The 288,358-nt window shown below is 41.7% G+C and overlaps 2 protein-coding genes, 1 long non-coding RNA gene and 1 other non-coding gene across 4 annotated transcripts; 2 read left to right on the top strand and 2 right to left on the bottom strand.

Moving 5' to 3' along the window:
* Positions 1-13,615: 13,615 nt before the first annotated feature.
* On the bottom strand, positions 13,616-56,673 carry BTC (betacellulin). The gene is made up of 6 exons (XM_046655602.1): positions 56,337-56,673; positions 32,770-32,868; positions 24,149-24,266; positions 19,135-19,281; positions 17,212-17,322; positions 13,616-15,549 (listed from the first exon to the last, which is right to left on the bottom strand). Exons 1-5 carry the CDS (start codon positions 56,398-56,400, stop codon positions 17,214-17,216), a joined length of 537 nt encoding a protein of 178 aa, XP_046511558.1. The 5' UTR covers positions 56,401-56,673; the 3' UTR covers positions 13,616-15,549; positions 17,212-17,213.
* A 35,978-nt stretch (positions 56,674-92,651) lies between these two features.
* Positions 92,652-92,758, bottom strand: LOC124237690 (U6 spliceosomal RNA). The gene has a single exon (XR_006888078.1). It is a non-coding gene; the product is annotated as a U6 spliceosomal RNA (small nuclear RNA).
* A 67,715-nt stretch (positions 92,759-160,473) lies between these two features.
* On the top strand, positions 160,474-267,786 carry PARM1 (prostate androgen-regulated mucin-like protein 1). The gene is made up of 4 exons (XM_046655876.1): positions 160,474-160,718; positions 229,841-230,542; positions 252,790-252,868; positions 263,875-267,786. The coding sequence occupies exons 1-4, from the start codon at positions 160,676-160,678 to the stop codon at positions 263,957-263,959; spliced, it is 909 nt and encodes a 302-aa protein (XP_046511832.1). The 5' UTR covers positions 160,474-160,675; the 3' UTR covers positions 263,960-267,786.
* Positions 267,787-270,867: 3,081 nt separating this feature from the next.
* LOC124236907 (uncharacterized) lies at positions 270,868-275,990 on the top strand. The gene is made up of 3 exons (XR_006887871.1): positions 270,868-270,944; positions 271,712-271,798; positions 274,509-275,990. It is a non-coding gene; the product is annotated as an uncharacterized LOC124236907 (long non-coding RNA).
* The last annotated feature ends 12,368 nt before the right edge of the window (positions 275,991-288,358 follow it).

The raw sequence follows: 288,358 nt of genomic DNA, 5'->3' as shown, positions 1-288,358 counted from the left end.
CCCTTATGATCTCATTTACCCTTAATGACTTCCTAAAAGCTCTATCTTCAAATTCAGTCCCACTGGGGGTTCGGGCTTCAACATAAGAATTTTGTGGGACACAATTCAGTCCACAGTAGAGGAGGAATTTATCATTTTAACAGGCTCTCTGGGTTGTTCTTTTGCACGCTAACATTTGAGAAACACTGGCTAGGCTCCAGGGAGAATTAATTTGCCTTCAAACAGCAAAATTTGACATCACATGTCCTTTCCTATCTTTAGATCATAATAAATTTAAAAAATGGAAACAGAAAGAGAGAGAAGAGAGAGAAGCGAAGACAGGGACAGGGACAGAGAGAGAGCACGTGCCAAGTTAAAATGAGGTTTATAGAAGTGATTTATACATGATAATATAAATAAATAAGAATATGAATATAACAAATATATAGTTAAATAAATAAAATATATAAATCTATATATTTCTATATTATAATATATATGTATTATATAATATATTAGTTATATATATTTTTATATTATATATTATAATATTTAATATTTATTATATTATTATTATATATTATATATATTTATATACATATATATATGGCCCAATGAGCGGTGTGTAGGTCCACCCCCAGGATCCAAACCCCCGAACCCCGTACTGCCAAAGCAAACACAACCCCTATGCCACTGGCCTGGCCCCTAAAGTTTATTTTAAAAAGTGATTTAAATGAATCAGACTCTACATGTGAAGAAATTTTAAGACTAGTGTAATTAATTTTGCCTAATGCTTAGAGTTCTTTCAATGGGAATAAAGAAAGAAATCTACATCAGAAAGAAAAAAAGTTATGAACAACTATAATGCCTCCTCAACCTCAAAAACAGAAAAGGACAATAAATTGCAAAAATCAGATAAAAGCATTTCCTTCATATTGGACACCATATTGCAAGTGCACTTAAGATTAGCAAGGCATAACATTTATTTCCCTGATGTCTGTCTTCCAAAGAGTTCACAGTGTTTGAGGGTCACCTAAAAAATTATTCATGTGAAATTTTTATTAAGACAAGTCAATTTAATTGAATTATTTCCTAATTATTGAGCCTTTTAGTTAGAGCTTCCAAGTACGCAAATGACTTCGAAAGCAAACTTTGAAGTTGCAATGACAACACCCTAAGGGAATCACATAGTGTTTTCCTTTGCCCAGATACGGCATGCAGTAAACACCTAAGTAAATGTTGAATGAATGAATGAAATTGCTCCTTATTGCTTCATTCAGCACACTGTCTAAGTTTGTCTCTTGACTATTTCATGGGGGTGATCATCAGTCGGTTTGGTATCTTAGCTTTTTTCTAAACGATCGTCTCACAGCATAATCCTCACTGGAAGCCCTGATTATTGCACTTAGAAACCTCTGTACCTTCTGGACTTGTGTGGCTGTTTGTAATGTGTGTTAGTTAAATCCAGAAGGTGGAGAGAGAAGCTGCTGGAGCGCATAGATTTCCTGTATTGTCTTAATATGTGCTACTCCCTTCATGCTCTATTATTGGAAGATAAAAATGGACCTCCCTTCTTTCTACCTGCTGTCTGTGCAAATCCAACCCATATCAGTGAGATTTGTTGCAACAAATCACCTCAAAACTTAATCGTTTAAGACAACAACCATTTCATTTAGCTCATGATTCTCTGGGTTATCAGAGCTTGATGGGGACTTTCTTCGCCTCAAATTTTATCCTATAGGAAGTTCGTCCAGGCTTTCTCACATGGAAGATTTCTAGACCAAGAAAGAGCAAATCCCAATGCACAAGAATTTTTTGTCTCTGCTTGTATCATGTTTTCTAGTGCCTATCAGCCAAAGCAAATCACATAGGTAAGTCTACTTTTAAGGGTGGAGAAACAGATTCCACCTCTTAATAGGAGGAACTGCTAAATATTGTGGCCATTTTGTTCCAATCTACCATGGTCCGCCCTCTGGACACAACTATTTCTATTCCTCACAAAGCAACATACACCGATTTCCCCAAGACTGTTTCCAAAGTCTGATCCAATATGGTATCAGTCTCAAGATTTCATATCTTGCAATTTATATCTTGTTCAAATATGGATGGAATCCTGGAGTGTGGCATCTTGGGTGTACCGCCTCTTCATCTGGAGACCTCCAAACTTATGAGAAGACATCTGCTCTTCACACACCTAACATGCAATGAAGAAACCAGGACAAAATAACCGTAACAGAGACTCTTGTTCAAAAAGGGAAGAAACAGAACAAGACAGCATTCACTTTTCTAGGAATTCTGTAATCCAACTGAGTAAATATCGTTAGATTTCCCTCCTGTGGCTAAAAGGAAAGCTCTCAGATCAGAATGCAGTTCTGCTCCCAAGGAGTGGTTACCTTGTCCATTGTTTATTACATCTTTTGGTTCCACTCCCTATACTCTTGCATCCACCATCTGAGACGTCCTTCATTTTTTGTGTGAATTTGCACCTAAGTAGCCTTCTTGGACTGCTTCCTTCCTGCTTATAAAAATTGGGTACCCAGAGAATTTTTTAGTTTTGAACTATCTCAGTCCATTTTTGTCCAAATTTGCCTAGTATCGGGGAAGACTACTAGAAGAAACAACGTTTAAATTGAGACTTGAAGAATGGTGAGAATTTAGGCAGGTGAGGGAGAGGGTGAGCAGTGGAAGGAGAATAGTGTCAGCAAAAGGAATGTTTCCTGCCTGTGAATTAGAGGACCTCGGGCAAGTTCTTTGAGCCCAGATTCTGAACCCGTTTTCTTCTCTGCACAAAGGGACAGTAATAGTACCTATGCCACAGAGTTCTTATGACGGACAAAGAAGGTCTTATTTGTAAAGTGCTTAATACGGTATCTAGGACATTAGTAAGTACTTAATAAATATTTTCTAGTGATAGTAATAGCCTGGAGCCAGACTTCCCGCGTTTGGATCCTGGATTTGCCACTTGACTAGCTGTGTGATCCCGGGCAAGATGTTCATCTCGCGTCCTTCAGCTCCTCTTCAAGATAACTCTAAGGACCTGTGCACAGGGCTGTTGGGAGGATTCGATGAGTTCCTACATGAAGCGTTAGACAACTGTTGCCACATAATAAGTGCTCCGTGAATATTAGCTTCTATTGGGAAAAAAGAAATCTCACAGCAGTCCAATGAGGAATCTAGAAATTATTCTATGGCTTTTAAGGAAATTGAGACTCAAAAAGCATGAGTACCTGTCCAAGTTCACTTAGCTAACGAATTCCATAAACTGAAACTCAAACACACAATTTCTGATTCCAGCCTCGCTCCGTGGGGTCTCCCTGAGCTCCAGTAAAAACTGCCTTCTGGGAACCTCAGGGAACAATCCTTGGCTAATTGGCATAATAATATTACCACTGGTAATAATGTCCCTTGGTCATTTCCAAATCAGTGAGGATGAATTTCCTGAGAATTTTCTGAGTTGTGGAGAAATAGATGGGAATTTTTGTCACTCTGAATTACTTGTGTCAGAATATTTTAACTATAGCACCAAGCAAATCATGCTTACTAACAGGAAAGAAGTCTCAGATTTGAACACGAGCAATAGATGTGCAGAGAAAACTGCACTGGTCCTTGAAGCACTCTTCATCTTGTAAAGACAAAATGAGAGCTTTTCAACTTACAAAATAAATTGTCGAGAGACCCTTATGTAATAAGAGTCTCCAGTGTCAAACACCAATGAGAAAATGTCACCAGCGAGCTGAGATGCACATCCAATTCTGTCAGGCTCCCAATCCCTTACCCACCCACCACGCCGCTCGCAGCAACGCATGCTGCCACCAGGGGTCATTTGCAATTGCTCTTTTATGAGCTCCTGGATGAGAGAAAAAGAAACAGAAGAGGGGCTGGTGAAAAACTACTAAAATGCACAAAAACTTAAGGTTAGGGATGGCTTTAGGAGTCCCCTGGTATATCTCTGTAAAGAAACTGTGGTTCACATTTTCCTAGACCAAAGAATTTCAGATCTGAAAAAACAGTCACTAAGACCAAACAAATCCTTAATATTCAGCCTTATCTTTTTATTCTCTTTTGGTTTGGTTTCCATGGCAATCTGTATTTATTGGGCAATTCTGTGTGTATTTGCTGAAGACAAGTGATTGCTTATGCTCAGCCTAGGGGGGAAAAAGCAGTCTGGAGAGAGGTCATTTAGAAACAGGAATCTTGTTTTATTTTGTGGGAACTCTTAGGCTAAAGTCATTAAAAATAACTGAGGTAATTTCTTAAACTTTGTGGTAGACATTATCTGACAGATGAATTAAATTAAAATCAATTATAAGAAAAAGAAGAGGAGGAGAGAGAGAAAGAGAGAAGATGAGAGGGAGGGTGGGAGGGAAAGAGGAAGGGAATAAACACGTGTGGTGTGTGGATTTTCCCTGATGACCCCAGCTAAATTCTAGCCACTCTCATTGCTTGCCTTCATCCCCGAGGGCATTTTGTCTACATCCACTTCTGTCTCCACCTCTCTCATCCCTCTGCACTCTGACTTCTGCTTCTGTCACTGCAGTGAAGCAGAAGAAAGGTTGGCAGACTTGAAGGGAAGCCGTGTGCCAATGCCACCACCACAACCTGGATGTCAGTTCCACAGATCTAGAAACTCTACCTTCCTACCTCACACGCCTCCAATTCTCTGCTTCTCTGCTTGAGGTCTTTCTCCTTTTGCCTCACTGAGTACGTAACCCTGCCCTAGTCTTCCCTGGCCGTGATAGTCAGCTACTGCCAACCAGGAAGCTTAGTTTCCCTGCATGCATCAGTTTCTTTGTGGTCTGGATGCTGAGTTGAAAGTAGACACCCTACCCATGGCCTGCCCCAGCAGAGTGAGCTAACACCATGGAGGCTATGATGGACCGTTGAGTCAGAGGCCAGATGAGGTGATTGAAGCCAATAAGATATGAGGAGAAGTCAAGTCAGCAAGGACAGGATGGTCACTGCTCCCCGGGATCATGCCTGGGCCAACAGATAGGACCATGAGGTCACTCGCCTCAGAATTCAGCATCCAAGGCCAGCAGAATACAGTAGTCAGGCCAGGCGATATGCCCCCAGATAATAGTGGATGCCAGCCAGAACAATCCAAGGACCCACGTGAGACGGAAGCCCCTTTTGTCATCCCCTGCAGACCACTTTAGTGAGAGAAATAGGAAGAGATGGAGACTCTGTGAGAACCTGAGCTTTGTATTCCAAGGAATTCAGGAGATTTCTGGAAGGGACTTTTTACATTACTCATTTGGGCTAAGTCCAAACCAGATTGAATGTTTAATTAGTTTATTTCCCCACTTACCAGCATATGAGCATTCAGGAGAGAAAAGCTAATTAGTAATGGACTAAATTAATTTATTAGATTTTTTTCTGCACAACCAATTTGGAGTGTGAGTCGCATTTTTTTACTGAAATACACCCACACAAGTTTGCATTTTTCAAGGAGTTCACAGCAGCTCTGAATGTTAAAGCTCCTAGCCTATATTCACACCTTCAGAAATACCATTCACTTTTGTCGTTCCACCTCTTTGCAAAATCTGTATTTTTAACCCTTGAGTACAATTTATAGATTGCAAGTATCAGCAAGATATCTTAACTTAGATGCTCGATAGGCAACCTGAAACTCAATGAAGGTGCAGTGGAAGCTTGTCTGTCCCTAAAGTCAGCTCCCAGCTCACCTTGCTCTTGCTGTCATGAACACGGCATTTCTAGTCTCCCTTCTGACAGAATCAAAGGCACCTCTGTCTCCTCCTTTTCTCATTTATTCCCAACTGTATCTAATGTCAAATCCTGCTAGATTTTTTCTTTTGAAGTGGATCCAGGTTTTACCCCTTATCTCTCCATTTCTACTTTTCCCTTATTATTGCACATCAAGATACTGCAAATCAAGATACAGGTTTCTCCTCAGGACCTCAGCATCTGTGCCTCTTAGTCCATCTCCAGTACTCTTGGACGATTCTTCTCAAAGCTGTTGTTTCATTATTTCTTTCCCCTGCTCAACACTCATCTTTTTCTTGACCTGGACTTTTTTCGATCTCCAAGTCTACATTCCCAATTGCTTGCTAGATCCTCTACAAAAATCTTCCCAGAGGGGCCGGCCCCGTGGCTGAGTGGTTAAGTTCACGCGCTCTGCTTTGGCAGCCCAGGGTTTTGCCGGTTCATATCCTGGGCGCAGACACGGCACCACTCATCAGGCCATGCTGAGGTGGCGTCCCACATAGCACAACCAAACGCACTCACAACTAGAATATACAACTATGTACTGGGGGACTTTGGGGAGAAAGAAGAAGAAGAAAAAAAAGAAGATTGGCAACAGATGTTAGCTCAGGTGCCAATCTTTAAAATAAAAATGTTCCCAGAGTCCTCAAATCTCATTTTTTTAAGCCAAAATCATTATCTCTACTATCTCACCCTAGCTTCCACCGCCAGCATGCTCCTCCTCCTCCAATCCATATCTCAGTTCATCACACCAAGAACTGCCTGGTCATGAGTCTGGAGCTATCAGTCTTCTCCAATGCTTCCTTCTCTCACATCCTCAAATTCAACAGATCACAAAATCATGTTGATTCTTGCACCAAAATGCCCAGAGTACATCATAGCCTTATATTTATACCTCCCAATTCCAGCTCCTGTCATTTCTCCTGCCTTTGATCGCTCAGCTTTCCAATTTACCATTCTCAATGCCTGCAGAATTATATTCCTAAAGGATGTGTCTTATCATGTCACTTGCCTGCTCAAAAAGCTTTGTCTTTCCTGTCCAGTAAAGTCCAAGAATTTGTAGCATGACATATCAGATGCCATGGCCTTGTCCTGTCCCTACCTGACAGCCTCATCTTCAAGCATATTCCCCAAACACCCCATGCTGGGCTCTTCCATACTGGGGTTGTTAGATTTAGCAAATAAAAATACAGAATGTCCAGTTAAACAGCAATGTTTAGAACATATTTATACGAAAATGTTATTTTTTGTTCATCTGAAATTCAAATTTGACTGGGTGTCTTTCTCTTATCTCTCAACATTCTTCCATACAGCCTTCTCCAAATGTGTCCCATATTTACAAACCCACATAATCTTACTTGTAATGGTTGCTGTCTCCAAGTGAAATTCTTCTCCCTACTTTCTTATTGATCTCTCATCCAGCCTATAGATCTCTTACCAATAGAAAAGATCCAGCTCCTCTTCCTTCCCAGGACTTAGACCTTATCTAAAGTTCTGTAGTGGGATGAACTCACCTCCTCCCCTTTCCTAAGGTGCTCTTTATTAAAGAGAGAAAGCTTTGTGATGTAATTCAGGGGGTGGGAGTGGGAGGCAGAAATGCTTGCCAAGCATAATAATGCCGAGATATTAGTTTCCAAGAAATAGTGTAAAAAATTCTCTAATAATGGGGACACAGATTACTTTGGGATGGGTATGTGGAGAATGGTTTGCTTGATTGCATACTTAATAAAGAATCATGGAAGCCCTCTATATTTCTCCACCTTACCTAGAAAGGGGGAAGGAAAGAAGCTAGCAGACCTCAAGATAAAGCCCATCCCTTCTTGTGAAAAGACACAGGTATTCGATGACTAAAGCTGCTAAACTCGTGAGACACCAGAAGAACCTGAGGAGACTGAGACCGGATTAGGAAAGAGGAACTAGATTGCATGGAACAGGGAGGAGAGAGGGTATCTGAAGGGAGAATACTGTGAGGGGGAAGTAGAGAGATAGGCCCTGGGAGTCCCTCTGAAGGCCTGGGATGACCCTGATTGGGTCCAAATTCTTCCCTACCTGTTCTTATCTTGAACACTGAAATGGGGATGCTACAGAGGTGTCCAGTACAGATTCACTTTAAGGAAAAGTAAGTGAGGCAGCATCTGGAACAGGAAGAGAATGAATATCCCTTACCTCCTGGTCATAGGCTGACCAGCCATTGCTTCAAAGTGGGCTACTGAGGTAACTCAGAGCCTCTCCACACAGATGATGACCCAGCAGGAAAGGGTTAGTTTGATCTCAGCTTGAACCTCCCTAGAGGAACGCCTTCTTATCTCTACTTCCCTATCACATCCCACTCATTCTTCCAGGCCTAGATGGCTGCCACCGCTTCTGAGCAGTCTTCCCTAATCCCTTCAATACCTAGCCCATACTAGCAAGGGATTATTTGCACATGTAAAACTCTCATTTTCTCTGTTAGAGAACAAAATTCTTGGGGCCACAGACCAAGGCTAGTTCATCCTGTTATCCTGAGCCCTTGGCCCTATGCTATGCATATAGTAAATGCTGAATATTCATTGGATGAATGAACGCACTTACGTGGCTTTTTATTATAACTATTTGTGTATATGTCTTTTCTCCTACTAGAAAAACTACTCTGTCTCTTGTTCTCCTCTCCACTCTCCCTGCACTTAGAACACGTGTGTGCATGTTCACTGTCAGCTTTCAGTGACATGTAACCAAGTGAATTAGAATCTGAAGGTGATTTACAAAAATGAAAAGTTTGATTTTAAACAAGTGACTGATGTCGCATGAGGTGATGTTATTACCATGAAAAAAGATGTTAAAGTGTAATTTTCAATGTATTGGAAAGGTTTACAACATTAACATCTCCCCTATGATTTTTTAAAAATACTACTTCTTAATTATCATGAAGGTAAACATCTGCCTAATCCAGCTTGAACGGTGACAAATTCTAGATTGGTGGGGTTTAAATTAATGAAGTTTCATTGAATTCAAGAGACTCGAGCAATGTGGAGTTAATTTTGGTTATTGGAAAAATATTTTTTAAATTACACCAATTTGTGTAAAGCTTTACTATTTGTAAAAGCTTCAGGAACAGCTAAATACTTTACAGGCTGTTTACCTCTTCGTATCCTTTGTGGTTCGAAAAATTACTTGGTCTCATCAAATTAAATACTCTCTAATAAGAGCACAATATGCATTCCTTACATTAGTGAGCATGCCATCTTGTTCAATCTATATGTTTTATTCATATACTCAATGTCCTTCTCTCCTATTTTCAGATATTTTAACTTAAGAAAAAATAGCTAAGCCTGTTAAACCTGGCTGAAAGTTTGCATTTTAAAAACAAACAAAAAACTAATCAGCTGGTTGCTACAGAATCCTCTTATTTTATTCCTGTTCACTATTTCACTTTTCAAAATGTCTCAAAGTTTTGTCAACCACATAGTCTTGGTAATCGGTTATTTAACCAACTGGCAGTCCAGAACAACACATTTCTGTTTCTTTTCATTTGGCAGGTAGATAATTTCAGTGCACGTTTATATCAAAGTCTGAGATACCAAAATTAAGAGGCAGTTGACAATGATTTACTAGTAATAAGATTTGCAAGGGTACTTAAGCTTCCTGAGCCTTAGGTTTATTATCAGGGAAATGGGTATAATAATTCTTACCGTGCAGGCACATTGTGAATAGCAAACACGAGAGGTTATTCCCGTCCCTGGCCCAAGCTATTTCTGACACCTCCAGTGATGTTGTGTGTACAAGCAGTAAAGTCCAACTCTACTTCCAAAAATAGCTAAATTATCTCAGCATAATTTAAAAATTATTAGGCCTCTAATTATTTTCAATAGCATTCTAATAATTCTTCCTTAATTTTTCTCCTTGAGTACTTTCGAGGGGGGAGTAGGGAAGGGAGAGAGGAGGAACATAGGGAGAGAAATGAGGCAATTTCATAGGACCAGTCACTGAGCTGGAATTCTTCACCTAAACATGGCTTGTCCCGACAAGAGCAGAAAGACATTCCTTCCCATAGGGATCATAAAAACTTAAAAATACAGAGTACTTTCACTGTCAATGCAGTGACTCAGCTTCCAAAAAGAATTTCTTGTTTTCCTTAAGAGTGATTAAAGAACATCATCATCATCATCATCATCACTGTTATTGATCTTACTAATAATAACTAACATTAATTGAACCCTTACTTAGAGAGTGCTTAAAATATCCCAAGTGCTGGGCTAAGCATTTTGCAGGCATTATCTCATCTAGTCCTCTCAACGCACCCTATTTATTATTTATTTTCCCCTTGGTGGTGAGAGCAAGAGTAGGTTGAAGTAACTTGTCCAGGGCCTCCCAGTCAGTGACAGACCTGGGGTTGTAGCCTAGATCTGTCTGTATAAAGATCCTACGCTTGTAGCCTTGGCATTGCAATAGTTCACAAGCCAGTGTCCCCCTATCCCTTCACCTTTTATAGAATGATGGGGAACACTGGTTTGCTCAAGAGTTCAGATATTTTTTTGTTTTGTTTTGTTTTGTTTTGGAGGAAGATTAGCCCTCAGCTAACTACTGCCAGTCCTCCTCTTTTTGCTGAGGAAGCCTGGCTCTGAGCTAACATCCGTGCCCATCTTCCTCTAGTTTATACGTGGGACGCCTACCACAGCATGGCTGCCAAGCAGTGCCATGTCCGCACCCGGGATCCGAACCAGCGAACCCCAGGCCGCCGAGAAGTGGAACGTGCGAACTTAACCGCTGCGCCACCGGGCCGGCCCCAAGAGTTGAGATATTATGAAGCGCAGTGGAGTGAGGAGGCACAGTGGGACAGTACCCAAGAGTAGAGTACCTTTACTTTAGGAGTAAAACAAACGAAACCTACCAACCAAACACAAAACATTGTGTAAATTATTATTTTTAGAATTTCTAGTTCCGGTTCATTGAGTAAACAAATGTTCCTAGGGTGTTAAAAAAGAATACGCCAGAAACAGGTTTATTAAAATTAGTATTTTAATTAGTATTTAATTATTAAAATTAATATTTAGAAGTGTTCAAAAATGCTTCTAGAGAGTAAGTCAGATAAAGGTTCTCTCTGACTTTTTACTAAAACCCAACATACAGAAAATAGTTATCTAGCTTGGATCACAGAGTTTCAAAATCTTTTATTATTCTGCTTACATCTTATAAGAATAATTACACTTGCCACAGCAAGTGACATTAAGGAGTTCTGTGTTGGTGAAGAATTTTGTTTGTTTGACTTATTTTAAAAAAACTGAAGGAGAATAAAAAAGAAAACCCCTCTTGAAGTACCTCTGTCACACATTTATTTTTATTTTTGTAGCTTAAACTTGAGTAAGAAGAACAAAATGTGGAGGAAAAAGTCTTTAAAAACATTTTTGGTTAAACATTTCTTTTAGAATACAAGTACTGACTGTAATTGTTGACTAAACATACCTAGAGATCCACATTTTGAAATTTGCAATAGCAGAAACATTCCTAATAATTTCTCTCCTGAAAATAATCGCTGATATAGTTTTTGGAGGTTTATAGCTTATTTAGTTTCCTAATATAGAATTTCAGACTACTTCAAACACCAATAGCTGACAGGTCCCAGGGAAGAATGGTTTACAGAAGTGCCAACTAGATGTTATTATAAGATACGCATTCCCAGGATCCAGTAACATTAGCAAACAGGCAAGAATAGACTATTTGCACTTTATGTTCCAGTATTAACGCTCAGCTGCCAAAGATGATCATGTGGAAACAGGTTACTTTGCAGAAAAATATTCTGAAGTATAGAGAATTCTTTGAAGAAGAGCAGATGCCCAAATGCAGCACCCACATTCATCAACCATAGCAAAAAAAAAAAAAAAAAAATGTATAAACCAAGATTTTTATACCAAAGGAACATAGTTAAACTTTTTTTGCTCTTGACAGTCATTATTAAAATATGTACATTATTTGGCAATCAAGAGAAATCTACTCATTCTACCATATACTGAGTCATTCTGTAAATGCTGTCTTCAGTTTCATGCTCCAAAACAGCGGGATAGGTTAAAAGTCAGTGACAATGTCCTCTGGATAACATAACTTCTTGGCTGAGCCTTGTTTTAAATTCCATGCTATGAAAGTGTGTATCCACTATAATACAAGCTCCATGAGGTCACAGATATTTTTAACTGTTTTCTTCACTAATGAGGGCCCAGCACCTAAGGTACTTGGCACTAGGTTGGTACTTAATTAAATACTTTTGAATGAATGAATGATAGAATGCACCAATATATTTAGGCTTTCATAAAATCTCTGCAGGATATACTAAAATGAAGGTCTCATTAAGTCAATAGCTTGGTCTTAAAGCCAAGGGAACTGAAATACGTCCTGGATTTCATTCACAAAATTTTGCGCAAACCAGGACCTTATCCAAATAGAAAGCTATTTGACCCAGAACATTTTCCCCCACTCTCTATGTAACTTGCCTACACCATGAGCAAAGATATAGAGTACGAAATGCGAAAGGCCCAAATAATCCACTTCAGGAAAGAAATCAAAAACTCTCCCCTTATCTCAGCCCATCATTTAATAATATAACATCATTGGAAGCAGGAACCTCTCACCTCCCAGCTCGTATGCCCATATACTCTACTCTGTCATGCCTGAGCATTCTGGAACAAAGCATGAAGCCTTGCTTCCTTCTCTTCTCTTATTCTCTTGTAGCAACACCCACCCGTCCCTCCACTGCTAGAGCTTTCCAAGAAATTCCGTAGAATTTGACAAGAATCCTAGAAATATCCGGACTTACTGAAATTCGGGGCAGAGACCTTTATTTCTCAGAGTCAGTCATCAGCTCAGATGTAATTGCCTTCAGGAGTCTTCCCTTATTCCTTCCAAAGTGGCTGTCACCCTCCTCCTTGATCCCATGATAACCTGAGCCTCTCTCAGAGCACCAAATGGTACTGAAATGATCAGTAAGTAGCTATTTCTTCCTCTAAACTGTAAACTTCCTACAGGACCTTGTCTATTCCTCCTTAGCATTTGTCCTAGTGGGTGGCATAGCACCCAGAGTACAGAAGGTTCCCAATCGACGCTTGCTGAACTCCCTGCTCCCTCTCCATGTTCCCCTCCAACCACCGTCCTGAATGGCCATATGGTGACAATTGAATATTGTTACTAGAAATGATCCTCTAATACAATTAAAGGCACGATTTGAACACCATAATGTGATATTCTGTTTCATAAATTTGATATCTGTTTCATAGATGACATAGAATGTCATTTCTGCTTTAAGAAACTGTTGTCCACAATCTCATGATGCACTGGAGTCGATCAGGGTATTGGTTCCAAGTTACAGAAACCCAAATAGAACTAGTTTAAGCCAAATGAGGAATTTATTATAAAGATACTAACATGCATTATGGCGCCCACAGACAGGAATGGCGTAAGGCTAAACTTTGAGAACACATGTAACGGGGACTCAGACTGTCAGGGACCTTGAGTGTCATCTCTGTTCTGCTCTGACTAGCTTCTTTTGCTTTTCTGGTCCACTTGGAGCAAAACATGACTGCCAATAGCTTCAAAATGGACATTTTTATACCCCAAAATCCCGAAGAAGACTAACTTCGGTTCAAGTTCCCAATGCCCCTAGAATGACTCCAATTAAGTGCGCACCTTAAACCAACCAAATGTAGCTGAAGGTGGGGTTCAAAATATGGCCAGGCTGTTGGGCAGACAATCTCAATTGTGTCCACCACAATTCCACATTCTTTAGTTTCCAAGAAAACATGTGGTCAGTAGAGACTATTTCCAACATATTAGAGGTAGTCTCTATAAAATATAAGGTTTTTTACAGCAATAATGTTCAAATTTATTTCTATTAATAATTCATTTAACAGAAAATTCCGAAGTAAATATATGTATGCTTTGTTTTAAAAATAAATTTATTTGTTACATGATAATATTGACAGTGTACATAAACAAGGTCATTTAGTATAAGCAAAACAATTATAAAACACATTTTGAAAAGATATGAAAATCTTTGAGGTTCTTTCTTGACATTAGACCTACCAAATTTCAAGAGACATCATTAACATTTTAGGATCAAAACAAACTTTCCAAGCCTGAATCGTCTTGAGAGATTCCATTGGTCAATCAACCTCGGTTCAGGAAAGAAGAAACACCAAGAGCATTGTTTTTTGTTTTTAAATGCTCTAACAAGCATGTTTCAAATGCTCTTAGTGTCAAAGAAAATTGAGAAAGAGAAGAAATGAATGAGCCCAGAAGGGGGCTTTTGAAAATAAAGCATACATAACATGGATCAGTTGGATATAATCCTATTTCAACAAGGGCCATTAAGTTAGGAGAAAAAATAGATTTAGAAAATTAGCAGTTGTTTGACTTTGCTCTTATTGATACTTGAGCTATTTCTGTGTTATACAGAAGCACAGCCTCAGCCTCACTCAAAACACGACGAGTGATAGAGGTGAGAAACGACTTCACCTCATGTCGGAATTCTCTGCCTTCACTTTGTGTATGCAGCCTACGCTGCAAAGTAAAACTTGGAAAGATTCTGGAAAAGAAGATGCTTGGCTGACAGTCACAACAGCCAAAATGCAGCAATTTGGGGACACCTTCCATCACTTTTTGTGAATGACCCACCCAGTCAATGTAGAAAGTTCTGTATTCTATGGAATATTGGCTAAATGTAGATTTTGCTTTTTCAAGTTTAAAAGAGTCTTTATCAAATGTACCGTGGAGTTGAAGAAGCATTTGGCAAGAGAGTCCTAAGTAATAGATGATTATGGTCATGATTTCATTGCACCAAAATTCACCTGAGAGCAACCCCAGGAAGTGTTTTTTCAGAAGAACAAAAATGAGGATATGGTCACAACCAGTCTCGCTTGGGCTCTGCGGTGCTGTCACTGACCATTACCCTGGGATAACCAGCTTCTTCCAGTGCGATTCTTTATACTTTAGTGAGCATAAACACTTACCTGGGGTTTAAAGACTGTCAGGTATTTATCTTCCATCCCTATTCACTACCCTAGCTATGGGGCAAATCTATTTGCTTTACTAATGTAGAATTTATTCATGTCACTGAGAATTTAGAAAGGAGCAAAGGAACGTAATAAAACACAATGCTATGGAAAGCGTGGTGATAACAGTAACATATATCCAGGATCCTGCATTCTGAGTCTCTGCAGGAAAATGACCCCAGACCTCAGAGTCATGGCAAAACGCAGTTCAGTATAAGGTCCTGGGTTCTACTAGTGAGTCAGGCTGCACTGACTTGGATGAACAAAAATGATGGTTAGGAGCACAAACTTTGAACCTGGGTAAATCTTGGTTCCAATTCCAGATCCACCAGTTCCTAACCCTGTAATTCTGGGTTAGTTTACTTACCTTCTTTGGGCCTGTTTCCACATATGGGAAATGAGGATCATAGTAGATATCTCCTAGGCTCTTCAAAGGATTAATGGAGATAATATATTTCAAACTCTTAGCACATAGTAAATGTTGGATAAGTGGTGGCTTTTTTACTAATTCAGTTCCTAAGGTCTAAACTCCTTCCTGCTTTTTTTTTTTTTGTTTGACTAGTAATCCTGGTGACTAGTAAAACTTAATTGGAAGTTTATTAAAATTTCCCTTCTTAACTGGGTGCTTTTTCCCAATTACTAAGCAATAATAAAATTACTTATTATTATTATTATAAAAACAATAGTAAACACAAACTAACATTACAAACAAAAAGTAAATACACTATTTAAAATTCATTTTTCTAGCTGTTTTCCTGAGACACATTCTGTCCATTTTCAAACGAGCAAGGCATTTTGCAGCTGGCCACCAGTCTGGAGGTACTTTCATAGCCTGTAGGAATAAGGAAAAAAACAGCAAGCCATTTAAAAGAAATGTACTATGCAATTAAAAAAAATCTAGAGCCAGCATTTTTGTTTTCAGTTCATTACTGTCCCCCTGGTAATAAGTTAGGAGAACATTATAATTTCTCAATAAGCATTTACTATTCCCTCTTATGCTGGTGGGAGTTTCTGGGAAAGGAGAGTCTTTGTACTGCTGAGAGCTATGGAAAAGTCACCGCTCTCTCTTGCTGGATGTGAACAGGGAAGCATGTGGCCCCAACTGCTACTGGCCTCTGCTAAGAGGAACGAGCCAAGCACCAAGCCAGCTCTTCCCACAGTGAACAGAAAGAAAGAACGTGGGAGCCGCGGGTTCACCCAAGTGTGAAGACCACCTTCCCTCTGGACTGCCAGTTCATGCGAGCCAATCATTTCCTTTGTTTTAAACCATTCTGATTGGGTTTGAAGCCATTACAGCTCAAACTACCCCAGCTAGCTGTGCTAGTTATGCTCCACGCTCCCTGGGACAGAGCGGTTCTCCGCCCTGCGCTGCGCTCCAGGGGGCTGACCTCCAGCTTGCATCACAAGGGCTCCCTTGCTCTCCCATTCTGATTGGGTTTGGCTAGTGGGAGGCATCTGCTGAAAATCTGAAGGCAGAAGGAAAGAGGGTGTGAGGTTTTTTTTCTCTGTTTCCTGCCTCCTTCCTTGTTTAGGCTCCTGCAGTGCCTATTTCTCTCCGCAGCTACGGCTCCTGACCGGTGGAACCTGCAGGGGCCAACCTCGGTGCCAAGGTAACACTCCCAGGTCCTTCCAGACACGGGACGGGGAAAGCCTCCTGCCATTGCTAGAAGCCAGGAGCCTCAACCTTCCTGTGGGTTCCCTCAACCCTGCTCTCCCAGTCCGTTCATCAAAATCTCTTTATTAGAGAAGCCGGCCTGGTGGCGCTGCGATTAAGTTTGCACCTTCAGCTTCAGCGGCCTGGGGTTCACCGGCGGGATCCCCGGTGTGGACATGGCACCGCTTGGGAAGCCATGCTCTGGCAGGCATCCCACATATAAACTAGAGGAAGATGGGCACGAGGTTAGCTCAGGGCCAGTCTTCCTCAGCAAAAAAAGGAGGATTGGCAGCAGATGTTAGCTTAGCGCTAATCTTCCTCAAAAAAAAAAAAAAAAACACCTCTTTGTTAGATCATCCAAGAGGATTTGTGACTCCTGCTGGGATCCTAACGGATACAACATTTAAAGTGCTCAGAACAGTGGTTGGCATATGGTATGCTGAATAAATAAAGTTATTACGAAAACATTGCTATTGTTATTTTCTTTCAACATGAGATGTCTAAACTAAAATACCTCTTCTTTTGCCCAAAAATGAGAAGGAAAAAATATAAAATAAGTACCACAACGATGCAGAATTAGAAAGCAGATTGATCTTGGTACATTAGAAAAAGTATATAAAAGGCTTCTCCCTCCTGCCTGTCTCTGTGATAACACGCAAAAGAAAGACAGGAGAAAGTCTTGTATTGGGCTTCAGATTTTATGAAAAAATGTTAATTTATTTTTAGATGTTTTTAACATAATCGAATTCCAATCAAGGATTTCCTGGACGGAGTCCAGCCCCTTTTCACAGGTCAATGTCACCTGACTAGTTTCCCATCTACCAAGTTTATCGCACTCACCATTAAGCAATACTAGTCTCTTGAATATCTTCATTGATTGGAGTTATGTCTTTACCCAGAGTTTCCATTTCTTCCTCTTTCTTCCTTCTTTTACGACGTTTCCGAAGAGGACTTGGAAAATAAAGTGTTGGAAATGAGCATAGGCCTATTAGTTCATCTCAGTGAACATTTTAGTCAAAACAAAACTAATTTAGTGAACACAAAATTAATCATCAAGAGAGCCTGTGTGATCTTATTTCTAGAATGTTAAAAACGCATAGGTTTCCTTTTTTTGGTAAATATTTTAGGTTCTCTCTTAACCCATCTCTTTTTCCAGGCTCACGTGATAGCCACAATGGGCAGCAGTGTGGATGGAGTAGAGTTAACAAAACACAAAGAAGATGGTACCTGATTGGTGATGAGCTTGGTTGGCACAAGAAAATTTTTCAGGCCAAGTCATTTTACAAAATAGACTGATAAGAATTATTTAATGTGCAAATAAATAGTACAAATTGGAAACAGACATAAGAAAACCAAGAAAGTGAAAGCAGCCTCTGGATTTGTTAATAAAGCTTCTAGACACATTCATTAAGAAATGTACTCGATATTCTGGATGGCAGTCCAGTTTTCTTAAAGTATAATTCAAAATTAATGTAACAAAATAGGCCATTTCTCAGTTCCACCCCAAATCTGGCATATCAAAATTCCTTTTTGCCATAAAGTAGGTAAAATTTTAAAAATATGTTTCAATTTTATAGCTAGAAGGAATCCTACAGATTATCTGGTTTAATTCTCTCATTTTACAGAAAACAAAATTAAAGTTTAAAGATGCTAGGAAATTTGTCCAAGATCTCAAAGATATTTAACGGTAGGACTGAGACAAAAATCAAAGACTCTAGTCTCCCGGGAACTATGCTAATGTTTTTCTACCGAGAATGTTGTAAAGAAAAGGGTCATGAGGCACCCTCTTCTGGTGTGTTCCATGGCCCAAAAGTAATGTAACAGTTCAGGAAGCTAGGCTAGCTTCTCAAAACAAGAAGATAGCGCGTAAAAAAAAAACACCTTTTTAGCATACTACAGGAGTCCTGATAAAAATTTGATGGGTTTCCAAAAGAAACTACTTTAAGAATTGTACCAAGCCACTCTGTCTCAGAGAAAAAGAAAGGTGTTTCTTGATTCCCAAAGTTGTGGTACAAAATGAAAAGACAAGAAGAACAGCGTACTCATCTTTTGTAAATAAAATTCGTTATTTTAATGTGGCCAGGAAAAAAAATGTTTGTTTCTATCTTTCAAAGTTATTGTGTTTAAGAAAACGAGAGTCTTCTTTAGCTTACTAACAAACCCACATAAAATATGACTGACTTTAGGACTAAATAATTGGCTTTTTTAATGAAGCTATAATCGACATAAAACAATGTATTAGTTTAAGGTGTATAGCATGGTTTGATATTTGTATATGTTGCAAAATGATCACCACAATAAGTTTAAATAACATCCATCACCTCACATAGTTACAGAATTTTTCTTTCTCAGGATGAGAACTTTTAAGATGTGCTCTCCAGGCAACTTTCAAGTATACAATACAGTGTCATTAACTCTAGTCACCATGCTCACATCCCCAGGACTTCTTGTCTTAGAACTGGAAGTTTGTACCCTTTGACCACCTTCATCCATTTTGCTCCTCCCTCTTTTTTTTAAATTAAGAGATTTATACAAATTTTATTTTAAATTATATTAATTATGCTCAGCAAAATGACAGAAATCATATATCATGTGGTTTATTATAAATACTTCAATATAAATGATGGCAAACCTCAAAAAGTGATTTATTTAAATTAAAGCAAAAAGGAAAGAGAAAAGGTAGGAAGGAAAGAAGAAAGGAAAGAAAAGAGAGCAAGATGCAATCTCTCAGACTGACTTAAAATTAAACGTACAAATACTTACTGACAGCATGTGCAGATGCTGACCACCAAAATGATAAAAATGACCATAATTGCTATCAAACAAATCACTAAAATCTGCCCTCTATCTCCTCTCAGGTAAAACAAGTCAACGCGCTCACATCGTGCCCCGGCGTAGCCTTCGTCACAGCTGGAAAAGCAAAACAAGAGGAGGGCCACAGGGTGAAAACGCAAGACTTGCAGGAATCTCTACTATTTCTTTTCTTAAGAAACTACCATCGTTTTCATTTCTTCGAATTAATAAAGGACACAGTTCCTTTAAAAAAATTTTTTTAAACTGTACAACCACTGTGTTCATGAGTAATTTCACTTTCTTTGCTGAAAACCTGTCATCTGATCATTATGAACAATATGTCTAGTACAAATAAACAGAGATGAGGACAATTTATTAAAATTCATTCTGAAATTTTCGATTCTAAGGTAAAGGGAGAGCATGATAAAATTTCCTCCAGAGCACTCCCAAGGACTTAAATACCTCCAGGACAAGGAATCCAAAAATCCTCAGGACTTCCCATTTCATTGGAGGGCAATACGAACAGCTTCAGTGTGCCCAAGCTCTCTTATTATGAATCATTAAGAAACTGTGCTGTTTTATACGATCAAACATGCAATACGTAGAGAGGTCCACAAATGTTTTTCAACAAGATTCCCCCAGCCCACCCCCCGGCCTCTCTCTTGGTAACTTCTGTCCATCAGCGGTCAGTGCTAGTTTGACTGCGAGGAGGGCTCACAGATTAGGGAATGCTCGGCTGTTCACCACCTCCCCAACTACATCCCCCCAAATGCAATGGGTCTTAGCTTCTCCAGTTCCTTTATCTGATCCTCGAAGGCCACATTTGCAGACCTGTACACCATTCCTTCCCCTCTCCTCTAAACGGCCCCCCTTCTCCACGCCCTTCATAAAACAGAATGACCAAAATCAACAAGCTCTCCCAAGTGGGACTGTCACTTCCCTCGTCCTCTCAACTCTCTATCAATACAGTCTTAGGATTCACCTCAACTCACCAGATGCCCCACGTCTGAGGTGACAGGTACAGATCCGTTTGACCAAGCCAAGACTTGTTTGAGTAACGCTCAACGAGCTAAAGGCTCAGTGATTTGGGGACTGTCCATAGTATTCTCTGAATTGTGTCAGATACTTAAAAAATACAAAAGGTGTTTGTCTGAGGACATTTTAAAACCAAAATTATATGTTGTAACAGCAGGACCTTTGCATTAACAAATATTTTTCCTCTTTTCTCCTCAGACTCACTCAAAACACAGAGAGATACTGGTCATATACACAATCATTTAAATCTCAAAAAGATGAAATTCTGCTTCTTGAAAAGATTTCTGTGCAACCTTGTTTATTTTTTTGCTTTATGTTTTTAAGAAAAGATCTATTGCCAGGCTATTCTACAGTTTATATTTTATTTATGTTCATTATATATATATTAAAATACATTATATATATTTTATTTGTATTCATTTTAAGAGCCAAAGCAGTTACTTCCCACAAAGCCTGTATTTCTCAAGTAAGGAGATCCCTTAGTACCAATATTGTAGCTGGACAATGTTTCAAAAAACAAAAAAAACTAGCTCAGTCACAACCATCAATTGAAAGGTGAGATTCAATGCAAGCAAAGGAGAAAAGACACCTAACGCCATCTATTACAAAGGACCCAGGATGTTGAGGGAAAATTGCTTCCTGCAAGAGGGCCAGATATTTTTCTTGCAAGGTCAAAATAACAGGAAGAGAGCTTAGAAATATTAGGAAATTTCAAAAATCTCTTGCACATAGCCCTGGAACTGGGGGAAAAACATCACTTTTAATTGTATGTGTGGGAGGGAGATTTAAACAGTTTTTTAAGAGCATAATTAAAATCTTACAAATATAGTCTCTTCCAATTAGCTTAAATGTTTCTCTAACAAATTTACTAAATATGACATTTTTAAACAATAACTTTGTCCATAAAATACACAACAATGACTTGCTGTTCTTTTAGAACGTTTTTTTCTAATTGTAAGCTTTGGGTTCAGTGGCTTAACCATGTTTTAATTGAATTTCCCAGTAAGCAGTACTTCTTGTAAGTTATAACCCAACGAAGCCATGCGGAAAGGTCAAAACTTTACATAGGCAGTTATAGTGGCTCTCATGTTATTTCACTTCTTATCCAACTAATAATGTATCGGCTGGTGGCCATTTCAATGGAGCAGAGGAGGCAACGAGTGCAAGATCCTAGTATGTGTTTATTAAATGATTAGTAAATGAATACATGAGTTTTTATTAGTAAATATTTTACAAAATAAAATAAAAAATAATTTTTAAAGGGGCCAGCCGGTGGCGTAGTAGTTAAGTTCGTGCTTTCTGCTTTGGCAGCCGGGGGTTTTCAGGTTCAGATCTGAGATGCGGACCTGGCATGGCTCCTCAAGCCACACTGTGGCAGCATCCCACATAAAACAGAGAAAGATTGGCACGGATGTTAGTTCAGCCACAATCTTCCTCAAGCAAAAAGAGGAAAATTGGCACAGATGTTGTTAGCTGAGGGCCAATCTTCCTCACATACACACACAAAAAAGAGTAAAAAAAGAATAACAATAATTTTTAAAGATGGTCATAACCCTTGAGAACACCACAAAATCAGGATTTGGAATCGCTGTTCTGAAATAATCACTAGACACTGCTCTAAGAGATTCATAAGCAATGTCTCAGTTGATCCTTATAACAACCTTTGAGGTTCGTGCTATTATTAACACCATTTTACAGATGGAGAAACTGAGGTATAGAGAAGCTAAGAGAGCATGGCTGGTATTCAAAAGCAGGAAGTTTGGTTCCCAAGTTCATGGCCCAACCACATTGTAATACTGCTTAAATGAACTGTGCTGCATGAACAAATAAAAATTATCTATCTGGAAACAAATCATCCTCATTCCAAGAAAATACTGAGAAAACTAATAGGGAATTTGAAACACACTGTTTTTTAATGTAAAAAGAGTAGTCCACGAACTCATGTGATCCCAAGCAAAAGGAGATATTTCTGGCTTCCGAAAACAGCATAGTCATCAATGGCCAGACAGTTTTGCCTGAATCCGTGCTACAGCAAGTCATCTGAAAGGACCAGGCTAGGCTGAATATCTCCCACGCACCCCAATGGTACGAGTTACAGAATATTTACTCCATGCTGGGTGCCATGCACAGGTTAGGGTTAGGTATTTTTGCTTACTGTATTATTTTGTTTAATGTTTCACACTTAAGACGAAGATATTATTACTCCCTTTTATAGATGAAAAAAACTGAGGCTCAGGAAAGGTAATTGACCCATTGTTAACACAGTTTATAATCGATAGAAACAGGGCCGGCCTGGTGGCACAGCAGTTAAGTTCTCACATTTCGCTTTGGCAGCCTGGGGTTTGCTGGTTCAGATCCTGGGTGTGGACCTACACACTGCTTGTCAAGCCATGCTGTGGCAGGCATCCCACATATAAAGTAGAGGAAGACGGGCACAGATGTTAGCTCAGGGCTAATCTTCCTCAAAATAAATAAATAAATAAAAATAATTGATAGAAACAAAATCTTAACTTAGGACTATTTGACTATCTTTTGTTCTGACACCTATGCTCTTCCACTCCCATTGACTCTGTATCATTCCACCACTAAGAAGGTGTTCAGATTAAGGCCTTGTTTTTTGGGTTTGGGTTTGGGTGTTTTGGCAAGGAAAATTGGCCCTGAGCTAACATCTGTTGCCAATCCTCCTCTATTTTTTGCCCCCCAAAGCCCCAGCACATAGCTGTATATCCTAGTTGTAAGTGCTTCTAGTTCTTCTGTGTGGGATCCCACCACAGCATGGCTTGATGAGCAGTGTGTGGGTCTGCACCCAGGATCTGGACCAGTGGGTTAAACTGTGGTTTTCATTTCAGAAGGCAGCAGGGTTAAAGACAAATAAATATATAGACACAGGGGCCAGTTAGAAAAATGTGCTGGGTTAAAGGTCATTAATATTTTTAAAACTCAATATATGCTCCCCAGCCAGTGAGCAACTAAATGAAATTAAAAAACAAAACAAAACAAAAAAAACCAGCTCTCTTTCCCAACACACGCAGGCACATTTTCAAAAATTACTTCCTTACAGTAGCAATTCTTATTCTACTCTAAGCATTATCTATGTATGTTTACCTTTTTAAATTAAATTTAATTATAATTAAATTTTGAAGAAGTCCATGACTCTTAAACATTGCACCAAATTAGGGTTTGGAATCACGGTTCTGAGATACTTATGAAAAACAAAAAATGTATACTGGGGGAAATGACAAAGAAGAACATAAAATTTCTATGAACTTTAGGTCAAATCTATACTTTAAAAAATCACCTCATTCCTCTATGAGGAAACGTCTCATACAGCACAGCAGAAGGACATCTCTTTAGAATAAAATGAATATTTAAAATATGCAAAAAAGTTGTTTGTCCTTGAGTAAAATTAAACTTGGACTCAATTTGCTAAGTGTTGGAAAGAGTGTTTTTCTCCCAATTCTCTGCTGTACTAAACAGGCTTTGCGAATCGCTATTTATAAATAGGACTGATTTCATTGCACTTAATTGACACTTGCAAAAGTAGCTTTTAATTTGGCAGAAATTCCTTCATATTTACATTAGCTCTGAGCCACCTAACACATGCCCGAAGAATTTGTTTCCATTCGCACTACCTGGGAGTTTAGTTGAGCTGAAAAGCATTCTTAACACTGGACAGAAACAGTTTTGCTTGCACCAGGCAGCACAAGACCCAGCCCCACCTGGAGCGGATCTGGACTCTCGCACATTCATGTTTCAGGAGGAAAGTGTGCGTCAGTTTCTCCAGAAGTAGCCCCTGAATGGGCCCCTAAAGAAGCGGCCCGGGGGTGGGACCAAGCGGCACCGTGTCCCTACAGATGGCTTGGTTAGCTCAGACTTTCCAGTCCTGTCAAGACCCAGGCTGGCACCATTCTGCACCCCTTCGCTCGCTGGCTCAGGGCGCTCCACTTACACGCAGGAGGGCGTCTGCTCGGCCACCACGAAGCGACATCTCCCTTTGATGCAGTAATGTTTATATTGCTTGGGGCACCGAGAGAAGTGGCCCCTTCGCTTTGATTGCGTAGTAGTAGCTGAAAAATGAGAAAAAGTTCAATAAATCAACTCACTTTAAATACACATTTCTAAGTAGAATCGTATTCCTATCTTTGCCGCCAGTTTTCCTGTAGAAGATACTCCAGGCTCTCACACATCCTTCTCTCTGCACTGGGACATGAATCAGACTTTGGTGGCCCCAAAATAGCCCTCGAGATTATTGGGTAATGGGGATTGTGGTGGGAATGTTTTATATTTTAGTTAAGATTTGCATCCACACTGGTGTCGTTTAAAGGGTAAAGCACAATTGTGATAAGAGAGAAGACTATTTCTTCCGCGAAGGTTATCAGAGCCGTGGGGCTGACAGCACTGAAAAGAGAGAAGGGCGTTTTTCCTTTCCTTTTTTTTAACTTAAACACTTACGTAGCACTTACTGAGTGCCAGATGATGGTCTATATACTTTATGTATATATATATTAACTAATTTGATGCTCATAACAGCCTTGTGAGGTAAGCACCATTCTAACTCCTATTTATGGATGAGCAAAGCACAGCACATACAAAGTCCCCTTCCCAGATCACACAGCTAGAAACAGCAGAACTGGGACTCAAACCCAGGCGGTCGGGCCCCAGAGTTCATGCTCTCAACTGCTCCACTCTGGCTCTCTGTCAAGCCAGCTGTTCAGCAGGGAGTTGTCATCCGCTCTCTGCCTGAGGCACCCAGAAGTCACGCCTGCCTGAATGGGAGATTCTCCCTCTCATTTGAACCCTGGAGAGTTTCTCTTGCCCTGAAAAAGGAGGAAAATCCTGGAGGCTTCATATCCGGATTTTAATCCTGCACTGACTTCCCTTTCTTGTCCTTAGAGAGTCTTGACTGCCTAATTTTTCAACTGGAGACAGCAAGATGTAGCAATTTCTCCATCGCTTACATATAGAAAGTTTCAACCAATAAGGATTGTCAAGTAAAACAGTACAGAAATACTAACTAGCTGTTCCGTATATTGATTCACAGCAGACATGGGCCCACAACCAGAGAAAACAGCTAACTAGTCAGCTCCAGCCCCAGGTTGGACTTTCCATATTTATGGTATGACGAACAGCTTACAGGACTCAGACACCTGTGGAGCCAGGAAGACCATGGTGTGCACTTCAGAAGGGCATTTCACACTAGGTTTCTATGGCACCTGGTACCGCAAAGACATTAACAATCCTTTTATTAATGCCAATAACTATTAAACTTCCTGATTAATATAATGAAACGAGTACATATAATTGTCCAGGGGCCACCAGAGAGGAATCACAAAGAGCTCTGGACCATCTATACACAGCAAATTCCTGGGACGCCAGGTCACAGAGTTTCAGGGGTGGCAGAACGCTGCTGAGGAACTGGCTGACCTGGTTTTGGTTGGTGGCTTGATTACCAGTCATGCTGACTGCTTGTATGCGCCAGATATTTGCTCCCATGCGTGCCAATCAATGGGACTCTCATTGAAATTTCTCCCAGAAATAACTGCAGAGTGTCTCAAAGGCAAAGATCTGTGTATTTTGGCAAATAAATGGATCAGTCAACTTCCACTCATCGAGTACTTTCAGTTTCCAGAGTCCTGTAATAGGCATTGGGGGGGAAAAAAAAAGAGGATATCCTATCTATCTATCTAAATTGGTATGATAGAACAAACTAAAAAACAATAATAAGCAACCAAGCAGTAAAACAGCCATAGTAATCATACAAACAGTTGTGGTGCACTGGAAGCAGTGGGAAAAACACTGGATCAGGAGGAAGAAAATTAGTCTTTCATTTTCAGCTCGGCCTTTCATTAGCCACATGGGCCCAGGCAAGCTAATTAAGCTGTCTGAGGCTCAGTTTTCTCATCTATAAACGGTTATATAAAACACTGATGAGGTAGATGTTATCATCTCCCTTAAAGAGCTGTTGAGAGGCTCAAAGAAAAAAATACATGTGGAAATGCCTAGCAGAGTGCCCAGGACAATACAATCCTCAGTAAAAAATGAGTTGCTTCTAGAATCTTGAGAATCTTGGCAATTCTAAGAGAAATCTTATTTCATTATGAAGCCTGCTTACCTAATTAAAGAAAAATTTCAGGAAAACGTAGATTTTTAGGAGGAATTGAACAAGCAATTGAGTTACAGAGAGTATCAAGAGCAAAAGTTCAGGATCAGGAATCCACAGGCCTGATGCAGGGGCAGGAGTCAGATTTAATGGGAATGGAAGAGGCATGAAGGGGAGCAGCCAAGGACGGCTGTGAATGGAAATTGGAGACCTCAAATGTCAGAAGGCCGAAGTGTTAGCGCTTGAAATATAAGGAAAGAGAAAGCTGAAGAAGGATTTTACAGATTGAATTAAATGGTATATGTAAAAAATACTTTAAATTGTGAAGCATTTTATCAATGTATTAGATAGGAGAGTGCAGACTGGATTGCAGTAGGAAGATGTCAGGGGCAAGAGAACACCAGGCCATAGCTGAGCCATGCAGACATACATGATGCGGGCCTGGGCCAGGGGGATGGAGGGCAAGGCGATGAATTTAAGAGGCGGCAAGACTTAGTGACAGATTCGCTGTGCTCCAGAGGGGCCTTCCTACTTTGCAAAGCATGCTTGACTTATATATAAGCCATCTGGCTCTGTATCGGAACTTTACTAATTCCTCTAGTTATTATGCCCCTTTAAATGTAGCTGGCCTTTTAATAAACACCATGCAGAGATGATACCAAAAAGCCTTAAGCAGCAGCTGCTGGATGCAGTGATTTGATCAGCCTCGGTTCATCTAAGCGGCACAAATCCATGCCAGGGAAATTGTTGCCAGACCCTGTTTTGATCACTCACAGAGCTCTCTCCTTTGCCAAATAAGCATGCTCTTAAATATTCCCAGCATTATGTGGATTTAAAAACCCTTCCATGCCACCAAGCGGAAAATGTCCAGTGATTTCTCTACGGAACTTTAAAACCTGGAAGAAAAATAAATGACACATACCACCCCCTAAAAGCCAGGTGGGACCCTCTCTTCTTCTCTAATGGAAACGAAAGGCTTGTCAGCATTCCCCCTTTCGAAATGCACCTTAAATTCCAGTTGCTTTCATCTAATATTCCTCAAGGTCACATTATCTGAAATTGAACAACTGTGAAATCTAACATTTTCTGCTTATCATGAGACCTGATGACACAGGACAGGGGATGGCAAAATCTACCCTTCTATTCCAGGGACGTTTATCAAGAAGAAGGAAAAGTTAATCCTATGACAAAAGAATGATTAGTCCCCCATATTGTGTTTCTCTGTTGAGAAGTGAAGGACATGGTCTTGAAAATGTAACAGCCGTGAAGATTCGCCTGATACTGGGTGTGGAGGACCTTAATTGATCTTTTTTCTCCACCTTACTCTTTTCCAAACCACATTCCCCAAACCAAAACATTCCTCTGGGAGTGAGTCTGTCCCACAAAATTGCACTGGAAAACTACACCCTCTAGTGGGCCAGATTTCAACCCAATCTCCTAAGTGGATGTGCACCACAGGTAATATATCTCAACCTCTTCATGAGGCACTATAGCCCAAAGATTCTAAAGCCAATTAAATAAGAAACCACAAGCGTTACTGCAGGTCACTGTGTGCTAAAATCTGATTCTAAGAGTTAGCAAAAGGGATCAGAAGTAAGAACACTTTTCTTTGATTGTATGGACAGATAGATAAGAAGTAGTCATCTTCCTTGGGTCAGATGGATAGTTAGATGACATGTGATGGATTCTCTTGGGGCAAACTAAAGTGGAGGAACACAGCAGACATCCAAATGACTGAGTTTAAATATGGAATTTTCCTCGATTTGATTATATAGAGTGGTTCCTTAATCTTTCTCTACATGACTTTTATTCAAGCCAAAACAGGCTTTGTGATGCCTTTGTGATTAAAACTCTTCAGAATGGATACATTAGGTTTCTTTATAAAACCTTCACTTACTTATTCCAGTAGAGCTCATTGCAAATCTATTTAATGATTTTGTAAATGATGTTAATATCGGCAACACTTCTGAAATCAACTCTAAGGGAAATAGACAATTATGATTACAATGTGTTTTTGTAATTCTCCTTACCATGTTCATAACCTCACAGTATCTCTAACCCCTTAGTTAGATACAAAGTTAAATCTCTGTGTAACGGATTTAAATGTGGGTGCCAAATTTTGAGGTAGAAGTCCCACAAGTGTTAACAAGGAAAGACAGGGAGGAAAACAAATCCCTATAAATTCACCATCCTACACAAGTATCTGACCTAAAAAAGGGAACAACTAGTGTACAGAAGAGTTTATGTGGGCACAGCAGAGTTTGGAGACAAGTTTCTTCCTGATCTATTAGGCAGAACAAGGCTTCAATATTCTCATCCTTGGCTTCCAGGCACTTTCCCAATAGGGGTTTCCTCATTTTACAAACTTTTTAAGCCAAGAAGAGAAGAAGAAAGTTTTATACATATGTACATTTTTTTTTTGCTGAGGAAGATTCACCCTGAGCTAACATATGTTACCAATCTTCCTCTTTTTGTATGTGAGCCACTGTCACAGCATGGCCACTGACAGATGAGCGGTGTAGGTACACACCTGGGAACTGAACCTGGGCTGCCAAAGTGGAGCTCACTGAACTTAACCACTAGGCCACCGGGGCTGGCCCAAAAGTTTTACATTTTTTAAGCTAATTTTCCTTCTTATCTTGTCAACTATCTCCCTGAGACAGGGAATGCAAATTCACATTGTCCTTGAAAAAGTACAAAATTTGAATATTCATTGTAATTGAGGATTCCCATTTGTCTCACATTCAATGCCATTTCCTATAGCTATGTGAAAGGGTCTGTAGCTCCAGGAAAAGAAAAATAAATTTCACAGATGCAATTGTGAACTCTCCTCTGCTCCTAGGATGTGCTGATACAGGAGGCCAGCCAGGTCCGATCAGCACGTCTTCTATCCAGGAGGGCTGTGCCAACCATTTCTGAGCTTACAGGAGTGGGCCTGCACTTAGAGCTGCCGTTTTTCATTCTATCCCTTTAAAGGAAGAAAAAAAAATCCAGTGCTGAGGTGTGAGAGTATCTGTACCTATTTAAAATTATTCATGGCTGTGGGGCAAAGAAAAATGGACAGACAGAAAGAAAACCTGTACTTCCTTTCGTTTTTCAAGAGTGTGTGCTATGGAATTCTTATGCATATGATGCCTCCTTTACTCATTCTCCTTTGCTGGTTCATCCTCATCTCCTTCATCCTCTTAAGTTTGCAGTGCATTGGGACTCAATGCTTTCTCATCCTTTCTCCTCTCTCCACTCCCTCCTTGGGTGTTTCTTGGCTTTAAACACCTTTATGGTAACAACTTCCAAATTTATGCTTCCATCCCAGATCTCTTCCTTCAATGCCACTGTCCCACTAACATCTCCACTTTGAGGTCTAACTGGAATTTCAATTTAACACTTCCAAAATGGAACACCAATTTTCCCTCTCAAATCGGTCTTTCCTCATCATAGATAAATGGTATCTACATTTCTTTCTGTTATTCAAGCCAAAAATCTTGGAGTCATCTTGACTTCTTTCTCTTGTACTCTACATCCAATTCATCAGAAAATCCTATTGGTTGCATTCAAAATATATGCAGAGGGGCCAGTGCCATGGCTTAGTGGTTAAGTTTAGTGCACTCCACTTTGGTAGCACAGGTTCACAGGTTCAGATCTCAGGCATGGACCTATACTACTCGTCAGCCATGCTGTGGGGGTGACCCACATATAAAATAGAGGAGGACTGACACAGATGTTAGCTCAGGGCTAATCTTCCTCAGCAAAAAAGACAAAACACATGCAGAGTAATCCCTTCAACTCTACTACCTTAGTCTAAGCCCAACATCATCTCTAGGCTGGAGGTAGTCTCCATGGCAACAACATCTAACTAGTCTCCCTGCTTCTGCCCTGACTATCTAGTCTGCACACAGACACCAGAGTGATTAAAACTCACTCAGAGTAAAAGTTGAAAGGCCTTGTAATCCTCGGCAAGACTCCACATGACATCACCCATTCCCTCTCTGACCTCATCTTTGACCATTCTGTTCATGGCCACAACCTTGGCCCATGGAACAGGGCCTGCTGCATAGTAGGTGCTCATAAACATTGGTGGAATGAATAAATGCCTCACTTAAGATAGAAAATAACAAACTAAAAGTGGAATGCTTAGAGATTGGGGCTATTTGAAAATAAAATCATAAAATCATTTAGAAATAGGAAAGACCCCTAAAGATCATTTGATTAACTTCTCCATTTTACAGGTTACAATCTGAGTCTTTGAAAGCTTAAGTGACTTGCTCAAGGTCAGCCAGGCAGTTAACAGAGACAGTCTGCTCCTGCTCCACAGTAATACCTCTTTCAAGAACCTATTGTCCTTATTTGGCTTTCAAGCAATTATTTTTCAGAATTTCCCTCATTTATTCAGCATTCTGATCTTCCTACACGATTCTAGCAGTTTAACATTAAGTACACACGTTCTAGAGCCAGTCTCTCCAAATTCATGACAGGCTACTCTGCTTACTGTGTGACCTTAAACAAACTAAAAATCTTCTGCACAGGAAAGAAACAATTAACAGCCTGAAAAGTCAACCTACAGCCTCTATGAAAAATAATATGGATTTTCCTTAAAAAGTTAAAAATAGCACTACCATATGATCCAGCCATCCCACTTCTGGGTATTTATCCAAAAGAATTGAAATCAGGATCTCAAGGAGATAGTTGCACTCCCATGTTTATTGTGGCATCACTTTCAATAGCCAAGATGTGGAAACAACCTAAGTGTCCATCAACAGATGAATGGATAAAGAAAATGTCATATGTACAGTTAACGAAATATTACTCAGCCTTAAAAAAGAAGGAAATCCTGCAATATGCAACAATGTTGGGATGAACATGGAGGACATTATGCTAAGTGAAATAAGCCATTCACAGAAGGACCAATACTACATGATTCCACTTATATGAGGTAGCTAAATAGCAGAGAATAGGATGGTGGTTGCCAGGGGCTGGGGGGAGGGGGAATAAAGAGTTGTTGTTGAGTGGCTATAAAGTTCCACTTACCTAAGTTATGAAAGGTGAATAATTTCTAGAGATCTGCTGTACAATATTGTGCTTATAGTTAACAGTACTGTATAGCACACTTAAAAATTTGTTAAAAGGGTAGATCTCATGTTAAGTGTTCTTACTACAATAAAAAAATTAGAAAACATATTTACGATGATGAGGTAGATTTTTTAACACCGTCAATCATCAAATTATGGAGTAATCTCCAAAAGGAAATGTGAAAATGCTGTCTGTCATTTAAGGCATTTGAAACAAGACTGAAGAAAAGCACACAAACATATAAAGTTGGCCTTGTCCTTCTCCCTACTTGAGTGACAGGACCCACACAAGCATGACCTAAGACACCAGTGGATTCCACAGCCTATGGGTGCTCTCCAGACCACCCATTAGTGCGAGGAAAGAAAGAGGACGATTGGGCTGGAACGGATGACTCACAGCAGGACAACTTGCTCAGCATGTTCCTGGCTCAGTTACAGCTTCCCGGGTGCTAGGAAAAGAGCATTTAACACCAAGTCATCACGCTCCCAGCTTGGAGAAGTTTCCAGGGAGTACTGGAAGGTCTTCTCCACCCCACTCTACTTTTGGAATTGGCCTGTGTTTTGTTTTGTTTTGAAATCAGAAATAACCCGTGTAGAAGACTACACCATACAATCTATAAAGGACAGACAGAACCTTAGACCAGGGGTCAGCAAACTATGGCCCAAGGGCCAAATCTGTCCCACAGACTATTTCTCTAAATAAAGTTTTATCGGAACACATCCAAAGCCATTCATTTGCATAGTGTCTATGGCTGCTTTCACAGCACAATGGCCGAGTTGAACAGTTGCAACAAAGACTACATGGCCCACAAAGCCTAAAATACTTATTATCGGATCCCTTACTACGGCTCACTCCTGCCTTAGACTAATAACTTTCAGAATACTAAGTCAAGCATCTCCCAGGTAAAACACATAAAATTCATTTCCTTCTTCCCTTCTTTTAAGTTACAGAATAGAAAAAATAATTTTAATTTGAATAGAATACGTCAACTTCCTATAAGTCTAGTCCAAAATATCCCATGCTAGACTCTGGAGCACACATCTGCGACACACAAAATAGTATAACGATTAAGAATGGAAGCACTAGAATCAGAAATACCTGAGTGTGAATCCCAGATTTGCCATATTCCAGCTGTGTGACCTTTAGCAAGTTACATATTCTTTATAGGCTTCACTTTGAAATAAAGTAAAGAATACTGTCCAACTCATAGGGTTCTTGTGAAGAGTGGATGAATTACTATATATAAAGCACTTAGCACACCGCCTGGTACGTTAATATGTGCTCAAAGAACTGCCTAGTTTTATGATTACTATATTAACAGAAAATTAAAACTAGAAAGATCAACTTTTCGTGACTGAATATAAAGCTTATAAAATACAAACGCATCGCTTGTTAACCATTACCTGCGCAGTTTTCTCTGGGATCTCCACAGAGAAGGTCATCATTTTCAGGACTTCTGGTTGAATTCCCATCTGCCACAACACAGTGGAGGATCACTAGACCTTCAAGTTCAAAACAAAACCAAAATAAATATGAAAACTTGAAAATTTGCTCCGCGCAAAATACTCTATCGGAGTCATGTCCCATTCGTGAAAATAACAAGCCTGTGGCGTCCATTTCCAGGTCATTCTCCCGCAGCGAGTGAGAGGTACACAGGCCAGCATGTCTCACTTTTCAAGCTCAGAGCTCAAGACAGACTTTTCAAGCCAACATCACTTACACCTAACTATGCACCTTAAGTGAGGAGATTTGGTCATAGCTGGTAATGGAGCTTTATCATGCAAGCAGAAAAATAGAGGGAGTTCTCAGCCACCGGATGAACACACTGATGGATTTCCAGGGAGAATGGATGATGAGCTGATGAATAAATGAAAAGAAATTGGATATTTTGGAGTATATAAGGAAGCCATTTGGTTTAAAACTAATTTGGCCTGACCTTGTTTTTCCAAAAGGTCCTGATATGGCCTGTTGAGCATGCATTGTACGTCTGCTTTAAACATTTACAATGTCCCAAGGACGAGCATGATGCCCTTAAAGATAGGGATACATCTTCCTCCCATATCAGTATTTCCTTAAGGACAAAAGTCTCTTCCTAGAAACTAAGGATTAATCATTGACCTGCTGTGCTCACTTTGTGACCACTCACCTGCTGACCACCCATCTGCTACACTCATCTTGTGACCACTGACCTGCTGTGCTAGCTAAGAATCTTGTGACAGTAGTGAAAGAGATATTCCTGTCATACGTGATATATGCTCTTTGTTCCAAGACAGTATATAACCACTCTGTACACACCACTTATTGGGTGTGCTTCCTTTCTTGGGGGAAGGAAGCTCCCAGGCTATAGTCCTCAGATCTGGCTTATAATAAACTCACTCCAAACTTTGATTTATAGATTGATTATAGATTATTTGCATCAACAGAACCCATGTGGCAATGTACTTTCTCCATTTCACAGAGACCCAATGTTTCTCAGGTATTAACTATTGAGTGTGCTTCCTTCTGAGGAGGTGAGAACAAGATATTCAATTCGTGAGAATTATTTAAAAATTTCAGGTTCCTCCAGCTAAGTATCTGTCTCTGAGAAGGACAGGCCTCAGGTAAATGCATGGGGAAGAGAGGAACACTGTGTTGTGATTAAAACAGTTTAAAATACAGTGTGTAGCCCTTGCATGGGTCCTGATTCAGGACCAACAAACCAACTGTAAAAAATCATTTAGGAGATAATCAGGGAAATCTGACACTGACCGGACATTAGATAATATTAAGGAAATGCTATAGGTAGTTTAAAGTGTGATATTGTAGTTTAGGGTAACAAACAGAGTCCCATTTCTCTTAGAAATATATATTTAAATACTTATTAATGAAATTAATGTTTCTGAGACTTGCTTTAAAATAATCCAAAATGCAAGAAGGGTACAAAGTAGTGAGGGAAAGGTATAGATGAAACAAGATTGGCCTCATGTTAACAACTGTTGAAGCTGGGTGGTGGGTATACCAACAATTACTATGCTGTTCTCTCTACTTTTATATATGTTTGAAAGTGTCTATAATAAATTGGAGAGGAGATGGGAGGGGAGGGGAGGGCAGAGGAGGAGAGATAATGTGGCTTAGGAGTTAGCTAGTCCTGAATTCACGACCAGGGCTGGTCCTGATTCATGACCTATTTTGCCATGTTACAGCCACATGCCTTAGGCAAGTTTCATAACCTCTCAGTGTCTTCAGTGGCAAAGTGGAGATAATTATTCTCTCTTCTTCAGAGCATTGTTGTGAGGATTCAACCAGGTAAGCATGCAAAGCACTTAACACAGGGCTGGCATGTAAACAATGCTCAATCAAATTACTCAGTAATTTGTGTTTGTCCACATGTGTATGTGATAAAAGTGTGAAAAATATCCATATAGATGAACAGTCAAAAACGTGGGTAAGTAGATAGAGAGTTGTTCACACTGTTAGAGACTTTTTCTGTAATTTTCCTTATTTGTACTTTCTAATTTTTCTACTAGCATATTTTGTTTGTTGCAACAAGACAAAAAGGAGTGACAGATTTTTTTTTAAATGCAATTTAACCACCAAATTTCTAGATTTTTCATATCTTTTATCCAACACCTGGCCTCCTCATTTCACACTTAGAACAAACCAGAAACAAGCAATCATTTAGGGCTTGTCAAGCACAGAAACTGTGTATTACTCATCCTTGTAATTCTGGTATCCAACACACAACACAATGGATAGTCAACAAATGCTGAAAGAACGAATAAATCAATCGATAAACAAACAAACAAAACAAGCTTCAAATTAAAAAATTCCAATATCCATTTCTACTGGAAAATTTCAATCAATTTCTTCATTATTATAAAACAAATTTAACTCATTTTTAAAACCCTACACATGGGCTTTCTTCATGAGCAGAATCAGGAGGACTTACTTCTGGAGTTAACCTGTTCTAATGACGGGAATTTTACAAAATCTTTAAATCTCATGGAGATTCAACACCTGCAAACTGGGGATGACAATATCCCCTTCTCGAGGTTATTGTAAAATTTAAACTACATAACATAAGAAAAGGCCTAGGGCTTGGCACGTAGCATGAAAATTTCAGCCTACTTGCCTTCCTTCTTACTATCACACATAATTTAACCCATCATGCTCCACTTGTGCCTAACAGAGGGAGTCTTGATTCCATTGAAACCCTGCCTGGGCCCTCTGAACCTTCTGGCAGCCTGGGGCCATTGCTCAGGCTCTCTTCTGCTAAGCCTCACTCCACATGCTCGCATCCCCTGGCAAAAGGATGCCACTGGGGAGAGCCCCTGGAGAGGACCCCTGGGGAAGAGGCATTCTTGGGTAAACCAAACAGCAAGCACAGAGGCTGGAGTAGTGTGCACTGTTCTTTCTACTCCCACCCAACTATCTTCAGGTCATAAGCTGGTGGCCATGAACTAAATCCAGCCTGAAGGACCATTTTCTTGATCTGCATAGTTTTAAAAAACTGGGTCAAGATAGTTCATATGAAATCTAGATTTTTCTGCTTCCACTGAAAAAGCAGAAGGTCTGGCAACATAGGTCTGAAACACCTTCATGGCAACAGCTGGCTGGAGCTAAGCAGCAGATGACACCGTTAAATGCCACAGACCCCATCAGGGTGCTGCACTCATTTATTTTAACTGCCTAGACCCTGACAGACATTTGAGTTTGTGATCTGTAATGAAGTCACTCAGAAATCAGAGAAATGCTCACTAAACCATCTACTCAATACTGAAGGCTGCTTCAGAGAGAAAGGACACTCTTGTTCCATCCACAATTCAACAAATTTTTATTAAGCACTATATATTTAGCACTAGTGCAAGACACCAAAGGTTCAAAGATAACAGATACTATCATTAAGCTCAAGGAGCTCATGTCCTGGTAAGGAAGATAGATGCACAAATCTTTAAGGTATATTGTAATAAGCACAACAACTGAACACAGGAGTATCACAGGATGGAGAATCAGCTCTGCCTAGCAGCAAAGACTCAGAGAGAGGGTGAAGATTATGAGCTTTTAATGAGGAATAAATGATTTTTTAAAGCATCAATTAATAACCGCTGGAAAATAAAAATTGTGCAAGCAAGACAACATAATCACAGTATATCATTTGTTTCAGCAGTGGATAATATTTTTATGGTAATAATAACGTAAACATTAATAATTTAACAAAAATTTGTCATAAAATCAGGACCAGCAGTTAGCCCACACACACCTTATGGGGAAACCAATTGTGATTACTCAGTATCTGTGCCGTGTCAGATCTTAAACGGTTTGAGCATCCCTCCTATAGTAACTATACTGGAATCAGAAGAGAAGGAAAACTCAATAGGTAAAGTCCAAACTTGACAAGGCAGGAAAGAGCATTACCAGCAAATTATTTAGCAAGACAGAGGTAAATACAGAAGAAAGAGTCAAATGTCGCTTCTACAGAGGTGGAAAGGCAGGAAGACATGGTGCAAAGATCTGCCGTTTGTTGTTTTGAGCCTTTTGGTACTATTTGATTTTTTAAAATCTATGTATGTTGACTAGCTGATTAGAAGAGAAGAGAAACTCAATAGGTCAAGTCCATCTTTAAAGATGTTGAACTGAGAAAGGAAGGGGTAAGATTAGTCAATATGTACAAAAAAAGAGATTTGTTTTGTTTTTTGTTTTGTTTTTAATGTGAAAGATAATTGACAGGAAGAAGCCAAAGGTACAGGAGAGAGGCAAATGATGGATTACCAACAGGGACAGAAGAAGTTGGAAAGTTTAGCCCAAAATGCAGGGGCCTCTTAAGCAATTGCAATGTACAGCCCTTTGCAGTCAAAGTTAGCAATTCTGGCAAATATAATTTTATTTTGAGTGAATGAAAACCCTTTGGAAACTAAGAGCTTAAAGGTATTTTATATTCTATACATCTCATTTCACTATTTTATATCATATACATCTCACCTCATTGTTTAAGGAAATCCAAGTTCTGGTCTAAAATAAACGGAAAACATCTAACGGGTTTCTCAGCTTTCACACTGTCGACATTTGGGCTGGATAATTCTGTGTTGTGGGAGGCTGTGCATTGTAGGATGACTGACAGAATCCCTGGCTTTTACCCACGAAATGCCAGTGACATCCCACCTCCCTTCCTCCCCCTATTCCTCAGTTGTCACAATCAAAGATGTCTCCAGACATTGCCAAATGTTTCCTTAGGGGAGAAATTACCCTGGTTGAGAACCATCGCAATTCTCTCCAACCTGCTTTAACATTTTTTATCCAAAATATTGCTTTCATTTTTAGCATATTCCTTTAATCTAAATCAATTGCACAGCCTCAAAGGCTCGAATTTTGACTTCTTAAAATATTTCTTAGGGAAAGTATCATTATCTTATGGAAAGATCACCAGACTCAGTCATTAACTCTCCATGTGACCTTGAGCTAATTAACAAACTATCCTGAACTTTCTCCTCAAGAAAAATTAGGATCATAGGTTCGCTGCCTATCTCATAATCTAGTCAAGTGAAATTACATAGTAAAAGAATTTGTAAAGGAACGTACATTATTAAAATAATCACTATCTTTATCAGAGAAAGTATGGATGGACTGTATTTTAGAGAAAACGAAAGAAAATATGGTACTTAGATATGGAAAACATAAAATTTTCATTCAAAGGTGTCACAAACTATATTAAATTTCAAAATTAGTAAGAACCATAGAGGTATTAAAATCTCCTACCAACCAACTCTCAACGCCCCTAAAATCATCCACTGGGAGAGTGTGCGAACCCCAAGTTTAAAATCTCAGTTTAAAGTTTAAATCTCTAAGGCGTCCCATTCAGTGAGACCATTCATCCATTCTTTCCATCACAGTTATTCATTCATTAAAAAAAACCACTAAGCACCTATTTCTAAAGTTCTATGAATGCTTCCTTATGTTGAACTGGTTTTTGCCTTCCTGTAATTCTACCCTGCTCATTAGGATCTCCTAGAATAAGTCGAATCCCTCTTTTCCATGACAGATTCTCATATATTTGAAGCCAACTATCGTGTCTTCCTGAAAGGATTTCTCTTCTTCAGCCTGAGCATGCTGGTTCCTTCAACCGTATTTGACCTAACCTCGTCAAGACCCCGCATAAGATTTGTCATCTTCCTCTAAACGCAAGGTGACAATAAAATGCCATTTCACATGGTCTGGCAAAGACAGACTAGAGTAAGGCTCTCAACTCCCACATTGCGGGCACCACATTTCCGGTAGCGCAGTGCCATAGCACATCAGCCCTTTCTGGCTGTCCCATTACATGGTGAGGTTTTACTCTGCTTAAACTAAAATGACGCTAGTAAATCTCTTATACTGCAGTGCATTGACGAGTTTGTTCTGTGTTGTTGGTCTTCTGTTTTCTTTCATTTTTATTTTTCACATAAAAAAATGATTTTCTACTTGTCCCTCTTAAATGTTACTGTGCTTTCACCTATCATTCAAATATTTCACAATCTTTTTGTTTTCTTATTTTCTTCATTCAACCTATTATCCATACCTCCCTGCTTCATCTGGTCTGCAGAATTTCTCAGATGCGTTAAAGCAATAAAAGCAAAATAAAACAGAATAATATTAGATTAGCTGCATTTGCTAAGTGACTGGAAATTGAGTCCCTATTTCTGGGGCCAGTTTTTAAATACCAACTCCTCTCATAAAATTAAAGACAAAAAAGGAAAAGAAACCCAATTCTACTTCAGTGAGTCAAAGCTCCATATACTTGCAGGCATTTTGAGAGTCTCAAATGAAAATTGCAGGACGTATTAGAAGTGTTATTCCTGTCAGCCAGCACAGGGAGTGAAGCCACTGGGAACAATGCAAGTATTCAAAGAGACACAGCCTGGCAAGGAGCGTGACCGCTGTCCGCTGTCTCAAAGTGACTGTTAATGCTGAGGTAAGTCTTACACCAGCTGGGTCAACTATTTAAAAAGATCAAATGTGACCAACCTAAACAGTCATGGATGCTGTATTTGCCTCATCTCTAAGATGAATTTTCCACTTTTAGAGCCAAGTGCATTTTGTATTTGAAAAAGAAATATATTATTGCAAAATGTCCACTCCTCTACAGTCTGATGATTTTGGACATTTTCTTAGGTATCTTAACTTCCACTTGGGTCTACTAAATTCAATGATTTCCTATGATATCACATCAACCTCATTTTCAGATTTGAATCACACTCCAAGTCTCATTAGCAAATCCAATTGTAAATCAAAGGGGAATTTATCAACTGATGAACATAAGCAGAAACTAGAAGAATATTTCACACTCAAATCCTGAAATTGCATTTACATTAGAGGAAAGCAATATAGATTAATGGGAAAAGGATAGGTTTGGAGTCAAATGGAACTGGATTTGAATCCTAGGTGTACCTTTTAATCACAGGTTTTGTGATTATGCTTAATTTACTCAAGCATTGAACTTCAGGGTCCTTGTCTGTAAACTGAGACCCATAATATGTAACTTGTGTGGTAAAGATTTAGCTATGTGCTTAAAGAAAGGGAAAAAATAGATTATGAATTATTAACCTTGGTAATGCCTGGCACAGGATAGGCACGCAATAAAATAGCAGCTATAAGAGGCCTAAAGTAAAAAGGAATTTTAATTAATCCAGGGGAGGGTAAAAGAAATAAAAGGGCACATGTGTATGGTGACGATCATAGTTACTCTTTGGGTGGTGAACATGATGTAATCCACACAGAAACTGAAATATAATGATGTACACCTGAAACTTATTTAACATTCTAAACCAATGTTACCTCAATAAAAAACAATTTTTTAAATTAGATTCTCAATCTCATAAATGGCTATTGACAAATTGCTACATTTATGGTATAATTTGACTTTTGTATAAAATATGTTTACGAAATAAACTACAAAGGATAAATACCCATACATCCACATGCTACATTTCACAGTGTGCTTATATGTATGTATTTTGTGAGGCAAAACTGTATGTTGGTCTTTCTACATGCTGTTTCTTTCTAGTGGTTTTTTTTTACTGGTGAGGAAGATTGTCGCTGAGCTAACATCTGTGCCAATCTTCCTCTATTTTGTATGTGGGTCACTGCCACAGCGTGGCTTGATGAGTGGTGTGTAGGTCTGTACCTAGTATCCAAACCTGAGAACCCCGGGCTGCCGAAGCAGAGCACAGGCACTTTACACCACCAGGCTAGCCCCTCCAGTGTTTTTCAAAGAAATTTGAAATGAATGCGCCTCAACTGACTAACAGAAATATGACATCTTCCACATGGATGGTTCTTCACATTCTCAGTAAAATTCTACCAGTCACTCAGTGTCCTGTTTATGTCAGACGGGATTACCGATTCAGTGGGTTGGTTAAGCAATACAAATACAGCAGGTAAAGTCAGATCTTAGCTGGTACTACCAAATGGATTATAAATCATATCCCTCATTAAAGAAAAATAAAGTGTTTAAGGTTTAAACCAACATTCAAAGTGAAAACTCTAAGCACCTGGGGAATTTTCCCATTGCATCTACCTTGCCAGGAAGAAAAACAGAATCTTGAGTATGCATACTATACACAGAGCATTTTCCAAGCCCAAAAGGAGATCACGTCTAACAAGGAGTTGAAAAAAAATATTAGAGGGTGGAAATGGTGTTTAACATGATTGTGGGTTGTGGTTGACTGAGACAAAAACTGTGAAATAGGTGAAGTTTGACATTGGTGTTCTCCTCCATCTTTTCTTGTTAACTTCTTTTCTATCTTTTGTTGTTTTTGTCTTTTGCCCTCCTATAGACTAGTATCCTCATCCTGCTTTAACATTGCCCTAAACAGAGCATCACTCTTTAATGTATTTCCCTTTTTAAATGTATTTGCTTTCAAAGCATACCTGCAAAAAGAAAAATTGCTTAACTCAAAAGAAATATTCTACAATCAAGTGCTTCAACCTGGATCTTCTCAAAAGCAGAGCCTGAGATACAGATTAAGGGGTTAGCCCTTTATTTGGGAGGTACAAGCCCTGGGCCATGAGAATGAGAAAAAAGGAAAGGGAGCACAGAAAGAGACAGGGTAATGTAATGTGTGTACCCATCATGCTGGTGCAGCTCCAAGATGAGTCACATTGGGACACAGAAATGTGCTCAGATACATATTCACTCATACATGGGCTACGGAAAGGGTTCAAAAAGGAACTTTGCCTTGAAGTAGTCCATGGAAGAAAGAATGAAGGAGGAACTTGCCTGCCCCAATCACTTTCATCACCCATTTGTAATTGGAAAAAATCCCCCCTCCAGGGTGCTAACTTCCCCCATCTCTGGATTCTTGGTGAGTGAGAGGCCAGAAGGCATGCCCTGGAAACATGCTGTTCTAGCCAAGTCCAAAAAGAGGGGCAATTTGCTGTAGGTGGGGAGCCAAGCAAGAGACAAAGGAAGTAGCTGAAGGGCTCTAAAGGGGTGCACAATGCTTACGTCCCAATACAGTGAGGATTTGGAGCATCAGGACATTTCATGGAGAGCCATGTTCCAGGAAGGAGGAGTTTTTCCAAGATCTCTCAAGCCACACCACCTAGAGAATTGCCTATTCTATAAAACTGAAAGACAGGCTTCTGGATTTTCAGGGCCTGGAGGGGAAGCAGAGATAAGGGTAGAGAAAAAATAAGAGGATTTCACAAATAGTTTATGTTCATTCAAAATTAGGAAAGTAAAATATGAACTCCTTCCTCCTTCAATGTAAAATTCTATTCCAAAAGGTAGAAACAATATCTTCCTGTTTAAGAAAGGCTAAGAATAATGGATAACACTTCTTTTAAATCATAAAAGTAATCCACAATCTTATATTTTTAAAGCCCAGTGAGAGAAGTAATTTAACAACCTGCCATACACAAACTAACTCATATATCTGAAAACTGTCAACACCATAGTAATGGTGTTGCCAGTATATCAACCTCTTTTTTTCCCCACCATGATCATTATTAAATCTGTAACAACAATGACTAAATTGAATGGGAGCCCCATAATAACCTAGACCTAGTTTCTTAGAAATCATCAGTTGTCAAAGCTTGACTTTTTGGTTCCCATTACTTTATGATAAGGCCAGACCAGACAGTCAGACATTGTAATACTTTAAATGAAAAGCTCTGGGCTCACTGAATTTCCATAGTAGTTTAAAGAGAAAAGGCAAAAGGAACCAGGGAAAAAGAAAAATTTGTTATCAGGGAGGATTATCCAAGTGCAAAGTAAGAGGAATAGTGGAGCTGGCCTCTGGATCCAGCGATAACACAGCCTCTGACCCACGAGGAAATAGTCAACAAAGTTTAATAATGGTAAAGAAAAGGATCCAGGATTTCAGAGTGATGCTTACCCAACCTGAAAAAGCACCAAAATTTAGGCCCTTAAAATGAGTTAGGGTAAGCCAACCTGATTTAACATTAATCCATTATTATATTTTTTGATAAAACCATTTGCAGAGACCAGAAATATAAACAAATAAATAGGCAGCATAGTTTAAGTGCCAGGTATATAGAAAATAAATTCTATTGGTATTCCTAAGAAAGGCAATATGTTAAGCTGGAGAAATTGTAGGGAAAATTTTCACAAAAAGTGTTGGGAACTAAACTGGATCAAAGGCAATGACACAGAAATGAGCTTAGTATGTTTGGGAGACAATGACTAAAGCTGTCCAGCTGGAGTGAAGAATTATACAAAGAAGTATTAAGAAACAAGGGACTTCTTGATGTGTGTGGTGTGACTGTGAAATAACTCAATTGATTTTCATGAGTGACCTATGAAAATAAGACACATTAAGAAAGAGTCATACCACATAATTCCAGTTGAAGCTTTGCAATGTCTGTTCGCCACATCCTGAAAGACAGATTCCCAATAAAGAATCTGACCAGTCTAGAAAACCACTCAATAAGTATTTAATAGTGATAAGTGCTGCTGGGCAGAAATCAGTAAGAAAGAATGGGGTGCATTTCCTTTGTTATGCTTCTGGAAAGGCAAATGGAAATACAGCTTATCATTCTTGTGTGTGGTTTCATCTTGTATCTAAATCACTCTTCCAATCATTCTTCTTACCCCCATTACAGGATAGTTGTCATTTACCTAAAAATGATGAAAGAATTTTCTCACAGAAGTTTTCTATCATAGGATGGCAATGTTAGAAATGTGTCTCCTGAAATAATAATATTTGAAATTTTTGTCAATATAATTTATCAGTTAGAGTTATGCTGGGGGTTTTTTCCCTTCACAGTAGGGTCCCAGTTGATAACTATTACCCTAATAGATAGTAAAATATAAAGAATGCAGTCTTTAAGGCAAAAACTGAGCCTGGGGCATAGGATTAGTACTATATCCCAAGGTGAGGTTCATGAGAAGGCATAGCCTCTGAATCCAGTTTTGAGGGGAAAAATTCAAGTAGTTTTCTTTTTCAAAATCCTTTGCCATTGGTTTCCCAGGTCTACAAGTGGCCTGCCTTTACTTTTCTTCCAAGAGAAATCCACTGACAATTTCTTAGTTTGAAACTCTATCTACCAACCTCCAAAGCATTCCCAAAGTGCAGTAACATATCCTGTGCTCTTAGAGACATGAGAACCCTTGCTGGTCACTTGATCCACTTCCTGCCTCACCTGGGAATTACCTCTACACAACTCCCTGTAAGAGCCAGCCAGACAACAAACACATCCAGGTATGGGAAGCTCACCAAATCCCAAGCCAGCTCTACTTGGAAGAAGACTCTTCCTAAATTAAGATGAGAGCTGTCTTCCTGGAATTTTAGCTCATTAATCCAAGTTAATGCCCTCTCAACTAAACAGAAGAGATCTTTGAGATAACGTTTCAACTGCAGTATTTGAAGTTGGACCTCAATAAACCAAAACTTTCTCTATGCTACCCACTATTCCAACTTCTATCCTCTCAGTCATGTGTGTGTGTATGTGTGTGTGTGTGTCCTTGGCTTCTTCAGTTACCACTAACCTCCTGTCTCTGGTCTTTCAAAAGCACCAGTGATTTCCTCATAGCTCACTCACCGGTGGCCTGTTCTCGAGCCTCTGCCTCCTCCGTCTCCGCCATATTTGATATGGTTGCCCTTCCCAAATCTCCCATGCAGAATCCACTCCCGATCTTGGCTTCCTAACTTATCCTTCCCTTTTCACTCAACTCTGCCAGCTCTTTTTCTGACTCCCACACCCCTAACACTCTACTCTCAGTTCTCTTTTTTCAATTTTTTTTTCTTGTGGTAAAATATACGCAACATAAAATTTACTATGTTAACCATTTTTAAATGTACAGTTCAGTGGTAATAAGTACATTCATATTGCACAACTATAACCACCATCCATCTCCAGAACTCTTTTCATCGTGCAAAACTGAAATTCTATACCCACTAACCAGTAACTCCCCATTCCCGCCTCTCCCAGCCTCTAGAAACCACCATTCTACTTTCTATCTCTATAATCTCACCCCGGGCTCCTTTTTTATAAAGCCATTCACTCTCACAAAATACCCATGCACTCAGTATTTGAACAAATATTTACTGAGAAGTTATTGTGTGCTAAGCACTGTGCTAGATCCTGACATTATAATCAGCTAAGTGATTCATTTATATTTTCAGCCCTATCTCCTAGCCAAGTGATTGTCCAAACTGGCTAGTCATTAGACTCTCCTGTAGAATCTTTTGTTGTAATAAACTTTTGTAATAATTTTAGATTTACAGAAAAGTTGCAAAGTACGGAGTATTCTCGTACACCCCTTACCCACTTCCTTTCCCTCTAATGCTATTATCATTGCCATGGGTACATTTATCAAAACTAAGAATCAACATTGATACATTACTATTGACTAAACTTAAGACTTTATTCTGATTTCACCAATTTTCTATTAACATCCTTTTTCTGTGTCAAGATTTTTAGTCTCATTTCACCTGTAACAGGTTCTCCGTCTTTTCCTTGTTTTTTATGACTCCATTGACAAATTTAAAGAGTACTGGTAGGCATTTTATAGAATGTCCTTCAATTTGGGATTTGCCTTATGTTTTTATAATGATTGGACCAGGGTTACAGGTTTTGAACACTATATTATGTACTATATTATACATACTATATTATAACATTATATTATAATATAACACTGTATTATAACATTATGGGTTAATGAACTCCCTGGAGGAGAAGAGTTCCTCTATCACATCATATGAGGGGTACATGATATCATGGGTGATATTAACGCTAGCCACTTGGTTAAGGTAGTGTTTGCCAGGTTTTTGCTCTGTAAAGTTACTATTTTTTTCCTTTTCATACTCTATTCTTTGGAAGCAAGTCACCAAGTCCAGCTTATATTCAAAGGGAGCAAGGAATTAAGCTCCACCTTTAGCAGGGGGAGAGTATCTAAATACATTATTTGCAATTATGCTGTAAGAAAAATTTGTCTCTTCTCCTGGAAAATCTTTAAAAATTTAGCTTCCTGGGGACATAGCAACCAGACTTTAGTGGGTCTGGGAAGAGGTCTGATGACCTGTTCTTTTTGCATTCCTTGGGAGAACAATCAGATTTGGGTTCCACAGCTCTAATTCGAAGTCAACTTCCATATTTCAAATGCTTCATATTCAGGTGCTCATGGGACATTTGAATATCTCCAAAACAGTTCACATCCCCCCCAAAAAAGCAGTTTTCATTCACGTTTGGTACCATAAACTCTTTCTCTCTCAGGTTAGCAGTCTTGGAGATGGCTTTCATTCTTCTCTCCCCTTCCTGACCCTCACATGACGTCATTATAGCCTATAAATTATTGCTTAGAAACATTTATTGAATTTATTCCTTTCTCTCCATTGCTTGGTCCAGACTTTCTGGGCTAGTTAACAACTTCCTCTACTTTCACCTTATTACATTAGTCTCTCTTCTTCTGATCCATTCTGCACACTAAAACCAATATTTAAGCTACTGCATTCCTGTATTACTCCCCTACTGAAAAATACCACAATAGCTACCTGTATCCATTATTACTACACTCCTAAGAAAGAAGCCCTTTGACATGAGTCAGGGACAAAATGACGTTCTTAACGTTAGAGAATAAAGCTGCAATAGAAAAAGGTGGAGTTTTCAGGGAGAAGAATAAAGTTCATTCCTTTTTGGTTTTCTCTCTCAAAGTGTTGTGTGGTCGTGAGTCAATTCTCTTCAGTTGGTCCTCTTGGATTAGTCTCTTTCTCCAGGTGCTATTGCTACTCAAGATGGGCCAGGGGCTACCTCTGGATTCTGAGCCACCCCCTAGCCTAGCAGCACATGGTTAGGGACCAGGAAGATAGAACCATGAAGTAAACAACTCCGTTCAGCCTCTAATCTGGAATTAAGCAAGGGTGAGGCCAACTCTTCACCCAGCTATAGGGCGTATGGTAAAATGGAGTCTGGATACCTCCAAGTATTCAAACAAGTTCCTCAGGTAGGAGACCACCTAATATTTTAAAGTAAAGTCTTAACATGTAATTAAAAGCATGAATTTATATTAATTACAAAATCTCCTGGCTCCAATTCCTACAAAATCCTGCAAAGATGGCACTGTGTCAAGAATTCAGGATCCTGACTAATGTCCTCATTCTGGAAACCAGGTCCTTATTCAGCCAATATTTTCCTCATACTACATAAAATTAATTCTTTCTTCAAGGCATTTGGGTATCCTCACTCTCTGCTGCACAAAAAATTGTAATCATTAATTCGTTCACCTTCTAATTTTTCTCCCACATTTTCCTCCACCACCGTCATAGCAAAACTAACTCAAGTTCCTATTTCCTTGGTGAATTTTCCCTAGTCACTCCAACTCATAATAAATTCTCCTTCTCTGCTCTCATATTTAGTCTGTACTATGTAATGCAAACTTTGTTAAATATTGAACTATTATACAATGTTCATTTGTGATGAACATTTTTACCCAATATAGTACAAACTCTTTTTGGAAAGACAATGACTTATACTTAGACAATTCTCCTTAATGTTAGATACACTTCGCAATACTATTAGAAATTTTGAGATATGTCTTCCTCACTAAGGGTTCTAGAAATAAAGACAGTGCTTTCCAACAACACACCCAACACCACGCCATGGGCAAGAGAGTTGTGCTTTTGGATAAGTTCATGTTTTGCCGATAGTGGTAGTCAATACCTAAATTTCATGAACAAATCTCATTCTATCAGGTCAGCCTACTCAGCAAAACCAGGCACAGCTGCCATCTCAGTGAGACACTGTCTGAAACAAGTCATTGTTAGAAAATCCAAGACATTAAAGATGGAATATGAAGAGTTATTAGAAAACATGAAGCATTGTTGGTTTTTTATTATAGAAGCTAAGAAAGTGCACGCACGCCCGCACACGTGTGTGTGTGAGTGTATACATGTGCGTACTTGTGCCGAAACTGTAAAGTTTACATCAAGATCTTTGTGATGCACAATGAGAAGCTCTTGGTCTAGCGAGACTTCCTGGGCTATCTGCACTCTGATTCATTCATTTAACAAATATTTATTCAGCACCTACCATGCACAGGTACTGTTTTGGGCATTGAGAACATAGCTGTGAATAAAACAGACAAAAATCTCTGCTACTGTGGAACTCACACTTTAAGGTTCTAGTGTGCAGAGCACTGTTGAAAGCATAGCTGTGTTGGGGCAGATTCCTGCTTTTTTTCCTTCACCTGCTCCTAGTGGTGAATATTACAGCAATTTCCTTTGATCAAAGTACAAACACTTACAGTCTAATTGGCTTAATGAACACAATGATTCTATTTCTCCTTTTTAGGTAATACTTATGAAATAATTTAAAAGTTACCTTCACATCTACAAAGTTGAGAATTTTAATAATATATTGGACATTTATTTGCCAATTATTCTGCAAAATCTTTTCCTCTTTATTTTATCTCATTTTATCCTCAAAATGATCCTGTGTCCCTAGATGATAGGTACTACTACTATGACTATCATTCTGTAGAAGAGAGAATGAGGTACAGAGAGGTTAAGTAACTTTTTCAATGTTATAATGCAACTATTATGGAACAGCTTAATATTTATGTGTGGCCGTCTGCTATTAAAACTCGTAAAAGATTATTTTGTCAAAAGAAAACTTTTCTGAAATAATTTCTGTTTATCTTTCCATTTTTTTTGAATATTTAGAAACAAATTTTGACACTGTGTCAACATTCATTCTTCCAAAATGACAGTTTTATTTCTTGTTAATTAAGGTAATTATTTGTATAATTCAAATAAACGAGATAACCCCAATTTGATGACATCACCTAAAATATTAAAATTATCTTTTAATATTTCATGTTTTATCTGCTAGTGCAGGCTGACTTTTGAGTCTGATTCACCTTAAGATGCTGGGTTTTGGTATCAATGCCAGGCATGTGCTGCAAAGCTTTTCATCGCATAAAACTAAGATCAGAATTAGCAGATGAAGAAGAATACACAGAGACATTTTTAGAAAGTAGATATGCATTTTGCTTTTGCAGGATTATTTTTAACATTTGTCCCTTTCTAACAAAGCCAATCAAAATAGAATTGTTTTGGGAATTTTTATCTATTGCCTATTTCATAACCAGTGGGAGCAGGAATTTGAGAAATAAAAGCAAGAGAAAGTTTTTCCATTGATTGGTAGACCCTGATTATAGTCAGGAAGTACCCAGAATCAAAATATCCATGATTTTTAAAAGATACTGATCACAATTAGTGATTTTTCTGTACTTTCATGTTATCTATTATAATAGCTCATGTTTATCCAGAACTCACTATGTTTCAGGCACATTTTATGTGCTTTATGCAGTAACTCATTTAATCCAGATAATAGCCTTGGTTCTATTACTAGTGGATTTTATAGATGAGGAAACTGAGGCCAACAGGGTCTAAGAGACTTGCCCAAGATTAAGGAGTTGGTGATCACAGTACCAGGAAGGTCATGCCTAGAGGGTCTGGCTTAAGGTCTACACTCTTGACCACAACTCACACTTCCTTGGGATATGCTCTTTTTACCTGTTCTCAGTAATAGGCTTGTAGGCCCAATCAAGGGGAATATAAAGCAAGGTCAGCCCCCTCCACTGCCCTGAGTGTCCCCTAAGTGTCATAGTGCTGCAAGCAGTCCAGGGAAGTACAGGAGTCACCCCACAGGTTCAGGTTTAAGGACACAGTCAGAGAAGGATGGCCAAAGTGACGCTGGGCATAGACCAAAGTACAACAATTGGTTGACCAACACCAACTGTCCACTATCAGCTGGAACTGCATGGGCCTGGGATGTGAGCAAGCAGGGTTTCCTGGCTAGGAGAAAGAGCCAGGAGTCCAAGAATCTGAGGTGTAGCCAGAGCATGATATATGAGTAGGCAGCAGAGAAAGCAAAGAGGTTAGGAGAAAGCTAGAATGAACTTAAATGCTTCTTAAATAAGTTGTAAGAACTAGGTCCCAGTGCTGATTTTTCCTCTTAAATGCAATGAAGTGTCATTGCACTGCACCTTAGTGTCCTGTCTCCCCCATATAACTCATTGAACAACAAATATTTACCTGCTATGATCCAGACACTGTCACCTCACCCTCATAGTTCATGCTCATAAAGCCAGAACCTCAGACGAGTGACTTAACGCCTTTGTGTTCCATCTTGTCCTCCATAAATGACAATAATAATGATGTCTAGCTTATGTGTTAAGTAGATAGTGTTATGTGGATGAAGTGAGTTATTATGCTCTTAGCACAGTGCCTGGCATGCATGCTACATAAGCACCCTGCTATTATTTTTGGTGTGAAAATTTAATGAGATAATGGTATGAAAATGCTTTTTCAATTGTAAAGTTCCCCAAAATGTAAAGAATTATTACTCTAGAATTCCATACCTAAGGTCAAGCAGACATCTGAGTACACAGTAACCTAGGAGGTTGGACCGGTTGAGAATCAGAAACTTAGAATGTCATTTCAATGGGAAGGTGGTCATGAATAAGACAAGTGTGGATCTCATAAAAGTGCCTCCTTCAGCTCGGATGACTGTTTTCCAGCCTTGCTACTGGGCTTTCTGCACCAGGAGGCAGGGGAAGCTGACCTCTCCCATGTTGGAAAGGCCTGGACCACATGGCTTATCCCAAAGCATGAAGGACAGAGGTCTGTGTATCATGTGCTTAAATCTCACCATCAAGAAATCCACACAATGCACGGCTATGACGTATTTATATACAATGTTAGATTAGTTAGGAATTCCTCAAGTTAACCAGCCAAGCTAACGAGCCAGACTACAGTCAGCCTCCACAGCAAATCTATCTCACCGTGTGAGGGTCCACCAAAGGTTTTTATTCTATTTAATACTAAACAGAAACCCATAAATATAACAACTTTGTTACTTCCAGCTAATGAAACACATGTATGTTAGAAAAAGTTCTATCAAACAAGAAAGCAAATCAACTCACACCTCACAGACTTCAAAGGGCATCCTTTCATGAACCATTGGAGCATGTCCTGAGTCCAATGCCCTTCCCTCCCCTGTTTACACACTCATTTTAACTGTTTAAAGGCTATATTTTGACTAATTAGGTCTGCCCTTGAACAAAGTATGTGAGAGACATGCAGCAGTTCTGAATCCCCAAAGCAGGACACAGAAACAGAAGAAGACTTGCTACTTGCAAAACAAAGGTCCTTTTGTGACCCTCTAGCACTGCTGACAGCAAGTCCCATGTTAAAAAAGATGAAAAGATATGTCCTGCTGCAACTTCTCCGAATTGTGACTGTGTTTTGCCAACAAAAAATAGAACTGTTTTCTTTACTGAATCTGCTGTCTTTTTAATGACTGGGCATTGTCACCAACAGCCACTTGCATTCATTCATTCAATTAACTAATATGTTTGAGCTCCCACTATGTGCTAGGCACTCTTTATGCGTCCCCTCAAAAGTCAGGGAGACTAAATGAACGAATACTTCCATGATTTTGCAAAGAGGAAAATGTTACATGAGTAACTCATCCTGTTACACAACTAGCTAGGGTACTTTGAAAGAAGGCTGCACATAAACATTGTTAGACTTTTTGTCACTGTTTTGGAATCAATGCCTCAGGTCTACAGGTGAAGTAAATAACATACTACATATCCTCCCAAAAATGTAAGGAATGAATAAAAGTACTTCACGGCCATTTGACTTGGCCTTGCTGATGATCAAAGGAGGTTATTGCCTAATCAATGTGAATTGAGATTGACTCCCCCATCTCTCTCCAATCATCTAAAGAAATTTCTCTAAATTCCAGCAATTAGAAATTCTTCTGAGCTACCAAGATTCCTTTGTTAAGATACAGATATGCCTGGGAAAGCCAGCAGTCATTAGCAGTACAAAGCATATCCCTTTTAATCAAATTACTTTCCTCTTTAATTTTACTTTGGAGCAGTCCTGACCAGCTTATCCACGGATTCTTTGTGGATCCAGGGGTTTGTCGTAGCAGTTTGGGAAGTGTATCAGGATCACGGCTTAAGCCTGAACGGCATGCAGCCTGGATTCTGGCTTGTCTGGAAACTCCTAGGAAGAACTAATCCCAATGGAGAAGCTGACGAGCATGGTTCATGGATCAGAGGGGTGACTCAGGGTCCAGCTTGGTGCCTGTCCCTCTGACTGTGCCCTGACCCAGCCTCCTAGTGACATTCACATCACATAAAAGGGTGAGAAAGAACAAGATGAGGTTTTCCCCTTGGGCTCTCTGTAGACTTTAGGAGCACAGGCGTACTGGGGTGAGCAGTCTCAGCAGGGACGGGCCACTGCCGGAAGCTTGGGTCCCCGGAACAGACTTAAGTACTCTGAGCCTCTGCACCTCCATCTTTAGCACAGACCTTGACAGGCCAAGCTGCAGCAGGGGCACCTTCACAGGCACAGCAAGGTATGCCTGCACTACTAGGGGCTTCCAGAATGATTTGGGAATTTCCACACAACAACTGAGAATGGAACAATAGCAAAAACTGATTTGTAACAGTTGTTAATGGGCAAGCGCTGCCTGCAAAACGTGGAATTTTTGAAGAGGGGAAAAAAAAAACCTCCAAATGCTCTTCTAAGCCAAAAGTACAACTCAAGAGGCAAATCCTCAAATCTTTCCACATTTGGGGCTTCAGTTACTTCCTATGTACAATGGGAATTTTACTTACTGCCACCTACCTGCTTCGTAACTTGAAAGCTAGATATGACATCATGAATACATTCACATTCTCAAGCAGGACTTAAAATCAGTTTACCAGTGTTAATGTTTTAGATTATAAGAAGGAGGGGAACACATTTTTTTACCTTAAAACTCACTCGTTTTTTAAAAAAGAAATGTTTTTTCCTTTTTCAACCAGTTATGATTTTAGCTTTAGTTTTATATAGCAACTCAATGAGAGAGAGAAATTAAAAAACAAAATTAAAGGGAACAATCCAATTTCTTTTAGATAAAAAAAAGACACTTTCAACAAAGTTATTGTCCCTTTATCATATTTATCAAAGAAACAAGCATCCACGATTCTCTCTGTTATGATAAAGTTTGCATGAACAAAGATCCCATTACAAAGTAATTGGAAGTCAAATACTAATGTAAAGAGATTTTCTCTTAAATCTCCCAGTAGAAATCTTGGTTAAAGATCAGTAGAATGTCAGGTTGGTAAGCACCTTAGTTTCATCTAAAGCAACCCCTTCATTTTACAAATGAGAAAAACAATGCCCAGAAAGTTGTAACTTACAGACATGGAGTCACAGAATAGCAGAGCTGGAACCAGTCTCGTGGCTGCTCAGTGCCAGTTCTCAAGGCACTTTCCTCTGTGACACACACACACACACACACATGCTAGTGCATCACAGCTCATTGCAACACATTCTTTTCAAAAAGTAAATAAAATAACATGATAAATTAGGAATGTGACTTAAAAGTAAAGTGCGTATGAGAAAAACAGGACGACTTTATGAAAACACTGATGCCAACAAATTACATCCTTTGGCATTTTGCAAGGAGTGGAGCTTTAAGGGCATCTAGAGACTGAGTTCAATTCCCCAGGCCAAACATCCCGCAGGGCAGTTGTACATTTCAGTTACCCTGGGTGTACAATAGCCTTGGATTAGAGTTTTGTTTTTTTCATTTCTGCCTTTTGACAAGTTTTGAGAAAAAAAATAAAGCACTGTGTGATAGTAAAGAGGGAAGACTGTCCATTGACCTGGAATAATCATTTCCACCATTACATCTCTGCTGGCACTTCACCCTCATCTAGGCCGGAATTAGCTCTGCCTGGATCACACCTAAGAGATAGTCAGGTCCTCTGGCCCACAGCCCCCCTCACCTCCTCCCAAATAGCACCCCACTGCCAGATTTACCTCCTTAAATCATCATTTGCATTATATCCATCTCCACATTCAAGACTTATGATGGGCTGTAACTGTTCATTGATTCACGTCCAAATATTTTAATCTGGCGTTTTTGGCTCTTCATAATGTATCTGCATGTCATAGATTCTACTTTTGGGCAGGCTGACTGCTTGTCTCTCTAGTAAAGCAATCTTATTCCCATCACCAACCCTTTACTAAATGTTTTTTCTCTTGTCTATCATCAGCTTCTCTTCCCTACTATTTCCAATCCTCCCCCAGCTTCAAGGCACCCACTCATGCCCTCAGGCGGCTTTGTCCACTACTCCCTCCCTCACTGTGGAGCTCTCCCTTGTCTGGTTTCATGAATTTTTCTTTTATTGTTTTATGTCTTGCATTCCCAAATTCAACATAACATCTTTTAAGGGCAGGAATCACATCTCAGGCATTTCTTGAGCCTTCTTCCCACCCCCTTTCCCATATACTCCACCATCCTGTGGCCTGTAGTAGAATTTCAGTAAATACTGTGATGCTTGGACCATCCAGAGAATGTGGAGGAAAAGAATACCACCATCATCCACTACAGTAGCCCCCCCTTATCTGCAGGGTGCTCCAAAACCCCCAGTGGATGCCTGAAACCTCAGATAGTACTGAACCCTAGTACTGAACCCTACATATACTAAGCTTTTTCCTATTTATACATACCTATGATAAAGTTTAATTTATAAATTAGGCACACTAAGAGATTAACAATAATAAAATAAACTAGAATTGTCACAATATATTGTAGTAAAGTTACTGTAGATCTTAGCAACCTCACTATACGATTTTATTTATTATGTTGAGAACTTTCACCTTTTCAGTTAAAGGAAGCACTTTATGGCTTGTCTTTGGCATATCTGAATTGCCAGCATCACTACTCTTGGGCTTTGGAGCCGTTACTAAGTAAAACAAGGGTTACTTGAACACAAGTGCTGCCATACCAGGATGGTGGATCTGATAACCAAGATGGCTACTAAGTGACTAACCGGGGGGTAGCATGTACAGTGGATATGATGGACAAAGGGATGATTCATGTCCCCAGTGGGACAGAGCGAGACAGCACAAGATGTCATTATGCTACTCAGAACACGGTGCAATTTAAAACTTATGAATTGTTTATTTCTGGAATTTCCCAGTTAAAATGGCAGTTGACTGTAGAAAGTGAACTTGCAGATAAGGGGGGACTACTGGCAAAAGCATCAGTTCTGTTTGGGGGCCTAACTCTCAGACCCATTGCTCTTCGCTAGGCTCCACATCACTCCACCACTAAACTGTCCCTGACTTCTCCTTCTGCATGATTGGTTAAGTCAGTCCCTTCTTTCTACCCATGCTCTTCAGTCTAATCCACCGCCAACCAAGGTCACAACACCTTTTTAGCCACCTGTCTTACTCCAAGAGCACAGCCAAATGAGAGTTTCCATTTAGATTCCAGCTCTTTTCTGCTCCGTAAGAGAAATCCTAGCCCTTCCCAGACTTGAAGCTGTAGACACTTCAGTTGTGGAGACTCTCCTCCTCCCACATTAATGTCCCAAGCCCCGGTGTGCCCACCCACCACCCCAGCTGAGACGACAAAATCTTGTTGGTCTCACTTCCCTTCACCCCTTCACAATGACCATGATGCAGACGGAACGCCTTGAAGTAGACGGATTTTCCCACCTAGCTGTCTTCCTGCTCCCTTCCTGCCCTGGAGGGCAGGGGCAGCCTTGCTTCCAGCTGCATTAACTGTCCCCAGCACCTGAAGTTCCAGCACTCTCTCCGACCGAACTGACCCCCCAGGTGGTGAGGACAGCCTCTAACGGATTCCAGGCATCCTGCGTTCCTCCCTCTGGCCACTTTCCCTCACACCAGGTGACTCCGCCCAGTGGTCCCTAACCTAACAACCCAGATTTTACCTTCGAAAAGAAGAAAAGTTCCCACTGCCCTGCAATTTCTCCTTAAACCAGGAAATGATATATTCCAAGTAAAGCATCTATGTATTTCATCCATAGTGCCCTAAGTAAAATACGTCGTTTTCCTTTCCTATCAGCCACAGGAGATTCAGGTCTCAGAAGTTGTCTTTTTTTCTCCTCCAGCTCCTCCCACCTGCCTCAGCAAGAAATCGGTGTAATAATGCACTCCCAGGCCACAGTCCCCTCCCATCTCTCCGGGGGTCTGCCCCCTCCTGGCTCTGGCTGAGACGCGGGGCACGCACTCCCGGCACTCCACCTCTCTGGGCGCTCGCGGCCTGCGTCTTACGCCGGGGAGCTGCCGTTCCTCCTCCTCCCCCGGGACAGCCTTCCCGTCCAGCCTCCCAGGCTCTTCCTCTGGTGGGTTTCCCTCCCACCGCTCCTCACCCGCCGGCTCTGCTCCCGCGTCTGCAGCCCCAGCAGCGGGGCCCACGGGGCCCTTCCGCCCTCCAGCCGTCCCACGCGCCCGGGGACAGTCAGGTGCAGCCCCGACAGGTGCAGCCCCAGGTGCCCAATTGCCGGATCCTTAACCTGGTGCTCTCCCCGTCGTCCAAGTTCTCCGACCCGCCCTTGCCAGCCCCCGTGCGCCCTCGGGTCCAACTGCCAGCGCGGATCAAGGTTCGCCCTCCCTGCGACTCCACCCCAGACTTTCCTCCTGGGGCTCCCGTGCCCGGAGCGGCCACTTACCCAGGGCGAGGGCCAGGAGCAGCGGCAGGGAGCTGGCGCTGCTGCCCGGGGCGGCCCGGTCCATCAACCCCGCGCTGCGGGGCCGGGAAGCCCCTCGACGAGTCTCCCACCTCCTCCTGCGCCCCCTTCCCCGGCCACGGGCGCCCGAGGGGGTGCCTGGAAACTAATCCCGGAGCCAGCAGGAAACGAAACTACTCAGGCTGGCACCCTGGCTCCAGGGCAGCCAAACACCCAGGGCCAGCGGGCGGCTGGTCCGAGAGTGTCGCTGGGCGGAGGGAGCCTCCTATTTATCCCTGCTCTTTCTGCACACACCCCACCAACGAGGCGCGGGACTTCGTCGTGGGAGCCTCCACGATGTTCCCACCCAAATTACCCCACACCCACACCCACACTCTGGGACCAATTCGGGCTGCCCTCGGGCCAGCTCACCCGCTCCCCCTGCTGGGTTGCACCTGACTGTTCCTTTCCCTCCCCCTTTGGGAGTAAGCAAGGCAGGTAGGAGCTGACAGCGTGCACGTGGAGGGGTGTCAGGTGTGCCTGGGGGCGGGACAGAGAAGCCTGCTCTGAACTCCTGGAACCCACTGAGAGAGAATCAGAGACCAAACGTGCTCTGGAATTCCAGCTCCCCTTATTTCAGCCAATTGTTGGTTTCTTGGAGGGACCAGAGCCAGCATTCACTGTGGTTCACCTCAGGCATTTGAAGATTCACAAGCCTTTCTTCTACACATATAATTTGTTGAATATCTGGGAGTTTTGGCTCACTAAGAGCTACTTGAGAAATTTCGTTTATATTTTACTGTATTTTCATTTATCTAATTCATTTACTCCGTTGGATCTATAAAAATGGGAATGCTTGTTGCCTGTGGCTTGCCAAGCGCTATCTCTCCGCCAACACACCTCCACTTTATGGAGAGGTGGCATCTGACGATCTGCATCCAGCATTTTCTGGAACACAAAGACATCCTCACAGCTGTCAAAGACGGAAAGCAGCCTCCCATGTTACCTTATGTGATCAATATATTTGCCTCCAAAATAGCTAAAGGGTTCACCTGTTTTCATGCTGATCTGTATTCCTCTTGCGAGATCAATATGTGTCATCATGCCCCCTCAGTACAGCAGTGTATTTCCATTGCAGCCATAAGTCCAATAAACATTCATTTACATAGGAAATGCAGTTCAGAGGTCTGCCCCTTCCTCCTCATTGTTTAAATTAAAATAGTGTGCACTTTTCTTCTACTAGTGATATTTCCTTTCAAAACCAATTCATATTATTTTAGTGCCCCAGGCAACCAATATATCCAGAGGGATAAAAATCAGCTGTTAATTTTCAGAATCCCATTCCAGCCTCCACATGACATCTCATAAAGCATTGGTGGAGGGGCAGGCATGGGGTTAGAGAAACCCAAGACTGTGGGCTAGAAGGTTCCTGCCCCCAGATGAAAAGGGTGGGGGCACAGGATGCCAAGGGATTTGGCATCATCTCCCTCCCTTCATTTCCCTTTCTGATATTCCCTCCCTCAGGGATCTATGTTAAGGCATCTTTCACTCTGAGATGGCACCCTAGCCGGCCGCTGCCCTGCTATGCCCAACAGAATGTTACTATTTTATTTTCCTTTCCCATAGATGCTAATAAAAAATAAAGCACACCTAAGCAAAAAATACCAAATGTTTGTCAAGCATTGGAAAGTGCCAGGACGTGGTGTAAGAGTTCATCATTCATGTCGTTCAAATGGTAAATTAAATTTTCAGGCCAATAGAGTATGAAATAGTGTAATTTAATACACTAAAGAGGCCAGATAAGTTAATAACCTTCCCTAAGGGCTCTACTTACTGCCAGAAATAAAATAAGTTCTCCAGATAATATGCCTTCCAAATTTCGTGGCACCAGAGGTCTCATCTCTTTAAAGTCAAGAGAGTTTCCCTTTCCTCTTTTCCTTCTTTCTTCCTCTCTCTCTTTCTCTCCTTCCTTTTTCCTTCACCTCTTCTTTCTCCTTTTTTCCTCCTTCCCATCCCCCTCTTCCTCCTCCTTCTTCTTTCTCTTTCCCTCTTCCTCTCTCTCAATTCATTCACTCATGCGGGAAGGTACAGCTGGGATCCAACCACTGACTTTGGAAGAGTAGAATGTAAGAACTGACCTTCCTGGGGCCTCATTCATGTAACTGGGGTGTGTCTCAATGCTTTAGATTGCAAGCTGAGCTGTTACTAAGACAAGAATAAGTTAAAGCTACACCAGAGTCACAAGGGGGAACTTGTGTCCCCACTATCCTCAAGCTAGGGATTGCTCGAATGGTGTCTTTCCTGTGCCAGCTTTGGGCTGGTCTAACGAGCCCTCCCAAATCTGGCATGAGGCTTAAGTGGATTCCTTCGGAGGGCCTTTAAGCATCAATCTTTTCTCTTCCCACACAGAGCAGCCTCTAGCAGGAACATTCCTCCCGCTCCTCTGGACAGGACAAAATAAGCTTGTGGTTATTTGTGGGGCACAACACATAAACAGACACGCATGTGGCGGTAGAAAGGAAAATTTGGGAATGTAGTCATTCTAGGTCAGCATGCAATTCTCCACATGATCACTTTAAGGCACTGAGTAGCATAGGAAGATTTCCCAATAGTCATTAACATTATTTAATTCAATAAGAGTGGATGAATGTAAAGAAATTTGAATGTGAAAGGCTTTTTGAAAACACAATGTTTTTGTAGTAATGATAAACTTTATGCATGGTAGATTATTAAAAATTATTAGTTCAATATGTGTAGAAAGCTTTCAAATATTCTGTTGAAACTATTGATTTAGTGTTTAAGGAAACCGGTGAGACATTACTGCTCAACAGCTGCAGTCAGGTGATTTTGTTTTACAATCTAGTTTTTCTAAAGGGAGGAGATTATGATCGCTTTTTTTCTTACCTTTTATTGTACCTTCCTTTCGGTCTCTCAGGGATGCATTCTTTTATATGTTAGCCTCAATCTGTTTAACTTCCTGTCTTTTTAAAATGGCAGCTTAATAGAAGTTTAATAAATCTCAGATAGAATCCTCTCTGTGATATTATGGCTACTGGTTTCAGCTCACCATTATGATCTTTTCCTTTGACCATATTCATAAATACTCCGAAATATACTTCTGGTTAAAAAAAAAATCTGGGCTTTTGTGCTGGCCCTAGTTGTAGACTAAGTAGGCAGGCACCTAAGTGACATGATTTTAATGCTGTCGTGTGGCAAGGCCCTAGACATCCCTCCCAATACACCTGCAACTGCAGCTTCTTGCCCTCCTACATGGTCCCAGACTCCCATCAGTGTAGACCCTCCTCTGGGTGGGACGACAAAGGTGGAGTATTAGGCACAATCTGTTCAAATTGGAGCTGTGTCACCGAATGGCTGGATCACAAATTACTCGTCTTTCTGAGCCTTAGTTTCCTCATCTATAAAATGTGATGGCAATAATTTGCACAGTTTTTATAATTCACAATGATATATATCTCTAGGCAAAAATCTGCCATATTCAGGAAACTACAGTTGCTGTATTAGTGTTAAAATCTATTTACAGGGTACATAGAGAGAACCAGTGGTAGCTGGCTTCCTTCACGGACCCTCTGTTACTAATAGTTGTGCTGAAGGGAAGGAAACAGCACAGAGCAAAGGTCTGATGGGCAAGTAACACTGAGCCTAAAAGTCTGTGCATCTGGGCACTATTTGTGCCTCTTCCTACTCCTCTAGATCCTTCTGATTTTCTTCTCCCTCCTCTCATTCCTCTCCGTCCTTCAACTCTCTTTGCAGACCAAGACAGCATAACCCAGGATACAATCGTTTATTAAACAGTAAACAGAAAGTACTAAGTTTTGAAGGCCTAAATAAAAGCTATCTAGTTTCCCAAAGTCCAAAGAAATGAATTAATCTTTTAAGTCAAAGAAATTAATGTTCAATGGGCTTGCAATAAATGAAGCAGAATTTGGATCCCCGAGGCTTTACATGGTCATCCTCACTCTTTTCTCCAGCTTCTTGGGAAAGGAAAATGGTGAACGGAGAGAGTGAGAAGTAGGAAGCAGCAAAGTAGTGGAGGAGAGGGGGCTTGAGCTTGAAATACTTTGTTCAAAAGCTCTTTCACAGAAGCAGAATGGTATTTCAAAGGACTGGAGTGTAAGGAAGAGGCTATCTATCTTTGTACCATGATCATTTCTCACCCTTCATTTTAAGGTGAAAATATCAGTACATTTGTTATTAATCTTAACATAATTTAGCAGCTCTCATGATTCCCCCAAAACATTGTTATGTCCCAACCTAACAATCCTTGGAATTTAAGGTTTTTTCAGAGATAACCATGCGTGTTCTTTTAACGATACCTTTCAATTGCCTTTGTATTTCTCATGGCATAATTTTTTCTGAAAGGTTTCTTTAACCCTGTAACATATACCTGCCATCTGTCTCTAGATATAGTACGTTAAAAGTGTTAAAACCAATGTAAAATATTCGAAGATGACTTAGCAGAAAATATGAAATGCCTGCAGAATATTCTGCTATTATTGTCTTCTGTCTTCCCAGTATATTGAAAGTTTTTATTGTCCCTGTTAATGACAATGTCTTTAATAACTTTGTCTTCAGCATTAGCATCTAATAATAATCCACATAAATATTTTTGAGATTCAAAGAATTGTAACCTACAAATGCAAAGAACTCCAAATCATAAAAAAATGAAACCAATATCTCTCTTTAAATTTGTTATGCTTTAGACTTTGTGTGCAGAGAAAATGGCAGAATGGATTTTGGTGGACAGATAGTCTGCCACACCTAGCAAATGAAATGAAAAAGAATACACCTGTGAATACGTATTTGCAGGATAGTAATGTTGATTTATTGTATTTTTTTTTTTTTTGAGGAAGAGTAGCCCTGAGCTAACTACTGCCAATCCTCCTCTTTTTTTTTTTTTCGCTGCAGAAGACTGGCCCTGAGGTAGCATCCGTGCCCATCTTCCTCTACTGTATATGTGGGATGCCTACCACAGCATGGCTTGCCAAGTGGTGTCATGTCTGCACCCAGGATCCAAACCCATGAACCCCGGGCAGCCAAAGCAGAACATGCGCACTTAACTGCTGTGCCACTGGGCTGGCCCCTGGTTTATTGTGTTTTAAAATATCATCTACTACCAAAGAAAATGATACTCTTGCTAATCTTGGTTCTATGCTGATATGTTAATCAGATAACGTGTATGAAAATGCACTGACAACTATAAAATTATACACAGTATGAAGTATTATGATTATTTCTCATTTTAGCTTCATACATTGAAATAATATATATTTTGTGAATGTGACTATTTACCGTTAACAATCATAACAAATTTAGAATGTATCTATTCCAAGGTGTATGCTTTGTTGATCCTTCAACATCTTTGACACCAGGATGTACCTCTCCATGCTGTCAGGTGCCAGTTATCCTGGAGCTGTCGTTGCTTGTGCATAGTCTCAAAGGCTTGGAAGAAAATCCTGTAGACCAAAGTGGAACACCCTTTTAAGCAAGGCTATGTCACCAACACTTTTAAAGGCATAAAGGAAAATATTGTATGGAAAAACAAAAATATCAATGATTCAAAGTGAAAAGTGGTTGGGAAAAGTAGGACTTGGAATTGAAAAAGTTTTAGAAATATGTTAACTGAATTATTTTGCTTATTATTTGTTCCCTTTTTTGCGTATATAATAGTGGCATATACATACAATAAGAATCTTATGTTTAAATACGTCTGAAATATTTCTTTCAACTATAGTAAAATTAAATTTCTCAATGATAAGAAAGCATTGGTCATAGTTTAACTTTTTTTAATTAAAAAAAATTCTTCCTTGTCATAAAATATTAGTGCATCTTATCAATGCCATTTTATATGACATAAAATATGGCATTTTGGACTCAAAATTATAAACTCCTCAATAGCCTCTACCCTGGGGTCAGCAGTGCTTCAACAGAGCTGGCTAGTAACCCAGCTGTGTGATTTCAGGGCCCCAACATTTACACTCTAATGCCCTTCTATGATTTGCTAAAATTCTCATTGACTAAAATTCTTTTCTCCCTTGAATAAAGCTCCTAGAGATGCTTATAAAAAATTCAAACTTGTTATCTGGGAGAGCTAACACATTAAGACATTAATACCTTTAATATCTTAGTGTAGATTAACTAATTTAGTATAAAAGGTAGGCAGTCACTTGGCAAGATGTGACAAGTAATCTCTGATTGCTGCATAAAGCACCTTTAAAGACTGCTGGCTGAGATGTTAGGCTCAAAGCTAGGTCAGCTTCCTATCGCAAAAGAATAAGAGAAGGGAGAAGGATCTTGACAAAAGGGCAAGGGAGGGAGAGCCAATCTTTTTTACCCTCCATTTTGTTCACGGTTCACTTTGGCCTGCAGGATGAGCTTTCTTCCGGTCCCCCACTCTAGCAGAAAGATCTGTAGAATTTCACTGGAAATGCAATCTTAGGTGACTCAACACTGGACTAAGGGTCTGGGGTAGAGTTGAAGCTGAGCAGAATAAGCGTTTCTCCTCTGCCTCACAGTCACACAGGTAAAATCTGATTAAAATGAGCATTGTAATAGTGTCTGCTTCTAATTTTATAAAGCCCCTTCTACGGAAATAATATACAAGAACATATTTCTATATTTTCTCACTTAATTTTCATCATAACCCCATGAAGTGTTATTTCCTCCCCATCTTAAAGATGAAAAAAACTAAGGTTAACGTAAGCCAAATCATTTGCTTAAGACACATAGATAGTATGTGGTATAACTAGGTCTCATGATCAGAGCCTATGATTTAGAACTCTAGACTTTTCTAACATAAGATCGGGCTTCTCTTTTGGGTTGTCAAGCTCTTGAGATAAAACAAAATTGTAAGGGATGTGATACAGGTAACTACATACTTACATTCTGGGGGGTGGTGCCATATAGCCTGACAATGGAATCTTCCGGGCCCTTGATACACTTTCCTTCCTCACCTGAGCTTGAATGTGGGGGATCCACATCGGTGGCATGACATCTAGCACTGCAACTACGATGGAAAAGTATTTAACCTCCTTAGAAATCTTAGCCCAACTTTACAGGCTGTAGCAAACAGGCGAGGGCTCTGCAAAGCTGGATGAATCTGGATTTGAGATGTTCTAAATCCAGGTAACTAAAATCTAGAGGACTTTTCAAGAATAATCACAATAACTCATTCTTCCTCCACTAAAAATCAAAATTTCTGAAAAACCTGTAAGGAATATCTAGAATGTTTATTATACCTCCCAGCTTCTTTTTTTGATAATAGTCTTCTTGACTGATGTCAGTTTCTGTGCTATGCAACAACATGGATGAACCTGAAGTCATTAGGCTAAGTGAAATAAGCCAGTCTCAGAAAGACAAATACTGCATGATTCCATTTATATGACATATCTAAAATACGCAAATTCATAGAATCAGAGAGGAGCATTGATTGCCGTGGGGCTGGATGGAGGGAAAATGAGGAGTTAACAATGAACCGGCAGGAATCAATGAAGCAAGATGAATGAGCTCTAGAGATCTCCTCTACAACATTGTGCATCCTGTCAGCAATAGTATATTGTACACTTGAAGTTTTGTTAAGAGGGTAGATCTCATGTTGTGTTCTTAGAACAATAAAATAAAATTTAAAGAGAGAAAACCCAAGATAAGTGTAGAGATTTTAAGAGTTCCCAAATCCTTTGATGAATCTGAGTGTTTTGATTCATATGAATTATATTCCAAGACATTGGGTGTGGGGGAGAAGAGCCAGTAGTAATCCATGTCACACAGAGTACTAGCAATCTCCGTGAAATCAGTTCCAAAAGACTGAAGATAAGGAAATATATTTTTAGTGAACCCGATAGGGAAGAATGTGTATCTCATAAATGACAGCTTGCTAAACTTAACCAGACTGGTGAGGGTTCTTGCCTCTGTTTCACAAACAACAATTCTTTCTGGGTTGTTTAGCCTTAAGCAGAGAAGATAAAGAAGGGAAGTAGGGAAAGTGGCTTGCATGATAGATTTCCTCAAATATTTGAAGAGTCGTCACATGCAAAATGAATTATATTCATACTGCTCAGTCCCAGAGGTTACAACAAGGACCTAAGGGTTAGGAGCAGATGAAATTGGATTCAATATAAAGAAGATCTATCTAAAATTCTAATGAGAGAATAGATTCCTTTGGGAAATAATGAGCTCCTCGAAACTGGAAATACATAAGCTGTGTTTTTTAGAGGAAATTCTAGTAATTTTGTCTCACTCCTAACCTAGAGATTCTGAGATTCCAAGACTAGATGACTTTAAACAGCCTTTTTCAGCCATAAAATGCTAATACAGCATATCAAGATTTCTTCCTTCAACTTGGTTTTAAAGTGACCAAATGGTCACTAAGAAACCGTTTCTGCTTAAATCTGCCATGAGCTAGACAGTCAAAAAAAATTTAAAAAACAATTAACATACAAATAGCCAAGAATTTCCCATATTCTAAGCTATCTTCACATTGCAACTTAATTTAAATTTAATTTAAAACCAGTGCTTTTGGTTCTGGTCAATAATATTTATATGCTCCCATAGAAATAAAAAATAAATACTAAAATGTATTCATTACAAATCATGGGCTATTGGACTCAGAAGTTGTGCAATTTAACAATTTCTGCATTCTTAGCCTACTAACAAGTACAGGCTAATGTCAACTATCGAATCATTTTAATGTGAGCTGCCTGAGGCTAAATTTTGACACAGCCCAAATCCCCATGTTTAAGTTGTCTGGAATATATTTTTAAACATATTGAGGGCACAAAATGGAGTTTTAACACAGTGGTATGAACATAAGATTGCATTTAAGCAGGGTAAATATTCCCGTGAACAATTAGTCTAAAGGAAGGCGTCTTTTTCACTACAGTCAATGCCCTAAGAAGATGAAGGGTGAGGCTTGAAATGCAGTCTAGACTCAAAAGCTGTTCTGGAGACTTCCAGCTGTGATGACAAATGACGTTTGCAAATCTTAATAACTTCTAACTGCTGTATCCCTTTCTTCGGGCAAACTGTCAAAATGGTAAATTCAACAGAAAAATCCCCAACTTGAGTAAATAACTCTCTGCCTTCAAATGTTCATAATTTGAGATTTTAGTTTCTCATTATGTATCTCTCATTTATTTAGCATCTTCTTCATCCTCAAAAAGCCCTGAAAGCATCCATTCCTCGTGCTGTCTTAGTGTCTTTGTTTTATAAATAAGGCATAAAGAAGTTTTATAACTCAAGTCTGGGCATTAGAACGAGAATCAAGGTCTTTTCCCACTGAATCCAATACATAATCCAGCACGCTACGTCCTTCTGCCACCATAGTGCTGACAACTTCATTAATAAAATCCATTGCAAGTCAATCCAGACTTGCAAATTGTCGTTGCCTGTCATCCTAGGGGTCAGAAGGAAATTGTGTCCCTTATTTAGAAACTTACTTAGCAGAAGGTAGTACGGTGAAGAAATTAAAACATTTATTATAAAAACCTACTTCAACCCGCTCAATTTTTACATTTCCATCATCCCTCTCAGTTTAGGGATATATTTACACTGCAGTTATGTTCCACTATCTCCTTTAATATCATCGAAGATACTTTTCCCCATGAATCAAAATCAGAGCTCTGCAAACAATAACCGTCTCTGTGGCTTTAGTGGGAAAATGTTTCCAAAAGCACTGCTATCCAGAGAAGAGATTCAAGCCGTCTGCACCATATTAATGGCCACTTATGCAATGCCCTGCTCCGAAAGAAGGAAATAAAATCAAGATGGAAAATATTAGCTTCTCTCCCCCACCACTTTGCAGCTTGATTTCTCGCTTCATTTCCAATGCTATTACATTAACTCGGACCGTTATCATCCCGTGCCTGGAATAGTCTTCTCTCTGATTTTCCTGGCTCCAATATTATTTCTCTGCTTCAGTTCCCTCATGTGTAAAGTGGAGAATAATAATGATTCCTCGTCTGCTGGATTGTTGTGGGAAATAAATGAGTGAATACATAGAAAGTGTTTAGATTAGTATCTGGCACACAGTGAGTACTCAATAAATGTTAACCCCATGTAAAATTTTATCCTCTTCACTGCAAAATGGATCATTCTACAATGAAAATCTGGATAGACCCAGAATCCACTACACCCTGTCTCTTCCGTTGCTGCCATTCTGGTCTGAGTCCCCATCATCGCTTGCCTGGGTTATTACAGCAGCTTCCTTATTGGTCTTTCTGCTTCTGCTCTTGACTCTACAGTCTGTGCTCAGCTCAGTAGCTGCATGATCCGTTTGAATTTTAAGTTGGATCATGCTACTCCTCTGCTCACTGGCGCGCCCTCTCTCTCTCCCTAATGGCTGTTCATCTCACTACAAACATCAACCAAGGTCCTTACAATGGTCTCTAAGTCCCTGCAGAGTCCATAACCCCCTTTGCATGACTTCCCTGACCCCATCTCCACCTGCACTCCTCCTAGTTTACTTAACTCCAGCCCCTCAGGCCTCTTCAAGACTCTTCACACACTCACGCCAGGCCTGCTCCCACCTTAGGGCCTTTGAATGGTTCCTTCTGCCTCTGACATCTTCTGCCTTCTTCCCTATTGTCTGCTTTATTTACCCTTTCAGTTCAAATCTTTGACCACCCTACTTTGAACTACAGCTCCTCCTCCACCCCAGTACTACTGATCCCCTTAGCCTGAGCTATATTTTTCCATAACGCACACAGCCTTTTCACACACCATATGATTAACTTATTGATCATAGATATTGTTTCTCACCAGTATAAAGTCAACCCCACAGGGGCAGAGATCTGGACCTGTTAGTTTATAGGTGTGTCCCAATGCCTGGAAGGGTGCCTGAAGTGTAATATATTCCAAACACGTTATCCTGTAAAACGGTGAATAAATCAATAAATGAACATATTGCCATCCTACTGAATACCCTTGGATATTCCCCCACTGCCGGAGGTCAGTCCAGACTCCTCAGCCAGCAGATGAAGGCTCTGATGATCAGGCCGCTTCCTATTGCTTCAGCGCTCACCTCGGACAGCGCTGCCTCACACTCTCCACACCACAGCCACACTGAACTATGTGAACTGTTTGCAGTGTCCTGGCCATACAGCTGAACATCTCCTACTGACCCGAATGCACATGTTCTCTTGTCTGCCTCGCCTATATCTCCCACATTTCAGGGTTTCACTTCAACGGTGAAACTTTTCTTGACTTTCCAATTCCTAGTGAATGTATTCCTCTCTCTTTTCTGCCCCTCACGTGTCCTGCCGAGAGTTCTAGCTCAGCAGGAGAGGCACTGTATTGGTTTCATTTGTTTCCGTGACTATCCTCCTTGACCACATTATAGGTGACAAGAGGGCAGAGAACCTATTCACATACCCAGCATTTTGCACAGTGCCAACCAGGTCATACGGGTCACAGATGCGCAATACATATTGTTGTATAGTCATAGAAATAAGTGAAAGATGTCCATTAGGTTCTGCTAATTCCAGTATGGTCCAAGAATGGAGAGCAGATTAGAAAGTAAAGCTCCTCCAGGTCAAGAGTCTGCTTATGTGGTTCAAACAGACTCAAGATTAGTGCCGATGCTTTGAAGGAAGGTAACAGAGGTGAGGCAGAGTGTACTGACCGCGGAGAAAGGGCAAGATCTGACCAGGAGCACACAGAGAGCTCAGGTGCAGTCTTCATCCCTGTTGATGATGGCGTGGCAGTTAAGGGAGGTCATACCTGGATCTCTGGGTCTTTCCTGAATTACGTTAACTCCAGGGAGGCTCTCTTGAGGTGCAGGGCTCAGGGGAAGGGCAACCACATGTGACAGGATTATTCCAAGGAGCTTCCAATAACGGAAGCTAAATAAAACGTTGAGGCAGGAACAAATAGAGAAACCAGAGAGAGAGAAAAGGAAAGAGAAAGAAGAAAAGGAAAAAAGAACTGCTGCTTTTTTTCCTCCACCCAAATTGCCCTTGCAATGACCTAGTTGTCATCAGCCCAAATTTCAACCCACATCCTTTCTGTGGGGACAGTCCCTGAGCACTAGTCCCCTTAACTTTTTTCTGTCCTTGCCCTTTTAGCACAGCATTCAAGTACCCTCCCACTGATCATAAACCCTCCTCTGGATCCAGGCATTTTTCCTTGTTTTCTTATCTGTTCCTCGGGCCAGGGTCACATAACATGCTGACTAAGGTTAATTACTTCATTAATTTTCCTTCTTGCCCGATGCACAGCATTACTTTTATCACCTTCTGTTCAAAGATGAGTTGAATTCATTACTAGGATTTTGTGCATGAAGGTCAGTTGAACTTCAAAGTGTAGGCTGAGAGACAAGGAATAAGAGAAGTCTGCCATGCCACTGCTGAAATTCTCTCCAAAATGAACCAGTTGTACCCTCGATTTATCTTGCTGGGCGTGTTATAACACACCCTGGGCTCAGCTGTTTCCTCCATCCCGACCTTTCCAGTAAAATACACATCTGCAGCATAAGGAGACCAGAGTTCTCTGCTCTCTCGTCCCAGGGTACCTCCTTCACACTCACATCCATCCAGTTAATCCATTCAACAATCAGGGGGAAAGCACCCACTATGTGTCAAGTACCCTGCAAGATTCTGGCGTATCAGTTAAATAAGACTAGCCTCTGTTCTCAGAATGTACAGTGTAATTAAAGAACAGAAAACTAAAGCAAGGGTTTTTGTAAAGTATGACAAACAATCATAGTAACAGTAACAAGAATAATAATAGTTGCTGAAATTTATTAAATGTGTACTACGTGCCAGCCACACATTGCTTTTCATGTATTACCTCATTCATGTATTAAATCCAACAATCCTATAAAGGCAGATGCTATTTTCTTCTCTATTGTGCCAGTGAGAACAGTGAAGCACACAGAGATTAAGTAATTTGTCCAACTAGGTAACCAAGGGCAGGGCCCTGATTGGAACCTGGACACATACCCAAGGTGCTTAAAACAGACTGAGGGACCCAAGACTCCCTTCCTGAACTCTACCTGGAAGCACATACATACCTGGAATCCCTGCTCCCGACTTGCTGGCAGTCGCTTCTGCAGCATACACTGAGTACGCGCTAAGTGCCAGACGTGGTGTTGGAAACACAAACAGGCTGTAAAAAACTTCACAGTTTCAGCGGAGTAGAGAGCCACAGAGAGATGGAACAGTACAATGGTGCACTTGGCACTATAAAGAAAAGGTCTAGGCTAGGTACAGAAGAGGCAGAAGGCAGGAGTGGGTAAGGACTAGGGAAGACCTCATATGGGAGGCATCTGCACAACGAGAAGCAGGAAAGACCTCTGGAAAGACATTCTGGGCAGAAGTGATGCCCCATCAGTTTTCTTTAAGTGAGTCTCTCTTCTTTCAAAACCATCCTCAACATTTTCTTCAATAAATTTCCCCTTAATTGGGGATGGTTAATTTCATGTGTCAGCTTGACTGGGCTCCAAGGGGCCCAGACAATTGGTTAAATCTTTCTCTGGGTATGCCCGTGAGGGCGTTTCTGGATGCGATTAACGTTTGACTCGTAGACTGAGTGGAGCAGACTGCCCTCCCCATCCCGCCCTCTGGAGACCTGAACAGAACAAAAGGTGAGCGAAGGGAGACTTTGCTCTCTCTGCCCAACTGCTTTTGAGCTAGAACATCAATCTCCTCCTGCCCTCAGGTTGGAGCTACACCCCTGGCTCTCGTTGGTCTCCAGCTTGCAGACACCCGATGGTGGGACTCCTCAGCCTCTGCAATCGTGGGAGCCACTGCCTTGTATTAAATACCGTTGGTTCTGTTTCTCTGGAGACCAGACTAGTACAATCTTATTCTGATCACCTTTTTCCTGTATTTCCTTGGTATGTGTATGTCCTTGGGTAGCACACCAAGAATGCGGATGCTAAGATGTGGGAATGCCTCCACAGAAACATGGTGAGTCCTCACTGGGAGAAATCCCATCATGCAGTATTCTTCCCCTTTGCTGCACTCAGTAGCCACTTAATAGATGTGGCTACGCTGGAGGCTGGACTAGCATTTCTCAGCACCTGGCAGCAGCGGGAGAGAGGCTGATGCTTCTCTGGTTGTGTGCTCTCTCTGGCAGCATCCTGATTGCCAGGTCTTGTAAGGCAAACTGCTGTCAAACTTGCTTTCTGCCAGAAGACTAGAGGATGGCCAGACTCTACAGACTCAGGGTCAGGAAGATGTAGGAAGAGGAATCTTCTATCTAGGACAGCCTCTCCAGGTAGGATGGCACTGAGTCATACTCTAGCGAGAGGCATCAGACAAATTCTGAGCCCACTAGAAGGGTCTGGTCTCCATCACAGGCCTGAGATGGCCCCAGAGATCTTGGACTCTGGCAGGGAGCATCTATGCTCATATAGAATTTAAACTCTGTAAGGAAAGAGGCTGAGGCTCACTCATTTGTGAATCCTTGTTGATGAAATCCCCAACTTCCATGCTTTCTCCTCACTAGCTTCTGGATGACTCTAGTCATCTAGTTTAAGACGGAAGAAGTAGAAGTGGCTTTCATTACAGTGAAATCTGCCTAGCACAGATTGGTAGAAAGGCGATCTTCTGCGTTAGTGGAAAGTGTCCATCTTAGAGTATCTATGAGCCTTGTATCCATTCATTTCCCATATATGTTTGAGCATTCTCTGTGTGCTAAGCATAATTCTAGTCAAGTGGGGATAGAGCATTACATGAGACAAAGTCCTTGCCTCACCGAGGAGCGAGGGAGATATGCTATGAACTTGAAGATATTAATACAATCTTGGACCATGTTAAGTGCTATGAAAGAATTGAAGCAGCATTAGCGAGGAGAGGCTGAAATCAAGTTGTAGTTTGTATATGTGTGTGTGTGCATATGTGTGCATGCGTGTGTGTATGTGTTATTTTAAGTAGGGTGCTGCAGGGAGGCCTCTCTGAAGAGGTGAAATCTGGAATGCAAACTACGAGACAGTCTAAGAGAAGGGTATTTCAGGCAGAGGAAATAGCAAATGCAAAGGCCCTGGAGCGGGAATGCTTCGAGAAACAAGGATTCTAACACGGCGGGAGCATAGTGAGTAACCCAGAGAATGACAGGAGATGAAGTCAGCAAATAGTCAGGAACCAGATCTCACAGGGTCTCATTGGGCACGGAAAAGTCTTTAGGTTTCCTTCAAAGTCTGACAGGAATCCACTGGGGAAGGGAAGTGATATAAGAATCTAATTTATGTTTTTACAGGGTCGTTTTGACTGCTGAGTATGTTGCCGGGTGTCAGGGGTGGGTTCCCAGAGACAAGTTATAGGTAACCACATAATCCAGGTGAGAAACAAAGGTAGGTTGTCCTAGGGTTAGTGAGACATCGTGATGTAACAGAATTTGGGATATATTTTGAAAGTAGAGCTGGTGGGACTTGCTAATGGTTTAGATGATGGGATGGGAGAAAAAAAAGCTGACTTCTAGAGACATGAAGATAAAGATGCTCAAACTTCAAGCCCACTCACCTGAATGGACCCTTTCCAAGCTTTTGGGAGGGGCCCTAGAAATTTCATACTTATAATTTTATAATCCTTTTGTTAAAGAGGGCCTCTAAGACTTCAGGCAACATAAAGCCTGAATCCCCTTTAGTTTGAGTTTTTTAGCCTTAGTAACCAAGCAAAAAGGATAACATTAACAAAATGAAAAAGTTGCTCAATTTATACTGCAGACACACAACTTCTAGAGCTACACTAACCAAATATAACCGATACAAGCATCAAGAACATCTCATGGAGGGGGCCGGCTCGGTGGTGCAGCGGTTAAGTGCGCATGTTCCGCTTCTCAGCGGCCCGGGGTTCGCCGGCCCGGATCCCAGGTGCAGACATGGCACCGCTTGGCATACCATGCTGTGGTAGGCATCCCACATATAACACAGAGGAAGATGGGCATGATGTTAGCTCAGGGCCAGGCTTCCTCAGCAAAAAGAGGAGGACTGGCAGTAGTTAGCTCAGGGCTAATCTTCCTCAAAAAGGAAAAAAAAAGAACATCTCATGGGATGTGATTACATAGCAACTTTATTTTTTGTCTTCTATGGTCCTTATTTTGTTATTATTGTTGTTTTTCCTTTGTGCCTTGATGAAAACTCAGAAAATTCTTCTTTTATACCTTTAAATATGTTGAAATCCGATTACTCTAAGTTGTGAAGTCTCAATTCAAAATTAGGATGTCTGATTCTCATTCAAAAGTGAGTCTTCTCTCTTCCTGTCTAGCCAGGTCTTGTTGCCAGTAGCAAGGTTGAAGCTGAGAAGGGGAGTATGGTTGGCTTCTTCTCTTTCTATCTCTCACATTCCCCCTCATCAGCCAGCTGCTGTCTCTGAAGCCTTGGAGGTTGGAGATGGTGGTATGGGAAAGTGAGTGAGAGGAAAGGAAAGGGAAGCAGGCAAGTTCTCCTTTAACTGGTACTGTCATAAGCTGGCCTAGAGCTTTCAAAGCCTAGCAGATGACTAGAGCTGGCTTTTCCTTTAGTGGGTCGATTCACTGATTTTTCAGGAACCTTCCGTCCTGGGATGTTCTCCCTGAAGTTCCCTCGATTCTTTTGGATACATCTCTATTCCACCCTGTTGCCTAGATCCTAGGAATTTGACTGTGTCGTAAGCTTCTATCTGTTGAGGCCTGTTTGGCCATCCAGGGGCTCATCTGAAACAAAGACAACTCTAGTTCATCATTCCCACTGTGTGCGGTCCATAACCAGCAAAAGGGAAACACACAGACATCCTTTCACAGAAACCCTGAGAGTGCAGGCCAATCCCGGCACATTGATTCACCAGCTCACTCATCAGCAGCTGGACTTTCGCACTTCATGTCTTCAGGCAGGATTCCCTCACCTTCGCTGTAAACCTCTCAAACTGCGGGCAGCTCACAATGACCTCAGGGAACTCTCAGTGATTTCCTTAAAGCACCTCCCTTTTGAGTTGAGATGGGGGGGTGAGGGGCGAATCCTCACCCATCCTTCTCCTGTAGAGGAAAGTGGAACTCACAGCACACAAACAGTCCTCTCTAAAAAGTATTCTTCTTCCCCAAATCCTCTTTTCTCTTGTTATAAGTCGACTAATTCTTGGCCACCTATGTTTTTCAGATTCAAGTCAGTGTTCTGTCTCATAACTCAGTTATCTGATGCTTCTGTTTTAATATCCTGTTATGTAACCATGGCTCAGCCCAGTCCAGCTTCAACGAATGATAGGAATGGCTGTAGTCCTCTTATCCGAACATTACCGATTCAGAGCTTATATTGTCATTTTAACTAAATACTTCATCACATCTTATTTATACTCATTCTCTTCTATACTCATGAGCTTAATAAATTTCTGTAATACATAATTCTTCAAATTCCAAACTAGGTAAGGTCATGTCAGTGAGAATGTTCACTCAGCCCTCCACCCTGGCAGTAGGCTCAATCAGCAACACACTAAGCAAGCTTCCATTTTTCAGAGATTTTCTGAGTTCCCTGGAATTCTTCAGTGTGACTTCATTTCTCACCAGTCAGAACACAAGTTAAGACAATGGATAAAAGAAAATTTATGTTATTAGTGATCTCCTAAGCCAGTAATTCTCAAACTTGGTTGTGCATATGAACCTCCTGTGGAGTTTGTTGAAAGTGCATCCCCCTGGGCCCTCTCCGAGCTTCTGCTTCAGTAGCTCTCAGGTGAGGCCTGGGAATCCGCCATATGGCACGTGCCCAGGTGATTCTGCTGTGGGGGTTTCATTCTGACTCGGATCACACTAGGAGAGAAGATCTCAATTCTCTCTCACATCGTCTCCTTTCCTAGGCAGGAATTGCAAATTATGATTTGATCACGGTTTGCAGCATAATCATCCTATTAATTGTCTCCAGATCCAGGGATGGTGTCCCCTGATATTCTAATTGGCCCCTCACTGGAGTCACAGCCACTATGGTGACAGTGTAATGAAGCTTCCCCAGCCCCCTGCTTTCGATCTTGTCTCTCGATTCTGTTGTTCCCCTGAACTCTTTTTCCCACTTTATTTTATCTCATTTCTCCCTATTTCTGCTTATAAAGCAGACTTTGATTCTGGAACTATAGCCGTGAAGGAGAGGGCACAGGAATTTCCTCTCATCTTTAGCCGCCTTTAATTCCTATTGATACATTTCTGAAGACCTGAGCCCTTGCCCAGGACTCCCCATTACCTTTTTATTATCAAACGACATTTGGGCTCATGAGGCCTTAGTTAGCTTGGCCAATTGATTGAGAGGGTTTCATTCATTGGGAAGCTCAGTTAGAAGTAGCAAAGAGAGAGCCAAATGGGGCCAAAGTTTCATAAAGCAGTGTTATGCCCTCTTACCGAATCTGTCTAGACTTTGGCTAAAAAATAAGTAAAATTGTGATTTGTTCACTAAAGTCAACTGGTTCACATAAGTTAAAGAAATCCTGACTCTGAATATCGGCGGTGCTCAAAGTGAGCTTCCCGCGACTGCTGATGGAGGCACGGTTTCCACTGCCGTCTTTGTCATTGCCCTCAGAACCCTGTGCTCACCAATGTTCTTTTTTTTTTTTCAAAATTTTAAGACAAATACCCGTCAATTATCATTTTGTACACTTGTACATCTTATTTGCACTTTCCTTCAAGGTATCTACCCCTTTTCATTTTCTTTTCTTTATTCCTACCTTTTTCCCATGCCCATCCCCATCCCAACACAAACACACTCTTACACATACACTCACACTCTCACACACTCACACACACACAAGGTGGCCCCAACACAATCCTCTTCGACCTTGGCCCTCTGGGATGAAGCCTCACAACTCCACAGCAGGCAGCGGTGGTCAGAGGACCAGCATCACCTGACAGGGGACCATGGCAAACTGCCGGAGAAAGCAGGGGGTAGACCCAGGGCTTGGCTTGTTAGAATGGCTTCCGGCTGGTGGACAAGAAGGTGCTAACAGGAACAGAAGGACATAGAAAGGGGAGAACTGATACATGTTTGGACAAAAATTGAGGATTGGAGCTAGGGGTGCTCTAGAGATGGGAACAGGGTCCCTCTAGTCTGCCCCAAACAGTTGCTAGACCCTGTGCAAGAGTAAAAATGAAGACCCATACATCATACGGCTAAATATTGTAAAAATATAACTCAAGCTAAAAAACTGTTCAATAAAATATGTCCTATCCTCCCATCTTAACAAATATGCATTCATAACAACAAAATAAAAATTTGTGTGAAGCTGTGCTTTGTATCTACCTGGGGATGCCTGAACTTAATTGTTATTGCACTAGTCTGGGTGTTCTGTTGATAGCAGCCCAGTCTAGGGGGCCTAGTGATGCGTGGTTGAGTAATACAATAAACACATACATAATTTACACAGGATTAATATTTATTCTTTAAGATTACTTTTCCTTGTTTTCCTCCATTCCAGCAAAATCAATAATTGTGTTGCTATAATCAAAATCAGCCACATAATTTAGTGGAAAACAATACGGAGGTTCCTCAAAAAATTAAAAATAGATCTACCATATGATCCAGCAATTCCAGTTCTGAGTATATACCTAAAGGAAATGAAAACAGGATTTTGAAGAGATAAATGCATTCCCATGTTTATTGCAGCATTATTTACAATAGCCAAAATACAGAAACAACCTAAGTGCCAACCAATAGATGAATGGATAAAGAAGATGTGGTACATAAATATACACATACATATATATATATATATACACACACACACACACAATGGGATACTATTCAGCCGTGAGAAAAGAGGACATCTTTCCATTTGCAACAACGTGGATGGACCTTGAAAACATTATGCTAAGTGAGGTAAGTCAAACAGAGAAAGACAAGTACTGTATGATATCACTTATATGTGGAATCTAAAAAAGCCAAACTTGTAAAAACAGAGAGTAAAACGGTGGTTACTAGGTGATGAGGGCGGGGGCATAGGGTAGATGTTTAAGCATACAAACTTACAACAAGTAATAAATAAACCCGAGAGATCCAATCCGCAGTACAGTAAATATAGACAACAATATTGTATTATAATCATCAGACTTCCTAAGAAACTAGAACTTAATTATTCCAACCACTAAAAGGAAAGGATAATTATGATACGTGATAGAGATGCTAATTATAACGACAATGTCAATTATACAATACATAAATGCACCAAATTAACATATTGTACACTTTAAATTTACACAATGTTATTTGTCAAATATATTTCAATAAAAAAAAGATTACCCACATAATTTGGATTTTATTTACAGTGATGATCTAAAGACTTAAAAAGTAAAGCATAATTGTGAAAAGGCCAGGGTTTGACTCTTACAGACTTGATTTGGGTCACATGTTTACTCTGAACCTATCACTGGGAGTGGGATGGTAAGGGGGGAGGGATGGAATGCTCTGATTGGTCGGTTCTGTTTCATCATCTTGACAATCATAGAGCCAACTAGAAGGTCTGTCCCCCCTTTACTCTCTGCCCCTCCTTCCATCTCCCTCCCACACACACACCACATAGACTCAAGGAAGACATGGTAAAAGATAACCACAGTTAAAAACATGCAGCATTGCTGTTGCTCTTTTTTCTTTTAATTTACACTTAATGGAAGCAGAGAAAGGGGACATTTTTTAAAATGAGACGTCTTTGAAGTATTTTTTTAAATTATATTTGTGGCAACATTTTGAAATGGGACATACTCATAGTAAATATCTAAAGAAAATCTTGCTTTCTATTTATATATAGTTCAAAAATGTGCAGGGACTGGCCCCATGGCCTAGTGGTTAAGTTCAGCATGCTCTTCAGTGGCCCATGTTCAGTCCCTGGGTGCAGACCTACACCACTTGTTGGCGGCCATGCTGTGGTGGCGACCCATATACAAAATAGAGGAAGATTGGCACGGATATTAGCTCAGGGTGAATCTTCCTCAATGAAAAAACAAAAGTGCAAAACTAATAATACATGATTTTAGGACACATACATATGTGTAAAATCAATAAAGAAAACAAGGGGACAAAAAATTCCAGCCAGGTGTTACCTTTAGGGAGAGAATAGGGAGGGAGGGGATGAGGAAAGGCAGAGGAGGTGTCAAAAATGCTATTAATATTTGATTTCTCAAGCTGGGGCCAAGTACACGGGTGTTCCTTTTCTTATTATTCTTTACTTCTCATGACATGTTATAAATATCACCTTATAGATATCAAGCATTTATTTTTAAATATTTTTTAAGAAAATCTAATCTAAGCTTAATTTGAGACTTTTGTAACTAGCAGTTACAGAGTTTAAAGAGAATGTGGTTTGGCCACAGTAATCATATTATTTACAGGAGGTATTTAAGAGGCCCATTTCTCTGCCTTTTTCTCCTTTTTTGCCTTCTCTTTAGCTGCTGGACTGTTTCCTGACTCCATGAAGAAAGCTGGAGTTGAGGTAGACAGTGATGCCATCACCTCCAGCCCAGCAGTCTTATCACCGACCATGGCAGTTTGACTGCTTATGAAATATTCATGAAAGGCCCACACTAACCCAGGCACAGCTCCAGTGTGCATTCTCTTGTGCCAGCTTTTTCTTAATGCCCCTGTGAACTCTGCATGCTATGTGTAAAACAGACAGTCTCCAATCTCAGATGCTTCATCAGAGATGAGACTGTGTGTGATGGACTGAATGTTTGTGTGCCCCCAAAATTTATTTGTTGAAGCCCTAACCCCCAATGTGATGTTATTTGGAGATGGGGCCTTTGGAAGATCATTAGTGTTAGATGGGGTCATACAGGTGGACCCTCATGATGGGATTTTTGCCCTTTTAAGAAGAGACCCTAATTATAGCCATTCTGATGGGACTGAGGTGATATCTCATTGATATCCCATTGATTTGTATTTCCCTGATAGTGATGTTGAATATCTTTTCATGTGCCTGCTGGCCAACAATATATCCTCTTTGGAGAAATCTCTGTTCAGATCTGTTGCCCATTTTTTAATTGGGTTGTTGGGTTTTTTTGTTGTTGAGATGTATGAGTTCTTTGTATATTTTGGATATTAAGCTCTTATCTGATATATCATTTGCAAATATCCTCTCCCAATTGTTAGGCTGTCTTTTCATTTTGTTGCTAGTTTCCCCTGTTGTGCAGAAACTTTTTAGTTGGATGTAGTTCCATTTGTTTATTTTTTCTATTGTTTCTCTTGCCTGGTCAGACATGGTACTTGAAAAGATGCTGCTAAAACGGATGTCAAGGAGCATACTACCTCTGTTTTCTTCTAGAAGTTTCATGGTCAGATCTTACATTCAAGTCTTTAATCCATTTTGAGTTGCACCCTATGTTCATTGCAACATTATTGACAATAGCCAAGATTTGGAAGCAACCTAGGTGCCTATCAAGGGATGAATGGATAAAGAAGATGTGGTATCTATACACAATGGAATACTACTCTGCCATAAGAAATGATGAAATTCGGTCTTTTGTGACAACATGGATGGAGCTTCAGGGTATGATGCTAAGTGAAATAAGTCAGAGGGGAAAAGTCAAATACCGTACGATCTCACTCATAAGTAGAAGATAAAACCAACAACAAACAAACAGATAGCAACAGAGATTGGATTAGTGCTTACCAGAGGGGAAGGGGGGAGGCAGGAAAACTAAAAGGCTGATTAGGCACATGTGGGTGGTGATGGATTGTAATTAGTCTTTGGGAGATGAACATGATGTAGTCTATACAGAATTCAAAATATATTACAATGTACACCCAAAATTTATATAACGTTATGAACCAATGTTACTGCAATAAAAAAAATTAAATTAAATTAAATAAAAAAGAGGCCTCGAGCTCTCTGTCTCTGTCTCTCTCTCTCTCTCTCCTGAGGACATCACTAGGAAGAGGACACTCACCAGGAATCAAATCAGCCGGACCTGGATCTTGGACCTTCCAGCCTCTAGAACTGCGAGAAAATAAATTTCTGTTGTTTCAGCCACGCAGTCCGTGGTATCTTGTTAGGACAGCCCTAGCTGACTAAGACTTTGTGAAATCGTCATCATTAACTAAACAGAAAGGGGATGTGTAGCAGGTTGGTTATATCATAAGATTTCATAGTCCTGAACAGACGTAAATCCTCTCTCAATACAAAAAGAGTTTTTAACGATAAAGTTAGCATATCATTTTTGTTACATTCCACAAGTGGCCGCCTTATTTGGAGCGAAATGAGGCAGTTATGAGCACAGCATGATTTCTGGAAGCTCCGCCTCTCCTTCAGCTCTGCCACCATGCCTGAAATCCCCTCCTTCGGGTCACTCTCTAAAGGACTTCTGGAAAGTAGACCTTTTTAACTAGGTCATTCTAAAGGAATAACAAAAACTTGTAACGTGTTCACAGGGTTGACCTGGACTTCAACGAAGCTGTTTCAGGTTTTTGTGTCTGATTTTCACAGCAGCCCCGTGAGGTGGGCAAGGCAAATGCTATTATCCTTTTGTAGAAATGAGTAGCACAGAGAACGAATGCGTGGCTTCCCTTAATCTACACAGGGCGGCAGATCCAAAATAGCAGAAATGCATAACCATCCCTGGGCTTCCTTGGAATCAGGGGAAAAAATTGGGAAGTTACTTCCTGAGCTGGTCAGTGCAGGGGCGTGGGAAAATCCTGAGGGAGCTCTGATCCAAACGGAGAGAAGTACGATATGAGAGCTACCTCCTCTTTCATCGTGGGATGCAGATGATCCACGGAAAGTGTCTCTCTACCTGAGTGACACAGAATTAACACCAACATGTTTGTTTCTGGTTTGATCCCCAGGCTGGCCACGCCCCTTCTCTTTGTTCTGATTGCTGTTTGTGTATTGAACAGATTTTTATAACGAGCTGTGCTTTAGGAATATACACTGTCATCGATTAGGCTCAAAGAGATTATTTTCTAACTTTTAGCTTACTTGTATGTCTTTGCACATGTCGTTCCCTCTGGAATGCTCTTCCTCTCTGCCCCTCCACCATGATCACAGCCACCACCAGAGCTGGCCTGGCAACTGTTCTTTCTTCGAAGCCTGGCTGATAAGACACAAGCTCATACATATGATCCAGCTGTACATAATAATTATGCATGTAAAAAAAGACCAGAAGTTAATTTACAAAGGTAATACAGGTTTTATGTTAGGATACATAAGTGAGCTTTCTATAAGATCATCACAGTGATTTTGTCATCTTAAAATACAATAAAATAGTGTTCAAAATATTTTCCTCTGGGAATTCCTCTCTCAACTAGCAGACACAACTGGTCACTTTATTCATGTTGTACCAGCCATACTCCCTGTTTCTGTGGCCCACCAAAAAGAAAGAGCGCGTGTGCTGGGGAGCTGTGCAAACCCTGCTTCCATCACTTTTGAGTAGTGTTTAGTTAACCTCTCTGAGCCAGAGTTACCTCATCTGTGGGACTAAAATAATAATTCTTACCTTGGCGGGCAGTGGTGAGACCAGAGATAATCTATGTAAATCAGCGAGTACAGTGCCTGACATACAGCCAGTGCGTAATTCATGGTAGGTCTCATCTCACTGAAAACCCTTACGTGGCGAGCAGTATATAGTCCATCTGAAGTACCCCAGGGTCCAGCAGAGGCCCCAGCACAAAGTAGGTACTCAAAGAATGTTTTTAGAATGAATGAATGAGTGAATAAACAAATGAATGGATACTGAGGACACAGTAATCTCATTAGTAAGTTATCTGCTGGAATACTATTGTCAATGAGCTCCAGCTAAAGATCACTAAGAACACAACTGTAGTTAAACAAGTTAGGTTTATTATCTCCACAGCCAGGAAGAATGTGCAGCGTGGGGAACCAAGAGACATCTCAGTAAGAGTGTTAGAAAGGACTTATTATAGGATTCAGGCTTTACGTTAAGAGACTTTTGGGGAGGGCTCAAGGAAATGGGGCTTTGCTCTAGATTGGGTGCTGTTGGGAAGTGGGTATAAACCTATGATTGGGTTTCCTAACGAATCTCAACTAGAGAGAGGGAAGACTAGAACGAGGCTAATGCTATACTTGGTAAGGAACCAGCAGCTACCCATTCGGGGCAGGGCAGGGGGATGTTGGCCCGTTTCTGTGGTCTGGACCATGCTCCTGATTTTGTCAGTGGTCAGACACGATTATGGAGTGGCTTGTTGTCTTGATCCATCACAGTCACTAAGTGGCCTTATCTGATGCTGATATTCTGTGAAATTATTCGTAGAGAAGAACACCCAAACCTAGCCGTGAGCCCCAAGCCTGCTCCTAGTGTGAGGGCAGTGTTTCCTTTTCTCTCGTTGGAACAGCATGCTAGTTAACAGGATTTAATTCTTGAAAATATGTCTCTAAGGGCTGGGATCTGTCCCTCTATGGGACATTGATCTATTTTTCATTGACCATTAACAAAATCCCTATATCCTATATTTAGGTAGGTAAGGGTTTAATTTTTACCAAGAAATCACTCTACCAAGAGATCTCTACTTTTTCAGGTTAAGTTTGGAGAAAATAAATGAGAGTGAAAATAGAGCACAAAGAAACAAATCAAAGCTTTTTCATTTTCTTCTGTTGCATGAAGTTATTTGGTTATATGTCCAAAATAAGACAGACCCCAAGATTTAGAGCAAGAAGACAGATAATGTTCCAAAAACTTCCAGTACAAGTTAGACTATAACATAGGTCTTAATTGAATGCCACCAAAAGCAGCTCATCCTAGGTGACGTCAGCATCATACTGAAACTTTCCCAAAGTAATAGTATGCCAATCACTGCTTTACATATATATATATAAACACATATATAGTGTATGTTAACCCTCCCAACAACATTATAAACTATATTGCTCTCTTTTTATAGAAGATGGAAACTGAGGCTCAAAGGTATAAAGCAATTCTTTCAAGGCCTCACCAACAGTAGGTGATAAAGCTGGGATCAGAACTCCAGATTGTACAACCATCCCATGCACAACACCACTTCACTCTACTTCTTCCCAGAGGGACTGCCAGCAAGGCATTGATGATGTTAACATGAGAGTGAGACCAACCGGAAGCAATCAACCTAAAATTACAAGTAAAAAACTTACAATTTTGAAAATTGTTACTTGTTATAAGGATATATTAAAACGAAGATAGATAATGTTGGCAAGACAATTGCAAAAATTAGGTAATGAACAAGATGGAACCTAATGGGAAAAACATCGGAGTTTGGTTTTTGTTTGTTTTTTTGTGTTTGGTGATGGCGCTGATCCAGCACTGTCCGGTGGAGGAAGACGTGAAGTCCAGTTGACATACCATTTAGTCAGTGGAAAGGAATGCCAGTTTAGGTTTCCCAGGCAGCAGGCACTGAGACCAATTTAGAAATGCAAGAGGTTTCTTGGAAAGGTGGGGGAGGAGGAGAATGTCCTTGAAAGATGTCTTAGTCTGTTTGGGCTGCAATAACAAAAATACCATAAACTGGTTGGCTTGGAAACAACAGAAATTTATTTCTCACAGTTATGGAGCCTCTGGCAAAAGCAAGGGCATTGTCCCCCTCCCCCACCTTTTTAATTAACCATCACAAAAGACAAAGAGGGAAGAAAAAGTAGAGTTGGGCAGGAAAGCCTTTCAGCCACGAGGTTGACCTGTCACCTATAAAAGGAAAGGGAGGAGAAAGCAGGATTGGACAGGGAGTGCCTCAGACTGCGATGCAGCTCTGACAGGTCTCTGCCAACACAGTGGGTCCTTCCGAAGCATTCAGCAGAAATGGTCAGGCCCTAGGAACCGCACTCTTCCCACTCATTGACTGGAGGTTGCCCAGAAAGAGCTTGGCCTCAGCTCCAAGGCCTTGGTAGACCCTGAGGGGGCTGCAGCTGGAGGCTGTCAGCTGACTGCCCTGCCTGCAGCTGGAAGGCGAAGTCTTTCCTGAAGAGAGATCCTGGCGGTCTATCTCCAGGGCTTTCTCAGAAGGTGCCTTCTATCAAGGATTAGGGGATCTTCCTCGAGATCTGCTGCAGCCAAGGTGAAATATCTCCAAGGACATTCCCTTCTTTAGTCCTGGGTTCCTGTTCAGCAGGCAGCATTCAGATGGCTCATTTGGTTCAGTACGTACCCCAATAATGGAAAAGAAGTAATCGAGGAAGCCAGCTCCAAGTATAAGAGCCACTAGGGAACGAGGTTACAAGGAGAGCAGCAGAGCAGCATTGCTGCCGGCCCACTTCCCGACTTTACAGGTGAGCAAACCAGTCCTCAGCATGGTTAACTCACTCGCCAACAATCACTGAATGATGGAACGAAGCAGAACCCTGGTCCATTCCATCCGCTCACTCTCATTAAGAAGCATCAGGACACATTAGACCAATCACTCCTGCATAACCAGATGGAAATTCTGTTTCTAAACATGAAAAGCTAAGGACCTGTTTTGAGTGCTGTCAATCATATCAATGCTTAACAACCCAGGAGATCTCTCCAGAAGCAGTCTGTGAAGTATTACCCATGTATCACACTTTGTATTACACCAGGTGTCTTTAATGGCTTTGGATTTTCAGTCCATTAATATCATTGCAGCGGAAACAGATCCATAGACACCAAGATAAAATTCTTTCAAGGGTCATCTTTTGATGGAGTTTTCTAGCTTTCAGTCTTCATATTTTTTAAAACTTAGTAGAAAATTCTGTCCTCCCAGGTGAAGTCTTGGTGTCTTGTATGTCTTAGCGTCTGACTCTACCATGGGTTGTGTATATTTTACACCAAAAGTCCATAGCGCATACACAGAGGAAATAGAAAAATATTTAACTTTGTGTGTGTGTGAGGAAGATTGTCGCTGAGCGAACATCAGTGCCCATCTTCCTCTATTTTATGTGGGATGCCGCTACAGTGTGTCTTGACAAGCTGTCCTAGGTCCACACCCGGGGTCCAAAACTGTGAAGCCCAGACCGCCAAAGCAGAGTGAGCAAACTTAACCACTATGCCACAAGGCTGCTCAGAAAAATATCTGTTTTAAATTAGTCCCTGCGTCTCATATTTCCTAGAAACTTCTAAGTCTCACAGTCACTTTTAGGTGAATAGTAATCTATATTTATCATATTACATAGTTAAAAATTTATTAGAAAATACTGATAATTTTCAATGATTGTCCTCTTAATTTTTAAACAGTTCACGATGTTGATGAGACTCAGCAGTCAAACAAGAGAGAGATGATCTCCATTTAAATGAGGTGGTATTTCTACTCTCACTCACTCCTAACTCCTCCCAACCTCAGATAAAAATCAGGGAATTTTGACATATTGGCAAAACCAATAGGCAGACATCTAAATGTTGTAGGAAACAAGGTGTAGGAAACAAGGAAACAAGGAAATCCCATTTGGCCAAGGATGTCTCAAGTTTTGACATCCTGTAATCATTTCACTTCCTCTGCTGTGTCTATAATACTCCTGGGCTCATCCCCACACCCTGGGCCCAGTTCCTGGTCACCTACCTTACTCTTCCATTCTGTAGACCCATCCCCTTTGGGTTTGCTGTAGAAGGGACCCCATTTTACACTTTCGGTCCTCCCCAATTATTCCTTTGCATCCTCTTTCTTTTTGCTGTAGCACTTACCAGAATTTTAATTCATTATTAATTGGTCACTTATTTGCTAAATGTCTCCCTGCTAGATTATTGGATCTTTGAAGGCAGAGGCTATTTTCCTTGTTTTCTGTTGTATTCCAGGGCCTGGCACTAGTGGGATTTTGGTAAATACGGTTTTCTTTCTCCAGACTCAGGTGCACAAAACTGGCCCATCTTTTTCCTCAGTTGGTGGTACAGCATCAGTACTGGTCCATGCCAGGCCTTCCTTTAGTTTATCCCACTCAGGTTTCCCTCTCACTCACATTTTCCCTATCCTCGCTTAAGTCTCTCTGACTAGCTACAAGACATTGACATTAGTATATTTTGTGTATGACCTGCCACTTGACGTCGTTGGAAATTATCAGTATTTTCTAACTAATTCTCGAAGTATGCAATGGTCACCTAGACTGATATGTATACTTGAAAATTATATAACGTTGTTTTGTGCATGTATTGATTTTTTTTAATATAAATTTTATTCAAGTGCAACATGCATTCTGAAAAATATGCAAATTGTAGGTGTACAGCTCAATGAATTCTCCAAAATGAGCACGCCCACATCCGGCATCCAAATCAAGAAACGGGACATTTCCAATACTCCCCTGAAGCCCCACCCATGCCTCCCTGCAGACAGTCCTCTCCTCAAGCAAGACTAACCACTATCCTGATTTTTAACACCACAGATTAATTTTGCCTGTTTTGGGATCTTTTTAAATCAAATCATATCATACATACTCTTATGATTCTTGCTTCTTTCCCTCAACACGATGTTTGTGAGATTCATTCTTTCTATTGTCTGTAGTTGTAGTTTATTTATTCTTATTACTGCACAATATTCTATTACATGTATATATTATAATTTATTTTATCTTGCTGTATTTCTTTATCTATCTATACTGTAACCAGACATATACATTGTTTTGGTTATTATGTGTAGGGTTTATATGAACATTCTTGTGCAAATCTTTTGGTGAACATATATATACATGTTTTCTGCATAGCTAAGAGTGGAATGTAGATCTGTGTGGGGGATTTCTTGGGGGTGCATACCCAGCTGTGAGACTGCTGGATCAGAGGGCATTTTCTCAAATAGGTTTACCAAATACTTCTAGATTGCTCTCCACAGTGCCTGCACAAGCTGTCACTCCCATCTCAGTGCATGAGGGCTGTATTTTCTCCACATCTTTGTCAGCACCTAATATTATCTAACTTTCTCATTCTTGACAAGGTTATGGTGAAAAGTGCTATTTCTTTGTTATTTACTTAGCATTTTCTTGATTACTAATGAGGTGGAGCACTTCTTTATGTGTGTATCAGCCATTCAGTTTCCTACTTTAAGAATTGCCTCTCCATATCCTCTGCCATTTTTCTTTTAAACTTTCTTTCTTTTTGTTGATTTCCATAAGTTTCTTACATATGCTATATATTAATCTCGTCAGTGTTGGAAATATTCACTTCCAATCTGTTACCCAGAGGTTAATTATCTAGGAGATCCCTCACTGTACAAAAATATTTAATTTTGCTTTATTTAGTCAAACTCACTGGCTTTTTTGGTTGGTTTTGTTTTTGGGGTTTTTTGCCTTTAGTGTTTGAACTTCTGAGGTCTTATTTAAGAACCCTCAACCTACCATGACTTCAACAAGAGTGTTGTTGCTTTATCTTTCATAATTATATCTTGGATCTATTTTCTTTCATGCTGCCTGAGGACTCTCACTTTTTCTCTCCATACAGTTAGCCAATACCATCCCTGATACATAATAAATATCCATACAACTGTGGATCTGCTTCTGGACTCTAGTCCTGCGCTAGCACCACACTAGTTGCAAAACACGACCAGAAGGTGAAGCTCTGCTCTTTAATTTTTCTCAGTTACTTGTAGACCTTTATTCACCCATATAAATTTTAGAATTAGTCAACTTTCTCCAAAACATATCCTACTAGTATTATGATTGGAATTACATCAACTTTATAGATTAATTTTTGGCAAATTGATTTATTTACAATATAGATTGTCTAATCCATGAACATGGTCCTTCTCTAGATTTTATTTCCTAAGTTTTCTAAGGACATCTTAAAATTGTACATTAAACTGTTATAGTACCTACTGTTATGCTACAGATAAATATACAAGTGTAAATGAAATGTTTTATGGGAAAGATACAAACATAAATTGATCTTTATAAATTATAAATGAGTCTGCGCCTGTTTGTGGCTTTGAGAGCAGAGAGGTGGTGAAAAACAATGTAGACTAGAAAGTTATGGAGTCAGGCAGACCAGGAGTCCAATTCCAGATTCTTTACCCACTGGCTGAAGGAATTTGAACAAATTACTTATTCTCTTGTGCCTCGATTTCCTAATTTTTTGAGTAGAAACAATACCCATGCATAAATGAGATAACGTGAAAAATGCCTGGCACATGGTAGGAAATTGAGAAACGTCAGCTTCCCTTCTCTATTCTTGAGTTTTCTCCTAGGAATCAGTCCTAAGAATACTAACTCTGTCATTTTCTAGCATTCTCTGTCATTCTCATACCTCTCTTTGATAAAGGTAGACTCATCTTCAGCACCACCACCATCATTCCTACAGTCTTCTCTCACTCCTGGGGTGAGAAAATAAAATTCGTTTTGGTCTTAGAAAAAGCCACATATCGATGCCTCTCCTTCCTTATCTTCCTATCTCATTCAACTACTAAATCCTCAGCCCCTGAATACAGGTGACCATGATCTTAGCCAGGCATGTGTCATTAATACACAAGTACAAAATTCTCATTCTTCTCCACCCCAGAGAGAAGTCTCTGTGTATTCTGTATTCTTGATCATACATGCAATTGAATTCAATAGTTCATGTACATTGAAGTAGACTTCCAGCTGTCTTTATCTCACTGACCTGTTTAATTCTTGCATGTATTTTTCAAGTTGCAATTATATATTCTTGTTAGTTTATGCATTTGTTTTCTCCCTCCTCCACTAGACTGTAAGCTTAGGAAAACAAGGACTCTCATTGTCTCAGTCACCATTGTGACAGGACCTGCATCCTGCCGAGACCATGTATTCATATGTGTTGAATGCATGAATGAGTTTTTGATTAATTTATTATCTAGGTCTGAAGGCCAATTTATGGTAAACCAGATAAAGAATTTTCTTCATTTACAGACTTTATAAATTGCCTTACATTGTTTCTGCATATCTACATTACCAAATCAGACTCTTTGATTTTTCAAGGTAGAGATTTTAAATGATGAAACTACACAAGGAAACACTGGGTATCATAGCTTCAATTGAAATTAATTCTTCTCCTTCCACACCATTTTTTCATAAATGAAACATAACCATAAAGCAATATTCTATACACAGAGTGGATGTTTGATAATTCTTGTTAAATGAGCCAATTAAATTATTATTAAAATTTAGACACTAAAGTTGAGATTATTGCAAAGAAGTAACAGCAGAGTGTAAAGAGAAAAAAATCTTTGGAGTTCTGGTAATTAACTGGATACCAAGGAAACCGTTATGATTCTAGGAAATGTTGATGAGATAAGATGCATGGGTCGTCTTATGCCTTGTGAGACATTAACACAAATATTATAAAACTCCCATCACATTTCCATAACGCACACATACACATATGTGTGCTCATGCGCAGAAGCTCGTCCGTTAAAATTCACATAGCTGTTGCATGTGGATACTGGGGGGCCAGATTTTTAGGGATCTTAATTGGTACAACTTATATCTGAAAGCCTGTGAATGCCAGGTTACAGGGGCCTGGGGAGAGGAACTGCAGTGTTCCCCTGAGAATCCCTAATTCCCACACCCTCTGAGTTATGGAGGTCACCATAGCAACATCTGTGTACATCACTGCTTCCATGTGGATGGGCCACAGCTGCTAAGCCCTACTGGGGATCCAGCACGCCCTGTCTGGCTGCATATTAAGTCACAGTCTTATTCCAAGATTTCTGAGACTCTCTGAACCCTTGAGCTCATCCCAGGAGAAATAATTAAGGTCACACTGACTTGAGTAGCATATGGGATAGCAGTAAGTCATTAACTGTTTTATGGTTCTAGGGTGACAGTCATTTCAGAAGGCAGCCAACTGCACCTGAGAGGTGTGGCCCCTCCGAGTGGCCTAGAGGAAAATGCACTCAGACTGACTTATTTCAACCAAGGAGGCTGGGCAAAGCTCCAGCCTTTTTGTTAGGGGTGATAAGCCCTTTCTGATTGCTGTGACTTAAATTAAGAAACGCAGGCTATCCCTCAGGTACCTAGGTAAACGGCTCTGGGATTGTCCAGTTCTGAAAACGTGGTAAACACAATTGGGAAAATATACACCACAAAGATATCCAAGTAGAGAAAAAGAACCCCACATATGCTTTTTATAGGCAGCCAGATCTAATCTACCAAATGATCTGCCATCACTGAAGAGATAGGTATTACGTACGTTTTCATTTCTGAAGTACGATCTTCTAAATATCAAACCTCGTATACCCAAAAGCTTACTTGTTAAGACCTTTTCTTGGATATGCTGAAAAACCAGTCACCTCTTCTAATACACATGTTCAGCTTGTACACTGCACAAGTATGCCACATCTAAGGGGGCACCATTACATCATGTACACGTGAGATCACATGGGCCAATGTGGTGATTCAGCCTAACAGCCAAGTCCTGGATCAGCAGGCAAGACCCCTTTACATAAACCCACACTGGCACATACAGTCACGCACACACTTGGGAGAACATGCATGTATGCACTCATTCGTACACACGTATCTGCACAGCTGTGCCCCTGAAGTCCCATCTCTTTCCCTTCTTGCCCACTACTCTTAGAGTCCTCATTCCCTACCCAACTTCATCCCAACCTGGTCCAGTCATTTCATCTGTGGTGAAGAGGAAGTGCACAAGCTGCTGGCGTCCAGTGTGTGTCACCCCGTATCCAGCCATCTGTGAGTCATTCAGAGAGTGGGTACATGTGCGTGCAGCCGGGACTGCAGCCCGCTGGGGCTCTAGAAAGTACACGTCAACGAGGTCAAAGAAACTTAAAAAAAAGAACAGAGACCAGATATTCTACAGTGTAGCATCAAAAAGGAAACTAAACAAATGCAGTTCTTTATTTAGCTTTTTAGGGATTTAATTCCAAAGGATCCTGATGAAGAAAGGGAAGTCTTGATAAGAGACCCCTGTGGCTCTGACAGCTTGTCAATGAGCTTGGATTTCAAGGGAGGAGAGGTGTGAGGGGTGCTCAGGATCTCGGGTAAATGTGGAACCACAGCAAGAACTTGCACCAATGGAGTCAGGAAGACAGGCTGAGGCTGGTAAGATCAAGAAAGTAAAGAAGGAAGGCATGATTCACTGAGGGCTGCAAAGGTTCAGTTACTTGCCTGAGGTCACATAGACACGGGTATGAAGTGGCAGAGCCAGGATTTGAACCCAGGTCCACACTACCCTGCCGCAATACTGCTCCATATGTCCATTCAATCAGCAGGTTCTCCTGGTGGTGTGACCTCTGCTCTCGTTCGGGCTCTCATCTACATAACTGCAAGTTTCCCCAGTCCATCTCTGCTCTCCATTTTGCCCTGTTGGAATCCACTCCCCAGGATTCGCCTAGACCAGCGCCATGTTCCTAAACTCTGACTGCGTCATTCTTGCGAAAATCCTCCCAGGGCTTTCCACTCACTCCTGAAATGGCATGCCTGGTTCTCCTTGACTTGACTCCCTAGAGCCTCTGAGCCTCATCTCACGCCCCGCTCTCCTCCACAGTAGGCAGGACACGAATACTGAACATGTAAAGGCTCTTCCAACTCCATCACACTTCCTGGCTTTTGTTCACGTTCCCACCTGCCAGGAGTACTCTGTCTCCACCTCCCACGGCAACGTCCTTCAGAACTGCGCACAAACCCTACCTCCCATCCCCAGGATGCCTTCTCTGACCTCCAAGCCTCGGCATGGCCCTGTTCTGAGCCCCCATGTTGTGTTGTACCACTCACCGTGTTTACACTGTATAGGACATTCTTCAGCTTTTATGGGCCTTTCTCTCTCACTAGATTTTGAGCTTCTTAGGGCAGGGAACATTCCTGACTCATTTTTTTCTCCCCAACATCTATACAAGAACACTGGCTGCTCAAAAATGTTTATTGAACTCTAAATTACATCAAGTATAAATTCCTCAGATGGCCCATAGGGCGTTCTACTATTTGGCCATCCATGTCCACCCAGAGTTATCTTTGTCCCACCCTGTCTGCCTGTCCGATGGGATTCACTCTTCACCACTGGCCAGCTAGTCTCCTTACTGTCCCAAATGCACACCTTTTCACTTCTATGGTTCCTTCTCCCTGAAACACTCCCTATTATTGGCTATGGAGATGCTCCTCCATTCAGTTCAAGGATAACCATTGCATGAGGCACTGGTCCTCTCTGTTCCTTCCTGTCCAGAAAAGCCACTGAATACACACCCCGTGGAAGCTCACTGTGCACAGACAGGGCTTTCACGGCTGCTCAACTTTACTCTAGGTCAATCAGACAGTGGACCAGCTTGTTTGCCAGGGGTCCCCGAATGTCAGTGCCTTTAGGTGTTTTTCTCAGACAGTGAAGTTTCTTCCAGACACTCATCCTTCACACTTCTGGCAGGAGGCTTACCTCCAGCTGCAGTTTCGGGGAAAAGGAGAAAGAGGGTTGTGGACTCACCATGCAGTGTGTAGACATTCATTTAATTTCCAGTTTTCTCTCCTGCTTTTTCATGTGCCCGCTGTCCCAGGTCTCTCTCTGCTCTCATTTCTCTAAAGAGTAAACCCATGCTTTCTTTTGGGGGTGAAGAAAGGAGTGCAGACATCTGTCTGCTCCATATAGAGTCAACGTCCCCTCTTTTCAACCTGCTCCCTCACCATCACCTTCTGGAGTCACTGGCACCTCTCACTTGTGAGCCCCTCTGGGGTTCTCTGGAGTGAACAGACTTCCAGGTCTTTATCTTCCTCAGCAAGATGCTAAGTTGCAGGATCTGAATTATGTTGCAAGACCTGATCCGTACTTACTTTTTTTAAAATTGATTTTCCACCTTCCCTCAAAATATAAGTTGATTTAGGCAGAAACGCTGTTTTGTTCCCTGCAAAGAAGAGTGCCTGAAAGAACAGCTCCGTCTGCTTTGTTTACATCTGTCCATCTATCTCGACTGCTGAAATAGTCTCTTTTATGAGTTTATAATTGTTTTGTTTATATGCTATGTTTTAGTGGAATTTAGGGGAAATCTGAGATAAATGCACATATTCAACCCAGTGGGTCTAACAAGAAGCCTACTCTTGCTTTTATATACATAGTCTCGCAGTTTATTTTCCACCAGAATCCAATGTGACCCCATTGAAACTTCAGTTAGATTATGTCCTCTACGTGCTCCCTCCAGTGCTTTCCCAATCATTCTGAGTAACACCCCAAATCCCTATAACTCTTACGTGGTCCCATGATCTGGCTCTCTACTCCCCCCGCATGACTTCTTTCATCTCACCCTCCTTCTCACCCACCCTCGCTCTGCTCCAGCCACCTGGCCTCCTCCCTCTTCCCAGAACACACAAAGCATGTCCATACCACAGGGTTTTGTTCTCTCTGTTCCAGCTGCCTGGAATGCCCTTCCCCCCACTAGCTGCATTGCTAACTCCCTCCACCCCTTCAAGAGTTTTGTAAAATATCTCCTTCTCAACGAGTCCTGCATTGGCCACCCTATTTAAGACAGCAGCTCCCAAGAGCCCCCATCTCTTCCTCCAAAGCCTGCTTTATTATTTTCCATAGCATTTATGACAATCTCACACTCTGTATATTCAATTTTTTTTTAATATGGAATGCTTCACCAATTTGCGTGTCATCCTTGCACAGAAACCATGCTAATCTTCTCTGTATCGTTCTAGTTTTAGTATATGTGCTACTGAAGTGAGCACTATGCAATTTTTTGCTTAATTTATTTTCCACTTTTTCTCAAAATGTAAGTTGGTGAAGACCGAAACTCTAATTTGTTCACTGATAAGAACAGTGCCTGGTACACAGTAAGAGACAATGAATGTTTGTTGCCTGGGGGAATGAATACATGAATGAATGAACAACCCCTCTCCCCAAGAATTTGAGTTAGTTAAATCTTCAGTTAGCACATGGAACCCCTGACCAAAGTCTACTGGCAGATGGAGACCCCAAGGAGAGGTGAGAACTCACCAGGAGGGAGGGGTTAAGTCAAGGCTGATGATGCAGGATCAACACAAGACCCTAAGGCCATATGGGAGAGGCTGATTCCCTACATGGCTGGGTCTGGAAACCTCTCCTAATCAGCTATCCAGCCTTCCTGACATGGTACTGTAACAAGAGGAGCATTGGTCAACTATGTGAGTGTGGACGGCACTGTAAACCAAGCATGGGCAAGAGCACAGGCTGAACATACACCTGGGTCAGCAAGAGCCTGGCCACAGAATGGATGTCTGCACTTGGGACCATTCAGGGCCAGTGTTGAACAACATAGGCACCACAGGGTGGGAAGCAAAACACTGGTGCTTGTGGACTGACAAGGCTTGGCCTGTGAGAATTGGACTGGCCTTCTTTAAACCAAATTAAGTCCTCAGGATTCTGGGACAATCGTAAGGGATGGCGGGAATGGAGAATAGGGCCCTGGGGGTGGAACGTCAAAGGATCAAAAGTGAGCTTCCTGATACCTGGGTGCTACAGTGATTAATTTGGAAAATAAAAGCAATTTGGTTCATTATTTCTATGAAGCTGGTGAAACAGACCATATTGGCTAAAGTGGTGAGTATTGAATGTAAGAGTGATGAGTATCGCCTACCTTTTAGACTTACTCTGATAATTTGTTATAAGTACCTGGCAGCGTCACCACATGGAAGTGCTCAAAAAATGGGTACTAGTTCCATTATTCAAGTAGTAGAGCACCCAAAAATATATTAGCTGTATTTGAATGTTCATACTGCTAAAAATTAGCTCAGGATAATTTTCTCAGTTAGTCCTTATTGGCAAATTAAAAAGTTGGACATCTTCCATCCAGGCCCTGAAGCTGCGTCACTGGCGTTATATAGGGGGAAATGTTACATCAGCTTCAAGGAAATTAGTGTTCGTCACTTAATTGCTTCACTTTACTAAATAATATAGGTTTTGATTCCAGTGACTTATAAACTATATTTCTTCCATTTTGAATTCAATTCCCTCTTCTGTAAAAGAGAAGTAGTACCTACCTCACGAGTGTTTTATGAGGACCAAATGAGATCATGCTTGTCAGCAATATATGAATGTCAGGCTTTGCTACTATCCTTGTCATTGTCACCCATTCCCTTCAGAGCACACACTCACTTTATTCTTTGAAAAGGTACTGTTTGCGTGGTCCATGAAGCAATGTGCTTGGAAACCTCTGAGCGGATAGATTAAGCCAGACATCATTGCTCCCCTTCTGACTCCATGGACTTCTGCCATGTGCAAAATGGGAATGATTTATGCTAATGTTCCTTTCATAAGGTTCTGGAAAGATTTGATATGAAAGATACTGTGTGATGGCAGAAAGACATTTTTACTTATTTTACTTTATTTTGGATTTCCTGGAAGGCATTACTAAACTGAATTGATTGTGCAATGCAAATGTCCAGGCTGACATTGCAACCATCATTTCCACAGTATGTTACTCAGATGTATATTAACAAAAATTTGCTTTATGTATGATTCAATGGGATGAATATTAAGGCTATTAGGGATAATTTAGAAATCAAACAATCACGGGTCCTTTGAGGTTGTGATTTTATGATAGATTTATATGGGGTTTTTGTCTGTTTTTTTTTTATTTTGTTTTTTAAGAATTCTTGAAGGGTTTCCTGCTCTTTCCTTTAAGGTAGAGTTGCCCGATTTGACAAATAAAAATACAGGCCACACAGTTAAATTTGAATTTCAGATAAACAGCAAATATTTTTTTAGCTTTTTTGAAGAGTTGATCACTGATTTTTATTTTAATCCAAAGCAAATAATTCTCTATGGTGGTTTTGGGGAAAGAGGAGTGACATATTTTAAGACAGCAGCAAACCTATATTTTCTACATAGATTTTTTTTTCTTAATATAGCCTGCGACTCGAAGGAACTGAATGTTTTTAAATATGGGAATCATATAATCAGAACTTCCCTTTAGGAGAGAGTTTTGGCACATAATGTACACAACAGATAGGATCAGCAAAACCAGTTAGGATCTTGTCGTTCAGCGAAGGAGAGAGCTCTGTAACTCAGAGACGGAAATACAAATAGAAAAGAAGGAAACAGTGTGTGAGAGACGCTGGGCCAGTGAGTACATGGCCAGGCATTAATTAACTGAGGAGAAAAAGAGAAAATTAAATGTCGAACGTAATTCTAGAGTTCTAAGTCTAGAAGAATATAAGTTTCACCCAAGGAAAATCGGGAAATCAGGAAAAAAGGCTCATTTTGAGGACAAAGATTATAAAATACCTTTAGGGCTTACAGAATCATAAATGTTCTATTAATTAGGCATATCTAAAGCTAAGACATCTAAGTCTGTATGGAAATTTAAAATGCATTAAAGTAACCTTTCAATAAAAGTAGAAAACAAATGCATATGTGCACACCCACAGCTTTAAACATAAAGAACACAATTACATAATCTTCCTGGCATGACAAGTTCTGATGGTAAATTTACCTATTCAATTAATCTTCCTTCCAAGAAAAGAAAAGCAGTCACGAGTATTGTTTAATTTGCTTAATTTAACCAATATTTATTAAGCACTGACTCTGGTTCTGCACTGTTGCCCATGCTGGGGAGACAGAGATGGAGATCGACAAGACCCTTGTGCTTACGCAGAATGGCAGGCACACCAAAGACAAGAGGAAATGCATAAGTATAGGGCCTCATTTCACGGGGAGACGGATGCTAAGAAGAAAAATAAAGCAGGGTAATTTTCTGGGATTCCATCTCAGGGGAGGTCAAGGAAGGTCCCTGATGAAATAACTTTTGAACAAGGACCTGGATAAAGTGAAGAAATGAAATCTCGTGGAAAAGAAGCCCAGACAAAAGAAATAGTAGCAGCAAAGTTCCTGAGACCACAGAGTAGAGACAGTTACTCGTTACCATTCTTCTTCCCTGCCCACCATTGCCGTGGCTTCACTCTGGGCAACGTTTACTCGCCTTGCCAACTTCAGGCTTGGGTGTGCGTTCCACTTTGGACCCACTGGCATGGGAGTGGACGTAATGAAATCACATCTGTCCAGAAGTTTTGAATGTTCTTGTGTGGTTTGGCTTGGTCTCTCATGTTCCTGCTAACTGTCACCAGAAGAACATGCCCTGGGTGGCCGCCACTCCCAGAAAAAGAGACCCACGGAGCACACCCAACCTGTCCCACAGCCTGGGACAGAACTGCCCCAACCAACCCACAAAGCCACAAGCAAGAAAAAAGTTTTGTTTTTTGTTTTGAGTGATTATGATTTGGGGAGGCGGGGGGATTCCACAGTATTATCGCAGCAGAAACATGACTGATGCAACAGAAACGAGTTTGAATGTTTATGGAAGAAAAGCCCAGAATGGCTAGAGCCGGTGCAGGGCAGGGAGAATAATCAGTCACTAGGTCAGAGGAGAGAGACGTGGGCCTCGTGGGCTGCTCCGGGAGGTCAAGTTTAAAACATCTGCTGAGTGTGTTTGAGAGGATTTTAAGGTTCACGTTTCTAAAAGAGCCTTCTGACGCTGTGTGAAGAACAGAACGAAAGGAGACAGGAATAGGGAGGGCTACCATTAAGTGAGGTTTCGAGTAATCTAGGCAAGAGATGATGGTGATTTGACCTCCAGTGTAGCGAGGGAGGGTGAGAAGTAACTCCAGGTCACACCTGTTTGGAGGTTGAACTGGCAGGACTTGTCGATGTTTTGGAGGTGGGATCACAGGTCCAAAGACATGGAGGGTGATTCCCTAGAGTCTGGGCCTGAATAACTCTCTAGAATGTTCCCAGCACTGCTGCTTGCTCTATAAGAGACAAGAGAAACATATGACCTGGTTCCCACATACTGTAACCTTATAAAATAGCACTTGAATTTTAAATTAAAATGGTCTTTGCCTAAGGACAAAAGAAAATGAAAATCTTGTAGTAAATACTGAAGATTTCAAGGGACATCTTACATAAGAAATTGCGCTGTTTGTATATACAGTACGCACACAGATTTGTATGCTATATTCACACACACACACACACACTTTAACCATGAATTATAGCTGCCTTAAGAAGTACAGACAGTCTGAGTCCTGTGTGAGTTGCTGGTGACTCTAATTTGAATTAGGATGTTAGTAGCAGACACTAAAAGCAAGGGACAAGTGGGAAAGACTTTCCACAGCATTTGCTGAGGTGTTCATTTGAGTGAGAAGTTAAATAGGCTTTGAGGCTGTAAGTAAGGATGACTGGGAAATAATGCCATCTAAGGAAAAGAGAGAGAGAGGCCAGTCTGGGGAGGGAGGTAACGTTGGGATTTAGAAGTGTCCTGTTCAAGGTGACTGCAGAGTATTCCGTGGACATGAGCAGCAGCGCCTGGAGAGAAAGGACTGGAATAATAATAGTAATTACCAGCTAAGAGTTTGTGATCACTTCCCAGTTTCTTAGCATGATCTAAGCACTTTACATGTGTTATCTTATTTGACCCACATAAAACTCCTCAAAACCAGGTCCCCATGGGGAAACTCTGGCTGGGAGAGTCACACAGCCTCGAAAGTGGCAGAGCCAGGCTGATGGAGCCAGCCAACCTGATTCCAGAGCACATACTGTTCTATGGAGGCCAGAAAGAGGGGCAGGTATACACAGCTTTGTGAATTATGTCCTCGGCCTCTCCTTTAGTCAGCGTTAGACTGGTTTTCCTTGGCGCTGCTGTGAGATATCTACTTCCGGTTTGTCTTTCTTCTCTATCCTGGCTTGGAAACTCCTGAAGAAGTTTCATATTCTTATTACTCTCCCTCAATGCTTAGCACAGCGTCAGACATCTTCTGTCCTTCATTCATTCATTCATCTAACAACTTTTTATCAGGCACCAGTGATGGACCCAGCGCTGTGCTAGGACAGGGGCCAGATCCAAAGGACAACCTAGACTCTTCACCCTGAGGGGACACTCTCTAGTAGAAAGGAATGAGATGTGAGCTTGTCCTTATGGTGCAGTGTGATGACTGCTGTGACACAGGAGAAGTGCTATCATCTACATAAGAACTCAGAAAAGCGAGAGACACTTTTGTTCTCTTTGACCAGATACTAGAAGAGTGCATCAATTTCTGAGGACTGTCATCATAAAATGACTGCAAATTGGGTGGCTTAGAACAACAGAAATTATTCTCTCACTGTTCAGGAGGCCAGAAGTTTGAAGTCAGGCTCTCATCAGGGCCTCCAAAGGCTCTAAGGGCACACCCTTCCTTGCTTCTTCCATTGTCTGGTGGCTTCTGGAGTTCCTTGGCTTGGGGCAGCTCTGCCTCCAATCTCTGCCTCCATCTTCACATGGCCTTCTTCTCTACATGTGTCTCTCTGTGTCCTCTAAGGAGAAGACATCTTATAATGAGACATCAGGCATTGGATTTAGGGCTCACCCTAAATCCAAGATGATTTCTTCTCAAAATTCTTAACTAATTACATTTACAAAGATGCTTTATTTTCCAAATAAAGTCACATCCTGAGTTTTTAAGGTTCGCATTCTGAGAAAAATGAATGGTCTTCCTCGTCAAGAACCACTCTGTCTGCAAGTGACAGAAACCCAACCTGAGCTAAACTGGACAAAAGGGGAAAATTTGGGCTCACATAAGCAGAAAGGACAATAGTAAGAAACAGGGGCCTGTCAGCTCATTTCTCCCTCTTCGTTACTCGTTCATTCTGGTCCACCTCCACATCAGCTTCACTCTCTACACCTGGAGAAGGGCCTCTTCGCCAGGATGGAGACAGGGCCCCTGAGAGCTCCAGCACTCAGATCCTTATATCTTCATGGTCAGAAAAGAAAGAGGCATGTTGCCCAGCTCCAGAACAGAAAATCCCACAGAAGAACTGCTTGTCTTGGCTTTTCCAAGAAAAAGAGAGCTGTGTTGTATAAATCATGAGAAAAGCAAAAATATGTTCTCCTCAGATGGCCAAACAGAAATAGGAAAGGCGGAGGCCATTACCAAACTACAGTCAAAAAGAAATTCTAAGACTTAGAATTTTTGATAACTATTCATAAAAATGACTGTCATTCTTCTGATAAAATAACAATTTAATGCTTTCTGAAGCACTAATAAAAAAGCAAAGGGAACAATTAGTTTAACTCATGGGTAAATCTAAGAGAGGCATTCATCTTGAAGAGAAGAGTAAAGCAGAACTTCTCTTTGGTAACTAAAGACCATCACAGGGATTTCTATTTTAGCTTCCTATGTAGGATGTAAATAATATAGAAGTTGGCAAACTTTTACTGTACTGGGCCTGATAGTAAATATTTTAGGCTTTGCGACCAAGAGGCAAAATTGAGGATGTTATATAATTACTTATATAACCATTTAAAATACAACCATTTAAAGTCATAAAAATAAATTTTGTAGCTCACAGATCATACAAAAACAGATAGCAATCCAAATTTGTTCTCAGGCTGCAGCTTGCCAACCCTGGGTGTAGGCCTGTAGGCAGCAAACCTTCAACGTGTACCATTTAAGTTAAATCTTAGTTTTCTTTAAACTCATAATCAAATAGCTTTAGAGATGATTAGCATGATAGCAGCCAACTAGTTTGATTTTTCCATTTAGCCATAAGGAAACGGCCCAGGGCTGTGAGGCCACCTGCTCAAGCCTCCGGCTCTAGTCTCTAGCAGAACCCAAACAAGAACCTTGTTCTTTAAACTCATGATCCAAGATCTTTTCCTGTATACCAAGGTGCCTCTTCTAGATTCATTCCTCTCAAATAACCAACACCAAACTACGCAAGTTTAAATACTCAAGCACCCCTGCCTAAGCTAGGCCTGATCACGCAATTGGTCCCAATTCAAAGACCAGTGAGGATGATATGGCAGACTTGAGCAAAGAAATGTGACAACTGTGGGGGGGACTGTCCCAACTGAGAAGCGCACTTTGTCAAGTGTCTAAGGCATTGAGTGCTACAGCCAAGGCCACCAAACTCCCCAACACCTCCATAAACAGCATCAGCAATACCACGAACCATGACAACAATGAACTCTTTTAAACATTTACTCTGAGCCAAGTAATTTTGTTAGATTTTGTAAGCATTCATCCATTATTTTAAGATCCAAAAAGAGAGATAAAATCTTCTTTGTAGGGCTTTTCTTTTTTGCACATCATCAGGAGACATATACAGCCTGAATATGTTAATAATGCACATTACATCACCCAATTCATTTGTCATTATTGAGGCTGGTTTTTAAAGGTTATAATTTATTGCTCTGACATGCCACTATAAATTAAAACAGGGTGGGTGTCCAATATAGCTCACAGGAATGACGCTCCACCCGTGAAGCACAAATTCTCAAAGGTGGAAAGCAGCCAGCAGGACACGTAAAAGCTTATGTATGATAACTTCTTGTGTTCCTTGGCATGCCGCACATTTATTTCACAACACAGACACCTCCCCTCCCTCTCCAGTGGGTAATGCACTCTCATCTGCTGTGAATTCTCACAGCATTTCATGAGGATCCCACACCTGGCACCAGAGAGACTTACAGTGAGACCACCATGGAAATGGAAAGCGGTGCTAAATGAATTTTGAAAATTGGACTCTGTTTACTGCCAGAAAGCAGAGGAATAAGAAAAGTCCATTTTAAACAATAAATAAAAGGTCACTTTAAAATGTCTAAAGAAACAAACAAAAGTATTCTAATGGCAATAAAATAAGCATAGCATTAGTCCTAATAAAATAAAATAAAATATCATTAGTCCTAATGTCAGAGGCCTAAATGCCTCTCCAGCCTTACCCTTCAGTCAATCCAAACCACTTTCTCTTCTCCTTATGCCCCTTTGATTTCCAGCCTTTGTTCATTTCTTCAAGGTAGTCTCGGTACCTAGAACTTCCTTCCGCTATCCTGATACCCAATCAGTGGTTCTCAGTGTTTTTCCATACAGATGCTACTGGGGGCCTCCACACGCTCCTTGTGGAGAACAAGGGCTCCCGTTAGCAGAGTGAAGCAATGGAGGCCTAGCTCCAAAGAACTGCAGGCCATTTGAAAAAGTTCCTTCAATTAAGGCAAGGGGAGTGCAAGCTCCCAATGGAGAATCATTAGTCTATGTCATTGCTTCTTGGCAACAGCTGCACAAGAGTATAACCTGGAAAGTTTTAAAAAAATCAGATGCCCAGGCCCAACCCCAGATTGAATCAGAACTTCTGGAGACAGGGCAAGGGCATTGCTAAGTTTCAAAAGCTCCACAGGTGATTCTATCGGTTTTGAGAACCAGTGGCCTAAACGCTAAATTCTACCCTAATCCGCAAGACCTCAGCTTTCTCACATCCCCAGGCAGAATATCAAACACTGCTCTACAGTATCTTCTCTGAAGCCCTAGGGTCAGATGTGTTTCAGAATTCAGAAGTTTTTGTGGATACCCAGTGTGTGTGTGTGTGTGTGTGTGTGTGTGTTAAAATAAGTGACACCCTCAGAAGAGTCTAGGGCAGCACCCCATAATCAAACACATTAACATTCTGCAGTGAAACAAACAAACATCCATACTAAGTGAGATAGACTATAAATAGCTTTATCTCAGTTCAAGTCACATTTTGTTCCAAAATGAGTTAAGAAACATTTTGCCATTTTCAGAGCTCTGAGATTTTGGCATCGTGGGTAACAGATTGTAGACCTGGGTTAATCAAGTAGCTCCCTTTCCAGAACCACATACAGTAACCCCAAAGAAGAACAAGCCTTGGATCCCTCCCTTGACAAGCTTACAGCCTAATTGGAGGAATAAGATAAGAGGCGTGTGAACAAGTGGCAGTCAGGTCAACTTTTCTCAAAGCTTGCTTAGTGCAGTGGTTCTCAATCCTGGCTGCACATAAAAATCACTCAGGAACTCATAAAAGAGTAATGTCATGGCCATACTCCAGGGATAAGTAAATCAAAATGGGGGGCATATGCATATTTTAAACACGAACAGTAAACTTAAAAATAATCATGAAGACAAAAGTACCGTTAGAAGAAAGCAAGTGGATTGATATTCTATAGCCGAATATAAGTAAAAGTGGTTTTGAAACCTGTGCTCTTTGGGGTTTGGACAGTTGGGCAAAGACCTAGGACACAGGAGGAGGCTGTAGAGAGGTGCGGAGCAGTGATGAGACATAATTCAAAAGGAGAAATTTAGTTTTGCTAAATATATATATTTGATGTGTCTTTCTTTTTTTTTTTTTTCTTGTGAGGAAAATTATCGCTGAGCTAACATCTATGCCCATCTTCCTCTACTTTATGTGGGATGCTGGCGCCAGGTCCATGCCCGGGATCCAGGTGAGCAGACCCTGGGCCACCAAGGTGGGGCATGTGACCTTCACCACTAGGCAACCAGGCCGGCCCCATGAAGTGTTTTTCTTTCAACCAGTGCTTCTCATTCCAGTTGGGGAAGAGCATTGGCAGCTGAAGACTTTGAAAGAAGCGTCTCAGCTTACTCTCCCCTCACTCCCGCTCTCCAGGTCCATCCCCAAACCAGTGGAAGACAACATCTCTAATCTTCCACTCTAACGCAGCAATCCATTATATAGTATTTTGTGACAGCTCATCAATTTTTTGAGTTGCAATTTAAGTCTTTTCTTATGAATTAAGTTTTTACATATTTATGCCTATCTTCCTACCTAGATTATAAACTAGAAAACAAAGATTATTCCTTATAATTCCATAGAGTTTCCCACCGTACCTACTACAATGACTTACATAATTTAGATTTTCAATAATTTGATTGGATTTTGCACCCAAACCGTGGACTTCCACTGAGGCCAACAAAAGTGAAATAATATAATCAAAGAAAGTAAGAAATATATGAATGAATATTTTTTCCTGGTCTGAAATTAAGCATGTTCGCCCTTGACCTAAAAGGTAGAATAGGAGACGTAAAACCTGAAGGAGAACAGGAAAGTAGGAATCACCAAGCAAAGAGAGAAGGCCGACCCACAGAGGGATGAGTTTCTTAATGCTCGTTCTGAATCCAGATGACCTGTGTTATTCAATGGTTGCTGCGGAAGTCAAGCAATGGGGGTGAAACTTTCAGTTAGTAGCAGAAAACCTTAATTAGACCAACTCCTAACAAAACAGGAACAATCACTGTCAGCTCCACAAATAAAATGGAGAAATGTAAGTACAGCTTCATATCAATGAAATGACCCTTCAAAGGAGATGTCATAAACAGCCAGAGCCTCCATTCTTGTTTCTAAATCACGTGAAAGCAGCTGGCACAGTGGGAAGCATGTTGAATGTGCCCTGAGATGTTCAGGTAAATGCACAGCAAAGAATCTAGATGGTGGCAAAACATTAGCACAGTGGGGATCTCTGGAGAAAGGCCTGGAATGGGTCAAGAAATCGGTTAGGGTTCAGTCAGAGAAGCAGACCACTAGAAAAAAAATATATATGTATATTCCCCATATGTATTTAATTACGCACACATACCATGCAGACACACACAGACACACAGATTTGTCACAGTAGTTTAACCTGGCAGTCAGAATGGAAGATGGATGTAAGGTGAGGAAGAGCAAGCACAGGCTGCACAGCATGAAATCTTTTTGCCTCTGACCTTTGTGTAAAAGTGTCCAACAGAAACCAGAGTGCTTTGCCGCAAATTTAAACACCTATGCCTAGCCCAGGAGTCCAAGAAGCCATCAGTGGACGTGCAGGAGAGTGGAGCAGTTACAGGCCCAGCTGCTGCCCACCAAGGATGTGACTCAGGAGACCAGCAGCATCGAGTGTGAGCTACAAAGTGGCTGCTGCTTCCTTCTGCCCTCGACGCCTCACACGAGAATCTCTTGTGGCCCACCCTAAGTAGAAGAATAAAGGAAAGCAATTTCTGGGAACCATAGCACAACCCAGTCAAGTTGACACATTACAAAGCCACAAAAAGGTCTTTAATTTACACTGTTTAAATTTGGGATGAGGGGAAGGAGAAAGTATTTTATTAAAAATGATGTTTTTAATTTTGGGAAGAAATCAAATCTAAACCAGCCCAAGCCTGGATCTGCTGCTGCCTCATAAGGGGAATTAGGACACAAGCCAGGCCAACCCTTTCTCTCTAACTCTCTCCCAGGTGCCCACTTGCTGCCCCCTTAGCATCCTAGGCCCCCACTAGGAAATGTCACCAAGGCCCGTCCTCTCTATTCTGTACTTGTTAGTCAATTTCCTCTGGCTCTTGGTCCAAACAGACTCATCCTGCTTTGCAGAGTCATACTCCCCCATAAAAGAAAGCCGGCTGTTGCCGAATTATTGAGTATTAATGGGCTAAAGCAAAGTTTCCTAAACACATTTAGCTATTAAACACTTTAAAACTGTTAATGTATTGACAAAACCCCAAAAGGAGTTTGTAAGACATAATGCACACTAAGACTAAAAAATGATGGCAAAACGGTCAAAGATGTTCATTATTTCCCTCAAGAAATGAGTAAAATTAATTCATGTGCATTTCTATATACTTCATAACAGAACAAAAAAACAATTTAATATATTAAGTGATGCTGATTCTCTTAACAATAAAGACAATATAAGTCAAGTTAAAACATCATTAATTTTACATTTTTGTCACTATTAAAACAAAAATAGTATTTTGCGTCAGTTACAAACTACTTAATATTAGGAATGCTATTGCCATGTCGGAGCCTGGATCAGACCCAGCCCTAAATCTTTTCCTCTATTTTGTTTCCAATACAACACTCTATGAAAATCTTGTTTTCTCACATGTATACTGCAGCAAAGATAAGAATATTAAACTGAGGTTTCCCGACATTCAGGTAGTCTTACATTTGGCCATTGAAAAGTCTTTCCTTCACCTTTTAAAGCATACTTTTCAATTTTCAAGAAAGCAGAAACTATAGTTGTTCACTCTCTCTTTGAAAGAGTTGACTTATCTTAATCAGTTTGCATGCTCTATTTAAATCGTCTCTTTTAGGCACAGATAAATAATAAATACGTTTGTGTAGTATGAGTGTTTAACAAAAAAAAAACAAGATAATATTGCAAATGTGTTGTTGTAAGTTTACCACATCAGACAACACAGACAAGCAATCATAAACGGATGGTCTACATTACCTTGAAGATTCGTGTCTAAGTCCTTAGTGTGCATCAACACACAGGCCAACTTCAGGAGTTCCTACATGTTAGCTTCTTAGGACTTTTGACTCACTTTTTTCTTAAGCAGATTATCTCAAAACGATAAGAACAGCTGAGAATTTTTTTTTTTATTTCTTACATATATATTGTGAATACATTTTAGGAAAAGCACATTTCCAGAAACTTCCTCTCCCCTAGGAGAGTAATTCATAGCATCTCAAAGAGCATCAGAATTCTTAAGTGATTTGAACAGCCTGGGAAATTCTAGTTTAAAACATTATCCTTTAAAGTAATATATGTGCGTTCAAACGTCTGAGAGAGGGCCTTAACCCAAAGGCCTGAAAGAGTCCTGGTATCCCGGACTACAGGTCACGGACTGCTCAGCTTTTGGTGTTAATACAACCAAAACAGTTTCCATCCTTGGGACTTGGCTATCAGGGGTCTGCAGTGAAGCCATGAACGCAGTTATGGCCCATCGGAGGAGGGAAAGGATTCTAAGCTTGCATCAGACAGTCCGAGGTTCAAATCCCTGCCACCTTCCACAAAATATATTCCCTCTTTGCTCCTGATATCTGTTGAGCATGCATAATAATAACAGTCTTGTGTATTTTTAATAAATAATTTGAGTACCTACTACACACCAAGCTCTGTTCTAGGTAATAAAGATATAGCTGAAGGGCCGGCCCAGTGGCGCAGTGGTTAAGTGCTCACGTTCCGCTTTGGTGGCCCGGGGCTCGCCGGTTCGGATCCCGGGTGCGGACAGGGCGCAGCTTGGCAAGCCATGCTGTGGTAGGCGTCCCACATAAAAAGCAGAGGAAGATGGGCATGGATGTGAGCTCAGGGCCAGTCTTCCTCAGCAAAAAGAGGAGGATTGGCAGCAGATGTTAGCTCAGGGCTAATCTTCCTCAAAAAAAAAAAAAAAATATATATATATATATATATATATATATATAGCTAAGAAAAAGATAAGCCAGGTCTCTCGGGCATCTTACAACCTACTGAAGAGAAGATGGACAATTAACAAGGAAACAAATAAATGAAAAAAGTAATTGCAGTTTGTCCTAAGTACTATGAGGATAATAAAACCAGTTAATGGACTAGAACTGTGCTATCAGATATAGTTACTAATAGCAACATGTGGCTACTTAAGGTGAAATTGATTAAAATTTAGTAAAACTAAAACTTCAGTTCTTCAGTTGTAGTAGTCACATTTCAAGTCCTCCATAGCCACATGCGGCTCATGGCTACCATATCAGACAGCCCCGAAACAGAGCTTCTCCATCCACGCGGTAAGTTCTATCGGATAGCACTGTTAACTGGAGAGATAAGGACAAGTGGGGGCAGGGAGCAATTAGATGGTATTAATGTACATACACAACTTGCAATAAGAAAAACAAACTGCAGTAGGGACTCAGTAAATGGGAATATTATTATATTAACATATCTTATAAGTCTATATTCTTTTTTTTCCCCACTTTATTCCTTAATTTATAAAGCCTGGGAAGAGACCCACTTAAATGTAGTTTGCTTTCTATTTCCAGTTCATGAATTTCTAATATCTGAAATTCTAAGCCAATGATTTAGGCCCAACACACTTTGGCAAAAGATCATGTTTTTATGCTTAAGTTCCTTCATCAAAAAAAAGAAGGAAAAATTTTCCCTAAAATTTTGGTGAATGATAAACCTCAGAAAGTAGCCACATGTATGAACAAGAAGGATAGTGGGAGCAATTTCTTAAAGGTTAAAATTTTATTTGAAGTCAGAACACATGAGACTTAAGAAAGATTTAACTCTGAAAAGCAAATTCTTCTGTTATTGATTTTCTATAACTTTGGCACTGGTATACTCCATCCACCACGTCTTAAAGATCTATATCACAACAGAACTTAACCTTGATATACTCCCAAAAGGCTATGTGTAAACTGAATATTTGTGCACTGACTCATATCTCCCAGTGAATGTTATTTTAGAATGTTTTAGATAAAAGAAAATAACACCAATACATAAAAACAGCCAATGAGTATTTTTTGAATCCCTAAAACAAGACCAGCACAAAAAGAGCTACTCCATAACTAAGTGTTTAATATTCACTTAACCATAATCTACTGTGCACATTCCTTTTAAAAGTGTGGTAAGATAATAGTCAGAGGAATAATGAAGTCTATTTATCATTGCACATTTATTTAAGAAGCAGACACAGGTTAATGTACACCCATGAGCTTTTATTTCTATTTCTTTGAAAATGACTAAGTAGCAACATTGGCATTGCCCCAGCCAGGAATTTAGCAGAATTAGTGTAGTGAAAGATCCATAAGGAGATATATTTCCAACTAAAGCTGGAGGATTAGTGGAATTCCTGTTTGTGAATCTAACAGCAATAGTGTTAATAAGCTGTAAGTGTGAAAATCATAAACTACTCCTGTAACAGCCATCAAAGTTTTGTTGACCAAATGGCTAAGTGAAAAAAGAGGTTAACCAGCTCATTAGGAGAGCTGAAAAGTGTTGATTGAGCCAGCAGGGAGCTCTGAAAATGATTTTCCTCTTCTTGGAGCTGCCACCTGGTGCCCTTAGGGTAGACAAAATGTTAACCATGTATGTAGAAATCATGCCCAGATTTATTAAGGGAACAAATGTGAAGGGTAACGCCATGTGAGAGGAACACCCAGTGGATTTGGCTAGCCACACAGCTGGTCCCAGGACCCACGGGCTGCTGCTCCTAGCTCCTTTTAAGAAAATCCATAAGATCCTTCAAGCTTCTCTTTCTGAGCTTCAAGTGAAGCAAGCAAAGCATTCTATGTGGGCCTTTCAGTGTTCAAAGAAAAATCTCAAAGCTACGTTTTAAAAATGCTTTAAGAAATGAACTGTGTCCAATTATAAAATAGAGCTCTGGTTACTGCATGTACTGCATGGTGATCTGAACTGCATCGTCTTCCACATCCTCACCAACAACTCTTGGAAGCAAAATATAAGCCCTAGAATAAATGAATGAGTCTTTAGGGTCACGCAAGAAATAACGTGCTTTTTGTCTCAGCCATAGACTCGTTAGCAAACTTAAGTGGCAGCTGCATGCTTGAGCTTTCTGTATTATTCCTGATCCCAAGAACAGTGAAGCAATTGTTCACGACCTTTTGCGTCAACATTCTATAGGAGCATGTTTACTTGAGAAACTTCCAGGGGAGATATCTTAAAGGACTTGTTACTTTGGAAAAGGTTGGTACTGATACTCTACTATGCAGGTAATCACATACATGTATAAAATATTTATGATCTTTTTTCTTTCTGCTTCCAAAAATATTACATGTTCATGCCTTTGAAAGCAGGAAATACACAGAAAACCAGGATTGTGAAGTTTTATGTGTTCTTTAATTGGTTTGTTTACTTCATAATATATCATAAATATTTCCCTGTGTCATTAAATGTTCCTCTAAAGTGTAATGGAGCACTCTAATTTTAACAATTCTTATTTTTGAACATTTGGGTTAGTTCCAAATTTGCTATTATAAATTACATTTTGAGGAACATGTTTATGCATAAATCTGCATGCATTTCTTTGAGATACATTTTTTAAAACAGTAGGGCTAAGTCAAAATACTTTAAGTATTTTTAAAGACTTTAATAAGTGTGGTCAAATTCAGACAGCCACTCTGATTTATGTACAGCAGAAAATGAAAATAAATGATCCTGTAGAGTATTTACTGGCAAGAGCTGAAGACAAAATGGCCACGCATTTGCTTTGGTAGAATTCTTCACTGCGAGGGCAATTGGTTGATCGTTCGTGACCAGCAGATGTCAGTCTAAAACAGAGCAAACTGAGCTAGACCCACACGGGGAAAGGGGAATCCACACTCATCCTTATACACTTGGCCACCCTGTGTTTTCCTTAGGCTGCTATGGAGAGCAGGCCTTATTAAATAAACAACCAAAGAAATTAATATCATCCATTAGATCAAACACAAGGACATTGGAGGACCAGGTGTCTTTCAGTGGACCTGAAGTTTAAGGCTGCTAATCTGTTTTGCTTTACACTTCCCTAAAATCTTCTTCACACACTGGTCTCACAGCTGAATCTTCTCAAAAGTAGATATTGGTTTCCTTGGAAGTAGTGAAACATTTCATGCCAACACATGTACTTGTTCACTAGCTCACAGTGAAACAAAGTCTCCTGGGGTAAAATTAAACGCTTTAATTAGATGTCTTTGAGTTTTTCTAGCTAGTAGCTAAACAGGGAGTGTCACCACACAAGGAAGAGTGGCCACTATGAGATAGCCCTCCACATTGACTTTGGACAGTCTTCATTATTTCTTCTGACTTTAGTGGATGCTTCCTTTCTTCCTTTTCCTGTCTCTGAAGAAAGGATGCTCTGCACTCTAATGCATTTGGAGTTTCCAAAGATGTCATAGAGCTGTTCTCAAGATGCTCGGTCCATGCAGAAAGCATCACTACGGCTAACACAGTGATGCCACAGCTGGCAACAGCCAAATGCAGCAGGAGATTCTAGTCAAGGTACTAGTGCAACCATCTGAGCAGAAGAAACATAAAAAGGAAAAAACATGAGGGTGCCCTACACTGTGCCAATATTATAAAGATGAACTGAGGCTTTGGTCTGTAATATGCTAAGGAAATTAAAAGAATTTGTTATCAGTATTGGTGCTTTTATCATAAAAAAAATCTAAAATGTGCCCAAAGAATGAATGGCTCGCTCTTTGAGGATAAGGATACTATCATCTGTTGAGTAATAAACTCTTCATATAAGCAAAGAGGTATTAACCAAACAGAGATAAAAAAAAAAGTGCTGAATCTAGATTCTAGTAATTAAGTTGAGATGTGCGTTAGGCCGAAGTATTTTAAATGACAATTGAGTAATGCAGCTGGCAGAAAAAAAATAAGTGAATCTTCTTTTAGCCTACATTCCTAGAAAGCATAGAAGTCTGTGCATAGAATAGCAGCGAGTGTCCTGTTAAAGGAAACTTCTACCTCACTAACCAGAACACATGTGGAGTGTGCTGCTCAGTTCGAACGGGAGACGACAAACTGGATTCCATCTACAGGGGAGAGAACAGAATTGTAGCGTGTCAAAACCATGTCTTTTCAGCAGAAAATGAAAGTTTCCCTGAAGAGAAGACTTAGGTAACCATGTGACAGCTCTCTTCAAATATTGAATGATATAAAAAAGGCAATGGAATTTATCCCATCCTCTCAAGTTCACAGAGCTAGAATCAATGAGTGAAGGTCACAGGGAGATTGATTTGAAGACAAAGTTAGAGCCCACAGCTCTGCAGTCTGTGCACTACAAATGGGTGTTGGTTGAGAGGGTGAGATGGGGCCACATAGTCTCACTCAGTTCACCTTTTTCTTTGCACAAAGATGCCAACAGTGTAGCGAGCCCTGCACCCACAGTATGAACAGCCCAAAAGGGGCATCATAATAACAGTTCCTCAAATGGGTGCCTCCAGCTTGCCAAGCCTTGCACATTCCTGCAGGAAGTACCTGTTTCTAATTCTCACAAAGGTACACTGTGGGCTCGCCAAGGTCATGTTCAAAACTTCCCATGAGATCCGACCAAAATTGGAAGGGCTGCCTGAAATGCAATGAACTCATGAAAGTCTTTTAACACTTTGAATGATCATTTTGGTAAGAGTATTACAAAAGGGATTCCTAAACCGTAAGAAACCTGATTTGATCCCTGAAGATCCTTCCAAATCTAAGATTCTATAATTCCTTAAAAAACAGAACCAACCTGGGCCAGCCTGGTGGCTTGGTGATTAAGTTCGTACCCTCCACTTCAACAGCCTGGAGTTAGTGGGTTCAGATACCAGGCATGGACCTATACACCGCTCATCAAGCCATACTGTGGCGGCACCCCACATACAAAATAGAGGAGAATTGGCACAGATGTTAGCTCAGGGACAGTCTTCCTCAAGTAAAAAACAGGAAGATTGGCAGCAGATGTTAGCTCAGGGCCAATATTCCTTACCAATAAAAAGCAAAAAAAATACTGAACTAACCAAGAATTGCAAACATCACTTATATAATATGTATTTTATATATATATATATATATATATTATATAAGTATATATAATATCACAGATACAAGGTATCACATCCAAGGAAAGAGTTTGAAAACGAAGTTTTAAAGAAACAACTCTTACAAGAGTACTATTATTACACTGGCTTAGGTTAAGATACTATCTCCTTAAGGTCCTAAAGCAAGACTAAAGCCTCAGTCAGTAGAGTTTCAGGGGTGTGGACAAGGATAGGGAACTCATGTGGCTTTGATGAAGAGAGCACTGATTGACTTTCTCAGGGGAAAAAAAGACCACATTGAAGTCAAGTAGAATCAGGTTTTAAGAGCCAAGAATGAAAGAGGACACCAAGCTACTGCTACTACATGACTTTGGGAACCCCTACAAGGCTTGAAAAGCACCTCTGAACAGCTATCAGGTGCCTGAATGTCAATAATTGATGTTTTTAAAAACAGGACTACTCTCTCCAACCTGCAACTTTCTTTTTTTGCTTTCTTTTCAGGATTGTGCACTTTCCAGGTTCTCTGACAGCTATTCTCCATTTCTTTCCTAGGTTCCTATGTCGCTGGACATTCCCTAAACACTGGTAATCCACCAGGTTCCATCTTCTGCCCATGGCGCTTCATCCTCCCCAAGCAATCCCTGGGTGAAAAACACTGCTCTCAGGTGTTACGACACTCTGAATGGCCTTAACTTCCCAGATGTAAATCTCCAGACCAGGCTGATATAAACAAATGCCCGCTGGACACTTCCACTATGATGTCCCTCGGGCCCTGCAAAATTCAACATGTCCCATCAGGATGGCATGTTGTCCCTCCTCACACCACTGTCATACCTGCTTTTCTTTCTGTGGTGACCATTTCCGTGAAGGCCAACTAACCACTCAAGCCAGAAATCCTAATTTCCCTCCATCTTTTTCACCTACAATATTCATAATCACCAAGTTCCAGCAATTCTAGTTCCTAAACTTATCTTATCCTCCCTCAGTTTTATCCTGCTGCCACTATATCAAGCTGCCACTAGCTCAAGCTTCATTGCTTCTAGCCTGGACGTTAGCAACAACATCTTGTCTGTGATGGTTATAAAACGTCTACAAATTCTTCACACTCCTCCCTCCAAAAGATAAAAGCCATTCCATTGCCTTCAAATGTAGACTGGACTTAGGGACTCATTTTTAATGAGTAGAAAACAGTAGAGGTAACAGTGTATGACGAGGTCATTAAAGCATCTTTACTCTTTAGTAATAATCTTTCTTAGATCTTTTGTTCTAGAGGAAGTCAGTCTCCATGCCACGAAAGTCTCAAGCTGATCCTATGGATTGGTCCAAGAGGCATGGAACTGAAGCCCCTAGCCAATGGTTGGCAAAGACCTGAGGCCTCCTGACAAAGACCACACAAGTCCTGGAGCTGCAACCCCCCAACCCCAGTCAAGGTTTTAGGTGACCACAGCCCCAGGCACACTTTGACTGTAACCTCATAAGAGACTCTGAGCTAGACCCACCCAACCAATCTGCTCATAAATTTCTGACTCAAAAAAACTATGAAATAATAAATATTTGTTGTTTTAAATCACTAAGTTTTGGGGGCAATCTGGTACAAAGCAATAGACAACTAACACATGATCTCTCTTTTTTTTTTTTTTTTGAGGAAGATTAGCCCTGAGCTAATATCTGCCGCCAATCCTCCTCTTATTGCTGAGGAAGACTGACCCTGAGCTAACATCCATGCCCAACTTCTTCAACTGTATATGTGGGACACCTACCACAGCATGGCTTGCCAAGCTGTGCCATGTCCACACCTGGGATCCGAACTGGCGAACCCCAGGTCACCAAAGCAGAACATGCACACTTAACTGCTGCGCCACTGGGCCAGCCCCTTGATCTATCTCTTTAATACATCTCAAATTCATCCACTTTTCTCCATCTGCACGGACAACACCCTGGTCAAACCACAATCACAACCAAGCTAGCAGCAAGCGCCCAGCTGGTTTCCCGTATTCCCTTTTACCCCTTCCATTCAATACACTACAGCCTGAGTGATCAAAGCTTAAATTTGATCCAATCCATTTCACTATTTATACTGAAAGTGGCTCCTCATTTCTCACGATATACAGTTTGAAATGTTAAACAAGGGCCCATATGACCTGGTTCTTACCTTCTTCTCCAGCCTCCTCAGCTACCACTCTCCAACCATACAAGATGCCAGATGCTTCCCACTTCACTCTATTGGTTTGCTAGGGCTGTTATAACAAAACACCAAGACAAGATGATTTAAACAACAGAAATTTGTTATCTCACAGTTCTGCAGGCTAGAAGTCCAAGATCAAGGTATCAGCAGGGTTGGTTTCTTCTGAGGCCTCTCTCCTTGGCTTGCAGATGGGCGTCTTCCTGCCGTGTCCTCACAAGCTCTTTTCTCTGTGCATTTGCACCTCTGGTGTCTCTTTGGATGTCCATTTTCCTCTTCTTGTGAAGACTCCAGGCAGATTGGATTAGGATTCTAGGTGATTTTAACTCAACCATCTCTTTAAATATCGTATCTCCAAATACAGTCCCATTCTGAGGTAATGGCAGTTAGGGCATCAACATATGAATTTGGCAGGGGGGACACAATTCAGCCCATAATAACAACCTTCACTCTTACTGTCTCCCTTTCTGAAAATGGCTTGCTATAGAGGGCTGAGAATTAGGATGCAGAGTGTTTGGTGAGGGGAGAAAATGAATGTGGCAAGACAGAAGAAGAAACACCTAGAGGAGGAGAAATGGAAATTTATAGACCTCAGGTAAATAACAGCTACCTCACAAGTTTGCTAATAGGAATTTATTCAAGCATAGATAGTTCCTGCCATCAATTTCAGAAAAGGGTTTAAAGAAAGAGCATCGTAATCTCATGGGCAAATGAAACATTAGAACATATAATATGCGAGGAAGTAGCTTCTCCTACCAAGACAGGACTATGGCACAGAGGTCAGAATGTTAACTATTTGGCCATAAGCTTGAGAAATAAAATGCAAAATACCATACAAAATATAAAAATACATACTCTGATGGCCAGTATCAAAGTGAAATTGGCTTTGATGAAGTGTGTCTGCTTAAATGAGTTAACAAGATAGAAGAAACAATTCTGCACACTTCCAATAAGAGAATCTAAATATAGTTGGATGTTAACTAGATTTAAAATAAATGAAGAAATAAATCATGTGATTTAGTGTTTTGGGCGTATTTCTCACCTCTTTCCAATTATTGGTATTCTGGAAAGAAAACTAATCAAATATGCCTTCCTGCTCAGGCTTTAAAAAAAGAGTCCTTTTATTTATTAATCTTGAGTTACAAACACTACTTAGCTAATGAAAATCAATGCATGTCATTACTCTCGCTAGTATCAAATGCACATTATGTCCAAAAGCCACTCATCAGCGCTCTTATTTTCATCAATGTTTCCTAGTATCTAAGCATTGATCACAGCAAAAACACCAGCTGCCACTAGAATAAATCTTCACAGTTACAAAGTGCTTTCACATACTTGATGTCTCTGGAGGCTCCCAATGGGTGGGGAGGACAGGTCAACCCTCTGGTTTAAATGTACCAGTTAGCAAAAGAAAGAGTTCGAAAATGTTCATATAAAACTGGAAGTCAAGGGGACTGGCCCCGTGGCCGAGTGGGTAAAGTTCCACACGCTCCTCTTCCGCAGCCTGGGGTTCGCAGGTTCGGATCCTAGGCATGGAACTGCTCCGCTCATCAGCCATGCTCTGGAGGCATCCCACATTCAAAGTAGGGGAAGACTGGCACAGATGTTAGCTCAGGGCTAATCTTCTGCAAGTGAAAAAGAGGATTGGCAATGGGTGTTAGCTCAGGGCAAATCTTCCTTACAAAAAAAACCATTGAAAAACTGGAAGTCGGAAAGATTAAATGACTTTCCCAAAGGCACATGGATGATAAGTGGTGGAGCCAACACTTGAGCCTCATCTGTTAAATTTAAATTCAGTGTGTTTTTACACTGCGCTAAACAGGAATTGGCTCATACATTCCTACAACTGCATGCCAGGCTTTGGAGATACTGTGGACACACAGATGCACAAGATTCAGTCCCTGCCCTCAATCTCATTAGAGTCTAGAAGGGAAAGGCAGACATAGAAATAAGAAAGTATCATAAAGAATCTTTGACACAAGCATATGGGAGGGAGACAAAAGAGAGTCGACATTTCTCCCGGAGGAATGGTGAAGGGGTGAGGAGCATCTTCATAAAGAAGTGCTTCAGATGAGTGGATCATCATCAAGAGGATGTTTCTGGTCAAGGCGGATATATTCCAAAGGTGTGTGTGTGTGAAGAAGATTGACTTTTCTTTTCACTAAACACTGCAAATAATTTGATAGAGCTGGAGCATAGTGTGTGTGGAGATAGGAGGGAGGGCAAGAATTAAGGCCTGAGAAGGCTGCAGAGGCTTGGCTATGTAGGGCCTTCACAGTGAACCAAAAATGTGGACTGTGTCATGCTGACAGGAGTTATTTCAAGCATGGGTATAATTGAATTGACAGGTACCGTGACAGTGGTGTGAGGATTGCAGGATAAATTGTAGGGGTGTAAGACAGGGGAATCGGACATCAGTTAGGCCTATCTCTCTAGACCCAGCAAAAGATAATGATCTGGACAAAAGGACCAGCAGATAAAATGAAGACAATTTAGTTATAGGAACTCCTCAAAATGTGGTGATCATTCAGTGGTGGGAATGAAAAGAACAGTAGGTGGGATGATGCAGGACCCATTTCCACCAAGGTGGAAAAGAAAGGAGGAAAAGCAGATGAGAAATACAGTTTTGAATAAGTTGAGTTTAAGATGCCTGTAGAATACTGGGAATCAGTGTCTGGTAGGTAGTTCGACACAATGATCAGAACTTAGGGGAGGGGTAGGTAGAGATTTGAGTCATGTTGAAATCATGGGAGTAAATGAATCCTGATGACAGCTTGATCTTGGACTTTTGCCTCCAGAACTGTGAGACAATAAAAGTCTCTTGTGTAAGTCACTTAGTTTGTGGTACCTTGTTGCAGCAGCCCTAGGAAATAAATGCAGAGCATCTAAAATTCCTGTAGTAGCCTCCTGCCTCTGAGCTTTCTGTTATATGGGAAAAATAAGCACCTACTTGTTTAAACTAAACCCCTCATTGAAGCTTCTATTTTCTGTAGTGGAATGCAATCTTAACTAAGAGATATTGAAAGGGAAGAAAATTAAGTCATAAAGGGAGGTGAAAACTGGGATGAAATGGTTGAGTCAAGAATTTCAATGAGGTCAAAGACAGACACAGTTTGAGTTTGGAAGTTTGGAGTTTAGAGTAAAATGGACTTTAGAATTCCCGAAGTGGGACAGTTGTATGAAATAAGATCATAGGTGTGCCCATGGATGTAGGTTTCTGCAGTCCGGATGACGGTGCTGAAGTGAAGGATATCAGGAAACTTCGGAGCCAGGTTGGTAGATTATTAAAAGCCATGGACCCTGAAGTCATCCGTGATGATGATTTGAGGAAAATGAAAATGCTGAGACCACAAAGAAAGACCAGGATTGAGCAGACTTAAATGATGCCAAGGAAGGTGATAAAATCTGAGGATAGGAGCCTCATAAGAGGGAAGGATTTTGCTTGAAGGGTGAAAATTAATGGTTTAGAAGTTCCTGTAGTGGTTAAAAGCAATCCCTGGTGGTCTAGTGGTTAAGATTTGACCCTCTCACCATGGCAGCCTGGGTTCATTTCCACAGTGGTGGCTGCATGTTGCTGTGATGTTGAAAGCTATGCCAATCATATTTCAAATACCAGCAGGGTCACCCATGGTGGACAGGCTTCACTAGAGCTTCCAGACTAAGACAGACTAGGAAGAAGGATCTGGCCACCCATTTCCAAATAACGGCCATGAAAACCCTGTGAATAGCAGGGGAGCATGTTTGATACAGCACCAGAAAGCAAGAGGATGGTGCAAAAAGACCGGGTAGGGTTTCGCTCTGCTGTACACAGGATGGCTAGGAGTCAGAATCAACTCCATGGCACTAACAACATCTCAAGAAAACTACAAGTTGAAGGAGTGACTTTGAACTTGGATGATACATACACCTCAAAATGTTATTCCCTGAATTATTCAAATAATTAATGTCAAACAAAATTTAGGAGCTTAAATTATCTGAGTAAGTGAATCTCAAATTTGGAAGGGATTTTGTAGATATTTAGTTCAATCTCACACCAGTGCAAGGGTGCTCATCCTTGAATTTTTGTTTCAAGTGGAAGATATATTCCTGGCCTCAGAGTTTCCCTTGGTTCTGTGACTGAGAGAGGCTAGAGTGAGAGAAAGAATGGCTGATGACACGTTGTTCCAAATCTGTTGATTCAGTGGATTATTTTTAAATACACCCAATTTAAACTCTCATTTTTCCTTCAAGATTCCAGTACAAAGGGGCTTTTTTTCCAAAGAAAGAGCTCTTTTAACTATAAATATACACTGACAGATTACGTACAGAATTCTCAGAAAATGGGTCAGCATGTCAGAGAGCTAGCAAAAGATAGCAATAAATATATGTTTACTACACATCACTTCCCTCCTTAATTTTTTGAAATACTACCATCGTCCTACAGGAGCAAAGGAAAGAAAAACGTTATACCCCCAAAGTGAGGCGTAATTCCTTGATGAGCTCCCTGGCCTTTCAGAAATCTACCAGACCCGGAGCTGTAAAGGGACTAACACTCTCTTTTCACCGGGGAAAGCTATTGGCTTACAACCAAATCTGACTAGCAAAGCACCTTACTATCTCCTCCCCCACCCTGACTCTTCTATTTAGAAACAAGGGGGAAAAGTACTTAAACGCAAAATGATTTGAAAAGTGCTCCGAGCTGGTAGGAGAAGCCTCTTTCCCCCCTGACATTCACCGCCCGATGAACACCAGCTCACTCTGTTTTGCAGAGCTAGAATGAGTGTGACAGACTTCTCTGGCTATTAGTAGGAGAGCTCATAAACACGTGAACCGGATTTTTTTGAAGAATGAAAAATCAGGTACTGATTAAGGACATGCAAATTAGGTGGTGGGGAAGCATACCTGAGGCAATCGATGCCTCATTTTTATTAAACAAGAAATGTTCAGGTGAAGGACTCCAAGAAGGAATTAAGTCTGAGCAGCCCCCGGACTCCCCTTAAAGTTCACAGGGTTAGTGTGATAGGGAAATTGCTCTGTTCATAGACAGTAATCAGTTTCTGCAAAAGGTACATTTTATTTTGCTGGGGTCAAAAGATTAAATTATCCTAGAGGTGAAATTTTTGAGAAACATGTGGTTCTTGAGTGAAGTAAAGCGGCTGAGATATACAACATCCTACAACTTTCTTTACTATTCCATACCGGAACTTGGCTTACGAGCCCCAATGTTTGTTGCAAACAGGAGTACTTAACAGTACCTTTTCAAGATAACTGAATTCTTGTGGTTCACTACTCAGGCTCCTTGGTGCATTTCCCTTCAGTTCAGAGTTTACTCACTGCCTTACTCCCAGATAGCATCTGGATTTGGGGGAAGCTTGGTGGCATCTCGGCACCAGGTGGTGGATAGGTGGGGTGCATTGGATCTCTGTGCTCTCTTCTATCCCATTAAAGAAAAACTTAACTCCGGGACTTGTTAAAATGTTAGGGAAGACTTTATTCAAGACTGTAGCAGTAAGGATTTTCAACAGGGGATAGAGATTGGGCTCAACTCTAAATACAGCAAGGAGAAGTGGAGATTTATAGCCAAGGAGCAGGGTAAGAGGGTCAGTGGATGGAAAATCACTAAGAGGAGACATCAAGGGTGGGGGATTCTTGCTAAACTGACCCAAGGATTCTTGCTGAAGGCAGGCCGAGTTCTTATGCATCAAAGGTAAGGGGTGAGGAATTTGATCAGATGTTGACACTGTCTCAGCACAAGGTTACCATATGGGAAAATATATTGTAGAAAAGAAACCATACGGTAACTTTGAATGACATCTGATTAACTAACCCAGACATGCTCTGTAGATTTTACGGCCCCTCCCAGTTGCTATGAGTTGATAACTTTGTTCTTTTGAGTTCCTTAGGAATGTGATGACCCTTGGGCAGAAAGTCTATGCTGATAGCCATCATCAATGACAACTGAAAGATCAAGGTATAGGGCATTGCTCCGGTCTCTGATGCATATCCAGTAAAACAAAAGACTATCAGGAACTAAGACCAGATGCCTGTCCCCAACCAGAGACCAGAGTACTATGTAACTGGCCTGTAGTCTTTCTTCCAGAAGATGCTTCTTTCAGACATTAGTCTGCCATCCTCTCCCCTGCTAGCAAACTGTAATAAAAAACCCTTTCTGTCCTACCACCTTGTCTCCTGACTATTGGCATGTCTTGTGATGGGCAGACTACACCCCTTGGGCAGTACAATATCATGGGTGGGAGGGTGGCTTATCACATTTCTTTGCTAAAACTGGGCTGGGCAGGCCACAGACACGTCAGGACCAATGTCAATGCAAGTCAAAAGGAGGGCTCAGAGGAACCTGACTAAAGTTTGGTCAAGGAGAGTCTTTGTCAACCTTCACCACGGCCTAGGTCATCCTGGCTGGTCATTGTCCTCAATCACTGTCCTTTTAGCATATGCTGCTGAGGTCTACCACTGTGTCCTCCACTTCTCCATCCACTCCTTCCCTGTCTCGCTAATTCCACTGATTAGGTCTTTCCTGGTCAGCCACCTCTGCACCTCCCCAGGGGCTCAGGAATTCTAACCTGCATTCCCACATCATATTGGGGTGCTCAGGACCCTGCGGGGATGCCTTCAATATCATCCACCCAGACATCTCCCATAGCTATTGTTACTCTAACATGGGAAAGTTTGGGGGCTTATCTTCAAGACTAGTGTTCTCTTTCACTACATTTTGGAAAGCCAGAAGTTGTCCCTTTTATTAAAAAATCCCCATAATTTACCAAGGGCTTCCACTCATATGGACTAATCATGAAGGAAATAATCATTCCAAATCTGCCAAGCTTTCCCTTCCATCTGCAGAGAACTACTGGGAAAGCTCATAATGTAATCAAATAATGAGAGGAGAGAAAAGGGAAAACAGAGAGCAAATCTTCTCTTATGGAATTTTTTTCAATTGGCAACATTACCACCTAGGACTGGCAGACATTTCCCATATATAGGATAGTTCTGAATTAAATTCTGCTGACATTTTTTTTAATGTGTGGACAATAGAATGTTACTTGGTTCTATACCAGGAGGTAGTTTCTGAACATAATATTCTCTCTATATAATTTCCATATATCACTGTCTGTTTAGGACAGGCAGAAATCTAAGAGGAAAGAGTACTTGTGAAGATGTCAAAAGGTCTGGATCTGTCTTAGGTCTGTCACTAATGGGCTGAATCATCTTGGCCAAATTATTTTACCTCTTTCAAACCTCGTCACTGCATCTGCCAAATGATAGAGACCTGAATATGTAAGCTTCTTTTTGTTATGATATTTGATGACTCTGTTACTGAAGCTGGGCTCCCAGCTTGAAGCCAAAGAATATGTGGCTGTGCCTGGGCATGTTGGGCAGAATATTGTGGCAACTGGCCTGCGGGTCACTGCAGGAGGACCCAGATGATTCTTGGGAGAACTCATCCCTAAGGAAGAAGCAGCCAGGCTCCAGGAGCCGGACAGAAACAAAGCCTCCATTGACGGGAAACTGGTTATTTTGAAGACCTAACAATGTTTTTCATTCTTCTTTGTCTCTTAACTCCATGTCTAAGTTCAATAGGGAGCTAATTAATTAATAATAAATTAATAAAAACTGAAAGACTAGGTTCACTAAAAATATCTCTAAAAGTATGGGGTCAAAACACAGTGTTTTGTAACCCTTCTAGCAAACTCTGTCACAAAAAAGAGAGTGGGCATTTCTTCACTTTGCCACAGCCAAAGCAGAATGCTGGCACCAAGAGGCCTCCAATGTTCTTGCAACATTGCTTGGTGGAGGCCCAGCTGCACACAGAGAGGGTGGAACGCCTACAGAGCAATAGTCGTACCAGGTAGGATATCCTGGCAATACCCAGTAAATGGCCCCCAGCACTTGGCAGTTCCTGGCATGAGCACAGTAGTTCATGCACTGTTTTAAGAAATCTCCAAGGATCCCCACAAACCTCTGAAAGACTTTGACAGAGGCTGGAGGGTCTGAGTGAGCACAAACATAGTGCACAAATATTGCTTTTGACTAACAGCACAACACGCATTTGCTCTTCTTCAAGTAACAGAATCCTTATTTTTCTTCAGGAAACCACCTCTACCTCACTCTCAGTCTTTTTAGTTTGAATGCAATTGACACATTTCCCAGCTCCAGGGACCATGAGTCCCAGGAAAGGGTAATTGATATATTCCATCCTTTTGGCCACTTTGATTGTATCATGGATTGGCCCAAAACAAAAGTCAGGCCATGAAATGAAAGTACAGGATTTTTATGGAATTTTTTGAAAAGTGACATTCTTTTTCCACTTGGGTTGCAAACAATAAGGAAAATGCAAGCCTAAGAAGCTGCCAGAGATTGATACATAGGGAAAGCTTGCCTGAGAAAGAAACAAATATAGAGGGAAGAAGAGCCAAGTGTTGTGAAAAACTATGCAAAACTCAGAGATAAGGTGAAAAGTTAGATAACATGTTCTTTCACGCATGAACGCCTCCCAAGGGTTACCTAGGGAAATGAACTTGATTCTGTCTTCACTATTGATTAAAGATCCAGAAGTAGTGAAGTCCCATGTTACCTTGTCGATATTTGTCTGATGGAGATGTAAATAATGTCCCTATGGAGACTAAATGTCCCAATGGAACAGATCACCCTAAAGGTTAGAGTTTATTGCCCTGTTAGACATAAGACAGTTTATGTACCCATCCAGCAATCTTATTTTACCATGCCTTTGTTGAGTTGCCTATAAAGGCCTAGCTCCTCAAATGATTTTTGGACCAGTTTTAATATCTTTATGGTTCTCTCATTAATTAATAAGTTAAATAAAATTGCTGACACTGGTTCATTTTATATAGCCCTAAGAGTCAGGATTTTACTTTTTTAAAATTACATTTTAACATAAGAGATGAAGGGGAAAAAAAAGGGAAACAGAGAACAAGTCCTGAGTACTTCATTTCAGTGCCTAGATCCTGCTTCTCCTACTTGTAGAAATATAACGAGCATGAAATATCAGAGCGGCTGGGTACTGCTCTGATAGAGAAGTGAAGGTATAGCAGCTGCTTTCAGATCAGCCTATGTTCCCAGAGTTTTTTAGGGTGAAAAAAAAACCGAATATTCTCTGTAGATGAGATGCAGATCTTACGCAAGAAAGCTAGTGTGAGGTTTTCTTAGCTCTTGTCTAAGAAGACTATCTGAAGGTCTAAGTAGACCTCAGCAGAAAGAACCTAGAAGGGTTCCACTAGGTCCTTAGGGATAAAGGAAGGAGTCACAGCAATCAAATGAAAAAGTCACCTTCCCTTGTGCCAAATGGACTTCCATCAGGAGATCCTGGTTAACGAGACCACTTAATTCCTCAGTCTCCTCTCTCGGTTTAGACGTATTAAGTCCTGAACTGAAACTGCGTTTGGAGACAAAAAGAGTAACCAGAAAATGCATGGGCATTGGTTTAAGTTTTATTTAAGTGGTTGGTAAAGAGCTATCCCTAAAAACTTTAAAGTAGGCTTGAAGAAGGTAAATTAAATTGTTTTCTCATCACATTCCATGAGTTCTGCTTGGCTAACATAACCGTTGCATATCTGTGAAGTCTTTATATTGCCTCGATTATTAAATGAAGACTTTCCCCGTCAGTTAAATGCTTCTGAGATCAGGACACACCTTGCTATCAAGATGCACGTTTAACGTTATGGAAACAGTATAGTCTTTTTTGTCCATCTACAAATATGTTATTAGGTTGATGGTAAGCTTTAGACTCAGAGACAGACAGTAACACAGCAAAAACACTGCAGTCCGTTAGTACTCCATTCCCACCACCACATCAGAAACTGCGTTATATTTTTATAATGAAATCTGACAGCCTGACCAAGGAGCAGCGGCCTTTCAACTCCTATTTGGATGACAGTTACATTTCCAAAATCCCAACAACTGCGTTAGCAGATACCCCATCATCAGATGAGGTGACAAACTTGTGATTGTCCATGCTGTCCAACAGAAAGGGTTCGAGGGCCTGGCAGACTCCCCAAGTTCCATCACTGATTGTGGCAGCATCGCTCTAAGGGAACCCAAATGTCAGTGCCAGCCTGGTGTCCCCAGTCTCAGGGAATAGGGCAGGGCAGGACAGCAGAAATTGCCTCAGCCATGGAGATTTCTTCATGCCAGAGAATAAAGTGACAGTGACAGATGATCAGAAAGCTACCTGAACAGAGCAAATCAGTTTTAATAGCTGTTAAGAGCAACAAATGATTAAATTTTATTTCACAGCTATTTAGACTCCTGAGGAAACTCTTGCCGGGTGAGGTGAACAGTGATGGCAAAGCAAGCCGTCTTATGTCCTTTTATCTGGGTCCATCCCCACCCTCGAGTTGAGCACTAGATCTCATCCCTCCTGTGTTGAGCATCTGTGAGAAACTGACAAGCTATAGGCCGAGGTTGTATGGTTAGTTCTCAGAAAACCAGGAGAAAGAGGTCAGTGGAGGAAGAGCTGGGTAGCTGGGATGAAGGAAGCTTCTCATTGACAATCTCTGCCTTTCCCTGTTCCACCAGGTGAAACGCATAAATGTGCTCACGCTGCTCCAGAGGCCACCAAGCACCCTGACACCTTCACTTGTTCCCGCCTATCTGCCCCTTCCAAATGTCTACATCAGTGTCAGCCATGCACGATGTCTGTCCATTCAATTCAGTTCATTTTTTTTTTTAAAGATTTTATTTTTTCCTTTTTCTCCCCAAAGCCCCCCGGTGCATAGTTGTATATTCTTCGTTGTGGGTCCTTCTAGTTGTGGCATGTGGGACGCTGCCTCAGCGTGGTTTGATGAGCAGTGCCATGTCCACGCCCAGGATTCGAACCAACGAAACACTGGGCTGCCTGCAGCGGAGCACGCGAACTTAACCACTCAGCCACGGGGCCAGCCCCTCAATTCAGTTCATTTTAAAGTTTGTGAGCACTTACTGTGCAGTAGACACGATGCAGAACACTCTGAAAACCTGAAGATGACTCAGACAGAACCTTCCCTGAAAGAACTTGCAGCCCCCCTGGGGGAGACAGTCATTGACAGAAATAAACATACAGTAGAATTAAAGAAATGTTATATGAGAGGTGCAGAAGACCATAGAAGCACGTAGCTCATGTATTATTGGTATAAGGGAAAACTAGAAAAAACATTGAATTTGATGAGGCGTGAGAAAGACAGAGGTCTACCCGCAGCGGCGTATTTGGGGAGAGGCAGAGAGCGGTCAAGTGTATTTGAAGGAAAGGGTGCGTGGGAAGATGCAATGCAAGCAGAAGTGTGATGTGTGCTGAGGCTGGGAAAGAAGCTGCAGTAAGATCACGGAAGGCCTTGAATAACATTAAGAAATTTAGACTTTATTACATTATAATGGAAAGTAAAGATGAATACAAGCTCCTTCCTGTGCCTCGGGAAGGTAACCCCTTTGACACTATGGATATCAGATCACACAAGCAAAACTTCAGAGGCAAATACCAGTTCAGTGGCTACTGCAATGATAGAGGTGGAGAACAAGAAGGACCTAAACTTGGGCAGCAAGAACAGAAAATAAGAGGTAAATCTGAATGGAATTAAAATAGGGCAAACAAGAGGCTTTGGCAAGTGATAGCTCCACTGATAAAACCCGTTTTCCAGCTTGGAACACAAAATATGGTCACACCATTTATGTTGCAATTAAATGTCCCAAACACCATCTCACCCTTTAGGAGCACATCTTTCTTTTCTTCCTTGGATCGCCCCTTCTGTGGTGATCCTCAGAAATTTCCAGGGGATTACTTATGTCCAAGGGACCGATCCTGTTTGCTCCCAAGTTGCTTCCAGAACCAGAAATCAGAAATGTCCCCCTAAAGTTGGAAACTGTCACAAACATCTCCAATAGTGGACATGGAATAGACTACTGAGCCTTGAAACTGGAGAACCAGTGTTGGAGCAGGGACTCAAGAAATGCTCTGCCTCCTGTCTCAGCCTTGCCAGCCTGACCCAGGCCACAGGGAAGCTGCCAGGAGGCAGGCGGATGGCGTCAGCCTTTCTCCCACCGTGGAAAAATGGGCCCCAGACTCCAGGCATTATCAACTCCCAGAGCACCTGCATGTCCCAGGAAGCCTGGGTTGGGATATGTCCAGTGTCTTTTGCCTCTCGGTCCCAGATCACATTTGTCATCAGTCACACACCTCAGTAAAGAACTAGCTTCTTTCTCTCCACTCACCCCAACTCTGGCCTGATTGCTTTCCTCTGCCACTAGGTCTTGGTCAGAAACATCCCTCCCACCCTTTCAAATATCTCTGCCTTTACATTCAAGCTGAAAGGATTGGGCTTCAGTCCTTTTTCTGCCAGAAAAGGGATCTTTTTGCAAATTTGCCAATCCCCTGACCCCAAAATTTCTATATATGACAAAGATTCTTGGCTTGACTGAACTTTAATTAGACTCCTGAACCTTATTCTAGGCCCATCTGTGCACTTCCTTGTGACATCTAGTTTTAGCAAGAACCCTGCTAAATCAGTTCAACCAGAACCCACCCCCCACCCCACCCCCGATATCTGATCAGCTTCCTCATCCTCCACCATTCCCCAGGTGATGTCTGACCACCCTGGCCTGTCTTCAGCAAGAAGCCTGTTAGGTCATTTTAGCCAGAATCCCCCTTACCCCTGATGTTTCCTCTTAGTAATTTTCAGTCCACTCACCCCCACATCCCACTCCTTGGCTATGAAGTCTCGCTTGCCCATGTTATATACAGAGTTGAATCCAGCCTGTCCCTCCATATTGTAGAAGCCCATTGCAGTGGCCCTATACCCATCTAACTCTTTTTGAATAAAGTCTGTCTTACCATCTTTGACAAATGTCAGTGAATTTTTTTTCTTTAACAATATCAATAACTTTTGTGGTAGCAGGGATAATAATCTGAATGTATCAAACTGATATGGATTTTATTTTCCCCATAAAGTATGATTTCCAGTAGCCATTCTACATTATATCTTAGGGAAGGGAGAGGAGAGTGCATTCCACTTTGAAAATGAATAAAAATAGATATAGAGATGAGGAGGGAAGTAAAGAGAAGGCCCATCCAGCCCCAATCCAGGGATGTGTGAGAAGGAGGATGTTCAGAAGAGTAAGCAGGAGTCAGCCTTACATGCCTTGTGGTGGTCCCACAACATCCTGGGCAGAAAATCTGGTAGTTAAAACATATAATTTAATAGGTTTAACAGGAAAAATGAGGGTTAAAAGATTCTTGTACCACGTTCTGTTTAGAATTCTGGAGGAAACCAAAGTGTAGTGTGGCCCCCTGGTACCAGTAGCATGATACCAACAGAGAGAAGTAAAAATGACAGGATGGAGTTCTTAGAGATACAGAGAGGTTCTAAGCCAAAGCCTCTCATGTTGCAGAGGGGACTAAGATAAAACTCAGTTGCCGGGCTGCAGGATACAGCCTCAGAGCCATTGTTGAATTGAGGTACAGCTCCTCTCCACTCCCAACTTCCCCATCCAAGAAACCCATCACAATAGCTTTCTACCCTGACTCCCCTCCATGCCTAATTTATTCATCCGCTAAAGTTGCCATTCGAAAAGTTTCCATTGCCTTGGAAGATAAATAAGCCTCACAAGACTAATTCCTTTCTTCCTCCGTCTAGCAGGAGGCAGGGCAGTCAGTCTTCCTGGGCAGGGCTAGCATGTTGATCTCTTGTGGCTGTCTTTCTGTGCCTCATCGGCGAGAGGACAGAGGATGGGAGTGTGTAGGAAGAAGACATCTGTGATTCTGTGAAAGGAGCAAGTTGGCCTTTAAGGCTCATGGTGAGGTTAGGCACATACATCTGAGTGTTACCTCTCACTCCTTCCAATCCAAAATATAATACAAAGAAATTCTGTTTCCTTTGCACATCTGAATGATAGAGTAAGAAAATTTGAGACTTCGCTTTATGTTTGCTAGGAAAAATAAAGTGAGCTCCACTGAACCGGAAATCCTGCCACAACTAGATATTGCTTTTTTTTTTAATTTGTTTTTATTTGTTTATTTTCCTTGTTAGAGAAAGGTCATGAGGATGGTCATTAACTGAGATGGGAAATACAGGATAAAGAGCAGACGTGGGAGAAGGAAAGAGCATGATTTTTGTTGAAACTGAGGTTAGTTCTTCTGAAAGTTTCATGTCTGAAGTTCATATAAGAGGTTAGAGTTAGAAATGCAGATTAGTAAAACTGTCTGCATAAGATCACTGTTGAAGCTATGAAACTGAATGAGATTGGCCTCAAAGAGAGGACAGAAAGAAAAGATAACCTTGAGGACACTTTTACATATTTAAGGAGCAAATGACAAAAGATGAGTAAGAAAGAGAAAAAAAGAGCAGTGATGAGATGAAGACCACAGGAGCTATAGAAATCAATGGAGAAGATAGATCTAAGAAAGAAGACCACATGGAGAGTGTTCTTATAGTTCATTTCCTGTCTTCTTAGGCACAGAGAAGATGAAGTCAGGTCATTTGCTGAAACTGAGGGCTATAGTGTTGCTATTGACATCTAGGACAAAAAAGTTTGAAAAAGAATAATAGATCAGTGAAAATGATGCGGGGTCGGCGAGCTGAAGAGTCAAAAGAAAGATTTCTTGGACTCTCAAAATCTGGCAGTAGTGTTCTTTTATTTAGAGAATAGTGTGGAATAGCTTGGGGACAGGACCCATGGGCAGTCAGAGCTGCTGCTGCAAACATGGGTTGAGAGTAGGGCTAAATTTATACGGCATGGGTATGTGACTTATTTTTACTGGAAAAAGAAAAGATGATGTAAAAAGTCATTAAATGGTTTCAGTGCAGATGGGGTCTGGTTATTGTGTGGTCGTATAACTTTAGATATGAATCTGTTCATACAGATCGGCATGTAGGTGAGGATGCTCTGGGCTTCTCTCCCTGGGAAAGCCTTAATCCACACCATAAAATCCATCAGGTCATATAGATCAGCATGTAGGCCAGGTCACCTTGGGCTTCTCTACCTGGGGCAGCCTTGATCCACATCAAAAGGATTGCTGGACAGTGGAGAGGATGCAGCCAAAATTATAGCATGAAGCTATAGGACATCAAGTGGGAATAATTCTTACTGACTCCCCTAAAAGCCACAGGAAAATGTCTTTACCAAGCAAAGCCAAGTATTAGACTTCAGTAAGACAGAAGAGCATCTTGATAGAGCCTTAGTAGCTTCTTGGAAGAGGGAGGTCAGAGGAAGATATTTATAGGATTTAGAACCTAGCTGGGTGATTTTTAGGCAGGTCTTGAAGGGCAAGAAACTGGTTGAGATTATGCAGAGTTGTGACGTAATAGCTTTGGAATGACATGCGCAGTGAGGCAAGGGTCTTGAAGAAAATCTTGGTGATCGACTTGTCAGTCTTATTTCTCAAGAGCAACTATTTCCTGGAACAAGAGGCTAGGTTATTTTGTGTTTGTTTTCAGTACTATTTAGCAAAGGGACAAGAAAGTATACCCAATTATTGTTTAGCATAGGGACAGGAAATTATATTGCCTTCAGTTCATACTTATCTCTTATTCTTATCAAGAAAGGAGCAAGAGTAAAAGGAAAAATGTGGGGTTATCCAGATTGAAGAACTGACTAGTTGTCTAAGATACTGGTAAAGGAGGTGACATAGTCAAGCCTGCTAAAGAGAACATAGTTGATAGAGTGAAGCAGAGGGTAAGAAAGCAGGTCAGGGCAGCACAGGGTCCAAACACAAGAAGAAGACAGAAAGGAGCAGAGGGTGAAATAAAGAGTAGATTGACTGAGAGTAAGGATTTGAAAACATGAAATGATAGGAGGTTGAGTTGAGAAAGAATAACAATATATTTTTAAATATGAGGGATAAAAAAGTGATTTATCACACTTTTACTAATTATAAGTAATAAGTTCCTCTAATTACACCAGTATTTGTATAGTAACCTAGAATAAATTATTTTCTTGTCTTTTTTCCTAATTTTCTTACTGGCAAATTCACTCTCATGCTTTAAAACCAGTTCAAGCCTCAGCTCTGTGAGGCTTCCCTGCCTTCCCCAGGTATCCCCTCTGAACAATGGTGCCACATTCTGTCTAGATCTCCGTAGTGATCCCCATCACAGTGCGCTGTTTACACGTGGCAGGGAGGGGAAAACTCCATTGCTTTTTAAAACCAAAGCCAACTGCAACCACTTCTGCCCCGCAGGGAGTGGCAAAATTTTTCTATCGAGTAGTCTTCTATTTAACAAAAAAGATTCACAGTCCACTATGGCTGTGACCTCCAGAGCATGATTTGAAATGGTCCAGTGAAACCAAGAGAGAAGAAAATTGCTTTATGTTTACAATGAGCAGGAATTTGGGAGAATTGGAAGCAGGTAAGGGGGAAATGTAAGGACACTACTGAGAGAGCAAAGGAACAAGCAGCCTGCATATATAGTGGGCCGGGGGGCGAAACTGGCCAGCTTTGTAGTGAAGGCGGCCTAACAGATTCTAAAAAGAGAGCAGGGAAGCACTCACATTTAATGATTTTCTACATGGTCCTTTGTCACTCCATCACCCCAAATCTTTAATAAAGTACTACAAGCAAGAATGTCTTAGGTCTGCAGGAAATCAAGGAAAGGGGCTGAACTCCACCCCAGGGTCTGTTCAGGGCATAGAAAATAGAATAGCCATGGAAGGCAAGACACAAGGAAAATCGAGTCATTGGAGTCATCAGGAAATTAGAGTGAGGTGACCAGGAGAATGTAAGCCTGCGGAATCTAAAACAACAACAATAACTATAAAACCTTGCCAAGGGTGATGGGCTTCCTCTGGGATGCGCAATAAGTGAATAATTTTTCTTAAATGTCCAAGAAAAGGGGATCCCAGCTGCCATCTGGGATGTGCATGTGATACTATACGTCAATGTATGACATATATTAAGTGGTCAATAAGTATTTGTTAAACACATGGATAGACGTACATGGATAAAAATGCCAGTTCTATTTTATTAGGGCAAGAAGATCAAACCGTTTCTTGTTGGTGTGAGAAAAGTATCAAAAACCAGGAAAGTAAATCTTAAGTTTCATGTTCAAAGACCTATAATAGGAAAGGAATACAAATTTACGTATCACATTCTACTCTTGAAAAGTATGAACAGTAACACTAGGAGGACAACACAGTTAATGAGAGAAGGTAAAACGTAAGGGGAAATGAAATCCTTATGAAAGAGTATAGGAGTGTGCAAAGATGATAAGAAAGAAAGAATGACAAATTGACAAGCTTAACCTCAACAGTACAGCGTTACTGAGGTAATTAATTTTTGTATCATCTGTGCAGGGTGGACTGCAGCAACACCTATACGACAGGAAACATAGGCAAAAAAAAAAAAAGGAAGGTCAGATTGAAGTGGGCTATAAGATTCCACAAGTCAGTGGCAGTGTCCAAAGCCCAGTTTCCTGTTCTGACCTTGACAGGGACGAAGCCCAGACCACAAAGGAAAGGCCAGTTTGAAAAATCAGAAGACTCTCTGTCAACCTCCCTGGAATTGTAAAGTCCTGTTGGTATTTTATTTCACTACCCATCTCTCTGCTAAAAGAACCACACCTGGCAGACACTTGCTGTCGTTTTAAGTATTAACCTTTTGGAAATTTTCAGATAACACTGGAGGCATTCTAGAAAAATAAGACTGACTATATTAGTAGTAAATTGCAATTTAAAAATAATATATAGCAACTTGCATTGCATATACCTAAATCATTTTTTCCATACCATTCTGATGGAGTCTAAAGCAATGAACCTTGCTTCAAAGAATTCGATTTACAGGCCACATTTATAATATTAAAGCGATCTTCCAGACTAAAGCAGAAAAATGAAGAGTAAAGCAAGGGGTTTTTTCCTTCCTTATTTATAGAATCAAGGCACAGAGAGTAAATTCAAGATACTAGGAAGTGTTGTCAACAGAGTAGAGGAGAGGTATAAGGATTACTTCATGCCATAAAATCACTCCGTATAAATATGTAACTTCAGTGCCAGCTTTCTTTACATAGTAGGGAGAAACAGACTAAATTTAGAAGTCAAAAACTGTTTGGTTTTTTTATTGTTAGGAATTGACATAACATACATAATATATAGAAGCTTGTTGCACAGACTAGCTTATGGAATAATATGGTACTGGGATAATTATGCAAATGTTTAACGGGAAAGTACAAAATCTTTATTCTACTCTCCTGGAAAAATCAACGATGCTCCCACTTCTCATTTTTGCACCCAGATTTATAATACTTGACACCAAAGAATTTTTGCAAAGTGCTTTTAGAACCTGGGGAAGATTGCTCTCAGATTCAAAGTGCTGAACATTTTTTCCCTTTCTTTTCTTCTCGTAAAAAAATAAGGACTCCATCCAGCCCATCAAGTCGTTTTACAAAGCCAAACAAATCACTTATTTTCTTCCCCTTCATACTTTCCGGAAGATTTCTAGGCAATTTTTCAGAAACTGCTCTTCCTTCATTTTAACAAAAGAATTTTCCCTCACTATCCCTCACAGTTACCTTTCATGTCTGATGCTGACTTTACAATTTTACTATCTTTATCCCCATTGTTATAGATATCCTAAAACAAAGCTAAGTCATTGATTGGAAACTGTAGAAATAAACAAAGACTACTGAAATCAGAACAAGTGAGGCTATTTATTCACAGTTCACTACAGCAAGAAAGTTAGACACTATCACTTGCATTTAGCAAAGATTAGAAGACGGACAGGGAAGTGAGAAAGGTCAATTGTGGAAAAAAAGGGAAGGGTTCAGATATGATCTGATTGAAGGTTGTGGCATTGGGAAGCTGGAGGAGGGCAAATGAAAAGCAGGGCATCAAATGAATTGGTTTGGGGAGCATATTTGGCTTTGTTTGGTTGCTCCTAAGCTGGAAGCAGAGGCAAAAAGTAGGGAAGTTGGCAGCGATTGATCGTGCCCTACCCATTGTGGGACAGTTGCTAGAGATGTCGGACTTTGACTTCCTGGACCAGTTGCTGCAGAGGTGGTAGTTTGCCTTCCCAGGCTGTTTGCTGCAGAGATACTGGGTCAGAGTTCCATGGTCATGAATGATATGGTCTGACCACTGTTTGTATATTCAGTCTCTCATCTCCCTTTTTGGTCAGTATCTCACCTGTGAGAGGTTAACTAACTCATGGAATGCTAGATATCCAACCTTCACTGCTCAGGGACTATCCCACCACCTTCATAATCAACTGCATGACAAGATTGTGTTGACTTTTTGTTAGGCCATCATGGTAATCATCTGATGAGAGGGTGGTGATTCTGGGCAGAATGCAATGGACCAACATAAGGAGCATTATGAGAAAACCAAGAGTAATTAATAGTTCCTGTAAAATACTTAGAATCAAGAATTCCAATCACCTAATCCAAGCCAAGAACAAATTTCATAGACCATGAGGATCAACTTTAGAAATACAAGTAGCTTTTTTATTATGGTGATATATAGCTTGTTCTACCATGTTATACCATTGATACAAGTAGAGCAAGAATTAGCAACGGCAAAGATGCCGCCATGACTAGCCAACAAGAAATCTAGAGTGATGTGGTTGTCTATCACCACTCATGCCAATGTATTGAGACTGATCTGTATTCCATCCAAAGCAGAGGTGGTATCATTAATAACTTCTGCCAAAGCTAGTGATAAATTTCTTAGAATCTTTTCCGTTTGTATGATTCCCACAGGTGAGAACACTGCTCTGATTGTTTGCATAAACAATGAGTCAGTAATTCCCCCAGGTAGAATACCTGAATAATCAAAGGTGGCATTGTTTTGGAGTTTGTGTCTGAATCAGAATTTCCAGATTGACGATTTACAGAATTAGGGTTTCTATGTACAGACAAGTCTCAGAGGACTGTTCCTAAAGTACATGAGGTGTTAGCCTGAGGTAAACAGGACCAGGCATCCTGGACACAGACGAAGTCGTATCCAGTAGGGGCACTTGGAGGGCCAGGAAAAAAGGAGTGTTCACGGCAGAAGGTCAGAACCAAGGCCCTACATTAGTTGCATTTCATATTTGGATCTCTGTTCATCTCTTACAGACAGCGAGTATTTGGTCCACCACCCTATGAAGGTTGTTGAGTTCAAATTTAGAGTAACCTTGGTTACCTTAGATTGTAAGCAGATTACAATCTACTTACAATTTGTAAGTACTGTAAGTAGATATTACAGTAAATTGTAATAATTAGTCCTCTTTCTAGAAGAGAAGGACACAGCAAAGTCACAAGTTGATTTGTTTAAGGTAGTTGGTCCATGTTTAAAGTGCATGTGGAAATGCTATTGGTTATAATTCCTATGATTCCATTTAATGAAACCAGAATTTACCAGAGGTTTTACCATGAGGATCCAGGCATGGATGGAATGCCCAGCAGTCAACAAAATTTGGGGCAGTGACTATTTTTGGGAATAATTTAATATTAGCATTACAATGATTCTGTTCTGATCTAATAATTATCCTAAAGAGGAAAGAAAAGAGAAAAGGCGCTGTTATGAGTGTATGACAACCAGAGATCTATAGAAAATGAAAATGATTATAAAGAAGCAATGGAGAGCAAAACAGGAATTATTCAGGGGTTCTGGTCCGACACCTTCAGTGAATCTGTCCACTCTCTGAGATCATTGGCTTATTGTGAAGGTCTTGGGTCAGAGGTCTACTTCTGAAGATCAGTGGCTTCTAGAGGATCTCTGAGAATCCTTAGTCTCAGATTTCCTGTTGGAGTAGCCTTTTAATTGTGAGCGATTCTGATTACTTTTTCAGTTGTGAAACGTGAACCCAAGGATTGACTCACTGTAGTTTCACTGCTATATTTATTATTTACAAAGTTCTGTCCAATGAGGTTCAAGACCAGTTTTTGTCTGACATCTCTTCTCATAGACAAAATCTCCTGGTTGAAGATCATGAAGAGGCTCTTTGGGAAGAAGTTGTGGGAAGGTGGCCTTAACCTGTTGTTGATGGGACTGAGTATAGTATACAAGCCCCTTGCAATATTTTACCATGTTCGTTCACAGCGAGAAGGAAGTCTAGTATGAGAAGAGAAATTCCTAGATGTACGGGCCTTCCAGTTACCAGTTCATAGAAAGATCACCAATGTGTCCCCAGGGGAGTAGACCAGATGGCCCTAAGGGCTATAGGGAATACCTTTGCCCATGGGAGCTCAAGGACTTCTGAAAGCTTTGTTCATTTCAATTTACAAATGACCTTTGTTCTTTCGATCTTTCCAGAAAATTGTGGATGGTCAAGGCAATGCAGTTTCTGAGTAACAGGTAATGACTCACTGAGTTCTTTTATAATAGTTCCTATGAAGTGTGTATATTGATCCCTTGATATAAAAGTCGATATATCCCAGGTTAAAAACACAAAATCTAGCAGCTTTTTAGCAACTGTAAGGGCTGTAACTTTTTGGCAAGAAAATGTTTCAACCCATCCTTAAAATAGACATATAAAAACTATAACAGGGGCTGGCCCTCTGGCCTAGTGATTAAGTTCGGCACACTCCACTTCAGCAGCCAGGATTCGGTTCCCAGGAGCAGACCTGCACTGCTCGTTGGCAGCCAGGCTGTGGTGGTGATCCACATGCAAAGTGGAGGAAGACTGGCACAGATGTTAGCTCAGGGTGAGTCTTTCTCATCAAAAAAAAAAGCCCCAAAAAGCTATAACATGTTCACATCCTAAGAGGAACATCTGAAAGTGTTCAAAGGGCCCTTAAGGCTTGGTTTCTGGGCAGGGATTATGTTATTGGTAGGTGACAAATGACCTGCAGCTGTCTTTCTAACGTTTCCCCATCAATGCTGATTTAAGATAAATCCAGGAGTTAAATGTTGATATTTCATAATGGACTGTTTGAATTCTTCCAGAGATTTATTCTTTGGAGGTTTAGTTAAGACCATAACCTTGGTTAAGACTGCTTGTTTGGCATAATAAACTGCTAAAGCATTTCCTTCAGCTTATCTGTTATCTCTTTTGACATGGGCCTCAACCTTTATAATAGCCACCTCTCTAGGAAGAAGGAGTGTGAAGTACCTTAATTGTTATTAATTTTTTATTAGGGTTCCAACAGAAGTGAGAAATTCCCATTGCTTCCAAAGCATCCTAAAGTCACGTACTATTCCAAAAGCATACTTACTGTTTGTATATATGTTTACTCTCTAGTTTTCGGGCAGTTGACAAGCTCCAGAAAGTGAAGTAAGTTTTGCCATCTGATCTAATTTTACCTCAGATAGAGGACTATATTCCAAAGAAGAGCTTAAATTAATAATAGCGTATCCTGCTTGATAACCTCCAGTTTCAGGTTTGAGGTAGGATCCATCAACAAATAATATCAGGTCAGGGTTCTCAATGTGAGTCTCTAATAAATCTGAATGAGGTATAGAAAGTTCCCTAGTGAGTCAAAACAATTGTGAGATGCCCCTTCTGGTAGTGGCAGAAGAGTGGCAGGATTCAGGGTGTTGCAACAGTGAATGGTAATGTGAGAGGGTGAAAGTAACAAGATCTCATAAGAGCTTAATTAGCTGGCTGAAAAGTATTGTGTATTCTCAGTCAGTAGTAACCTACACCGTATGAGGAACCAAGCAAGGAGTCTAGGACGGGTTCAGCAGAAGCATCAACAAACTTTGCAGTGGCGGCCATTACCCTACGACAAGAGGGACTTTGCAACCAGGTCAAGACTAAGGCTTTAAGTAATGATTTTGATGATTCCTATGTAGCTGAGTTAAAAGCACAAGGGCTCGTCCATATTGTTCTTTTATAAATAGACAAAAGGGCTGTTTATGGTTAGGAATGCTGTTTTTGGTTATATTGTGTCCTCCATCCCCAAAAGGTATATTGAAATCTTACCTCCCATACCTCAGAATATGACCTTATTTAGAAATAGTATTATTGCAGATGTCATTAGTTAAGATGAGGACATACTGAGTAGAGTGGGCACTTACTCTAATGTGACTGATAAGAAGGTGCCCATCTGACCACAGAAGCAGAGACTGGAGTGATGCGTTGACACCAAGGAATGCCAAGGATTGCTGGCAAACAGCAGAAGCTAGGAGGAGGCAAGGAAGGATTCTCCCCTACAGATTTTACAGGGAACAGGACCCTGCCAACACCTTGATTTCAGACATCTAATCTTTAGAACTGTAAGACAATAAATTTCTGTTTTTTTAGGCTGCCCAGTTTACGGCACTTTGCCATACGAAACTGACAGAGACCCTTAGGGAAGGAGGTTGTTGAAGAGCCTTCTTTAGGTTCCAGAAGACCTGTTCATGTTTGGCTTCCCAGAGGAGAACGTCTTTTACTGAGAACTTAGTCAAGTCATGAATAGACGTCATAATTCAGGAAAAATGGCACCCACTGACTGCGATATCCAGTTAAACCTAGAAATCCTCTCAACTGTCATTTTGTGAGGGATCTGGGATAAGTTTGCATAGTCTTTATCAGAAGAGACAGTGTTTTTCAATCCTTAGATAGATCCTGCGCTATACAGGGAGGCACTTGGAGGAGAAGAGGGGAGGATTAATTAGGGAAAGGAGTTTAATTTGTTGTTGCTTAAGTTTGTCAAATTGTTCATTAGCTTTGGTCAAAGAATCTTTTGGTGAAGCAATTTTTGAATTAGGATTTGATTGGAATACTTAACAATACTGTACTGTGCACTTAAAATTTTGTTTAGAAGATAAATCTCAAGTGTTCTTACCACGAAAAAATAAAATAAAATTGTAATTAATTTTAAATGTACTCTCAGCACTAATAGGTCTGTTTCTCAAGCATCATTTGTGATAATGGCATTTGGAATTTATTCAAGAAACATTCAACATCAAACAAGTACTACTTTATGGTAGTAAATGTAATCTATTTTATCTAAATATGAACTGCAATAACTTGCCTTTTTCTTTTCAACATGTTTTGATTGAGAACGTTGTTCTATGTCACTAAAACGTTTTTATCTGCAACATCAGAATCTGTTTTTTGCTATAAAGTTTACATTCAGGGGAAGGAAGAACATTCACCATGAGAATGGAGCATGTGGAGGCCTGATGGGTCTTCAGCAAGGATTCCAGAGATAACGACCTTTGCGGCCTGTAACCAAACATGTGAGAGGGAATGTAAACCGAGTCACCAGAGAATTCAGTGCTCTAATTTGCGGATTTCAGGGTTATTCTTCCATGATCACCCTCAGGGACAATTTATTAAAAAGAGATTTTATTTTGTTTTAAAAAAAGAATTTGATTTGGAAACCTCTGCATGAAAATAAAAACCCTTGCCCATTGGGCCTGAGAAATCTCATTCCCTTTCTTTTCTAAGGGGCTTCTCAAGTGAACAATTTTGTTCAAGTCAAGTGTTCGCCAGAATGGTCATTGAAGGCCCAAAGCATCCTTGCTGAAGTTGTGCCATTTAGAGATACAGCAGCATGAATAATGATGATAATGAGAGAACATATCACACGCAGGAGTCTTTCCTGGATGAGGAGAGACTAGACTTGGACAATTCAATGAGAGCTGGCAACAGTTGGCCAGAAGTAATACTTGTATACTTTGGGTCTTGGGTCTCCAACCTGCTGGTTTTCCACCTCTGAATGCAGACCTGACAATCTGTGTTTCCCTCACCTCCCACTGGCAGGCGGAAAACTAGATACAGTGTTCTCTCTAGATAAAAGCCAAGTTCTCTGGACAAAACTCAAGACAAAAGGAGAACCTTATTGAATTTTACTGGTGACCCACGGCAAAGTTTCTCCAAATGGACACCAGTCCCGGGCAAACTTCAAACTCATTTGTCCATGCAGCCAGCTGGAACAACAAGCTTGTAGGGCATACGCCTGTGTTCTACCTTTTGATTCTTCTTCTTATGACAAATGACACTATTAGATAGTGGTGTGGACTTGACAAGCCGTGAGCAGCAAGGCACAAGGGGTCTCTGTGGGTACCACACCAGGTTAAAGGCTGGAATCCACAGTATTGAGTAGCGCACACTGTATCTTGGTGGGACCTCAAAAAAAAGGGAACACACACAAAGACCCATTAAATGAGAACAAACATAGGCTACTCTTTCAAAACTTGCTATAGCAAAGGAGTCAACACCATCACCTGTGTTTGGGCAAGATTTAAAGACAAGCAAGGGAATGTGAAAGTTTTATAGTAGAAAAAAAAGGGATGGCTTTAAGTTTGGTATGTTTGGAGATTATCTGGGTGGGGAAACTGGAGGGAGCCTAACTAGAAGCAAGGCATCTTATGCGATCGGTTTGAGGATCACATTAGCTTTCCTTGGTTGGTCCTGAGTTGGAAATAGGGGCAAAAAATAGGGAAGTTGCCAGTAATTGACCAAGTCTTGACCATTCTGCACTGGTTGCTGCAGAACTTGTGGGTCAGAATTCTATTGTCATATCTGGTTCGGTCATTGTTCACAAACTTTCAATCTACGGCGCGCAGATAGAACATTTAAGCAGAGAGGACATTTTGTTAAGAGGATAAGTTAAAGTGGGAATAAAATGGGATTTTTTAAAGACAGATCTTTAACTTTGAGATGCTCTTTTCTGGTTACTCCAGTAAAAACTAGGGTGGTTGGCCTTTAAGCCAACTACAAGTAATATCATGTTCATCTAATATGATATTCAATAAATCAAGCTCTTGATTTTTAAAGCTCTTCTTATGCTTGCCAAAACTTGGGGTAGCCACAGCAAAAAGAACTTTGAAAATATATAACAAAATCTCATTAGCTGATTTCTTAAATTCAGAATATGTGATAATTCAGATAAGGAAATACTGAAGTTATTTACTCACAAAGTATTTTGCTAAGTAAATTATTATGTACTCCTGAAAGTCAAAATAATCTACTTTTCTTTTGTCTTTTTATGTTTTTTTCCTGTTTTATTGAAATATAATTGGCATATAACATTGTATAAGTTAAAGGTGTACAACATAATAATTCGATATATGTATATATTGCCAAATGACTACCACAGTAAGTTTAGTTAACATCCATCACCTCAGATAGTTACAATATTTTTTCTTATGATGAGAACTTTAAGATCTCTCTCTTAGCAACTTTCAAATATACAGTACAATATTATTAACTTTAGTCACCATGCTGTACATTACATCTCCAGGACTTATTTATCTTATAACTGGAAGTTTATACCTTTTTTTTTTTTTTTTTGAGGAAGATTAGCCCTGAGCTAACTACTGCCAATCCTCCTCTTTTTGCTGAGGAAGCCTGGCCCTGAGCTAACATCTGTGCCCATCTTCCTCCACTGTATATGTCGGATGCCTACCACAGCGTGGCTTTTTGCCAAGCGGTGCCATGTCTGCACCAGGGATCCCAACCAGCGAATCCCAGGCCACTGAGAAGTGGAACATGCGTGCTTAACCGCTGCGCCACCAGGCTGGCCCCAAGTTTATACTTTTTGACTACCTTTGCCCTCACCCCAATCCCTGCCCCCACCTCTGGTAACCACCAGTCTGTTCCCTATTTCTATGAGTTTGAGTTTTTTAGATACCACATATAAGTGAGATCATACAGTATTAGTCTTTCTCTGTCTTACTTATTTCACCTAGCATAATGCCCTCAAGTTCCACCCATGTTGTCACAAATGGCAGGATTTCCTTCTCTCTTAAAGTTGAATAATATTCATTTATACATTCAATATATCCAGTAATATTCAATATATCCATTCTGTGTATATATATATATATATACCACATTTTCTTTATTGATTCCTCCGTAGATGAACACTTAGGTTGTTTCTGTATCTTGGTTATTGTAAATAATGCTGCAATAAATATGGCAGTGCAGATATCTCTTCAATATAGTAATTTTCGTTGTCTTTGGATATATACCCAGAAGTGGAATTGTGGATCATATGATAGTTCTATTTTCAATTTTTTGAGGAAACTTCATACTGTTTTCCATGGTGGCTGCACCAATTTACATTCCCACCAACAGTGCACAAGGGTTCCATTTTCTCCACATCCTCCCTAGCATTTATCTCCTATCTTTTTGATGACAGCCATCCTAACAGGTGTAAAATGATAATTCATTGTGATTTTTACTTGCATTTCCCTGATGATTAGTGATGTTGAGCATGTTTTCAGGCACCTGTTGGCCATTTGAATATCTTCTTTGGTAAATTGTCTATTCGGGTCCTTTGCCCATTGTTACTTGGATTATTTGGGTGTTTTGCCTTTGAGTTTTATGAGTTCTTTATATATTTTGAATTAGTGCTAATCTCTTATCAGAGATGTGGTTTGCAAACATTTTCTCCTATTCCATAAGTTGCCTTTTCATTTTGTTGATTGTTTATTTTGCTGTGCAGAAACTTTTTAGTTTGATGTAGTCCCACTTGTTTATTTTTGCTTTTGTTACTTGTGCTTTAGGTGTCATATCCAAAAATCTGTTGCCAAGACCAATGTCAAAGAGCTTTTTCCTCAAGTTTTCTTCTAGGAGTCATATGGTTTCACATCTTACCTTTAAGTCTTTAATCCATTTAGAGTTAATTTCTGTGAGTGGTGCAAGATAGGGGGACAGTTTCATTCTTTTGCTTGTGAATATCCAATTTTCCCAGCACTGTTTAGTGAAGAGATTGTCCTTTCTCCTTGAGGATTCTTGGCTCCTTGTCAAACTTTAGTTGACCATATATGTTTGAGTTTATTTCGGGGCTCTCAATTTTGTTCCATTGGTCTACATGTCTGTTTTTATGCCAATCCCATACTGTTTTGATGACTATAGATTTATAATATAATTTGAAATCAGGAAGTGTGATCCCTCCAGCTTTTTTCTTTCTCAAGATTGCTTTGGCTTTCGGGGACTTTTTTAGTTCCAAACAAATTTTAGGATAGTTTTGTCTATTTCTGTAAAATACCATTGGGATCTTGACAAGGTTTGCATTGAATCTGTATATGTCTTTGGGTAGTATGGACATTTTAACAATGTTAATTCTTCCAATCCATGAACACAGGATATTGTTCCAATTATTTGTATCTTCTTCAAGTTCTTTCATCAATGTCTTATAGTTTTAAGTGTAGAGATCTTTCATCTGCTTGGTTAAATTTATGACTAAATAGTTTATTGTTTATGATGCTACTGTAAATGTGATTGTTCTCTTTATATTTTTTCAGGTAATTTGTTGCTAGTGTATAGAAATGCTACTGATTTTTGTATGTTGATTCTGTATCCTGCAACTGCTGAATTAGTTGATTAGATCTAACAGTTTTTTGGTGAAGTCCTTAGGATTTTCTATATATGAAATCATATCCTTTGCAAATAGAAACAATTTTACTTCTTCCTTTTTAATTCTGCTGCTTCCATTTCTTTTTCTTACCATATTGCTCTGATTAGCACTTCCAGTACTATAATGAATGGATGTGGTGAGAGTGGGCACGATTGTTTTGTTCCTGACCTTAGATGAAAAGCTTTCAACCTTTCACTGTTGAGAATTATGTTAGCTGTGAGCTTGTAATGTAGGGACTTTGTTGGTATAACTCCGCCCCCCCTTCTCCATCCCAGTCTGATTTCCAATGGTCAAGACTGATTCCCCATGATCCCTGTGAAGCAAGACCTGAGTGGGCCTCCAGGGAAGCAAGCCACAATGCTGAGGGAGCTGGATGTCCACCTTGGGCTCTCTTCTTCCCTCTGAAGAAATCACAGCCTCCAGGAGGCCCCTGTCAGTGTGGAGATATGCCCTCCTGGGGTAGGGGCAATGAAGTCAGAGCGTAGCTGTTTCTCTTACCTTTCTAATTTTGTTCTTCTCTGTTTCTGTGGTTTAAGGGTGTGCTTCAGCCTCACCCTGATGTTCTAGGATTTTCACATTGGTGTCTTGTCTATGGATAGTTGCTGGTTGGTCTTTTGAGAGAGACTGAAGTGGGAAGAACCTATGTTGCCATCTTGATGACATTACTGCCAAAAAAATCTGCTTTTCCAATAAGCCATTAATTAAAATTTTTACTAATATTGATCAGTCCCACAACCTCATTAGTCTGAACAAAAGAGGACTTACTGTAAACATGACACGTTATGCCTAAAGGAAAATAATATGCCAGTGTGAAATTCCATATGAATTTAACAGTTAATGGTGTGGTTAATAGTTTCTAATGAGATGACTGAGTCCTATGACACTTAAAGTCAATGTAAGTCCCACAAGTTGGTAAATATACTATTTAACAATGTAGACATTTTCTTACTGTAATCATCAAATGAAAACAGGGAAGTAAAGGGTATAGTTAGATTTAAACAAAAAAAAATATTTCTTAGTATAACAAAACAGGGTTGAATTTGGTGACCTCAAATTTGGTGATCTCTTTTAGCCTTCAGAGTTTACTTGATAGCTCACCTTCATGCAAAGTTTAACATGTGCCAGGCACAGTTCTAAGCGCTTTAAAAGGTAAACTCCTTTAATGTGATGCTAATAATGATATTTGTCCAGTGCCTGCTATGTGCTGGGTCCATTTAAAATTATTACCTCTTTAATCCTCAAAATAATCTTGTAGAGTGTCTATTATTATTCTCTTTTTACAAGTAACAAGTGGAATTCTGGAAAGATTAAGCACCTTGACTCCAAGCTCACTCTCTTTGTTTTATCAGCCTGCTCTTGCTCCCTTGCTGGTTAGTGCAGGGACAGGAGTGAGTGGATTTCAGGGTTGGGGTTGGTGAGCAGGAGGCCAGATCAGACGGTGTCCTGGGGCTGGGAAGTCAGAACCAGGAGTCTTGTCTCCAAGTTATGGGGTGAGGCCAGGTGGCCCAACCCATCAGTGGAGAATCCAAAACCAAAATCAAATCAGTCACACCATGGGTTCAAGAGCAAAGAAGCTTAAGCGGAAGCTGAGTTGCCAAATCCTAGCGAGAGAAACCTGAAGCAGCCAAATTGAAAAAAGTTGGTTGATTAAAAAGCCATGGAGGACAGCAAAGGGGCCCTATGGAGAGGGAGTTAAGTCCACAGCCGGCAAGGGACGAGCTGCCTCAGTTCATACATTGTGGTTCCAGATGAGGAGGAATTAAGTCAGATGGCAGATGTATACAGTACATAACAGAGGGACAGGGACTTGGGAGGCCCTTGATGAGCGGCAGCTTTAGGAAGCAGCACTGCTGAAGGAAAGAGTAAGGGCTTAGGAACTTTCTGGGCTCTGTCACTCATTCGACATGTGACTCTGGGGAAAGCCATTTAACATTTGTGAGTCTTAGTGTCTTCCATAAAATGGAAATAATAAAAACCAGACAAGTCATTGTTCATCCAACATAAAATAATCTCATTGTCTGATTGTCTGTAGTAATTAGAGCAACAGATCTCATCTAGTCACTAACCCTCAGCCTCCCCCTGAGCAGGGCTGAGTTAAAACAGGGCTGGCAAAACAACCTGCTTTGTTGGAGAAAATAAATTGACCAGGATCTGGAACGTAATAGGATGTAATCGCTGATAGCTGTTATAACAGTTGTTTTTGTTATACGCAAAAGGCTGGAGGGAAATAGAGGAGAGCTCTCTGGTGAGCAATACTCTCTTAGGCTGAGAGGTACTCAATTGGTTTCTCCCGAACGACTAAACCTAATCCAAGTCTAATAAAACTCGTCTTGACTCTCTTTTGAGAGACAAATCTTTCAGCTGCTTTGTGCTTTATAGATTTACAAAATTATAGTATGATTCAGCAGAGATGTTTGCCAAATTGATTTGCTTTCCTCTTGGGTCCTATGCCTGTCTTAGACCTGAGGAAATCAACGACCGGAGGAGCAGAGGGGGAGAGCTCAAGAAGGAGTACTTTTGATATGATAAATATTTCTAGGACACAATTAACCATGGCTTCTTGATACGAGGTGATATAAGGGCTTCTGTGGTTCATCATTAACTGCTTTTTATTCATCATGAGTTCCTATAAATGTACAATACAATAATGTAATATATTCTTTGCCTATCATAATTTTTACCCAAAGAAATATAATTAACTGTCTTTCAGAAGGAAGAGGAGGAGAAGGAAAAGAGGAAGAGTAAAAAGAATAGAGTGGGATCAACACAGCCTGACCAATTTTAGGTGCTGATTTGGAGGTGCATTTATATAAAAAAAATAACAGGACAAAATATTTAAAACAGATACTGCTGTGGTATCAGAAACGTATCACTGCCACACCGATAAAGGACAGCTGCTAAAGTCTGTTCATAATCAGCTGGCTTGTTTCTAGGCTGATGGAGCCACAGGACAGCCTACCAAAGAAAAACAGAATCAGGCCATACTAACTGCTCTCATTAGCTTCACATTTCAGATAACACTAAAGCCAGTGTTTGAATTGGAAGAGCCATCATGTCAAACACCTTCGAAAATGTTAATGCTTTCATTTGTTTGTCTACCAAAGGATGCTAAAAGTGAAGTAATATATCAGCCACTATCTTCTTTCCGTGACTGAATGCCAGACATATTCCTTAAGCTAAGGGCTTTCACACACGGTATTGTCTTTGCCTAGAATGCTGTCTCTCTCAGTTCCCCCAGACTTCCCGGGCTTTGTCTGGTTCATTCCTACTCAAATTTCTAAGTTACGCTTAAGGGTCACTTTCACGGAAAGGCCTTCCTGACTCCCTAGTTTGGATGGCGTTCCCCTGCATATATGCTCTCAGAGCAGCCTATGCTTCTTGTTTCAGTCATCACACTTACAACTGACTTATTTTTTTGAGGAAGATTAGCCCTGAGCTAACATCTGCTGCCAATCCTCCTCTTTTTGCTGAGGAAGACTGGCCCTGAGCTAACATCCATGCCCATCTCCCTCTGCTTTATATGTGGGATGCCTGCCACAGCATGGCTTGCCAAGCGGTGCCATGCCCGCACCCAGGATCCGAACCGGCAAACCCCGGGCCACCAAAGCAGAACGTGTGCACTTAACCACTGTGCCACCGGGCAAGCCCCACAATTGACGTTTTTTTAATATCTGTCTTCTCCCATTCCCTTCCTTACTCATTCCAATGAATCCACTCCTTACACTGTAAACAGCAGAGGATCCTGCTAATGTTTTCATTACTATATACCTAGCATAGTGCCTGGCAAATAATACACTCGATAAATATTTGTTGAATGAATGGATGGATAGACAAATGGATGGATGATGAAAAGGACAGATTAAAGGAGAAGATCACACAAGTATCCTGCTAAAGATACCATAGTAATGAGGGTAATCCTAGCTTTGATAATAAAAGCACTAACATTACAATGGTATAATACAATGGAAGTTGGTTGCCCACTCACGAAATAGTTTAATACAGGTATTCCTAGCTGGGGAGAGGGGATCTCCTCCATGGTGACTCAGACCCCAAGCTTCTTCTATCCTGAGAAGGGAGGAGAGAGAGGCAGGAGAGAAGCCACATCTATTTCTTAAAAGTCCCCCCCTGGAAGGGACAGAGATCACTTCTGGTCGCACCCCATTCAAACAGAGTAATCATTTGCCACACCTGGAAACAAGGAGAAGGTGCCAAGAAATGAAGTCCTTGTCTGGTCACCCTCCTCCCAGTGACAATATCCCATGTGAAAAAGAGAGTTCAAATGATAAGTGGACAACTGACATACAACTAACCACAAACACATATTTAACCAATCAGACAGTTCAAGCTAAAACAACCCACCCTACCAAAAGCATCACAGCCCAAATTCTCTGGTCTGCACATTGCTAGTTAATTGCACAAACTTCTGCTTCATTCTGCACGTGGAATCATGGCCCTAATAAGGCCTTCCTCATACTGATGTTTTGCATTATGAAGAGCAACATCCACAAAGCTCTCTTTGAACCTACTGTAGCTTTACTGTGTTATTGTTAGAGTTATTATAATGTGTTGAAATTTTACATATACCAAAAATGACCTAAGTGTTTTTAACGTTGTCTTGGCTGCCAAAGTCCTCTTCTAATCACCAAACCTACCCTTAGTTAATTATCAGCATCATAACCTAGGGTAGCATGACTGCATACCCGTAAATCGCTTTGAAATAATATTTAAAGTGTAAAAAAATTTTTGAAAGATGGCACTGGACTTTAAACTATAGTTCAGTATGTTTTTTTATTAGTGTCAAAGACAAGGAATAGCGCTAGGGTCTCTAACTGATTTCAGTGAACATCTAAAGACAAGAATTACTAGTTAGTCTCTCTGGATGTTTTATAAGCACAGAATATTTCTGAAATAATAGCAAGTGTATACCCAACGCCAAGTGGAATAAACAGAAAAAAATATTGCAAGTAAAGTCAAAATGATTTTGTTGAAAATCATAGTCTCCACTTGGATATACTAGAGGGAAATGGATTCCTATTTTAATGCAAATGCCAATAGAACCATATTTTTACAGGATAATATTCTTGTGAGGTCACATTGATTTAACAAGTTGAATGTGCGGTGCTTTGTCAAAAGCAGGTGGTGCTGATTCTGTGATGGTGGCTACCTTGATGACTCTACTCTCCTGAATAATCAATAGGCTCTTATCCAATGGTTTCTGACGGAGTGAAGAAGCAGTTATTTATGTCATCTCTGGCAACCTATCACACACTCGCTGCCTCAGGGAATAGATTTATTATGCTCTTCAGCCAAAGGCAATTGGGTTGACCCAATAATTTATATGGCCTTATTTTCCTTCCACACAAGTGACTTCTTACTAATTTAAGGATTAAATGATATAAGAGTCAATTGTAGTAGAAAAGTTACACTGCTACAAGTTTGTTTTCTAGGATGAGTTCTGTTTAGGATGGTAATAACATCAAAATTGGTTAACTATTGAGATTAGGTTTACAATACCACTGGCATTCCAGTGATTACCCAAAAGGGTCTATTTTTATTGGCTTGAAAGGAATCAGAGCTATCCAAACAATTTCTATCCCCAAAGACTGTAGAGCTATCTTTGTTAGCCTTCTCAGTTTCAGTTTTTCACTTCTCAGGTGGTAGCGTCTGTTTTCCTTTGGGGACCTCCCTGCCCATGGTGGTAGCACTTGACATGAGTTGACCAATCAGACTCATTCACCTAAGATTTTTAATCCTGTATGAATAGTCTTAAGAACTAAAAATGGAAGAAGATAATTCTTCCTGAACCTCCTGAGGGGGATTGCTAAAGAAAAGTCCCTTAGTTCCTGTTACTTAAGAGGGTCCTGGTTCTTGAGGCTTGATGTTTAACTTTCCCTCCCATTTTGAACTGCCCATATCCTTCAAATAAACTCATTTTGTCTTAAGTTAGCTGGAATCAATTTCTGTGGCTTGAAATCCAAGAACTTGACAATAGAAAGACTTTAAAATTTGTGATCAAGTGGTCACCCCAGGACACGAGATTTCCAGGATTTGACTGGATGTCATTTTTACAGATTTAGGAGTTGAAGGTCCTACCAAACAGAAGCATATGAAAGAAAGTCTGTCAAGTTCAAAGGATTTACAACTACGTTAAGAGCCAAAGAGATGCCAAATTCAGTCAAGCCATCTAGATGGGTAAAAAGATTTTCAGGAGCAGAGGAGAGACGTGAACTACATGGACTAGGAGACCAAACTCTTTAAATTAAGAAGTCCTTCTAGTAATTGGGGTTGCAGACAAGCATCCAGTCATCACCTCAGCTAATACCTCTAGTCACTACATATGTGAGAAGGTTTCCCTAAAATGTCTTAGGATTTGATAAATGTTTATGTGGTAGTTAAATAGATTTTAAACCCAAGAAGATTTAGAGTTAAGTTTTAAAATATTTGAGAGAATTATATCTATAATAAACCCATAATAATCATAATAATTGTGGTTTAGAAATGTCTACATATTTTGTATTTTATGTACTTGTGCAATTTCAGAGAATTGGCCTATTAGTATAGTCATTTTATAATTCTATTTTAAAAGATATAAATGCGTAATTTAGATTGGTGATTTTTTTTAAAGATTGGTACCTGAGCCAGCATCTGTTGCCAATCTTCTTTTTAATTTATTTTTCCTTCTTCTTCTCCCCAAAGCCCCCTAGTACCTAGTTGTATATTCTAGTTGTGAGTGCCTCTGGTTGTTCTGTGTGGGATGGCGCCTCAGCATGACTTGATGAGCAGTGCCATGTCCGCGCCCAGGATCCAAACCGGCAAAACCCTGGGCTGCTGAAGAAGAGCACGAGGACTTAACCTCTCGGCCATGGGCCAACCCCTAGATTGGTGATTTTAAGTAGAAAATTTCTTAGTTTATAAATTACCAGAATATATAAAAGAACTTAAGAGTCACTATTTTCAAATTTAATTTATTAGATTTAAAAGAATTATCCAAGAATTCAGAGAGGTTTTGTTCTTTAAGCCTGACAACAGAAACACCTAAAAGGGAAATAAAGCATTAAATTTTTAATTGTAGTTTAAAATGTCTTATGTTTGACTTGTGTAGTATAGGAGATTAACTATTATCCAAAACTCTAAAAATGATATATAAAATTTGACTAATTAATAAATAGAATAAAATTTGTAAGCTGAATATAAAAGTTTCAGCATTTGTAACTTCAACAAATAGAATAATATTTTCACCCTCAAAACAACCAAAGAAAAGTCACATTGACAGAATCCAGAAGGATAGGTGGAGCAGGAGGAATACCCTTAAGTTTCGAAGCCAGTTGTGTTGGCCATGTTAACAATAAGTGTTACATACAATGAAAACATATTATTTGAGCAAGTCTTTTTTTTTTTCTCAGCCTCAAATGAGGCTCTTGTGCTTTCCAAATTCATGATTTTTCCTGAAGACACACATACAGTGATTAGAGCTTAAATGTATTCTCCTGAAGCAACTGCTCTACAAAGCCTCATGGATTGCCTACGTTCACAAAGACAAGAAGGAGAAGAAATTACATTCAATTACAGAGTAGAATGAAAAGAGTACGGAACTAGAAGTTGTTTGAACTGGGTTAAGTTTGTCTCTGAACCTGATTGAATAGAGTTTTGGACACATTGCTTGACCTCTCTGTGCTATAATTTCCTCATCTGTGAAATGAACAGTGTAGACAAAAATCTCCAAGATTTTTACCCAACTTCAATATAACTACTAATAATATTAATTAATTATATTAATAATTATTCTATTATTCAAAAAAATTTAGACTAAAGATATTGAATATCATAAAATGTGATTAATCTGCTAAAAATTATTTTGAAAGGAAAAATCATGACTCATAAAATGAATACATATCAAAGATTTTATTTAACTCCTTCATAAATGAGGGAACCAGTATGATATTACAACGGACTCAGAGAACTCAAAATACCATACATTTATGGCCAGACAAGGAATGCTGAAATGAATTTATAAATGGATGCAAAATCGGCAAAACTGCTCAATATCCACAGAGTGGTAGTTAACTGTATTTCAATGAACAAAATTTGCATTTATATGGACTAAAATTATAATATTTGCATTTTCTACAGATATTTACAATTCCACACAGTTGTAAAATAGTCAAGACAAACAGAAGTGTACATCCTGGGGCTCCTTAATTAAAGGATATTCAGTAATCTCTTTTATGTGGCTCAAAATATTGCTCAGTTGAAACATAAACCGAGTTGTTAAGGTAACTGTGGAGGACTAGAGACAGTGAGGCTAGCAGTAAGGGGTAGTTCTTTACACCCTTAACTGTTAGGCATTCTATTCATTACCTTAGACAACTGAGGCATGAACCTATATTCAAGTAGAAAAACGGATATGAGAAGGTTCTCGAAATCCTTTAATTCTTCAGATTTCCACAGCTCAGTAAATGGGGCCCCAGTTTGGTCCAGCAGAAATCTGAAAGTCACACTTGATTCCAGCCACTCCCTCATCCCCACATCATGTTATCAGTCAATAGTCCTGTTGCTTTTACCTCCAAAATGTATTTCAAATCTGTTTTCATCTCTCCATCTTGACCGTCACTGCTCTACTCCAGCCACCATTAGCTTTTATCAGAACTATTTCCTTTCAGAACCAGTACCTCTGAAATGTGTGGCAGGAAAATATTTTAAACTATTAATCTTTTCATTATTAATATTATTGCTGTACTTCTTTCTTCCCCTGCCCCCATTCAAGCAAGTGGTCAATCCAGTTTTCTTTTTTTTTTTTTTTTGCTTTTTTTTTGGTGTGGAAGATTTGCCCTGAGCTAACATCTACTGCCAATCTTCCTCTTTTTTTTTTCCCTCCCCAAAGCCCCAGTACATAGTTGTATATCCTCGTTGTAAGTCATTCTAGTTCTTCTATGTGGGATGCCATCACAGCATGGCTCGATGAGCAGTGGGTAGGTCCATGCCTTGGATTCAAACCAGCAAACCCCATGACGCCAAAGCGGAGCATGTGAACTCAACTGCTTGGCCACAGGGCCAGCCCTCAATCCAGTTTTCATCACCAGCTTGGTAGAGAAGAGACAGGGAGGGAAGGACCGTGCAGAACAAAAAATCAGAAGTAGCTTGGTAATCTTTGTTTCCAAAGACTGAATCGCTAAAGCTGGGAGAAGATTAGGGTATAGACAAAGTATCTCAGTCGGAATCATGAAAGGGAAATGATATCCCTAAAACAAGAGCATTTCTAGGACTTTAGAGGGTAGTTGAATAGAGAGAACAGAGAGGTCTGATGTCTAAATGCAGAGGGGACTTCCTAGGCAAAGCCACCAGAGGAGTCGGAAGACTTCAGGAATGAAATGACTACCTTCGTGGGAACCTCGGCAGCCTTGCAAAAATTCCTACACCCCCACCCTGATGGAGAGACCCTAGATTTGAAGAGCCACGTTGAAGAGAGTGATTGATTCTCAGTAGTAACCTGGGTTTCAAAATAGACAAAAGACTCAGTAACTAGGGCTCTCACCCCTCCTCCAACCTTTAGCATTGGGTAAGATTCTGGAACTATGGCCAAAAGATCCAGAAAGTTGGGGGTAAATCACAAGGACTAGGGTTAAAGTTTTCTACCAGCCTAATGAGATGGGAGGCTTAAAATAGAAATTGAGTTAGAGAAAGTAAAGGGAAGAAAGAAAAGAAAAGAAGTGAAAAAAGACCAAGAAAATGCAAGACACTTTCACATTTGCTGAAATGCAGCTCTAGTTATTCTTAAAAAAAAAGAAAAAACCCTCCGGATGCAAAATATCTTTAAAATGCTGGATAAACTACTATAAACTTTTTATAAATATATAGCTGGACTCACAAGAAAGTAAAGGAAATCCCCACTCCCCCGCCCACACACACAGACAAAAAGAAGACAATAAAGTTGTAATGAGAGTGGCCCCAGTTCTTAAAGCCGTAGAGGCCCCAGGTTTAACGACCACATGGAGAACGAGAGATCAGGGCCCGGCTTGCATGAACTGAAGTAATGAGATTAGGTTCTTTGCATAAAGTGAGGGCACTTGAAGAGTGGCTACAACTTAAATAAAAAGGTAGGCTGGAAAAAAAATATTGCTGATGGTAAAGGGAGACATAAAAGGTAATTTGTCCGTCAGGGCCTCAGCTCAGCTCCTCGTGAAAAAAGAATAAAAATAGCAATAAGAGAAATAGTCTCCCTCATAAGTCAGAACTATAGCCCTAACGTCACATGGATTTGCAGTCTGAATATACATCCCTCAGTTCAAGAAACCCCAGGCCAGAGGCCAGCCCGGTGGCGCAGTGGTTAAATTCGCACATTCGGCTTCTCAGCAGGCCCAGGTTCCCCGGTTCGGATCCCAGGTGCGGACACGGCACCACTTGACAAGCCATGCTGTGGCAGGCGTCCCACATATAAAGTAGAGGAAGATGGGCACAGATGTTAGCTCAGGGCCAGGCTTCCTCAGCAAAAAGAGGAGGACTGGCAGTAGTTAGCTCAGGGCTAATCTTCCTCAAAAACAAAAGAAAGAAAGAAAGAAAGAAAGAAACCCCAGACTAATAGTTTGAAGTTGATATCAGTTTGAACCAATCCAGGATCTCTAGCAGAATCAAATGCAATCTTTTCTAAAGCAAGGGTTGGGTGGACAAACTGTGGCCAGCAGGCCAAATCTGTTTCTGTACTGCCTGTGACCTCAGAATGTTTGAAAAGAATCAAAAGAAGAATATTTCATGACACGGAAATTATACGAGATTCAAATGTCAGTGCCTATAACTAAAGCTTTATTGGAACACTGCTACACACTACCCTTCTTTGCTTACGAATTGCCCATAACTGCTTTCACACCGCAAGAGCAGTGTTAGTGTTGAGTAGTTGTGACAAAGACTGTGTGTGGCAACCTCAAGGCTTCACACTAAAACTCATGGTGATGAAGACATCGCTGAGCAGCATTTTGAGAGCCACACATATCACCACACCACCACATTTTATTTTATTTTGTTTTTATTATAGTACACCCATCCTATCAAAAAGAAGAAAAAAGAAAAGAAAAAGAAAAGTAGACTCCAAGTATGACAGTTTTGAGGCACAATGGAGAGTGGATTATTTTGCCAATGGCCAGTGCACAGTATTCCCAAAACAGTCAGAAAAATTAGAAAATTTAAAGCAAATGTCACATTAGATCAGAATTTTTCCACAAAAATTAAAAATGAAAATGAAGCTGCAACCAAAGTAATTTTCCAAGTGGCACATTTGTTAGCCAAGCAAGAAAAACTGTTTACTAATTATGAGTTAATTAAATTGTATTTGATTGCAGCAGCCAAAAAAAGATGTCCAGAGGAAATGAACTTGTTTGGACAATTGGCTTTTCCGTGAGAACACTTGCTCAAAGAGTGGAGGACGTTAGGAGCAGCATCAACAGTCAACTTAAAAACAAGAAAAATGATTTCTACTGGTTTTCCTTGGCTCTTGATGCATCAACAGATGTCACCACTACTGCTCAGTTGTACTTATTTGAGGATTCAATACCAAGTTTGAAGTGGCTGAAAAATTAGACTCTATGAGTAGTCTGAATAAAACTAGAATCAAGACTATTTTCAAGGAACCTAAGAAAACATGAAATCAGTACAACCTGAAGTGGAATCTACTAGGATGTGTTGCAATGATGGTGGTAAAAATATGTGTAGAGCAGAAAAAAGGTCTAATTGGATAAATTTACAAGTATTGTGAAAATGTAAGGTGTTTAAAGCCCAGGTTATTTATTGTATTTTTCATTACAACTACTTGTGGAAATTATTGGAATTTGTCATTTATTATTAAACTTGTAGTGTCAAAGGTGATCTTCACTTGCTTTGATGGACTTAAGCATTTTCAGTTATGTGAATTTTTTCAGAAATAGAAGCTGAGTATCCTGACTTGCTCTGCCACATATCAGTTCCATAACTTTGCAGTGGTATGGTTTTATTATGATTTTTTTTAGCTCAGAGCTGAGAATGAAATTTTCCTGAATGGGAAGACCTGTTTTCAATCACTATTATTAACCACTGAATGACTTTGGAAACTAGCTTTTGCTGCCCTCTGCATTAGTCAATTGCTTTTGGTTGCATGCAGCAGAAACACACTCTGAGCTAGCTTGACCAAAAGAGGAAATTTACCAAAATGCTCACAGTGTGGTGGGAAAGGCAAAGTGTGGTTGTACCTCAGAGACAAGTGTGACTAGACACTGGAATGCGAGCAGGTCTTTTTTTCTCATTTCTGCTTCTCTCGGAGAATCAGGTTTCTGTATCCTAATTCAGACCAGATCCTACCACATACTGGAGTGGTACACCAAAGTACCAAAGCCCCATAATTTCGTCTCCAGAGAGCAACTATCACGGCGGTTTCTGGTCCCAAGTTTAAGAATCCTGGGAAAGTGCACTGAGTAGGGTAAACAGGGTCTGATGCCCATCCTATACCAATCACTGGGGCAAAAGAGGCAGGCTCCACAGGAAGATGCAACCGCCCTTAGAACCACTTGCTTAGGGAAGGGAAAAGAGCATTTCTCTGAAGAAAGGCTGCTCTGGACAGATCAAACAGTTGATGTCCTTAGCAATTTTCTAAGATGTTTCACTAAACCAGCGGTTCTCAAAGTGTGGTCCACAGACTCGTAGAGGTCTCCAAGATTCTTTCAGGTCTGCAAAGTCAAAACTATTTTCATAGTAATATTAAGATACTTTTTACCTTTCTTTATTTTTTGGTATATTTTTTAAATTTTTTAACGTTTTCATTGATGATACAAAAGCATTTGTGGGTGAAACTTCCGGTATCAGCATAAATGAAGGTAGTGGTACCAAACTATACCAATAGTTACTGTATTCTTAACCGCCAAGCATGTCCAGTTAAAGGGGAAAAAAAAGCAAGTTTCACTTAAGAATGTCCTTAAACAAGTAGTAAAAATCATTAATTTTATTAAATCTTGATCTTGCATACATACCTTTTTCATACTTTATGTAAATAATGGGAAGGATGCATAAAGCAGGTTTGCTTGTAGCCAAAGTGAGAAGATTGTCTCAAGGAAATGCACTTATGTGATGACCAGAGTCACAAGCTGAACTAACCACTTGTTTTTGTGAAATACAATTTTTACTTGAAAGAACAACTAACAGACAAACTAGGGTTATTCAGACTTGGTATCTGTAAGACATTTTCTCCACAAAGTTAGCTTGTCACTTCAAGGAAAACAATAGTATTTGGTGCCAATGATAAGATAAAGGCTTTCTAGTGAAAATTAGAATTTTGCCAAACTTGTATCCTCCACCATTAACTTGACAGTTTCCCAATATTTAAAGACTTTTCTGATGATATAGGTGGATATATTAACAAATATGATTTTTTGACGTTGTACATTGAGATGTTTTAAAATTTGGAAGATTTGCATAACTCAGTGAACTAATATTTTCTATATGACCAATGCATGATGTTACAGGATCATACATGAGTAAAAGATACATTCAGAGTGCAAGATAGAGCAATGAATTTTAATGTCATAGAATATGAAAATTTCATTGAGATGCTTTTAGATTGCACATCCTTGCTAGCTTTTACGAAAGTACTGCTTGCTGAGTTTTGGTGCAATATAAAAGAATAAAAACTACCATTATCTGAAAGGGCCCTTAAAAAGCCCCTCTCACATAAACAAATGGTTTTTGGAGTTCTTAATCAATTTTAGGAGGGTGAAGGGGTCCTGAGACCAAAATGTTCGAGAAATGCTGCTCTAAACTATGCATACATAGACTTCTAAGGCCAAGCGATATCGCCGATCCTCTGAGTAGTGAGGAATGTCTAATACTACAACGACGGTTGGGAAGATTTTACTATTAATAATCATTTTTCATCATCATTGTAATTATTCCTAGCAAATATAACAGCAACCATTTATCAAGGCTCTGCTCTGTCTGGGGTCTGTTCTAAATACTTGCCATGCATTTAAATCCCAGAATAATCCTTTGAAGCAAGGTCTCATTATTATCATCATCATCTCCATTTCATAGAAGAGGAATCAGAGAGAGAGGTTAATGAGGGTCAGAGGCCATGCAGTCAGCAAGTCTTCGGCTTCCAACTGCTCCACTGTCAGTGAAGAAAGCCCCACCAGCCTGCTGTGTACGTTTACAGAACATATCCACGAGGCAAGGCAAGAGACTGGGTCAATGTTCTATAGCCGCGCAGTCCCTGATGACAGCTAGCAGCCACCTTTGGCTACTGAGTATTAAAAATGTGCCTAGTCTGAACTGAGACGTATAAGTGTAAAACATCTGCTGGATTTTGGGGTCTGCCCAGTGGTGGCAACGTGTGCGTGCTTGGCCTGGTGGCCTGGGGTATGCCAGCACGGACCTCCGCGCAGGTTAATGCTGCAGGGCACCGATGTTAGCTCAGGCCCAGTCCTCCCCACCCCACCCCGGCCCCCTCCAAAAAAATACACTGGATTTTGAAGACTTAGAATGAGGAAAAGAAAGTAAATTATCTCGTTAATATTTTTTATATTCATGACATGTTGAGATGATAAATATTTTGGATATATTGGGTTCAATAAAGCACATTATTATAATTAATTTCACCTGTTTCTTTCTCCTTTTTTAAAATATGACTTCCAGAAATTTTAAAGTTACATATGTGACTTGTATTTTACTTCTGTTAAACAATTCAAATCTACAGTACTGACTGACTTAGTCAACTTCTAGACTTATTTAAATAACAGGTTTCATTATGTGCATCACCTCCAAGAAGCCGGTTTCTTCCTTCTTGAAATATTTTAAGGGCTTCCTCCTTAATTAAAACAAAAATTAGCAACATGGTTTAGTGTCTTCAAAGAGCTCATACAGCTTCAAACAAGTTTATTTAAATCAGGGAAACAACCAAGTTTCATCACACTCTTTTGAAACTGCCCTTGTTCAGGCAGATATTTCTTGGTAAAGTTCCAGATTTACTCTCATGCACATGTTGCATAACCGCCTTTCATCTTTTTTGCCATTAATATTAAAAAGAGGGAATCAGAGTTAAGAAGAGAAGAGGAAACTGATGTAGGGAGGTGTAGTGGAACCCAGGGAGATGTTTTTGCTGTGCAACTCCATAAGTGAAATGAAACCAATGCAAAATATATCAGGGACTCCAGGCTGCTGCATTCCTGCCTTTGGGGCAGAGGGAGGGGGCAGGAGCTGTCAGAGACAGTTTAGAGTTTTCCCCTGCAGCTCGGTTGTTGCAGGATTACAGAGGGCAGAATCCAAGTCACACAACTGCGGGTGTGAAGAACAAGCTGCCGCAGACATTAACGATTCTCCTAACACTTTAGATCCAAAAATGTTTTTCAAATGTGCTTCAAAGTTTCTCCTCTGATAATAGCTAACATTTACGGGCACTCAGAACATGCCAAACCTTTCACATATATAATCCATTCAATCTTCCCAATCATGCCAGAAGGAAACTGAGGCGTAAAGATGCTGTGTAATTAGAGCCCCTCAGTCGATGGCAGAGGGCGGGTTAGAATCCAGCTGTCAGGGGCCATGGGCTAGAATCAGAACTAAGCCTGTAACCACTGCCCAGGCTGCCTGGCTCAGCTCTCAACCAAGTTATTCTGTCTCTCCCCGGCCATGATGCATCCGAGAGTCCAGGGCTAACACTTCTATATCATCTGACATATGTTATCTGACATTATCTACAAATTATAACGAATTCAGGATGTCGAAAACTAAATCAACCAAGGGCAGTTTTCTAAAGATGTTGAAAGTCTACAATCCTAGAAATTCATTTCAACAGTGATCAAAAAATGGTGGAAGTCAGTAAAAGGCAGATTTAGCTTAGATTTTATCCCAGTGGAGCATGAGGAAAGAACCAAGAGAATTCTGTGGAGAAACTGGCTTTTGCTATAAGGTGTGACTAACGGGTTACATGCAAATTCCACCCCTGACCCTAGTAAGGAGTGCAAATCCCCGGGCTATAATATCTCGTAGCGTCTTTTGATTTCCTTCAGACTTAAACTCTCTTTAAGTATCTCTCAGTTTCTTTATTTGTAAAATTGGTATAATTTTATAGAGCATAAAGTTTAAATAGGTTACATAAAATGCTGGAAACAATTCCTAACAGAGAGCAGAAGCTCAATAAATGTTAGTGGATTTTTTTTTTTTAATTTATCTTTATTTTTGGTGAGGGAGATTCGCCCTGAGCTCACATCCATTGCCAAGCTTCCTCTTTTTTCACTTGGGGAAGATTAGCCCTGAGCTAACATCTGTGCCAACCTTCCTCTATTTCGTATGTGGGATGTCTCCACTGCATGACTGATGAGTGGAGTAGGTCCACACTCAAGATCTGAATCCGAGAACCTGGGCTGCCAAAGCGGAGCACATGGAACTGTAACTACTCTGCCACGGTGCTGGTCCCTAGTGGGCATTACTATTCATCGTATTTAAGGTAATAAACATTGAATGAACAATCATGAAAATATATGCAAGAATTTGACTCACTGCCACTAGAACATAAGCTTCCTGATGGCAGGGACAATTAACCACTGTGGCACTCAACACAACTGTTCCCTGCTCTATCCAATTCTCCTCTCCATCTAGGCACATGGGAAGATTGTACCTCCTCACTTTCTTGAAGTTGAACACGGCCATTGACTTGCTTTAACCCACAAGCAGAAGTGTCACTTCTAGGTGGAAGAATTAAATGCTGCACTTAACTCTCCATGTCTCTTTCCCTGTCTCAGGGAAGCAGGTTTTGATATGGAGGTACAACACTGAGTTGTGATGTAGAGGATAGCTACTCTAGGGAGTAATCTGGATCCACGGCAGATGTCGATGAGCAAGAAATGAACCGCTATGGTTCAAGCCTCTGAGACTTTGGGGTGGTTTGTTACAGCCGCATAACCCAGCTTATCCTGACTATTACAACCTATTACATTCCCACAGCCTAGCATGAGGTCTGGCACCCGGTAAGTGATCAAACATGTTTTCACTAAATTAGCAAGTTAAAAGTTTCAATCATTAATAAAAATGCATGATTTTAGTTAAAGAAATTATTTTCAACTCAACTGTGTGTACAATGAAAAGCTCTGGAGATTTCAACTGATTCGTATGTGGGGATCACCATTCTGTGGGTACCGAACCACCATCTTTAATACCAAGGTTGGAGTCACACATGCTTTGCATTCCAGAGGGACTCCATTAAGGTTTTGTTGAATTCCAATGGAATAATTTCTTCTGCGAAGTAGTTTTGAAAAATCTGTATTTCTCTCATAGAGTCACTTACTTAAATGGCCCTATTTAAAAGCACCAGTGCCTTATAAAACATCCCTGTAAAATTCCATCTGTGTGTGGTCCCTGCCCCCATGACAACCACAGCCCCAATGCAGAAACTCTTCATAATCATGTAGATTACAGTACAAACTGGAAGAACCTCAAGGTCCAAAGCACATTCTTTGAACCTGTTTAACAAATTGAATTTGCAGTTTCTCTGGCTGGGGAGGAGAAAAGGGAGATGGGCACTTGGTCATAATATCTTTTACTTCTTATTCCAACAACAACCAATAAATTTACCAAGACAAAAGAAAAACTATGAGCCCAGTTTAATTTGGTTGTGGAAGCGTGATAAGCTCTACAAGGGGTAATGGTGGGGTCAGACAGAGGAATTGACGTCGTCACAAATAAAGTGAAGAGGCCCCAAAGAATGAGAAAATAAAATCTGAGGCTCTGGCAAAAGAGAAAGAAGTCACAGAAAAAGAGAGCTGTTCTCCAGCGCTACTAATGGTCCTGAGCAAATCAATTCTTTAGGAAGGCTCATTAATTCCTGCCACTTCTCAGCTCCAGTGACTGGGGGACCACTAGCCTCATAGTAACAGATATTGGGAGATGATCTGGCATCTGGTCTGATAGAAGTGTGAGAAACAGGCAAGTCTAAGGTGGTGGGAGGATTAGGTGAAAGGCCAGCTATGATCTGTGCCAACACACACACACTGCGGGCTTTGAAGAAGGAGTATAGTTCAGGGGATGACCCAGGATGTCTGGGCAGGTGTCTTACCTGTACCTCTACTAGTTGTGTGACCTTGGGCAAGTACTTAAACCTCTCTGTGCTTCCATTTCCTCCCTCAGAATAAAAATATGATAGTGCCCACCTCAAAAGATTGCTGTGCTGTGAGGACTTGACTTGGTTAATACCTGTACCCCACAGTTGGCCAGCACACAGCAATCACTTTGTTCTTATGGCCCTGTTGCAAAGCTATTCAATTATGGGGTCCAGATCTTACCAGCTATGGGACCTTGAGCACATTACTTATCTTCTCTGTGCCTTAATTTTCTCATCTGTAAAATGGAATAACAATAATTCTTATGTCACAGGATTGTTAGAAGGAGTCATGATACAACACCTAGAACGGTGCCTGGCTCGTAGTTATTCAAGGATCACTGTTGCCTGACATCAGTACTATTTCTTTTAGTTAGAAGCTGAATAGGATAGCAGACATCTTGGCTCAGGCATCAGGGAGGGCAGTGCGGCTGAATGTGTGTGAGAGTTTAATTCACACGCAGGAACATTGGGAGAAATGAAAAGTTTTTCGTACTTGGAAAGAAACGTGCATGCTCTCTTACAAAGGTGGGACCTTGGCTCTTCGAGGTGACGCCTAAAATGGCATATGATCACCTGTTCAGAGGTTGTAAGCTCATGTAAGAAAAGCTGAGATAAATTCCTGAGCCAGAGATCTGCTCACACTTCCTTGCATCCCTTCAGTTCCAGCACCATGCTAGACGCTCCACACGTTTGCTGAACCCAGTGAAAACTCGGATCTCGCGCCCTGACTGTCCAGCAGAGGCCGCCCTGGGCCGGGGCTCCCGGGACCCGACCGCTGGGAGAGGGTAGGCCAGGGGGTGGCCTTGTCATCGCCGCGGGGCCCGGGTGGGAGGGGTTTGTCCGCGGCAGGCGCGGTGGCGGAGGCGGCCCCGGTCGGGCGGCTGGGATGGAGCAGAAGCGCGCCGGGCGCCGGAGGACGCGCAGCTGACGGAGCCGCGCCGCGTCCGCCTCGCTTCCCCGCCCGCCGCCCGAGCCGCCCGCGCCTCCCGCTTCCCGCCGCAGCCAGCCCGGCGGACGAGGAGCCGCCCGCGCCCCGTGCGCTCCGTCAGTCCCGGCAAACTCTCCCGCCGCCCGCGTCGGGCTCGGCATCGAGCACCAGGGTACCATGGGCTGCAAGACTCTCTTCGCTCTCTGCATCTTCACAGCAGGTATTTTGGGGCGCCATCCTGCCGGAGGGGCCGGGCGCGGTATGGACCCCGGCGGCCAGCGCTGGGGCCGGGGCTGAAGCGGGGAGACCGGGAAGTAAGTCGCCGCGCGCGGGTGGCCAGAGTGGTGCCAGCCTCCGGGGTTGCGCGAAGGTATGTGCGCACTTGTTTTTGGGGTGATGTGCGCCCTTAGAGATCCTGGGCGGTGCGGGACCAAGGGGATGACAGGGTCCTTCCTGCCGCAGCCCGCGCCTGCACAAACTCTGGGCTTTGTGGAACAGGTGGCTGCGCGATGCGTTCGAACCCCGGGTGGGCGACACTGATTGCGACTCGAGGCTTCTCAGGTCTCCGAGCACTCCCTGCCAGGGACGAACACAGGACTTCTTGGCGCGGTTGGCCCCGGTAAGGGATGAAAACGCGGGAGAAGTAGCGGGAATCGCATCTGGGAAGGCTTCAAGCAATGGCTGTGCGTTCCCCGAGACTTGGCGGTCTCTGGTCCCCGGCTTCCCTTCCTAGTTACGCTTGGGGACGATGCTACTCTAACCCTCACAAGGGCAGCTGCCCCGACCCAGCTCAAGCTCGCGATCACTGCTGGGAGTTTGCAGTTGTATCTTGTGGATTAGAACCCTCCAAAACTGCGTGCCATCTCAGAAACTGGGAATTTGGCTACAACTAGCATCCCCTGACTCGCCCCCCCCAAACACGCACGCACACACACACACACACACACACACTTCCTGGGGACGGCTTCCCCAAGCGCGGCTCCAGCTTCTCGGGACCACCGACGGCGGCGGCAGCCTCTGGCAGGGGCCTGGGGAGGAGGGAGCAAGAGGGTTGAGCTCGGCTTGGAGGTGGGGAGCAGGAGAGAAAATCAGAACAATGCTTTGAGTCTGGAGTTGGGGTACCCAGTTTTTCCGGAAAATGCAGCCCGACAAGGGACAAGTGACTATGGATACAGCACCGGTGGAAGAAGTAGCCCGAGTGTGCGGACACTGTCATGTTTAGATAAGAATGTTCTAAAGCCACATAGCACACGCCGATTTGATTCACGCTTGCAGTCCGTGTATTTGTTTTTTCCTGAATTGCTTGGGTTCCTGTAATCGTGGACAAGTCGTTACAATCCCTTGAAAAGAAGCTAGGGGTTTCAAAGGATAATGCTGTTTTGAGGAAAACTTTCCCAACTTGAGGCTATAGCGTGGTTTTTTTTTTTTTTTCCTCCTCTTGCTGAACGTCTGAGAAAACTCCGTTTTCGCTCTGGTGTCTGTACGATTTGGAGACGTGTCGGCAGACTGTTCCCGAACACTCTTGGGCGATTTTGGCTGCACAACCTTCGCCGGGCTGGGAGCGCCTGGATCCCAGCAGGTGTAACAGGCGCCTTCTAAGACCCGGGATTGCCATGTGTGGCAATTCTCGTAATTCTCGAAGCAAGAAATGTTTAGGAAATGACATGAAAGCTGCCTTTGCTTTCTCCTCTCTGGAAATCTTTTCATAAGACTCGAGGCTCAGAAAACCTTGAGTGAGCCAGTAGGTAGATTTGTGCTAATTTTATTTCGTGGCTTGTCCTTTTTTTAATTTTAATTTTTTTTTTTTTTTTTTTGACAGCTCTCACAGTAGGCAAAACCCAGATTAATCCCACTGGGCAGTGGTTGTACCATTTTTTTCTAAGAAGCTCAAGACTTTATCTTCTTGGTCAGTTTGAGAGTTTAGGCCCGCTATTCCAGGGGCAGGAATATTGCCATCGTTCACCGAGGACGAGCGGCTGGTGGACCAGCTGAGGAGCCTCGTTCCCATCCGTGCACACGTGTCTCGGGGTCAGAGCCAAGAAGATCATAGCTTCCCAGTTCTTAAGCTCCTCTAGCCCGGGAAGACATAGTTATGTTTCTGTGTACGTCTTCCAGAGAGTCCTGAAGGTTCTTCCTTCTCTCTGACCTTTGTGCCTCCGAAGGAATCTCTTTAGGGGCCAGTGTATTGTCAGAACTGCTTGCAATAAGTTGTTAGGAAAATAATATAAAAATTGGCATAAATACCTCATGAGATTTTTTTGCTTCCCAAGGAAGGGTGTTTTCAGAAACTAAAGTGTCATTTTTCTAGAAAAGAAATAGATGTGTTGGTAAAGGAGAGAGGTGAGGGCTCTTGCCATGAAAGTGGCATGCGTTTCAGTGGCTTATCCGGAGCTCCCTTGGCAAAGGTCTATTAGTTTCACCAGGTAGTTGCTTCTTTTCTGTTTTTTTCCTTTTTTATTTTTTATTTTTTTACACCTCTCCAGTTTTAGAGGCTTCAGGAAAATTTCTGTAAATCTCTTAAGATGATAATTTCTTGAGCCCGGAGTGGGGTTTGGCAGGGGAGTTTTTTTAGCTTGGTAAATCCATTCAGTATACACATAGCATTTCCTGCTCTCCTCCTAGGGAGAGTACCACACTCCACCCCATTACCCAGGCCGACCCGTTGGCCCCTGGGTGATGAAGACCAGGAGAGCGAGGTTACAGTCTGCCACCCAGCTAGAGATCCTGTTTGTGTTCTAGGCCTGTCACATAGCTCTTCTCCAGGTGACTAACATCTAGAATGGCCTTATCCTTGAAGGATAACCCCTCCCTACGCATTTATGGCTCTGTTCTTACTAAAGGTCCTGATATACGTCAGGGCCCTATCGTAAGCATTATAAACCCTATCATAATCATATTAAAATTAAACCAAAAATGCATGCACGTTTGCAGGAACAGCGAGGTGGCCTCTGGTTGGTTGGGAGTGGGGGTGAAGGGTTGCTTGCATTCCTTTAACCTAGTTACCTCCTGTTCCCCTGAAGTTTGTGTCACAAAGCGACACCTGCTCCACATGAAACCCAGCCTGAGAAGATGGAAGCTCTTCATTGCTATCAGATACATTTACTGAGGCAGTGTTGCAGAGTGGCACGGAGATTCTGTGGCTAGATTGCCTAGGTACAAAGCCAAGTTTTACTACTTATCGATTGTGTAATTTAGGGCAAGTAATTGAACTGCTCTAAGTTTTCCTATCCTCAAAATTGGGAGAATAAAACCTCATAAGGTTGTTGAAAGTGTTGAATGATTGAATATACGTACAGTACCTGGGACGTAGTAAACGCTCAGTAAGTGTTACCTGTTGTCCCTTTTATTCTTGTTAATAGTTATTACCGTCTTCAGCACTGATTAGGTCATCCTCGCCAAAAGCAGAGTTTATATGTTTGCGCTTGGCCAACGTAAATCAAAGATCTCAACTAATATTCCAGCAATGTGCCAACTGTTCTGTTAAACCCTAATGTGCAAATGAAGAAGATATTCAGCTGAGCCTCCTAAATGCCTAACTTGAAAAGGTTAATAATGTGCCAGCTCAGATTTAGCACAACAGTCTAAAAAATGCTCAGTAATAAATAGAAGTAAAGTCTCACCAAAGACTTTATTTCTTCCACAAAGTCTTTTGCAAACTGCTATATTTCAAAAGCCCAACTCAGCTAAATTTTGACGTCAGGTTCCCAGAGCCACAAATTTTGTATAATTCAGATCAAACAGCTTAGCTCCTGGTGTCTGAACGATCCAGAATGGCTCTCTCCAGAACTCAACATCATCAATAATGGCCAGATCTCTAATTTAACTTGAGCATTTGGGCTTGGTCTAATTATGCTTCTGTTTTTATAAGGGAAAATATTGGCCAAGTATTTATACTGTTTGAACAGACTTTTTTAAGCAGTAATTTTCCTTGGGTGGGGAGGGGGTTAATCATCCACTGAAAACAATAGAGAGGAACGTTTGAAAACTAAAGGAATTGGCTGTCTTAACACCCAAATGACAGGCATCCTGCCATAGCATTTACAATAGTTTGCTTCCTTTGGGAAGCATCTGTCACTGAAATTGGACATATTAGTTTAGGAATCAAATATTTACTTTGTTAATAAGATATTGAATGAAACAAGTGCTTGGAAAAATTAATATTTCATTTAGAAGACAGTGACGATTCTAAAAGGAGATGAGCAAGTAGCGAATGTGGGCCTTATGCAATGATTGATTTTTACTTGCAAAAGTAAGGCTAATAGGTTATCCAGTTAATGCGCAAGCAGGGTGATTATAAGATAAGACTGATTTGTGTATTAATTCATGGCATTACTTTTTGAAGCCACAGCTTAAATTATTTAAATGTCAGGGATTGCTGTAACATCAGATTTTCCGATGAGTGGGTCCTTCACTGTTCATCATAATCCTTTACACCAACATAGCCCATTTCTTTTACCTGTTTGAATGTTGTTTATAAACCTTGAGACCTTTGCCATTTTATAAGTAATAGAAATTATTTAAACAGAATACAATCCTGTAATTCTTTTCCTTTGTGTTTTTCATTGATGCAGGATGGTAAACTGTCAGTTGAAAATAAGCTGTTTTAATTGTCCTTTGTCTACTGTGGCCAGATTTAGCTAATAAAAATACGAGTTGCCCAGGCTAGTTTGGATTTTAAGTAAACAGTGAATTCTAATAACTCACACACGATACTTGGGACACGCTTAAATGGAATGATTCTTTGTTGTTTATCTTGAATTCCAAATTAACTGGGCACCCTGTATTTTATTTAGAAATCCTCCCTTTCATCTGGAGTTCATCCATGCAATGGGTTTAATAGAGGATTAACTTTATTTTGAACCCTGCCTCAGCCAGCTTTAGTTGTCCTGCGCCATTTTGATAGTAACAATCTGTTCATGGGAAGACAGGGAGAATTCATCTCGTGGATGGCAATTACAAAGATTAGGATTCAGAGGCAGCCCTCCCATGAAACATTTCGAATCTGATTGCATATCCATTAACTGTGCACTATTGTGTGTTTCTGAACAATTGGTGGGATTTCTGTGGCCTCCCTGAGGCTACCTTACCTGACCCCCTTGTGACCTTTTCTTTAGGAAAAAACAGTATATTTAAGTGATAACAAAGTTCTTGCTTAGGAGCTGGAACTAGAAGCCTTCTAGAATCCAGCTGGAAGCTGATTAAAAAAGAAAGTTATAGAATGGCTTTGGATTTCAATGCTCTCTTCTGTGCCAGGATCTTAATACATCTCACAAATATTAATTATGTAAGGTTTACATAATTCCTGCAGGATAGGTCTATTGGTATCACTTGAAAGCTGTGGCTATATAGAGCTGAAGCAGCGTATTAGACAGAATTTCAAGGCAGATAAAAAAAAAATCCTTTAAGCAACTGAACTGTGGTGGAAATTTGCACCTTTTATACCTAAGGCAAAATCCGTGAATAGGTAATGTTAAGTGGAAAAAAATTGAGGGAAGTTGCCAGATGTGATATTTAGAGAACATGTCTATTCAATACAAAATAGGATGCATGGTGGAATACAGCTTTGATGATAATATCTTCCACGTACAGCCCAAATTCTGACACCTGATTTTCTTTTCCAACAGGGAGGAAATAAGGATGGGAGAACTTTAGTGCAGGTGTTGAACATGAAAAGAATTGGAGGAGAGAAGAGTTTAATTGTTTTGCTTTTTTGGCCATGGTTGTAATCTTAAGGCTATCATTCGGACTTCCCATTGGTTAGAACACGTTCTATTTGCTTATATGGAGTTATTAAGATATATGTTACCTTTTAAATTATCGTGTTCTCACTATTGTGTCCAAGATGGATTGTTATTGGTGCTGGCTGCCCCTTATGAAATCTTTTTGGTTTCAATGGAAAAGTTTTTGTGATCCCATAGATAGACCGCAGAATGATTCCATTATGCTGGCATTGAACATTTATTTCATTGTTAAAAACTTCACACTACATATATGATTCTTGCTTTGTACTGTAATTTGGATTCTTTAGGAAGAACAATAACAATTGTTGTAAGGATAAAAGGATGCTCTCTTTATTCACTATGCAAAAGCTACAATGCGTTGTCTATATGTATTTAGGGAAATATTTAAGACTCCAGCCATGCTACTGAGTTAACACAAGGTGTCATATTATGAGAGGATTTCAGTATGTGTCAGAATTACAACATGAGGGGGTCTCCATGCCCAGTTGTTCCTCAGAGGGACTTAACATCTCTTTCTTGGGCTGGGAAAACAGGCAAGTTATTGGCGGATCACACACTCTGCCAGTCATGGGAATTCTTGCTGTTGATGGATCTGCTGCATGAGAGGCAGCATCAAGATGAATATGACCATCACCCACCAATGGGAACCCTAGATGCTGTGTCTTAAAAATTACAATGGTGATGGAGATGGCATCCAAGAAGAGAGAGCCCTGGACTTCTCCTTTTTGAAGAGCTGTTCAGACAGGTCTAAGCCGGAGAAAGAATATCAGTTTTTCAGGATAGGTGATCTTTCATCATTTACATTCTAGGAAATGTTGCTGGAGAAGGAAGTGTGATATTGAATTACATGTGGAACTGGATAAGAAATGGACAGGAGGAGGGTGCCGAGGCTATTTCAGATTTTCTGCATAGGATATATGGGAGAGGTTGAGGATGGTCTGTTGCGTGAGACTGATGGAATATCAGATAGCTGGATGACAGGCATAATTAAAATTATTTGAGGCAAGTAAAGACCAAACCGTTCCCTTGATGCTGCTGCTAGCAATGGAAAATTCATTGTCTCATTTTGGGGGGAGGGATAAGAGATTCTGCCTCAAATTTATATGAATATAAAGGCTCTTTTAGGACACCATTTTAGTTTTGTGAAAGGTTGCAAATTGAGCCTTTCAGATGAAACAGTGTGGGGCCCCTTGATGGCTGGTGGGGAAGGTACCCTCACCATTGTGAAAGGGGGCAAAATATGAGAACACGCCCTGAGATGTCAAGAGCAATTCAGCTGCGTGGTTCGGATCCATTAGGGAGGGCTGAGTGGCCCAGGTTTGCACACTTCCAGGCAGCCTTCCTAGAACGACACTTCGAAAAGAGGCATATGTGGAGCAGACTCTGCTCTAAGCGCTTGTACAAAGAGAAATGCAGCCCTCCTATTTATCCAGGGAGGATGGGATTTGTGCTGCTCCATATGAGAAACCCCACAATAGAAGGGGTTTGGGAGTATGACAGGCTGGCCTGGAATGCCATCCCTTGGATCTCAGTTTCTTCCCTTATAAGGTTATGACAATGTGCATCAAGTGCCACGTGAGTGCCTATTCCACAAATGTTTATTAAGCAGGTGCACCAGCAGAGAGAAGATTTATTTTATTTTACTTGCTTGCTTCTCTGCCTTTCACTACTAGATCGCAAGGTGCACGAGAGCAGAAATTTTAGCCTTTTTGTCCCTGCTGTGTCCCCAGCATGTAGAACAGATCAAGACACGCACTGGGTGCTTAGCAAATATTTGTTAAATTAATATTTAATTGAGAACCTACATGTGCTAAACACTGTCCAAGACTCTGGAGATAGAGCAATGAGCACAAAGGACAAAACTCTACCCGTAGGGAACTTATATTCTTTGAGGGTGATGAATTTTGACTTGGTCAGAAGAAAATCAGTAGTAAATATCTAATAGTCGTCCCACACCCGACATGTCCAAATCTGAGCTCCTGGACTTCCCCCCGCCAAGAGGCTCCAGCTGAAGCCTTCTTTATCTCGATTAACGGCAACTCCAACTTTCTAGTCGCTCAGGATGAAAATCATGTGTCGTCTTTGAGTCTCTTTTTCTCTCAACACCCCTCAGCCAATCCTTCCAGAAATCCCGTTTGCCCTACCTTTAAAATATATACAGAAGGCAAACGCTTTTTCCAGCTCCACTGCTGTCACTCTGGTGTGGGCCACCATCATCTTCCTCCTGGGATACGGCAGTGGCCTCCTCTCAGGTCCACCAACTTTGCCCTTTCCCTTCTAAGGTCTGTTCTCTCCGTAGCAACAGTTGATCCAGTGGAAATGGATCAGATGATGTCGTGGCTCTCTTCACAGCTCTGCAGTGGCTTCCCGTTGCACACAGCGTGTATCCCAAGTCCTTAAGGTGACCGTCAAGACCTGCATGGGCTGCTCCCTCATTCATTCTTGGACCTGGGCTTCTTCCTCTCCTTTGCTCACCCTGCAGCAGCCACACTGGCTTCCTTACAGCATGCAGTGGCTGGTTCCTCTGTCTGGAACATACTTTCCGTAGATTGCCACGTGGTTAATTCCCTCACTTCCCTAAAACCTTTGCTCAGATGTCACTTTCTCAATGAGACTTACCCTGACCAACTCTTTAAAACTGCAGTCTGTTCCACCTGCCAACACCGTGTTCCCAGTGCCCTTATCTGCCTCTTGCCTCCACTTTTCTTTAATGTCTATCTCCCTCCATCCCTCACCCCTCCCACCTCCCTGGGATTTTGTCCCTCTTGTTTACTGTGGTATCACTAGTGCTAAATACTGTGTGACACTTAGGGGTTCTTCAAAATATATTTGTTGAACTGACTATTTACGACATATTTTTGAGGGCAGACAAAATGAAGACTTAATTCAAAGTTTGCCTTGGATCACTGAAAAATGAGACATCGGCGAACTTCCTTACGATCAGGGGCTTATGTCTAGCGTTTCCAAATAGCTTTTTAAAAAAATGAGTCAGGCTTTTAGTTTTCATTGGGGGTTACAAAAGCAAAACTTTAAAATCAGCCCTTTTTCTGAACTGTGCACAAATAAAACACTTCTTTTTAAAATGTAAGCCTTTTTTCCCCCATGGGTATCACTTTGAAATAGCTGAAACTTCTTAAACTTTCTGGCCAATTAAGAAAATGTCACCTTTGAGCTCCGCTAGAGAAGTTAAAGATATCGCCACTATTTGAACATTTTTGAGAATTCTCTGAATAACTAAAAATAGCCTGATAATAAAAAGTGATTTGAGTCTAAGGAAAGCACAACTTAATTTCCCAGTAACGTTTGAGAAAGTTAAGTACATTCAGACTCTGAGTGTGGAGGGTATAAGTCAGTCACTGATAAACTGAAGAATGGCATGGGTGTTTTCTTGACCCTGCAGACTCTGTGTTCTGCCTTCACTGGTGATTCTGAAATATGGACTATGTTCTAGTCCAAGCAATAAATAGAAGTGACATGAAGTCCTGACTAAAATCAAACCTGGATCCTGTGAACACTTGTTATCAACCCTGCAGGGCTAACAGCCCTTGACATGGCTGGTGGTAAAAATCACCCAGACTGGCACATCCCCAAGCTTCATCATCCAACAAATACTCATGGTACTTTCTGGCCTAAATAGGAACGTTTAATTATTTAGCAGTTGCCAAAAAGAACATAAGCTTAAAAAATAACAATAGATTCTTCTTGAAGCCTTAGGGATGATGGTAAAGCTTAAGATTATATTGACTTCAAGAACACCCAGAAACAAACCAGAGAAGGGAAAAGATGACATGTTATATTACAAACATGTGCTTTGCTGGTTCAGTGAGGTCCACTTGTTCACCCTTGAGGTGGGAAGGCACCCAGCCCTCTTGAGGTACAGCAGCATTGACTATACACAGAGGAGGGGCGGAGGAGAGTCACCCTGACCTTGTGCTGGAGGACCAACAGGGGACTGTGTCTAGTGCTGTGGATGTGACACTGGAGGACAGGTGACCGTTCCCCTATATCTTCTCGATGGGAGGTACCATGTTTCCTGATTGAAATGAAAAGCAAGGCCTAAGTTTTCGCTTGAAGGAAAAGGAACACAGATTGACAAGAGAAGGCTTGTGGTACCCAAAATCTCAAAGCCAGTGTGGCTGCTGAAGGAGCGAAAATTGCTGCATCACTGAGAGTAGGGTTTCAGTTTGGAGGGTTACCAGAAAGAGGGGAGATGTGGGTTTTGAGATTCAGAAATTTACAACCAAGTTTTTGTTAGGGGCCAGCCCCGGGGCTGAGTGGTTAAGTTCGCGCACTCTGCTTCGGAGGCCCAGGGTTTTGCCGGTTCGAATCCTGGGCACAGACATGGCACTGCTCATCAGGCCATGTTGAGGCGGCATCCCACATGGCACAACTAGAAGGACCTACAACTAAAAAATCCACAACTATGTCCTGTGGGGCTTTGGGGAGAAAAAGGAAAAATAAAATCTTAAAAAAAAAAAACAGACAGGACTCTAAATTTAAGAAAAAAAAAATTAAATATCAGTAAGGGACAGTTGTCTGTTATTTTATAACAGTTTTTAAAAGCTGCACTCAAGCACTGACTTTTTTTTATTATGGAAACTATAAACATACAGAGAAATTGACAAGAATGTATCTATCACCTTCCAGACCTGATTCAGTCTTATTTGTTTGTTTTGGTTAAGGACTTTTAAAAATATTGACACACTGGAAACAATGTAAATGTCTAACAATAAAGCGCTAGTCAGATAAACTAGCACATGTCTACGTTTATTCAGCTGGGCAATGCTAAGCAACCGCTTGAAACAATGAGGTGGTTCATTTAGGTACTGACACATAAAAATGGTTACAATATATTGAACTAATATATTGTAACTTTTTATTTCACAATATATTGAAAAAGCAAGCTACAGAATAAAATGTACATTGTGAGGAAATATTGAAAACATTACGCTAATGCAAGTGCCTGGGGAGAAAAGAGTTTAGAAGGATACAGTGGTGATCTCAAGGATACCACCGTTATCTCTGGCAAGTGAGCTTTGGGTCAGTTTCAGTTTTTATGCTCTTTTGTCTTGCCTGAAATTTTTAAAAATAATTTGTATTGCCTTCGCAGTGGAAAAAGGAAAGATATTATCAATATTTTAATCCCTCTTTATCAACAGTTAGTGTGACTATAGTAACTGGTAGATGGCTATTTCTACCCTTAAAATCTTGATTCATAAATCCTTCTGACAGAGCCCTCAAAAATAAGATCTTAGAAAAGCAAATAATGTCAGAAAGGTTTATATTTCTCAGAAAGGTTTATATATCTCTACGTCATTTCCTAATGTAACAGGCAGGGAAAGTTCTGGGAAGGAATTGACTTAAAGTAATATTATATCTTCTAAAACCAGAGTGCTATGTAAATCATTGATCGGGATGACCATCTTGGATAGTGTTTTAAGAGGCTCTGAGTTAACCGATCAGTATTTAAGGTGCTTTGTTAGTTTTTAACATCTTAAAAACAAACGGCATTTGTCACTTATGGCAGCAATTTTAAATTAAAAGATTACTCTAAGCTTTTGTAAAATGGAATTGGTCAACTTTGATGTCAAATAAGAAAAACAGCCCTCAGAAGAATTTATGATTTGTTTTTCTTTTGGCAACATTAAATTTGTTATATCGTTTTTTCAATAAAATAATAAAATGTGGTTTAGGCAAATGCTGGAGGATCCATTATTAATGCTCCATGGCATTATCAGAGAGCAATGCAAGTGGGAGTAGGGAGGGCTGGAGCAGACAGAACTGGAAGAGGCTTTGATGTGATCTGGGCCAACTCTTTCATTATATAGATAAAACTAGACATGTTGGGGGGGCAGAGATTCACATTTCTAATTCTTGGTTGTACTGGATATCACACAGTACACTGTGTTCATTTCATCTGCAACTTCATCTAATCCCAACAACCCCGTGGGACAGGCTGTACTGCTCCCATTTTGTGGTTCAGGTCACTGAGTCTCAGAAGTTAAGTGCTGGGATGTAGATCACACAATTGTTAAGTGACAGAGTAAGGCTTTGAACCCAGGTCTGTTATCTTTTACCCACCCCGGCCCCTACTGCCTTGAACTGTCAAGACAGTTGATAAATCCTCTTGTATAAATTTAGTCTCTAGACTTCTCCCAGTGCTAATCCACTTTCCCATCTCTACTGCTATAGCCTTGGTTGAGAACCTTATCGTCTCTTCCTAGACTGCTACAGTAACTCCTAGTGGTCACTGGTATCTTTTCTCTTCTCACAGTATCTTGCTACTCTTTTGGGACTCATTCAGGCCAGGCCAAATTGCCTGGTCCCCTCCAAGCGTGGAGACGCAGACCTGTATCTGCTTAAGAGTCTTCTAGGTGCTCCGAATGTGGTGGTTAAATTCCGTTTCCACTAAAAGGAATGAAGGTTCCTTGGAGAAGTGGCTAATTCCAGGTCTGGATTAGGAAAATTATGAGATGAACCTGGAATATCTTGTTATACCAGATAGCAAGGATGCTATCAAAGACTACCAGGCTCCTGTCGAAAGGACTCAGAACCACTTAATGAGGTTCCCACTGGCCAAAGATGGAACAATTTAAACGTCAGTAAGAGTAATTGCAATGAATTGAGTCGTGTTTAAACTCATGAGTTCACAATGATACCAAAAACAAAACAATGATAACACAAAACTTCATTGATCTCCACTGGAGGATGCCAAAAAAACAACACATTATATTTTGAAAAATAATAGATTTTTCTATTATCACCATATTGGATGACTTAATGAGTTCGTGGATCTTGGCGCTGACCATCAGTGGCTGCCAACGTCATGAAGCATGACACGACCAGATACTATATCTCCTAATGGAGGAGCACAGAACCTTCTGTGAAATAGTCTTGCCACATTGAAAGGAACCTACATCTAATCAAGCCTCCACATCCAACAATCAAGTCACAGGAAATATGAGGACCAAGAAAGATTTAAATAACACCATAGGAAAGAAATCAGCAAACTCCAGACTGTGGGAAACTCTATAGGACAAACAACCTGGTTTCTTCAATAAACAAATTGCAAGGAAAAATAGGAGAGACTGAGAGAAAGGTGGAGGCACAGGATTTATATAGCCTAAAAAGAGACAAGAGATATAGCAACCAATCACAACTGTGGACCTTATTTGGATCCTGAATCAAACCAAAACTTTAAAAATAAACGAGGACATTTATAAGACAATTGTGAATTTAATCTTTGATGACAGTAAGGCATTGTTATTTTCAGCATGATAATGATATACCCCTTATGTTTTCAACAAAAGTCCTTATCTTTTAGAGAGATATACTGTTATATTTGCATAAGAAATGTGATGATGCCTAGGACTTGCTTCAAAATAATATGGGAGTGAGAAAAAAGGTAGGGGTAACATAGAAAAAAATGATTGTGAGTTAATAATTCTGGAAAGTGAACAAAGGGAACATAGGGGTTCATTATACTCTTCTCTCCCTTTTTGTAGATGATTAAATTTTTCCATTATAAAATGTTTTTAGAAAGAATCTTCCAGAACTCTCCGTTTCTTACAGAAACAAGTCCAAACTCCTTAGCAAGAGGCTTAAGATCTGAATTAGAGGCAGAACAAAAGAAAGGGGGTGCAGGTAATTGTGGTGGGAGAGGCCGGAGAAGCAAGTGGATCATTCTTGTCTGGGAAGTCTTCCCCAAGATGGAAACACCTGCCATGTAGCTTCAGGCCTTTGTCCGTGCCAGTTCCTCATTCTAGAATGCCATACTCCTCATTCTCTGCCAACCAAAATTCTCTTCATCCTTCAAGCTCAAATTTCCCCTTAAGTTGTTCGCATGTGTTAGCCCCATTAGACTTTCAGCCTTCAGAGAGCGGAGATCCCATCTTCATTTTATACCCCTCTTTCCCATCTATGTGTTCGTACATGGTGGGTGCGCAGTACTTGTTGAATTGGACTGAGGAAACAGGTTCAAAAGTGGACTCCAAGGTCTCCTAGATCATCAGTGGCTGAACTTAGACTAAAAATCTCATGTACTTAAGAATCTAAGTCCTGACCTCAGAGACTCCAAAGCCCCTTCAACATTGCTCATCAGCACTCCTCCCCTTGAGAGTCATGACTTAAAGGCTTCGTGGTCTCTGAGAGAAGTAGCACATTAGCTTAGAGTAGCTGAATGTTATCTGTTGCCATGCCCTGGCTCGTAGAAGAGCATAGGGCCCCGAGGGGCTGGCCTGTAGGACAAGTAAGTTTTGATGGTGGAAAGTGGCCTGAGAGCTGGGATACAACCTGGACGAGGAGTTGCACAGTGAGAGGCACCCGGAGTGCGCTGGACACCGGAAGGCCCCAGCAGAAGCACAGAAAGGAGAGGAGATGCAGTCAGCCTGCTTCACACCATCACACATCAGCGTGTGAAATTTGGAAAGGAATTATAATCGCTTTCCAGACAAGCTTGCTATCTTTGGGCATCCACCCTTGCCTGCACATCTTTATGGAATAAAATTTCACTCTAGGTAAGTGAATCCAATAAGGATTTTCTTTTAAAGGATCCGTACATAGAGGAATGTAAAAGGAAGTATGCCTTCCTGGGTAGAAAGAGAAAACCTTCTTCTGTCTCCTCAAAAGTTGCCAGCAAGTAAACATCCTGTCCCCAAACATTACTCCCCCCAGGCTGCTGCGAGCTGCTTGCTCCCTTGGATGATGCCAACCTGCCAAGCTTGGGATAAATATAGATTAGCTATTGTCTTAGTTTTCTAGGGCTGCCACAGCAAATTAAAATAAACTTGGATGGCTTAAAACAAGAGGAATGTATTCTCTGACTGTTCTGGAAGGTAGAAGCTTGAAATCAAGGCTTCAGCAGGGCTGTGCTCCCTCCAAAGCCTCGAGGGGAGGATCCTGCCTTACTTCTTCCAGCTTCTGGTAGCCCCAGTGTTCCTGGGCTCCTGGAAGCATTATCTCCAATCTCTGCCTCTGCCTTCTTCCCTCTGAGTCTGTCTGTGTCCAGACTCCCTTCTTATAAGGACACCAGTCTTCCTTATATTGGATTAGGGCCCACTCTAATTCCGGATGGCCTCATCTTAACTTGATTACGTCTGCCAAGACCAGATTTTCAAATAAGGTCACATTCACAGGTGTTGGGGGTTAGGGCTTCAACATATCTTTTTGCAAAGACACGATTCAATCCATTCCAGCTATTATAGTCACATCTAAGCCATGTTTATGAAAGACTCTCTCCTGCTAATAAAAGAAGCAGGTAATAACTTAATCAGTTTTCAGTTACTTTTGTGCATGACAGCAGCTGCTATCACCTAGAGAATTTTTTTTTGTTTACTTATTTATTTATTGCTCTTGATGGTAGAAGGATGGTTGAGACTGTTTAAATCAGGTGTTTCTCAACAATAGTGCTGTATGCATTTGGAAGGGACATAACAGGTACACACAGCATCCCCGGCCCCTGACCACTGAATAACAATGGTACCCCACAGGCAATGTGACAAGCGAGATAAAAGAAAAATAGAAGAAAAAAAAAAAGAAGAAGAGAGGGAAGGAAGGAAGGAGAAAATGCATTCACATGTTTCTAAATTTATCAGACTCACTGAAAACCAACAGTCTAAATTAATGAGATTGTTAATGGCCCTCCTTAGAGCCCCACACAGAATGGGTTGCACTAAGCAACAGCAGTTCTGCTTACTCAGCCAGTCTGCTAACTGTGAGAGGCCTCTAGACGCTTCTGGAATGTTCTGACATGGACATGGTTAGTAGCATGCGTACTAGTTGAGAGGTATGTGGCAGATTTTGAGGGCGCTGTTTCACTTCTTCTCTACTGTGTTTAATACTGTATTATTTTTGACACTGTGCCTGAGGTAAAATCATGAAGAGAACAGAAGAGCAGAAAGTTACAGGAGGTGAAGTAGCTGTGTTCCTTTTCGGGGTAGCTCATTGCTTGTAGATATGACGCCTTTCCTCTGGGTGCAGGGAGGGCATGATCCATGCCCTAAAAAGGATCTGTTCCTCAGTTCTATGTAATGTATTATTGCATGTGGGACAGAGGAGGTCACAGGAATCTTTCATGGAAAAGTGTAGAAATCATGGTATTCTAGAACAGTGGATTTCACTCTTCCAGTATGAAAATGTGTGTGTATAATGTGTGTATGTGTGTCTTTGTGGATAGGATGTGTGTTTCCCTCCTATCTTACCTACTTTCTTCCTCTAACATAATTAGAAGAATTTAAAAATGGGGAGACCAAGTAGTACTGGAAAGAATGTCATTTTCAGGGAAAATTAATATTCAGTGGGTTCATACGTTTTCTGTAATATCTAAAATTTGACTCTTCCTCCCCATTAAAAAAAGCAGGATATTCTATACATTTAGCACCAAAATCATATACATCTATGTCTTCTGATTAGTAAATAGGATATTAATTAGGTAGAACATGTACATTTTTTTGGTTCTGTAGCTACCTATGCGATGTGTTTTTGGAATCATTGTTTTCCTCATAAGTCAGAGTGAAAATCAACATTTGAAATTCTTTTCCCTGGAAAAAAATATAACTTCATTTATAGGAGATTTAATTACTTAGATAGTTTTGCTTATATAGACAAGAGAAATATTCTGTGAGGTCTCCTGTCTAAAGCCTTTATTGATTTGGGTTATTCTTAAGCGAATAAAAAAATTTAAAGCTCTGACACTAGGAACAAAGCTCCTTGATGAGAACTGAGTTCATGCTGAGATAAAAAGTTACAAAGCAAGAGAACAGCCTCATTATATTTTTAAAATCCCAGGGAGAGCCATTGTTTTGCCAAAGCAATGTGGTGAGACAGCCTGGGACCCAACATCAGTGCCCAGGAGACTGGCAGCAAAGAGCTTTAGAAGCTTTGAATTTTTTTCTAAAACAATTAAGATTAAAGGAGTTAATCAGGAAATCTGAGGTTATATAAGGGGTGAGCAGGTCAACCAGCTCATATATCTGGTTTGGGGCACATGCTTAAGATGACCAAACTTTTCCATGGAAGATTGTACTTTATGATAATTCTTCCAGAATGAAAGAAGTGACTAGAAACATTAAAGTTTGAAAAGTGATCCACTCCCTTACCCCTACCCCACCCCCAGGTCACCGACATCTGAGAACATCCTGGCCTCTCCAGAGGCATCTGAACGAGGAAAGCAGATGAGCTGGGGTTCAGACCCCCAAGGGCCTGACAGGAAAAGGAAGGAAAGTGGGTTACGTCTGGTGAAACAGCTTGTCTCCCTTGGCAAGTCAAGCTGGCCAGTTTAGAGGCTACCAACTCTACCAGGGCTGGCCTGGCCACCTCCAAAGCCAGCATGGCTCCTGCTTGAGCCTGTGTGGCACTTGAGGCAGAAACTAGGAGTGGATCTGAAATATATCCTCTGAAGCTCTAAGGCTCGATGCCCACAATAAATTCTTCTTGAAATTGGTGGGAAGAGATCATTCACTATTTAAGCAAGAACTACCCAGGAAAAAACAAAAACCTTCTGAGATGGTGTGTGAAGGGACAGGAGTCCTAAGGAAAAGACCCAGTTTCCCTTTGATTTAATCAGGGTTGGGTTTCTAGGAAGGCACAGAAAACTTGAACTAGAGAGACAAGGTCCATTGACTTGTGCCAGCTGATGCCTGACCAAGTCTTTTTCAGCCCAAGTAACGTCATGTAGCCTCTTTCTTAAGCTGTGCCTGTTCTGGTCACACTTTACCGACAGGAGCAGCTTAGATTTGAAAGGGCACCTCTGTTCTTTGCTGAGCACTTACTGTAAGGTTTTTAACAACCCAAATGCGACCCATGTTTGATTCATAACGCCCGACAAAAAATGCTGCTATTTTGAAATTACATGGTGAGCAATGGGTAGATTGGAGCTTGCTGTAAACTCAATGGTTCTACCTGCTCATTTTCTTCTCACTTGTGACGCTTCTGGCCTTTTCTAGCGTTGTGTTCAGAAAACACAAACCAATTCCACTGCACCTGCAGGAGAGCAATTTCTGCTGGCTGTGATGACAGTGAATAAGTGACAGGCACAAATCCTTATCCGCAAGGGGAATGTTGGCCCTCATCACCCGGACTCCTAAATGTGCAAATTATACTCTTGAAGCAATTGCTTGATTTTATTTTTATAAAAATGCACTTTTCCTTGCATCAGATTTAAGCAAGACTTGATTTTTCTTTCTGATGAAGAATCTAGCAGAACATCAGCAATTAGCTAGGAGCCGTGTAAATTCAGGACACCTGATTAACAGTGAGATCAAAATTCATCTAAGAATTTAGGTTTAAGCCCTGGTAGGTAAAGCATCCCAAAAGCATTAGCAGTTTGGCTTTCAATGGGACATTGGATTAATTCAATCTGTGCTTCCTTGCTGCACGGCATCATTTCAAGGTATAAATTCAGTTTATGGTATGGAAAATGCTTAAGATATGCATAAGCTTGTCTCGATTTAGCAGGGATGATAAATTAAATTTTCAGGTAAATAAAATATTCCAAATAACTGAGCTTTCTTTATATAATGTAAGTTGTCACATTTTAAAATGGAAAAAACGTATTTAAAACTGTATTTTAGTTTGTGGTAAGGTCACTAAAAAGCTCTGTGCCTACATTTGTCATTTGTTAAATAACAGTGTAAATGAGATGAGCTTTAGGATCTGCTTTTTCTGATCTAAAACAGATTCTTAACCTAAGCTCCACCAAAACTTAGATGACCCATAAATCAGCACCAGGAGGTCCATGAAATACCTGAAATTGTATCCGGTGTTGAACTTTCTGTGCCTTTTTTGCCTTGGAAGAAGATCCATAGATTGTATCCAGTACTTGAACTCCAGATCCCCAATACCGTTAAGAACATCTACCATTCATTCTGCAATTAATTTGACTCTTAAATGATTTACTCTTTCTCTGAAGATTCCTAAAGCTCCTCAGGCCAGTCTGATGCTTGAGGGTGTCCTTATAGGAACAGGAGTGCTGGCTCCAATTTACTGGGGCTGCGGCTTCCAACACACAGATTACCCTCGCATGTATTCATCTCACCCTCAGATCACCCACAAGGACAGAGATTGTCCTTTCAAATTACAATAAGGAAATGGGGGGGAGGCTCCAGAATGGCTCCAAGATGTGTCACTGGGGCGGTCAGTGAAAGCCTTGAGAGTCAGTTATGGGTGTTTTGACTTCCTGGTCTGCTGTTCTTTCCATTACACTCTGTTGTGTAGAATGCCATAAAAGCTACATTTTAATGCACACAGCTCTCAGTATCTTGGAAGCCACTTATGTAATTAAGGTCTTCACACTCTAGGCCCCCCCCCCCAAAACTGATCTAAATTTAATCAGACTAGTGGCAGGTATGAATTTCAATTTGAAAATGGAAAATATTACCCTAAGCATATAGTTCTTCAGGCTCCTGCTCCTTAAATTCTAATAAAACATTCAAATAGCACCTTGTGGTTTCCACAGAGCTTTCAGGTGAAAAATGGCACTCAATCCTCACAAGCTCTTGGCAGTCACTTAGTACCCCCATTATATGGATGAGACAAATCGAGACTCAGAGAAGTGAGGTGGTACGTCCAAAGTGACAGAGAAAGGAGCAGAGCCAATGCAGATCTCATGATGCCAACTTTGCACTGTTCGTTGTACCACAGCTGTCTCTACAATGTTCTTAGGGCATTGAGGGTAAGAAAGTGGTGCACCGGGAAACGTGTTGTCAGGTGAGGCCATTTCCACAGACTTATGCATTGGAGAGGGAGCTGTCTGCAAAAGAAATTCCATGGCATGATGGACAGTGCATTCCCTGCAGTCTAGATTTAAAGGGTTATTCTAAAAGTTCGGGGTCCTTCTCCATACCAAGCAAAGGACAAATACATCTGTGACCAGCAAGAAAACTGCTGAGATTCTAAACGCAGCTTACAACTTTTGACAAGAACTTCTTTTGTCGACTTGCATGTTTTTTTCTTTCCAGAAGAATACACAGCCTACTTCAACGCAGAGGTACTGCTAGAGAGGTTTAGGACAAGAAAGACTATTGTTGCTCCTTATGTCTTACTGGCTTTTTGAAAATTCCCCAGGAATGAAACCCGGTAATTAATTCTATTATCTTTTGCCAATGTTCAGCCTTTCTCCTAAGTAGTTCTATGACATTAAGTGGCTGGCAGAGAGATTTTTATGATCAGGCTGCTCCGAAGGCACACTATAATGCACTGGGAGATGCATGATTTATGTGTTTCGATTTTGACTTCTAAAAGATTTACATCTGGGCATAGACATATTAAAAAATAGATAGCGTTTTGCCAATAATACAAAGGAAAGAGCCACTCAGGTTCAGCTAGTTTGCTTCTGTCACCACAGTGGCAGAGGAGCAGCTCAGACAAGCTCTCATGACAGATCTGCAAAGAACTTGGGTTTGGGGTCCTTGACCCTGCTTTTGAATTCCAACTCTGCCGTTTATCAGACAAGCAAAGGGAGAACTAACGTTAAATCTAATAAGGTGCCAGCCATCATGGTGGGCGCATTACAGACAGTTACTTATCTGACTCTGCAGCAGCCCTGGAGTGCTGGTGCTACTGGTCTCTATTTCTGAGTGAGAAAGCAGAGGCTTAAAGAGGTCCAAGCATTTGTCCAAAGCCGCGGAGCTAGTGGCTTCCACATTTGAACCCAGATCTCTCTGCCCTTAAACCCATGCTCTTTCACTTATTCTGCACTTCTTTTCTGGGCTTCAATCTCTCCATCTGTAAAATGTGATCGTTAAACATACTTTTAGGATTGTTGGACTGTAAGAGATTAATTTACCCAGAGCAATCCTGATACACAGGAGGTCTTCGATAAATAGTATTTCTCCTCCCATGTTTTGTTCTGGTAATAGTTCTGATTTTGTTTGTTTGTTAGGTTGATTGGTTAGTTTAGTTTTTTGGGTTTTTGTTAGATTTGGACCTATATCCGCTCTTTTTAAAATGCAGAAGCAAACAGATGACTCTAAATAGAAGTGCTTGTATAACTTTAGAGGACAGAGATGCCAGGAGTACATTTTTGGTCTTCTGTTTTCTGTGTGAGGTGAAGAGCTGCAGGGCAGGCAGTGGGGTGGCGCTGTTCTGCTCCCAGGGAAGATGTGTGGGGTTACCGGGGTCTTTTTAGCTGTGCACCAAGGCCCCTGTGAATAACTTTAACATCCCTTCGTAGAGCAGCTGCAGTCCTGCTGTTTTGGCAAGGGGTTGAAGCAAGACAGCAGCCAAGCTGTACCCTGATAGGCCTTCAGTATTTCTGAGTGGGTGCTGTCACTGTAGGCAGGTAGCCCGGAGAACTGCCCAGGCCTGGTGCATGGTGGAAAACGTGGACGGAACTTCACCATAATTGGTAGGAAGAGGCAGTATTTCCTTGCCTGTAAATGACAGCCTGCTTGCGGAGAGACTTGGGAAGAATGACTTGTCTCTGAAATAGTGATTATGTGTGTAGGTATCTATGTATCTGTACATGTGTGTATTTAACTTTGCTCCCTGTCTGCAAGCCCTGGAGCCCTCTGCTTGCAGATAATGAAAGTGTCAAAACTGCAAGGTCCAGGGAAAGTGGAAAGCATCTAGATAAGCTGGAGTGGTTGGAAAAGGTGGTGACTCTTAATCTTAGAAAGATATTTTGATATTTTCATTCCGCAGACATCGACTCAGCACCTTTTTGAACTGAGGATATACAAAAATGATTGAGGCACAGACTTCATCTTGAATGCACTAACTGTCTGGTGGGAGACTAGACTTGCAAACAGATAGTATAACACAGCCTGGTGGGCTCTGTGTTTGAGGTGTGAATGGAGTGTAGTGGAAACCCAAGCAGACAAGGTAACTACTTTGCCCGATGGAGAAGTGATATTTGAGTTAGTTATCAAATGACAAATAGTAGGTTGCCAAGCAAAGGAAAGCAAGAGAGAGAGGGCATCCTAGACAAAGCATGTGCAAAGGCCTAGTGTCCACAACAGGGTGATTGTGAGGAATTTTTGAAGCTTGGCCATAAGACAACAGGACCAGAGACCAAGCATGGGGCCAGGGCGAAACCTCAGGGTCTCTGGATTACGGCAGTCAATGGGCTCAAGTCCTAGCCCTGTCACTTGTAGATTGTGGCTCTGAACAACTCACACAGTCGCTCTGAATCTTGTTTTCCTCATTTGTAAAATGGGGAAAATAACAGTACCTATCTCAGAGGGTTATTGTGAGGATTAAATCAAAATAGCCCTTAGCACAATTCTAGCAATAGTAGTGCTCAATAAATGTCAACTCTCAGTAGTATTCTTGGTGGCAATAGTTCATTTTACAATAAAGTCCATGACTAAGAATATGAGTCGTGTTCACATCAGACCTCTCAAGGGTATCTTTTAAAGAAAAATGTCTAGAACAGGACTGTCCAATAAAACTTTCTGTGATAATAGAAAGATTCTCTTTCTGCCCAGGTCAGTTCACTAGCCATGAGCTGCATCTGGCTATTGAGCATTTGAAATGTGACTAGTGCAGCTGAGAAACTGCAACTTTCCTTTTACTTAATTTAAATGACCACAAGTGCCTAGAGCCTACTACGTTAGACAGTGGAGGTCTCAAGTTGCAGAATCATAAAATATTTAACTTATAAGAAACCTTAAAGATTGATATAAACTCTTCTCATCCTCTTCCCTCCCCACCCCAACGTTTTACAAATGTGGAAATGGATGCTCAGAGAGAGAAATTGACTTGCCCAGGGTCACGCAGATGGTCAATGACAGACTTGGTGCTAGAACCCAGCAGGTCTTCTGGCTCCCTGGACAAGCTCTTGTTATCCTGAAGTTTGGTTGAATTATCCTTTCCACTTTAGAAAGTTGCTATTGCCCAAGCGTCTTGGGTTCTGATGTCCCTTTCAACTGCCTCTGCTTCCTCCACCATGCACATTTCTGCTCCTTTTATTTCCAATACACATGCAGTACCCGCTAGACCCCCAATATTCCATAAGTCACTGACAGGTCTTTTAGTTCCTGGTTTTGACAAACACTAATGGGAACATTGTGTATCAGCAGCAATTCATTTAGTACAAAATGCCCTGTGCCACTGTTTTCATAACTAGTACTTTTTTGTTGTTGTTACACTGTTATCATTTTCTGTTACTTTGCCTGGTTATTAAACCAAAGTATCAACAGAAATATGGTCCTTCTTATACTATTTACAAAACATGAGCCCAGATTCTTTCTCACTGGAAAACGGAGGTGATGGAACCACTGAGCAGAGCCGTCGGTCGAGGAGGGCTGACCAGGTGCAGACACAAGGCTTGGCAACAACCAGTGTAGGTGGTGACCCTCGAGCACAGAGGCAAATATGCTGACAGGGCTGCTGTGGTTCCTGATCTACCGGGGTGGCTCTTTCCTTCCTCTGAAGAGGAAAGCTGCAGCCTTTATCCGCAGCAGACCCTGGTTAGGTAGGGCACCCAGGGCCCTGGAGCTGACCTGTGGGTTTGCTGCCTCCTTCTCCTGCTTCCTGAGCAGGAGGTGGGTGTGGGCGTGGAAGGAGCAGGGTGGGTAGCTAAGGGAGGCAGGGACAGGTCAGTCAGCACTGAGTCACAGTTCACACCGTGCTCTTCCATGCAGTGAAGGAGGTGCTTAACTCTTGCCCTCCTGAGCACTTCCCATTGCTGCCTGCATGGAGGGCAGCATTCACAATCTCCAGTGTGGTCTTAACCTGGCCCTGCACGACTGCTGAGGTCATACAGGTCTCTATGCTCCGAACACACTGTCCTCTGCAGTTCCTAGAATATTCCAGCAGGGCCTCCCTTCAGCCTGGACTGCACTTTTCGTATCTGCTTAGCTAACTCTTACTCATTCATCAGATCTCTTGCAAAAGTTACTCCCTCATATAAACATACCTTGGCCCCTACCCTGAAAAAGCAAATCAGCTCCTCCTGACATGCTGCAAATGACATGTGCACACACACACAGAGGAGATCTCATTACATCCTTCCTTGATATTTTCTTTATGATTCTTGTCATAGTTTGAAATACTTTATTTTTATGATTATTTGTTTCCTATATATCTCCTTGGACTGTAGATTCTATGAGGGCACGGATTGTGTCTAGTTCAGTCCCAGACACTTTGTGGGAGCTTAGAAAATATCTATTGACTCAAAACATAAGTAAATAAAAGAAAAACTGTATTCTGGGTAGGGACTAGCTGATTTAGCAACTAAACACAAAGAATAATTTTTCGGTGAGTGAATAAATGAATGAATGACTCCTGAGATTTATAGCTTCATTTCTACTTCCCTGGGAGGTTTAGGGGTCGTCTTCTCTAAAGACCTTTTGGGACGAACGGAGGGGGCAGTGAGTGGCTGACAACTAAAGCAAAGTAATGAGTGATTGGTGGCCTTGTGAACATGACGGTGAAGAAAGCCAGTATTGGCATTGAGGCTGTATAAGCTCCTACCCCCCCCCATCCTGCCCCCCAGGTGCCAGGACTGGGACAACTTGCCACAACTCTCCAGTTCGTCTTGCGTAGGTGGACACTGTGTTGAAGTCACTTCTCACCTGATAGATTGTGGGTAGAAATTATTTTAATAAACCTTTCATGTAAAAAAATTATTTGTGATTGAAAAAATTATTATATTTTCATTGAAGTGTAATTGCCATACAATATTATATTGGTTTTAGGTGTACAACATAGAGATTTGATATTTTTACACATTACAAAATGATCACCACACTAAGTCTAGTTACTGTCACCATACAACGTTATTACAGTATTGTTGACTATATTGCCTATGCTGTACATCACACCCCCGTGAGTCATTTCTTTTATACCTGGAGGTTTGTACCTCTTAATCCCTTTTACCTATTTCACCCATCCACTCACCCCCTTCCCCTCTGGCAAACACTAGTTTGTTTCTTGTACCTATGAGTCTACTTCTGTTTTATGTTTGTTTGTGTGTTTTGTTTTTTAGATTTCACATATAAGTGAAATACATATGGTATTTGTCTTTGTCTGACTTATTCCACTTAACATAATACTCTCTAGGTTCATCCATGTTGTTGCAATGGCAAGATTTCATTTTTTTTTATGGCTGAGTAATATTCTATTGTACATATATCACATCTTTATCCATTTATCTATCAATGGACACTTAGGTTGCTTCCATATCTTGGCTATTGTAAATAATGCTACAGTGAACATAGGAGTGCATAGTATATCTTTTGAATTAGCATTTTTGTCTTCTTCAGATAAATACCCAGAAATAGAATTGCTGGATCATATGGTAGTTTTATTTTTAATTTTTTGAGGAACCTCCAAACTATTTTCCATAGCTTTATTGTCTCTAGGTGACCTTTGTGCAGGTGGATCTTTAGAATCACCTTTACTGAACTGGGTTATGAGTGTACACAGACATAAGAAAAGAGTTGGGGGGTCTGGGGTACAGGTGGATTGAAGTTGGTGGGTTCCAGAAGCTGCCTGGACAAGTGAAGGCCACATGGGCTGACCTTCCTATATAAGAAGGTAGAACACTGATATTAGTGGGGATTTTCGTTACCTTGTGCTCTGCTTTATGCCATGTAACTTTCTCCTCCTCACCTTCTCCCACCTTCCACCATGAAATCTTGAGCAAAATTCCTCACTAATGCCTTGGGTAGTGTTTCCTTTTGGATGGCTATGGAATGTTAAGAGTCTTGCTCTGAAGTTAATAAGCCAAAGCTTCCATCTTTGCAATACTCAGAACAATCAAAATAATCACAAAAATGTGATCATGGAAAAAATGTGATGGAAAAGACACTTCACTTCTGTGTTGTTCTTTCCAAAACTCCATGACCCTGGTCTAATGAGAAAACCAGCAGACCAATTCAGACTGAGGACCTTCTGCTGGACACCTGACCAATATTCCTCAAGACCATCAAGGTGATGAAAACAAGGAAAGACTGAGAAACTGTCACAAACCAGAGGATACTAAGGAGACATGAAAATTGAATGCAATGTGGTACCTGGATTGGATCCTGGAACAGAAAGAGAGTATTAATGAAAAAACTAATGAAATCTGGATGAAGTCTAGTTAATAATAAGTTTAATTAAATTTAAAGTTTAATTAATGGTAATGTACCAATGACGGTTTCTTAGTTTTGACAAAAGTAAGATATTAACAATGGGGGGAACTGGGTTAGGGGTATGTGGCAACTCTCTGTGCTACCTCTGCAATTTTTTTATAAATCTAAAATTATTCCAAAATAAACAGTTAATTTAAAAGTTAAAGCCTCATAACTAAAATAGCCAATGTTTTCTATATATCTAACTTATTCCAAAATTAAGTTTGCTTAAAGACAAAGCCTCAGAACTAAAATAGTCAACACCAGAAGGGGAAACAAGTAAAATAAATGATTAAAGTTTTTTTAAAAAGTTTATTTAATCTTAGTAATCACAAAAAGAAAAACTTAAGCTCCCTGCTATGCGGACAGTGACATTTGTAGTTGTCACCAAAATGCCTTGACCTTTGGCTCCTATTGCAGTACAATCACCACTATTAAAGAAAAAATTATTCTGACACCTGTTGAAAGGGGAAGAAGACTTTATTCAAGACTTTTGAAATAGGCGTCAAGACTATCACAATAGGGGAGAGAGATGGGGCTCAACTCAACTACAACAGGCCGAGTGGGGATTGACAGCCAAAGAGCAGGGTGAGGGGGTCAGTGGAGGGAAAATCACTAAGAGGGGACATCAAGGCTGTGGGATTCTTGATAAGCCGACTGAACAAGAATCTTGCTGAATGCAGGTCAAGGACTTACCCATCAAAGGTGGCGGATGAGGAACTTGGTCAGGTATCAGTGGTAATCAGACATCAAAGGTAGGGGGATTCTTGTTAAACTGACTTAGTAGAGTTCTTGCTAAGACTGGGCTAGGCAGGCCAAAGACTGAATGGAGAGGGGGATGAGGGGGCCCCAAGGTTGAGGCCTAGTCAAGAAGAGGGCTCAGAGAAGTCTGAGTAAAGTTTGGTCAAGGATAGTCTTTATCATCATGGGTCATGCTAATACCATGTGATTCCAATTTGAGTGGCTCCCATACTACCAACATTCACCTTGCTTGACTCCTATCCAGATCATTTGGTTGCATCTTGGCATGTTGCAGCCTGAGAGCAGATTCCACCTGTGATTTCACATCCAGCATCTGGATCTTGGCCACTGGGATTATGGAGTTGATGTTATATGAGCCAATTTCCTCCCAAATTGATTGGCTTGTGGGTCTGGACACAGCAAGCTTTGAGGATTTGGCATGTAATTTTGCAGATGGTTTGGTACCTAGAATCCACCAGGCAGTTCTTTCCCAGAGCATGCGTCCTTTTTACAAGTCAAAAGATCCTTATGCAGATGTAAGAACTTTACATATAGTGCAAACCCAAATCCCATAAATCTGCCAGTGTAGGTCAAGAAGATGAACTGCAGGAGGGCCTTATTTCCGTCTGTGCCGGTCCATCACATTCATTCACATTAACATATCCAGGTGGGCGGGGCTTTACAAAAATTGTTAAGTTCAGTCTCCACTTTGCATTACTGTTGGTGTCAAATGTCGTGGTTGTTTGTCATCTGGGTAAGTCCTGGAGCAGTGTCTGTCCATGTAAAACAAAGTGATGAAATGAGGACAGCCAAGCAATTTCAAGCAGGACCAGTTTTGGTTTTTGGTTTTCCCATATTTAAGAAACGCTATGATGAACGCTGTATTCTGACCTAAAATTATCTTCACAATAACCCCATTTCTCCACCTGGCTTTGGCTGCGGGGCCACCTTAGAGCTCTGTCTGCAGGGAGACAGACCGTGTCATGGGGAGCACTAGAGGGGAGGGCTTTAAGGGGAGGGCCAACAGAGGTTGGCATTGCACGTGGGCTGAGCTGGTGAAAACTTAAGTTCAGAGTTGGTTTTTTTGTTGGTTTCAGCTCCAAAAAAATGTCATGAGCTAATACATTCTGACTCTCCTAACTCTTTAAATAAGTTCTGAAAGGACATAAAAGAAGGTCATAAAATCCAGCCAAATCCATGTCTACCTGTAAGATCCTCTTGTTCTGCTGTTATTTAACTTGTGGTTTTTCCTTGGGGGATTTTTAATATACTGAGAAGATGAAGCAGTGGCTAGAATATTGGGCAAAATGTAGCCATTATTAAGCAACACACTGACAGATTGTCAGCTAATACACCAACATTTTGGTGTTTCCTTAAGTATCTCACCGTTATGGTGGATAAAGCAGCAAAAAAATAGCAGGATAAAGCAGGATCCTGATGTCTTGGGAGAGGCTGGAAAGGAAATACAAGTGTTTCATTATTTCTGAAGTCTTCACAGGTTTTTTTTCCCCTCCTTTCATTTTCCTTCTTGCAAAACTCTTTAATTTTAATGCCATCTCTTAGTCAGCTTTCAAAATAAAATTAATATATGTCTATGACTTCATTTCTTTTCAGCAGTTTATGATATTTAAAGAGAAACCAACCATAATTTATTTATGGAATTTGATCCCATTTCTGTTTCTCTATTTTGTCTCCTAGAAAGCAGAAGAAAATAGCTCTAAATGTATCAGAAAAATTAGGCATTGAACTTTACTTTCCCCCAAATGCTACAAATAAAATTAGAGCATTTGTCTCAAGAAAAATTAAGGAAAAGAACATTGCATCATTTGGAAATCAGATTACTAGAACATCAGGTCTAGATAATTAAGTTTGTACAGGTCAGGAAATAAGAAAGTCGATCTATTCTGGTTTTATGCCTCACCCTTTATATGGGGGCTGTATCTGTGATAAGACTTTTGTCCTTCCTGAATTTTATACCATCTCAACTTCAAATGAGATTTGAAATTTTCACGTTGTACCCTGATTATTTGTCAGTGTGCATAGAAAAAGAAAAAGGAGGGAAAAATAATACTGGCACTTAAATTAACTGAAACAGTAATTGATTGTGAAACCAGCGTCCATGTCGCTGGCGTGGTCCTGCTGACAGCAGAGAGAAAAGGCAGCTTAGGATCAGTTGTCTATTGTGCTTTCTTTGACCAATTTTGCATCCAATTTCTTTTTTCCAGAACAAAAGAAGGAACTTTTCCTTTTGATCATTTACTTCTGTCTCCTCCTTACTCAAAGATAGCCAAATGCAATGATGTCATTTCATTGGACTGAATTAAACCAAGCTTAAGTTTGGTAGAGTGTCAAAATGGTATGCTAGAAATACAAGCAAATCTGTAGGATTTTTGGGTTCTGCTCATTCTGAGAGTAGTGGTGCTTTCCCATGTTTAAGAAGCGCTGTGATGAATTGAGAATGTCGCCAATCACATGGTTAACGTCTTGAGATTTGACACTTCCTGTCGTTCCAATGTCACTGCCCCATCTAACCTGAAACTCTTAGATGCTGGTGATTTTGTAATATCACCGTATGGTTCTAATGTACAACTCAGAAGTGAAAACCACAGTTGTAAAAATATTTCTTTGTTAGAAAAAAGAAATGCTGTGAAAGACAATAGTGGATTATGAGCTGGTTTGCCCAAGCTGTTCATGTTCAGAAATAGCAATAACCTTCCAGGCAGCGAACCAGACTAGACTGGTTGCAGGCATGCAGTACCCCATGCTTTGGCTGCCAGTCTCTCGTTACAGGTAGAGAGTGTCAGGGTGGCCATGGTGTGTGCATAGGGCTTCTCCTGATGACAAGCAAGAGCAGCTGACACCTCCTGTTGATCTGTCTCACTTTCCAGAGTGCCCACAGAGAGCGAGCCCTCTGAGAGGAAGCTTAAAGAGGGTTTGCAGGCGTTCGGAGGGAAAGCACAAGGCTAAACTCTTGCTTCACCTCCAGGAGGGGACTGAAACGCAGGGAGTGTAGCGCAGCGCTCAGAGTGTTGTGTCATCCAAGTCGCTGACGGGCAGGCAGCAGATCTGAATGCAGTCTCCACCCCGCTTTCAGCTGGCGCTGGCAGGCGTGGCTTGCCTTCCAGACTCAAGCTGGGGCCTCCAAAGCCAGAGTCAGACAGGGAGGGCCGAGGGCCTCACGGTCCAGCAACAGAGCTGACGTGCCCGTGGTGCCTGTGAACACAGTCAGGGTCTCCATTGGAGTGATGCATTTCTTAAGCTACTGGTCTGAAGGCACATCTCTGCAAGTGGTTCCTTTCTTCATGAGGCAGAGGAAGCAAGGCAAATAAAGGCCAGAAGCCCGGCATGGGGTGATGGCACTGGGCATCCTGTGAGCAGGGTGGGCCTCTGCTCCCGCCAGGGCGGGCAGTGTTGTGGCTCCTTCTCTTGCGGGCGCTCCTCAAGGTCTTGTGTCGGGTCATGGGCACCAAGAGGGTGGCCAGGGAGCAGCCGGGTCTTGTTTCCCACTGTTTTTGAGATCACAGTGCACCGCGCTCTCATCTTGAGACGATCTGCGGGCAGAGCTCCCAGGGCTCCTACAGGAGCCAAGAGAGTCTGGATGCAACCTTTTTCTATTGTCCAAGTCACTGGCCTACTCAGAAAACCAAGGCAGCTCACAGCCAGACGACCAGCCCAGGGAATGGGGGATGGTGCAGGGTGGGGGACAGTCCTTATGTCCGCTCACCTGTAATTCAGGGGTTCTTATGCTTTGAGTGAAAGGAAACCTGTTCCCACACGAGGAATTGGAGTCGATGCCTCCCTAAGCTTAACTTAGTAGGTGGACAGGAGGTGCATAGTATTTGGGGTTCCTGGGGCACCAGCCAAATGAGACATTCCAGATCATTCTCTTCAAGGCCTAATTTGTGTCGTGATGCCAGCCTGGCCAGAGGAGGCATGGCAGAGGGAGCTGTCCTCTTGTGTGGCCTTGTCCCTCTTCTCAAGTCTGAGGGGATTCTGGGCCACCTGGGGCTGGACATTTAGTGACAGGCATGGCAAACTTCCATCATTTATATAGTGGCACAGGAGTTGTGGAAGAATCTTAGCACACTAGCTTTGGGATGGAGGGAAGTGCTAGGCCTATGGAATATAGAATCGATTGTTCTCACCCCCTCCACCTTCCAGTAAGTCTGGATCTAGTAAGGTGTCAAGTCTAACTGCTATAAGTAGATCTTTAATTCCTGGGCCTGTGGATTACTACTTTATAGATTTTCTTGAGCACATTTTAAATCCTGAGGCACCGACTTCCCCACTGGCAACTGCCTATCCAAGCTGCTCCCAACCTGTCCGCATGTGTTCAAGGCAGCAGTTTAATTTTTAGATGACCATAAGCAAATGTTCTGCAAATGAATTTACTTCTGTTTTCCAGAGCCAAAGATCATTCCTTCAAGTAAAGTCCACATAGAGTCGTGGCAGCCAACTCGTAGGAGTCACGGGTCTAACTGGAGTCCTGCCCCCAGCTCCTTGTAAGCTCAGTGACTTTGAGTAAGTCTCCCAACCTCTGGACTTTAGGTTTCTCATCTGTGAAATGACAGGCACACAGTGTAGTGGAGAACAAAAAGAGACCTAAGGACCAAGTACTGAGCATTTGGGGATAAGTTGTTTACTGCATCTCATCAATTCTAAGACACTCCCCTTTTTTCCCTTTACATTTATCTCCTCTGAAACTGGATGGTCTATCGAAGTTTATCAGCAGCATCTTGCCTCTCTCTTAGTGGTACATCAAATAACGGTGCATCTGATAATTGCTACTTTTTAGGTACGTTTCCAGGCTGGGTTTGCTAATCTGAAAATTGAGCCATTGGGGAGGCAGGCTCTGAGGTTCTGAGTTCTGCGTTGCTGAATTGTCCATTCCGTCGCCTTCTTCCACTGGTGGGCTTCCTGAGCAGCTGGCTTTCACTTTGAATGACTTTACCCCTGATCCTAATTTTCTCCATGCCTGATCTAGGCTCTTCTTTCCAAGAGATAGTCCTCAAGGTTTCTAAGTCCAAAGTATTGGAACACATTCTTCCTGCAGCACCGACCAGGATGGTGCCAGCCCCTACCAGGAGCAGAGCAGAGCCACGGGCATAATGATTTTATGTCACATGTAGCTCTTGATTCACATGTAGCTCCTTGAGGTCACAGGTAGTGGGGCCTGACTGGGGTTGTGCAAGGGCGAGCAGGGGTCTTGACAATGTGTGTGTCCCTGTCTCTGAGCAGGGCAGGGAGTGGAAACACTGAAATTCCTGAGTCATGCCGGGTGGGGCACTGCTGCCTGCACCACCTTCCTGGGGACACTGTAGAGACTGAGGGAGGATGAGCTGAACCGGTGCTATGTGGCCCTGGAATCTCCCAGTCATCCACAAGATCTTGTTCTACCGTTAGAGATCCTTGCCCTTTGCCCTAACCATTGGATTTGTTTTGTTTTGTTTTCTACAATGTAAAAAAAAAAAACAAAACAAAATGCCTGTGACAACACTTCCCTTTCAACCATATTTGTTCACTTGATTTTGAAACCTCTCTGTGTGTTTCTTTCAGAACCCCTCCATTTGGCAGTGAGTTGTGTGTTTGTTTCATAACAATAAGATGACTTCAGAAAGAAGCACAAATCTCAGTGAAAACCTTTCTGAAATCTTGGCCTTTTTAAAAGCTGAATCTGCCTGTGCTCAGAGTTCTTTCAGTGCCGCTCCTTGGTCGCATTATGCGAGCTCCAATGTTCTGCTGTAAATAGCTTCTTGGAATCAAGAGTTACATTTAGGGGACTTGTCTTCTGCTTTAACACCCTTGTGCAAGCTCTTCTGGTAAACAAGCAAAGTCGTGCACCACGATATCTCATTCCGAGCAGCAGTGACCCCGAGAATGTAACACAGATGCAATCTGAACCTATTCTCAGGTGACTATGTTCTCTGGATTATTTCACTTTAAATGTTCAATCCCTGATGATGCAACTTGATGATGCCCGCGTGTTTCCAGGTGGGGAGATGGAAGGAAAATTTACAATTTGGCATAGGAGGGTTGGGGGCCAGTGTGGTGAAGGAGGCACAAGTGACAGTTCAAAACACTGGTTCTGCCCCTTATCTGCGACATGATCTTTATTTCTCTGAGCCTCATTTTCCTCATTTGTAAATAAAGAGACAATAATACCTCACAGTGTTGTTCTGAAGATTAAACAAAATAATATGTGAATGGATCTACTACAATCCCGATCACCCAGAAGGTTTTTAAACATACCCCTTCTTCCCCATTTCCACATTGCTTTTAGAAGCCTTGTTTAATAATTTTGTTGTTCTGAATCTTGATTTTTTTTTTTATTTCAATCAGCAAAGTATAAAATCTGGGTGTTTTCACAGTGGTACACATTGTATGCCATAAAGTAGAAGTAGAACAATTAGCAAAACCTGCCATTTAGGTGATGCTGGAGAATATATGTGGAAGAGAGCAACATTTTTTCCAATAAATATGAAAAGACTTTTAAAAACTTTAAAAGAGTAAATGATCTCCACATATAAAATATTCCTATTTGCCCCGTCAGAATCTCAGCATCCTGAAGACAGCCAGGGCACTTCCCCAGTGTTACAGCACCATCCAAGGGTGGAGCTGGGAACATGGTCTTTTCTGGAGGCCACTGGAGGGTCGAGTCTCCTCACCTGCATCCGAGTGCTGGAAGAGAGTACCAGCTGAAGACAAAGTTCTGCTTTGAGGGTCTGGATAACCTCAGCTCCTCCCCCCGGACCCTCTTACAGTGGCATGAGCCTCAAGCTGTCCATTGAGTCGAACGTACCTTTTTCAGGTGTGGAAAACTCATACTACCCACACAGTACAGCATCTGGCTGTCTCCTCTCTCCTGACACAAGTTCTTGAGATGTTGGCCAGGGGAACCCAGGCGACCTCTGTTGGGTTCAGGACACTGGGACCCCCTGCTCCCTCCTGCTGTAACAAAGATACATTGGGAGGATGGGCCACTGGGAATTGTTGAATAACATGCAAGTGAGGACATGTTCAGACTTCCATATTTATGCCAATATAGTTTTCAATAAAGCTCAGGAGACGCAGAGACATATAAGGCTTTTATTGGCCATACCAGCCTGTCAGAAAGTTTGCCTCCACCATCTGCTTTGTTAGCACAGAATATGGGGATGGTTGCAGTCATGGTAGAAAAAAGCGAACATTGAAGGCACACATTACTGTGACCTCTCGACATTTGGCCACCTGAGGAGATGACTTTCAGGGACAGCGCTGGTCACTCAGCTGCCCTGCCACGTCACTCCTCAGGTCAGTGAGAGTCTACCCCGCCCTGCTCCTCCCTGAAAGCTGATGCTACCATTGTATGTCCCTCAAGAGACAGTTTGCACATTTCCCCTCCCCTAGCCTTTGAGTGCCCGTGCAGTCTCTGAAAACCGAGAATGGGTATCATGGCATCTGCCTTTTGAAAGATTGCAGCCTCAGTTAGATGCATTAAATTCTGATGTATCACTTTAAAAAAAAAAATCTGTAGCCTAGCTTTAGAGTTAAATGAGCTCTAATTAGACATAAGCAGACAATGTAGTTAATGAGAGTTTTGCACTTCCCAGTCCTGCTAGATTATGATTTTGTTTTTATTTCTAGAAGGCAAAACAAAACAAAACAAAAACATAGGACACAAAGCTCCAACCAGCAGTGGGTCAGTGATCTGTTTCCTTGATCCGCTCTGTGAGGGCAGGAGAAGCTGAAAGACATTAGCATGCCCGTGAATACACAGGAAGGAATAGTCCTTACTAGGTTTTGACATTTCCCAGACATTGGCAGGCATCTACCTGCCAGGGAAGTTTGTAAAACACTGACGTTGAGTCACCTTTGACTCCATTCATTGTATTAGTTAGGTGAATATGGTTAAGAGAGATAAGTGAATTGGTGGTTCACCAACCTCTGTAAATGTACTCCCCCCCATCCCCCCACCGCCAAGTGGCTTAGGTATCGTTTTCTTTTTTCAAACGAGCTTTGCATTATTACAGTTGCAATATATGTGCATTGTAGAAAATTAGAAATTCAGACAAGCAAACTGGTTTGTTCGAGTAACAGCTTCCTCTTCCAACCATCCGAAGATCACCACTGTTCAATCTTAGTGCATGAGTATATTTTTCAAATAAAGTCGCGGATGCCTGGAATGAAGGTTTGAAATCTGTCCACCACTGGTGAATGTGAACTTACTCCAGAGGCAGTGGCCCTCCATTTCCAGGGTAACGTTCAGAAAGCCTTCCTTCGGGAACATTTTCTGAGGAGTTCAGTCAAGCTTTAAAAGAAAAAATACTAAGCAGTTTCCCCAATGATGTGCCTGAATTAAGTTGCCATTATTCCAAGACACGTACAGTTTAGTTCTAATTCTTTTTATACAGAAAATCATTATCACCCCTTGAGTCAATCAGCTCACTATTCAGAGGATTCTGGTCTCTGACCCCAGAAGGTACACTTGTTAGTCTCATACATCTTTCCCTACTTTTCCATTAACACTGTAACAGGAAAAAAATCAGATCCCCACTGCCAAACCTCACCTCTGACATGACAAAAAAATTGTTTCAGGGAGCAGGCACTGTCATGTATCTACAATGACAACTCAAGAGTCTTATCGTCAGCCAGATGGAAAACTAGAGGAACTGACGACAGTTCAGGAGCAGAACACGTTAATTTGGAACGTTGATCTGCCCCACCCCTCACCATACTATGAGATTCATACTGAAGGATGGCTTTGGTCATTGAATATGTTTGGGAATCAGATTTATCAGAAAACTAAAATCTCTATCCTTTTATGCATAGAATTTTTGAAGTCTTAACTCATAACTATTTTTTGAGGGACATCTTTATGAAATGTATATTTTCCTGACTCAGAAAACAAAACAGACTGTGCATGATTCTTGCATTCCTGAGTGACTCAAGGTCATCGTTACAGAACTTCAGTGATCCTATGATGCTGTGGGATGCTGACTTGGTCCAGCCATTAGACACCAGTAGGAGTTTATCCTCCCATCCTGAAAACTGGCTCTGCTGGTCACCACACTGGACGTGACCTCCATCACCCCCGTCAATGTTTCTGCTCCCCTCTGCAGCTTCTGCAGCCCACAGCTCTTTACTTTCAGTTTCCTCTCCTCCTCTTCTCCCATTTACTCCTTCCTTCCATTGCTTTTCCTCTCTTCATTTGTTTAGGTTTGGCCGTGGAAAGTTTACCTTTTTAGCTAGAACCAGTGCCTAGAAATTTGTGAATGCCAGATGATTAGCTCCTCTGGCTTCCCTTTCCCTGTTAACCCTTCACCTTCCGGTTCAGCAGTCTTCCAAGTCTGTCTGGTCTTTATTCTTTATGTCAGGGGTGTCTCCTGGCTGCTTTAGGTCCCCTTTCTCCTCAGAGGCTGTCTGGATCATTAAGAGTTCACCAGTTAGCGTGACTTATTATCATCAGCTGTCCAGTTGGAGAATCCATTCTGCAGTCACCTGGCCTCAGTAAAGGGACCTGTGAGGCCCTCTGAGTTCCACATCTCCCATAATGTAGCTGAAAATAGTGGTCTGGAAATGTAAAACCTCCTTATTATACACCTAAGCTGTACTTGATAAAACAGTAATTTAATGATTTGCAGTAGGGGTTAACAACCTTTGTCATTCCTTGGCACACATAGGGAGTGGCAACATTTGCACAGCACACTGAGCTAAACAGAGGGGCGTGCCCAGAGCCACTTGCCCACTGCCCCAAAGGCTGAGGGGCTCAATGTCTACCCCTATAACCTGTTCTTGGTGCCTTCTTGAGAAGCCTAACATAAAGAATTGTCCTGTTACCAAAGAAGCAGACCTCACTTGCAGGAGTGGAAAGAACTAATCACTGTGCATTATATGTGTACCAGAAAGTTCTCCATAATTTAGGAACATTATTTTGAGTACTAACAGGATTGCCTTAGGTTTAGAGATTAACAAAACAAAAAGCATGAAGTGTAAGAATAGCGTATGTATTTTGAATTTTCACTAATCTAGTACATCCTGTTGTAAGAGCTTTGTGTGGGTATCAGGGAAGAACTCCTGCCTCAGAAGAGTGGGGATCATATCCAGCCCTCAGCCTATTTTTGTTCAACCTGTGGATTAAAAATGGTTTTCACATTTTGGAAAGGTTGTTAAAGAAAAAATGCACAAAGAAGAATATGCGGTAGAGATCATATGTGACCCCAAAGCCTAAAATATTTACTTTCTGGCCCCCTATGGAAGAAGTTTGCCAACTCCATATCATGGAAGATGGCAAGGGGAGCAAGACTCCAAAAAAGATCCAGAGGACATGAGTAAGCAGGCAGGAAGACTGGCTTGCCAAAACTCCATAGTTGCTGAAAGTTGACAATGAGACTCAGTGGATAAGAGCAAGAGAGTTTTTATTTACAGTACAGCAAACAGCAGGAGCATCACATGGTAGTGCCCGTTCCTCTGCCACTAAATATCACATGACATGATGGCTCCAGATGGCTCCCGTGCAGGCGCTTGTGCTGCAGCTGAGGAGTCCAGGACCACGGGCTCAGCACCATTTATAGCAAGTAGTGAACAAGCCAGGCCCTCCCTAGGGAGCTAATAGTCAGATGGGAGGCACTCTGTGTCACTCTGACCTGCTTAATTGGCTGTGTGACTAGCTACAGAAACGGCTCGGTGTCAGAGGACAGTTAGGCTTTGCAGTTTGGCACACTCAGCAAGGAAGCGTACAGATGCTCGGGCCCATGGCAGACTGCCTTTCCCAACAATGGAGTGCCTGTTTCATCCTCACCACAATCCCGTGATGTAGATACTGTGATTATCCTATTTTACTGATGGAGGAACTGAGGCTCAGAGGAAAGAATGTAACAAAGTAACTTATCCAAGGTCAAAAATAACTTGCCCAAGGTTGCATAGCTCTAGGTGGTGAGCAGTGGTTTCACTCTGATCTGTCTGAATGAAGAGCCCAAACAACATATGATTGCCTTGTTTCATTCAGCAGGAAGCCAAGACCACAAGGACTAGACTTACATTATATACTTACATTATATACCTGGTAAAATAATCCATTGTTTTGCCTCTTCCTTTAATAACAATAATGCTGAGAGATGGCATTTTTACAATTCACAGGGCCTGCCATGCATAACCCATTTGAAGATTTGTGTACGTTTAGATGCCAGCAAAAGTTTGCCAAAAAATCTTCTTGGTGAAAAATGGATTTGGCTAGGCTTTACCTTTCCCAGTTGTTTTGAAAGGTTTCCATTGCAGCATGAAAGGCAAAACACAGATTTAATTACCCTTCTCCAGCTAATGTTCGAACTTCCTAATTATGCTAAAAGCATTAATTGCAGATATTACAGATAGCAGCTCACAATAAAATATTTCCTCATAATTTAACCAGGCCCACCAATTAAGCAAAGTCCCAGACATCTTCTTCCAAATCCTTTGCATGATACTCTTTCTGTTTCCACAAACAAGTAGCTGATTTGTATGTACAGTGTAGACGCATGTGCAAAGATCTACTGTGCGTGTGTGCCTAGGTGTAGAAACTAACATGAGCAGCAGAGGAGGTTGCTGGAAATGGGAATGCGAGCATCTGCATGTGAACTTCAATGACAATGTTAAGCCTGACGCTGGGTGTGAGTGAAGGGGGCAGGGCTGTTGTATATGACTTTTGGGTTGCCGGTCATTGAGACCTCTGAAATTGGTTAAGCAAAGAGGGAGAATTTAATGAAAGGAAGTGGTCTTTCTTATAATATCCAAAGACAGAAAAGTTCAGACGAGTCTCAGGCAAGCCCAGGAAATCTCTTGATAAGGAAGCCAGCCTGCTCTGCTCTCTGGAGTCACAGGTCCCACCCCCTCTCTGCTGATCCGGGGCAGTGTCATGTCAGGCCAACAAGGTGGGCCCTAGAGACAGACTGCTGGACTCACATCCCTGCTCTGCCACTTCCAATAATCTCTTTGCCTCAGTTTTCTTGACTGTAAACACTTGAGTTTCGTTGAGTTCTATGAGAATTAAATGAGAAAGTGCCTGACCCATACCACATGCTTAATATTATTAGTGCCCCTTTTTCATGGTGACTTCATTCTTTCTCATCTACAAGTTGGCTTCCCCTTCTTCCTTGTGCACATGGGCAGTGCCCTCCCAATTTAAACATTAATTCGGACAGACTATCTAATGTCTCAGTCCCCAGTACACTTCGTTTCCTGGAAGAAGGATCTGTTGTCCCAGCTTGCATCAACCCCGGTCCAGTCAGCTGTGGTTGGAGGACAGGAGCCCCGCCTTTGGGTGTGATCACAAGGGCCTATTCCATTGTTAGTTCTTAGAAGAGAAGAGCATTTTCATGACACTTTTGCATCTACTATAAATATTCATAGTTATAAATGAGAGAGAGTGAATATTCTAGTTGTCCTATCTATAAACAGTAATTACATTAAGGAAAGGTGTGTATAAATCAAACTCTATTTTAAGTGGTATATGCGAGGATCATCAGTAAAATTATTTGTAAAAAACTCTTTTTAAATTTGAAATCATAGCTACACTAAGTATCTACTTTGTATATTAAAAATTAAAATATTTAAGCCAAGTTTTGTCAAGGTCAGCAGAGGAAATTGCCAGGTTTTAAAGTTTGCCACTCAATTAGCTTGATCACCTTTGAAGAGACTAAACTTGACAGATTTTGCATTGTTTGTAGTATTGTCTTACTGTTGATCACTAAGGACAGAATTCTGTTCTGTTTGAAAGGGATTAAAGTCAAACACAAAGAACTAAATCAGCACTAATATCACTTCCTCCAGGGACGTTAAGTGACCTTTGAGATATAAACAGATCATCAGTATCCTGACTCTGGTTTGAGCTGTGTTTATTTCATTAATTCAGAAAAGAATCCGTTTCTGTTCAATTCACCATGTACTGTGTGTCATGCAAGGCCCTATGCTAGGCTCTGTGAATGAAGCCAGGAGGGGTAAGATGTGCTCTGTTCCCTTGGGAAGCTCACCGTGGGAGAAATGGCCATGTAAGCAATGGTTGCATTCATACTGCTGAGGGAGAGACAACCATGTGTACAGTGGACACACTCACACTGCTTTGGGAGAGACGGCCATGTATACAGTGGACACATTCACACTGCTTTGGGAGAGACAGCCATGTATACAGTGGACACACTCACACTGCTGTGGGAGAGACAGCCATGTATACAGTAGACACATTCACACTGCTGTGGGAGAAATGGCCATGTATACAGTGGACACTCACACTGCTGTAGGAGAGATGGCCATGTATACAGCAGACACATTCACACTGCTGTGGGAAAGATGGCTGTGTATACAGCAGACACATTCACACTGCTGTGAGAAAGACAACCATTATTCAGTGAACTCTGTAACATGGAACCTTGCATATCATGGATGGTCAGTCAGTTCTTGTTGAATAAATGAACACATTGGTGCGTCAAAGCAGGAGGACGAAAGTGCTATTGGACAAGTACCAAATGTTATGAAAATATAAAAGAGAAAGAGTCATTCATCCACCAAAGAAATACTTCTTGTGTGCCTACTATGCGCCAGGCACTGTTCTAAGCATAAGCACATGGCTATTTCTTTGGGCTAGAAACTTTGAGAAGATGACATGAAAGAGTTGCATGTGTGCTGGGCCTTAAAGTTCAGATTCACAGGTTTAAATAGATATAAATGGGCCTGATCGAATTCCAAGAGAAGCTGGAAGTTCAGTTTGGCTGGAGATGACAGGTGTGGGATGAGGCAGGATGACTAAGATTACAAAGGTAGTACAAGCCAAAATCACTGAGGAAAGGGCCTTCCTCTAGTGCTGAAAGAGTAGCTTGGACTTAGTTTTGTAGACAGTGGGGAGCTGTTGAAACATTCAAAGAGAGAAGTCACGTAAGCAGGCAATCCTTGAGGGGGATTTACCTGGAAATACTGTGTGGGATGGATTGGTGATGGTAGAGGTGGGGGCATCAGGGATGAGGCCTTCAGCAAAGGAATGATCATGGGAATGTAGGGAAAACAATGAATAAAAGAAAGGTTGGAGGGTTAGAATCCATACCATACAGGAGACATCATAAATATGAACTGTTGGAACTAGAAAACAGATCAGGTGAAAATAGTAAGAGACCAGGTGTCAAAGATGACTCCTGAGCTTTAAGCTTGCCTCATGAGGAGGTTGAGGGTACCACTGATGAAAATAGGGACCACAGTAGAAGGATGAGATTGATAGGGAAGATGAGAAGTGGAATTTTGGATGTACTGGGCTTGAGGTGAGAGCAGAGTATCCTTATGGAAATGTGAGCACATCCATTGACAGGGTTTTTAATTCAAGCAAGCAAGGCCTGGGACCCACTGCCATTGGTCCTGAAGGGAGTGACTTTCACCTGTGAGATAGTAATTTCATTGATATCTTCATCTACAAATCCAGTTTTCCCAGCTGGAAGGAGGAATAATTTTGCAACTGCAGTATAAATAGGGATTAGGGAGCTCCTCCAGAATACTGTTGGCCTCAGCACAACACAGATCTAGCCAGAGATGAAACTTAGATATGCAGGAACAGTAGAAGAAACAGCAAATGGACCTCAGGCTCTGTCTATGATCCGAGAGATAGGGACTTAGGACCATCCAGGGAAAGTCTTGGAAAGTCATAAGTTGCTACCAGCTGAGTTGGGAAGACATTCAAAATCACAGCAGAGAGTGGGAGCTTAGGATCAGAAGGTGGGAAGATAGCCAAAATAATGGGTGTTAACCAAGCATAGTAATTAGGATAATCAGACTAGTTTTGCCAAGTGGCAGGTTTTTTGCTTCTGTTCGCCTTTATAATATTTAGCACATAAATTCCAGTTTGAGGCCCTCTGGTGTTGTGAAGTTGCCACTCAATATTTGACAAAGATAATAGGTGAAGCCATCAGATTGGGTGACATTGTGAAGGGGAGCTCCTATATTTATGGAGTGGTAAGAGGAAATAAATATGGAGGAGACAGAGATAAGAGAAGGACCACAAAGATGCACTATTATGGAAGCAAAAGGAAGACACTTCACATCCAACTTTTCCAAAAGACCATGTAAAGAGAAATATATACTTTCCAACATCTGCGCAGCACTGTGCTAGGTGCAAAAGAAGTCAGACAATGTGGATTCTGCCCTTTGGGAGCACTTTTTCATGGGCATAAGGGGTATATGAAAATAGGGGGAGTAAACTGTGTTATCAGTTGCTAAAGCATATGGAACAGATTTCAGCTTCTGATCATGATAGAATAACAAAGACCAGGTTTTCCTTTATACCTTAAACAACTAAAAAGAAAAAGCAGACAAAATATGTGAATCAACAGTTTTTGGACATTGGACAACAGGTGGTAATCTCTAAGAGGAAGGAAACAAAAAAGATGAATCCTACAATTGCCTCAGCTTGATACGAGACAGAACTTCCAGGCTGGGTTGCAGAGAAGAGGAACTAGGAACTTAGGCAGAGTCAGGCAGTCTTCCTGAGTTGGAGAGAAAGAGTTGAGAATTTTAGGGGAAGACAAAACAATTAGAATTCCCGAGAGAGGGTACCAGAACTACACACAGAGAGAGCTCCAGAACCTGAAGAGGGTTCCTTTCTAGTCCTCATCTGAGTACTGATTAGTGCATGTTTGTGTGGAAACTTCCTGAAGTTGAGGAAAGAATCACCAGCAAGGATTTGACAGAAAAATTCCTGACACTCATTCAATACTGGAAATGGTGCCTGTTCCCAGCAGCCAGAGGAGAGAAACCTCATAATACAGGGGGGGTCAGGTTTAGTACACAGAAAGGTGTTACCTAAGTAAGGGGGCCAAATGAACCCTAGTCTAAAGGCTGCTGTGATCCCACCTAACAAATCTTAAACGCAAGCTGCGAAAGGATCAAAATGATTCCAAATAATTTAACCGTGTCCCAGAACAAAGTTCAAAAACAGTTAAAATAATGCAAAAAAAAAGTTGTAACACTCAACAACATAAAAGGACATACTGTTAGGGCTGGCCCAGTGATGTAGTGGTTAAATTCACACACTCCATTTCAGCAGTCCAGAGTTCATTCAGATCCCAGGCACAGACCTATAGACCATTCATCAAGCCATGTTCTGGCTGTGTCCCAAATGCAAAATAGATGAAGATCAGCACAGATGTTTGCTCAGTGACAATCTTCCTCACCAAAAAAAAAAAAAAGGGCACACTGTCTATCACCTAATCAAAAATTATTAAGCATATAAAGAGGCAATAAAATACAACTCATAATGAGGAGAAGACGTAATGAATAGATCCAGAACTAGAAATGATACAGATGATAGAATAATAGAAAAGAGCATTAAGATAATTATAATAAAGATACTCCATATATTCAAGAAGATAGAGGGATAAAAATGAGCATTTTAAGGAGAGATGTGGAAGATTTTTAAAAGAGCCAAATCAAACCTATAGAGAAGAAAATTACAATGTCTAATATGAAAAATACACTGAATGGGACTAACAGAGCCTAGACATAACGTAACGTAAATTAGTAAATTTGAAGATGAGGCAATAGAAATTTTCTAAAGTAAGACGCTAAAAAAAAAGACGTAAAAAATAAATGGAAAAAGCAGCAATGAGTTGTGGGACAACTTCAAGTGGCCTAATATACATGTTCTCAAAGGAAAGGGTGAATACAGAAAAAATATTTGAAGACCTTATTGCTGAAATTTTTCCAAATTTAACGAAAACTATAAACTTAGAAATCCAAGTCCAACAAGTACCAAACAAAAGAAACATGGAGCTAGAGACTTGCTTCTATTGGATGGAATCCAGCGAGTGCTGAGATGTCACTTCCAAGATTAAGTTATACAAGACTGTGACTTCCATCTCTGTTTCTTCTTGCTTCCCCACTTGGATGAAACAATCAACCACGTTGGATGCTGCACTATAGAGAAGCGCATGTGGCGAAGAACTGAGGGTGGCCTCTAGCCAACAGCCATGGAGAAATTGAAGTCTTCAGTCCAAAAGCCCCCCAAGACCTGAGTCCTACCAATCACCATAGGAATGAACGTAGCAGGAGATCCTTCCCCAGTTGAGCCTTGAGCTGACGGAAGCTCTGGACACCTTGACTGCAGCTTTGTGAGAAATCTGGAGATAGAGGACCCAGCTAAACCACACTCTTATTTCTGACCCACAGAGAAAGTGAAACAATACATGTTTTAAGCTACCCAGTTCCGTGGTAATTTGTTATGCAGGAATATAGAACTAAGACACCAGGAGAAGGGAAATGGAATATATATGGGGATAAACTTATAATACTTTTTCCCTTATTTTTTTCATATCTTTACAAGATAATTGAGTGTTTAAGGCAAAAATAATATATAACAAGTGAAGAAGTGAAATGCATGACATCTTTGGATTTGTGGTGACAGGAAGTGGATCTGTGGCTGTCTGGGAACAGGGCTGGGTGTGCAGAAGAGTGGGATGACAACAGGGCACGAGGAGACTTGGGGGTAATGGATATGTTCATCTCCTTGATTATGGTGATAGTTTCATAGGAGTATACATATGTCAAATCTCTTCAGCTTTGTACACTTTAAATATGTGCTGTTTATTGTACGTTAATTATACATTATTTGCTCAAAAAAGATATAAATAAAGGATAGGGAACAGATAATAAAAGTTTAGAGAAGGGAAAATCAGTGTGGGTTGTAGTTATTACAAAAGGCTTCACAGAGGACAGAAGACCTAGCAATAGAGTTGGGCTTTGGTAAAATGGTAGAAGAAAGGTGGGGAGGGACCTACGGCAGAGGGCAGAGCACCAGCGAGACCAGGAAGCAGGCATGGTACGGTGTGGAGGGCAAGGCTGAGCTGGTGCCCAACACTGAGCAATGTGCCTTTAGAAGAAAACAGTCTTCCTCAACCTTTCAAGGGTAATTTCTTCCTGAAAACTTCCATAAAGGCAAATTCCTATGTCTAAAACATAATTACTATTAATTTCAGGAGATGTTGATGCTTCCTGAGCCCTGAAATTAAGCCACTTATACTAAAACAACACCAAATCCCCTTAAAATGGACACTGTCACTTCAGTAGACAGCACTGGCTATCATGGCATGGACTTCCAAGGCAATTTCCCTTCCTTAATTACTCTGTATATGGCTGAACCTCGTCATTCAGCTCATTTATGGCTATTGCATACTATACATTTAAACTTTTACTGTCCTTTTTTAGTCCACAAAAGACAAAATAAATCAATAAAAGTAATGCAAATGGTGCATAAGATTGTCACTACGATAGACTTGCAAACCAAAAACACTGGGAAGATGACCTCATAAGGGCTCCTGTTTCCTGGTGCTCAGCTCCCTGGGAGGTCCACAGCATCTAACGCAGTTCTCATAAATGTGAAGACAGGCATCATCATCAGCCAAAGCAGATAGTACCTGAAACTCCTTTCAAATTTAAATTCTTGTAAACCAAAAGGGCAACATTGGAGTATAACTACAATGGGAAATGAGCTTAGAGAAGAGTCAATAAGACCAGGTTAAGGGAGGGTTTCATTATCAGATTAAGGAGTTTGGACTTATTGGGAGGTTTATGATATCTGGAAAAGGGGAGTGATATGAGGAAAGATGTCTTGAAGATTAATCTAGAAGCCATCTACAGAGCAGAGTAAGATAAGGGAAGAATAAAGTGGGAATGCTATGTAAGATGCCATCATGGAGTAGACTGCGGAGGATGTGATAAGATTGTAAGTAAAGACAATGGCAATACAATACAAAGCACATTGAATAATCATAATTAATATTTATTGAGTGCTTCTTATGTGCCTGGCACTGTGCTAAGTGCTTGCATGTATATGCATTTACTGTATATTTCCTAGGGGATGTAGACTATTATTATCCCTATTTTGCATTTGAGAAAACTGAGGCACCAGAGATGGAATAACTTACCCATGCTCACAGAGCTACTAGGAGCAGTCAGGGTTTGAACAGGGCAATCCCCTTCAGAGTTCCACCTATGCTCTGCAGACCCCCAAGTCTTCACCGTGTGTGGGCCCCGTGATAGGTACTGAGAGTGGCATTAAACGAGCACAGGCCAAAAGAGATCCTGAGTGCATTCGCCTCTCTCCATCTCCAGGGCCACTACCTTAGTCCAGCACAGCATCTTCTCTTCTCTGAAACAGCCTCCAGCTGCTTTCCCCGGCTCCAGGCTCACCAGCCTCCAATCAGTTCTCCATCTTCCAAAAACCTGAAGCTGATCACATCAGCCCTCTGTTCAAAATCTCTGGGATGAAGTCCACAGCCCATGCATGTCTTAGAAGGCCATGCCTGAGCTTCTCCCTGAGGATTTCCTCAGCCTTGTCTCTCGCCCCTGCCCGTTTTGCATTCCAGGTTCCAGACATAAGACTTCCTGCTCTCTCATTTCTGGGATTTTGTGCATGATGTTCTTTCAGTTTAAAATGCTGCTCCCCCTTCTTTTCATCCCCCTACCCCTCTCTTCACAGACTAACTTCTACTCATCCCTCAAATCCAGTCTGAGAGGTCACTTCCCTCAGAAGGTCTGCTCTAACACCTGACCCCTGTGTGCCTCAGGCCCCCTCTGATGTGCTTGAACAGCGCCATGTACCATCACTAATTACACAGCACCCTCACCTCATACTCAATAGTGGGCTCCCTCTACTGAATATTAAACTCTCTGAGGACAATGACCTCGTTCATTATTTTATCCCTGAGACTTAGCATGGTACCTAGTGGGCTCTAAATAATTTTTCCAATTGAAGGTAAAAGAGAGTTGAGTTTTACAGGATATAGAAAACAAAAGTGAGAAAGAAATCAAGCTTTCTTCTAATACATTAAACCTTACTAGTGCCCTTGGCAGCTTCAAGGGAGCATTTAGGAGAACCGTTCTGGAATTGCTCACTTTAGACTGGGAGCTGATGAATATGGTGATAAAATATCTTTCAAGAAGCCCTGTGTGCTGCTAGAGTGATGGAATCAGGACTCATTTGTTTGTTTGTTTGCTTGTTTGTTTGTTTTTCTCCCTAAAACCTCATTGCATAACTGCATATCCTAGTTGTAAGTCCTTCTAGTTCTTCTATGTGGGAGGCCACCACAGCATGGCTTGATGAGTGGTGTATAGGTCGGCGCCCAGGATCTGAACCGCCAAACCCTGGGCTGTCTAGGTGAAGCGCCTGACCTTAACCACTAGGCCACTGGGCCAGCCCCAGGGCTCATTTCTGAGGCTGGGGATTCAGACTTGCTAATTCCTGGAGAGTTTGCCACTTTTTTTAAAAGAGAATTTTGCATTCTTCCTTTCTGCTCTGTAGTTTTTACTTAAACTGATTGTAGCTTTATAACAGTGAAACAGAAATCAAAATTATTACCAAGTATATTCCTCTCTGGGTTGTGTGTACGATCACACACAGAAAGGAGAATTAATTTTCTCTGTATGGTTCTGAAAGTTTGCTTGTATCCTGTTTATTCTGCTGTTACTTGCTTAGGTCATGAACAAAAAGGTAGATTCAGAGAGAGAAGCCAAAGCTGAAATGTTCTTGATTCAATTACCCAGCAAATAGAAATGCTATTTCTGATCTTGCAGAGAATAATTTTAGCTTTTCTATATATCATTATTTGATAAGGATTTAGTAAAAGGTAGATTTCTGGATGAAGACTTGTGAATGCAATTACAGCCCCGTGGCCATACCAGGCTGAAGTGCTTCTGCTCTGGTCTGCAGAGACTTGATGAAGAGTTGATAAGTGCTTTAGGGGGAGATGTGAATCTGTCATGCTAAAAGCAGCGTTGAAACCAAAGAGAAGGTGTGTCAGTGGTCTGGCTGGCAGACAGCCCCTGCCAAAAGACATGTGGGCATCTGTCCCATGGCCTGAAGAATGACCCACCCATTTCCTTCTGGCTAGATCTATGAGGAATTTGTATGTTTGACTGGGCAGAAAAAAGTTCTTCCTTTCTGATAGATCATTTAGAAGGGGGAGTGTGTGTGTGTGTGTGTGTGTGTCTGTGTCTATGTGTGTCTGTGTGTGTTCATGCGTAGCTTAATATTTCACCACAGTGCAAACCAAGTGCTGCCCTTAGTAGCCCCCATAGCTATAGGAATAAGATCCTCCTACAAAGACCTGAAGGACCCTGGAATTGTTGGACGTATCTGGGCCCAAACCCCAGCTTTGCCTCTTGTGCCTGTGTGCCTTTGGATGAACGGATAAAGAAATTGTGAGAGAGAGATATATATATTTGAGATATGTATATCTCTCGAAATATACATAGTGTATGTATATGGATATTATTCAGCCTTTAAAAAAAGAAAGATTCTGCTGCTTGCAACAACATGGATGAACCTGGAGGACATTATGCTGAGTGAAATGAGCCAGACACAGAAAGAAAAAAACTACGTGATCTCACTTATATGTGGAATCTAAAAAAGTCGATCCATGGAAGCAGAGAGTAGAACAGTGGTTACCCAGGGGCAGGAGGTGGGGAAATGGGGAGATGTTTCAAAAGGTACAAGGTTCCAGTTATGTGGGATGCATGAGTCTAGAGATCTAATGTACAGCATGGTGACTATAGGTAATGATACTGTATTAAATATGGGAATTTGCTAAGACAGTAGATTTCAGGGGCTCTCGTCACACAAAAAAATGGTAACTATGGGAGGAGATGATATGTTAATTAGCCTGACTATAGTAATCATTTCATTGTGTATCACTGTGTATTTGATACATATATATCAAATTATCATATACCTTAAATATATACAATTTTTATTTTAAAAAATACAATAAAAAGAACCTGGATAAGAGGAAGGGAAATGACAGAAATAAGCCCAGAGGAGTTGCTTTGATGGGGAAAGATAAACCCATTGTTAGACTTATTGATTTTGAGGGCACAGCCCAAAAGGCATTTGGAGACAGAGGCTGGGACACAGGAGAGAATGCCAAGCTGGATGTTTAGACCTGGAAATGACTTTTAAAATAAAGCCATGAGGTAGAGTGGCCTCTGCCTCACATTGAGCCTGCGTGCATTTAGGGCGTTGCTGTGTAACCCCAACAGTGCCAGAGGGAGCATAGGAATATATTAAAGAAGTGGTTCGTAAGATATAGAATGGGCAGACTTACTTTCTGAAGAACTTTTTTCTAAGCAGCAGCAATGCTTATAAATTGATTCTAAATAAGTATACCAAATGCAAAATTATTCTGCAAGTTGAGCTACCAGCGTAGAGAGCCAATTTTGATACAGCTTCCGCACTTCACCCAAGTTAGCTCACGTCACCAGCCTCTGTCCTTCCAGGTTGATGTGTTTAATAGCATCTGTCACCAGTGGCTGCGGAGTAGCATTTTAATGGATCCCAAAGATTTTTATCAGGATATGCTGTCCTCAATAACAGTGCCGGTGGCGCCTCCCCAGTTGGTGTTGGTGACACCTTCCTTCACAGAGGTGGCTGTCCTGCCGGCATTTAGGAGATACTAAGGGTAGCAGTGGTTGGAGATTGGTTAACAAATGAAACCCTGAAGATGATGTTTCTGTGGCTGAGTGTACCCGAGTAGTGATTTGTGTTATTTTAAGCAGAGATGCAAACTCCATGAGGAGAGCAAGCTGCTTCCTTCTGGAGTAGTGAGTGTGTTAGGGAGCAAGAGCATAAGAGAGTTCAGATTTTTAGGTAAATTAAAAATCAAAAAGTGTCTTTACACAAGCGACAAGTTGGGAAGTAATTAATTGCATTAAATGAGGATTCACCGTGGAATTTCTTCAAACAGCCAGTTCCCCTCATCACTTAAAGTATTTGATTAAAATTCATTACCCACAACATAAAGCATAAAGCATAAAGCATGGTTCCTCATATTGATTTCAGCTGATTTAGTTCATGATGAGGAACATTTCTGCAGAGAAATTTCACTCCTACACAGTTAATAGGTTATCCTAATAACATGTAAATTGGAAATAAGATTTGTCCCACCTTAGCTTAATGTTCCTCATTTCATGGGAGCCACAAGCACACACATGTAACTAGAACTTCCTAATGACTGAGCTCCCAATCTCCAGGCCCCTTCTCTTTATTCAGGGAAAGAATGGGCACATGGTTCCTTACTCCTCTACCTTTGACAATGTATCAGGACTTGGACCACATTCCAGGGGAAAATAAAACACAAAGTCCTCTCCTGGAGTCCCTGGTGATGAGTTAGGTCTTTTTTTAAGATTGGCACCTGAGCTAACAACTGTTGCCAATCTGTTTTGTTTTCTTTTTCTTTCTGCTTTTTCTTCCCAAATCCCCCCAGTATATAGTTGTATATTTTAGTTGTGAGTCCTTCTAGTTGTGGCATGTGGGACGCCGCCTCAACGTGGCCTGACGAGTGGTGCCATGTCCGCACCCAGGATCCGAACCAGCGAAACCCTGGGCTGCCGCAGCGAAGCACACGAACTTAATCACTCGGCCGCAGGGCTGGCCCCCGAGTTAGGTCTTGCTGTGTAGTGTGGTTCCATCTACAGCCTCCATCCCCCACCCCGTCCTAGTTCTGAAAATGACCTCTCTCAGAGAGGCCAAGCACAGCACTGAGGGTCCCTCATGGAGAAAAGGGTTGATAAACAGGGAAACTGGATCTTGAAGAGGAGAAGCAGCAAGGAACTATGGCCTCAATACCCACCAAAGCCAGATAGAGACTTCCAGCCTTGAACGCTCCATTCAGTCACAACCCTCATTCTCATTTAGATGTCTATAGAGGCCAGAGATCTTCAGATTCTAGGAACTACATCCTGATACTGGAAGTTTTCAAACCTGTAGTTTAGGAGACAGTTTAAAAGGGAGAAAGAGAGCTAAAGGGCAGAAATCGTAATTAATTAATACCTTACTTTAGTGTGTTACTTAATACGTACCAAACCGTTTCACCTGCTTGTTTATCCCCTTCTGTCTTAGTCCGTTTCAGCTGCTATAATAAAATTCCACAGATTGGGTGGCTTGTAAACAACAGAAGTTTATTTCTCGCAGTTCTGGAGTCTGGGAAGTCCAAGATCAAGACAATTGATCCAAAATCAATTCCTGGTTCATAGCTGGAAACTTCTCTCTCTGTCTTCACATGGTAGAGGGGGCAGTGGAGCTCAGTGGGGGTCCCTTTTATAAGGGCACTAATCCCACTCGTGAGGGCTCCACTCTCATGACCTAAGCACCTCCCAAAGGCCCCACCCCCTAACACCATCACATTGGGGTTTAGGATTTTAACACATGAATGTGGGGTGCAACATTCAGACCATAGCGCCAGCCTTTCAACATACTTGACAAAACAGACAATCTGTGTGGAGAAAAGGTGGCGGAGGAGGAAATATGATTGTACTGATATCAGAGATCTTCATTCAGAAAGATCAGATGCAAAATGCATTGAGCATCAATAAACATGAGAGAAAAATAGGACTGAATTGCAGCGATCGATGACAAGACTATATGAAATACAGAACATACTGGTGTCTCTTCCAGGATGCTTTCTTCCATATCACTTAGATACCTGGGTACCTTGGTCATAGCAGGCACTCAATACATATTTGTGGAACTGGACCTAAACAAACAAAAGTCTAATTGAAATTTTTAAAAGTAAACTGCTAAGTGATGCTTAAAATTTAAAAATAACAGTAGCATGCCATTCTAGTGAGTGTGTTCTTGCTTATACCTCGCAGCACTGATAAGGGCAGGCCAGCTCACCTAAAAATAACAAGGTCCCCGATTGTGTTGAGTGCTATTTCCCCTGTGTCCCCAGCGTACTGAAGCCACTCGGCCTCATGCATGTCGTATCAAGACTCGTGGTAAAAACTGCCCCAGAAGTTTCTGAACTTTTTTTAAATAAGATGAAAAAATACGTCACATTTAACTGATTATTTCCCTTTTTATTTTCCCTTTCTGATGCATTCTGTGGGTGTACAAGGCAGCTGAGCTTTCGTAGACATCAGTTTAGAGAGCATCTCTGGGAACCCTGACAGGTCCAGCTGCCTATCGCTTCGCTGAAGGATGCGCAGAGCACTCCAGCCCCAAGGCTCACAGCTGATGCCACAGTCTCCCTGTGAGGGTGCCTAAAAAGTATCTTTTGAAAATCATTAGCAGATTCAAGAAGGTGAAGGCAATTGGGTCCAGGTTCCAATAGACAGAGGCCAACATAATAGCCTAATATTTACTGAGCTCTTACTTTGTGCCAGGCATTGTGATAAGCTTTTTACTTGCTCAATCATCCATCTTGCAAGTAATAGAAAACCCGACCAACAGTGCCTTAATCCCCAAAGGCAGTTATTGTTTATTTAACAGGAAGTCTGGAGACAGACATCCCAGGCCTGGCTTGGCAAGATCAACAGTACCATCAAGGAGAAAGGCTCTTTGTCTCTTTTACTTTCATCATCCCTGGTGGGTTGCCTTTCATCGTTGGCTTTACAAGATGGCTGCCACTGTGCCAGACATCACATCTACATTAAAGACAGGAAGGAGGAGGAAAGAGTAGGCACCAAGAGAATTTCTGTTTCTTAAATATTCCTTTTATAAGGAAGCAAAATTTTTCCAGAAGTCCATAGCCCATGTCCCATCAATCTCAGCTGTATAGCTATAAATAGCAAGATGGTTAAGAAGGCAAGTTGTTGGGGCCAGCCTCATGGCCAAGTGGCTAAGTTCGTGTGCTCTACTTGGCGGCCCAGGCTTTTGCCAGTTTGGATCCTGTGCATGGACATGGCACCGCTCATTAGGCCATGTTGAGGCAGCCTCCTACATGCCACAACTAGAAGGATCCACAACTAAAATATACAACTGTGTACCGGAGGGATTGGGGGAGAAAAGGCAGACAAAAAAAAAAAAAGATTGGCAACAGTTATTAGCTCAGGTGCCAATCTTAAAAAAAAAAAATAAGGCAAGTTGTTGACATAGGCTGCCTTCTAGAGTTTGGATCCAAGCTGTACTACTTTCTAATTATATGTCTTGGTAAATTTTTTAACCACTTTCTGCCTCAGTTTGCTCACTTGCAAAATGGGGGTAAGAACAATATTTAGGTTTATCGTGAAGATTAAGTGACTTCATACTTGTGAAGTACCCAGAATTTGGCTTATAATAAACATTAGAGAAGTGTTAACTAAGAAGCTATGAAGCAAGTAGCTTCCTTTATCTGATTGCATTTTGTGGGCATTATCCTGTGACTAGTCAAATTGCCTACTAATTCACCAGTAACAATGCCAGCATGGGACCACTCCCGGTGGCCTAGTGGTTAAGTTTGGTGTGCTCTCCTTCAGTGGCCCAGGTTTGGTTCCTGGGCGTGGACCTACACCACTTGCCTATCAGTGGCCATGCTGTGATGGCAACTCATATATAAAACAGAGGAAGAATGGCAAAGGTGTTAACTCAGGGCAAATCTTCCTCAGCAAAAAAAAAAAAGAATGCCAGGATGCATCAGCTTGGGATGCCCCTGAGATCCGTCCTTGCAAAGGCAGATTGCCATGGAGCTGACTACCTAAAGAGCTCCAGCTCCTTGTGAAGAAGGAGTCATGGACGGTGCACTTGGCTGAACTGGAGACAAAGTGGGGGAAGGAGTGGACAAGTACATTGAGGCTGAGAAGGCAGTGGTGCAACTGCACCAGAGTGGCCTCAGCCATTTGGGCAATTCTAGGTCTAAAAAAGGTCTTCCAAAGGAAGAGGTTCAGAGTCAGAGCAGGCCGATGTTGTGGTCTCTCTTCAGTTCTAATCATTTCCAGGGGCTGCAGGGTTTGAGAAATGGGCTGACTGTGATTTAGGCATCTCAGATCTGGAGTGGAAGGAGGGGTTAGCTTCCTGTCCACCAGGCAAGAGATTTTACAAACACTCAAGCACGAAGACTTTTTTTTTCCTTTCAATCCCATGAGAAATTCTTTTGAAATTTCAGTAACCGATTGAGCAAACAGGAGAGGCACAGGAGCTGACTGGGCACCCAGGCCAGCAGGTGCGGCCCCCAGCACCTGAGTGAGTGTAGGGAGGAGAGAATCGTAGCCGGGCTGGAGTCACCGAGGAGTGGCTGCCTTTGTTTAAAGTCAGTCGCCTTGCCAATCGCCCAGAGTGCTCCCTGCACCCGCTCCTTCCCCTCTGCTTAGGAAGGCCTGAAAATCCTGCCAGAGAGTGAGGCCTGGCAAAGGGGAGCCTGCCTACCAAAGCGGCCTGGGAAACGTGGCCAGGTCAGTCTCCATCTTGGTCCCAGGCCCAGCTTTGGCCTGCACCGCCCAGCACATCCCTGGTTCCATTAGTCTCGAGGTCACTAGAGGGATCCCCTGAGAGCGGGCTGCAGGGCCCTGGATGGAGCACAGGCGGGGCCTCAGACACATCTTAATTTATAACCGTTACATATTTAGACATTCACTGTGTGGACATGCGTCTGTACTCTTACCCTGGGCCCCACCAACGTTGGGACTGGGCCCATGGAAGGGAAGTACCAGAGAACTTGACGTTGTTGTTCCGAAAAATCCCTTGCTATCTGAAGAAGGCATTAGGTCGTCATCTCCTCCCATCCCACTACCCACTGCAGGTGTCTGTATCCACCTTCACACACAAAGCAGCCGAAGGGAAGGTAGCTGCCCTCCCCACATTGTCTCTTTGTCTCCACTGCCCTACCCTGAGAAACCCAAAAACGGTACCTGCAGGGTTTCTGGCACCTGTTGGCATCCTTGCTCAGCCCCGCCTCCTCTTAAGGAGGACCTCCTAAGGCCACCACTACAGTCCTTCTCAACCTAATGAGTTTTGGGCTGCATTTGACTGACAAGAAAGAAAACGGTATATTTTTTCCCCAGGAAGTACAGCATTCTTCACAAACGTTATTCTCTCATTAGCATTCACAGCACCCCCAGGGAGCCTGGTGATATCATTAGTGCTGATTTTATGGATGGAGAAATTGGTTGGTACAGCAGGTCTGCAGGTTCTGATTCGGTAACTGGAAAACAGAAGTGCTTTTCCTCCTTTTGGACCAGAATTGTATTTTGTTTGCATAAACAAAACACTCAGGAGAATATGGCTTTTCTACTTCAAACAAGTGTCTTCTTAAACACAGTTTGATAGCTTTGGGGCTTACACATTCTGTCTAGACATATGACAGCTTTCAGATACCATATGGTTGGACCAGACTCTGATTAGTAATGGTTTTGCAGATGTTAGATGAAACTTTTGGAGTGTTGGGTGCCCTTAGCAGCCCCAACCAAAGGCAACATGGGAAATTTTTGTAAGCATGCAGGTTCCAAACAGTGGCTTCACCCAACCTAAAGAACACTAAGATCTAGCTCTGATATTAAAAACATATATATCATTTTAAGATTTGTTTCTAATTCTCTCTCTTTCTCTCTCTTAAACGCTTGCTGAAGGTTAATCCATTCAGTGCAAGAGTGGTAAGGCCCGCCTGTGTTTGGGCCAACTGGTTGATGGCTAGCATTTCAAGAGCTGATGACTCTGGTCTGTGTCACACAGACAGAGAAGCCCCTGCAGTCTCCAAAGTGGAAACAAGCAAGCAACAATAGCGAAAGTCTGTTTAGAAACCCATCCAAAAGTTCCTATTAACCGGTGGCGTTTGTGGAACTTACAGACAAATCAAAGGCAAGATGCATTTCTGCTATCATGGCCCAGCGTATAAGCCAGAGAACATTTCTGTTTTTCAAAGGGTAGAAAATCCATGTTTTTACTCAATGAATATTTATTCAGCACCTTCTCTGTGCTAGGCACTAAGACACAAAAAAACAAGCTGTGGTCCCTATTGTGAGGGCTCCCAGCCTGATGGGGGACAAGCATGGAAAGGCATTATGACTACATCTAATGTGGGCTACAATTAAAGTCTGTATGAAGGGCTGTTGCCGTGTAGAGGGAAGGGCTTGGTCAAGTTGGAGAATCCTTCATAGAGGGGAGGCTCTTGAGTTCTCAGAATTGGGCTGAGGAGAAGGGAGTCAAGCTGGGAAGCACAGCGATGCAAAAGCAAGGAGGCACAGTCAGGGAACACACATGCTGCTTCAGATTGCTGAAATCGCAGGGCTTATGGTGGGGGGTGGGTGGGGGGGTGGTCAGGAGATCCTGAAGGGTGTTAAGTGCTAGCCAAGGAGTTTAGGATTTATCCTGAGGACCTTAGGGAGCCTGTAACAGGATTAAAGGGAAGGAAAAGGGTTTGTATATCAGCTAATTTTTTTAAAGATCACTGTAGTGGCCCACACAAGAGAATTTATTAGGGGAAATGGAGGAAAACTGGTGATTGATTGCCTTACGAACGTGGGGCCTAGACTTCAAAAACACCCTTTCACTTCCCAGTGGAATACAGTAGAGTGGTTAAAGGTTAGTCTGGAGCCAGACAGTTTCAGGTTCAAGTTTCAGCCGTTCCATGGAACAGCCATGTGACCTTAGGGAAGTTACTTAACTTTTCTGATCCTCTGTTTCATCATCTGTGAAACCATGATAAGAACAGTTATTATGATTAGATGAGATGATGCACGTAAAGTGCTCAGCACGGTGCCCTTCACAGGGTGCTCAGCTTACTCACCCATTCCATTAAGAGAGATATATATATGTGAAGTCCTACTATGGGCAATGAGGATACATGGTGAGCAAATCCACTATGGTCCCTGTTCCACACGAATCTTAGTCTGAAGCGGGGGCATGCATTAACCGAGCATCCCATAAGCAGTTACATAGTTACATGCCAGTTTCTGTGCTATGAAGTTAAGATGCAAGAAGCTCTGAGCACATAAGGGATTGGGGGTCGGGGGATGGATTTAGCAGGAGAAGCAGCAGAGGCCCTTAAACTGTCACTGGAAGGATGAATGGGGTAAATCAGGCAGAGAAAAGAGGAAGAGCTGTTTAGGCAGAAGGAATACAATAAAGGAAAAGCCTGGTCGGGGGGTGAGGCTGGACAGACTGGGGCCGGATCAGGGAGAGCCTTCTAGGCCTCAGTGGGGATTCGAAGTTTTATCCTCAGTAGAGGGAGAAGCCAGGGCAGGCTTTCCTCCCCTCAGCCCTCGAAGGGGAGCGATATGGTCCACTTGGCCTTGTAAGAAGCTCCCAGGGTGGCTGTGTGGAGGAACCCTTAGCCAACACTCAGTGTGCAGACCTTCAGCGCTCTGGGGCCTCTGCCAGGCAGGCCTGGCATGATCCACAGAGACCACAGGCAAAGGCAACACTCAGCCGACTTGGCAGCAACGAGAGGGCTTGACTGCATTTGATTTTCACCGAATTTGCCAAAGCTTTGTCATGTGTTTTCTCCGGTCCTTGACAAGCCAAGGGCAGGAAAGGACGTTTGGTGGGGAGGGGGGAGTATAGATGAGCAGCACAGGACATCAGGCTGCTGGGACTCCGGTGCTGGCCCAGGTCGCTGCTCAGGAAACCCAGGAAGGGGTGACAGTTCAGGACACTCACTGTCCACTGGCTGCCAGTGTTGCAGACCTGTATTCCTGACACCCAGTCGGGCCAGGAAGCGAGAGCACATGTGCAGAATGCAGACTCTCTACCCTGGAATATCCTGTAACTCCTCTCAGCATTGGGAGAACTCACCTACCTGTCCCAGCCATCAGCCCCCAGATCTTTCCTCCTGACAAGGCAGGAAACCTGGGTCAAGCCAGACACAGTTCTTTCATACATCAAAGAAATAGAAATGGTATTGGTCTCTCCCATAAAGGACAAGAAACAAATAATTTTCTAACCAACAAAGAATCTACTTTTCTTCTGAACAACAGTCCGTCAGCCATTCTTACAAAGGAGAGCTTCCACTTGACCAAACTTCAGAAAAGGCTGCCATTTGTAAACTCACAAGGAGGAATTTAAGATTAAGTTGACCATCATATCCTAGACCTCTCATTTGGACCAAGTCTGAGAGATTTCCTTCCTTGAGTTAATTCATTTCAGGCATGAGGGTCTGTCACTGACCAGGCAGGGCACAGCATACCTGGCATTGTCACTCTGTTTTGGAACAAGGCTCATTCACCTCTAATTAAGAGATTAATGGATTCAATTTCTTCATTCTTGTTTACTCTGCCATTTCCTCAAGGAAATGTTATAAGTAATTCTTTTCTTGAAAGGAAAGTGGCTCTCCTCTGGGTGGGAAGGTATATGGAGCACTACATTATTTTTTTATTGTGGTAACATTGGTTTATAACATTATATAAATTTCAGGCGTCCATCATTATATATTTCTGTTTCTGTGTAGATTACGTCACGTTCACCACCCCAAGGCTAATTACCATCCATCACCACACACATGTGCCTAATCACCCTTTTCGCCCTCCTTCCTCTCCCTTTCCCCTTTGGTAACCACCAATCCAATCTCTGTCTCTATGTGTTTGTTTGCTGTTTTTATCTTCTATTTATGAGTGAGATCATACAGTATTTGACGTTCTCCCTCTGACTCATTTTGCTTAGCATAATACCCTCAAAGTCCATCCATGTTGTCACAAATGGCAAGATTTCATCCTTTTTTATGGCTGAGTAGTATTCCATTGTGTATATAAACCACATCTTCTTTATCCATTCATCCCTTGATGGGCACCTAGGTTGCTTCCAAATCTTGGCTATTGTGAATAATGCTGCACTGAACATAAGGGTGCATATATCTTTACACATTCATGTTTTTTGGATAAGTACCCAGCAGTGGAATAGCTGAATGGTATGGTAATTCTATTCTTAATTTCTTGAGGGATCTCCATACTGTTTTCCATAGTGGCTGCACCAGTTTGCACTCCCACCAGCAGTGTATGAGAGTTCCCTTTTCTCCACATCCTCTCTAACACTTGTTATTTTCTGTCTTGTTAATTATAGCCATTTCAATGAGAGTGAGGTGATATCTCATTGTACTTTTGTTTCGCATTTCCCTAATAATTAGTAATGTTGAGCATCTTTTCATGTGCCTGTTGGCCATCTGCATATCTTCTTTGGAGAAATGTCTGTTCAGATCTGTTGCCCATTTTTTAATTGCGTTGTTAGTTTTTTCATCATTGACATGTATGACTTCTGTATATATTTTGCATATTAACCCATTATCAGATATATGGTTTGCAAATATCTTCTCCCAATTGTTAGGTTGTCTTTTCGTTTGGTTGATGGTTTCCTTTGCTGTGCAGAAGGTTTTTAGTTTGATGTAGTCCCATTTGTTTACTTTTTCTATTGTTCCCCTTTCCCGATCAGACATGGTACATGAAAATATGCTTGTAAGACCAATGTTGAAGAGCCTACTGTCTGTGTTTTCTTCTAGAAGTTTGATAGTTTCAGGCCTTACATTCAAGTCTTTAATCCATTTTGAGTTAATTTTTGTGTATGAGGTAAGATAATGGTCTCTTTTCATTCTTTTGTATGTGGCTGTCCAGTTTTCCCAACACCATTTGTTGAGGAGACTTTCCTTTCCTTGTTGTATGTTACTGGCTCCTTTGTCAAAAATTAGTTGTCCAGAGATGTGTGAGTTTATTTCTGGGCTCTCGATTCTATTCCATTCATCTATGTGTCTGCTTTTGTGCCAGTACCATGCTGTTTTGGTTACTATAGCTTTGAAATCAGGGAATGTGATACCTCCAGCTTTGTTCTTTTTTCTCAGGATTCCCTTGGCTATTCTAGTCTTTTGTTGTGCCATATAAATTTTAGGATTCTTTGTTCTATTTCTGTGAAAAACGTTGTTGGAACTTTGATAGGGATTGCGTTGAATCTGTAGATTGCTTTAGGAAGTATGGACATTTTAACTGTTAATTTTTCCAATCCAAGAGCACGGACTATCTTTCCATTTCTTTGTGGCTTCTTCAATTTCTTTCAACAATGTTTTATAGTTTACAGTGTACAGATCTTTCACTTCTTTGGTTAAATTTATTCCTAGGTATTTTATTCTTTTTGTTGCAATTGTAATGGGATTGTATTCTTAATTTCTATTTCTACTACTTCACTGTTGGTGTATAGAAATGCAACTGATTTTTGTATGTTTATTTTATATCCTGCAACTTTACCATATTCCTTTATTATTTCTAAAAGTTTTTGGTGGATTCTTTAGAGTTTTCTATATATAAAATCCTGTCATCTGCAAATAGTGACAGTTTCACTTCTTATTTTCCAATTTGGATCCCTTTTATTTCTTTTTCTTGTGTGATTGCTCTGGCTAGGATTTCCAATACTCTGTTAAATAAGAAGGGTGAAAGTGAGCATCCTTGTCTGGTTCCAGTTTTTAGAGGAATAGCTTTCAGTTTTTCTCAATTGAGAATGATATTAGCTGTGGGTTTGTCATATATGGCCTTTATTATGTTGAGCTACTTTCCTTCTATACCATTTTATTGAGAGTTTTTATCATAAACAGATACTGTATCTTGTCAAATGCTTTCTCTGCATCTATTGAGATGATCATGTGATTTTTATTCTTCATTTTGTTAATGTATCACATTGATTGATTTGCAGGTGTTGAACCATCCCTGCATCCATGTAATAAATCCTACTTGATCATGGTGTATGATCTTTTTAATGTATTGTTGTATTCAATTTGCTACTATTATGTTGAGAATTTTTGTATTGATGTTCATCAGTGATATTGGCCTATAATTTTCTTTTTTTGTGTTGTCCTTGTCTGGTTTTGGTATCAGGGTAGTGTTGGCTTCTTAGAATGACTTAGGAAGCTTCCTCTCCTCTTCAATTTTTTGGAAGAGTTTGAGAAGGACAGGTATTAAGTCTTCTTTGAATGTTTAGTAGAATTCACCAGGGAAGCCATCTGTTCCTGGACTTTTATTTTGTAGGAGGTTTTTGATTACTATTTCAATGTCTTTACTAGTGTTTGGTCTATTCAAATTCTCTATTTCTTCTTGATTCAGTTTTGGAAGGTTGTGTGATTCTAAGAATTTATCTGTTTCTTCTAGGTTATCCAATTTGTTGATGTATAGGTTTTCATAGTATTCTCTTATAAATCTTTTGTATTTCTGAGGTGTCCATTGTAATTTCTCCTCTTTCATTTGTTATTTTATTTATTTGAGGCTTCTCTCTATTTTCTTGGTGATTCTAGCTAAAGGTTTGTCAATTTTGTTTATCTTTTCAAAGAACCAGCTTTTAATTTCATTGATTTTTTTCTCTTGCTTTTTTAGTCTCTATTTCACTTATTTCTCCTCTGATTTTTATCATTTCCTTCCTTCTACTGATTTGGGGCTTTGTTGGTTCTTCTTTTTCCAGTTCCTTTAGGCACACCATTAGATTGTTTATTTGAGATTTTTCTTGTTTGTTGAGGTAGGCCTGTCATATTTTCATTTTCATTTGTCTCCAGGTATTTTTTTATTTCTCCTTTGATTTCTTCACTGACCCAATCACTGTTCAGTAGCATTTTGTTTAATCTCCACATATTTGTGGCTTTTCTGATTTTCTTCCTGTAGTTGACTTCTAATTTCATACTGTTGTGGTCAGAAAAGATGCTTGGTATTATTTCAGTCTTCCTAAATTTATTGAGACTTGTTTTGTCACCTAATATGTGATCTATCCTGGAGAATGTTCCATGTCCATTTCAAAAGAATGTTTATTCTGCAGGTTTTGGATGGAATGTTCTGTATATATCTACTAGTATCTGTTTGGTCTAATGTGTCCTTTAAGGCCAGTGTTTCCTTATTGATCTTCTGTTTGGATGATCTATCCATTGGTGTAAGTGGAGTGTTAAAGTCTCCTGCTATTATTGTGTTATTGCCTATTTCTCCTTTTATGTCTGTTAATAATTGCTTTATATATTTAGATGCTCCTATGTTGGGTGCATAGATATTTACAAGTGTTATATTCTCTTGTTGGGTTGCTCCCTTTCTCATTATTTAGTGCCCTTCTTTGTCTCTTGTTACAGTTTTTGTTTTAAAGTCTATTTTGTCTAATATAAGTATTGCTACCCCAGCTTTCTTTTCTTTGCCATTTGCGTGGAGTATCTTTTTCCATTCCTTCACTTTAAGTTTGTGAGTGTTTTAGGTCTGAAGTGTGTCTCTTGTATGCAGCATATATACATGAGTCTTGTTTTTTTATCCAGTTGGCCACCCTATGCCTTTTGGTTGGAGCATTTAGTCCACTGACATTTAAAGTAGCTATTGATAAGAAGGTACTTAATATCATTTTGTTACTTTTTTTTCTGGCTGTTTTAGTTGTTCTCCTTTCCTTTCTTCTTCTCTTGCTCTCTTCCCTTGTGGTTTGATGGCTTTCTTTAGTATTATGTTTGGGTTCCTTTCTCTTAAGTTTTTGTGTATTTATTATAGGTTTCTGGTTTGTGATTACCATGAGGTAATCACATATATATGTATATATTTGTGATATATATATATATCACCTATGTCTGTAGCAATCTATATTAAGTTGACGGTCTCTTTAGCTTTACCTCTTACTAAAAGCTCTACTCTTTTACTCCCCTCCTCCCACATTTTATGTTTTTGATACCATATCTAACCTCTTTTTTGTGTATGTGTATCTGTTACTCTCTTATCATGGAAATAGATAATTTTAGTACTTTTGTCTTTTGATCTTCATATTAGCTTCATAGATGGTTGATCTGCTACCTTTACTGTATATTTGCCTCTACCAGTGACTTTATTGTGGGGTTGGCTTTTTTTTCGATAATTTTCATACTCCTATTTGTGGTCTTCTCTTTTCAACCTAAATAAATCCCTTTAGCATGTCTTTCAGGGCTGGTTTTTTGGTGATAAACTCCTTCAGTTTTTGCTTGTCTGGGAAACTCTTTCTCTCTCCTTCCATTCTGAATGATAACCTTGCCAAGCAGAGTATTCTTGGCTATGGGTTTTTTACTTTCAGCATTGTAAATATATCATGTCACTCCCTTCCAGTCTGTAAGGTTTCTGCTGAGAAGTCAGCTGATAGCCTTGTGGAGTTTCATTTGTATATAACTTGTTGTCTTTCTCTTACAGCTTTTAGGATTCTCTCTTTATCTTTAATTTTTGACATTTTGATTATAATGTGTCTTGTTGTGGGCCTCTTTTGGTTTATCTTGTTTGGTGCTCTCTGTGCTTCCTGTACCTGGATGTCTGTTTCCTTCCTTAGGTTAGAAAAGTTTTCAGCTATTATTTCTTCAAATAGATTCTCTGCCCCTTTGTCTCTCTCTTGTCCTTCTGGGACACCTATAATATGGATGATAGTGTGCTTGATGTTGCCTCAGAGGTCCCTTAGATTGTCCTCATTCTTTTTAATTCCTTTTCCTTTTATCTATTCAGTTTGGGTGGTTTCCTCTAGTCTTTTGTCCACCTCACTGATCCATTCGTCTGTATTGTCTACTCTGCTATTGAACCTCTCTAGTGAATTTTTCATTTCTCATATTGTATTCTTCATTTCTGATTGGCTCTTTTTTGTATTTCCCAATTCTTTATTGATGTTCTCACTGAGTTCATCCATTCTTCTCCCAAGATCAGTGAGCATCTTTATGACTATTAATTTGTATTCTTTGTCAGGTAGATTGTTTATCTCTGTTTTGTTTAGTTCTTTTTCTGTGGTTTTGTCCTGTTTCCTTACTTGGAATGTATTCCTTTGCCTTCTCATTTTGCCTCTTTCTCTGTGCTTATATATATTTATTTGGTAGGTCAGCTATGTATTGATCTTGGAGAAGTGGCCTTATGTAGGAGATACCCTATGAGGCCCAGCAATGTGCTTCTCTCTCGTCACAAGTTCCAAACATTCCAGGGGTGTCCCCTGTGAGAGTTGCATGTATCCTTCTGTTGTGGCGGGGTTGCTCTCGCTGCAGGTGCTCAGGGAGCCTAGGCTGTCCCCCTGGCCATCTGGTTGTAATGCTCAGCTGTGTGTGGCTGCTATGATCCCTTCGGTCACTATTGGGCATGGAGAGGCCCAGAACAATTGGCTGCAAGGTCTAATAGCACATTCCTGTTGCAGTCTTTCTGTTAAGTGAGTATATCCCCCTTGTGGCTGTTTGCTAGGCTCAGGCGCTTGCAATTGCTGTACACCTCTGGCCTGTAAGGCTGTTGTCAGCTCTCTCAGGATTGCGGTTGAGTGGGACCAGCCCCAGGCATGGGAATACCCACTTGTTTCAGGCTTTGGAAGATAGGGCCAATCCCCTATGTGGCTGTTTGAGAAGCACAAGTCTCCTGCAATAGACAAGCCCTGCTGCCCACAGCACCGCACACCTAGTCAACACAGTCCTGCCCCATGCATACACCCCAACCCCCTGAAGCAGACTCAGTTGTCCCAATGCAGGCCCACCCCTCATGCATGCCCTGCCCTGCAGACATGGACCCACTGACCCAGCTGCAGAGGTTCCAAGCACCCTGCCTATGTGGGCCCACAAGTTGCCCAATGGCTCACTGTTGGGTGGAGCCAGTCCCTAGGGCAGGCTGCCTGCCCTGGCTGAGCTGGATTAAATCAGTGCTCTAGTGGGTGGGGCAGACCCCTGAACAGGCAAGGCAAAAAGCTCCAGTGGTTTCTGCCAGCATCTGTGTCAGCATGCCTATACTAGGTCACAATATGGCTGCCACCAATGTCTCAGTCCCTGGGGAGGTGGTCCCAATCTTGGGAGGTCTCACCTCTCATCAAGATGCACCCAGGGCCTATCAAGTGAGTCTCTTTTCACCAGAAGACTGTACACCTTTCTTTCTGGTGATTTTAGGTTGCTTTTGGAAATGGGTGAATTTGTGTGTGGGCCCCTTAAGAGCAGGCTTTTTTTCCTCTTACATCTGATAACTTTTCTGGGGGTATTCCCCATTGTTGTTAATAGCCAGAAAAGCCAGATGTTATGACACTTGTCTTGGTTGTGCTGAGTCCAAAAGCTACTTATTGTGGTAACACTCCCCCCCTCAGAGCTCCCACTCCTCTAGGGAAGACTTTGTACCTTGGGATTGCCTCCAACTGGCTGTGAAGCACCACAGCAAGAAGTTGGTGTTTTTCTCTCCAGAAAGGAATTTCTGCCTCTCCCACCTCAGTCAGCACTGTCTCTTATTGTGGGAGTTCTTTTTATCCAGTTTTCAGTTCTCTCTCAGGGATGATTGGGAGGAGGTGAGTTCAGAGTCCACCTACGCTGCCATTTTGATACCAGATTGGGGCACTATATTATTTTAACTTCTACAGTTGTCCAGTCTCCTGTGGGCTCCTCCTTGCTTACTCTGGAAGGGTGGTTGCTACAGTACATTCCACCAGCCTTTTTGAGGCTGGGTCTCATTGTTGTGGGGGTGGGAGGGTCAGAAGGTGGAATTTCTAGTTCTAACTCTGTCCCTACATGATTCTTTCCAGGCAACACTGCCCAGCTCCTCCTCTTAGATGTGTAAATTCTAGTACATCACTTCCCCTCTCTGTGTCTGTTCCCTCATTTACCAAATGGGGGGCTATACTCACTTATCAGTTAGGCCCTCTCTAGCTCTAAAAATTTCTTTGAAATCCTGAGGAAGTATACATCCTTACCTGTTTGACTTATTCAGTTGGTTTTCTTGTGGAAACACAGGTCCTACATATAAGAAAGCAGAAATGATATTTCCTGAGACTATTACTCAGTCATTCTGAATGTTGAATCCCTAATCCCCAATATGATGGTATTTGGAGATGGGGCTTTGGGGAAGTAAATAGGCTTAGATGAAGTCATGACAAGGGGCCGTCATGGTAGAACAAGGATGAACCTTGAGATACCATGAGAAGAGATACCAGAGAGCTTGTTCTTTCTCTTTCTCCATGGGCATGCATGGTGAGGACACAGTTAGAAGACAGCTGCCTTCAAGCCTGGAAGAGAGCTCTCACCAGAAGCTGAATTGGCCCACACCTTGATTGGACTTCCCAACCTCCAAACTGTGAGAGGTCACTTTCTGTTGTTAAAGCCATTCAGTCTATGGTATTTTGTTCTGGCAGCCTGAACCAACTAGGACAGCAGGCATTCTCTAGGATAGTCATGGCACCTGAGCCTTGAATAGCTTCACGTGAAAGAAGACCCACTCTCCTGCAGCCAGAGCAATATGGAATGTACCATCAAATAAGGCAAAGCAGAGGCTTTTAATGCCTTGTTCAAGTGAAGATAACCAGTGTTGTCACACAATTTCGTGCATTTTTGTTTTGTTAGAAGTAGGAATTGCCTGAACTAGACTGTAAAGTACTTTAAGTACCCTGTAAGCAGCCATGAAAAATGAATGACCACCTCCAGACCTCCTTGGAAGCAGGAAGGGTAGGTTATAAAGGTATATTAGAGTTAAACAAGAAAATGGATGTCTCCAGTAACAAAACCAGTTCCTGGAGTGTGTCATTTTCAGCACTATAATGATTTCTATGGTACAGCTTTTAGCTCCACTGGAAATGACAATGCAAGTGTCACCCTGAACATCATATACCTTAATGGCATCTTGTGTGTTCTCATCCTTTCAGAACCAATTCAAATGCCATCTCTTCTCTGACTTTTCTAAATGTCATTTGAAAATGACTTTTGTATCTTTTTTACATTTCATGGTCCCCATACAGAATTTATTCATCTTTCCTCACAGCTCCCAATGAAACTTGCTTTCACTTCCATAAGGCACTTATCACATCATATGACATGAAATCGGGTGTGCTTTCTTTCCTGCTAGATAGTGAACTTTCTGAGGGCAAGCCATGTGCATAGAAGCTACTCAATAAAAGCTTGAATGAATGAATGAATGAATGCTCCTTTGTATATGATTCACTCCTCATTCATCTCAGGCTTCCGAAGACTGACTTGGCTACCTCTGCTCGACTAAGGCTCTCGCCGCCTCCATCTGCCCCATCTATTATTTGATACTATGAATAGCTGTTAAACATTATCATTTTTTTTTTTTTTGGCCTCAAATCTTTAATGAGCCATGGGAGCTACCAGGGTGCAGAGCCAGGTCCAAAAGTTCCAAAGGTCACATATGAAGATCCGGTGTTTTAATAATATTTGTCCCAATTGTTGTTTTTTCCATATTTCAAAGATCTCTTGATCTGTATTCATCCTGAAATTATTGACACTTCACAGCTGCCAAAAGTCCACCAGAGCAACATGGACTATTATGTGGCCTGATTTGAGAGATCCATCCTCCTGTTTACTAGGAGAGTAACTCTCCTATAGTTTATGGACCAGACCAACTCCTTTTAAATAAAATAAAACCAGTTACTTTGATAACAATCCAAATGTTAAATTCAGTTAAGTAATGAGAAAACTATGTTTCCAGTATAAATTCTGTAGCAAGACTTTCCATCAGCTACTGAATCGGTTGTCTGGCAGAATGAAGTAAGCAGTTTATCCTAAGTGCCTGAAGGCCTCTCCATTCCTCTTTCCCCCTTCCTCCATGCTAGAATCTAGCCCATGTTTTATTCTTTATGAATCTTGATCGTGGTTGGCTGTTACCTATATGTTCCCCTCAGGGAAATCTCCTCAGAGTATGGAGGGTTCAATAGTTGAAGACCTAACAAGACATCAGGCATAGGTATATGTTATGGTGGAATGACAGGGTGAGGTTGCCTTTTTAAGTGAAGTTCCTCCCTCAGATAACACCAGTAGGCAGCCACCCCTGAGGCAGCTATTAGCAATGTGGTCATACTAAGTGATATGTAGAAGAGAGATGCTGGAGTATTTTTGAATCAAGTTCTTAAGTTAATTCATTTTTTCCCTCCCTCCCTCCCTCCTCCCCTCCCTCCTTCTCTCTCTTCTTTCCTCACTTCCTTCCACAAGTACTTATTGAGCACTTACTATGACCTAGGAACTGTTCTAGGCTTGGAGAAAACAGCAGTGAATAAGACCAGGTTTTGTTATGAAAAACAAAATGAGCAAAATGTGTGACAGTTCCTCAAAAAATGAAACATAGAATTAACCATACAATCCACCAATTCCACTTCTGGGTGTATACCCCAAAGAATTTAAAACAGGATCTCAAACAGATATTTGTACACTCATATTGAGAGCAGCATTATTCACAATAGCCAGAAGGTGGAAGCAACCAAAGTATCCACCGATGGATGAATGGATAAAGAAAATGTGGTGTATACATACAATGGAATATTATTCAGCCTTAAAAAGGAAGGAGGTTCTGACATGTCCTATAATGTGGATGAACCTTGAGGATATTATGCTAAGTGAAATAAGCCAGTCACAAAAGGAACAATACTGTATGATTCTGCTTATATGAAGTACCTAGGGCAGACAAATTCATAGAGACAGAAAGTAGAATAGTGGTTTCCAGGGCCTAGGGAGAGGGAAGAATGGAGAGGTATTGTTTGATGGGGTACAGTGTTTGAGTTTTGGAAGATGAAAAAGTTCTAGAGGTAGATGATGATGATGGTTGAACAATAATGAGAATGTACTTGATGCCACTGAACTGTACACTTACAAATGGTTAAAATGGTAAATAGTGTTATGTGTATTTTAACAGCAAAAAATTCCAAAAAATATTTTAAAAAATAAGCAAGGGGCTGGGGTAGAAATAATTTTAGTTAGGATTGTGTGGGAAGGCTCCTCTGAGGAGGAGGTGACAGTTGAGGAGAGACCAACTGGATCACTGAGGAGAACATGGGATGACATGGGGCAGTAGTTTTAGGTTTTGTTCTAAGTACAACAGAACACCTTTGGAGGGTTTTGATCAGTTGAAGAACATGATCTGATTTACTACTTGAGAAGATCATACTGGCTGCTATGTAAAAAGCAGACAGAAAGGGGTAAACCTGGAAACTAGAAGATCAATTAAAAGGCACTGGCAGTTGTCCTGGCGAGTGACTGGTGGCCCAGTGAAGTTGAGATAATAGAGGAGGAGGTGAAAAGTAATTGGTTTGGGATATATTGTCAAGGTAGAATCATCATGATTGGCTGAAGGATTTGATGTGAGGTGTGAGGGAAAGAGACGCATCAACGATGGCGTCTCAGTTTTTAACTGAATAACTGAGTGAAAGGGGTTGCCATCCTCTGAGATGGAATTGACTAGGGGAAAGCTAGTTGGAGAGTGGTCAGGGGTATGAGGAGGCAATCAAGAGATGTGTTACAAAAAAAGTGAAATCATAAAATCAGTGTCTAGCGGAGGGCTAGCATGTAGAAGCCATTTATTAAATACTTGAATAATTAATTAATTAATTAATTAAACTAAATGAATAAATGGAGGGAGAAAGGAAGGAAACTAACTAAATTTTATAAAATATAAAAGAGACTATGTGGCAAAATGATTGTAAAGTCCCCAGGCTAGAATTTGGGATAACTAGGTGCTAGTCTCAGAAAATATGTTCAAACCTCAAATTTCTTCCTGTGCTCAGCTTTTATTCTGGGACCTTCCTCCTTTCCTGCTCCACAGGGAATGTGATCACACGTTTATTCATCCCATAAAGGCAAGCCCATAGCCCTCACATCCCTGTGCATAATTCTGGGGCAGGGGACAACCAATCAGTGAGCACCTGTGTTAGGAAACAGCCAATCAGTGAGCTCCCCTGATGGGGAACAGCCAATCAGTGAGCAGTTCTAGCTTTGCAATGGCAGGAGTGAGGCAGGACTGAGGGACCTCTGCAGAGGCTGCCTCCTCTCCTGCCAGTCACCACACACACTCACCAGCCATGCCTTCCCCTCCCCCAACACATACCCTGGGCATCTCCTCAGCATTGTGAAGCAGGCCCCTCAACAGTCCAGACAAATTCCCATAAAGTCAGTTCCCAGAGGGTCTCACTTTTTAAGGGCGTGGTTTTAAGCAAGCAGATGACAAGATAGTTCAATCCATGTATTGGCTGTACTTGTGTTGACTGACCCACTATTTGCTCCTGCTGAGCCTTCAGGCTGGTTCCTACTGATAGTTACAAAGGGAGGAGAGGGCAATTAGTGAGAAGAAAATATTTAAAAAGTCACCTTCACAATTGTAGAGGCATGATGCAAAATGAGAAAGACCTGTGGAAATACGTGACACAGCCTTGCCTCTCAGGTTCCCGTACATTAACCACTTTTGTACTGGCTTTTCCACAGGACTGAGGGTCCAGAGTATGCCTACACCAGCTCGCCTGCCTGTTTCTCTGCCAGAGGAGATTACCCCACCGACAGCCGTCTGGATCAGCTCTCCAGAAAGCCCTCCTGCCTCCCCTACCAGTGGCACGTCCAGCAACTCGGTGCCCCCAGTTACAGCATCAGTCCAGACAGCTCCACTCCCCAAGAACGTTTCCATAGAGCCCAGAGAAGAGGAAACCACCAACCCAACCTCGAATTGGGAAGGCACAAACCCAGACCCCTCACCAACAAGTGGTGGGGTCCACTTAACACCCACGCCCACCGAAGACACTTCGGGCACCCCTGAAGCGAGCGTGCCAGCTACAGGGTCTCAGTCCACCACTGAGTCTCCCGTACCCACCTCCCCTCAGGCTCCAGCCTCATCACCCTCACCCTTGTCAACCTCACCACCACCAGAGGTTCCTTCTGCCTCCATCAGCACCAACTACAGCTCCACTGAGACCAGCACGAAGCCCACAGGAGGCCCAACCACACCAGAGTCCCCAGTGGAGGAGCACAGCTCTAGCCACACACCCACTTCACATGCCACAGCTGAGCTAGTGCCCACAGAGACAACACCCCAAACAACTGTGCCAGCCATAGTGACCTGTGTGCTCCTAGACATGGAGACCACCACCTCCTCTGTGGTGATCATGCAGGAAGTGGAGCATGCACTGAGTTCAGGTGAGTCTCGGTCTAGAACGCTAGGGTTCTTGACTACACTGAGCTGTTAAGAATGCAGTTCAGTTACCAAATCAATTGAGTAAGTTTGAATTTTGGAGTGCAACACCTGAGCTGAATTATAATTCACGAGAATTTCCACAAGAATGTAAACTTTATTTTTAGTCACTTGGCAATTTTCACATACTATCTCATTAACTGTGGCCAGTCTTTATGATTTGTCTTCACATATGTCACAGGGAATGTAAACGAATGAGACCATATAAGCAAAGGGATTAACAGCGTGGCTTTTGGTCAAGCTTCCCAGGTTTCAATTCTGACTCCTGACGTTGGGCAAGTTACTTCATTTCTTTGTTCCCATTTTTTTACCTCACCTATAAAATGGGGACAAAAGAGGCTCTATCGTACACAGATCTTGTGGAGATTAAATGAGATGATTTATAGAGTGCTTGGAACAGTTCCTGGCAGGAAGTAAGTGTTCAGGAAATGTCGTGTTATTATTATCCTGCTCAGTGTAGAAATAAGGTGTTTACCTCATGGAACCTCATGTAGGCTCGGGGGTGTAGAGAACTTGCCTATTCTTATAGTCACTGATACATTTCATGGGAAAGACAGTAAATTTTACAGGACGTCACATTTGTTTTTATTCTCCCAGCAATCCTCTGAAGTTAGTATTATTTTTATCTCGGTCCTGCAATCTTGGAAATTATGGTGGAGAGAGATTTAGGGTCTTCTCTGAGGTCACATGCATCTAACATTGACGTGAAGACTGTGGACTTGAGGGTATTGGGCAGGAAAAGGCCTGAGTGGGAGCGTTTGGCCTCTTGATTGAGAAGCAGTGAGGTGGGAAGAGCCAGAAGGTGAAGGAAGAAAATGGAACTGTGGCCCCTTCCCAGGGCCGTGGACTGAGAGGGGAATATTCCAGACAAAGCCATGCGTGACCAGCTGGGGTCAAAGGAATGGCTATGACTGAGGAGAAATTAACACCTTTTAACAAACAATTAATAAACAACTACCATGAATGGAAACTCTGTTAGACAGTGGAGGTGGGGAGAGAGAGAGCTAAGATTCACAAGCCATGATTCCTCACGGAAGAACTCACAGTTTACAAGGGGATAAAGTCCCAAAGAATTGCACTTTCTTATTGCAAAGGCCCAGTAGATCAGTGAGAGTCCCAACAAGAAAGAGGGAAACAATCAAATTGGGACAAAGGAATGAATTACAAAGTGTATGGCTGGGGTAGAGGGGAACCACAGGGGATCATAACAGCAGAGCTGTTATGAGTCAGGTCTAGGAGGAGAGAATAGTGACCAGAACCCAGAAGGAGAGAGTCTTGTGGACTGCACCACTTCGAGAGGAATAGTGACTCTTGGTTGAGGGGCACAGCTAACCTAAGGCTAACCTCCTGGAAGTGAAGGGAATCCATATCTGTCCTCGCTCACCCCCTTCCCTCAGATATGCAGCCAGAAGCCAAGGACAGGGAAACCCATTAATGTGATCCATACAAGTCAGCCTCCTGGAGGGCAGGTCAGAGAACAAAGTGGAGAAGGATGGAAAATGGATCTGGAGAGGCAAAAGGGAAAAATATGGCACACCTACTTCAAATGCTGATTCCTCTGTGCAGCCCCCATCCCCATTAGCACCCTGGTTATACCTCCGGCCAGCACTTATCACACTGCATTTAAATGTGTACTTTCTGTCTGTCTCTACTCCAACCCCCAGGCCCCCACTTTCTGCCTGGTACTTTCTGTGCTCCCAACATGCAGGGAACATCTCTAGCATAGACTAGGTACCTGGAGCAGAGTGGGTGTTGACTTAACTCAGTGTCTTAAAGATGGTCCCTAACAAAGGTGCCATCAAAGTTCAGGCTTGCAGGCAGTGACCCCCATAGCTTCTTTGTTTCCTAGTTCAGGCCCTTACCACCAACAACATGGCACTGCTCCTTTAGTTTTCTAACTGATCTCCCTTTCTCCACTCTCTGCCCCCTCCAAGATACCCTAGACATGGTGGATTAATTTTCCTGAGCACAAATGCTGAGCTTGGCATGCGAAAATCTTTGTAATCTGATGCAATTTACTGCTTTCTACAAGTACTCTAGTTTCATGGGCTAGATTATCCAAGACAGTCCTGTTCCAATGTTCTGGCTTCTGTTTTAGACCGTGTGTCAAGAGACACAAAATTAGTGACAAAGCTGGATCCTGAACCTTTATAGTTCTAGGCAGTATTGCACCCAGTAGCAACTCCAGAGTAAATGAATGAAGGAATGATTGAACGACTCGAGAAGAGAGAGATGTGGCAGGTTAGAGGGCGATCACTGAGCACAGGCCAGTGCACATCTCATAGGCCAAAGAGGATTTATCCCTTATGATCTCTTAAATCAGAAAATATTTATTGTGCATCTACCAAGCCCCTGTGCATGATGCAAAGAGGTATAAGAAGTCTAAAAGCTGTTCTTTGAGATTTTGTAGTTTAAGTAGAGAGAACTGACATAAGCAGCTCTCAGTACCACTCGTTAGTTTCTAATTTGACAATGAACCGATATAGGTGGAAGGATCTTTGAGCGGATGTGATAACAATCTGTTCATTTCAAAGTGAAGAAATTACATCCCAGAAGTTTGGGGTGCCTCACCCAAGGTCACACCGCCCAGTGGCAGAGCTGGACCCAGAGCCCAAATCCTTGAACCTACAGTCAAGTCTTCTCTGAGCACCAGCATTGCTGCCCTGCTCCTTGCTCAGCCCAGCAGACCAAGCAGCAGCCTGGGACACTGTGCTCCCAGATTACTATTTGGTGATGTTCTCATTTAGAAATTCTTGTGCTGCCTTAATAGTGGCAGTAATAATACCACGCTTTTATTTGGCATTTTGTCTTATTCTGTGTGAGTTCACATAGCATATTTCTACTAATCCAAGGATTCATTCATTCAACAAATCTATACATAGTCACCAGTGAATAATTCTAAAACAAGGCAAATGCCATGGCAGTTAAATTTAACTAGAGGGATTAGGGAAGGTTCCACGGTGGATGGAGCACATGAGCTGAGTTGTAGGAGATGCAGGGAAATTTGAGCCTAAGGAGAGACAGGGCAAGGAAGATTCAGCCACTTGCATGCAAAGGTTGGGAACCAATGGCAAAGTAGTTAATGCTGCACTTGCCTGGGTTCGGAGTCCACCCAGCAGCTGCAAACACAGAAATCGCTCTTGTCGAGGTATCCAGTGCCCTCCACAGTACCACGTGTAGGGGTTAATTGTTTGGCCTGGCTTGACCCAACCTATTGGCAGCATTTGACACAGATGGTCACTGTCCTCATCTTTAAAGCACTGTCTCCACTTGACCTCCAGAATGTATCTGTCTTGTTCTTCCCCTGCCTGGCTGAACGCTCCTTCTGAGTCTCAGCTGCCTAACTTCACCCCTCACCTTCCTCACTGGAGCAGCCCTGCACCAACACTGCCCTCCTCTCTCACGCTCTCCTCTTCTCTCCACACTCACTTCTGAGATGATCTCATCCTGTCTCAGGACTTAAAATGCCATCCATATGCTGGTAACTCTGAGATATAAAATTCTGTCCCTGTGTTGTTTCATTCAACTAAAGACATGTATAGCCAGCTGTCAACTAACTCATCATCTCCACGTAGATGGCTCACCAGCATCTCACACTTAGCATGTATGAGATGAATTCCTGATTTCCTCAACCCTCAGCCTGCTCCTCCACAGTCATTCCCTCTCTTCTTTTGATTCCTCAGGCCACAAACCTTGGACTAATCCTAGACTCCTTTCTTTCTCACTACTCCACATCCAGTCCATCAGAGCCCAATCTCCTCTCAGCCCTGTCATCTCTCAGTGTATGACTTTAATATTCCTGTGACTGATCTCACTAGAGCCTTGCCAGAGAGATCCTTTTCAAACCTGGGACAGATCCTGTCGCTTCTCAGCTCTAACACTCCAACTGCTTTCCTTCTGAATCAGAGCAAAAGCCAAAGTCTGTGTCATGCCTACCACGCTCAGCATGATCTGAACCCGCCCTGCCTCTCTGCTCTCACCTTCCTCCACTTTCACCTGCAAACACACTGCTCTCTTGTTGTTTCTTGAGCATACTGAGGACACTTGCCTCAGGACCTTTGCTCTTACTGTTCCATCTGCCTGAAATATTTTCTCGCCAGGGCTTTAATGTCTTGCTCCTTTTCATCAACCAAGACTTTGTTTCGCTGTCATCTCCTTAGGAGCCTTTACTCATACCCCTGTCTGAAATACTAAGCCCATCACGGCTGATTCCTTTACGCTGCTTTGTTTTCCTTTTGATCATTTACCACGTTCTGACTTTATCTCGTTTATTTGGTGAGTGAGTGTCTGTTTTCTGCCACTAGACTGTCAGCTCCATGAAAGCAAGGACTTGTCCACAAAGAGGAAGATGTAGGTTACATCTGCATCCCCTAGAACAGAACCCAACACACGGTAGACCCTTAATAACATTTGTTGAATAAATGAATGAAAGAGTCAGTCAACTAATAACAGGGAAGCTATTTAATCTCTGAGCCTTGGCCTTCTCATCAGTAAGATGGGATAAGGAGAGTATCCACATGATGGGATTGTAAGGTTTAGTTGAGATGATAAATTTACATCCTAGTGGCTATTGAGCTATGGCTCAATTGATACCTATGATTGTTATTTTACTATTATTTACTGCTTTCATTATCATTATTATTATTACTATTTCGCTATTTTGAATACTATTATTATTATTATTATTATATTTATCATAGTGCCCACCATCTTCAAGAAACTCTTATTGAGCTTTTCCTATGAGTCAGTCATCTGGCTGGGCACTAGGGATTTAGCCGTGAATAAGACAGTCCCCTCTCTCATGGAGTTTGCACTGTAGCATGTACACAGCACGGCAAGTAGCCTGGTTTGGTGGATCCCAGGATATGTGGAGGGGGCCACTGCAGAAGAAGCAGGAAGGAAGATTTCAGGACAAGTGTTAGAGGACCCTGAGTAGCAGGATGAGATGATTTGCTTCATCTGACAGGCAATTGATAGTCACTGAAGGCTTTTGATCAGGGGAGGAAAATGCTGAGAATTATATTTTAAGAGTACTCAACTGGCAGGAAATTGCAGGGAATTCAGGACTGGAAACATGTAGACCAGTTTATACCTGGTTTCTGGTTTGCCATTGTCACTCAGAGATCATGTCACTTAACTACTCTGACTTGAAGGACGCTTTGCTATAAACTGAATACAAGAGAGACAATCTTTCAGATCCTTTTGGCTATCATACCATGAAAATTGTTTGTTACAATTCTCCTATGCAGAAGAAATGAGATTCATACTCATATGAAGACTACTGAGAATATATATATTCCAAGAATTGGGCTAGCAAGTGACACAGGTGGCCCCTCATCTAATCCTCAGAACAGTCCAGTGAGGTGAGCTCGATGCTATCTGTTCTACAGGTGACATCGGGCCCAGAGAGATTAAGTGACTTACTCAAGTTCTTACTTGAGTGAACAGGCCAGGATTCAAATTCAGTTCTCCTGACTGATCCTAAGTCAAGTGGTCCTTCCACTACACTCATCCTACCTGATTTAGTAGAAATGAAAAGTTGGGGGAGGACCGATGGCCACAAAACTACTGTGGAAATGAGCTACATGAGGTGTAGTCAGATGCCACGTGCTGCCGGCTGGGTCTCGGGGGTGGGGCTGCCTGGTGGGAGGAGAAGCAGGTGGTAGTAGCGGCCATCTGAAAGCAGCTGTGCAGGAGACACGAGTTTTGATTTTCATTTTTCAATTTTTGTTTTGCTTTTAAAGAAAGAAAGAGAAAGGTGATGTGTTAAATTTGAGTTGCCTTGTGTTATTAAATCAGAGCTCTTCAAGGGTGGAAACTATGACTACAGAATGCTCTTGACTCCCTGAACTAAACTGAATGGTACTGTGCACAATTCACTGCCCAGCAAATGCTTGAGGGGTTAACTGACATTGGGCACCAAGTGACACTCAAAACATCATCAGTTGTTGTGTGTGCAAGCTTTAAAAGTATAGTCACCCTGCTGGTTGCAAAGTGGACATTCTCTTTGTCTGTAAATTCTAAGTGTCCACTGGCCTTATGTAGCCTATACTTTCCATTACAGAGAGAAGGACACACAATTATGAAAATTGGCGAAGGCCTTTGAACTTTAAATTCCTAGTCTGAACCCCAATATTCATTCAGTATGAACTGTGCTAATAAATTCCTTTAAATGAAGGGCACTAAGCAGGGACAGACATCTAGACATCTCTGTGTCTACACCTGCAAGGGACTTTCTTCTCCACACGTCTCCTTATTCCCGATTAACTCTTAGGATGAATGAAAAAAAACAACTCCTAGAAAAGGTGGAAGAATAATTTTAAAAGTATTTTTGTTGCATTAGTGCCATTGAGTTGATTCCGACTCCTCACGACACTGTGGACAGCAGAGCAGAACCCTGCCCGGTCTTTTTGCACCATCCTCTCCCCTTCCAGCACTACATCAGATGGTGCTCTGCTGCTATCTAAAGGGTTTTCATGGCCAATATTTTCGGAAGTGGGTGGCCAGGTCCTTCTTCCTAGTGTGTCTTAGTCTGGAAGCTCTGCTGAAATCTGTCCACCAAGGGTGACCCTGCTGGTATTTGAACTCTCAGCGGCATAGCTTTCAGCATCACAGCAACACACAGCCACCACAGTATGACAACCGACAGACTTTGAAAGTATACATAGAGAAATTTTAGGCGTAAAGAATGCCTATTGTAGTAAGTTTATAACCATCATACTGAGATGACATATTAAAAATATATTAAAGGGGAAAATGGTTTAATTTTAAAAATATGGGTAAGGAGGCCATGTAAAAGAATGTTGGACATCTACTCATCAGATTCTTTTGGAATACCCAGAATGTATCAGGAAGCAATAATCCTAAAAGTATTGTATCTTAGGCTCAGTTTTACGAGTATTATATTATTGCACATGCCCAGGCCTGGCCTCTTACAGTGAATGATGCTTGCATCTTTTCACTTCTCCCTCCCTCACTCCCAGGGTCCTCTCCATCACTGACAACTGTTGATTCTGAACTCTTAGCAGCTCCCATTTCTTCTGCTTCTCTTCACTTTCACTCTCAAGTCAAAGCTGCCGTAATGCCACTGTGATAGCCTCCTGACTGGTCCCATCATGTCTTCCCCTGCCTGTCTCCCCGTCTTGGGGTTCCCCCACAGCAGCCAGAGTGATGATTGAGCACAAATCTGATCAGGTCACACATAGCCTCACTGCCACCAGCATCCCAGCCCCTCTGGGGCATCCTGCTGCTCTTGTGATGAAATCCTCAAGCCCATAGAGCCATGCAGGATCTGGTCTCTGCCTGCCATCTCTGCTTCATCACACCCTGCTACACCTCACCCTCTGCACCTCGCACGCAGCTCTCAGTTCCATGAACCCACTGGTCTCCCTCTTGACACGTCTTCCTCATTCAGACGCTTCTACCTGGAACCCACAACACATCACTTTGGCCAGTTAATTCCAACTCATTCCTCAGGTCTCAGTTCAAGTATCACCTGTTCAGGAAGTCTTTCCCGGGGCCCCCAGTCCAGCTCCTGTCTCTCAGTTACCAACTGTCACAATTCAGGTCTATCTCTTCTTCACAGCGTGTGATTATACACGTACTAGTGTGGCTCTTGGTTTATTGCTTGCATTGCTTTTGCAGGTACATGAGGTTGGGGCCTTGTCTGTTTGGGCTCACAAATACATTCCCAGCACCTAACAGTGCCTGGCTCAGCAAAGGTGCTGAATAAATGTTTGATGAATGAGTAAATGAATGACTTTTAATGACTAAATATCAAGCTTTAGACCATAAGTTCTCACATTTTGTTAGCTTCAGAAATCCTGACCTTTGAATTGAGAATGAAGAAAAATTAAACACCTTCACCTGTTTTCTTAATCTGTTCCGGTTGCTATAATGAAAATACCATAGACTAGGGGGCCAGCCCAGTGGCACAGCAGTTAAGTTCACACATTCCGCTTCAACAGCCTAGGGTTCGTCGGTTCAGATCCCGGGTGCAGACCTACGCACCACTTGTCAAGCCATGCTGTGGCAGGCGTCCCATATAAAATAGAGGAAGATGGGCACGGATGTTAGCTTAGGGCCAGTCTTTCTCAGCAAAAAGAGGCTGATTGGTGGCCGATGTTAGCTCAGGGCTAATCTTCCTTAAAAAAAAAAAAAAATAGGGTGGCTTAAACAACAAACATTTATTTCTCACAGTTCTGGAGGCTGGGAAGTCCAAAGTCAAGGCACTGGCAGATTCTGTGTCTGATGAGAGCTGGCTTCCTCACTCATAGACAGTTGTCTTCTCATTGTGTCCTCACATGGCAGAAGGGACGAGGGAGCTCACTGCAATCTGTTTTATAAGGGCACAAATCTCATGCACCAGGATTCCACTCTCGTGACCTAATCACCTTCCTAAGTCCCCGTCTCCTTTTTTTTTTTTTGTATGTGAGCCACCACCACAGCATGGCCATTGACAGACAAGAGGTGCAGGTCCACACCCAGGAACTGAACCCCAGCTGCCAAAGTAGAGTGGGGCAAACTTAACCACTAGGCCACCAGGCCTGGCCCAGGCCCCACCTCTTAATACTGTCACATTGAGGGGTTAGGATTTCAACATATGAATTTGGAGGGGACACAAACATTCAGTCCATAACACCTGTGCACACAAAGATACCTCTCTAATACATCATTACAGGCCACCTCAAGGGCCCTCTGTTGCCACTGTGAGTTTCTGCCCACCCCCATTCCCACCACCACACGTCTCTTTTCCCATCATGCCTAATCCTATCTTTGGTTCCCACGGACTTCAGGGCTGACAAGGTTTGGGATTGTTATAAACCCTCACTCATATTTTTTCTTTTATGCCCAATGCTTTAAACTTAGGCTAACCCTCAATTTTTGCTAAAGCCAAGTAAACTCCCATAAGGAACTCCAACTGTCAGAGTTTATTTTGGGTAAAAATTATTCTGCAATTTAATCTCTACTACTTTTATTTCTCCTTTGGTTTATTTTTACTACCTAAATCTTAATCTAGTTTTGAAATATTTCCAAAATATCCTTTGAAAAATATATGTCGAGGTAATAAAATCAACTTGTTACCATTTATGTTGTTATCTAGTAGAATACAACTCTATGCAGCATATTTAGAACATAAATACAACATATTTTAATTGTCTCAACATCACCTTTCATGACATTTGGTGAGTTTCTGTCTCCATGGAATAGTTTCTTTTTTTTCTGTTTCATATACTTTCACCAGTCACTTATAACTAAAGTGACTTTAGAAATGCTTACTGAGAAAGTGGGAGTTCACTTATAACCACAGCTGATATCATTAATGAATCTGTGGCTTGTTGGCTCATTGGGAAAAGTGGAGTATGCCTGATTCCATACCCAGACTGAACGCTTAACAGAATCTTCTGACTCAGAAGAGCATGTCTTTTTAGTTACAAAAGAACAACAGGAAAGTGAGAATGGATCAGTGCCAATCCATTATCTTTATCAGAGAAGGATCTAAAACTCCCACAGTAGAATGTTGAGTCAGGAATACTGTATTAGGAGAACACGTAATGGATGCTAAATTGATATTGTCCTCAGCATGCCTTGTTTCTCAGGTCCTAGGAAAGAAAAATACTGGCCAATAAGAAGTAACATTTTATTTAACAGTATTTTGCTTTTATCATCAGACTAACAGCCTTCAGGTGTGGACCACAGGCTTAGAAATGAAGGTGAACTTAGGTTAAAGTCATAATATCTCAATAAGTCCATGGAAATGGGCCATCAAAAGCACTTTGCTATATTTCTGTTTGGAGAAATTATGGGATCATTTCAAAGCCAGACTCCAGAAAGGCAAGAAGCTTACTAAGAGTACAGACTTTGGCATCAGACTTCCTGGTTCAAATCTCACCAATGTCATTTGCTAAATGGGAGACACGGGCAAATTTATTCCTCTATGGAATGAGGATAATAAAAGTACTGCGCTATAAAGTGTCTCTTACATAGTTAGCACTAAATAAATGTTAGCTCTTATTATTATGATGATTGGGTACCTAACTCTCAATGTGAATACCAACAAGAGCGTGACTCTTCCAGACTTTGATTTTCCTTTTTTTTTTTTTGGACTTTGATTTTCTTAACTTGTAAAAATAGAATGTTTTGTAAGATACTTTAAGACTCCCAAAAGGATTATTACTTTAAATATTAGGTAATAATTATCCATTTAAGAAACTGCCTATAACACAGTACAGAAAAGGATAATCAAAAATGTGTGAAAGAGACAAATAAGTGTTCACATTTGAAATAGTAACCCTTTCATGAAACTTGGGCAATCTGATGGAAGGGGTTAAAGAGTGCAAATATCTGGAGCTTTCTAGCTGGGAGAAAAGAAATCTTGGGATGGGGAGGATGCAAAAGCTGAGCTATGGGATTTTTGCCTCGGCCCCACTTACCCCTAAGGGGGGACAGTGAAGAGCTAGAGGTTACCCTTTTCCCTTAACTGGCATCAAAGTTTGGAAATTATTTTCTTTCTCAAGTTTTTACCTCTAAAACCTTGGGATCCTGAGTCTGGGATAAATTAAAACTTGGTAAAATACAGTATCCAAAGGCAGGCTCCTACCTGGCCTTGATTAATTACACAGAGGCAAGGCTACATTAATGGTTCCCTGGAGACCTCTGAGTCCTTGGGCTGCAGGAATTATACTGATGTCACTGTTCTTGGCCAAGGTGTTGGGACACGTGACCTGAAACTGTGACTCTCTGCTCCTCCCCCCATCCCATGATACAAATGATAAACTTGAACACTACTTGGGAAATAGAGGTAGGACTCTGTCTCAAGCTCTGAGAAGTTCCTCCCTTCCTTCTTGCTTATGTCCTCTGAATGAAGAAAATACTAAGATCTTACATGCTAAGGCTGATGGACCCCAAAGAAAGCAGAGCCTTCACCTGCAGGCTGGATGAATCTCAAAAGGAGCATATGCCAACTTTTCTGGTTTATTCCCCACCCCCAGCCCTCCCATATTGTTTTTTCCATGGTCATGCCTCATTTTCATCATTAGAATATTAAAGAGATAAAGGAGGAAGTAACAACAACAACCAAAAACCTCTTTCAGTCTTCATGGAGATAAATGGTGGCTCTTGAGCAAGACAGTGTCATGCTTCCCATAGTACATCATTCTCCCCTCTATGTGTCAGTCACAAAGTGATGACTTTGAACTTGAGATCCTCAACCTGGCCTTTCATGTTGAAAGTCAGAAGCTCCAAAGGCCGACTTCTCAGCCTACACATACCTCCTTCTGCCCTGCCATGCAGTTAGTTGTCCCAAACTGGAAAAGAAAAAAACCCCAGGGAATTCATTTTGATAATTTCAATGCTAATTGCATTAAGAATACTCAGATAGCAGAGAGATTTAGGGGTTTGTTTTCCTCTTTCTGACTTGACTCCTGAATAGAAATACCTATGTCCTCCGGTCAAGGAATGAGATGACAAATGACACAGCTGACCCACGCACACTCATAGATCAGCATTTTCAAGAGGAAAAGGAGAGCTCCTTATCCAAAACAAACAAACACAAAAAGAAGGATTCTCTCTTCTTCTTTTTTTTTTTTTCAATTATTCTTCAGAAATCCCTCCAACCCTGCCCCCTGCATCCCCCAGGTGATCTGGGGTAGGGCTGATTCAGAGCTTGCATGCCCACCCATGTCAAAGTGTGGTTCTCTTAGCCCAGTAGAAGTTATAATGCAGCCTAGGCTGAATTATATTCACTATATAAAGTAATTTTTAAATAGTTATGATGGGCTTATAATGCCAGACACTGCGAATCACTCCTAAAAGGAGAGATATGAGAAGAGGAGAAACTGCCATGGAGCATGTGAAGGGACAGACGTCAGGGCTTAGCCTCAGGGACCTACAAGTGGAGTCTTGTTCATTTCTGCAGTGCTGCTCCTGGGAGTGGGTGAGTCAGGACAGTTGACCCTCCTGTGCCACATTTCCTCCAGGTTTGGCCCTCATCAAGACGTAGTATTCATGAATCTGCCACATGCCCTAGAGCAGTAGCAGGTGTTGACACTGACACTTCTGGCCCGGACTCTCTGCCCTCCATTCTTCCTGGCCTCTTCCAGGGGCTCTGAGGGCAGCCGATGTACCCTCATCCCAGCATCTCATCCCCCCAGGCTCTTCGTGAATCTGGTGTCCTGGGAACAGTGTTCCCAAAAGTATAGTCCCTACATGGGTCATATGCAAGATGATGAACTTTCTTTATTCTAATAAAAACTGTATTTTTGTTTTAATGTGAATTTGAAAAAAGAATTAAATAGCACATTGAATTCATGATTCCGTAGCTATTATTGTTTAGCATGAAGCTATATGTGGTAAGTATCTAAAGAAAATTATGACTTGATTTAAAGACACATGTTAAGAAACTAATAGTATTGGTGGTGTGGACATGGCAAAAAACCTGAGAATGTATGAATTTTGGAAACGTTGCCCTAAGTAGAGGCTGGGGTCTTGTCCTTATTTATTGCCTCAGCTACCAACGCTTTAAGGCTTTTACTTGGGGTGAGACAAAAGGGTAGAGAATTTAAAAGAACGCAAACCAGGAATCAAAAGGTATTTAGTCCAAGCTCTGACACTAAGGCAGTCTGATCTCAACCTAACCTCTTAATTTCTATGAGCTTCCATTTAATCTATAAAATGAAGTGGTCAGATTCAATGAACCTTCTTAGAGTTTCCTTTCAACAATAAAATTACGTCATTCCATTGCTCATGATCTCGCTGGAAGCGAAACTTGAACTTGAGATCCGAAGTCATTTCTCATACCCAGGTTGGCTCCACTCTCCTCTGGATTCACAGTTCCTTCCTGGCTCCGAAGTTTTTATGGGTAAGAGGCACGTGGAGCCTGAGTGAGACCTTTGTATCGCACTTCATGATGGACAGAGCATTTTCAGTACTCTATTCGATTTGTAAAAGCACTCTGAGAGGAAGGGAGTGTTTCCTCAGTGTTCAGCATATTGTAAGCAATAAACATCAGCTATGTGAAAGCTTGAATGAATCCCTGTTTTACAAGGAGAGAGACGGACACAAAAGAGGCTGTGGAGTGGGGAGACATAAAGTGGCTTGCCCAAGGCTGTTCAGCTCGTGCGTATACAAAGCCAGTCTCCATGCCAGGTCTTCTGATCACAGAAAGTAAAAAAGCATAGGTTCAGGTAATCCAGCCTTGAAGGTTAAATCCCTTTTCTGCCCACTAACCAGTTGAGCAGGTTTTTGTTAACTGCTTGGGGCCTCTATTGCCTAAGCTCCAAAATGGAGATGCCTAGCTAGCCCTGCCTAAATCCGTGCTTGGCACAGGGAACCACAGTAAAGGATGGCTGCTATGACTTTTATGACCAGGAGTGTTTTTCTTAATGCTTTTATTACTGTTCTGGCACAATACTACAGATGTCCCCTGAGAACTGTTCTTATGCCGGGACTGAATTCCCAGCAGACTTTAAGGAGATTCTGTTAACAGCATCCAGGTGGAGGGGTCGCCCATGTTTCAGGAGGAATTCTCCTCACCTGCAGCCTCCTGATCTAGGGAGCGTTAGGTCAACTCAATGAGAGGAATGCTGCCGGCCATTGACCTGCCGAAGCTGTGGTATGGTAATTGGCTTGTCCTAATGCTGTGGGAAAAGGGGATGAGGAACACCGTTTGCTATTCTTAGAAACCAGTCTAGTTCCAATTACAGGTGTCAAAGGAGAGCTGGGACCGGGCAAGCTAAACAGGTAGTTACAATAAATTCCTGGTAGGAAAGAGGCCTCATTTGTGTTGGGAAAGATTGTAATTGTAAGAGAAGTGAAGAAACTTGAAAACCATGGTAACCGGGGGCTGTGCCAACTCGTGTGCCCTGGGTCGAGTTCATTGTCAGCTTGTGCTCCCTGCATCCTTAAAGTGCAGCAGGTGGGCCTGCAGGAGAGAGAAATGCAGGGAGAGGAACGGCACTGGGCTCGGGGAAGTGCAAATCTTTTATTAGCTCAACAGAGATTAATATTTCTAGTAGACATTCTTAGCTACATGCTACCTAAGTAGGTAAAAGGCTTTAAGATAAAGAAAAGCCAGGCCGCAAGCCAGGTCTTCTGATTACAGGAAGTGGAAAAATATAGACATTGGTGATCCTGTCCCAAAGTTTGAGTCCCAGATCTGCCCACTGACCAGTTCTGCCCACCTACGAGCTTTTAGATAAGAGTATAGAGCATGACGTAAAAGGTTCTGGGTATGGTACTATTTGACTAGTTTTGATAAAGTTTACCTCTGCCACTCTGTGCGAAGAAATGACTACGCAGTACTTTAGTGCCTTAAAGATTTGGGGGATGGGGCAGAAGCGAGAAGGACTACTTCTGTCCGTCTACTTCCCGGAGACGAACTTGGGTTGTGTTCATTAAAAACACTTCTGTAGCATATTTGTGTGCAAACTGTATGCCTTATAAAGGAGTTTTATTTTTGCATCATAACTACTCATAAAGTTCAGTTTTTAAAAGAAAAAAACAAACTATACTTTCAGAAGAAATCAGTTATTTTATGAATTACCTACTTTGTGCCTAGACAAGTGAAGAAGTATACTTGGTATCCCTGGCTTTAGGGACCTTCAGTCTGGAGAGCAGCCAGAACGTGCTCGCCTGAAACCATTCGTAGAACAGTGTGTTTCAGACGTCTGTATCTTGTATGCCTGTGCATAACCACCACAGCCATGCATGTGCGTCAGTATTAATTATATACTAGAATAAGTTTACTAAATTGTGCCGTACAAAGTAGAAGGGCAAACATCTAGAAGAAGAGTGCTCATTATGAGCAGACGTCATTGGGGATGATTTGCAGAAGACTGGACTGGAGAACGCTCTTGCAAATCCTCCCTCTGCCCAAAACCCTTCCATGGTCCCCGTTCGCCACACTGGCAAGCCCAAACACTGTGTCTTGCTCTCAGAATTCTCCATGATTTGGTCCTGAGTACCCAACCATTTCATGGTCCCTATTAATTTCCACTACACTCTCTTATGTAGACTGTTGGCATTAGTATTGTCACCTCTGTAAATTATATGACCTTGGGTAAGTCACTCAGTGAATCCCTCAGCATGGCAGTCTCCTAATCCATAAAGTGAAGGCGCTGGGCTATGCAAGCAGCTCAGCAGTGCCCTTCATTTGTGCTCATTTACAAAGCACTTCATTTCGTTTGATCCTCCCAACAGCCCTAGGAAGTAGAGAGGACAGGGATTATCCCATTTTTTACATAAGGACACCAGTTGAGGTGCCTCTGTCTCCCAACTCAGTGCTAACCCTTCAAGCCTGGCAGTGTTAGGTGTCTGTTCTCCATCTAGCTGGTTCCTAACCCAAACCTGCATTGCTGTCTGTTCAAGGTCTGCCCATCCTTCAAAGAACAGCTTCATTCCCACCTTTTCTCAAGTCGGCTTCAACTTTTATAGACAAAACTCCCCCCCAGTTAGAGGCAGGAATACAGAGTTTGGTACCACCCATCTCCCACCTCTCTGCCTGTCTGTCCATCTCATCCTGCACTCCCCTGTCTGGTTCCTGGGCCTGACACTTGTCCACAGCTGGGTAGTGAAACCTCCAAGCCCCGCCTGTTGTTCTCTACCCCCTGCACTGTCCTCGCTCAGGAGGAACCTGCGGAGCTCATTCAGGAGAAGCTTATGGGATTGATTTGGGGCCAGAGGAAGATAAGCTTAACTTCCCTGGTACAGGGTAGAGTGGGAGGAAACATGGGAGTGACATCCAAGCAGCATTCAAGGCCAGAAGTCAAAGTGACCTTCAATAATGGTAACATTAGGGTCCACCTAGGTGATAGGATCCAAAAACTGAGATGTTCTTGTTCACTCCCCTCCCCCATCACAACCTACACACACGTTCGTGCACACACACAGACCCACTCCCCAAAGCAGTTGCAGTTGCCACCCACCCTGACTGACTAAACACACCGCAATGGACAGCGTTTGGCGGCTCTCTCCGCAGTTATTTTGGACCAAAACACATGCTAAATACCAATGACATGGACCTTCTTGGGTCGCTGTTCTGTGACTGTTTGCTTCTCTCTAGTCCTCCTCCCAATTAATCTGAATGATTGAGCTTTGACCCACCTTCACCAGTACCGACAAGTGGACCCGAACCACCACCCGGCCCCAAGCCAGGCCCTGATTCCTGGACAGCCGACAGAAGCAGAGAGCATGTGCCAGAGCAGCAGCTTTTATCTACAAGCAAACTCAGATCTAACGCTAGACACCAGGGCAGCAGGAAAGCCTGGTGGGTGGTAACATGGACTCTGGAGCCTACCCTTGTGTCCCAGTTCTCCTAATTACCAACCGTGTGGCTCTGGGCCCTTAGTTTATCTGTGCCTCAGTTTCCTCATCTGTAAAATGGAGACAACAAGAGTACCTACCTTACGGAGTTTTCGTGAGGATTACATGAACTGAAACTCATAGAACAGCCCCCGGCACAGAGTCAGTAACAAGAAAGTGTCAGTTGCTAGTATTTTTATTGTTGTCATTGTTTCTTACTACTGTTATCATTGTTTAGAGGAAGGAGTTGTGATGTGAGACTATTGCTGTGAAGATGAGAGAGGTTCAGGCACACACAGAGGTCTCACCTTCAAGCCCCTGTCCTCCCCGTCAAGCCCCTGTCCTCCCCGTCACCCACTTCTCTCCTCCAGCACATACGCAGACAAATGCTTTTAAAGAGAAAGAATTCCTTTGAGACAAAATGTTCTTTTCCTCTTGGTGACCTTGACTGAAGGAGCCACCACACACTCTGAAGTGGCCACCTGCTTCTCTTCCTCCATTCTTACCTGCTCCCTGGACCGGGAGGAGGAAAGAAAATAGCAAGAATATTGAAAAACAGCCAAGAGGTTTGTTAAAGACTTCTCAAAATAGACCAGACGCACACACACACCCCTACCCAGCAACTTGGTCAAAGTACTTACACAGGCGTTCTAAATAAGCTGACTCTTGAATTTCCAAGGAGAATGGAGTTCAGGAGGCATCTACGGAGAGGAGCGAGACACTCACCTTGTTTTTGTGCCCCCTGAGAACGTCCCACCATCGCCTGTCTACCCCGGCTCTCTCAGAGCAAGAACATTTTTAAAGAGCCGAGTGCAGCTCCTTCTTTCAGAGGCTGTTCCAGTTCATCCCCATCACATGCTAATAGTCTCATTTTGGATACAATTGGCAAGTATCCTGCCAAAGAGGTCAGATGAAACATTTCTTTCATGTTTAAAGTGAGGAAAAAAAGAAAGTCCCCCAGTGGGAAGAGTCCCCAGAGGGACATCTGAGGTTTGGGAATCTTGCTAAACCCAGGAAGACAGGAGGGCGCCTCCAGGTCAAGTGAGGGGGCGGTGGTTTGGACGGGAGCAGAGCCCCTTCTGAGTGTGGAAGACGTGCCGAGTCTGTGCAGGGCTGGTAGGAGTGTGATGGGGGGATGGGGGGCATGTCTGTGGCGTGAGAGGTAGGTGTGGGGGGAGAGAGCCCTTAAAATGATGCCACAGTTTATTCCAGGCCGCGCAGGACACGGAACCCAGTCAGGGCAGGGCAAGTGGCGACCTCCAGGGCACCTCCTTCCTCAGGTGGTGCTCCAGGCCTGACCAGGGGCATGGGCTCTGGGAGTTTGTTCTGGCTGCTGCCAGGAGATTATCTGAATCCATTCAGACACTTATTCCTAAATAACTCTCCTCCAGCTGGGTCTTCCATGGGGACTTGCCAGCTGCGGTGGTTGGACCACAGCTGTAGAGTCAGAGGAATGAAGCCTCAGGGAAGACCTGCAGCAGGGACTCCAAGATGGACAGACGGAGAGCCTGCTGCTTGGGAACTTTCTTGGCACATGATTGGGCTCAAAAACTGCCAAACTGCCAGTTACCTTTGTGTGTGTGTGCGCCAATATTACACTTATTCTTTCAACATTAAATAAATCAATGAGTTAAGTACCCACTATGCGCTAGAGACTATCTGGTGCTAACTAAGAGTGTGGGAAGAAGGGGGAAGAGAAACAAGATGAATATGATCAGAACCTGCCTGGGGAAGCTCATAAAGACAGCACAGAGTGTGTGAACAAGCAGACACAGAGCTGAGAAGACACAGCACCACTGTAATTTGCTTTGGGGTGTCAGGAGGACTTCTCAGAAGCGTTGATATTTACTTGTCAGGAAGAAAGAGAAGAAGTTGGCCAAGCTGAGAAAAGGGCCAGGAGAAGTAACCTGTGTAGTAGTGATGAAAAATGCAAACCCTGGAATGAAACAGCCCTAGGTTCAAATGTTAGCTTAATGGTTTACCAGTTTGTAAAACCTGAATCAAGTGCTTAACCTCTCTGAGCCTTAACTTTCTCATCCATAAAATGGGAATAATTCTACTCATTTCATAAACACAATTAAACAAGATGAGAGCTGCAAAGCTCTTGGCACAGTTCCAGTCCAAAGTAAGCACCTACAAATGTAGAATAGGTTGTTTTTCAGCCTGTTCCCATTTTCTGTTGAGGATTGTTAGGAAAGTGGTGAAATGGGCCTCCCAGAAATCCCAGCCTTCAGAGAGGCCCAAAATTCAAGCAGGCTTTGGGTCATGGATCTTCAGCAGCCCTCTAGTCAGGCAGAACACAGTGGAATGTGCTAGCACAGTGGAATATTCTTGCTTATTGGCTTATAAAATATACAGATAAGTTTCCTCTAATTCTCTGTTAATTTCTTCTGGCTCCAGGGCTTTGCCTTGTGAGTCACACTCAGTCTGTAACTGGCAAATCCCAAGGAGGAGGAACTGAAATGCGAGCCACCTTCCCATCCCCCACCCCCAGAGCACTGCCTACCGAGCGTCCACACCTTCCTCATAGGGCAGAGCCTCCCCGGCCCCAGCCACACCTTCCTCATTTTCCTTCTCCTTGCCTCGCTTTGAAAAAAGGAAGAGTCAGGGGAGAAGGGGAATTCCAGGCTAGCTTACACAGAACCCCGGGAGGAAATGGCATTTGTTTTCACGAGGAGGAAATCCAGCCTTTTCAGTTACCATTTGAAGTGCTAATGTTGCCTCAGCAACTCTCTCATATGCTCAAACGGTGATGCCCTGAGGTGTGGAACTTCCCAGGGTGAGGTGCCCCGCTGCTTCTGAAGGTAGCAGCTGCCGCAGAGGTGGCAGCTGGCACAGGAAACAAGACCTCCTGGGCATGGGGCCTGATAAAGATCTTGTTTCAAAGGACCCTGAATCCCATGCTGCCACCCTCTGAGAAGAGCCCGTGGGTGGCAGAATCGTGAATAAGGTGGTCCAAAGATTTCAGTACAATCTATTGACCTCACATGTTTTGGCCTCAGATTGGGCAGTACCAACCCTCAGAAGGGCCCCTTCGCTCAGCTGCACTCAAGGGCCCGTCAGGTGAAAAATCCCTTGCTAATTCCAGCTCTGGTCTCACAGGCTGTCCTCTGTGAACAGGAAAGTGTGGCCTTAAACAGCCGCATCTGGAAGCTGGGGTTACACTCAGAGCTAGACAGTCACCAGTCCCACAGAGGGAAATCTGGTCACACTATCACTTGCTGTTTGCAAAAAAGAACAGCACTTGAGATGGGGAACTCCTGACTTACCTTTAGAAAGAGGTGGTATATAAATAAATTCAATAAGTCGCAGAGTTAGAGGAAATCCAACTGCTTAGAGTTAAGGGAAGAAACTTTGAGAAAGGTCAACCCTACGATTTCCTATATTAAGCTATCCCTGGGACAAGAAAGAAGAGTCTTATAGCAAAATCCACTATATTCCTCCTTTGCCATTTTTTTAAAAGGGGAAAGTTAAATTAAAAGGTCCGTTTTTAAAGTTGCTCCGAATTACAATCACTGTATCCTTTTGAATCTCGAAATACCCCCATCACCTTATCTTGCAGTAATAATCCTCATTTCACAAGCTCTTAAAGAGCTGTTAAGAGGCTTCAGTGAACTATGAATTGTTCTAATTTTTAACACAGTTTAGAGGCCAAGAAGCCAAGTGCAGCCTTTCAACGTAGGAGTGGAGGTTTTCCACAAGGGGACCTGACCTTGAACTTTTTCTACTTGATCCAGTCTGCACATTTGAGCATTCAGCGCCATAATTCTATCTGATGCGGGCTCATTGAGTCGAGGAGTCAAAAGAAAGATTTCTTGGACTCTCAAGGTCTGGCGGTAGTGCTCTTTTATTCAGAGAATAGCATGGAGTAGCATGGGGACAGAACCCATGGGCAGTGAAGAGCTGCAATGTGTTGAGGGTTAGAGCTAAATTTATAAGGCATAGGTATGTGAGTTATTTCTTTACAAAACACAGGAAAGATCATGAAAAAAATCGTTAAAATGGTATCAGTGCAGGTAGGATCTGGTTATTGGGCGGTCCTATAATTTCAGATAAGAATGAGATCAGATTAAGTCAGGACATGCTATGCTTCCGGGAGGATGATATAGGTTAGTATGTAGGGCAGGTCACCTTGGGCTTCTCTCCCTGGGGCAGCCTTGATCCTCATTAATATCTTTCCAGCAGTAAAAAGGGAGAGAAATGAATTGATAATTTCAATCTGGCTCTAAAGCATTCCAGGAGCAAGGAGATGGGCATGTGAGTATCCTTAAGTGTGGAAGCTCTGAAATGGCGCTATATGGTCGGTCTGTATCTGAGCAAGCTCTGGTCTCTGTCTCGATGGTAGCAATGAACCTCCTTGCTTCTCTTTTGGAAATCATAACCAGCAGCAGCATGTATGTCTGATGCAGCCTTCTTTCACCCAAAACTTTTGGGGAGTTACTAGAGTTAATAAGTAGACTGATTTGCTTCTTAGCTCTGCTCTAATTCCTTTGGTGGAAGGGCTAATGAGAAGAACAACAGACAAAAGTCGTTCGTAAGACAAGGAAAAAAATAAAAGAAGAAATGGCAAAATAATCTAGAAATGATAAGTCTCCAAAAATGTGGGGCAGAGCCATACCTTTGAGATCCGGTACACAAGAAATGGACACTGGTCCAGGATGGTACGTTTTGAATAGGACTTTAGCTTGGTGCGCACGGCATCTCATTTAATCCTCCTCAAGTTGTATGAGAGGGCAGAGTGCCTCTTCTCCCTCTGTTGCTGCAGGTGAGAGGTATACAAGTGGACAGGGTTAAGTAAATAGCCCGTGGTCACACAGCTAATAATGGTGGAACCACACCTGAATCCACATATTCAGACTCCAGATTTCTGATGCTCTTTCCAATGTGTTTCAGAGTCCCGTTCATTTGCTGAAGTAGTAAATAATTTCCCAGTGGCCTGAAAAAGTAAATGGAGACCCTAACACCAGCTTCAGTGCCCAAGCTTTAACTGTTATGGCACAAGAGCCCAATTGATTCTTGGTATTTCTAAGGTGAAATAAAACTGAAGTATATACATTATTAGTCCAAAGCTCACACAAAAAGAGTGTTGTGCTTCAAAGCAGTAATCTTTGGAAGCAGTATTGTTATTCTTACCAGGCTATGTGCTCAAACAGTTGTTGTATTTTTTAACTGCCCATTAATAGTTGCTTTTGGAACCAGATTTCAAACTACACAATAAAACATTCTTGTTACTTTATAATTGCACCTGGTTATTTCTACAAACGAAAAATAGAGTTAGCTACCAGACTTGACCTTATTTTTCACACCAAATTTGACATTGTTCTCTACAAAATCAAATTCACCTTTCAAGGATGAAAACTGGACACACTTCCCAAAGAGGAGTTTTAAAAAACGCTTTGATTTAATGACATCATTAAAATTAGTTCATCTCCTACCAAGATAACCCTTTTGAAGTAGACACTACTGATGTAGCTGTATGGTTCTGGTTTATTAAAAAACCAACCACATTACTTTGTCACGACCCTCAGGTAAAACATTGTAAGTCTTCCAGTATTTCACAAGTGGTAGAAAAATGAGCCAGAGCCTATAAGTGAAGAAAACAGGACATCAGAAGATTTTAAATCCACTACCCCTGCAAACAATAGCAGCAGCAGCAACAGATTGGTGTCATTCTTAAAAGATAATCAACTATTACTGTGGACTGTTCTCTGAATTCCAGGCCAGCCAAAAGGTGTTAAATGTTGGCCATTTACTCAACCTCACCTAGCATGAGAAGCATTTTGGTAACAGTATTAAGATCCTGGGTTTCGTTCTAGCTCTGACTTCTATGCATCATGATCTCAAATGTATGCCTTTCCTTCATCTTCTTTCCTATGCCTTTCCTCCCTCACAGGCAGCATCGCCGCCATCACGGTGACCGTCATTGCCGTCGTGCTGTTGGTGTTTGGAGTCGCAGCGTATCTGAAGATCAGGTGAGATGCACCTTACTCTTCTTTATGAAGAACAGGATTCCATGTTGTCGGGCTCCAGGCTGAGAGCTGTTTTGCCGAGTGCTTTTTCCTTGATAAGTATCTGAGCTCTCGGAAATATTGGCAGGGAAGAGAAAATGGCCAGCGTACTCCACGCTGGACAAGAACAGATGGTACAGTATCTGAAAATTGGCAAAGCAGAAAAAAATAAGCTGGAATATACAGCATGATGATGTAATGGCACACGAATGAACCTAGAGTCAGGAGACCGAGGCCGTGGCCCTCTGCCCTTAGCTCACCTTCTCACCCTGAGAAACCCAGTCGCCTCCTGAACCTCAAGTTGTCTCATCTATGGTATGAGGGAGAGGCCTGGGCTCAGTGCTTCCTGATTACTGATGTTCTGGACAACCGTGTGTGGATGTGTATCACGTCTGTAAGGTTTTCACTGGTTCTAAGGCAAAATCTTGAAAATATAAGGAAAGTGTAGCATTTTCTATAAATTGGGATTTTTCGCCTGAGATTATGTCCTTATATTTTTGGTTCTCAAATATCTCTTATTTTATGAAGTGAAGATGATCACAGGTGGTAGCTGCGTTTTTGCTTTCCTTAGCCACATAGAAAGTTGCAGTACTCTGGGAGTCCCTCGCTTTTGTTGTCTACTGCTCTGTGAAGTCCCAAAGTCTCAAAGCCACATTACTCACACTGAGTGTGCTTCAGCTGTAAAATGCCAAATGGCAAGTGACAGTCTGATTTGCCAGTCTGGGCACTGCCTGTAACAAGGGACAGTAGGACATGTGTCTCCATGATGAGGACAGCCACTCTCTGACCTCAATACATTCTCCTCTCACCGGCCATCTTATGGAAGCCGGATCTGACCCTGTCACTCCCTCCCTCAAAAGCCCCCAGTGGCTTCCCTGCACACTTAGAATTAACCCCTCAGGTTGGCCCTGGAGTTCATTCATGGACCCGCCCCTGCCTACCTCTTCTCACTCATCACATCCTTCTTTCCCTCTTAACCGCTGAGCTGCAGTCACACTGGCTTCCTGTCCAATTCTTAGAACATAGCAGGTTCTTTTTCTGTCCAGGCTCTTGGCTCTTGGTGGTCACTCTCCATGAAATGCTTTTCTTCTAGCTTTCCCTCATTCATGACTTTCATGTCATGTCCTCCAAGAGATGTTCCATCCAGTTTGGTGCCCCTGTTATTTGTTCTCTTAGTGCCTCAGTTACTTTCATCCAGGCACTGTCGCGCATACCCGCACACTCCTGACTGATTTCTCTTCCCCACCGCCATACTGCTTCCTCAAGAGGCTGTGCCCGCCCAGTGCTTCCCTCCTGTCCTGGTTCCCCACAGGAGCTCGTGTATTTAACTTCTCGTCTCTGTGCACACCTCCACTTTGCTGCCCTCTCATCTCCTCTAGTCACCCCAATCCAGACCAGCACCCACCAGGGAACTCTCCCCTCCGCCTTCCCTTTTATCTCCCTCCTTCTTTTGTTTTAAATGTGCACCAAATCAATCTAATAATGGTGTCAAGTATGAGACTGCCTTGTAATATCACCATTATGTAAGATGCAAAGAACAAGAAAGCCAGATTTCAAAGAGAAATTGGAATTAAAGGGCCAACATTACCCGTGTCTAAAAGCCTTTATGAAAGAATCCAGGGAGCCAGCCCCGTGGCCTAGTGGTTAAGTTGGCACGCTCCACTTTGGCAGCCTGGGTTCAGTTCCCAGGCATGGACCTACCCCACTCACTGGCCGCCATGCTGTGGGCAGCAACCCACATACAAAATAGAGGAAAACTGGCAGCAGATGTTAGCTCAGGGCAAATCTTCCTCAGCAGCAACAACAAAAAGGAATCCAGAGGTCTTCTTCACATTAAAAAGAAAAAAAATCTTTTCATTAAGTCTGTATTTCCTTAAGCAGCAAACTTAATTTTTAATTTTATGATTTGTATCTTACTGAATGATGCCCTTTTCCATCTGTCTTAATTGCTAGTTTATCACTGCAGATACACTGTATTTTAATTATGAGTTAAGTTGGCTTTTATGAACTAGTCCGGGAACTTCATTGCCAGTTGGTAACAGAGTTTCTCTTTGTCTTTGGGGGGAGAAGGAGGCTCAAAAAAAAGAAACTTATGGGTAAACTTTAGAGTCATTTTGGACTCACCTGTGGTGAATTTTTGAAGGGCTAAAGTCACCAAAAATACAAACTTCCCCTGGAGTGTAGAGTGAAATAGGAACACTTCCCTCTTGCCACACACTTATCAGAAATGATGTTGAAATAGCCTAAGGACTCTTCCCCTTAACTCTGGGCACGAAGTGAAGTTTACCACTTCAAACCTTCCACTGGCTATAGTCAGGCAGTCTAGAGCAGTGATTAAGAACTCAGATTTAGAAACGGGGAGACCTCAGTTCAAATCCCAGCTCTATCACTTTCTGGCAGGTTCTAGTGTGACCTGAGCATGTTACAGAACCTCAGTAACCCTCACTTCCCTCTCCTGTAGGATAAGGGCCGTAATTTTAGCTACGTGGTAGCATTGTTGGGAGGTCTAATGGACACTGCTTCCCAAGTACATAGCACTACCATCATCATTGTCATCATCAAAGTGGTCAACTGAAAGGGACCCTAGCAGGGCAGTTACTTGATGGATAGTGTTAGCCATGTACCATGCACTCCTCTCAGCATCGGGCTCACATCACAATGAGACACAGTCCTGCCATCCCAGAACTTACTGTGTTTGGAAAATTTTTCTAGCAGGCCATTAAAATTGGTTCTAATGAGTGCTGATTAAAATTGTATAACATTTTATTTTAAAAATTTAAAGTATATTTTCTCCAGGCATTCTCAGCACTAGATCAATTCAGTGAATGATTAAATTGAATTAGCCACTGTTTCTCTCCCCCATATAGGTCCTCCCTCTTAAAAAGTAAAAGGGCCCCAGTGGTATAAGGTTGCTGTTTATCCTTGGCATTACAAACTTAAGGGTGGATAAAACGATCAGACTCCTGTTTAGAAACCCCCAAAGGAAAACCCCTATCTGCTGCTCTATAAATTATTTCGGCAAAATGATAACATAAGGAGGTTAATCACTCTCATGAATCTTAAGGCTATGCTAAAACCCCTTCAAGTGTTATTTTGCCAGGTTCTTGGAAAGCCCCACTAATCATTAATTAAAAACACATTTGGCTCAATTGACGTGTGTGTGTGTGTGTGTGTGTGTGCGCGCGCGTGCATGCATGTGTGCCTGTGTGTGTATACCTAAAGTTGGGTTTTGCCTTGGCTGGAAATTTATTCTGCTCCTATCATCCCAGATTTCTGAGAACAATAACATGAGAAGAGGTCTGTTGTCTGTGGTCTTTTACCGCATTTGGCTGGAGCGGCAAGTGACTGAACTCGCAGCCCATAAGGGAGCCATTAGCTTCTCTCCTGCAACCCCGGGCTATGGTCGGGCCCAGCCAGCATCCCTGCAAATGTGAAAGAAGAGGCGGCTTGAAAGGGCAGCCTCACAACCAGGAAAAGGACATGCCTCGCAAGCTCTGCTAGCAGTGGCTCAGTAGTTTACCCTTTCTCCCAAATTCTAATTCCCTCTGAAGGCATTGGTAAACTCTGTTTTCACACTCCTATTCTTTGAGGATCCGTGACTCCTAGTTTTGTCACAGTGACCCCTGCCTGGAGAGCCACATCTTTCTGTAACCTAAGCCCCTTTTGGATGCGGCGTATACAAATGAACTGCCCTGACCCTCCCGGGGCTCTTCTCAATTGCCGGCCTTCCATTGTAGCCAGCAGCAGTGTGGTGTGAGGGAGGAACGTGGGCTTTGCGGTCACGTTCGATATCGACCCTTCTACTTACTATTTAGGTGGCCTTGGGCCAATTATAATCTCCCTGATCCTTAATTTCTTCACCTGCCAAAATAGCACTGACAACACCTACCTTTCAAGGTTGTTTTGAAGATGACAGGAAGAATCAACGTAGCGTACCTGCAGGGACTGTAAGCATGGTGGTTAAAAATATATACTTGAGGGCAAGTTTATGAATCACTTTGTGCTCAGTTTCTTCATTTGTCAAATGGGACTGTAATACGAATACCTAAGTCAGGATGGTTATGAGGATTAAGTCATGATACAGATAAACGTTCAGTGCTGGGTGCTAGATGAGGGTGATGGAAGAGCTAACTACTGTTACTGTTGTCATTGTTGCAACAGTGCTTACTACTTAGGCGCTCAGTAAGATGGTAGCCGCCAAGAGTCCCATTCAGCAGGATTCAAAGGAGAGGGGAGAGGAGGAGGAGGAGGAAGATGGCAGAGCAGCTCAGTTTTCTATCATGTCTTGACGTGCGGGCTTCCATGTTCCATTCTGGCTGTTTCAACCGTGCTATTTCTAAAGGCCTGTGAAGCTGCCTCCGTGTTATCCATTCATAGATGGAAATGATCATTGAGCAGTCTTTATTCCAGGGTTTGTTTGCAACTTTAAAGGCAAGCAAAGGACCTGCCTGCCTCTTGAGAAGGATGTCTTTAATTAGTGATGATTGAAGAATGAGGTAAGTCGGTTTGGTTTTGTTTAAATGGGCTCAAAACTGTTGAGCCACGAGATAATCCCCCGCGCGGGAGATCGTATCTGCTATCACCAGCAGTGTGGATCTGCTATAATTAGGTGTGCTGGTAACTCAGACAGACAACATGGGCTGTTCCCTGCACAAAAATAAACGTGACCTTGATTTATAGACACGACAAAGCCTGGCTTTGAAGGCATTTTCTTAGAAGTCACCTGTTTTGCTTTGTCTTCTAGCGATTACATTTTATACAGCTGGATTCCTTCTGGTGGTAGTTAGGCTTAAAGAGTAGGCTTGGCCAGCCATAAAGGCTGAGAGCTTCCAGAATTTGTTACCTACAGGCTGACTTTTTCAGATCAGCTTTCGGCTTTCTGTAGGTCTAGTTGACTTGATTCTCTCCCTCAGTGGTTCTCCAATTTTAATGTGCATAAGAATCGATGGGAAAGCTTATTAAGAACGTAGTTTCCTGAGTCTCATCTCATTCATCCCCAAAGGTTCTCATTCACTAGGTGGGGATGGGGCCCGTGCACAGGTGATGCCAGCGCTGCTGGGCTGAGGACCAGACTTTGAGTAACCCTGCTCTACTCTCAGTCCTGACACTCCAAACACACACTTTGCTCTCCACTTTCCCGGATATACTGCCCAGCTGTTCATGCCTCTGTTACTTTGAACATGCCGATCCCTCTGCCGGAGGTGTCTGGTTCGCCTCTTTTTTATCTGGCTAATTTCAAGTCTAGCTCAAAAGAGACACCCTCTGGGAAGCCTCCTCCCACCGTCTCCACAGTGGGTTCCTTTGGACCACTCGCTTCTCTGTCCCGGAATCACTGTGTTCTCAGCCAGTCTCCTCCACTAGCAGGAAATAAAGTCCCAGCAGCACCTGACATATAACCGTTGCTTTATAAACATTCGCTGGCTGAGTGAAGGATTCTGGGTAGGGACGTTTGGGGTGTGGCAGCAGTATTTGTTTATTCCAAATCTGGAGAAACTAGGTTCAGAGAAGGGGAAGCCATGGGAATCTGTTAAACCGTAGACTTGTTCTAGTTCCCCCACAACTCTGAACTTGTTTACAAATAGACAGGTGTCCAGTGTGCAGGACTTCTCCGTGTTGAGTATCTGCCAATATGATATCTGGCAGATAATTTTAAAAAACAAAATAAATTTTATCTGCCCCTTCAAAGTAAAGGCGATTATTTAAAGATTAGTTTGAAAGTAACTGCTTTTTAAAAGAAACCCAGACTATGGAAAGAGCACTTTGAAAATGAATATTTGGAAGTGATTCCATCATTGGGATTTTGGTAGAAAGAAGACAGAACTGAGAGGACTCCTGAATTACGGTACTCATTCTGCCACTAACTTGCTATGGTAACTGTGGGCAAATAAAGTCACTCCTAATGGTCACAGTTTTCTTAGCTTCAAAATCATAGCTCACAATGTTAATTTCTTAGTTTTGACAAATGTGCCATAGTTATGTAAGATGTCAACATCCAGGGAAGCTGGGTGAAGGGCATATGGAAATTTATCTTTGTAGTTCTTCTATAAATCTAAAATCATTCCAATATAAGTAGTTTATTTTTTTTAAATTATAGTTCAGTAGCTACCACACAGATGTGCTGTTTGCTCCTGCCCCAGAGCCTTTACACTTGCTGTTCTCTCTGTCTCTGTGGTATATCTGCAGCTCTTTTATGTGTCTGCTCAAATGTCATCTTAATGAGACTTTCCCTGATTACCATCTTCAAAATTACAATCCCCACCTCCCACTGGGAATTCCTCACTTCCCCTCCCATCTTTATTTTCCTCCATTGCACTGGTTACCATCAGCCATATTATTTTTCATGTCTTATTTATTGTGTCTGTCCCCACTAGAATGTGAGCTCCCTTAGCACAGAGATTTTGCTCTTTTTATTCACTGAAATATCCCCCAGGCCCCAGAATAGAGCCTGATAGATGCTAAATTTTCAATGAATAGTTAAATGAAAGGATTCAGGCAGAGAAATGACAATCATAGAAAGAAAGCCACCATTGGAAACAAAGGAGACAGTGACAGCTTCACCAAGTAGCTTTGCTAATGTATGATAAGAGTCTAAGGCTTAATTACTAATGACTAGTGAGCTGCAAGTTCAGCTGTGTTTTCCCAGCACTAAGCCATATCTTATTCATCTTTATATCCCTCCTTCTTTGCACGTAATAAGCACTCATGATTGAACGGCAAGGCTCGTGAGGAGAGGACTTTGGGAGGAGTAGCAATAAACAAGGTTGGAGACTTGATGGAGAACTGGGGTTGACCCTTATAAAGGAGAAGGTGTTTTCTAAAATGTGTTTGTTTCAACACAAGGAGATTAAAACACCTCATTCATTTTCAAAGACAATTGCATTCCATTAAGTATTAATGCTACAGCTATCTTAAAATTGGTACCATTTCATCATTGTGGAGAAGGCCTCAAACCACAAATGTCTCCACCACATGTACCAGTTGTCACCAACAAGGCGTCAGCAATTCGGATGAGGGGGCGAGAGGAGTAGGGAGGGCAGCTTCCTATTAGAGCCAAGCCCCCTGAGAAGGAAGCGGTGAGGCAGGGGCTTAACATAAGTCATTCCCTGTTTTGTCCTGACAGGTTCTGCTTCCAGCAAACTAAATGGTACGATACAGTAGAACCGCTTTGACGATAAGCACAGTGCCACTGATTGACAGGGGCTGTAAGCACTGTGCTGAGGGCTTTAAGCACGGCATCGCCTGGGAGAGACTCAGCTGTAATTCTCTTGCCTCTTGCTATCTTTAAGGTCAAAATGGTGGCTTTGACCCTTTGTGTTCTTTAATAAGATGTTTTCATTTTGCCACAGCTATATTGCTCAATGAATTACCACAGGCCATCCTGATCGCTGCTGGTATTGACCAAGCGAGCTCCATATATACTATTTATACGCTCCTGGATGTGAGCACTTATCATCAAATATTTATAAATGAACCACTGCATCAAGAGCAACATATTAGATGTTCAGAAAATTAGAGGAAAAGTAAGACGTGGTCTACCCCCGAGAGCTTTGCTATCCGAGGGGAGCCAAGGCGCAGCAAGTAGAAAACAGAGCTGTGTTGGATGGGTGCCAGTGTTTAGGAAATTGAGTAAACAAAACTGCTTTGGTCTGATGAGGATGTCATCCTTAGAGATTGCTGTTCAGATTGAAATGCGATGAAGCAGCGTCGCATCGTAGAGCCAGGAGACCTAGATGTGATATCAGCTCTACTATTTAGTCTCATGAAAACCTCATCTAGGTTTCTTGAACCCCGCTTTCCTAATCTCGGGAGTGGCAGCCTTTTCACCTCTTAGACTCCACAAATGCCAATCTGAGAACCTCCCCCATTTCCATCTACCGTGATTTAAGAAGTTCTGGCATGGAGAAATAGTTTAAAATGATCATTAATTATTCTCCCTTATCACACACACACACACACAAATGTGTTTGTCTTACTCTTTCTACAGCATTGTAGGATTTCTCCAAACCTGGCTTGAATCCCAGCACACTCGCTTCTTCTTGTTTAGACTCGTTAATATATTGAAACAAGCCCTACGAGTTCAGTACGTTCCCAGATACGGTTTTTCTGTATCTCTTGCTTTGCTTTCCTCATTTATCAGTATTTTGCTCAACTCACTGTTCATTCAAATGAGAAGGCAAAGAAAATGAACGGTCCATCTTTTTCCTTTATTTTACTAGTGTTTGTGTCCTAGACGGCTCTAATAACACCACAGATTCAAGGACGGCTCTGATCAAATCGTGTCGCCTAAAATAACCATCAGCAGTAAAACCTGGTGACCAGAAGATTTTTAATCCTCTAACCCCACTCAAGCGTGATAATAATTTTTAAAAATTCCAATCACAATAATGTAAGGCGCTGGTTTTATAACTATGCCTGGGGCGTAGGTTCAGGTGTTCCTGGTAGGAGGGAAGCCCACTTTTCATTCAATTCCTTTTTTTACCGTTTGCAGATTTGCCATGTGCTTGTGTAAGTTTCATTACAATAAAAATTAAAAAGCAATACCGGCCAACATTTATTGTGAATTTACTATGTGCCAAGCATTTCATAGCCGTTACCTCATTTAATCCTCCCAACAACCCTTAACACACCTTTTTTTTTTTAAGTTTCTCCATCTCATAGATGAAGAAGCAGGGGGTTAAAAACATTCAAGGACATACATTTATTGGCCCAACTGACACTTTATGGAAATAAAATTATATCCTAGATATAAAAATGCTGGGAGAGTTAAATTACCATACAAAGGTGAGGCAGAAGTGCCCTGTCAACAAAGGAGCATGGTTGTTAGGTAGCTGTTGGCCAGGCTTGCAGGAGTAAGTCACGCTGCATTTAGGCCCAGCTCCAGTCTTGTAACCCCCAGGTTTTTACTTGTTTATTCTACAGCTTCCATTTCTCAATCATCCTATTAAAGGATTTGATTGGAATTGGAGGTTTCAAATGCGGGGGGAGAGTTGGCGATGGATGGCCGCTGGTGACCTCATTTACCAAAACTGGCCTCCCTTATTCCCATCCATCAGAAGATCAGGGGTGTGCTGTTTATGATCTCTTTCCTTCTCACACCCACAGAAATGAATGTGGGCCTTTAGAGAAAACAAAGCATATTGTAGGACATCCTCCAGTTTCCAAGTGTATGGACTGGGAAAGGCGAGCCGGCCTTCAAGACAGAAACTAGAATTTTGAAGGCTAAGAGTTTGAAACCAGTACATCAAGGGTCTGGTTCTTTTAAACACTAGATCATCTTTTCTCAAATACTTGGCAGATGTAATGAGCTCCCGACGAGTGACAGCCATTATTTTAGCAACAGATAGAAGTATAACAAATGCTTTTTGTGCCTCTCAGACTGTATTTTCAGTCTGTTTAATTTTCATATCTAACTCAGAAAAAAATGAAGGGGAGCGGGCATGTTTGTACAGCACACTGGATTTCCACTGGCAAACTGTCATAGTTCACATGCTAGCATGAACCTCCACGGCACCAGATGCTCATTTTGAGGTGCTCTCCCAATCCTGGTGTTAGTTTTAGTCTTAAAATGACCATAATACTCTCCAGGAATACTCTCCCCATCTGTGAACAGATTGGATTCTCAGGATGTATTGTTCTTCCAGTCACTTTTTCTTCCACAGACATTTTTTGAGGGCTTACTCTGTGCCAGGTATTCTTCTAGGTGCCGGAGATAGAGCTAAGAACAAACAGAACAGGCAAGTATTCCATACTTATGGTCTAGTTAGGGGAGAGAGGCAATAACAAAGTAAATAAGTATATTGTATAATATGTTAGAAGGTGAGGATACTATGAGAAAAATTAAACTGGGAGTGCCGGGGGTTGGGAGTTGCAAGTTTAAACAGTTCTTAAGCAAGGCCTCACTGAGGAGGGGACGTTTGTGCAAAGACTTGAAGGAGATGAGAGGATGAGCTATGTGGAGATCTGGAGGACAACTGTTCCATGCTGAGGGAACGGTAAGTGCAAAGGCCCTGAGGCAAGACTGTGCCAGGCATGAGGGCAAAGAGCAAGGAGGCCAGTGTGGTTGGAGCAGAGGGAGCAGGAGGGACTGACGTGCTCAGAAGAGTAATAGAGGCCAGATCCTGTCGGGCTGTGCAAACCACAGTAATGAGGTTGGCTTTTACTCTGTGTGAGATGAGGAGCCACTCAAAGGTTTTGAACAGAGGAGTAATAACAATCTGACTTCAGTTTCTAATAGAAATAGTATTAATTGTGGAGCAGGTTCCCACAATGACCCACGAAAGCCTATAAAATCCATATTGCCATTAAACTAAGGTGCTGATCAGACTCTGGGAAGCTGAGCTCAGAACACTGGACGTAGATCCAGGAGGTGGGGATTTGACTCACAGCTCCAGTGGGTGACTTTGGGTGTGCCAGTTAACATCTCTGAGCCCCATTTTCCTCATCGGAGAAATAAGGATGAGCAATACCTGCCCCATGGCTTTATTTTAAGGATCAAATAAAAACAGAACATAGGAGCACTTTGTAGATTGTAAAGCACTATATAAATGTGAGGAGGGGTGGTGAGAGCAATGGTGGTTGTGGTTGTGTCATTATTTCAGGGAAAATTAAATCCAGCACCTAAGTCAAAATGCCAGGAATGCAACCTTCTCTTTCCCACTCCTTATTAAATAGCCATGCAAGTGGGGCCTCCTCCTTCTCCAAGACTGGAGGTCAAGGAGAGAGACAAGGACCACGCTGATCTCGTGGAAGGTGCCCGTCAGGCTCCCAGCTGATCGGTTGTAACTTACAGAATGTTCGTAGACTGGGGGCTCCACGGTGGGTGGGTCTGTTGCCAAGGGGTTGTCCTAGCAAGAATCATGTCATGCCTCTTGTGGGCCCTGTGAGCCTCCCCGTTCAGGCTGCAGGGTGTTAGGCTGACCTAGATGGGCAACTTCTCCAAATAACCACAACCCTCTCCTCCTTCCCACCAGGCATTCCTCCTACGGAAGGCTTTTGGATGACCACGACTACGGGTCCTGGGGAAACTACAACAACCCTCTGTACGACGACTCCTAACAGAGGAACGTGGCCTGCGATGAGGAAGAACTGTCCTTTATTTATAAGTGCTTATCCAGTAGATTAATAACAAGTACCTGACGCACACTGAGCGACAATCTTAAGCCCTGTTTTGTTGGTATGGTTGTTTGTTTTCCTCCCTCTCCACCGGCTGCTACAACTTCCCCTTTCTGGTACAAAAAGAATCATTCTTTAAAGGTGGGTGGAGGCTGATTTGCAGCTGAGATGAGCCAACCTTGAGCCAGCCAGGCCAGACCACCATGGCGGAGGCTTCTGGACCCACCGCAGGACCCACTGCGAGAGGACTGAGGAAGAGGGATCAAGCTGTTTGGCTGGGGGTTACTTTCAGGGGAACTTTTTGTTTGTGGTGTTTCTTAAACTTTCATTTAGGAAATTACATTAAATCTCAATGAGGGGAAAGGAAATGAGTACTGGGAGGACCTCCCCCTACAGATAAGGAAGCAGGGGTTTCTCAGATTCTTTTTCAATCTGTTTATCTGGTTGTGTCTGACAGGATGCCTGCTTGGCTCTACAAGCTGGATCCCAGCTTCTTAGCTGCCTAATTAATGAAAGAAGAAACTAGAAGTGCCCCGGAGGAGGCCACAGGCCGAGGGCAGAGAGGCAGGTTGCTGTCAGGTCTCAGCGTGCCCTCTACCTCTGCTCCCCTCCAGGCCACGTTTCTCTGCTAAGGATGCCCATTCTGGTCAACTGCAGCTGGAATCCCAGCCCACAAGCCTTCAGCGGAGTTGTGGTTCCACAGGAGAAGGCTATGAGATGAGTTTAGTTATAGAAGAGAAGTGAGAGGCATGTGGAGTGGGTGTAGAGCGGGGAGTGGAGGGGGTGGGAGGTAAATGAGGGAGCTGACGTGCATCGAATACCTCATTAGAGAAGTGGGAATCAGCCCTCGGTAACTGTCGGAGACATCCATTCCTTGGACGAGCCCACAGAATCCTGGCTTTATACCCACAAAGCAACTGGTTCGCTGCCTTACTGTCTGTTGGATAATGGCTATAAACTGTTTTAAAAAAAATTTTTTAAAGCGCTAGTCTATCTGTAATTGCTCAGTGAGGCATTTCCAAAGGAAACAGATACCTTGATTAATCCATTTATTTTTCCCATACACTTACCATGTTAATTCTGCTGTTTAATAAATGAACACCCCTGGGTATAGTCTTAAAATTCTGCATCACGAATTTTAAGAACTGGTCATCTTTGCAGGCATCCATTTATTGCAGTGGTTCTCAACCAGCAGGCGACTTTGCTTCCCTCAGGGGACACTTCAAAATATCCGGTGAGGTTTTTGAGTGCCACAGGTTGCGGGTGCTGCTAGTGGGTGGAAACCGTGGGTGCAGTCAGCATGCTATGATGCACAGAATAGCCCACCACAACAAAGAATTGTCTGGCCCAAACGTCAATAGTGCTGAGTTTAAGAAGCCCTGATTTATTACAATGCCCGTTGTGACAAAACGAGACATTCCCAGATTAGTAATATTTTTTATGTTAACTAACTGAAATGATTTGTTCAATTTCTATCTAAAAAGCATTTAGTTTGTTGGCTCATGGGTTGTTTTTGGCATGCATGGTTGCCTTTTCATTTCTGTTTTCTGGATAGCTTTATTTCATGGCTCTAACTCTGTCCTCCTGTCACACCTGATAGTAGCAACTGGCGTCTTATGTCCTGATTTCATGGAATAGAAACATATATTGGGTCCTATTACAAAATGTGTTATATTGTCCTACAGTGTCATAAAGAACTTGAAACTGGATCAATTTTTATTTCTAAACTTGGACCTGCTGCCATGACTCTGTTTAGTTTCCAGAAACTTGACCCTCAGCTCATCCTTCCACTCGCTGTGGCCCAGCAAAGTCCTGACATGAAAACCCCCATTGCCATGCTGTTCTAAACCTCCCTGGTGTCAGAGACACTAGGATCCGTGCCACTTTCCACAACCTGCCATCCCACACTCTGAAAAGAAATTATTCCTCAACTCCTTAGATATCAAATGAGAGTGAGCAACCCCCAGAGGTGTTTCACAACAGGCGTGGGGAAGAAGAAGTCAGTTTCCAGGAGTTCTGATATATCTGATTATTAAAAAACAAAACAAGTGGACACTCTCAGAAAAATAGCCAGGAATGATCAAGGGTGCCCCTCTGGTCGTGCGTGGCCTGAATAATTGTCCCTCTTCCCCCCCTCACCCCCTTTAGACACCTTCAGTTTCCCAAAGGACAATTCAATAAAAGGAGGACATTCCATACATATTTTCTCCCTCAACCACAAGCATTTTGACAAAATGTCCACGAAACACCTTTGGAGAGGTGCTCTTCTGGATGTTGCTTCAGTCAGAAACACTGGGTGGAGGACCGGCCTCTTCCCAGGGAATCCTGGCCAATTATAAACCACAGACTCAGCATCTTTCCTTACTAAAGACTGCTATTGTGCAAGAGCACTTTATGGTTTTGTTGCTCTTATTAACTTCCAAATCCTTATGGCAAAGAGAGGGATCTGGACCTAAAGCAGATATACTGAGCAAGGTGACAGCTTCCCGTAAAAACTCTAACACTCTTTGTTGTGTTAGTTTAAAATATCTATAGGTTGAACCGTATGTTTCCAAGTGCATTTTTTCTGTTTTTTGAGTTGGCCACAAGGTTTTAACTGTATTCAACAAACGTTGCTTAAAACACACACACAGCCCCCCACCCCCGAAAAATATGCCGAAAATTGACGTCCTTTACCTCAGGGAGAGAGTCTGTTCGGGTCTCCTCAAGGGAAATGGCTCCAGTGGATCTAAATCAAGGACATGCCGTGCAGGGATAGGAGTAGTCCTAGAGGGTTGGAGAGAATGTCAGAGCAGGAGGGAGGCAAGCCGCCTCCTCTCTACCGTAGATGGCAGATGAGGAGAGAGTGGGACTCAACTTTGTTGTCTTTCCCCATGGCCCTGATGAAGTCTCCTGCTCTCCCTGGACATCTGTGTCGTCATTTCTTCAGTGGAGGTGATGCCTTCATATTGACCTCACCCCATGCTACCTCACAAATGTGTTGTGAGGACTAACAAAATCATGTCTACAGTGTTTTCAGTTTCTGGAGAAAAATATTTACGGACATTTTAAGTATCACATAGATATATAAGGGATCTCAGTTTCTTGTTTGTTGTTATACTGGTGTGTTGTTTTTACTTAAATCTATAAAACAGCTATATCGTAGCCACATCAGACAGCTGTTACAACTCTGGGCTACCCGCCAGAACAGCTGACTGACTGCAGGGTTAACCGAGCCTGGGACCACAAAGGATGGTTTTCATCTCCAAATGAAAGGATGGCCCAGGACATAGGTCTCATGGACTATTGAGTTAGGATCCAGGAGGTTGGAGTAACACAGTATTGACACCTGAACACTAACAGCAGTATACCTCTGGCCTTTACCATCCTGAAGTCTTCTAGGTTCTTTGTGGGGTTAATTTTGGTTTGAGGTCATCTATTTGCCCTTCATCTTGCTTGCAAGGGTGCATGGTTCAATCCCTCGCATCTGGGAAATAAATTTTTCAGTGGGGCCAGATGCTAATTTGCACGTTGGTTCACCTTCTTTGCCTTTAACCTCTTTTTGGCAAATGAATGTACCATTTCAACTTTGATTTTAAAGTGCTAGTTGATATTGGTAATTGTGCTAACCAAGAGACCAATGCCAGATTGCTTTCTTGGGGTGAGTTAGCCGACATTTAAAGATAGAAAGATGTGCAACTTCTTTGATATTTGATGTCACTGTATCTACATTTGTTGTAAGACATTGCATACTAATTATAATTATATCAATTAAAGTTGTTAAAAGCTTGCATCTGACAGTGGTGATTCACATTTTGATATGTTTTGTTATTGAGGCCATTCAGTTGGTATGCTCAGTACTTCTCGTATTAATTAGCCCTGGCTTGTTCTTAAAGAATATTTATCCCACATCAATAAATAATATTTTCTGCAGATCACGAAGGTTTCTCTGATCTTGAAACAGAATTGAAGGATGTCAGAAATGAAGAAACTTCCCAAGCATGATTTTAACTATACACCATGCCTTGTAAAATAGATGTAAAAATAAACACTTTGATTCAATAAATAGTGGTACATAATCAAGTCATATTAAGGGATATTGGCATTAATAGAACATTCGATACTTACTTTGTTCTTCAAAAATTAAGTTCAGCAAACCCATGCTTATCTGACTGTTAAATAGCAAGGAGTTTCAATCATCCGGAATAGAATTTCAACCCCCAGAAGCTAACCAAAGATTATTCTGATTCTGAAGAAAAGAGCAACAACAAAGCCCATGCGTTTTGCAACATAGGAGAGAAATGGAACCACCTGCAAACTAGAGCTTATTTTTCTTTTGTTTTTTTTTTTTTTTGAGGAAGATTAGCCCTGAGCTAACATCTGCCGCCAATCCTCCTCTTTTTGCTGAGGAAGACTGGCCCTGAGCTGACATCCATGCCCATCTTCCTCTACTTTATATGTGGGACACCTGCCACAGCATGGCTTGCCACGCGATGCCATGTCCGCACCCAGGATCTGAACTAGCAAACCCCGGGCCACCGAAGCAGAACGTGTGAACTTAACCACTGCGCCACTGGGCCGGCCCCTAGAGCTTATTGACTTGATAGTGGATGTAAACTTCAGGTCAGATTTAGTAAGTTTAATTACCTGGCTTCCAGGGGCAGAGCATGGAGGAAGAGTTGAGATGGAGAAAGAGGACCAAACGTGAAACAGGCCCTTCCCCACTGATTACAGTCATTTCTTTTCTTTTTTGCTGAGGAAGATTCACCCTGAGCTAACATCTGTGCCAGTCTTCTTTCTATATGCAAGCCGCCACCACAGCAGCTGACAAGTGGTGTGGGTCCACACCTGAGAACCAAACCTGGGCTGCCAAAGCAGAGCAGGCCAAACCTAACCACTTAAGCTGGCCCTCAGTCATTTCTTGAGGCCTTGCCATGGGCACAAAAGCAAGTGAAGACTCCATTATTCCAACCTTGCCTGAACTGGGTCAGTCAGCACTTTAAATGTGCATAGAAAGAAAAGGCCTAATAATAATATGTAGTGTTTACATATTATGAATTTTGGGTCCAAATCAAGATTTTTTTCTCCTGTATTATAACTTTTCCAAGTTAGATCATAATCTGCTTTGATTGTTTAGTAACCTATCTGCAATCTTTTACTCTCCTAAAATTCAATATACTAACCAATAGTTAACTATATTTTGATTTTTGTCAGAAAGTATTGAGTCATAAATGACGCCTGCAAAGCACTGGTCAAACCTGTGAGAGGAATGATCTCGTCTCTTAAAGGCTCTAGTCTTTGGCAGGTGTAGAATGGACTACATTTACCACGCTGAAAAAGTGTTAATCAGTTTGGGTCAACAAATGTGTTTCTATTTTAAGCAAGATACTGAATATTTACTATAAAAATGAAGGAATGTAATATTCATTCAGGACTCGAGGTGCCTGTGGGCATCATCTAAAGTAATGCCTGCATCAGCTTTAGTGGTCATTACACTCTCTCCATCTAACAGGTGGGAAAACTGAGGTTCCAGAATAGTAAATTCGTTCATGCCTATACTGAATCCTGTGTACTTCATAATGAGTAAGATGGCTCCTGCTCTCCTAGTATTTACAGTAGAAAGTGTCAGAGGTGGGATTCAAACCAGGTCCGTCTGTTACCAGAGCCTTTGGTCATTTTCCACTCAAGGGACTGGTATCTGATGTAAGTATAACCCAGCTCTTAAGACTCTCACAGCTCCTGCTAAAATGGGCCCTTCCAAAGTCCCCCTTAGCTATTTTGGGCAGTCTTGAGGGCATCTGGCATGCAGACCAGACCAAGCCTAGTCAACTCCCGAGCACATGTTCCCTGCCAGGCACTCACCTTCCTGCTGACTCCTGCTGCCCTGCTGGGCTGTGGTCTCTACCAAGAGGGGAGCCCGCCTCTCCCCATTCTGTTAGGGCACCAACACAGGGCTGCTCTGTCTCCCAGAATTTTAGCGAACTCCTCTCAAGTTCCCATTTGCAGCCTCCCTGCTCTCCACAGGAGTCCAGTGGTAGTCCACAGCAGGGCCAGGGATGCTGCCCTCGGAATCATTCCCCTCTTACCTAAGGCTCCATCATCATGCCAACTTGTCTTTTTTGGTGTCATAATGATAATGATAGCTTATTCTCACGTGGCACTTACTGTGAGCCAGATACTGTTATAAGCACTTTACATGGAGATTATCATGCCTGTGACATAGATATTATTAACATCTTCATTGTACTGATGAGAAAACTAAGGGTCACAGGTGTAGAAATTTGCCAAAGGTCACACAGCTAGTAAGTGGTGGGGCGGAATTCAAAGGCCAACATCAGCCTCCAGAGTCCGTGCTCTTGACCACAGAGCCCTCACTCTGTGCCAGAGGCTCATGGCTCGCGCACTCAGGCCCATCCCTGTCTGAACTCAGTGTGGGACAACCTGAGGCCAAGGCTGGGTACCCACCGCAGAAGCAAGGTCCCTCCCTGAAGGAAGGTTTCTGGAGTGGCCAAAGGGGCCCGCCCTTAGGGCAGCCAGCCTGGTAGGCTCTGAGCTGCCTCTATCTAGATTCTGACACTTCCAGCCAAGGTCACCCACCTGACAGCCATCAACTCAACAGCAGGGGACTCCAGGCTGACCTTTCCCTTGTCACCAGATCCACACAACAGCGGTGGTGAGGCAGTCCAGACCACTGTCTTGTTCTCTCACTAGCCACGTCTGCCTTGGCACTTGGACAGAATTCACAGCAAACATTGCCAGGCAGAGTGTTGAAAAGTTCAAATCAATCAGAAGCCAGGTGTTGTCAAGTGGTGTGAGACAAATGCCCACCCCCAGCCCCAGTGCCAGGACACAGCCTGAACGGGGAAAACAGAAAGCACTTCTCCATTTATTACTGTCTTACAAACATTGTAAGAACGGCAAGAATAAAGGTTAGAGGAGCCACCAGCAGGTAAGTGCTGAGATTCTTGGGTCTCTGGGAAGCTGCCACCCTCTCCGGCTGTGGCAGTGAGGCAGCGGTCCTCGAGAGCTCACTGGGAAGCCACAGCTGCCTCCATCCCTGACGGAGACAGTTTTCGAGAATGGCTTTGCCTTTTCTCCATTGTGCAGATCTCGCCCGAGAACCTCTCGTGAACAAGCTCTAGCCAGAGCCACACAGGAAAGGGAACTGCAAGAGACGCGGTTCCTGGCTTCCCCTCCTGCAAGAGACGCGGTTCCTGGCTTCCCCTCCGTGTTGAAAAGGAGATCTTAGAAAAGGGTGGAGGGATGCTGAGCTGAAAATAAACAAATGAGCACAGTCCACGCTTCTTACCCCAGATTAGAACTTCCCAAAAAGGACAGTAACAACATCACATTATTCCTGACATGATGTGACTGTCCCTTACACAACTGAAGATGCCCCCTTACCCTCTAAAAGAAACACACAGTATCCCATAGTTGCTTTATCTCTGGGAATGTTCACTTCTTTCTTAGTTCAGATGCAATCTTCCTTTGATATCCTATGACCTAAATGCCAAATTCTAGGGCTAACACTTTATATTGGCTAGAGGAGGAATGAGGAAGGAGAGAAAAAGAGCTGATTAATATATATATATATATATATATATATATATATATCTCTCTCAAAGCAAAGAAGAGATTGTGCGTAGTTATGAAGACTTCCTTTCTGCAATTAGTCACGTGCCCATGTTGGTATTTATAACTTTCTTCTTCCACCAGCCGTTGCATGTTCTCTTCGTCCTCAGTCAACATCTCACCTGGCCATGTTCTTTACATGGCAGTATGACTCAAACCTTCCGTCAAAATGTGAGTAAAATTTGGGGACTGGAAAAGAGAAAGGGAGCTACTGAGCTGGATACTGTTTCTACCATTTGAAAAATTTAAAAACAGCAAAGAAATGAACAAAAGAAAAAGAGAGAGGAAACAGTTCACATTGTAAATAAAGTGGCAAAGACTCCCTACTTTCATTGCTCTTTCCTCTGTCCTGCCCATCCCTCCAGCCCCCCGCAAAGAGAAATAGAAAAGTGTGCGGGGTGAGTGTAGAGAAGGGGCTCAAAACCATTCTCAGCACTTAGCTTGCTTCAGGTGGAGCCCTGGGTCTCTCCCCACCCTCATCCACCCCCCAATGCCTCCCATCTCTGCCCATCTCTGCTTGGGGTCTTCTCAGGAGAACGATGCATTCTTCAGAAAGCCAGAATTAGACAAAAGATCTGCTAGGAAGAGTGGGAGAGAGTAAGAGCCAGGTTTCCTTTGATTTATCCACTTTCAACATAGAAGGTCCACAGGCCATTCCTCCCTCCACACCCAGCAAGTCCCCCATCCTTCCCCTCCCGTGAGGAAACTCCGGGCCGCAGACAGTTTTGCTGAGCATGATAACAAGCTGTGGAGCTGATCTGCAATGAAATCAAACACATTTAACTGTCACAGGATGAGTAATCCTCAGTGGCAACTAATCTCAGGTCCTGAGGCCCAGGCCTGATGGAGGGGTTGTGCCCTCTCCTCCTGAACATCCATTTCTGGAAAGCAGCCAAGCTCATTAAGCAGCTCTACTCGGGGGCATGGCCTCATCTCCAGAGTGGAGAGGCTGCGTTTTATGCCTGTCTCCCGTAGGCCGGTTTCCACCCTCCCATCAGAGTCCAGGTAAATCCCTGAGCTAACTTCTTCGGGACTGACTTCCTGAGCCATCCCATGGGGCCAGCAGGTAGCTCTCCAGTAAAGAAAGGCACAATCAATCTTTCCTAGCCTCTCTGAGCTCCTGGAAACTGAGGCAGCTGGTTCCCTGCAAAGTAACAGGCTCTCAATCCAACCACAGTCAAAACCGTGAGCAAAGGAGACCTGGTGGGTAGAGATTCTGCCAACTCTCCGTCCTTTCCCCTGGGTTCCTTCTCTATGCATAGGACACTAGCAGTGAGAAGAGAGGGGCAGTGGGACACCCAGGCTGCTCCCTGACAGAGGCTTGTAGGATTGGAGACCAACGAGGATGCGTTTGCTCAGGGAGCGCCTCACTGTTGGCTCTGTTAAAGGCCCCGTGGGTTCCTGTAAGGAATGCACTGCGATGGGATTGTAGCACTGGAGGCACAACTTTGTTCGCTCTTTCATCATTGCAGACAGTACCCATTTATACATCCTAGATATATAAACAAGTGAAACAGGAGACAATCTGTAAGATAATATTCATCCTCAAAATCCTTTCAATCTAATAATAAAAAAGTCAGATCTGTGTTTCCGTCCAGAGTGATGGGTACCCTGGTGGAGTCACGTGCAGGGCACACTGGGAGCACAGAAGAGGATGTAGAGAAAGCATCTGAAAGTGTCCTGACAGGCTTATTTCCATCTTCCTTGGTCCCAGACATCTCTCTGATCCTTCTTCCCCCACCCTCTGCCTAATCAACTCCCTGGACCTGATCGTGACCTCTAGACTCTTCCTTTCCAGTCCAACCTTTGCCGGCAGTCCCAAATCTTACCTTGGAAATGTAATTTGTTCCACTGAACTAACCTGTTTGAACCGGGAGAGCTGTACTCTCCCACTCCTGGTCACACCCAACCAGCCCACTCTTCCAGTGTTTGTCATGGCCCAGCGATGCCCTGGCTAGAACTTGATAAGTACTGTGTCTATAACTATGGAAGAACGCAGCAGAGTGAGGAAAGAGGAGACAGAGGGAGAGAATGAACATCATCTTCTCTTCATCTTGCCACAATATCCTATGATAATAATTCACTAATGATCACCAAAGAACTAAACTGGTTTTCCTGACTGTGTTCCCTGGTGGAAGGGATCGGGGAGAAGGGAAATGATATTTATTGAGTGCTTATTGTATGCCTACAGCATGGGGAAAGTATTAAAATCTTTTTAGAGATGAAGAAACTGAGGCTCAGAAAGGTTAAGCGATCTTCCCATGGTCACACAGCTAGTAAGAGGCAGAGTCTCAATTTCAACCCTGGATCTTCTTACTCCAAAGTCCATGTTCCATCTAGTAAGACAATGTTTCTCAAACCATAATCTGTATGCAAATCACTGGGGATCTTGTTAAAATGCAGATGCTGATCCAGAGGTTGAGGAGGGGACCTAAGATTCTGCATTTGTAATCAGCTCCCAGGTGGCACTGATGCTAGGGGTTCCTGGCTGCCCCCTGATTTTGAGCAGAAGGCAATAGATAATGAAGCCTTCTGCTCATAATCCCAGGTAAACCCCAAAGGCCAGACAGGGAGCAGTTTTCAATAGAGGTGATAACACCATCTCTTACCCCCGGGCAACATATTCCAGTTTTGATTTTTAGTTGTTGCTAGGTGGAGTTACTAGCATTCAGTATCTGGGAGTCAAGGATGCTACAAATCCTACAATGTATGAAATAACTCAGATTGATTCTATCAGGACAGTCCCGCACAGCACAGAATTGTCCCATCTAGAATTCTTACAGCGTCCTCATCAAGGAGCTCTGCACAACAGCATGGGGTGGTGCGCGCCGCAGTCAGACACCATTCCTTTGGCTGCCTCATCTCCATTACTTGTTCTCAGTCATTAGAAGCATCAGCTCTGCCCTCCAGCTGTTCTGCTCCAGACTGTCATCCCTGACAGCTGCTCTACAGGGTATCACGGCACACACCGCAGTGCATCCTGATGTCTGGCTTCCGGGAACTCCAACGTGTCAACAGAAAAGATGATCTGAGATGGGCCTAATCAGAGAGAGGTATGTTCGCATATTTCTGGGCACCCCTAAAGAACTCAGGGATGCTGCTATTACACAAACTTGGATATTTTAGGAAAACATGTAGGCCAGCTGATAAATTCATATCATTTTGCATTCCATGAGAATTTCTAAAGATATTTAATGAGAAGATGGGAGAGGAGCTGACATCTACTAAGCTTCTGCTATGTGTCAGGAATTCGACAGATGCTTTACAAATATTGTTTCACTGCATCCGTAGCACAGAGTAATCAGTACAAACTCAGACTCCGGAGCTAGAGTGTCTAGGTTTGAATCTCAACTCAGTTAATTACCAGTTGTGTTACCTTGAAAGAAATATTTAACCTCCCAGTTCCTCAGTTGCTTCATCTGTAAATGAGGATAGGAATGGTATCTGCCTCATTAGGCTGCTATGAAAGTTAGAGTTAATACCTGCACAGGGCAGAGCACAGAGCAAAGACTATAAAAGTACATGCTTGCCAAATAAAATCGCCATGCACGATAAATTATTTTGCCATATTTTACAGATGAGGAAACTGAGGCACGCCCAAGTTCACACAGTTACAATGTGGTAGAATCTGTCTAATACTCGCTGAGAACTTATGATGTACCAGACACTACTCTAAGTGACTTACTAGCATCAACCCAATTAATCCTCACATCCACCCTAAAAGATGGATATTGTTATCCCCATTTTACCATACGAGGAAACTGACTTGCCACGGGGTACATATTCGGATAACGGTGAATCCAGGAACTGAGCCCGGGTTTCGGCTCCGGAGCCTGGGTGCTCAGTTCCAAATAGCATCCTGTGTCCGTTTCTTGACCTACCGCTGTTGGACACTACTGTGTGCCCACCACTGAGCGAGGCATATTTTGGGATAAAAAGAAGTAAATGTCACAATGGTTACTTTAAAATTAATAATTTAATGCCATATTTTTATCTTCTCGTAGGATAGATTATTGGCAATAACAGCATATGAAAATAAGCTTGCCCTTAAGTCTCGGTTCTGCCAATTACTAACTTTAATAACCCTGGGCCCATCACTCAAGCTCCTGGAGCCTCAGAGTCCTCACCTAAACAAGTATAGTTGATAATACCTACTGGGCAGTGGTGTTCATAAAGACTGAATAAGATCCTCTAGGCATGGTGTTCAATAACTGTGAACCCCATCTCTTCATTTCATTTCTCTGTGCCTCAGAAGAAACGATAAACTAGAATTAGAAACACAGATATTGTTGACGCACGATTTATAATAAAGTTTCTGGATGACAGGTAAGAGAGTTCCACAGTTGACTCTTGAATTGGAGTTTTGTTCCTGAAAATCCATTTCATGTAATTAAAATGCAAATAATCATGAAAAGAAAATCCCCTCACTTTGGATACAGTCTTTGATAAACATATATTTAATATATAAAACCAAACACATAATATAAATCTATATTTGAAAATATCTGGGGGTGGAAGTGAGCATAGGCTAAGGGTTTGGTTCCTGAAAACATGAGTCCAGTGAAATGTGAACTGAAAATGCTTTCTTCTCCTGGTAAGTTTCTTAGTCATCAGAATCAGCCATTTTCATTGCTCCGAGGACCCTGGAAATGTTCAATATTTTGTTCACTTGGGGCAAAATTTTCCACTGATGAGTTAATGAGTGCAAATGGTCAATTCTAAAGGAGGAGTTTCAAAGGTGACCTCTCTTACAGTGATCTCCTGCTCCCTTTTCAAAAACATGAAACACCTGTCTTAAACAGTAGCCTTCATCTTCCAAGACTTCAGCGAACTTCTCCAGAGAAGCCTTCCATGTCTTTATGTCAGCCCTTCCAGCTTCCTCTGAAATCTGAAATTTGCCGGCAGTTATCTTTCTGAATGATGAAACCATCCCTTACTCCACTTACCACCTTTTCCTGATGGTTCCCCAGCTCTGTTCATAAGAGTTTTAAAAAGTGACAATCAGGAGCCAGCCCAGTGGTGCAGTGGTTAGACTCGCATGTTCCACTTTGGTGGCCCGGGGTTCACAGGTTTGAAACCCAGGCGTGGACCTACACACCACTCATCAAGCCATGCTGTGGTGGCATCCCACATACAAAATAGAGGAAGATTGGCATGGTTATTAGCTCAACACCAATCTTCCTCAACCAAAAAGAGGAAGATTGGCAATAGATGATAGCTCAGAGCCAATCTTTCTCACCTAAAAAAAAAAGTGACAATTAATGCCTTATCGATAAGCTAAGAATTTATGGCTTAGTTCAGAAGCATGCTCTTTAGCCAATCATGAATTCATATCATGAGAAGTTTTTTCACCTTTCAAATCAGCACACCACGTTGTTTTATCACTATTTACATTGACTTAAGTCTATTTAAAAGCACGTCAGCTTCAGCTGTTAAGTATTCATCAATACAAAGTTTGTTCGTTATGATGAAAGTGCTGCTTATGATAAGCCTATAAAGACAGCACTTCTCAAGTTAAGCCATCCTAAGTCAGGCGGTGTCTGTTTCCAAATATTCCATTAATCACATATGCTGTCTTTGCTGAAAATGCAGATTCTGGTCTGTTAACTAATCCCACTAACGTCGCTTCTCTCAGAATTGGAAAAAGATTCCAGGTCTCCACTGAGTTATTTTTGGCAGTAGGTAATTCCACATCCCAGAGATGAAGTTCTTTGCATAATCAAATTTTAAAATGTCAGTAGCAGTTTGGAGGGTTATTAAAGTATTTCTGACTCTTGAAAAGACTTCCAAATATCCTCAAGTTTGTTTACTCTTTCCTAATGAAGTCAGATAAAAGCTAGTTTTTGTTGGTCTGAAGGGGATCCCAATGCAGGGCCATGGATGCTGAGGTCTACGTCTGCACATTTCTCCTGAAATATACAAGCCTGCGTCCAGAGAAAATAGCCCGGTGTTGGAAAAGTTGAAGTCACAAGTTCGAAGAGCTTAAACAAACAAAGAGAAGACATGAAGTATGTTTACAATCCTTTAACTAAAAACCTATTTATATTTAGCATATTTCCAGCCCAATTTCATTAATTGGCCCTTCTAGGAATTTGGGAGATTGGAGGACAGAATAGTGTTTTGTTCGACAGTAAACAAGACCAGCACACGTCAAAATCTTCTCTGTGCACCATGTGAACGAAGTAGGAAAGGTGAGAAAGCAATGGCCAATGTCTGGATGACATATAAAGACCAAGTCCAACAGTCGTCACACCTACAGACATTCTACAAACAAACATGTGAGAATATTTTTAACCTTGCCAGTAATTTTTAAAATTCTAAATAAAACTAGTGCATCATTTTGTATAATAAATTTAGACAATAAAAAATAAATCCCCAAGTTTGAGAAACCAAGTATCCAATACCAGAAACTTCTGTGATGAACTATTATTTCATATATTTCTAGTGGATAGAATTTGGCACAAACCTTCCATGACGGGTCAGAAACCCGAGAATCATACTCCAAGATAGGGGCTTGTGTGCAGGAGGCTTATAGCGGGGTGATTTGGGGTCAGTAGCTGAGAGGGAAGGAGGAAGCAGGAGTGGGCAGGAGGTGAGTTGGAGCTGCAATACCATTGCAACGAGGGTCTCAGGCAATCCTACAGGGAGCTCTGGGGCTGAGGCTATCCTTCAGAGTTGTCTCAAATTGGGGTGTTAGGGACCAGCCCAGTGGCATAGTGGTTAAGTTCACATGCTCTGCTTCAGTGGCCCGGGGTTCACCAGTTCAAATCCTGGGCATGCACCTACACACAGCTCATCAAACCATGATATTGTGGCATCACACGTACAAAGTAGAGGAAGATTGGTACAAATGTTAGCTCAGCAACAATCTTCCTCAAGCAAAAAGAGGAAGATTGGCAACAGATGTTAGCTCAGAGACAATCTTCCTCACCAAAAAACAAAATAAAATAAAATTGAGGTGTTAATTGCAGGTTCCCCCTTTGCATAAGTTTGGGCAAGACAGCTCTCTCCAGCTTATGGAAAGTCCCAGAAAGGGAAGTCAGCTGACTGTTATTTGCCACCAACACTCCCACCAGCTCGGGGGATGAATGAACTGACCTGGAGGGGGATCTGGGTGGCACACCATGGTATCCTCTGTGGACAACTCCTTACTCCACTTGGATCCACTTCCTTCGTATTATAAATTCTAGGAGAAACTCCTCCAGTATTCTGTTTGGTTTCTTTTCCTGGGGGAATCTTACAAGAAGGTTAGGGAGAAAAACTTCCATCTCTGCCACTGCACTGACCTTGAGGCAGTAACAGACAGTCTTTCTGCCAGGCTTCCACCATCTGTTCTAGAGTCTCTTCGCCCTCAACCAGCACCTCTGCTGGTCTAGCTGGCTGGGCTGCTGAGGTGATACAGACGTTTTATCTCTGGATAAGAGTGGCCACGGGCCACTGGTCACCATAACCTTCCCAGGTGGTGTTGCTGCCACATTTACCAACAAAATTGGGCAACGGTTACCAAGAGCAACCCAAGTGGATCACCTGAGTGCCAAATATATTCTTCTCTGCCCCTATTGTGTAAGAGCAGCTCTACCTCTGCCTGAAGGTCAAGGTCAATTGTTCATGCCAGTATGGTGACTACTTTCCTTGCCTATTGGTCTCTTGGGACAAGATCTTTGAAGTAACCGAGCAGGAGCTTAATCCTATTAATTATCTTAATAGAACCTTGCTGTGTTCTTTGGTGGACCCATTCACTCTCTAAGAAACAAGACTATAAAATGTCAGAATCCAGAGTTAAAGAGAAGGGAAGCACAAATTCTCTAAAGGAGTCACTGGGGCCGATGATAAGCAAGGTCGTTTTTACTTCTGCTTCTTGCTTCCTGGGTCTTGAAAACACAGCACCATCTAATATTTAACAATTTGAGGTATATACTACATCTTAGAGGATAGCGGTCCATCTGGACAGGGCATCCTCTCCAAGATGGCACCTCAGCTGACCCTTCAACAGATTGTTCCAGTGCTCTGTCAGTCCAGCAGCCCGTGGGTGGTGGAGTACATGATAGGACTGTGGATACCATGGTCATGTGCCCACTGCTCACCTCCTTTGCTGTATAATGGGTGTCTTCGTCCAGTGAAATTTTGTGTGGGATCCCATGCCTGTAGATCAAACTCTTTCTAAGCCCTTGGTTAGCAGTGCTGGTTGAAGTCCTGCAGGCAGAAAAGGCAACCTGTATTTGGAACAGAAGTCAAACCCAGTGTGGAAAGTCCGTCCACCTGGACCTATCGCAGATCGCTTTTCTGTTCTGAGACCCACACAAAGCTGGCAATTTTATGTGTCTCCCTGTAAATGGGTTAAAACAATATTCCCAAGTGTGCAATAAATGCCCTGCCTCCAAAAATCTAAGACACCTATCAGGCATTGTGTTCCTTCCTGGTGATGGGAAGTGCGAGATGCAATAATCTGCCCCAAACTTTGAAGAGAATGTTCCAGCATGCCTCTGACCCTTAGACTAAAAATTGCATTGATGCTGTAGGCCTCTGAATCTTCTTAAGGTTTTTCTCCCACCTTCTGGAACACGTTCTATTAATTTGTATTTATTTTCTGTTCTTGCATAAAAAATTACCACAAACGAGCTTAAAACAACACTCATATATTACCTCATGGTTCTAGAGGTCAGAAGACCTGTAGAAAGTCAAAGTCAAGACGTCAGCTACATAGCATCCCAGTTCACCACTGTTAAAATATTTAACCATTCACCACCACCACATGCCACAGGCTATCTGTGTTCTACCTACCATCAGTAGATTTTACTTACTGCCCAATTTTTTGCATAATACATTGAACATAATGCACTAAGTAGCCACTATTTGTATTTACAACTTGCACTTTTCCCTCTAAAATTAAGATTTGTGGCCTGCTTCACTGCCAACTATTCTGTGTGAATGAAACAGTGAACGATTTCACATTTCAAAGGAATCTCTTTTACTTGCTATAAACATGACTGGTCCTCCTTCGGAACTAATCTCAGTGTACGCTTTCCTATTTGCACCATGACTTACAAAGTTATTATATACGAAACGAACAAAAATCTCCTAGATCATGGGTTCTCAGGAATAAATAGAACAAAAACTTGTCAAGCAATTTTCCCTCATATATAATGTGACAAATGTTAGGAGCTATTTAAAACTCTGAAATCAGTGGTTATAGAACTACAAAGTAAAATATTTACTATTATTATGCACTTGTGATAGTAATCGCTCCTTCACATTATATTTCATTGATATTGTACAATACACAACAGAACATTTCATAAAGGACTTTTACCAGTAACCCTCAAGCATGGTATTTATCATTAACTTTGTGGCTAATTTTACAAGCTGCTTGTGATTTGTGTTATAAATACTATTTTTGTCATACGTAGTACTACTTTAAATTTCTTCTTCCATTTTGGTCTCTTCTTTGCCTTTAGCAACAAAATTTATTGGTATTACACTAGAAAGCATCATTTTTGCCTATCCTTGGAAAGCTGATTGGTTTGCTTTGGAAGTTATTTGTGGAGGAAACTGCTAGCAGTGTCCATTCTCCCATTCCTCCTTCGTATTAGAACCTCCAATACTAGATGGGCACGATGCTGCTCAGGTGGAGGACTACCTGCCCACCTCCCTTGCAGCTTGGATGCTCAGGTAACTAAGTTCTGGTCAGTGATATACATAAATGTGTTTTTGTAGGACTTCTGGGAACTTTCCTTGAAAGGGAATGGGTACGCCTATCCTTACTTCTTGCTGGCTAGAGTAGATTGTGATGTGTGGAACACCAGCAGCCATCTTTGACCAGGAAGTATTTGTGAGAACAAAAGCCACACATTGAGATGGTAGAAAAAAGAGAAAAGAGCCCAGGGCTCTGATGACACCATGGGCCCACTATTCCAACCCTAGACTGCCTGTCCCCAGACTTCTTTGAGAAGGAGGAATTAATCTCCCTCTGTTCAAGCCACTGTTATTTTGGGGTTAATTTCTTGGATGCAGCTGAAATTATTCCTAGTGAATATATTGTTATGCTTCGTTTTAAAAAGATGCAAATCTGCAATGTCTTCATGCCTCTATTTGACAATGTTATTTTTTTCCAATTATTTTATTGAGGTTATATTGGTTTATAACATTGTATAATTTCAGTTGTACATTATTATATATCAGTTTCTGTATAGACTGAATTGTGCTCACCACCAATAGTCTAATTTTTATCCATCATCATACATATGTGCCCCTTTACCCCTTTCACCCTCCCCCAACCCCTTTCCCCTCTGGTAACCATTAATCTGTTCTCTTTATCCATCTGTTTGTTTATCTTCCACACATGAGTAAAATCATATGGTATATGTCTTTGTCTGGATTATTTCGCTTAGCATAATACCCTCAAGGTCCATCCATGTTGCTGCAAATGGGGTGATTTTGTCTTTTTTATAGCTGAGTAGTATTCCATTGTATATATAGATCACATCTCCTTTATCCATTCATCAGTTGATGGGCACTTGGGTTGCTCCCACGTCTTGGCTATTGTGAATAATGCTGCAGTGAACATAGGGGTGCATAAATCTCTTTGAATTATTGATTTCATGTTCTTTGGATAAATACCAAAAGTAGTGGGATAGCTGGGTCATATGGTAGTTTTCTATTTTTAATTTTTTGAGAAATCTTCACATTGTTTTCCATAGTGACTGCACCAGTTTGTATTTCCACCAGCAGTGTATGAGGCTTCCCTTTTCTGTATATCCTCTCCAACATTTTTATTTTTTGTCTTGGTAATTATAGCTATTCTGACAGGTGTGAGGCAATCTCTCATTGTAGTTTTGATTTGCAATTTCCCAATAATTAGTGATGAACATCTTTTCATGTGCCTATTGGCCATCTGCATATTTTCTTTGGAAAAATGTCTGTTCATATTGTCTTCCCATCTTTTGATTGGGTTGTTTGTTTTTTTGTTGTTGAGTTGTATGTGTTTTTTATATATTTTGGAAATTAACCCCTTGTCAGATACACATGGTACTGGCATAAAGACAGACACACAGGTCAATGGAACAGAATCAAAAGCCCAGAAATAAAACCACAAATCTATGGATGGCTACTCTTCAGCAAAGGAGCCAAGAACATACAATGGAGAAAGGAAAGTCTCTTCACTAAGTGGTGTTGGGAAAACTGGACAGCAACATGCAAAAGAATGAAAGTAGACCATTATCTTACCTCATACACAAAAATTATCTCAAAATGGATTAAAGACTTAAATGTAAGACCTGAAACCATAAAACTCCTAGAAGAAAATATAGGCAGTACATTCTTTGACATCGATCTTAGCAGCATCTTTTCGAATACCACGTCTACTCAGGCAAGGGAAACAAAAGAAAACATAAACAAATGGGACTATATCAGACTAAAAAGCTTCTTCAAGGCAAAGGAAATCATGAACAAAATGAAAAGACAACCCACCAATTGGGAGAAAACATTGACAACATTTTTCAATGGATAATACACCAAGTATTAGGGAAAATTAAGTTGTCAATCCAGTAACACTCAAATTTCAGACATTTGTTGTTTTGCTTTCTAATAATACCTTTTATCTTGTGCAAAATCATTGTTCCCGTGGGTTTTCCTGTCCTAGTTAAGGAAGTTCACAGTGTATGTTGATTATATTCACATTCTCTATTGAGAAGGTCTGTTCATATATTCTGAGTTATAGTATTGATATGACTATTGTTATCATTGTATTTATACTCTGATAAATACTTTTAAGCCTTTTAATCCTCTTGTATCATTCAAGATATTATGCAACAGCCAAAATCAAAAATAACAAACATAAACAATAACACTAAATAAAATGCAATGGTAGAGAGAGGTTGGGGGAAAATACTCAGTTTGCCAGATTTTCCATTCACATGGTTTGTAATGGCCTCATGCCCAGTTTAGGTGTGAGGTGGACAGACAGTGTGACAGCTGTAAAGTAGAAAGCTCCTGGTCTGAGAGCACGAAGGTATGCACACGTATATAATATACATAACACGTATATAATATACATAACACGTATATAATATAAGCTCACTTCTGTTAACTACTTCAGATGACGACAAAGAATGACATTGATTAAAATGTTGATCACAAATTGGTGGCTAAGATAATATCTACATGTGTTTTAATCTGTAATATTAAGTAAAAACCATTTGTTAAGTTTGGGCAGGAATTGACTGTGAGAGTACAGTTCAAAGAAAACGTTATGGACAGGTTGAGGAGGACCAGCTCTCTATCCTGCCCAAGGGTATGGCAGCTGGGACTGCAGGGGAGGCTCCTACAACCCACAGACCACTCCTTTCCAACTTTCAAGACCACCCTCAAATAAAGTGGCTTTAGGGACAGCTTCCACTAAAGTATTTGTGAGGAGCACCTGCTCCTTGTACATTCATTTCTTATAAGCCCCCAGGGCTGCTCAAACGTATCACATTATCTCTGTGGGTCTCCACGCTTCCAGCCAAGAATAAGAAAAGGTCACACAGCTCTACATCCCCTACCTGAGCAAAGAGAGGTGTGGGAAGCAGGGAATGCCGAAGCATTTAAAGAAATCTGGCTTCTGCCACTTATGTCTGGTCTCTATACAGTTTGGGGCAAACTCTGTTTATGGAGAAGTGATTGTAAACTTTTTGAAATCCACACCCAACATAAACACAGAAATGCAGATGAAGCGAATGTTAGCAGTGACAGCTGACTCACGTGGCCTTTTGACACAAGCAATGCTTTCAGAATATTTTGGTTTGTTAGGAATGTAACAGAATGTCTCTGAAGCCTAAAATTAATCTTATACTGCAAATACGTGAAATATATATGGACAAAATGTTCATCGCTTTTTCCTGGAAAAGTGCCACACTTTCTGAGGATGTCTTCATAAACTCCTGGGATGACCGGTGGTCTTGGGAGCCCATTCAGACCTCCTGGATCTTTGAAGCAGAAATGTCACAGCGAGAGAGTGAGTTTGTAGCAGAAGAACCAAGAAGCCCTGAAAATACCACTTTGGTGTAAAAGATTAATAAGAAGGGGCTCTGACAGCCAGGTCACAGACTGAAACAAACTATTTCTAAAACTGGGTACCTTCTGAATTCATCAGGAAAACTGAAAATGGCAGCAGCCTGTCTGCAGGTCCTCGGCAACACGAGCTTAGTAACGGAACTGTAAACGGCAGCTGTCTAGGAGAGGGGATTGTACATCAAAAGGAAAAGAATCCTGTTGTGCTTTATATGGTTTCACAATCTCTGGGCTCTACTCTAGTTGTAACTCCAAGAAGGTTTACTCTGAGCGTTGAAAGAAGAATTTCTCTGCCAAGCTTAGTTATATGACTGCCTCTGGGCTTGGGGAAGAAGAGTATATTGTGAGGGCTTTAGTTAGTCCGTCCTGGAAAGTGGAGGGTTAGGATTCCCTCTCCCTAGCCCTCTCCAAGTCACTACTGGCTAGCAGGTGTAAGCCGTCTTGTCTTCTTAGCACGGGCAGAGGAACGAGAGGACCGAGGGGAATGAATTGAGGACCACAAACAGAGCTGCTGCGTCTGCTCACAGGTAGTGTCCTGCCTAGCTGCAGAGATGCCATTCCCAGGGTCAACAGTGTCAATGGCACCGCCAGGGGTTGTGCAGTGTGGCAGCCCTGAGTCCAAAAGGCCCTTCTGCCTTAAGATGTCTTCTCTTACAGTCCACCTCAGTGCCCAATCCCACTCCTCTAGAGCCTTTTCAATAACAGACGTGTAAACACTTTACAAAGTATAAAAAAAAAATGCAAATCTGAGGGATTTGGGGGAGTACGGTACTGTTTCCAGTAGTTAACATATCCATATGTTATCTAGAGGGACTCATTTGTTAATATATTAACCCATTCTAATAAGGTGATCAAATGATGCGATATACTTAAAAGCACTGAGCGAACTTTAAGGAACTCTACAAATGTAAGATGTTGGAATGATGACAGTGTCTGGGTAAAGAAGTAGCGTAAGAAACGGAGCCTCAAAAGACTAAGATGAAGACAAGCAGGTTTTAATAGGGAAATGAGAGCCCTGGGGAGCCAAGGCACGGCTTTAAAATAGGGGAGCAGCCATAGATAGCACACTGTCACTGAGACCCCAAGTGCCAAGGGGGTTACAGAGGCCCCAGAGGATAAATGGACACTCTAAAAATAAACTTCATCTCCTTAACAACTTACCTTTTACGATCACAAACTCATTCTACCTTGCTGGCTCTCTGTCTTCTCCCATATCCATTCTTGTCAGATTTCAATTTGTCGAAATAAGAACAAAACTTCTCAGCTCACTCAGCCAGGGCTGCTAAAAGATTAATTAAATGTTCATATCTCCTTGAGTTTCCTCTAGGGACATAAACACCCTGCCCATTTTCTTTGCTTAACGAAATCTTAGAAGGGCCAGCAACTGAAGGCGCTTTCTCTAGTTTGCTTCCCTCGATTTCTGCCCTCTCCTCCCCAAGAACTAGCCATGTTCTCCTCCAGAGTACTTCACTCATAAAGTCATCTTATCAAACCCCTTGAGACAGGGCCAGCATCTTCCTCCTCTTCCTGTTCCCCATGGCTTAGCTAGGAAGGTGATTCACGCTCTAAACTACACCGACTTCCTGAAGTCAGGGGCCTCACAGTTGTTCTATTAGCCTCAAGGAAGGGAGGCAAATTTTATTAAGAAAATTTTAAGGACCTGTTCTTAAGTACTTAAGAAGCTTAATATTTATCTCTTCTCAACAAGTCGAAGATGGTACCTATTATTTTAATCTTTTAACAATTGTGTTCTCGGTCCACGGAGATACAGAAGCACAGGTCTGCAAGAGTCCAGGCTGCTCATGACAGAGTCCCAAGAGGCTCAGAGAAGAGATGGCAAGATAGACAGCGAAACTTAAAATCTACTGGGAGGAGATAAATAAAAAACAAATGAAGGCAATATAAAGACCCTGGATGTGGTAACTGCTAGTGTATATTTGAAATTTAAACCCAAGTTATAATCAAAACAATCTCCCTTTATAAGAAAATTAATATGATTACATCAAAATCCGTCTCTTGTGAGACATTGCATTTCTAGTGCAAGGTAGAGGACTTGACCCCGTTAGAATATTACTTTACATAACTCCATAAACTTATGATCACAGTTAAATGATAATCTTTGGCATTTCTTGGGGGAAAAAAAAGAAGTAATTTAAATCAAAGCCAAAAGGATTTAGCTGTAAACAGGAAAATATTGGCATAGCGATTTTCCCGTGTCAACTTGGTAAAGCTGAAACTGCACTTCCCAGAATTCTTAAACCTGTATATTATACAAAGTTAAAGTAGGTCAAAATTGGAATTTGCATGAGATTTGGAAGGTTGAAATGAACCAGCAGCCATTATTGTCTAAGGTTATCAAGGTTAGATGTGGGTGACAGAAAGATGCAGGGCCCAGCGGGTTCCACATTGTTGTCACTCTCCTAACTCATGGTCAGGCTCTCCTTCCTGACTGCTCACTCTGCTGTTATCCCAGGTTTGTCAACAGATGCGTGGCTGTGGATCTAGACAGGCAACAGCTCCCCACAGACCTCTCCATCAGCTCCCTTTTTGGTCTCACTCTGGCAGCTGGTTGGGGCCGGCTTTCAGACTGACTGGTGGGTGTCTTCTGTGATCCTCCAACTTACCCTTCAGACTTTCACTTCCCTAGCCTCCCACAATTGTATAGGGTCTAATTCTTGTAATAAATCCCTTACCCATAGCTCAAAAGGTCAGCTTTCTCATTGAACCCTGATGTTACAATTGGTTAGAAAGAATCATTCAATTTCATTAACATTTGATGAGCATCTATCTGGGCCAACCCTCTTCGTATATACTCATCTCATTTTATCCTCATGACATCTATGTGAGATTGGCATCGTAACCCCCTCTTATGGATAGGAAAACAAAAGCTGAAAGGGATTAACTGGTTTGTCTAAGAGAATCCAGCTAGAAGAGAAAGATGAGCAGAGCAAAGCATTTCTCCTTGGCCAGCCACCCCCTGCCTTACACACACATATATGAAGCCAGATACCTGAAGGTTACTGTAGATATTAGGCCAATTTGTTGTTTTCCTGTTTAGGTTGAGTTGCGACTCAGGGGTCTTCTCAAGGGTTTGTGAGCTTGTTTTGCGTAAGAAAGAGAAGGCCTTTGGGGAGGCTGCACTCACCAGACGACTGGCCCTCCGTAGCCTTTGAAGCCCAAAAATCAGATTGTCCTGGGGCTTATCAGGAGCGGCCCCTCTGTTTCCCTGAAGCTCCTCCTGCCAAGCTCCTTGGCTCTCTGAAAACCCCCTGCTTTCTGTTCCGGAGAAGATGGATTTGAGCCCACCCAGGCTCCCACCTACTCATTTTGGCCAGTTTGAATAAATCTTTCTCCATCTCCAAGCACCGATGTCTCAGTGTTAGACTTGCTGTGCAAGGGAAACAAGAACTTGAGATTAAGAGTTTTGGTGTCATACACACACTCAGCAAAGAAGACGCTACGTTTTCATGTTCTCAAGAGCAGTAGAGAAAGAAATGAATGGTACTGTGGCTAATGAAATTAAAGAAATCAAATAATTAGTGAAACAGGGGCTAGGGCTAAATTAGAAACAGGTGGTGGAGCGGGGAGACAGGCTGCTGGGAACACTCCACAAATTGTCAAAACACCCCTCTAAGATAAGCACTCTGCTACCTCCCTTTACAGATTAGGAAACAAAGAAAGTAG

This window comes from Equus quagga, chromosome 3 (assembly GCF_021613505.1).
Source record: "Equus quagga isolate Etosha38 chromosome 3, UCLA_HA_Equagga_1.0, whole genome shotgun sequence".
NCBI lineage: Eukaryota > Metazoa > Chordata > Mammalia > Perissodactyla > Equidae > Equus > Equus quagga.
This window is presented reverse-complemented; position numbering and strand designations above follow the sequence as displayed.

Bases quoted from the DNA above. Each gene is read 5' to 3' on its own strand.
- BTC (XM_046655602.1), bottom strand. From the start codon at position 56,400: ATGGACCGGGCCGCCCCGGGCAGCAGCGCCAGCTCCCTGCCGCTGCTC. The intron at 24,267-32,769 runs GTAATGGTTAAC...CTCATTTTTCAG, and splicing joins TCCCAGAGAAAACTGCGCAG to CTACTACTACGCAATCAAAG. The intron at 17,323-19,134 runs GTAAGTATTTGT...TTATTTTCCAAG, and splicing joins AGCATCTGCACATGCTGTCA to TCCTCTTCGGAAACGTCGTA.
- PARM1 (XM_046655876.1), top strand. From the start codon at position 160,676: ATGGGCTGCAAGACTCTCTTCGCTCTCTGCATCTTCACAGCAG. The intron at 230,543-252,789 runs GTGAGTCTCGGT...CCTCCCTCACAG, and splicing joins GGAGCATGCACTGAGTTCAG to GCAGCATCGCCGCCATCACG. The intron at 252,869-263,874 runs GTGAGATGCACC...CCTTCCCACCAG, and splicing joins GCAGCGTATCTGAAGATCAG to GCATTCCTCCTACGGAAGGC.